The 288,358-nt window shown below is 44.1% G+C and overlaps 1 protein-coding gene across 2 annotated transcripts; it reads left to right on the top strand.

Annotated features, from left to right (window-relative positions):
- The first annotated feature begins 65,552 nt into the window (after positions 1-65,552).
- Positions 65,553-239,088, top strand: SLC5A12 (solute carrier family 5 member 12). Of its 2 annotated transcripts, none has more exons than XM_069738367.1 (15): positions 65,553-65,854; positions 81,826-81,891; positions 89,894-89,945; positions 157,145-157,212; positions 167,830-167,984; positions 173,182-173,322; positions 185,137-185,266; positions 199,720-199,808; positions 202,131-202,243; positions 205,022-205,089; positions 207,383-207,469; positions 211,224-211,423; positions 214,083-214,186; positions 214,415-214,548; positions 238,725-239,088. In XM_069738367.1, the coding sequence occupies exons 1-15, from the start codon at positions 65,753-65,755 to the stop codon at positions 238,884-238,886; spliced, it is 1,671 nt and encodes a 556-aa protein (XP_069594468.1). In that variant the 5' UTR covers positions 65,553-65,752; the 3' UTR covers positions 238,887-239,088. The 2 variants fall into 2 exon arrangements, with proteins under 2 accessions (XP_069594468.1, XP_069594467.1); XM_069738366.1 differs by having other exon boundaries at positions 65,553-66,060.
- The last annotated feature ends 49,270 nt before the right edge of the window (positions 239,089-288,358 follow it).

Genomic DNA, 288,358 nt, shown 5'->3' with positions numbered 1-288,358 from the left:
CAAGTGGTACTGAAATTTGACCGTGATTTTATTTAGAAGTCGGTAATCAATACAAGGTCTCAGCGAACCATCCTTCTTGGCCACAAAAAAGAACCCTGCTCCCAATGGCGATGACGACGGGCGAATATGACCCTTCTCTAAAGATTCTTTTACATAACTCCACATAGCGGCGTGCTCAGGTACAGATAAATTAAACAGTCGACCCTTAGGAAACTTACTACCAGGAATCAACTCGATAGCACAATCACAATCCCTATGCGGAGGTAGGGCATTGGACTTGGGCTCATCGAATACATCCCGGGAATCAGACAAGAACTCTTGGACCTCAGAAGGGGTGGATGATGAGATAGACAGAAATGGAACATCACCATGTACCCCCTGACAACCCCAGCTGGACACAGACATAGATTTCCAATCTAATACTGGGTTATGGACTTGTAGCCATGGCAACCCCAACACGACCACATCATGCAGATTCTGCAACACCAGAAAGCGAATATCCTCCCGGTGCGCAGGAGCCATGCAAAGGTCAGCTGGGTCCAATACTGAGGCTTATTCTTGGCCAAAGGCGTAGCATCAATTCCTCTCAATGGAATAAGACACTGCAAGGGCTCCAAGACAAACCCACAGCGCCTAGCAAACTCCAAGTCCATCAAATTCAGGGCAGCGCCTGAATCCACAAATGCCATGACAGAATAGGAAGACAAAGAGCAGATGAAAGTAACGGACAAAAGAAATTTCGACTGTACCGTACCAATGGTGGCAGACTTAGCGAACCGCTTAGTGCGCTTAGGACAATCGGAGATAGCATGAGTGGAATCACCACAGTAGAAACACAGCCCATTCTGACGTCTGTGTTCCTGCCTTTCAGCTCTGGTCAAAGTCTTATCGCACTGCATAGGCTCAGGTTTATGCTCAGATAATACCGCCAAATGGTGCACAGATTTACGCTCACGCAAGCGTCGACCGATCTGAATGGCCAAAGACATAGACTCATTCAGACCAGCAGGCATAGGAAATCCCACCATGACATCCTTAAGGGCTTCAGAGAGACCCTTTCTGAAGATTGCTGCCAAAGCACATTCATTCCATTGAGTGAGCACAGACCACTTTCTAAACTTCTGACAATAAATCTCTATCTCATCCTGACCCTGACACAGAGCCAGCAAATTTTTCTCTGCCTGATCCACTGAATTAGGTTCATCGTACAGTAATCCGAGCGCCAGAAAAAACGCATCAATATTACATAATGCAGGATCTCCTGGCGCAAGGGAAAATGCCCAGTCTTGAGGGTCGCCACGTAATAAAGAAATAATGATCTTAACTTGTTGAACTGGGTCACCAGAGGAGCGAGGTTTCAACGCCAGAAACAGTTTGCAATTATTTTTGAAACTCAGAAATTTAGCTCTATCTCCAGAAAACAAATCAGGAATAGGAATTCTTGGTTCTAACATAGAATTCTGAGCCACAAAGTCTTGAATATTTTGTAATCTTGCAGTGAGAAGATCCACACATGAAGACAGACCTTTAATGTCCATCACCACACCTGTGTCCTGAACCACCCAAATGTCTAGGGGAAAAAAAAGGCTAAACACAGTGCAAAGAAAAAAAAATGGTCTCAGAACTTCTTTTTTCCCTCTATTGAGAAGCATAGTACTTTGGGCCTCCAGTACTGTTATGAATAGGTAATTCAGAACCACAATGGACCTTGATGTTCAGAGCACACAAAGTGACCTGACAACAAGCAAAAAACATAGGACGAGCTCTGAGACGTGGGAACTCTGCTGACCGCAATCCCTAATCCTATCACACCACACTAGAGGTAGCCGTGGATTGCGCCTAACGCTCCCTATGCAACTCGGCACAGCCTGAGAAACTAGCTAGGCCTGAAGATAGAAAAATAAGCCTACCTTGCCTCAGAGAAATTCCCCAAAGGAAAAGGCAGCCCCCCACATATAATGACTGTGAGTTAAGATGAAAGTACAAACACAGAGATGAAATAGAATTAGCAAAGCGAGGCCCGACTTACTGAATAGACCGAGGATAGGAAAGATAGCTTTGCGGTCAACACAAAAACCTACAAACAACCACGCAGAGGGGCAAAAAGACCCTCCGCACCGACTAACGGTACGGAGGTGCTCCCTCTGCGTCTCAGAGCTTCCAGCAAGCAAGAAAAACAAATTAAAGCAAGCTGGACAGAAAATATAGCAACAAAAGTAACACAAGCAGAACTTAGCTTAAGCTGAGCAGACAGGCCACAGGAACGATCCAGGAGGAAGCACGACCAATACTAGAACACTGACTGGAGGCCAGGATCAAACCACTAAGTGGAGTTAAATAGAGCAGCACCTAACGACTTAACCTCATCACCTGAGGAAGGAAACTCAGAAGCCGCAGTACCACTTGTGACCACAGGAGGAAGCTTGATCACAGAATTCACAACAGGGAAGCTGACGCCGGGGGACATGACAGACATCGGAATGTGAGTATGTACTGTTTTTTTTTTAACTTTTACAATGGTAACCAGGGTAAATATCGGGTTACTAAGCGCGGCCCTGCACTTAGTAACCCGATATTTACCCTGGTTACCCGGGGACTTCGGCATCGTTGAAGACAGTTTCAATGATGCCGAAGTCTTTCCACTGATCGTTGGTCGCTGGAGAGAGCTGTCTGTGTGACAGCTCCCCAGCGACCACACAACAACTACCAACGATTACAGCCAGGTCGTATCGCTGGTCGTGATCTTTGGTACGTCGTTTAGTAAGCAATGGCTTTGTAAATAAGAATAAAGTTTCTGTATGCTTGCAGATGACTCCTTATCTGCTCTGGTGCAATAAAGCTACTGGCTGCACTGAATACCTTCTCTGACAGGTCAACGAAGGATTGGAATGACAGTACGCTCATAGAAAACTATGTAAGTTCTTGCCATAAGTTTGATCTGCTAAGCCAAAATTCCAAGGGATTTGGGCTCAATGTATCTGCCGGTGAAAGGACAAATTCTAGGTACGACTTAACTTGGCTGTTCAGCAAGTTCATCTGCATTTGCTGAAGTGTGCCAGATGACCACAGAGACAGATAAAACATCTTGTCCATCATATTAACAATACTGTAGTTGTTGTTGTTGCTGCTGCTTTGGCTACTTGTTGTAACCCTAGTGCTGAGCCAGATGAACATTGGCTTTCTGGGGAGTGGAGAGGGGCCTTCTGATCAACTGTGTAGTTAATATGCATTACAACAATTCACAACTGCAGTTGATGAGGAGCCATGTACCTTGAGATGTGCCATTTGAAGCACAGCAGCATCTTGTCTGCTTTCTGGCTTATGTTACCAATATTCAAGCTGTTAAACCATTCACCTAGTGAGAATTGAACTCATGTATTGTTTCTGCCAATTGTTGCTGACCTAAGTGTCTATGGTGCAGTGGACTTTAGAGCTCTAAGACAAGTCAAGTCAGCCTACTTTCTCCTGAATGTGAGAGAATGGAAGAGGCAACCCTTTTTGCAAGAAATAAAGGTGTGGTGTCTGGATCCATTCAAGCTCGATGCACACCATTATTATAGTTACTCCACTAGATGGCAAATAGTGCCCCACAAGAAACTTGACCAGGTAAGTTTAATTGAATGTGAGCGTACTCCTCTTTCCTCAACAAACAAGGAAGAGAATGATTACTCAAGAGTGTGACAAGAAATAGTCGTGGATGACAATGATGATAGTGATAGCCCTCTGTGTCTGTACTGTTACATACTTAGGCAGTTAACTGGTTCATGCAGCTTTACATGAACACCCGAGCCTTACACTATGGCCGGTCCGAATAACTAAAGCAATTGTTACCATCCACCTCTCGTGTCTCCCCTTTTCCTCATAGTTTGTAAGCTTGCGAGCAGGGCCCTCATTCCTCCTGGTATCTGTTTTGAACTGTATTTCTGTTATGCTGTAATGTCTATTGTCTGTACAAGTCCCCTCTATAATTTGTAAAGCGCTGCGGAATATGTTGGCGCTATATAAATAAATTATTATTATTATTATTATAGTGATGATTACACTGACCAGGTCGTACTTGGGTATGTGGCCCTGGTGACAGAAAGAGGAGCATGAGAAGGGGTAGGTAGAAATCTTGAGGTTTGCTCTGATTGATGACTACCAAGCTTTTCATAAATAAGTGGGTGAAGTTGCGATGCCCCACGGTCCTGGTTGTGACAGTGGCATTGCTTTCCTCATGGGGAGAGTGATGTCACGCTTGGAAGCGATGGAGGATTCCTTTTGACAGATAATTAGCACATACAATACCGTTCTGACTCCAGGCCAGAAGGGGGAGCTCTACACCCAACTTCAGGGGAGCTGTTCTCTCTGGTCAGGAGGAGGAGTTAGTTGCTAGGCAGTTGCTAGGCAGCTGGGAAGAATTAGTCAGTTGGTGCCGGACAGCAGACTGGAGCAGTCAGGGGCAGAAGGACGAGTGAGGGGCCGTACAGCCTGAAGTACTGTAACCCCTGGATAGCGATATACAGAGGGAAGAACAGCTTTTAGTGAACTTTCCATATAGCGAAGCACAGGAGAAGAAAGGGGAATAGCTGCAACAGGGCTACCTCCCTGATAGAGCGCAGATACCGTAACCGGAAGACCAAGGTTGTCTCATACTCTCGGAGGCAAGAAACCGGTAGGACAGCTAGACTATATGTAACCTGTCCACCCTAATACCAAGGAAACACAGTGATACATAGAGCCCGGGTCATGATAGAAACCCTGTAAAAAGGCTTGAGTCACCTGTCATACGGGTTTCTGTTCCACTTCAATAAAGACAGAGATAACTGAAAGGACCTTGCTAAGAAGCCATAGGCAGTAAGGGATTATAATACCACCATGCTAAGAGGAAGGATTTTAACTCCACCTGGTAAAGCTGGACTCTGAACTCACTTTCAAGCTGGCCTGTACCTGTGATCTGGTGCCCTGGACTGTGGCTGCCTGCTACCATCAGTAAACCAGGTAAAAAGACTGTACAACTGCTTCCTTCTTTCTTTACTGCACCACTCACCATCTTCCATCTATTGACTGGGAGCCCTGGGGACCTACTTCACCTGTGGGAAGTTATGTCATCTGGCTGCCGAAACATCATCCCAGAGGTCCCCTTTAAGCAGCGTTGGTCATCCCTGACCGAATACCACAGGTGGCGTTATGAACATTTATTATTTTACAAATCCCTTTAAAGACTATACCTTTAACATGGGCGAACAGGGCCAAGGACCAGGTCGCCGCCGTGAAACATCCTTTTAAGTAATGGACCTGGTACCGAGTACCCCACGGCCCTGGCAGGCGTTACAAAGTCATTTCAAGAGCTGATTGAGAGCCATAGTTTCTAATCTGAGCAAGCCTAGATGTACATGGAATATTTACCTTTTGCAAAACTTGTATACTGCTAATGAATTGTTTGGCAGCAATGTACAAAAGAACTCCCACACATGAGATGCCCACACGTACACCTTGCCACCGCCAAGACCAGCGCGTTCAGGTTCTTCCTTCATATACAGCTTATGTGGCATCATCTTCTCCAAAGCCTACTGCAGATTTTGCCCCAGAGAATCTTTTAATGTCACGTCACCTATGCCTTGTATTGTAAAGGCCAACATCCTGCTCCTCTGGTGACCTGAACATGAGCACATATCAGCACAATTTTATGGTTTACAAGTCTTATCCACCACAGAGTCATCATGAACCATAATTGTTGTCATCCTTGACTCGACTGACAGTTGTGTCTGTTTAAAAAATAACCTGAGCTCCTTGTCCCATCATCTCCCGCCTGATTCCCACTTAAGAGATTTGACTGATACTGAGATGAGCGATATGATAGAAATTCCAAAACACTTTCTGTTTCCTCCACAGTACTTCACTTACCAGAAGCAAAGAGGACAAGTATGACCTACACTTGGTACTACTACTGAGCAGACCCTGGTGCCAGTAGTGGTGGTGGTGGTGTTGCTGTGCTAGTGGCTCTCACATTTTTGCTATGGTGTTATGTAATTTTTCTTACACTACCACGTCCGTTGCCAGTTCCACTATATTGTTTACCAGCCATTTTGGATATAATTATAACATTTCCCACCTTTTTTTTTACAATGCATATCCAAACCAGAAAAAAACATGGGAATAAGAAGAAATGCTAGATAAGGTACATGTGATAGCCAGAGAGGCTAATGCAACGTTAACCTGATGTAACATCATTACATCGGTGTGGCTATTAGGCATCTCCAATGTAATAACTTAAACAGATGTGCTAAAACAGGCTTGCACAGTTAAATGTCTCCATTTAGTGTAAAAATAAACTTCTGCAAAATATAATGTGGTAATGAGCGCAGGCACAACAGTTACCATATGTCGCTAAATTTAACTTGGCTTTCAGGGGCGCCTGACAGTGGCATTTACCCCTTCGAAATATTAAGACTAGAGATCTTTCTCAATCTCCTAATACAGATTTTAATTATCCCTTTGATATAGTGTACTTACTTGCGCATTAATAACATTGTTATACCCTTCCTATTCATTTCTAGGCATGAACCTACATGTAACTACTTTGCAAAGCAGCATTTTGGGCTACATTGCATTTGTGTTCAAGGAGGTGTAACTTAAAAAAATACAATAAATTAATTAAAAAAAAGGTTAAGGTTTTACAACTGTTTAATATGCAAATTTAACAACTGTATGCACCATAATAATGTAATTGGCTGTTGCCGCAAATTACAATGCCTATATCTACCTAGAAACACAGTATTTTAGGGTTATATATATATATATATATATATATATATATATATATATATATATATATATATATATATACTGTATATATAAATAAATATATATATATATACTGTATATATATATATATATATATATATATATATATATATATATAAATATATATTACATTTTTAACAAGTAAAGGGTGGGCTACATTTAGATAAATTAATAAAAACATTTTTAAGGTTCTATATTTCTTTTAGTAGTCGAATATAAAAGCCACACAAACTACTTTCAGTGCTGGGGGGCTCATGCTGTTTTCCTCACAGAAGCAAATGTCAACCAAATTCAGGACGATGATAATGATGAATTTTCTGTGGTGGACAAGACATGGGAACCAGACGGGTGATGACTTGATAATGTCATCAGAGGAGCAGGATGTTAGGAGCCTTGGTGATACATAGATCAGACCATATGTGTCTAAAAGATTCGCCGGGTAGAAGTCTGCTCATTCTGTGGTCAGCTCTGGAGCAGGTGATGCTGCAAGTGTTGTTGGTGGACCAGGCTCAACTGCATCCAAAAGTTCTGCTGGCGGTGGAGGCAAGTCATATTTGTTGACAGCTCATGTGTGGGAGTTCTTTTGCATGCTGCTGCCAGATGATATTTTGGCACTCTGTAGACTGTGTATGAGGAAATAAGTCATGTGTGTCCTAGATCACATAGACTAGAAATGGCGAATCTACAACACATGAAATCCCACAAATTGCTAATTTGGGAAAAGCAAGATATACAGTAATTATAGTAAGCCTTATGTTGTCCTGCTCCCCCATCTTGTCATACTCATCTTTTTTTCAGCCTGGCAGCAACGTCTTGTCATACCAGATTGGTATCATCATCACCATCCTCATTGTCATCCACCACTACTGCTTGTCCTACTCCACCTATTTCTCCATTACACCTGTAAATATATATTCCTTCTTGTGTGGCAAAGAAACAGGCATATGCTCCCAGTGATCTGCTGATTTCCCAACTAAACTCTCACCTAGTCAAGTTGCTGGTGGTGCAGTCACTGCTGTACCATCTTGTGGAGTTGTCTGTCTTTCCCAAAACTATGGTGCTCAGCCTGCCTGTAAGATACTCAGCCTTTGATTGCCCACTTTCTGCTCCCATCTAGTGGGTTTATAATGAGGCCATGCCTTTTTATCATTGACTGTCTGGGCCAGGTAAGTATCAGACGGTTCATATATGTGTTTTGTACACAATATGTTGCATTTATAGAGCTGTGTTTTATCATTACTACTTTTGAGCAATTTTTAAGATATTATACAGCATTGAATCCTTATTGAACCATTCATGTTAAAAACCGTTGGTAGATTTCTTGTTCGTTCATATTGTCGGGCAGTTGAGTATAGGTGGTGCTCTTATTATGGACACAGATTAGAAGTATACTTATCACCTTCTGGCTTCTAAATATTTTCATGTGTGTTCCTTGTCCCCTCTTTTTGGTTGTTTAGAAAAAAGATTTATTTATATTTGGTGATCCCAAACCATTTGAATACTTCTTTCTTCACTAGGTTTGACAAGTGGAGGAGAACATAGACCACCCTGTTGACTTGTCTTTGAGCTTTAAAGTGCATGCCACTATAGACAACTTAAAGGGAACCTGTCACCCCGAAAATCGTGGGTGAGGTAAGCCCACCGGCATCAGGGGCTTATCTACAGCATTCTGTAATGCTGTAGATAAGCCCCCGATGTTACCTGAAAGAGGAGAAACAGACGTTAGATTATACTTACCCAGGGGCGGTCCCGCTGCTGGTCAGGTCGGATGGGCGTCTCTGGTCCGCTGCGGCGCCTCCCATCTTCTTTCCATGACGTCCTCTTCTGATCTTCAGACACGGCTCCGGCGCAGGCGTACTTTGTCTGCCCTGTTGAGGGCAGAGCAAAGTACTGCAGTGCGCAGGCGCCGGGCCTCTCTGACCTTTCCGGCGCCTGCGCACTGCAGTACTTTGTTGTGCTCTCAAGAGGGCAGAGCAAAGTACGCCAGCGCCGGAGCCGTGGCTGAAGATCAGAAGAGGGCGTAATGGAAAGAAGATGGGAGGTGCCGCAGCGGACCAGAGACGCCCATCTGACCTGACCAGCAGTGGGACCGCCCCTGGGTGAGTATAATATAACGTCTGTTTCTCCTCTTTCAGGTAACATCGGGGGCTTATCTACAGCATTACAGAATGCTGTAGATAAGCCCCTGATGCCGGTGGGCTTACCTCACCTGCGATTTTCGGGGTGACAGGTTCCCTTTAAGCAGCAAAGATAATACATGAGTTTCACAGACTATTGGGTGAATGCACCACCATAATTAGAATAGCAGGAGAAACCTTTGCAACGGTGAACGTTGTCTGTCTACAATACCTTGTCTGGATCCTATTGACCAGACAAAACCTTATGATTCCCAATAGTCAAAGGGTACAGCATTGATTCCACACATCGCTTATGGAAGGCAAAGTGCTGTCAAGTGGTTTTACAGCTCGGATGGGGGATGAAAGCCATACAGTGGATGAGCTACTGTCATGCATCAAGCAGCAACTCCTCCTTGTGAACTGCAACTGGGAGCTGTCATAAGCTACAATGCCCAGAACTTTTTGGCTGTCTTACAATAGGGCAGAGTATCTCACCATCCTTGCAAGGCCCTCACTTGCAATTTAGTAATACATTTCTTTCACAAATATACCGTACTCACCTGAGGATTGTGGTGACTATGTATATACTTATGTGGCAAAGCACTCGCTACTGGCTTTGCAAAAACAAAATGGTTTGCCAGAGTGCCGCCTGAATTGCAGTATCACACTGTACTGGAACTTGATGCTGCATTTGTTGGAGGGTCTGTATAAGCAGTGTAAAGCGGTGAATGACAAAATCATGCAGCAGCCAAACTGGAGCTTGAGACTGACTTTGGCAGCTAAAGCTCTTCAAAGGAACAACAAAGATTACCAACAGTGAGAAGTATGGTTTTAACGGTATCATCTCCCTTATATTTTCCATGGTTAAAAAAAACACTCACGAGAATGCTACAGTAGATAAACGCTTGCTTCATTTAAAACTGCTCGTACATAGATGTTAATTTCGGTAGATAATCCTTTTGGGCCTTTTTTTTTGACTGACTGCGAGTCTAAATATACTGCAGGACATTTTCTCCCATGCAGTGGTACCTTCATCAATAGAGGTCGGAGGGCCTCTATGAGTCTGGGCATGTTTGGCCCCTAGTAGAGAACATGATACACATAAATTCAGTGGTTTCTATGGAGGTATGGGCACAGAATTACTGTAATGATCAGGGGGCCAGTTGGTGTCTCTGGTATGTATGGAGTGGGTTTTAAGTATTGCCCTATACGTAATATTATGAAGACAGCATATATTGCTTTTGCATAGAACGACATTATATTTATGACATGCATTTGACTAAATGATTGCGGTCCTGCTTCATGTTTACCCTGTACATTGTTTACATGTGGTCTTTTTCATCCTGAAGAGATACATACAGCGCTCCCTGAGAACCTTATCCTGCAGCTTGTTCTCTCCCCACTTAGCCTGTGTGCACTCTGGACTGACAACTGCGCATTGCGCATGCTCCGACAATATGCACCAGAGACACAGAGGTATGACTAGATCCGCCCTCCAGAATTGGCATGCAGCCGGAGTGAAGGCTTGGGTAGGACGAGGTAATGGATACTGCGCATGTCGGCACTGGTGACACGCATTTGCGTTCCTCTATCTTGGGAGCGCCGGGTGTGTCATGTGATGGTGGGGCGTGGCTTAGCTCCACTGTGTGCAACAAGCGCACGCTATGTATCTAAGAGCAGCGCTGACACGTGGGTCTGCTCTGGAATGGCTCCACTGAGTGCGCCAAAAGGACAGCATTTCCTGAACATTACGGTATTCTGAACCACTTAAGTATAGCATCACTACCTCCATACGCTCATATCCACTTTCTAAGCCATTGCTGCTATATCCCAATTTATCCCCTGATGAGCCCCCATACTGGGAAGGGGCGAAACGCGTAGGAATGGCGATATGGGACGCACCACGTTACATATTCAGATAAGTTCTTTTTGTTGTCATGGCAGACTAAGCATAGTACTTAAGAATGCCTAAACGTGCCCTCGGATAGTAATGAGGGATTGGCCTCATGTGTTTTGGGCTCCTATATACACTGGTTATATCTAAGCAAGACTTACTATAGGTGATACCTGACATAACAGATACTTTTCATTTGGTCTTTATTATTATTTTTTTCTTTGTTTCTTTGAGTATTTTGTTTATTTTTTATCTCAGACACCTGAAGCTTTCTATATGTGTCGATCTGTACGGCCTTCAGGGTGTAAATAAATAATAAATCACCTATATAAGTGAGTTCTCATAAGAGATACACTGGACCAGGTATCGGATAATAATGAGGGATTGGCCTCAGATGTACCAATTGTACTGATTAACCGTGTACGAGATTGTTGTGAGTTCTGTTTTTGGGCTCCCTCTGGTGGTTACTGATGGTACTGTGTGATTTGTGTTCTGCTGTCTCTGGTGTCCACCTGTTCTATTAGGATTTGGGAGTTTCCTATTTAACCGGGCTTTCTTGTCATTTCCCCGCCGGCTATCAAGGTTATCAGAGTGTTTTGTTACCTCAGCTTCTGGCTTCAGTAATCTTCAGGACAAGCTAAGTTTTGATTTTCTTGTTCCACGTTTTGCTTTATTTTTGTCTTGTCCAGCTTGCATATAATTGTCTCTTTGCTGCTGGTTGCTTTAGTGGGCTGTAATTGCTCCTCATGTTCCATGAGTTGGAACATGAGTTCAAGTAATTACAGGATGGTTTTTTGAAGGGTTTTTTGCTGACCGCGCAGTTTACTTTTGTATCCTCTGCTATCTAGTTTTAGCGGGCCTCATTTTGCTGAATCTGTTTTCATACTATGTATGTGCCTTCCTCTCATTTCACCGTCATTATATGTGGGGGGCTGCTATTTCTGTGGGGTATTTCTCTGGATGCAAGAGAGGTCTGTGTTTCTTCTAATAGGGGAAGTTAGATCTTCGGCTGGTGCGAGACGTCTAGGATCAACGTAGGCACGTTCCCCGGCTATTGTTATTTGTGTGTTCAGGTTTAGGGTCGCGGTCAGCTCAGGTTCCATCACCCTAGAGCTCGTTGGTGCTTGTCCTTTTGTGATTCCCTGCCATTGGAATCATGACACGAGATACACTACATGTATATCCATGCGAAATATGATGGTCATTAACTAGCATTGCTATATATATTTATTTCATTTTTTTTATTTTTTATTTTTTCTTTGATCATTTCGTTTGTTTTTTACTTGATATATCTGAAGCTCTCCACATATAATTGTGAGGGTGTGTACAGATGACCACCCATTGAGTGAGCCCTTGCATCTGCTGTTTTGGATCTGAGATACACCGCGCTAGGCATCCAACAGGGATAAACTTTTTTTCATTCTGTTGAGTTTTTTTCATTCTTTCTAACATTGTGTTCATTTTTTATAAGTCCTATGTAAAGGCCTGCCTTGGTGACCTTTAGGTCATTACGTATTAACTGAAGACAGTGACAAGTATTTATATTGGAGGTATCTGTTTTATGACCTCTTAGTCTTTTTGAGCATAGGTTTCTGTGCTCTATTGTACCCTTGGGTCATTTTTTGATCATTACCTTAATGGTTTTTTCTATAATTACAACTTACGCTATACAAGCAACTATCCATTGATTGATATCTATATCTTTTCGGATATAATCCGTGGGGTACATGCATTTTTGTGGACATTTACGCAGCATTATCTTGCTGTTATGTTTTTAGTTGTTTTTGTTACACTGTTTTTTTTTCACTTTTTCACATTTTTTTCACTTGTTAGTGTGACCTAGGTCTATTTGTGTGTATGATGTTGGGGTCTGGGTGTGGGTAGCTGGTAGGGCCCAGTAGGGCAAGAAGGGACAGTCTACGTGGAGCGGGGGCACCACATCGCATTTTAGGGTGCCAACCTCCGCTGTTAGGTAGGCGTGAGTGACTATAGGGCCACTAACAGGGACTGTGTCAGGAATACTTTGGCTACTATTGCCTGCTGTATTTTTCCTACCCTACTCGGACCTAGGTGTTTTTTGATGTTGGTAGTCATACATGTAGTACTTATGAGATTTTTTAAATATTATTAATAAAACATTCTTTTAGGATATTGTTTTTTTTTTGGTTGTCTAATTGATCATATCCTTATATTATCTTAGCTGGTTGTGTTACAGTAGATAAAGGAAGAACAGCAAATTGTTCATACGAGACACCCTGTGCTTGTTGAGCATCTTCAACGCCCATGATACTTGCAGCAGAATTTGAAAGAGGAGGGAGAGGAAATGATGAGCAACAGCAGATGGGTGTGAAAAGGGACATAGAGTTTGCAAAGGCAGTGGACGAGGGTGACAAAATGATTGTCATGACCAGGATTGTCATCGACGGAGGCGAGATGAAAAAGCACCAACTGCGCCCTAAGTTGTCCCAGCCAGCATGGCAAGCTGTTTGTAAGAATGTGGGTTGACAAGGGTATAGTTAACATTAAGCAAAGAGATGACTGTTGGATAGCCATGCTTTTAGAACATTGCTGTAAAAGCAAAATAGACAATTTTTTTCCTGCTTTCGAAAGGAAGTTCAAATTGGATTACCCGGTTAAGTTGTGTTACCTCCTTTTACCGACCGCATGACTGATGAGCACACACATTTGCCATCCCGATAATGCAATGCTCCCCCACCTGTGCCCGCATTAGTCCTACAAGAAGAAGCTGAGATAAAAATAGCAATGGTATAATTGACATGATTGATTAGATATGGTATTTGGACATGATGAAGCATGAAGGACAACCTGATGTACTTCAGCTAACAGAGACAATGACTAAACAGCAAGGTTCAGTAATACCTAGACTGTTTCCTTACTCAGGCAAATACCTTGATACCTGATGCCACGTGGACTTCTGGGTCAGCAGATTGGACCAGTGACAAGAACTGCCTTATTTCTATCAGCCTACTGTGATGTTCAGACTCCAGTTTAATAAAAGGTTCAAAATCCAAGGCATCAAAAGTTCTCCAATTAATCACTTTCTTAGTTACAGCATACACAGAGCAAAAATGCAACGTTTCAAACACATAAGGCCTTGGACAAGTTCTAAGTGAATAGGAGTGTACAGTAACAACATACGTGAAATAAGGTGCTATTTATAGTGAAGCAGTTATGGACCACTACTCATGACCCCTCGTACTAGTCCAATACCTGTTGCCATAGAAGCATTACAAATTGATAACAAAGGACAAAACAGAGATTAAAAACAAGCATAACATATACATACAGAATTATTGATAGATGAAAATACTTCAACACCACCATGCAAAACAAATGGGAAACACATATGATCAGTATTATGGATACAGATGTAGCATTCAAGTAAGCAATGAATCATTTTCATAATTGCTGGTATGAATCCCACCCAAGGGCAATGTCTTAGCCACTTAGATTGGGTATAAGGTAGATACCTCCTTGATGAAGAACAAGGGGGGAATGATTTGTTACTTCCCTGCAACAATACCTGGGTGTCAGAAGGGGTTAGTTTATTTGAATTTGGCACCAAAACGCTAACATTGTGCCAAAAATATAGCCACCCTGCCATCCAGATATATAACAGCCCCTCATTGTAACAACACCGCTAGCCTGTTCACATGAATACAGCAGTCACATGATCCATATGAACCCAGTGGTCGCGCAACCCGTGTGATTTTTAGGACACGTCCCCAGTGTCATCACGAGTCTCAGGTCGCATGAGCAGAGCACTTACATTACAATCCGGGGCATAGAGACACGTCTCCAATGGTGTCACTCTACATTCGGCCAATGCCCAAAGGGCTACATCACTGTCATTTGTTGACAAAATGCCGTTGGAGAAGAATCAAAAAGATAATCTCCACAATATCTTTGCCATAATCAGCGTACAGGAAACTTAACCTGAATTACTTAAAATGAAACCGTCACATGAAAAAATGCTATTAACCTGTAGATATGGGGTTAATTTGCAGGTTAATAATGTTCTGAACCTGAAAGACCCGCTGCCAGGAGGAAATTAACTTCATTATGCCATTCAAGAAAGTGAAATGAGTTTTGGGGAATTGCAATAAATTTTGACTACTTCTGTCCTGACATGAATTAGTACTAACCAAACTGATGTTTTACCTGACTAGTATTTTGTGTATCATCTTAAACAACTTTTGCAGAAAGTGCTGCATACATTCGTTTACCTGGATATTACAAAGTGTTTTTCCCCTTTTTTGGGATTGCATGTGTCATTTCCGTGGCCACTGTCCAGTTATTTATTGCACACATTTGCTGATCATTACCAAAACAGTTATCTGCATCAATGGCTGGCTAATAAAATAGTTAACTGTCTGGGATCGCTTCATGTAGAACACAAACCTATGTCTCTGCAGATACAGGATATCTTTTTGCTACATAAAAATGTAATTTATAAAAAGTGACCACAAAATTAGTCATGTTAACTTCTATGGCTGAATAATTTTATGTAACTCTGAATAAAAGTCTGTAAGTTACATGTCTTTAAGCTGGATCATTGCATGTTTGTGGAAAAATGTAATATATGTGGACCTGGCTTGAAACTAATATTAGAGACACAGCTAGGATAACAGATGAAGGCAGGTCCAAAACGCACGTTGGGGTGGATGTATATGCAGCTGTACTGTTTGCTCTGTGGTGTCTCTATTAGGTATGCATTAATTAATCCATTGCCCATATGCTAATTGTGCCTTTCGGTACTCACATGGCCTAGCCCATATTAATGGCTTGGACCACCTACTATTAGACATCCTATTTGACATATTATCACATGCTACTGACACTGGGCTCCTAATTGGAAATGTTAAGTGCTTATGTGTTTACCTGCGGTGTGTTATATATTTACTATTTAAAACATCAGCTTGCATCGTACATCCTGCACTCTATTGTACTGCACATATGCACTTTTACTCCCTTTCATCTGTTTTGATATAATTGCCTTAATAAAGGATTTACATTTTTTATTTATTCATGGCCTGTATGATCGTTTTTTTTTCTTCCTCTCTCTTCTAGGATAACAGATAGAAGAGGTAGCAGCCTGGTAGTTATATCCTTGACCTTGGCAAAAGAGATCCTCTAACAACCCCTCACCACTCAGTGTCATTTCTGCATTTCTTGTCATGACTTTAACATTTTTGGAAAAAGACAAGGCCAAACTTAAAGCTACTACCCTTTATATTGCATGAAAGAGCAGCAACTGTCAAGTTAAGATAGTGAGGCTGTCAGCCATTCTATTTCTACAGGATTCATATTAATATGGACTTCCATGTTGGTGGTAGTCATGATTTGGGCATTCTTGAGATGAAGATAAATTCCATAATCAACATTTTTCATATAACACCAGAACCAATGTATTCAAGTTCTTCTCCTTCACTGCCAACATGGTAGTATTATCTGCCTATCTCAGATTGCTGATGGTTCTTCCTCTTAAATTTCACCCTAAAATTCTAATCATCCAAGTCCTGCTTCCTGGTGGTTACTTCAGCATAGAGGTTGAAAAGAAATTTGAATCTTTTTTTTTGGATATTTTAGTTCTGTTATCTTTGTTTCTATCAGTTTTGGGTAACAGGTGTTTTTCATATACTCTATTTGTCTGCCCTATCATCTTTCGGGTACAGCTTTATGTGCCTTCCCCTGCTGGTGTTTCCTGTTGGTGATAGTCTTGGATTTATTCACCATGCTGTAGTTGGTTGGTTGCAGCTGTTTTGTGTGTTATTCCTTTATTCCTTAGGGAATTGCTTCCCAAGAGATACTAGGAAGTGATAAGGACATTCAGGGTAAGCCACCATGAGTGGAGACATCATTTTGTTATCTTATGGTACCAACCTACGTGATCAGGCAGGTACAGACCAGGATCAGAGGAGGGTCTATCCTAGTCAGAACAGACATCTCTCAGGCTCAGATAATGGATGCAATGAGTTAGGAATATGGTGGTTTAAAATCAACTCCGCCCAAGGTTCCAAAAATGCGATCAGACACGAAGATGAAGCATGAATGCGGTTTATTTGTCAACGCATTTCAAGGTTTCCAAATCTCTTCATCAGGACCAAGCTACAATGATAAGATACAACTCAAAAAGTGCAGAAATATATGGACAATGCATTAAAAAAAAGGCGCGCAGCAGCGATCCTTTGCGATCATATTATACTCCATCTAAATAGCAGATACAAACATTGCAAACAGAATATGCCACTGTAAAAATAATGAAGAATGTACTTGTGACAAATGTATTAGGATAAAAAAATAAAAAAATTGAACATGCATGTAGCATTATGACATATAAATGTTGTCATGTGCGAAAAGAGGGGGATCAAACTTGTTCTTTAACCCCTGACAGTGACAGAGCCAATTTGGTACTTAATGACCGAGCCAATTTTTACAATTCTGACCACTGTCCCTTTATGAGGTTATAACTCTGGAACGCTTTAACGGATTCTGCTGATTCTGACATTGTTTTTTTTGTGATATATTGTACTTCATGATAGTGGTAACATTTCTTCTATATTACTTGCGATTATTTGTGAAAAAAATGGAAATATGGCGAAAATTTTTAAAATTTTTCAATTTTCAAACTTTGTATTTTTATGTCCTTAAATTTGAGAGATATGTCACAAAAAATACTTAATAAGTAACATTTCCCACATGTCTACTTTACATCAGCACAATTTTGGAAACAAACATTTTTTTGTTAGGGAGTTATAAGGGTTAAAAGTTGACCAGCAATTTTTCATTTTTACAACACCATTTTTTTTAGGGACCACATCACATTTGAAGTCATTTTGAGGGGTCTATATGATAGAAAGTAACCAAGTGTGACACCATTCTAAAAACTACACCCCTCAAGGTTCTCAAAACCACATTCAAGAAGTTTATTAACCCTTTACATGCTTCACAGGAACGGAAACAATGTGGAAGGAAAAAATGAACATTTAACTTTTTTTTTGCAAACATTTTAATTCAGCACCATATTTTTTTATTTTTACATGTGTAAAAACAAAAATGTAACCATAATTTTTGTTTTGCAATTTCTCCTGAACACGCCAATACCCCATATGTGTTGGTAAACCACTTTTTGGGCGCACCGCAGAGCTTGGAAGTGAAGGAGCACCGTTTGACTTTTTCAATGCAGAATTGGCTGGAATTGAGATCGGACGCCATGTTGCGTTTGGAGAGCCCCTGATAAGCCTAAACAGTAGAAACTCCCTACAAGTGACACCATTTTGGAAACTAGACCCCTTAAGGAACTTATCAAGATGTGTGGTGAGCACTTTGAACCACCAAGTGCTTCACAAAAGTTTATAACGTAGAGCCGTGAAAATAAAAAAATCACATTTTTTCTACAAAAATGATCTTTTTGCCCCCAAATTTTTATTTTCACAAGGGTAACAGGAGAAATTAGACCAAAAAAGTTGTTGTGCAATTTCTCTTGAGTACGTCGATAACCCATATGTGGGATAAACCACTGTTTGGGCACACCGCAGAGCTTGGAAGAGAAGGAGCGCCGTTTTACTTTTTCAATGTAGAATTGGCTGGAATTGAGATCGGACGCATTTGGAGAGCCCCTGATGTGCCTAAACAGTAGAAACCCTCCACAAGTGACCCCATTTTGGAAACTAGACCCCCCATGGAACTTATCTAGATGTGTGGTGAGAACTTTGAATGCCCAAGTGCTTCAAAGAAGTTTAGAATGCAGAGTGGTAAAAATAAAAAACACAAAAAAGATATTATAGCCCCTAAGTTTTTATTTTCACAAGGGTAACAGGAGAAATTGGACAGCAATAGTTGTTGTCCAATTTATCCCGAGTACGCTGATGCACCATATGTGGGGTAAACCACTGTTTGGGTGCACAGCAGAGCTCGGAAGGGAAGGCGCGCCGTTTTGGAATGCAGACTTTGATAGAATGGTCTGTGGGCGTTATGTTGTGATTGCAGAGCCCCTGATGTACCTAAACTGTAGTAACCCCCTACAAGTGACCCCATTTTGGAAACTAGACCCCCCCAAGGAATTTATCTAGATGTGTGGTGAGAACTTTGAATGCCCAAGTGCTTCACAGAAGTTTAGAATGCAGAGTCGTGAAAACAAAAAAAATATTTTTTTTTCCACAAACAAGATTTTGTAGCCCCCAAGTTTTTATTTTCACAAGGGTAACAGGAGAAATTGGACCACGAAAGTTGTTGTCCAATTTATCCCGAGTATGCTGATGCCCCATATGTGGGGGTAACCCACTGTTTGGGCGCACGGCAGAGCTCAGAAGGGAGGGAGCACCATTTGACTTTTTGAGCGCAAAATTGGCTGTCGTGTTTGGAGACCCCCTGATGTACCTAAACAGTGAAACCCCCCAATTCTAACTCCAACCCTAACCCCAACTCACCCCTAACCCTAATCCCAATCCGATCCATAATCCTAATCACAACCCTAACGATAATCACAACCCTTACCCCAAAACAACCCTAATGTCAACCCTAACCATAACCCTAATCAAAACCCTAAATCCAACACACCCCTAATCCTAATCTCAACCCTAACCTCAAACCTAACCCTAATCCCAATACACCCCTAATCCCAACCCTAACCTTAACCCTAATCCCAAACCTTTCCCTAATCCCAAGCATAACCCTAATGCCAACCCTAATCCAAACCCTAACCCTAATCCCAACTCTAACCCTAACTTTAGCCGCAACCCTAGCCCTAACTTTAGCCCCAACCCTAGCCCTAACCCTAACCCTAAATTTAGCCCCAACCCTAACCCTAACTTTAGCTCCAACCCTAACCCTAGCCCTAAGGCTACTTTCACACTTGCGTCATTTGGCATCCGTCGCAATCCAACGTTTTGGACAAAAAAAGGATCCTGCAAATGTGCCCGCAGGATGCGTTCTTTGCCCATAGACTTGTATTGCCGACGGATCGAGATGTGCATTGGATCAGTTGTGTTTTAACGGACCGTCGGCACAAAAAATCGTTCAATGTAACGTTTTTTTGTACGTCGCGTCCGCCATTTCCGACCGCGCATGCGTGGCCATAATTCCGCCCCCTCCTCTCCAGGACATAGATTGGGCAGCGGATGTGTTGAAAAACTGCATCCGCTGCCCACGTTGTGCACAATTTTCACAACGTGCGTCGGTATGTCAAGCCGACGCATTGCGACGGCCCCGAACCGACGCAAGTGTGAAAGAAGCCTAACCCTAAATTTAGCTACAACCCTAACCCTATATTTAGCCCCAACCCTAACCCTAAATTTAGCCCTAACCCTAGCCTTAACCCTAACCCTATATTTAGCCCCAACCCTAACCCTAAATTTAGCCCTAACCCTAGCCCTAACCCTTGCCCTAACCTTAACCCTAACCCTAGCCCTAACCCTAGCCCTAACCCTAACCCTAGCCATAACCCTAACCCTAACCCTAACCCTAGCCCTAACCCTAACCGTAATTTTAGCCCCAACTGCTTTCTCCTGCCGGCCGGCAAATGGCGACAGATGGCGGGCACACTGCGCATGCGCCCACCATTTTGTTTCCCTAAGAAGACGCCGGCGGGCAGGAGAGGACGCAGGAGGACCCAGGGACACCGGTAAGTATAATAGGGTTCCCGAATTCCCCTATTTCATTACACACCACTTTTTTTTTTTTGCGATCGCCGGTAAACAGTTAATTACCGGCGATCACAAAACAGGGGTCGGTATAACCGACCCCGATCATGTTCTTTGGGGTCTCGGCTACCCCCGGCACAGATGCAGATTTGCCAATCTTAATCTCCCCCTTTTTTATTTTTTTTCTGGGAGATTAGTTAATAAATCAGGGCCACTGTATTAGAGTATATTTTCTGTGGCAGAAAATGACAGACAGATGCCACAGACAGGACTGGCACAGATGCAGATTTGCCAATCTTAATCTCCCCCTTTTTGATTTTTTCTGGGAGACTAGTGAATAAATCAGGCCCACTGTAATGCAGTATATTTTCTGTGGCAGAAAATGAGTGACAGATACCACAGACAGGAATGGCACAGATGCAGATTTGCCAATTTTAATCTCCCCCTTTTTTATTTTTTGTGGGAGACTAGTGAATAAATCGGGGCCACTGTATTAGAGTATATTTTCTGTGGCAGAAAATGACAGACAGATGCCACAGACAGGACTGGCACAAATGCAGATTTGCCAATCTTAATCTCCCCCTTTTTGATTTTTTCTGGGAGACTAGTGAATAAATCAGGCCCACTGTAATACAGTATATTTTCTGTGGCAGAAAATGAGTGACAGACACCCAGACAGGAATGGCACAGATGCAGATTTGCCAATTTTAATCTCCCCCTTTTTTATTTTTTCTGGGAGACTAGTGAATAAATCAGGGCCACTGTATTAGAGTATATTTTCTGTGGCAGAAAATGACAGACAGATGCCACAGACAGGACTGGCACAAATGCAGATTTGCCAATCTTAATCTCCCCTTTTTGATTTTTTCTGGGAGACTAGTGAATAAATCAGGCCCACTGTAATACAGTATATTTTCTGTGGCAGAAAATGAGTGACAGATACCACAGAAAGGACTGGCACAGATGCAGATTTGCCAATATTAATCCCCCCCTCTCTTTTTTTATATGGGAGACCGGTGAATAAATCAGGCCCACTATATTACAGTATAGTTTCTGTGGCAGAAAGTGGCTTTAAGATATATATATATATATATATATATATATATATATATATATATATATATATATATATATATATAAAAAGGGACTGTACTACAATTACTATCTCCCTACAGTAATCTCAGAAAAGTATGGCAGGCAGCAATAAAAAGGACTGCTGCACACAAAAGTGTGGACAAACAAACAAGATAGCTGTGCAGAAAGGAAGGAGCTACAGGATTTGTGCTTTGAAAAAAGCAGTTGGTTTGCAGTGTGGCGTACAAACAGCAATGCAGCTTTCAAGGAGCCTTCTCGGGCAGCCCAATAAGCTACAGAGCTGAGGAAGAAAAATCTAGCCTCCACTGTCCCTGCAAAGAAAAGGTGGTGTTGGACAGTGGAAAACGCTACAGCACAAGCAGTTTGGGGGTTAATGTACCCTGCCTAATGCTATCCCTGCTTCTGACGAAGTGGCAGCAACCTCTCCCTATACTCAGATCGGCAGCAGTAAGATGGCGGTCGGCATGCACGCCCCTTTATAGCCCATGTGTTGCCGCAGAAAGCAAGCCAAACACTGCCATGCCCTTGTCTAAGATGGTGGGGACCAGGACCTATGTCATCACGCTGCCCACACTCTGTGTCCACCTTCACTGGCTGAGAAATGGCGCTGAACGCATCATAAGAAACGCGACTTTGGCGCGAAGGTCGTCGACCGCGTGGCCGACCCCACACAGGGATCAGGTCGGGTTTCATGAAACCCGACTTTGCCAAAAGTCGGCGACTTATGAAAATGACCGATCCGTTTCGCTCAACCCTACTCATTATGGATAGTAAGCTATAGATGGGAGGGCTGATATTGAATGTGTGATTTGAGCGATTTGGGTAATTTGGGCAGTATATTGTGGGCTATTACTGTGTGATATTGTTGTGTTATTACTGTATACTGTAGTCATATTACTGTATTAGATTTGTAGTATCCGTATATTTGTATATATATATATTTATAGTCACCAGCTTGGGTATAAATATATATGTATCTTATAGACTGTAGAATTGTGTGTGTAATAAATATCCTTTATTGTTTCACTGTTTTGTCTCAGTATATAGTATAAGAAAAAGATAACGTTGAGGCATATTTAGTGGATATTAATTATTAATAGTCAAGTTCGGCGATAATAGTTAATCCAAAAGAAGAAAATGTCCAGCTTCACCGAATCCGTGAAAAAAAGTTTTCTTTTATCCCAAATTAAACATGGAGGATACAAACTTCAGCACAAATCATATGTGTTAGAATCTCAATGCGTTTCTGGAGACTAAGCTCCCTTAATCATGAAGATAGTAGTTAATATCGGACCTCAATAGAGGTGTAGGGAGAGTTCCCCTTTTGATACTTTAAGTTTAGTATATTTTTAGGGGGCAACCCGTACATTTACAGCATCCAAGTTCCGCAGTAGCTGGGCGGAACGTCTTGGTACAAAATCTGCGTCTGAAGGTGAAACCACTGCCCCTTTCCCTGTGTTATGACCTTCCCAATCTTCTGTCCAAGAAGCAGGCTCTGATGCTTCCTGCACACAACCAGTGGTTGCCCACACAACAGTCAGCAAGAACATCCAGTTCAGTTGTCCCTGCCCCAGATCTTTAACACAAAGCAGAAATATCCACCCACCCACACACAGGTCCAAACGCTTAACACCCACATTGCCAGATTGCTAGCCCTGGAAATGTTGCGGTTTCGACTTGTGGGAACTGAGTCTTTCCGAGACCTTCTGGCAGTGGCAGCACCAGAGTACTTGATTCCCACTGCCACTTTTTTTTTCCTGGTGTACTGTCCGCTCCTTACAAAAGCACGTGTTACACTTTATCAGCCGTGCTCTTGCCAACACAGTCATAGGGAAGGTACACCTAGCTAAAGATAAGTGGATCAGTCCATGTGGACAGGGATGCTACATTTCCTTGATGGCACACTGGGTTAGCCTGGTGGAGTCTGGGACATGGTCAGACGCTGGGATATCCCACGTCTTACCTACACCAAGAATTGTAGGACCAACTTCCATCAGGGTTTCAGTCTCCTCGTATTCCAATTCCTGTCTCTCCTCCTCCTTATCCTCAGCGGAACTAGCCTCCCCATCGCTCCCCAGCTGGGAAGTCTGCAGCACTGCCTTTTTGAAAGCTGCAGCATGCTCTGCTGAATCCCATTTGTTTAGATGATAAAGCTTACAACACAGCCAAGCTGTTGAAAGGGATAAAAGAACAGACCGATCAGTGGCTCTCCCTGCAGAACCTCCAACCAAGTCTGGTTGTGTGCGATAATGGGCGTAAGTTGGTGGTGTCTTTAAAGCTCTGCAAGCTAGTACACGTTCCATGCATTGCCCATGTGCTGTACCTGGTAGTACAGAGCCTTTTAAAAACATACACTGACTTGCCAGACCTACTTGCCAAGGTACGTCGTGTCAGCGCACATTTCTGAAAGTCATCTCAGGCTTTCACCAGTCCAGCTTCGTTGCAGCACCCCATAATTTTGCCTCGTCACCGACTGATTTATGACCTGCCCACACACTGGGATTCGACCTTTCATATGTTGGCAAGGCTTAGTGAGCAGCAGAGGGCAGTGATTGAATTCCAGCTTCTCAATGCCCTTCAGAGTAACACTCAACCCCCCCACACACATAAGAACTGCTGAGTGAGTGTGCATCGCTGACATATGTAAGGTTCTTCAAAACTTTGAGTACTGCACCAAGACGGTGAGCGCTGATGATGCTCTTATCAGCATAACCATTACGCTGCTTCGTTATTTAAAATTTTTTCTGCATAATCTCAAAGAGGAAGCTTTGAATGCCAAGCAGGTGGCTATGGAGCAAGATATTACAGTGGGTGATACCACACAGCCTAGCCTCACACAATATTCTCAGGTCACATTGGGTGATGACAAGGAATAGGAGGAGGATGAGGAGGAACAGGAGTTTTTGGTCTGTGCTATTGAGGAGAATCCCAATCCCAGCTTTATGCCTGTCTGGTATGGATGGCCTTAAGAGGAGGAGAACGAGAAGGAGGTGCCAGCTATGCATCAGGAGGAGGAGAGGATGGTTAGTGTTCTTCCTGGTGAGGACACTGAACGTTTGACTCCTTGTAGTCTGCCACACATGGCAGAGTTCATGTCTAGATGCCTTTCCCAAGACCCTAGCGTGAAACACATTTTGTCAAACATGAAATACTGGCTGTGCACCTTGCTTGACCCCTAGTAAAAGGAGAAATTTGCTTCTCTCATGTCGGAGGCAGATGTGCCATTTTCAGTGCATGCATGCCAGATGGCCATTGTGGAAGACCTGCTAAAGAGATTACCCTCAGACAACGCTGCTGGCAGAGGTACCGACTCTTTTCACTAAAAAGGATTACAGGAAAGAGCCACGTTCACCAAGTGCAACTCAGGTGGGGGGGATTGTCCACCAACTGACACATTTTCATGAGACGTAACATCACCAAGGGCTACCTGTGTGTGTAACTATGACGAGGAGGGAGAAGTTGACCAAGATGGTGAAGGACTACTTAAGTGACCATACCAGAGTGTTTCCTGATTCTTCCGTGCCCTTTATTGGTTGTCCAAGCTGCACACTTGGCCCAAACTCTCCTTGTACGCCTTGGAGGTGCTGCCATGCCCTGCCACAAGTGTGTTGTCTGAGTGGGTTTTTAGTTCGGCTGGTGCAATAATAACAGATAGGTGCACATGGCTGTTAACATAAAACACAGACAAGCTGACTCTTCTAAAATTGAGCAAGGGCTGGATTTCCTCTGACTTTGTAAGCCCTATGGATGAGAGCAACGTCATGTAAATGCAACCCAAGTGGTTTTTTTTGGAAGTTGTCTTAACTTCCATCACTTAACATCCATACCCATTTTGTTGAGGAAATCATTTCTTTCTCCTCATCCTGCTGCTTCTGCAGCAAGTACTAAGTGGTAGTATATGTATACCCCATGTGGGTAATGTTTTTTACTTTTTGAAAACTTTGCACATTGTGCAATGGTGAAACTTTTACTCCCTATCTCTACCTCTTGTTATGACTGCAAAGTATATAGTGAGGTTTTCATCATTGCCTCTTTCAGCTTGTCTGATACAGACCCCTTGGGTAATTTTTTGACTACTCTGCATATTGTGCAATGGTGAAAATTGTACTCTCGGTCTCTCAATGATAATAACTGCCAAGTTTACTGTGAGGTCCCCAGCATGGTCTCTTTCAGAGTGTATCTGATAACCTGATCTTGATTTTTGGGCCTGTACTTGGACATTTTGGAACATCAATGCATTAATATGCTCCACACACTTCTTCACATTTCAGCGTAACACAGAATTATAATAGGAGTAATGAAACATGCTCTATACTGTACTGTATATCTCCTGCTAGTTCAAATATCTTACCCACACATCCCTTTATAAAGGGAAATTCTACATAATACCTCTGTTAGCATACGCCATATACTGCTCATATATGCAGCATCCCAGTAGGTGGGCTAAATGTCTATGTACAAAATTTGTCTCTGAAGGTGAAACCACTGGCCCTTCCCCTGTGTTACGGCCTTCACAATCTGCTGTCCAAGAAGCAGACGCTGATGCCTCTTGCCCACAACCTGCAGTTGCACAGACACAACAGTCAGCAACCATATCCAGTTTGTTTGCCCATCGCAGTAATCAGTTGTCCCTTGTCAGCATATATGTCTGTTCACAAACTGTTAGATAGGGCATACATATTCGTTATCACTTTATATTCTCCAGTGCTGGACAAAGACCATTGCTGACTTTTCCAGGCTCCTAAATGAGACTTGTGTTTCTTTGTTAAACCGTTGCTTCCCTTAAATTTTCTAAAATTGGGTCCTAAAGAAATGGTGGTGAGGTATTGCCTAGCTTCTGTACTTTTTAAGCACATCTAAGAGACTGGATAAATAGGCTCCACAGACCTATTCAGGCTACAGCCTCATTACCATGCTAAGGGCTTTTCCTGAGCTCCGTAGCACTGAATGTCACCTGAGTAATGCACTCCACAGACCTCAACACTCTCTGGGACATACAGGGTAATTACGGCATTGTTGCTCAAAACCATGCAAAAGACACAAATTGTCTGATTGGGTAGTTTCCAGAAGAAGTGCGCAGGCTTGTGCAGATTAGTCAATGGCACTCCTGTCTCTTTCCCTTGAGGAAGCTGCTTTCAAGTAAAATGAGGCTTGTACATGTTCCTGACATGGATTTCAGGCCTGACAGACTGACCACAATACGGGCCCTTTCTTGTATAGACTGTATTCAGAATTTAATTCTAACACTTTTGGTGTCTGATAGAATCCAATTTACTGCATTGAGCATACAGCTCCCCCAACTCCGGCATTATATTCACCTTACAGTGGCTTCACCCGCTATGACAGTTGCTCCATTAGGATCCGGTGTCCAAAATGAACTATGGAGCTAAGAAAACTCAGGTTTCACGGCACCTGCTGGCCCTCTGAAAATGTGAAGCGAGGGCCACATAATGACATGGCGGTGAACATGGTGGTGGTGGTGGGAGAAGCCTAAAATTCAAATGGGCAAGTTTAAGCTGGCATTGTAAAGTGATGGGGAATATGTATTCCACTATCTAGCTAACAAATTGTAACGAGGGAAGGACCTCTCAAATGTAGGAGTGAGAACACTCACAAATGTTAAAGGAAAAACTAAAGTCACAATGCTCCATGTGGACATATGCTTAAGGGGAGGTATAATTTTTTATTTTTATTATTATTGCAAATTTGCATTATATACAATTAATTATGAATGAAAAAATGTTTCTTAGCATTTTTCCCTTTAAAAAGTTAGGCTTATTTTGGTAGGTCTTTTTATAAATCCGTAAAACCGGCACAATAGTCTGACAACATTATTCCCAGATACAATATGTCAGAAAGGTATGCAAACATCTTCCCCATGCTTTTCCCATTTAGTTTTAGTTCTTTCCCATCCATTTCAGCTTTTTTCTCAGGCCCCCACACCTGTTTGCTGGATCCAGCAGAAAAAAATTCAGCTTTCCCAATGACTTGCATTGGTATTAGTGTTGGCGGATTGCACTAAATAAATTTAATGTTAAAGTGCAATCGCAACCCGGGGTCCACCATTCAGAGATGTTAAACTGCTGCTAGTGTGATCAATGACAGAACACACAGCGAGCTCAAACCACTATATCTATCCTCATGGGAAGCAGAACTAAACTTATCCCTGTCTTCTCGATAGACAAGACAAGTTTTGGGTAACTCACATGGTTTTTCAAGATGTGTTTTGTTATAGGAAAATGCTTTCAAAATCCTTTCACGCTGGTATAGAACCCCTGAAAGACATTACCACCTAGGCATGTCTGCTTCCCCTGTCTGTTGGAGATGTTTGAAGTCGGTGGGCTCCTTTCTCCATATCTTTTGGCTGTGCCCAATAATATCTAAATACTGGGATGAGATATTTAAGTACCTCCGCCGGCTGGGCATAATTAAAAGAAACTTAACTCCCCAAGAAGTGCTGCTGTCGCTTCCCATGAACTCCTATAACTCTATGAAGCATGACCTGCTCCCTCTATTGGTAGCGGTAGTAAAACACTTGATCTCACTGCATTGGAGACAAATGTCTCCCGCCCGCTACCTTAAGTGAATGAGTAAACAAAGTTCAGGATATTTATAGGATGGAGGAATTGTCTAGTTGGGAATCACGTACACATGAAAAATTTCTAAAAACATGGTTTCCCTGGCAACGCCTTTTATCTACTCCCCCATGATTCTACCAAACGCATCTCTCCCTGCGACTTGACCTTTTACGTCACTTTTTGCTGTTCTAGAGCCGCAGTGTATGGACCCGAACTCTAGTCTTGCTTAATTTCACCATTTCTGTTAAGTCTCCATTATATTCTCCGCTACTTGCCATGTCTTTGCCTTGACTATTTTTTGCTTCAAATGTTCTAATTTGTCTCATCCCTGCAGATGCTCAGGGGATCTCGTACCTGATCTCTTGAGCTGCTGATTACAATTCATCTTTGCTATGTTGTATACCTGAAATTTGTTTTTCTTAAGTTTAACTGTTTCACGGACTTATATCTGTTGTCTTTTCAATCAACGTCGTGAACTAATCTCTTCCGAGTGACTCCTGTTTCATCACCAAACGAAATAGGTTATGTCTCTTTATTCAATCTTGTTGTTCCATTACTGTGGATATTGGACGATGTAAGTTCTTACATGTTATTTTTCTTTGTAATTCTGAAAATTCTAAATAAAGAATTTTAAAAAAAAAAGAACACAGCGAGCGAATGCTTGTACACACTGGGTTAAACGTCACTCAGTGTGAGCAGCACATGAACTAAACTTGCACGCAGAAACAAAACAGATGCTCTGCAACTTAGCTGTGTCACTTAAGAAAGAGCAAGAAGAAGATCATGCCCACATAAACAGGAACACCTCCATATATATACCAGTATCAAAATAGTATTTATTAAATTGGCAAAAAGCTCAAGAAATGCACATAAGTACACACACAAAACAACAACACAAAAGCCATTAAAAACATTTAAAAAATGCAAACATGCAAGAAAACATGCCCATATATATATATATATATATATATATATATATATATATGTTATATCCTAAAATAAGGAAAATGACAGCCCACAAAACATGTGCTTCCCACAATAGAATTTTCAAAAGAATCTGACTGCACAAAAAATGATGCAAGGATAAATGACCACTCCATACAATGGGTGTAAAGATGTGTCACTGGCACACAGAAAAGGAACAGATGCTGTGCAACTGAGCTGCGTCCCTTGCACACAGAAATGGAATAGATGCTCTGCAACTGAGCTGTGACACTCACACACAAAAATAAAAGAGGTGTGACACAGGGGAACATAGCCCGCTAACGGTCTAAAAAGCAAACAGTGGTCACACAACCAGCAAATGCACTCAACCAACTCCTCTCCGGAGGTGCTAGAATTCTAATGGCTAGACGCCAGCACTGAATTCCCATAGATAATCTCCTTTCAATAGAACTGGAATTCTAATTGCTTACTGCCGACCATGAGCACATGCTGGTAAAGACCACATGGTACAATGTCCCATACAAACATGTAACGAGAATGATACTAGTGCACCTGAGACCCTTTTATATGTTCAGCTCATGTCCAGTCAGACAGGACCTTGCTCGAGGACCAATCCGGAGCTGCCACATCACCAGAGCAGCTGACGATCAACCACCAATGAAACGTCGTCACATCACGAGCATGCTCAGTAGCATGATTTCTGGACTTAGCCTCCAGAGCGTCTGTTCGTTGCTGCCAATCGATGGTTACCTTAGACTTGACTGAAGAGCCAGCAGTAACCAGATGAACAGCAAGACGCTGGTACCGATGTCTATGCTCAGCAACACCCGCAGTAGGCAAAGCTGAATGGGAGACAGCAGATGCAGACAAGGCTTGGGATCTACCCTGTGCAGCGGAAGAATCTTAGAGCATAACAATTGGATTCATTATTCGTTATGTGTACATGGATATTAGAAATTATTTTTGCCAATTTTCCTGAATACAAATATTTCACTATTCGCTCATCACTATTAATTATGGTAACCACCTTGTAAGGACCAATGAACCTAGGACTTTAGTTCCAGGAATGAATTTTCATTTTAATATTTTTGGTAGACAGCCATGCAGTCATTCACACCCATGTCCAGACCTGACAAAAGTTTCTTATCAGCCCTTGCATTTCTATCTGTCCCCTATGATCTTTAAGTTGTTCTGAACTCCTGCCTTACAGATGAAAGTGATGAAGAGAATTGTTTCTACCCAGGAACCCATTAAAACTAGTGATGAGCGAATATACTCATTACTCGAGATTTCTCGAGCACGCTCGGGTGTCCTTGGAGTATTTTTTAGTGCTCGGAGATTTAGTGTTTCTTGCCGCAGCTGATTGATTTACATCTGTTAGCCAGCATAAGTACATGTGGGGATTCCCTAGCCACCAGGAAACCCCCACATGTACTTATGCTGGCTAACAGATGTAAATCATTCAGCTGTGGCAAGAAATACTAAATCTCCAAGCACTAAAAAATTCTCGGAGGAGACCCGAGCGTGCTCGAGAAATCTCGAGTAACGAGTATATTCGCTCATCACTAATTAAGACCCCTCCTTACTGAAGGTACAGAACTGTGGATGGAAGCCATGAGCACCAAAAAATGGCAACTTACCAGTGGACTGACTGAGATGATTGCTTAAGGCAAACTCAGCTAATGGTAGAAAATATGAACAATCCCTTGGTTATCTGACTCAAAACATCTGAGGTATGTCTCCATAATTTGATTTAGATGTCACGTCTGACCGTTAGTTTGAGGATGAAATCCCCCCAAAAATTATAGATGCATCCCTAGTAGTGATGAGCGAGCATACACGGTAATGCTCATTACTCACCCGAGCATAGCTGTACTCGCAGTACTCAGCGAGCACCGAGCATTTCCTGGTTTGCTCGGCGGTAGCTCGGGTCTCTGCCATGCATGATTGGCACTCTTAACAGAGCTAATCAACATGCAGGGATTGTGTGCCACGTAGTGTAATGCCACAGCCATCTTTGTTGTGGTATTACAGTGATTGGCTGGCTGCATAGCATCATCAGGTCTATAAGAGACCTGGCAGCACCCGGCTCGGCGCATTCAGCTCCGGATTCAGACATTGTAGGGAGAGCCGCTGCTGACATAGGGTCAGATTTGGAGATTTATTACTTAGTGTGGGTCTGCTATCATAGAATCCACAAATCCAACTAAACTAACGGTCTTTCTAAGGACTAATTATGGAGCATATGGATTGCAGTGCTAGATAGGCAGGGGAGGGTATGTGGCTCTATACATATCAGTGCAAGGCATGCAGGCACTGTATGTGGGTATAAAGATATTATTGTATACATCAAGAGGGTCCATTTCACTATTGTTTGCTGCTGCTGCTGCTGCCTATTACACATATACCTAGCCCCAGGTATCTGAGGCTGGGAAGAATTTTTTTGGCATCATAATCCTGATTATTTTATTCCAAAGCAATGCAGAGCCCCCTTTTTTGTTTGCTTGTTCACATATTGAACAGTGTAGTGCCTCTTTCAGACTACTGATCTATTTGTGGGCTATAAATTTGGGCATTTCAGACCTCTATTCCATTGTATTGGCTGTCTGTAACCTTCGTTCTATGCAGTATTTTTTTGGGGAAAAACACAGGCCACAGAATTAACTGTGTGGTACCTTTGTCAGATGCAAGATCTATCTGTGGGCTATAAATTTGGGCATTTCAGACCTGTATTCCTCTGTATTTGCTGTCTGTTACCCTAGTTCTATACAGTATTTTTGGTTAAAAAAAAATACAGGCCACAGATTGAACAGTTTGGTACCTCTGTCAGACATCTGATCTATCTGTGGGCTACAAATTTGGGCATTTCAGGCTTTCATTCCTCTGTATTTGCTATCTGTTACCTTCGTTCGATACAGTATTTTGGAGTAAAAAAATACAAAAATACAGGCCACATGTTGAGCATTGTGGTTTCTCCATCAGACGCCAGATCTATCTGTGGGCTACAAGTTTGGACAATTAACGCCTCCATTCCCCTGTATTTGCTGTCTGTTACCCTCATTCTATACAGTATTTTGGGGTAAAAAATACAAAATAGAGGCCACAGATTGAACAATGTGGTACATCTGTCAGACGCCTGATATATCTGTGGGCTACAAATTTGGGCATTTCAGGCCTCAATTCCTCTGTATTTGCTGTCTGTTACCCCTGTCCTATACAGTATTTTGGAGTAACAAAATACAAAAATACAGGCCACATATTGAGCATTGTGGTTTCTCCGTCAGATGCCAGATCTATCCGTGGGCTACAAATTTGGACATTTAACGTCTCCATCCCACTGTATTTGCTATCTGTTACTTTCATTCGATTCAGTATTTTGGGGTAAAAAGCACAAAATACAGGCCACATATTGAACAATGTGGTACATCTGTCAGACACTTGATCTATCTGTGGGATACAAATTTGGGCATTTCAGGCCTACATTCTTCTGCACTTGCTGTCTGTTACCATCGTTCTATACAGCATTTTGGGGTCAATAATGCAAATATACAGGCCACATATTGAGCATTGTGGTTTCTTTGTCAAACGCCAGATCTATCTGTGGGCTACAAATTTGGGCATTTCAGGCCTACATTCCACTGCAAGTGCAGTCTGTTACCCACATTCTATACAGTATTTTGGGGTAAGTAATGCAAAAATAGAGGCCACAGATTGAACAGTGTGGTACCTCTGACTGGCGCCTGATGTATCTTTGGGCTACAAATTTGGGCATTTCAGGCCTGCATTCTACTGTATTTGCTGTCTGTTATCCTAGTTCTATACAGAATTTTGGGGTAAAAAATACAAAAATACAGGCCAGATATCGAGCATTGTGGTTTCTCTGTCAGACGCCAGATCTATCTGTGGGCTACAAATTTGACATGTGGAATTTGTATGTGGAATTTCCTGAAGAAGAGGTTGCACTGACCTTGAAACGCGTTGAATAAACCACCTTTTAAATTTATTATCCTTGGAACTTCATCATTAAGGCAGCGCGGATTTAACCCACACCTCCTGCACAGTTTATATTGTCATACGGCCGTTGATCGGCTTGTGGATCTGCAGCAGCCAAAATCGCTACATGCTTTTCATTCAACAAAATCATGTGAGCAATTCTAAGAAAGCTCTCTTGGTTATCTAGAGGATAAGACCCTATTTTGCGCTTTGTGTCTCCATTTTTTTTCCTATAGCGGCTACAAATTTGGGCATATCAGGCCTACATTCCACTGCATTTGCTGTCTGTTATTCTCATTCTATACAGTATTTTTTTGTGAAAAAAACACAAAAAGACAGGCCAGATATTGAGCATTCTGATTTCTCTGTCAGATGTCAGATCTATCTGTGGGCTACAAGTTTGGACATTTAATGCCTCCATTCCACTGTATTTGTGGTCTGCTACCCTCATTCTGTGACGACCAGGACCCTGGGACATTACTTTCCTCACGGGGAGAGTGATGTTATGCTTGTAAGCGATGAAAGATAACTCTCACCTGGTAACACAAACATGTAACATGTTCACACTATAGGCCACAAGGGGGAGCTTTTGATCCTATTTCTAGGTGACTCCCCTGCATATAAAGATATATTGTCATTTTGAGGGAAAAGTTAGGCAGATAGTGCCGGAGAGCAGACTGGAGCAGTCTGAGGCAGGAAGAAGGTATGAGGAGCCGTGCAGTCACGAGAAAGTGCTGCAGCTCCTGGACAGAGATAATACCGAAAGCCGAACAGATTGTAGTGAGCATGTGGGAGAGCGAAGCACAGGAGAATGAACACCAGTGGAGCAGAGCAGTGAATTAGCTACCTCCCTGGCTGGTGCAGATTACCTGTAGCCGGAACACCGAGGTTGTGAAGGACTCTAAGACTGACAGCAGAAACCGGCAGGACAGCTAGATTACATATCACCTGTCCGCCCTAATACCCAGGATGCACAGTGACAAATAGAGCCCAGGTCATGATAGAGATCCAGTAAAAAGGCTCAAATCACCTGCCATATGGGTTTATGTCTCACGTTTATGGATGACAGAGAGAATTGTGAGGACCTTATCAGAAGCTATAGGCAGTAAGGGACTACAATACCACCATGCTATGAGGAAGGCTTTTAACTCCACCTGGTAAAGGGGACTTTGAATTCGCTTCCCAGCCGGCCGGACCCTGCCTGTCCTGTGATCTGATGCCCTGGACTGTAGCTGCCTGAAGTCTTCACTAAACCAGGTAAAGAGACTGCAAACCTGTGTCCTCGTTCTTTACCGCACTATTCACCATCTTCCATTTCCACACCGGGAGCCTTGTAGATATACTTCACCTGTGGGAAGTTATACCATCTAGTTGCCATAACATCACCCCAGAGGACCCCTTAATGCAGCGTCGGTCCCCACTGACCGAATACCACAGGTGGCATCACGAACATAAATTTTATTCAATTTCCCTTTTATATGGGCGCCCAGGGCCACGGAGTGGGTCTCCACCGTGACATCCCAACTGTGAATACCAGATCAGTTCTATACACTATTTTGGGGTAAGAAATACAAAAAAGAGGCCACAGATTAAGCAGTGAGGTACCTCTGTAAGACATCAGTTCTATCTGTGGGCTACAAATGTGGACATTTCAGGCCTACATTCCACTGCATTTGCTGTCTTATACCCTCGTTCTATACAGTATTGTGGGGGTAACAAAAACAAAAACAGAGGCGACAGATTGAACATTGTGGTTTCTTTGTCAGACAGCAGATCTATCTGTGGGCTTCAAATTTGAGCATTTCAGGCATTCATTCCACTGTATTTGCTGTTTATTACCTTCCTTCTATACAGTATTTTGGGGTGAAAAATACAAAAATAAAGGCCACTGATTGAACAGTGCGGTACCTCTGTCAGATGCCTGATCTATCTGTGGGCTACAAATTTTGTCATTTCAGGCATCCATTCCACTGCATTTGATGTCTGTTACCCTCATTCTATACATTATTTTGGGTTAAAAAATATAAAAACACAGGCCACATATTGAGCATTGTGATTTCTCTGTCAGACACCTGATCTATCTGTGGGCTACAAATTTGGTCATTTAATGCATCCATTCCACTGTATTTGATGTCTGTTATCCTCATTCTATACAGTATTTTGGGGTAGGAAATACAAAAATAGAGGCGACAGATTGAACAGTGTGGTACCTCTTTCAGACGCCTGATCTATCTGTGGCCTTCAAATTTGGGCATTTCAGGCATTTATTCCAATATACTTTCTGTCTGTTACACTCGTTCTATACAGTATTTGGAGGTAAAAAATATAAAAATAGAGGCCACAGATTGAACAGTGTGGTACCTCTGTCAGACGCCTGATCTGTGGGCTACAAATTTGGGCATTTCAGGCCTACATTCCACTGTATTTGCTGTCTGTTACCCTCGTTCTATAAATGGCAAAACCTTGCAATGTGTCCTGCTTGGTTGCAGCGGCAGCAGATGGGTCGTCTGTCCTGATGATAGAGGTAATTGTCTCTTCCTCTGGTTGGCGGGATCCTCTTCTGTCGTCGCCAGGGGACATCCTCTGATCTGGAAGCCAGCTGGATTTTCTCCTTTGGGGATTCCTGCAGGGACTGCACGGTTTGGCTAGTGCAGCTACACTTTTAGTCACTTCCTACACCGGAAGGCCTAGACCTGTGGAGGGGTCATCATCCAGGATCTGTATGTTGGCCTCAACAGGGACCTGATGGCAAGATTGCACCTCCTGGTGGTTCATGAGGGCTGGACGCCTATGGGGCACCATGCAGCTGGGCTGAGGTTCATGCAGCACTCGGATGGCCCTGTCTTTAAATTGTGCAAAGTCCAGGTCAGGGTTTTCCAAGGCCAGGATGCGTAGTTGAGTCCTGTGGGTGTTGGACAGTAGCCCTTCAATGAACTGTTCCTTTAAGAGCCTGTTCCCATCCTGCATGCTGTTAGGGTCAACCTTTTTGATGGCCCATAGTGCCTCTTGCAGATTAAGGGCATAGTCCCTTATGCTATCCTGTGTTCATTGTTTGCACCCGAAAAAACTCATTTTGATTTCTGCAGCGGTACGGGTGTCAAAAGTGGTGTTAAGTTTGGCAAATATCTGCTGGACAGTTCCTTTTTCCACATCTGGCCAGGATTTTACTTCTCTTAGGGCTGCGAGTCTGCGACAATTAGTTGGCCAGTTAGGATGGTGACCTTTTGATGGTATGTCAAGGGATATGCTTCAAATTGGCTGCAGAGCCTTTCCTTAAAGTCACTTAGTGTATGGGACTCCCCAGAATATTGTGGAAGCCTGCCTGCTCCTGGTATATAGGGCATGGATAGTGGCATTATGGGAGCGGTCACTGCAGCGAGGTCCGGCCAGCTTGTAGGAGCTGTGCACACTGCGGGGCCTGGTGGCATTACTGGTCGCATTACTGCATCCACTACAGGGTCCAGGAGCATCACGGGGCCTGCGACTGCAACCAGCGCCAATTCTTCCACGGCACACATGTCCCTTTCCCCGTGCTAACCTTGAAGAGGCCTGACGTATTGCCTCCGGAGTTTGCAGTGGTTTCGCCTCTGCACGGTTGGGTGCTTTTCCTGGTCCTCCATCCAGCGCTTTGCAACGTTCTCGCTTGCAGTGTTGCTGCACGGCATCATCACTTCCTGCCTTCCTCGCAGCACCACACCCACTTCCTCTTCATGCTCTTTTGGATCGCTCCACCCACAAAGGTATGCCCCTTCTTCCCCTTGCGCTCCACGTGGCGTGGCAATGGCGGCTTGCAAACAAATTGTCACAGCATCTGACAAACAGTACCCGGCGATGCCAGGTCACAAAATATTGTTAGGAAACAATACAAAAATACAGGCCACAGATTGAACAGTATGATACCTCTTTCAGACCCCTGATCTATCTGTGGGCTACAAATTTGGGCATTTCAGGCCTACATTCCACTGCATTTGCTGTCTGTTACCCTCGTTCTATACAACATTTTGGGGTTAAAAATGCAAAAATACAGGCCACATATTGAGCATTGTGGTTTCTCTGTCAGACGCCAGATCTATCTGTGGGCTACAAATTTGGGCATTTAACGCCTCCATTCCACTGTAATTGCACTCTTTTACTCTCGTTCCATACAGTATTTTGGGGTAAAAAATACAAAAATAGAGGACACAGATTGGACAGTGTGGTACCTCTGTCAGGCGCCTGATGCATCTTAGGGCTACAAATTTTGGCATTTCAGGCCTACATTCTACTGCATTTGCTGTCTGTTACCCTCGTTCTATACAGTATTTTGGAGTAAAAAATACAAAAATAGAGGCCACAGATTGAACAGAGTGGTCCCTCTATAAGGTGCCTGATCATCTGTTGGCTATAAATTTGAGCATTTCAGGTCTCTATTCCACTGTATTTGATATTTGTTACCCTAGTTCTATACAGTATTTTGGGGTAAAAAATACAAACATAGAGGCCACATATAGAGCATTGTGATTCCTCTGTCAGACTCCAGATCTATCTGTGGGCTACAAGTTTGGACATTTCATGCCCCCATCCCACTGTATTTGCTGTCAGTTACCCTCGTTCTATACACTATTTTTGGGTAAGAAATACAAAAATAGAGGTGACAAATTGAACAGTCTCGTACCTCTGTCAGACGCCTGATCTATCTGTGGGCTACAAATTTGGGCATTTCAGGCCTACATTCCTCTGTATTTGCTGTCTGTTACCTTCGTTCTATACAGTATTGTGGGGTAAGAAATACAAAAATCGAGGCGGCAGATTGAACAGTGTGGTAACTCTGTCAGACGCCAGATCTATCTGTGGGCTACAAATTTGGGCATTTCAGGCCTACATTCCACTGTATTTGCTGTCTATTACCCTCATTCTAAATAGTATTTTTTGGTAAAAAATACAAAAATAGAGGCTACAGATTGAACAGTGTAGTACCTCTGTCAGAAGCCTGATCTATTTGTGGGCTACAAAGGAATTTCAGGCCTCCATTCCACTGCATTTGCTGTCTGTTACCCTCGTTCTATACAGTATTTTGGGCTAAAAAATACAAAAATACAGGCCACATATTGAGCATTGTGATTTCTTTTTCAGACGCCAGATCTATCTGTGGGCTGCAAATTTGGGCACTTAACTCCTCCAATCCACTGTATTTACTGTCTGTTACCCTCGTTCTATGCAGTGTTTTAGGGTAAGAAATACAAAAATAGAAGCTACAAATATAACAGTGTGGTACTGTACCTCTGTCAGACGCCTGATCTATCTATGGGCTACAAATTTGGGCATTTTATGCCTCCATTCCACTGCATTAGCTGAGCATATGTTGACCTCAGGGTATGATGTCCTCTGAGATTTGGCTATAAGCTGAATCTCCCAGGCACAGTCAGTGAGACACTGACATTCTCATTCACTGCAGTACATGAGTACTGCAGTGTATGAGATCAGTCATGAAAATAAAAATTATACATGTCCCACAGTAGGACTAAGTGAAGAAAGAAAAAAAGGAAAAAAAAACGTTTTCGTTATAGTAACTAACATAAAAGTTAATAAAAAGTGATTAGAAAGTCATATTGTATAAATGAAAGCGCCAAATTGTCTGGCAAAAAAACAAGCTCTAATATGGCCCATTCAATAAAAAAAAAACTTTACAGCTATCAGAATATAACGATGTAAAAACAAATTCATTTTGCTAAAATATTGTTTTGAGTGTGTACAAATAGCAAAGTATAAAAACGTAAATCTGGTATCACTATAATCGTACAGACTTTACAATCAAATTGGTCTTATCACTTTTACTGTGTGGTGAACGGCGCAAAAAATAAAAAACAATAACTGAATTGCTGGTTTTTGTTTATTCTGTGTTTGAAAAATCTGAATAAAAAGTGATCACAAAATATTATGTACCCCAAAATGGTACCAAAAAAATCTGCAACTCTTCCTGCAAAAATAAGCCATGATAAAGCTCTGTTTGCCAAAAAATATTAAAGTTACATCTCTCAGAATATGGCGATAAAAAAAATACTTTTTATAAAAATGCATTTTTACTGTGTGTGTAGAAATGAATATAAATCTAGCATCGCTGTAATTGCACTGACCCGAATAAATAATCCATCCCCCAATTATACCGCAGAGTGAACAGCGCAAAAACAAAAATAAGAACTATTCTTGTACTGCTGTCTATTTGTTCATTCTACCTCACAAAAAATCAGAATAAGGCTCGGCTCACATTTATCCTGTGCTCCCTGCTGTTCGCTTACCTCAATGTTACCATGTAAATTCTCCAAAACCGCGATTTAGACAAAACTCCCGACGGAACCACTCACTCATGAGGCAAATTGTAGCCACTTTGGACTGGTCTATGTTCCGTCGGTGTCCAATCATTTTCAAATCAGTGTCTGTTTTAGAGCACAATTGTGGACGACTACATATCTGTGCACACCTAAAAAAAAAGATGGATACCACTGGAGCAGATGCCAAATGGAGAACAAAGTGTCTCCATCTGCCTCATTATGGTGCGTGGTTTCATTGGGAGTTTCGTCCAAATTGCATTAAGTGCTCAGCGTAGAACACAAGAATGTGATTCCATCCTTTTACTGGATGAACCCCAAAATATTACCAGTAAAACCCTATTTTATACCTCAAAAAACTAGCCCCCACTCAGGTCCGTCCGTATTTGCAATTCTCAAAAAAAAAGCCTGGCATGGATGTTGCAAAATAGTCACTACAGCCATAGATGAATTCATTGAGAGGTGCAATTTCTACAATGAGGTCACTTCTGTTTTTTTTCTTGCTGTTCTGTCACCTCTGGGGCTCCGCAAATGTTGCACGCAAACTATTCTAGTAAAATCTATGCTCAAAAAGCCAAATAGCACTTCTTCCTTCTCAATTCTGAAATGTGGCATAACAGTAAATTCTGACAACATATGGGGTGGAGAAATTCCAAAATAAATTATGAGGTCTAGTTTCACCTATTAACCTTTGTGTACCTGAGAAATTTGCACCAAATACAAAAATTACATTTTTACGGCTAAAATCTTATATTTCCACGCCTCATTGTTATAAAATTATGTGAGGACCTATGAATTCAAAATACTCACTACACCCCTAGATGTATTCCTTGAGGGGTCTTTTTACCCTTGTGAAAATAATAAAAAATTGGGTGTAAAATTACATTTTTTGGGGTATAATGCAATTTTTTATTTTCACAGTTCTACTTTATAAACTTCTGTCAAGCACCTTGGGGTTCAATGTCCTCACCACGCATTTAAATACATTCCTTGACGGGTCTATTTTCCACAATGGGGTTACTTGTGGGGGGTTTCCACTATTTAGGTACATCAGGGGCTCTCAAACGCTACATGGCGACCGCTCTCAATTCCAGCCATTTTTCATTCAAAAAGTCAAACAATGCTCCTTCCTTTCCGAGAGCTGATGTGCACCCAAATAGTTGCATTCCCCCACAATTGGAGTATCACTGTGCTCAAGAGAAATTGCACAACAAATTTTGGTGTCCATTTTCTCCTGAAACTTCTCCTGCTGTGTGTATGATGACAGGGAGGAAAGCTTCAATGTCACACTCCTGACTCAATTTTGTCAGTGCTGACGGGATTTTGCCTCAAGCCTCATGACAAAACTTGGTCGGCTGTGGGGGCATCTCACAGGGCCTTACGCAACCTGTTGCAGAATTAAGTTGTTCATCTTCTGCTGGTATGCTCTTGGTGCTGCTCCTGCTATTGCCGCTGAAACTGCAGCTGCTGGGTGAGGACCACCTGCTTTCATATTTCCTCCATCTTGTTAGCAGGTCTGAGCTGTAGCATTGCAGGCTTGATCACCGACATGCAGTTCTCTTTGTGGTATGTCTCAAGTCACACTGCCTGCATTATACACCATATGTAAGGCAGCAGCTTTCGTGACGGTGCTGCAATGAGACAGTAACCCAAGAACGTTCAACTTAAACGTCTTTATTTTCAAACTCACAACATAACTCCTGAACTTATATCCTCCAGAGCATCCGTATTAGTCTGTTACCGTGGGCAACTGCACCACTATATTAGTAGCTTTGATTTCTCTAGGCCTGAGTTCTGACTTACACAGATCTGTGCAGCATAGAGCCTCCTACTCTGCTGCTTTCGCACCAAACACTGACATACCCAAACCTCAACTGAAATTTTAAATGGGTTTCCTGAACATGGGCCACTCTCAAGACTTAGAGTGGACAGAGAGATCCGACCCAATACTATCCTGCAGATATCTCCAAAAATAGAAGCCCATGTCGGGTTTTCCTAAATCAGACTTGACCAAATCCACTCTCTCTTTTATTCTGCCCTGTAACCACATGCATGGCTGTAATTTCAATGCCCTCCAGAGGGTTCAGTGTGCCTCTATGCGCATCCTGAGGGACATATAACAACCCCTGTGTATAATTCCCCTTACTACCTCACAGTTGACATTGAATTAAATTGTGCCTGAGGAGGGTTCCACTACATGTTTGACACAGTCTAAAAGTATTCAACACTCCAAATAATAATGGTGACACTGCAATCCCAAAGTACTTTGTTCTGCATGTTCCACATATATTTACACTTTACAGTGACATTAACCCCTTCAAGACCTTGCCCTTTTTCAGTTTTGCATTTTTGTTTTTCGCTCCCCTCCTTCCCAGAGCCATAACGTTTTTATTTTTCCATCAATATGGCCACGTGGGAGCTTAGTTTTTGCGTGACAAGTAGTGTTGAGCGATACCGTCCGATACTTGAAAGTATCGGTATCGGATAGTATCGGCCGATACCCGAAAAATATCGGATATCGCCGATACCGATATCCGATACCAATACAAGTCAATGGGACATCAAGTATCGGAAGGTATTCTCATGGTTCCCAGGGTCTGAAGGAGAGGAAACTCTCCTTCAGGCCCTGGGATCCATAGGGATGTGTAAAATAAAGAATTAAAATAAAAAATATTGATATGCTCACCTCTCCGGCGGCCCCTGGATTTCACACTGCTAACCGGGAGGCTTCTTTGTTTAAAAAGCGCGCCTTTCGGACCTGTGAATGACGTCCCGGCTTCTGATTGGTCGCGTGCCGCCCATGTGACCGGCACGCGACCAATCAGAGGCCGCGACGTCATTCGCAGGTCCTCAATTCCTATAATTAGCAGTTTTGTGAATGAGAATGACGTCGCGGCCTCTGATTGGTCGCGTGCCGGTCACATGGGCGGCACGCGACCAATCAGAAGCCGGGACGTCATTCACCGGTCCGAAAGGCGCGCTTTTTAAACAAAGAAGCCTCCCGGATAGCAGCGTGAAGTCCAGGGGCCGCCGGAGAGGTGAGCATATCAATATTTTTTATTTTAATTCTTTATTTTCCACATCCCTATTGATTCGATACCGATACCCGATATCACAAAAATATCGGATCTCGGTATCGGAATTCCGATACCGCAAATATCGGCCGATACCCGATACTTGCGGTATCGGAATGCTCAACACTAGTGACAAGTTGTTTTTTTTGAACGATACCACTGGTTTTACCATGTCAAGAGCAAGTTCCACTGAACCATATCATTCAGGAAATATAAGGCAAATTGCCTATACATGGGACAACACCATTGTTACTATGGACACTCCAGCAACATAGATCCTGCAACCATTCATGGAGTATAAAAGTCCAACAACAAATTCTTTATATTTGAAAAAGTAATACAGTTTCTTAACACGCTTATAAACACATTTTACATACAGACATAAGTGACAAGATGCATCCATACTCGTGTGCAAAGGACAGGGAACACTATAGTGACCACAAGGGTTTGACCAGTATATCCATAAAAGCTTACTCTGCAGATCTAGTCATGTGCAAATGAATCCAAAAAAGTGCAAAAGATTCTAAATGTTAAATCTTCCAGGCAGGTATAACTTTATATGGCACAAAATGTATTCATAGCCAGAAGAGAGAGGTTTAAAGAGGGATATTGATCTTACCCATGAGAGTGTGTGGCAGTGTATGTCCTAAGCAGCAGCCCTGACGCGCGTTTTGCGTTGGGCTTCCTTGGGGGGGCATGTTTTACCATGTCGTGCACTAGAAACCGGGAAAAAAATTCCAAGCATGTTTGCCTGTGTTTTGGTGGTTTTTTTTAATAATAGTGGAGGATTTTTCCTCTTTTGGTTGTTTTTGTTATATAGATACAATACCAGAATCAAACTTGACACACAGATGCAATACCAGAATCAAGTTTATTATTTAGATATGAGAACAGAACCAGATATCAGAAAAAATTATGATTCTTGCAAATTAAATGTTATATTAAGAGTTTTACCGTGTACATCAAACAGCATGTGGTGCTGACAAAAACTGTGAACTGTAAATGAAAATTACAAAGTAAAGCCTTCTGCCATGCCACCTTTCATTAAAAAAAATTTTGGAAACTTTATTTTCACCTTAGAAATAGATTTAATGGTATTCAACACATAAAGTATTAATATATTTCGATGGTTGGCATATACAAACTTAAAGGGATTACTAATAGAATTTGACACTGACTGTAATGTCCAGAATCCTGAAAATATGTAACACTGTATATACTGTTAGGATTCACTTTAGAGAACAAATAGAGAAAGCTGTAGGCTTATGATTGCAAGTATAAAAATTGTATGTGTAGCCTCATTTGACGAGAACAGGAACAGTGAAAACAACAGCATAGTAACAGAATATTACGCACTGTTAGCCTCACATGCAGAAACCTAACTTCACATGAGCTTATAAAAAAATTATAAGTTTCATCCAGAAAAGTCAGACAATTTTTGTTATCACTTGACATCTTTCTGCAATTCATTTTTTACAGTAGCTATTAATAATTTACAAGACCATTTACAGTTTCCTATGTTGAAAAATTGCATTGTATCTGTGAGAAAACCTGAAAGCTACATGCTGGCCTCGTATGGCATTCAATCTTATTATGCACCTATAAACAACATAAATGTGTGAGATTCATCTAACACACAGAAAAAACGGGTACATACTGTATGTAAGCAGGTGATGAATGCAGCATGCAGACATGGACAAGGCAGAAGTAACCAATTACACTGTTTAATTCTCTAGCATGGTGGGAAATTGCGGTAACTATAGCAGCTGTGAACAGTTGAAAGAAGAGTAATCAGAGTGTAGAAACGTGAGATGTCCTCACGGACAGGAGACAGATCAAGAGTTAACAGGATTATTAACAGCATATATACTCCACGCAGGGAGTGTAAGGACTCGGGAGGTGTGTAAGGGAGAGGGCCAGAACTGGGAGCTTGGACGGCATAGGACAGGGACGAATGATAGTTCGATAGGAAGAAACAAAGGCAATAACACTTATCAGTCCGTGGTCTTCTTGATTGCAGTGTCTCAGTTATTTAACGGTGGCACTGCCAACAGCGGCACGTGAAGTCTCAGAGGTGTCTGTAGAGGAAGGGATTCCACTCCACAGACTGGGTGATGAGTCTTTGAAGGATGAGGAGTTCTCCTGCACTCCCGAATGCCAAACACTGTGCTCAGTCCAGTACGAAGCATCGCCAGAACAAGGCCTCGCTCCTCGGTGTATAAAGTTACCAGGCTAAGGGGTTCTGGCCTAGGCATTTGCTTCTCACTGCGCTGCACGCACATTACAGTCACTGGTCTCAACTGAGAGTCACCTCCTGGCGTGGAGGTAAGCGGGAAGCTGACAGTCTGTCGTCCACTTACAGTAGATCGGTACGCAGGGGATCTGTTAAGTTGGCCTGCGCTCAGGGGATGCTCTGCTCTCACTGCTGATACTGCACCTGTCTGTCCGCTTTGCTTTTCCGCCTGGACTCTGACCTTTTTCCCACGCACAGCTCTTTTTAACCAAGATCCGCATACCGCAGTCACATGCAAGGGTCTGTCCTTGTCTGCAATCTTGCCCTCTGCAACATTGGTGACAGTCCGGAACCGGTGTGAGAAAGATATACCCATACGATATTCCTCTTACAAGAGCATGAGATATACAATAAAAAATATGCAATAAATCCTCTGGTTCATTATAACTATTATAATAGTCTCTTCTTATATAATCTTATAACAAGGGTAATAACTCTCAATACTATGAGAGTAACTGTTCTGTTTATTCCTTTAGCACAAGCCTTAGCGGGGGTCTCAGCTTTTTCCCGCTAGGCCACAAGTCATTCTGACAAGGTTTAGCAAGATTGGCTGGGCTTCCTTTGCATCAACTGGCCTCTGTCCAGTCTGCTGTACTATCCCAGGCCAACCACTGTACCATATACGTCAGGGCTGGAAGCAATGGTCAGGCTCACTTGCGCCACTGCAGGAGTCCATCCCCGTATCAAAGTTTCCCCATGGATTTTCTGTGCTTGACCAACGACGGATGTCTCTTGCACCTGGTGTGATGACGGCTGGGCCTTGACTCTTGACTGGTGTCGTCTGGACTTTGGGTCTTGACCGGATAAGGTCTGGTCTTTGAGCCTTGACTAACGTAGTCTGGATTCCTGAACTTTCCTTGCACAATGTCTGGTCTTTGGGCCCTGACCTGCATCATCTGTATTCCAGAATTTGGGTTCTGCTTCCAGGAGAACCAACTAGCTGGTTCAAACTTCCTTTCACAGTTTAGCACTTCGGCCTTTGTATCCTCCTCTACACACGGCTTGACTGTCCCACTCATTGGTGCCAAATTCACTCCTACTTTGGCGAGCTGGCCTCTTATATCAGATAATTGCATCATCAAGGTCACCTGACCTGGTGCTTCTTCTAAATTCAGCCCTCTTGAAACTCTCCCTTTTCCGGTCAGTTCCATAGATTCCTGTTTGGACAGTAGGTGGCAGTCCTCATGCACATATGCCACACAGTGCTGGGGATTTTCATCCTTTATGTCACAACCTGTCACACACATGCCTGGCGCACGTGGTTCATTGACCCACTGTGCTTGGCTTACCTAGGAGGGGCATAGCTAAATGGCTACCTCGTGTTCGCTAGAGCTCCTGATGGTGGAGTTAGGCTTAAGCTGCAGGTAGCCCCCAGGTACCACTTTGCTGGTATTGCAGATGCTGGCCCCAGTGGTCCGAATAGCAGACAGACTGGACTCAGAATAGCTGGCAAGAAAGGATTCCAACTCTGTTAAATCTACACAGATTCTGGGTTCTTGGGCACAATGGATTCTGACATGGAGTTACAAGCAGAGCTGGATTCAGACTCTGTTCAGACAGCACAAGTTCCGGGTCATTGGGCAAAATGGATACTGACATGGAGTGACAGGCAGGGTTTGATTTTCATACCGGAACAGGCTCTGACAGTATGGAATCTATAACACTAACCAGGCACAAAATTGTGCATGCTCAAGTACCGCCAAAATAGTTTCAGGGTTCACATACTGCTAATGCAGCTTCAGAGTTCATGAACCGCACATGCGGCTTAAGGTACAGGTACCAGTACCAGAGGGAGCAGTGTAAGGGTTCACATACTGCAATTGTGGCTTTAAGTTCAGGGACCGCCAGGTGCAGCTTCAGGGTCAGGGACCGCCATGTGAGGTTTGAAGCTCAGGGACTGCCAGGTGCGATTTTAAGTTCAGGGACCGCCAATACTGTTTCAGGTTCAAACCCTGGTCACACAAGGACCAGGAGATTCGATTTCTGGGCTTGGCCACACAAGGACCAGGGGGTTTGGGTTCTAACAGGATAACTACAGGATCAAGGGACCTGACAGCTAGCTGGCAAAAGCTACTCAACTAAGACTTTGGAGAACTTTGTAGAGGTGCCTCCCTACAGGGGAATGTGCCTTAAATACTAGATGCATCCCAGATATTGGCTGAGGGCATATTAAAAGTGTGCATGCTGCTTCCACTTTTAGAAACGTGGAGCAGACGCACCCACTGGCCGTGCCGCCAGAAGATCCACAGAATCTTAGAGCCAGGGACTGCTGCGGGACTGGGTAGACATCGTCAAGCAACTGCGGTGGTGAGTATATTGGCGTCCCTGCCAGGATGAGGAATGGGAACCATGCAGTATTGCCTGCATTGGCGCTATACAACCTCTTACACATACATTGAATTTTTTTAACATATATATTCAGTCATTGAAAAAAATTGTCAATATGCCCCTCTGCCTCACGGATCCAGCCTGCTATTGGTGCTGTAAAACCAAACAGTTTCCCAGGTCTAATCTCTCCTGGTGTATATGGCAAGCACACACTATTGTCATAAGGCTGCCAATAGGTATAAACATGAGTGAAAAATCTGACGTTGTTAGAGATAATTGTAAATTAGAGGAAGAACTGCTGAGTACAAAACTAATGGTTAACCCAACCCAAAACCTGCATAAAAAGCCTTTGTGAACTCTTTGCTCTTTTTACTTACTTTTCGGAGTCTTCAGTGAAGATCTCTTTTCCCAAAAATAATAATTGGATAGCAAAATGCCGAAGTTTCAGATTCCAGATCTAATCACATTTGCAGTGTGGGACTACCTCGTTTTTGGGGCATTGTTTATCATATCTTCCGGAATTGGTGTATTTTTTGCTGTGAAAGAAAGAAATAAAACAACTTCCGCTGACTTTCTTGTTGGTGGTAAACAGATGACTTGTGGACCAGTAGCCTTATCCCTGACTGCCAGCTTTATGTCAGCAGTGACCGTTCTAGGGGCCCCATCTGAAGTCTATCGTTTTGGGGCCTCCTTTGTTTTGTTTTTTATTGCATATGCCTTCGTTGTCATTTTTTCTGCCGAGCTGTTTGTGCCTGTTTTCTACAGATCTGGAATAACAAGTACATATGAGGTAAGCCAATGTTTACTTAGTACTGCACCCCTGTATCAAGCATTGATGTGCTTACCAATATTGCCAATAATTATGGCACTTATAGTTAAAATATTTATTGTACTTATCATTAGCGCTGAATATCGATAATGTTTAGATGAGATATAAATCAATCTTTGATTTAACCCATTCATGAGGAAAATATTTTTTTTGCTCGCCTTCTTCTTAGAGCCATAACTTTTTTCTTTTTTGGTCAATATGGCCATGGGAGGGTTTTTTTTTTGTGGGACGAGTTGTACTTTTGAACAACATCATTGGTTTTAACATATCGTTTACTAGAAAACGGGAAGAAAATTGCAATGGTTTTTTATTTTTCTTTCTTACTATGTTCACTAAATGCTAAAACTGACCTGACATTATGATTGTCCAGATCATTACGAGTTCAGAGACACCAAACATGTCTAGGTTCTTTTTTATCTAAGTGGTGAAAAAAAAAATTGCAAAATTTGTAAAAAAAAATTTGCTCCATATTCCGATACCCGTAGCATTTCCATTTTTTGTGATCTCAGGTTGGGTGAGGGCTTATTTTTAGCATGCCGAGCTGTCATTTTTAACAATACCATTTTGGTGCAGATACAATCTTTTGATCACCCATTATTGCATTTTAGAAAAAGCTAGTTCTGGTGTTTTGATCTTTTTCTCATTATGCCATTTAGCGATCAGGCTAATTCTTTTTTTATGTTGATAGATCGGGCAATTCTGAACGAGGGGACACCTAATGTGTGTATATTTGATTTCTTTTTTTATTGTTTTATTTTGAATGGGCAAAAGGGGAGTGGTTTGAACTTTTATATATTTTTTTTAATAGTTTTAAAAACATTTTTTTTACTTTTGGCATTCTTCAGTAGTCTGCATGAGAGACTAGAAGAGACAGTGAAGTCACGAACACGATCAGATAAAATTAAAATATCTTTATTATAAATATTACCAGGATAATTCCATACATTTAAAATAAAGTAATCTCATATTACAATTACCATACCAGTATAAATAACCATATATGTATGCAGCAGGGATGACTCAACACCTCTGCTTCTATAGGACTACAAATTACTAGCAACCAAGACCAAACATAGAGAAAGTGACCTATATATCACACTGGTAAATAGTACCCTAAAGTATGAATAACAATAACATGTATAAAGATAATATCAAATACTCCTCACTATATAGCTGCTACATATACCATACATAAGCCCAGTATAGATAAACTACATACCAAATATCACCTAATACCAAATACATGGACCGTGCCTATGATATAACTAGGCAATAGCCTCTGTGACTGCTATCCCGCTAGTATACCTCCTATCACTATGGCTGCAGGTAATTGCCTAGTTATATCATAGGCACGGTCCATGTATTTGGTATTAGGTGATATTTGGTATGTAGTTTATCTATACTGGGCTTATGTATGGTATATGTAGCAGCTATATAGTGAGCAGTATTTGATATTATCTTTATACATGTTATTGTTATTCATACTTTAGGGTACTATTTACCAGTGTGATATATAGGTCACTTTCTCTATGTTTGGTCTTGGTTGCTAGTAATTTGTAGTCCTATAGCAGCAGAGGTGTTGAGTCATCCCTGCTGCATACATATATGGTTATTTATACTGGTATGGTAATTGTAATATGAGATTACTTTATTTTAAATGTATGGAATTATCCTGGTAATATTAATAATAAAGATATTTTAATTTTATCTGATCGTGTTCGTGACTTCACTGTCTCTTTTGGTGATAGTTGTATCTTTGTGAAGAGGATCACAACATATAGTTTCTTTGTTAGAGGAACATTTTCGGTTATATGCATGAGAGACTAGAATCTGCCATAACAGATCGCCTCTGCTACATACAGGCGATGATCAGATTGCCTGTATGTAGCAGAATTGCTGACATGCTATGAGCGCCGACCACCAGGTGGCACTCATAGCAATAATGTAGTGACAACCATAAAGGTCTGCTGGAGACTTCTAGTTGTCATGCCAACTAGGGTTGAGCGAAACGGATCGGACAAATTCAAAAATCGCCGACTTTAATGAAACCCCACCCGATCCTAGTGTGGGATTGGCCATGAGGTTGGCGATCTTCGTGCCAAAGTCGCGTTTGTATGACACTTTCTTAGGGGTCGAGTTCCCACCTCTGCACAGGGGGAATCTCGAGCCATCTCCGCTGCGGTCTCCCATTCTTCTCCTGCCGCAGTGGAGCCTGCTCGGCAGAGACGTCGGTCCCAGCGTCTCGCTCAGTCTGACTCTGTGAAAAGGGTTACTGCTGCTTTTCCAGCTTCTGCCATTGAACCCAGTGCTGGGCAGCGGCGAGCAGAAGCTTTTGGGACTAAGTCCTGCTTTTTCCCTTCTGAGCATGCCCAGGGTAAGATCTCTCATTGGAGGTCGAACGTCACATACTTAGATACTGCAGCAAAACCCATTGGTTCTCCAGGAAGGTCCTGAAGGGGCTCAGGCTCTGTGTGCAGCCTCTCATTGGTCCTTCTAGGAAGGTCCTGTACTTGCTGCAGCAGGGCCGGACTGGGACTAAAAATCAGTTCTGGCATGTGAAGGTATACAGGCCCACTTGTCGCGTGGTGAATGTGTAATCTCTTTGTACAGCTGTAGGTTTCAAGAATTGAGAGGAGTGTAACAGGACTATATAACTTACTAGAGATAGGCCCGATTCTATTGCATTGGGAGTGTGGTGAAATGAACATCCCCCTGGCGCTCCGCCACTGAGCGGCACGGGATTAAAATTCCCCGCCGGCTGAGCCAATGAGCAGTGCTGCGTGGCTTTGATCGGTGCGGGATTCAAATCCCCCGCCAAAGCCGCACAGCACCGCTCATTGGCTGAGCGGCGTGGGGCTGAAATCCCCCGCCAAAGCCGCTCAGCACCGCTCATTGGCTGAGCGGCACAGGATTGAAATCCCCCGCTAGTTGAGCAAATGAGCGGTGCCACACGGGATTTGAATCCCCCACCAAAGCCGCGCGGCCAGGGACGGCTCAGCCAATGAGCAGTGCCGCGCGGCTTTGGCGGGAGATTTGAATCCCGTGCCAAAGCCATGCGGCACTGCTCATTGGCTGAGCTGCCCACCGGCTGAGCAAATGAGCGGTGCCATGCGGGATTTGAATCCCCCACCCAGCCTCAGCTGGCGGGCAGCTCAGCAAATGAGTGGAGCTGCATGGCTTTGGCGGGGGTTTTGAATCCCACGCTGCTCATTGGCTGAGGCCAGGGGTGCTGAGCCAATGAGCGGTGCCCCGTGGCTTGGCGGGGGATTCAAATCCCGTGCGGCAACGATCATTGGCCCAGCCGGCGGGGCGGAGGATTTGAATCCTGCGCCGCTCATTGGCTGAGCACCAGGTGCCACGCGGCTTGGCAGGAGATATGAATTCCGGCCCCCATATCGGAGTACCCATGACTTGGGTGTTCCAATATGGCGGTCCGTATAGTTCCAATGCTGGGGCCGCTCATCTCCCGGCTGCATCGCCGCTGATTTCCCGACGGAATAGCTGTGCCGTTTTTGTCACTGTGACAGAACCGATTGGTAATTATATTTTAGATAGTCACAGCTGCGTCCAGTATTACAGCTCAGTCCTATTTATTGCTTTTGAAATAATAGGCAATAGGCAAAACTGCTATTTAATATACAGAGCTAGGTGTGGTAGGATGTCGCGCTCTGCATAGTGCCACTGCAGCCTTTTCAAATAGCTGATGGGCATTGATGCAAAAAGTCAGATACCCACTGAGCTAATATTTATTTATTTCACTCATATAGCGCCATCTATTCCTCAGCAATTTATAGACATTATCATCACTGTCCCCATTGGGCTACAATCTATATTCCCTATCAGTATATCTTTGGAGAAAACTGGAGAACCCGGAGGAAATCCACGCAAACACAGGGCGAAGATGCAAACTCCTTGCAGATGATGTCCTAGAGAACAGTGTCCACATTTTGCCCCAGTAAAGTAATAACACCCACAGCGTGCACATTGGAAGGCCACATTACTCTGAGTGCCCCTATAACAATTATGCTTTTTAAGTGCCCACTTAACATCTAATAATGTCCCCTGAGTTCCCCAATGTACAACTCCTCTATACATTATAATGGGCAAATAGCTCCCCTATATACAGCATTATGCACCCACAGTTCCTCTATACATATTAAGATGTTCCCACAACTGCATAATGGGCCCTCAGCTCCACTATAAGCATTATGGTGCAACCACAGCTCCACTATACACAGTATGGTGGTCCCACAACCCTGCTACGCACAATATGAAGGTCCCATAGCTCTGCTATACAAAGTATGGTTGTCCTACAGCTCCGCTATACACAGTTTGGTGGGCCCACAGCTCCCCTATATACAATATAATGGGCCCACAGCTCCGCTATGCACGATATGAGGACCCACAGCTTCACTGCACATATCAAGATTTCTCTGCTGCTATGCCAAATTACAATATAATGAATCCCACAGTAGCCCTCAGACCGCAAAATGTCCCAGACATTAGTACCCAACCTGTATAATGGCCCCAGCATTAGTCCACCAGTTCTATAATTCCCTGAATTAATCCACAAGCTGTATAATGGCCCCCACACTAGTCCTCAGACTGTATAATGCCCCCTGCATTAGTCCACAAGCTGTATAATGTCCCCAAGCTGTATAATGGCCCCTGTATTAGTCCCCAATCTGTATAATGGCCCCCGCATAGTCCACAAGCTGTATAATGCCCCTCACATTAGTCTACAAGCTGTAAAATGTCCTCAAGCTGTATAATGGCCCCCGCATTAGTCCCCAATCTGTATAATGACCCCCACATTAGTCCACAAGCTGTATAATGGCCCCTGCATTAGTCCCAAACTGTATAATGCCCCCCACATTAGTCCCCAAGCTGTATAATGGCCCCCGCATTAGTCCCCAATCTGTATAATGCAACCCGCATTAGTCCACAAGCTGTATAATGCCCTCGCATTAGTCCACAAGCTGTATAATGCCCTCGCATTAGTCCACAAGCTGTATAATGGCCCCCGCATTAGTCCCCAAACTGTATTATGCACTCGCATTAGTCCACAAGCTGTATAATGGCCCCTGCATTAGTCCACCTGCTGTATAATGGCTGCTGAATTAGTCCCTGAAATATCTATGGGCCCTCCACACTCTTTCAGGGTCCCCCCCAATATGTATAAGGGTCTCCAATTGTTCATGATGCCCCGACATCATATAACAAGTTTTAATTTTGAAAAATCATATACTCACCTAACCGAGGATCCTGACGAATCCTGCCGACACAGGCACCAAACGCCAATAGTCCCGGAGCAGCACAATGACGTCACCGTGCCAGGACTCTGACGCCCTGTGCATGTGTAGACACCTCAGTTGTTCTGTAGAACGCAGGCATAAAGCAATCTGCGGCCAACAGAACAGAGAGCGGTAGTGCAGGAAGATCGTGTCTAACGTAGGGTTTAATTGCATATGCACATTATACATGCTTGCTGATTAACTAGGGCAGTGTAGCTCTGGGTGGGCCACTCTGAGTGGGGGGCTCGGGTTGACCATCCACTCTGTACTCCAGTAGCTAAGCTACTGTATACTGTGACTACAGAATTCAGATATTACAGCAGTCACATATTACCCTGTATATAATATTAGATGTCTGCGCAAACAGCATCTCATATCCCTGCTAAAGCCTATACTATGTGTACAGGCATCGGATGTTATATACAGGGTAATGTGTCATCCTATATACTACACTATGACTATGGACATCAGATTTTATAGCATCACATATTACCCTGTTTATAACATCTGATGGCTGTGCACATAGTATAGGATATGTCAGTGACATATTCTCCTGTACACTGTGTGTACTATGTGCACTGTGTATACTATGATATATGCACTGACTGCTCACTCCTGAACCAGGCTACAGGACATAATATAATAAATGGCACTATATACTGTATTTATTTACTGTATATACATGCAGTGTATGATGTCCTGCAGCCAGGCTCAGGAGCAGTCAGTGTATGATCCTGTATACACCTGTCTGCAGTCACTCTGAGACTGTGAGTTATTGCTGCAGCTTAAACTTACACACAGATCAGGGACACTGGAGCCGATGACCCCACTGACTGCGCAACTCGATCTGTGTCAAGCTTCAAGCTGGGCAATAAATCAGCTCAGGGTGACACAAAGTGACTGCAGACACCACGACAAGGCAAGATCCGACCCTGCCAGAGATCTCCTGCTCCGGCCCCTGCTCTGCGGACCTCATCGCAGAAGCTCCTCTCCATGGAATCAGCCCAGCCAGCTCGCAGGTGATATGAGATCAGCAAACACTTCTACCCTTACATCAGGCAGTGTGGGTGTCACGGGTGTTGTGAATTCTGCTTTTGGGCTCCCGCCGGTGGTTGTAGGTGGTAATGCAGTTGTCCCTGGGCTTCAGTCCTGGTCAGGTGTATCTGCTGATTGCAATTCTGACTGGGGTATTTAGGTTTGCATGATTCATTTGTCCTTTTCCAGTTGTCAATGTTTATTGGGAGGTGTTTGACCTCTGTCTGGTTTCTCCTGCTTAGCTGCCAATTCAGCAAAGATAAGAGTCTGTTTTTTTTTCTTTGGCACACATGCTGTGTGCTGGATTTTTGATTGTATTTCTGCTCTGTATGTAGGATTCTCTGGAGTTGCAGATATACATTCCACGTCTTTAGTTAGATGGAGGAATTTTTTGTATAATCTGCTGTGGATATTTTTGGAAGGGTTTTAATACTGACCGCACAGTATTCTGTCCTATCCTTTCCTATTTTAGCTAGAGTGGCCTCTTTTGCCTAATTCTGTTTTCTGCCTGTGTGTGTCTTTCCTCTCCTACTCACAGTTAATATTCGTGGGGGGCTGCCTATCCTTTGGGGTTCTGCTCTGAGGCAAGATAGTATTCCTATTTCTATCTATAGGGGTATTTAGTCCTCCGGCTGTGACGAGGTGTCTAGGGTTTGTTAGGCACACCCCACGGCTACTTCTAGTGGCGGTGTTAGATCAGGATTTGCGGTCAGTACAGTTACCACCTACTCCATTGAAAGTTATTCATGCGGCTCCAAGGTCACCGGATCATAACAGTTCAACTGGCCCTTAATGAGTTAAATGCATCTCAGAAGAAGGGAAGAAAGGTGTTGAGCCATTTTTTTTTCTATAGTCTGCTTTGTCATCTCTTCCCTCTTTATCTCTGTGTGGCTAAAGAGTCTTGTGCTAGCATGGATGTTCAGGAATTAACTTGTCGTGTAGACCAGCTTGCTGCTAGGGTACAGGGTATTTCTGATTATATTGTTCAGATTCCTGTTTTAGAACCGAAGATTCCTACTCCTGATTTGTTTTTTGGTGACAGGTCCAAATTTTTGAGTTTTAAAAATAACTGTAAACTGTTTTTTGCTCTGAGACCTCGATCCTCCGGTGATTCCATTCAGCAGGCTAAAATTGTCATCTCCCTGCTGCGTGGCGATCCGCAGGATTGGGCGTTTTCCCAGGAATCTGGGAATCCGGCTTTGCTTAATGTAGACTCCTTTTTTCAGGCTTTAGGATTATTATATGATGAACCTAATTCTGTGGATCAAGCTGAGAAGACCTTGTTGGCCCTGTCTCAGGGTCAAGAGGCAGCAGAATTGTATTGTCAGAAATTCAGAAAATGGTCTGTGTTGACTAAATGGAATAATGATGCTTTGGCGGCAATTTTCAGAAAGGGTCTTTCTGAATCCGTTAAAGATGTTATGGTGGGGTTTCCCACGCCTTCCGGTCTGAGTGATTCTATGTCTTTGACCATTCAGATTGACCGGCGCTTGCGGGAGCGCAGAACTGTGCGCGCTGTGACGTGTTATGATAAGGTAATTCAGTACCACAATGGACATAGAGGTCAGAGCACATACAGTGACCTGACAATAACCCAAAAACATAGAACGAGCTCTGAGACGTGGGAACTCTGTTGACCGCAATCCCTAATCCTCTCAAACCACACTAGAGGCAGCCGTGGATTGCGCCTAACGCTCCCTATGCAACTCGGCACAGCCTGAGAAACTAGCTAGCCTGAAGATAGAAAATAAGCCTACCTTGCCTCAGAGAAATACCCCAAAGGAAAAGGCAGCCCCCACATATAATGACTGTGAGTTAAGATGAAAAGACAAACGTAGAGATGAAATAGACCTAGCAAAGTGAGGCCCGACTTTCCGAACAGAGCGAGGACAGGAAAGGTAACTTTGCGGTCAACACAAAACCCTACAAAAACCACGCAAAGGGGGCAAAAAGACCCTCCGTACCGAACCAACGGCACGGAGGCACACCCTCCGCGTCCCAGAGCTTCCAGCAAGCAGGAAAAAACAAATAGACAAGCTGGACAGAAAAATACAGCAAAACAAAATAGCAAAGCAGAACTTAGCTATGCAGAGCAGCAGGCCACAGGAACGATCCAGGAGGAAACAGGTCCAATACTAGAACATTGACTGGAGGCCAGGATCAAAGCACTAGGTGGAGTTAAATAGAGCAGCACCTAACGACTTCACCACATCACCTGAGGAAGGAAACTCAGAAGCCGCAGTACCACTTTCCTCCACCAACGGAAGCTCACAGAGAGAATCAGCCAAAGTACCATTTGTGACCACAGGAGGGAGCTCTGCCACAGAATTCACAACAGTGACGTTGTCCTCAGAGCAGATTCCTGAGCCAATGCAGTGTGATAGGATTCTGTCTAGAACGGAACGACAAGGATTCAGACGTCAGAATAGGTTGTGTTATTATTGTGGCGACGCTTCTCATGTCATTTCAGTCTGCCCTAAGCAGACAAAAAGGATCGCTAGTTCATTTACCATCAGCACTGTACAACCTAAATTTCTGTTATCTGTGTCCTTGATCTGCTCATTGTCACATCATTTTCTGTCATGGTGTTTGTGGATTCAGGCGCCGCCTTGAATTTAATGGACTTTGAGTTTGCCAGGCGTTGTGGTTTTCCCTTGCAGCCTTTGCAGAACCCTATTCCTTTAAGGGGCATTGATGCTACACCCTTGGCTAAAAATAAGCCCCAGTTTTGGACACAGGTGACCATGAGCATGGCGCCAGCCCATTAGGAAGATTGTCGATTTCTGGTGATGCTTAATTTGCGTGATGCTATCGTGCTGGGTTTTCTGTGGTTGCAGGTACATAATCCTGTGTTGGATTGGAAGTCCATGTCTGTGACTAGTTGGGGTTGTCAGGGGGTTCATAATGATGTTCCTTTGATGTCAATCTCCTCTTCTTCCTCTTCTGAAATTCCAGAGTTTTTGTCTGATTTTCAGGATGTATTCGATGAGCCCAAGTCCAGCTTCCTTCCACCACACAGGGACTGCGATTGTGCGATTGACTTGATTCCAGGCTGTAAGTTTCCTAAGGGTCGACTTTTCAACCTGTCTGTGCCTGAACATACCGCCATGTGGAGCTATATTAAGGAGTCTTTGGAGAAAGGGCATATTCGGGCATCTTCTTCACCGTTGGGAGCGGGATTCTTTTTTGTTGCTAAAAAAGATGGCTCCTTGAGACCCTGTATTGATTATCGCCTCTTGAATAAGATCACGGTCAAGTTTCAATACCCTTTACCTTTGCTTACCGATTTATTTGCTAGGATTAAGGGAGCTAGTTGGTTTACGAAGATTGACCTTCGGGGGGCATATAATCTTGTTCGTATTAAGCAGGGTGATGAATGGAAAACTGTGTTTAACAGGCCCGAAGGCCATTTTGAATACCTTGTGATGCCATTCGGGCTCACTAATGCTCCGTCTGTTTTTCAGTCCTTCATGCATGATATCTTCCGGACTTATATTGATAAGTTCTTGATTGTATATTTGGACGATATTTTGATTTTTTCCGATGATTGGGAGTCTCATGTGGAACAGGTCAGGATGGTATTTCAGATCCTTCGTGACAATGCCCTGTTTGTGAAAGGGTCTAAGTGTCTCTTTGGGGTGCAGAAGGTTTCTTTTTTGGGCTTCATTTTTTCTCCCTCGTCTATAGAGATGGATCCGGTTAATGTTCAGGCCATTCATGATTGGATTCAGCCCACATCCGTGAAGAGCCTTCAGAAATTTTTGGGTTTTGCAAATTTTTATCGCCGTTTCATTGCTAATTTTTCCAGCGTGGTTAAACCCTTGATCGATTTGACAAAAAAAGGCGCTGATGTGGCGAATTGGTCCTCTGCGGCTGTCTCTGCCTTTCAGGAGCTTAAACGTTGATTTACTTCTGCTCCGGTGTTGCGCCAACCGGATGTTTCTCTTCCGTTTCAGGTTGAGGTTGACGCTTCTGAGATTGGGGCAGGGGCCGTTTTGTCTCAGAGGGATCCTGTTGGTTCCTTAATGAAACCGTGTGCCTTCTTTTCCCGTAAATTTTCGCCTGCTGAACGCAATTATGATGTCGGCAATCGGGAGTTGTTGGCTATGAAGTGGGCATTTGAGGAGTGGCGACATTGGCTTGAGGGAGCTAAGCATCGTATTGTGGTCTTGACCGATCAAAAGAATTTGATTTACCTCGAGTCTGCCAAACGGCTGAATCCTAGACAGGCTCGATGGTCCTTGTTTTTTTCCCGTTTTGATTTCGTGGTCTCGTACCTTCCGGGTTCTAAGAACATTAAGGCTGATGCCCTCTCTAGGAGTTTTTTGCCTGATTCTTCTGAGGTCTTGGAACCGGTCGGTATTCTGAAAGAAGGGGTGGTCCTTTCTGCCATTTCCCCTGATTTACGACGGGTTCTTCAGGAATTTCAGGCTGACAGACCTGACCGCTGTCCTGTGGGGAAACTGTTTGTTCCTGACAGATGGACTAGTAGAGTGATTTCTGAGGTTCACTGTTCCGTGTTGGCTGGTCATCCTGGCATTTTTGGTACCAGAGACTTGGTTGGTAGGTCCTTTTGGTGGCCTTCTTTGTTGCGTGATGTGCGTTCTTTTGTGCAGTCCTGTGGGACTTGTGCGCGGGCCAAGCCTTGTTGTTCCCGTGCTAGTGGGTTGCTTTTCTGTTGCCAGTCCCTGAGAGGCCCTGGACGCATATTTCTATGGATTTTATTTCTGATCTTCCGGTTTCCCAGAGGATGTTGGTTATCTGGGTTGTTTGTGACCGGTTCTCTAAGATGGTTCATTTGGTGCCTTTGCCTAAATTTCCTTCCTCTTCGGATTTGGTTCCGTTGTTTTTTCAGCATGTGGTTCGTTTGCATGGTATTCTGGAGAATATTGTGTCCGACAGAGGTTCCCAGTTTGTTTCTAAGTTTTGGCGGGCCGTTTGTGCTAAGCTGGGCATTGATTTGTCTTTTTCTTCTGCGTTTCATCCTCAGACAAATGGTCAGACCGAGCGAACTAATCAGACTTTGGAGACTTATTTGAGATGCTTTGTGTCTGCTGATCAGGATGATTGGGTTGATTTCTTGCCATTGGCCGAGTTTGCCCTTAATAATCGGGCTAGTTCGGCTACTTTGGTTTCACCTTTCTTTTGTAATTTTGGTTTTCATCCTCGTTTTTCTTCTGGGCAGGTTGAGCCTTCTGACTGTCCTGGTGTGGATTCTGTGGTTGACAGGTTGCAGCAGATTTGGGTTCATGTGGTGGACAATTTGGTGTTGTCTCAGGAGGAGGCTCAACGTTTTGCTAACCATCTGTTAGGTGTCGAGTTCTCGCTTCTGCACAAGGGGAATCTCGAGCCATCTCCGCTGCGGTATCCCATTCTTCTCCAGCCGCAGTGGAGTCTGCTCAGCGGAGACGTCGGTCCCAGCGTCTTGCTCAGTCTCACTCTGTACAAAGAGTTACTGCTGCTTTTCCTGCTTCTGCCATTGAAGTCAGTGTTGGGCAGCGGCGAGCGGATGCTTTTGGGGCTAAGTCCTGGTTTTCTCTTTCTGAGCATGCCCAGGGCAAGATCTCCCATTGGAGATCGAGGGTCACATGCTCAGGTACTGCAGCACATCCCATTGGTCCTCCAGGAAGGTCCTGAAAGGGCAAAACTTCAGTAGCAGCTTCCCATTGGTCCTTTATTGGAAGGTCCTGAACGTGCTGCAACTATATAAGCTGCGCATGACCACACGGCCATGCGCTAGTATAGACTTGACAATGTGTGTGTGTTGATGGATGTATGTCGATGGATGAAAGCTCCTAATCATTCCCATTCCTAGTGTTGTTGACTGGTCGTGAATGTAGGATTGCTATCTAGCGCCCGACTTAGCCATCAGCACGTAAACACACAATACAGCGTCTTATTGCTATGACCGCCAGTGCGGCGCCGTGTGCTTTCACAGCGCTTTCCTGACCCAAGCCTGGGTGGTTAGTGGCGTTTGCCAGTGCGGCACTGCATGCACTCTCGTGCTTCTAATGCTGTCACTCTGACACCCCAGTAGCGGTGTCGAGCGCATGAGGTCTATGTACTCAAATCCTGTGCCTTGGGATTGAGTTCGTAGACTCCTTGCTTGCGCTCTTGGTAAGGTACCGCGGCCCTGTGACGCAACAGGGTTCGCTTCCTTCACACAAGGTGAGGTTAACCCGTGTGTGTATTTACTTTGTACCGCCATATAGTCCGTCATTGCTTGGCAGCAGGTTCCATCTCTGCACGGTGGACCCCGGGCTGCGAACGCATCATACTCTATCTCTCTTATTATTTGGTGCGTTTCGCTAGCCCTAACATTATACTAGCGCCAGGGTCTGGCTAGTAATGACGGACAAACAGCAATCCTTGCGGTATATCCAGCAGCTGGAGGGTAGGTTGGGGGCTCTCGAGAGCTCAACCTCAGCTTTGGATGTTACCGCAGTTGCTGTACAGGCTGCTAGCGTGTCTGCAGCAACCTTGTCCATTGCCACCCCTGTTCCGACATTATCTTGCCTCCCGCTGCCAGAAAAATTTTCTGGTGATAGCAAATTTTGTAGGGGATTCGTGAGTCAGTGCTCTATTCACCTCGAACTCCTGGCTGCACGTTTTCCCACAGAGCGGGCTAAGGTGGGATTTATAGTGTCTCTCTTGTCGGACAGGTCGTTGGAATGGGCTACGCCGCTGTGGGAGCGTGGCGATCATGTGGTGCAGAGTGCTCCGCTGTTCCTGAGCACTCTGAAACAGGTCTTTTTAGGACCTCAAGTCACCCATGATACTGCGCTCCAACTGCTGGCATTAACTCAGGGTGAGTCCTTGGTCAGTCATTTTGCCGTCCAATTCCGCACTTTAGCTTCTGAGCTGGAGTGGTCGGATAAAGCCCTTATCCCCATATTTTGGAGGGGCCTGGCTGATCACGTTAAGGACGCTCTGGCCACTAGGGAGATTCCTGCCACACTGGAGGAGTTAATAACTGTCTCTACTCGAATTGACCTCCATTTTAACGAGCGGAGGTTAGAGTGAGCCCAGTGTAGGCAGAGGTTTCGGCTGGCTCCTACCTTCGCCAAACCTCTGGAATCTCCGGTCCTGGTTCCTGAGTCATATGAGGCCATGGAAGTGTCACGAGCGGGATCTAAGTCCCGGACCACTTGTGCACTCAAGGTGTGTCATGTTTGCCAGCAGTCAGGGCATCTAGCCACCAAGTGTCCTCAGCGGTCGAGGAAACGTCAGCGTCTAGTGGTAGTAGGAGGAGGTACACTAGACACGGCAACGTTTGCCTCCAAATTGTCCTTTAAGGGGACAATTATTAAAGGCTCATTCTCCCACTCGGTAGAGCTCTGCGTGGATTCTGGGGCGGAGGGCAATTTTATGTCTTCTGCCTTCGCCCAACATCACGCAATACCCCTGGTTATGCTAGCTCAACCAGTAACGGTACGAGTGGTGAATGGGTCGACACTGCCCTCACAGATAACACACCAGACCATCCCTTTTACTCTGTCTATGTCACCATCTCATCAGGAGATTATATCTCTGCTCGTCATTCCTGAGGGAATTGATGAGGTCCTGTTGGGAATGCCTTGGTTACGGTACCACTCTCCTCATATCGAGTGGTCCTCAGGCAGAATTCTGGGATGGGGCGAATCTTGTGGGGGTAGGTGTCAGAGGGAGTGCGTTCAGGTTGCTACTACAGAGGTACCCGCAGATCTATCCTCTCTCCCCATGCAGTATTGGTCTTATGCAGACGTGTTCTTCAAAAAGGCGGCGGAGACCCTTCCACCCCATCGCCCCTATGACTGTCCTATAGATCTCTTGCCTGGTGCTGAGCCTCCCCGGGGTCGAGTCTATCCGTTTTCTCTCCCGGAGACGGAGGCAATGTCACAGTACATCCAGGAAAATCTGGCAAGAGGATTCATTAGGAAGTCAATGTCACCTGCTGGGGCAGGGTTCTTCTTCGTGCAGAAGAAGAATGGGGAATTGCGTCCATGCATAGACTACAGGGGTCTTAACGCCATCACCGTTAAGAATAAGTATCCTTTGCCCTTGATATCTGAGCTATTCGATAGGCTTCGGGGAGCAAGGGTATTTACTATATTAGATCTGCGGGGTGCTTACAACCTGATTCGCATCCGTGAGGGGGACGAATGGAAGACTGCTTTTAACACCAGGGATGGGCACTATGAATATCTGGTGATGCCCTTCGGGCTCTGTAATGCCCCAGCCGTTTTCCAAGACTTTGTGAATGACATCTTCCGGGATATGCTTTCCACCTCGGTCGTAGTCTATCTGGATGATATTCTCATCTACTCTCCAGATATTGACCCCCACCGGAGAGATGTTTGCAAAGTCTTCGACCTCCTACGGGCAAACTCCCTCTATGCCAAGTTGGAGAAGTGTATGTTCGAGCAGGAGTCCTTACCTTTCCTAGGCTATATCATTTCTGCCCAGGGATTGGCTATGGATCCTGCCAAACTACAGGCTGTGATGGACTGGCAGGAACCCCATTCTCTTAAAGCGGTGCAGCGCTTTATGGGGTTCATTAATTATTATCGCCAGTTCATTCCACACTTCTCAACTTTGGTAGCTTCCTTGGTTGCCCTCACCAAGAAGGGGGCAAATCCCAAATTGTGGTCTGAGGAGGTCTCCAAGGCCTTTAACTCCATAAAGTCACACTTCGCTAGCGTTCCCATCCTACATCGCCCCGATGTTGATAAGCCATTTATCATGGAGGTGGATGCCTCTTCTGTTGGTGCTGGAGCGGTCCTCTTCCAAAAGGATGCTCAAGGTCGGAAGCATCCTTGCTTCTTCTTTTCTAAGACCTTCTCACCAGCAGAGAGGAATTATTCCATCAGGGACAGGGAGTTGCTAGCCATGAAGTTGGCTTTCTCGAAGTGGAGACATCTCTTGGAGGGAGCTCGTTTTCCCTTCCAAGTCTTCACAGACCATAAAAATTTGGTGTACCTGCAGACAGCCCAGCGGTTGAATTCTCGCCAGGCCAGATGGTCCTTATTTTTCTCCCGGTTTCATTTCACCCTCCATTTTCTTTCTGGGGAGAAAAACATTTGGGCCGACGCTCTCTCTCGCTCCGTTGTGTCATCTGCGGAGGAGGAAGAGGAGCCTCGGCTTATTGTCCCCACCTAGAGCTTGAGAACTGTGGCTCCGGTTTCGCTAGAGTCTGTGCCTCCGGGCAAGACTTTTGTACCATCCAGTTTGTGACCGGAGGTTCTTTCTTGGGTACACTCGTCCAGGGTGGGTGGACATTTTGGTTCCAAATGGATGTCTGAGTTACTGGCGAGGACATACTGGTGGCCGCATATGGCTCGTGATGTCGCACAATATGTTCGGGCATGAGTCTCTTGCGCCAAGAACAAGTCCCCTCGGCAACGGCCAGCTGGTTTGCTTTACCCTCTGCCGGTGGCGGACAGGCCCTGGGAGATGGTCGGGATGGACTTTGTGGTGGGCTTACCCAAGTCTCGTAACTGCACCATTATCTGGGTGATCACCGACCATTTTTCCAAAATGGTGCACTTGGTGCCTCTTCCACGGCTACCTTCTGCTGTCTTGTTCATCAAACATATCTTTCGCCTATACGGTATGCCAGACAAAATTGTTAGTGACCGGGGTCCCCAGTTTGCGTCTCGATTCTGGAGAGAGCTTTGACGTCTACTCAGTATTGAGTTGAATCTCTCTTCGGCATATCATCCCGAGACGAATGGGTTGGTAGAGAGGGCCAACCAGACCTTGGTCACATACTTACGACATTTTATTTCTGCCAGGCAGGATGACTGGGCATCCTTCCTACCGTGGGCAGAGTTTGCACTTAACAACGCTGTAGCCGACTCCACCGGTCAGACTCCATTCCTCCTAAATTACGGCCAGCATCCGCGTGTCCCTGTGCCCATGCCTGTGTCTTCCGCTGACTCCAGGGTGGCAGACTGGGCTGTGGAGGCACGGGACATTTGGGACCGCACTCAGGATGCCATTCGGGTCTCCAAGGAGAGAATGAGGTCCTCCGCCGATGCTCATCGGCATCCCGCTCCGACCTTTGCTCCTGGCGACTTAGTGTGGCTCTCCGCCCGTAACATCAGGCTGCGTGTTGAGTCCACTAAGTTTGCACCTCGCTACTTGGGTCCCTTCAAGGTCCTTGAACAGGTTAACCCTGTGGTCTACCGTCTGGCCCTTCCTCCACGTTTGGGTATCACCGACTCCTTTCATGTGTCCCTCTTGAAACCCGTATACATGTCCCGATTTTCCGAGTCATCTGCCGGGACATCGGGTTCGTCTAAGGACGATTACGAGGTGAACGCTATTTTGGGGTGCAAGGTGGTACGTGGCAAAAAGTTCTATCTGGTGGATTGGAAGGGTTATGGCCCAGAGTACAGGTCCTGGGAGCCTGCTGAAAACATTCGGGCTCCACAGCTCATTGCTGCCTTCGAGCGTAGCGAGGTCCAAGGAGGGGGGGGTCCTAGGAGGGGGGGTAATGTTAGGTGTCGAGTTCCCGCTTCTGCACAAGGGGAATCTCAAGCCATCTCCGCTGCGGTTTCCCATTCTTCTCCAGCAGCAGTGGAGTCTGCTCAGCGGAGACGTCGGTCCCAGCATCTTGCTCAGTCTCACTCTGTTTTATTTCAAGAAAACATCTGAAAAGAAAACAGAAGCAACTTTGCAGTAGGTCTGGTTTGACCATTATCTCTCTTTAATCTATACAGCTCTAATGCAAAGTTATGTGTCTTCATGGTATTAAACAACACACACACCCTGTATAGTCTGATCCTGGAGGCAAACTTTGTACCATAAGGCTTGTTGTAACAAACTGAACCCATGCTAACATAGCACTTGGTGGAGGATCAAATTTCGAATTAAAACCTTTAGCAATATTTCATTTTGTATTTTACCTGCATTGGTACAATCAATTAAAAGGTTTTCATTGTCTTAAAATAAAAATTTCTATATTGCAATACAATACAATGCAATAAATGACAAAAGTGAAAACTGTCAAAAGTTAAGACAGCAAACCCCCAAAACAACTTAAATCGAATCCCAGAATTCATTACTGTATGTTGCCAGATCAGAAATGAACGTTTCTAGTATCCAACTGTCTGTAGATCATGATCATTATAGAATTTCTTTTCTATTGAAATCTGGGTTTAACAACTCCTTAGCACTCATAAAAGGACTTTTTATGTTTGCACAAGTAATGTTTAACCAAATAACAAGACTGATTCGAAGAGAGTGTTATCAGGTAATTAAGCAATACCATTGGTTCACCGCAACCCTTTGCCTCACTTAAGATGAAGATACAATTTATACCCAGATAAGTAGCCGGTATACCTCCTTGCATTTCATGCCACAGCTTCTATCTCTTCACACACTACATTTACAGTTCTTTATGGGATTAATTTCTTATTGGTTTCTGTGTTTACTTTATGGATAACATATTGCCGGTAACCTGCAGTGATTGAAACTCGCAAAGCGCCAATGATGTCAAAGTTTGAAAAACCAGACCTTAGTGGCTTTGCGGTGTGGGACTATGTTGTGTTTGCTGCTTTGCTGGTCGTTTCAGCAAGTATTGGCGTCTTCTTCGCTATTAAAGAAAGGAAAAAGAAAACATCAAGTGAATTTCTGGTTGGAGGTAGACAAATGACATGTGGTCCTGTAGCTTTGTCACTGACAGCTAGTTTCATGTCTGCAATCACAGTTTTGGGGACGCCTGCCGAGGTTGTTCGTTTTGGAGCATACTATTTCTTTTTTATGATCTCCTATACATTTGTTATCATACTGTCTGCAGAGCTTTTTGTACCAGTGTTCTACAGATCTGGTATTACAAGTACATACGAGGTAAGTGAAACTGATTATTAACCATTCTGAAGATTACATCACACCAATTGTCTATAGCAGACAATTGAACTGTGGTTCAAGGCTGACTGCCAGCTTGGTGCATTAGCACCAGGTCTGACAAATGGGTATGAAGAGCACATCTCAAAATGGAGAATTTTGTGAGTATCTATGTACAAAATATCAGATCTGGATGCACATATACTGGTCTTAGAGGTATAGAGATAATCTAAGTATGGTAAGCTGGAGACAAGATGATGCTCCCTGTCAGAGGAGGTGCTTCAAGCTTGATGCAAAAGTGCTTGGCCAATGTTTGATGGGAGAATACTGAATGGGGGGGTAATTGATCTTGGCATACTGCCACCTGGTGATTTATGTGTAAAAGCTTTGATTATCATTATATCCATAATGGGGAATTTGGATGCAACTACTGTGAGCGAGGTGGGAGCTGGATGTGGCTTGGGACCCTCACTCAGAGCTGAATGTGGCTTTCAATGTCAGAAAGGTGGGGGAACACTACTGTATAGCTATAGTAAAATGATAGCTTTTCATTTATATTGGCATGTAAAAGTTTGGGCACCCCTGGTCAAAATGTCTGTTATTGTGAACAGTGAAGCAAGTTGAAGATGAAATGACCTCTAAAAGAGCTAAAGTTAAAGATGACACATTTACTTTCTATTTTAGACATCTTTTACATTTTAAAAATTACAAAAAGGAAAATGTGCCGATGAAAAAGTTTGGACATCCTGCACGGGTAAACCAGTAGCACCCCCCCTTTTGAAAGTATCACACCTTTGATCATTGTGGCCAAATAGTTCTATTTTAACCTCACAATTCCAGAGGACTTGTTTCCAAACTATATCAGGCTTGTTTTGATGCTCTTTCGCATACTTCTGAAGCTGAATTATGTGATGAAGATGCAGGAGAGATTTTCTTCTGATGACTTTTCCATGAAGGTCATATTTGTGTAGCTGGCTCTGAACAGTAGAACAATGTACCACAACTCCAGAGTCTGCTAAATCTCTCTGAATGTCTTTTGTAGTCAAGAAGGGGTTCTGATTTGCCTCTCTAGCAATCCTAAGAGAAGCTCTCATTAAAATTTTGCTTGGTCTTCCAGACTTTATCTTGGCCTCCACTGTTCCTGCTAACTGCTGTTTCTCAAATACATTTTGGACTAATGAAAGGACAACTTGAAAATGCTTTGCTATTTATTTATAGCCTTCTATTGCTCCATTATTTATCACCTCCATTATTTTCATTTTCAGAGTGCTAGGTAGCTGCTTAAAAGAACATGTGGCTACTGTTTTTTGGCAAATTTGCATCATCTGGCCTTTACTAACGATGAAAGTGAACAAGCTATAACCCTAACAGCCTAATTAAAGTTTGAATCCTTGGCCAAATTTATCTAAGCACACAAATCTCCAACAGTGCCCAAACTTTTGCATTGACCTATTTTCCTTTTTGTAACCTTTAAATATAAAAGATGATAATATACATATTTTTTGCCTAAAATACAAACAAATTGTGTCATCGTTAACTTTGGGTCTTTTAGAGATCATTTCATCAGCAACTTGTCACTTTATATAATCTTACTTTAAGTTTCAAATTTTAATCTTAAAAAAAATTGTTAAAGAGATTGTAAGAGATTTTAAATAATGTCTGTTTTAGTTTTAGGAAGAGTGCCACTCTTGTCCATAATCTGTGGCTGACAGTGGAATTTAGCCCATTTCGTTTGAAGATGGCCAAGCTAAACTTTTAGACATACTGTAGCATGCAGACATGAAAAAAAGAATAGTTCCATTTCTGGAAAGAGGAAAAATATGTTTTTCCTAATTTCATACAACCTCTTAAAAGTTTGATGTTCCAAAGCTTTGGCTTGGAGAATTTATGAAATAAGTTATATTTCTGGTAAGTAGTGTTGAGCATTCCAATACTGCAAGTATCGGGTATCGGCCGATATTTGCGGTATCAGAATTCCGATACTGAGTTCCGATACTTTTGCAATATCGGATACCGGAATCGGAAGTTCCCATGATGCAAAGAGCCAGTTTCATTTAAGACAGCCAATGAGGAATATTTAGAAGTGTGGGAACATCCTGTTCTGCATGGTAGGCATGTAACTACTGGCATGGCTGTGATTGGCTGCTGAAATGATGTCATGATGCACCATGAATGTCGCCGCCGCCATTTTAGGTTCGCTCTGCTGTGAATTCAGTTAGGGACAGGATGCTGTGTTCTGACTGAGGGCCAGTTTTGAGATAGCGATTTGCTTCATGGTGCTTTACCCAGGCTATTTTAGCAACCATTGTGTGAGAGCCTTGTTTTTGCCTTGCAGCGCTGTTCACAGCTGTCTGCAAGGTGTCTGTGTGTGTGAGTGCAGCTCACTCTGTAGTATGTCTGCAGACACAGCCGGTTGTAGTCAGCTCAGGGTGCTTCACTGCCTCATACTGCTAAATCCATTGTCCTTTTTTGCAATTAGTGCAGCCTGCTGCACATTTTTTCACATTTATCCTTTTAGTGGTTTCCATCCGTATCCTGCTAGATTGTGGAAAAACACTATATAGGAGTACATAGAGGAGCTTTTTTTGGCCTTGCAGTGCCGTTCACAGCTGTCTGCACGGTCTCTGTGTGAGTGCAGCTCACTGTGTAGTCTGTTCTGCGAAAAAAAACAAAAAGTTAGTAATGTTCACCAAACACTCCACTTTACAGTTGTGTAGGCTACATTAGCTCATATTAAAGTCTAGTCCACGCCTTATAAAATTAGTGTTTCTTATACCTGTTAGCAGCTGTTCAGGAATAAGCACACTAAGCCCATAGTACTTTTCTGCCTATCTTTATCAGTCTACCAAGATGAAGAAGGCAGGGAGTAAGGCACGTAGGCGTGGGCGTGGAGGTGGATCAGGGAGAGGACATGGGGATTCTGTGTCTGCTGTGGGCACCGGTGACTCATCATCCCCCAGTTTTAGCAGGGAACAGGCCTTTATGCGCAGCTTTGGAGGAGCTTGCCGTACCCCACTGCTGCGGGACGGACAAATTGAAGCCGTTGTCGGATGGATGGCAGCTGACGCATCGACTTCAATTAGTGCTACATCCTGTTAGGCACAGAGCACTGAAGAGCACCCATCTGTCTCTTCCTGCCACCTGCCAAACTGCCTAGTCAAAGAGCCCAGGACAGGAGCCATCTCTACTTCTGTTCTCTGAATCTCTTGGCTTGGAAAGAGGGGGCCAGCCAAGCAGCATTCGAGAAATGGAAGAAGAGGCAGTATGCAGTGATGCCCAACAGCTTTGTCTCTCTGAATCTGAAGATGCAGGTGGGCCAGTGCCTCCAGTCAGCACACCTCAGACTCAGGTGCCACTTTCTGGTGTGTACTGTGCTGCCGAGACTACCCAGGAGAAGCAGTTGTTGGAAGAGGGTAGTGTAGATGATGAAGTCCTTGACCCATCATGGCGTGAGGTACAGGAAGGTGGTGGAAACAGCTCTGAGGAAAAGATTTCCCAAAAAAAAGAAGGGAGAGGGAGGGGGAAGACTGCGTTGCCTGTAGCCTCCACTTCGGCACCCATTAGGAGCATGCCTCTTCCAAAACCCAAAACGGGCGCTCCCAAGACTTGCAGTGCCTGGTCCTTTTTTGACACAGTTGCAGCTGAAATGTGCTTTGTCAAATGCAAGTTGTGTCATCAGAAAGTCAAAAGAGGGAAAAGTGTCAGCAACCTCAATACCACAAATATGTGGAAACTAGTGTTGAGTGATACCTTCCGATATTTGAAAGTATCGGTATCGGATTATATCGGCCAATATCCGAAAAATATCAAATATCGCCGATACCGATATCCAATACCAATACAAGTCAATGGGACGCAAATATCGGAAGGTATCCTGTAATGGTTCCCAGGGTCTGAAGGAGAGGAAACTCTCCTTCAGGCCCTGGGATCCATATTCATGTAAAAAATAAAGAATAAAAAAAAAAATATTGATATACTCACCCCTCCGACGGCCCCTGGCTATAAGCGGTGTAACCGGCAGCCTCTGTTCCTAAGAATGCAGGGTGAAGGACCTTCGATTACATCGCGGCTTGTGATTGGTCGCATGACCGCTCATGTGACCGCTCACGCGACCAATCACAAGCCGCGAGATCATCGTACGTCCTTCACTCGCTCATTCTTAGGAGGGGAGACTGCCGGTTACAGCGGTTTCAACCAGGGCGAGTCCGAGGGTGAGTATATCAATATTTTTTATTTTTATTCTTTATTTTACTTATGAATATGGATCCCGATACCGATTCCCGATATTGCAAAAATATCAAAACTTGGTATCGGAATTCCGATACCGAAAATATCGGCCGATACTTGCGGTATCAGAATGCTCAACACTAGTGGAAACATGTGCGGACCAAGCATGTGGTGGAGTTACAAAAATACACTGAAGATCTAGGCCAACCTACAGAGGCACCTACCACCTCTTCAGCTCGTGTTGGAGCCTCTTTCTCCAGCTCACACACAGCTGGTTCGGCTTCCTCACAGGATCGCCATGGAAGAACCTCTGGCACTGTTGTCCAGAGACCCAGTGTAATTCCACCCACAGCACCACGTTCCCAGTCATCCTCACACTCCCAGCCCACTCTACAGCCATTGGTGGCATAGGCATGGGCTGCCATTCTCGGCAAACCACCCATGAGCACAGGCTCTGGATGCTGGCATTGCAAAACTACTGTCCCTTGAAATGCTATCATTCAGGTTGTTGGATACTGACACCTTCCGTAACTAGGGTTGAGCGACTTTTACTTTCATAGGATCGGGTCGGGTTTCACGAAACCCGACTTTTTCAAAAGTCAGGTCGAGTGAAATCGGCCGATCCTATAAAAAAGTCGGGGTCGGGGTCGGCCGAAACTCTATTGGGTTTTCAATGGTTCCCAGGGTCTGAAGGAGAGGAAACTCTCCTTCAGGCCCTGCGATCCATATTTAAGTGTAAAATAAAGAATTAAAATAAAAAATATCGCTATACTCACCCTCTGACGCGCCCTGGTACTAACCGGGAACCTTCCTTCCTTCGAATCAGCGCTTGCAGGACCTTTCGGTGACGTCGCAGTGATGTCGCAGCTTGTGATTGGTCGCGCGGCCGCCCATGTGACCGCACGCGCGACCAATCACAAGCCGCGACGTCACCGCGACGTCACGCAAGGTCCTGCAAGCTCTGATTCGAAGGAAGGAAGGTTCCCGGTTAGTACCAGGGCGCGTCAGAGAGTGAGTATAGCGATATTTTTTATTTTAATTCTTTATTTTACACTTAAATATGGATTCCGATACCGATTTCCGATATTGCAAACATATCGGAACTCGGGATCGGAATTCCGATACCAGATTCAGAAGATCGCCGACTTCATGGCCGACCCCACACAGGGGTCGGGTCGGGTTTCATGAAACCCAACTTTGCCAAAAGTCGGCGACTTCTGAAAATGGCCGACCCGTTTCGCTCAACCCTATCCATAACTTGATGGCATTGGCAGTCCCAAAATACAACGTGCCCAGCCGCTTTTATTTCAGCAGGCAAGCCGTCCCTGCTCTGCAAAAGCATGTGGAGGGAAACATTAAAAATGCGCTACTAAACGCTGTCAGTAGCAAGGTCCACGTCACCACCGATGCGTGGACCAGTCACCATGGACAGGGACGATATTTTTCCCTCACTGCCCATTGGGTAACTGTTGTGGAGTTGGGTACAGATCGTGAAAGTGGCGCTGTACGTGTTCTGCCAACTCCAAGGATTGCAGAAATCCAGTCTGTACACATTGACTTCTCCTCATACTCCAGTTCCTCTGAATCATCGCTGCAGAAGCTGTCACAGTCCACCTCCACATGGACCCGTGAACGCTTACCTGTTACGACCGATATGAGCACAGCCATTGCCAAACGTCAACAGGCCATATTGAAATTATTTTCTTTGGGGAATCGAAGCCACACAGCGCAGGAGCTCTGGAATGCCATCAAGCAGGAGAGCGACGTGTGGTTTGTGCCAGCGAATCTCCATTCAGGCATGGTAGTGTGTGACAATGGCCAAAATCTGGCGGCAGCTCTGGGCCTAGGCAACCTCACTCACATCCCATGTCTGGCACATGTGCACAACTTGGTTGTGCAGAGTTTTTTGAGGGACTATCAAGATCTTGATGCACTGCTGCACAAGGTCCGCCTAGAGTGTGCTCACTTGAAGCGTTCCAGCATGGCAAGATCACGCATTGCAACTCTGCAGCGCCGATTCTGCCTTCCGGAACATCGCATCATATGTGACCTACCCACAAGGTGGAATTCAACGTTACATATGTTGGAGCGGTTGTGTGAGCAGCAGCCAGCAGTAATCGAGTGCCAGCTGTATGAGGCGCAAATAAGTTGCACTGCACGCTGTTCAGACTTCACAACCACTGAGTGGGCCACTATGAAGGACATCTGACAGGTTTTGCGCGCCTTCGATGATTCCACGCGGATGGTGAGTGCAGATGATGCACTAGTCAGCATGACTGTCCCCCTTATCTGCCTGATTGAAAAAACACTGCAAGCGCTAAGGGATGAGGTGGTGGATGAGGTGGAGGATGAGGAGTCACAAATGCCATCTGCTTTTGGACAATTGCGCAACGTGGTTCCTCACAAAGGCCTAGGCAGGGAACGCTTTGGGAGGAAGATGAGGAGTCAATGGAGGAGGAAGACATCTGTCCAGAGGAGGGAGTTACACAATGCTCCAGTAGTCAGTATGTAGAGCGAGGGTGGGGTAATGCAGAGCAGGCAGAGATTACGCCACAAGCAGGGAAAGCATTTCTTGGCCAGTTGGCAGTCTGCAGCACATGGTTGATTTCATGCTGCAGTGCCTGAGAAACAACCGCTGCAATGCCCACATTCTCCAAATGGCTGATTATTGGGTGTACACCCTCCTTGATCCGTGCTATGGGGACAACTTACAAAGTCTCATAACACAGTTGAACCAGTAGCATAAAATGCGGGAGTACCAAGACACACTGGTGCAGTCCATCATCTTCTCCAGTCCAATCGAGAGAAGTGCTGCTAGTGCTTTACAAAGCAGCTCAGTGCGTCGAGGCAGTGGAGGAAGCTCTACACAAAGAGGGAGCAGAAGCAGTGCCTCTGCACAAGGCAAGACCAGTATGGCTCAACTGTGACAAAATTTTGTGTGCCCTCCATAAATGTCTACACCATCAGAGACGGGTCCAGTCAGCAGGAGGCCACGTTTCCGTCAGATAGGGAAAGATTACATGTCTTGCCCTCTCAGTGTACTCCCAGATGGCTCTTCCCCCTTCAAGATTTGGGTCTCTAAGCTGGATACATGGCCAGAGCTTAGCCAGTATGCATTGGAGGTGCTGGCTTGCCCTGCTGCTAGTGTATTATCGGAACGCTTCTTTAGTGTCGCAGGTGGTGTACTAACAGACCGTTGCATGCAACTATCCTCCGATAATGTTGACCGGCTTTCTTTTCTGAAAATGAAAAAGGCCTGGATCTTACAGGAATTTGCCACTCCTCTTCCAGATTAAATAATTGGTTGGCAACAGTATCCAGGTCTCCTGTTGTGTTCATGTTTCTATCACCTGAACTGTAATCCCTGGGCTCCAATACCACCAGTTGCTGCCCGGAAGTGCTGTCTGCACAGTCAACACTTGCTGCCATGTTTTGGGTTTCAGTAAAGTCAGCTGATCCCCAGTTGTGTATCCGGCAATTTCTCCTGCTCCCTCCACACTCACACTACTACAGAAATGAAAGGGAACCTGTCCCCCATCTGGCGTTTGTAACTGAAAGAGCCACCTTGTGCAGCAGTAATGCTGCAAAAGGAAAAGATAGCTCTTTTAGTTATGCTCCTTGCACACACTGAACTTAACACTTATGAAACGTGTCCCCTCATACCGTGAAACCGTCCCGGAGGGACTTTCCTTCTTAATGAGACGCAGCACAGCCGTCATTCTTACACCCTTAGCGCCAGGCACCGCCTCCTCAGCGTTATTTGAATCTGTCCCGGAGCCTACACTGTTATGTTATCCCTTGGGCATGCGCAGTTAGCGCTGCCAGTCTTCTGACATCATTTGTTGTCAGGCTGACTGCGCCTGTGTGGCCGCGCTGCCCGAGATCCTGACCCGCAGTGTCTTCTGATTTATCCACACTGTGGGGCTGGGATTCATGGGCATGCACAGTGCATATCTTCGCCTCTCACTCATCTCCCTCCATTTCTTCAGACTGTGCGGCGTCAGCTGATCCCTAATCGCACGCCACGGCCGTGATGCCGCACACTCTGAAGAAGGCGGATGGAGATGAGTGAGAGGCAAAGATATGCGCTGCGCATGCCCATGAATCCCAGCCCCGCAGTGTGAATAAATCAGAAGACACTGCGAGGCGGGATCTCGGGCAGCGTGGCCGCACAGGCGCAGTCAGCCTGACACCAAATGATGACAGAAGATGGGCAGCGCTAAATGCGCATGCCCAAGGTTTAACATAACAGCGCAGGCTCCGGGATAGATTCAAACAACGCTGAGGAGGCGGCGCCCGGCACCAATGGGGTATGAATGACGCCTGTACTGCGTCTCATTACGAAGGAAAGTCCCACCTCCAGGACGGTTTCACGGTATCAGGGGACACTTTTTATAAGTGTTCAGTTCATCGTGTGCAAGGAGCATAACTAAAAGAGCCACCTTTTCTGGACCTGAGGTCACTGGCAGGTCACCTGCATTGTCCTTGCGTTGTTTCTGCAATGTAAGGACATGCTGCGTTCTTAAAAGGCGTGCCGCATGTTCGTTTCGGTGGGTATACCGCAGGCGTCTTTTAATGCATAGTGGAGACAGGATTTCATGAAATCCCCTCCACTATGCTGTAACATCTGGATGCTGCGTGTTTGACGCTGCGGCTCAACGCAGTGTCAAACAAGCAGCGTTTCCTGAACGTGGAAACATACCCTTAGTGCCGCACAAGGTGGCTCTTTCAGTTAGGGGGGGGTTAAAGGTTCCCTTTCAACTTGCTCCAATTAGGACTCAGCCTACACTCTGCTTCTCCTGTAATTCCCTGGGCTCCAACACCGCCAGTTGCTGCTCGGAAGTGCCGTCTGCACAGTCAACACTTGCTGCTGTGTTTTTGGGTTTCAGTAACGTCAGCTGATCCCCAGCTGTGTATCTGGCAATTTGGTGTGCTACCTCCACGCTGAAACAACAACAGATATTCAACTGCCTTGAGTGCAGGCCTCGGCCTACACTCTGCTTCTCCTGTAATCCCTGGGCTTCAACACCGCCAGTTGGTGCTCAGAAGTGCTGTCTGCGCAGTCAACAGTTGCTCTTCTGTTATTGGGGTTCAGTAACGCCAGCTGCTCCCCTGCTGTGTGTGCGGCATTGTCTCCTGCTCCCTCCACATTCACATTACATCACATATTAAACTTGCTCCAATTAGGCCTCGGCCTACACTATACTTCTAGCATTGTCCCCGGGCTTCAACACCGCCAGTTGGTGCTCAGAAGTGCTGTCTGCACAGTCAACAATTGCTGCCATGTTTTGGGGTTCAGTAACGTCAGCTGATCCCCAGCTGTGTATCTGGCAATTTCTCCTGCTCCCGCCACACTCACACTACTACAGAAATTAAAGGAAACCTGTCTCCACCAGGCATTTGTAACTGAAAGAGCCACTTTGTGCAGCAGTAGGGCTGCACAAGGAAAAGGTGGCTCTTTTAGTTATGCTCCTTGCACACGCTGAACTTAACACTTATAAAATGTGTCCCCTCATACCGTGAAACCATCCCGAAGGCGGGACTTTCCTTCTTAATGAGACGCAGCACAGCAGTCATTCATACCCTCCTCAGCGTTGTTTTAATCTGTCCTGGAGCCTGCGCTGTTATGTTATCCTTTGGCCATATGCAGTTAGCGCTGCCCGTCTTCTGACATCAATTGTCTGCACAGTCTGAAGAAGGCGGAAGGAGATAAGTGAGAGGCGAAGATATGCACTGCGCATGCCCATGAATCCCAGCCCCACTGTCACGGCCACTCCTTTCGCTCATTCTTATCCGCTGCGGCGCGTTCTTCCTGCAGGCGCGCGTCCTCTCCTTCATTCTCTGCTCTCTGGTTCTCGTCGGGTGCGCGTGCGCACCACCCACTCCAGCACTTCCTCTTTCAGATTTGCAGGTGCTCTGTATCTCCTCTCTGTGATCATGGAGGACCGTGACCTGGAAGTCCTCCAGCACTCCATGTATATAAGGTGATTCCTTCCTCTGCTCCTTGCCTGTCTGTCATTTGTGCTTCTGTGACTCAGGTCTACCATTGTCTTTGCACTGCCTGTTCTGAGTCTCCGCTCTGTCCAGCTAGTTCAGCTTCTCTGCCTTCCCAGGCTTCCTTGTCTCCTCGCCCAGTCCAGTCCTTCCTGTGTCCTCTCCGTACTATTTAGTCTGGAGTCTCTCTCCTGTCCCGCTTCCTTTGTGTCTTCCCCTTCACAGTTCTCCTTTGGTCTCACTGGTTCCCAGCTCTTACCTAATTGTACTTCATCTTGTCTCACTCTGTCCGTCCTGCGCCTAGCTTCTCTATCTTGTACTTCCTACTACCTGTCTCCGGGTTCCAGCTTCTGCGGCAATAGTCTCCCTTGGGTCTGCCCCTAACGCTCCCTGTATAGGGGGTGGTCTACCTGGTCAACTCCCCCTTGGTTCGTTGTCGTGGATCTGCGGGTCCACCCCAGGTATTCCAATAGGACTGCACTCGGATGACATCTGAGTGCAGTCTGATTCTCACACCCGCAGTGTCTTCTGATTTATTCACACTGCGGAGCTGGGATTCATTGGCATGCGCAGTGCATATCTTCGCCTCTCCGTCATCTCCATCCTCCCTCTTCAGACTGTGCCGTGTCACGGCCGTGGCATGCGATTAGGGATCAGCTGACGCTGCACAGTCTGAAGAAGGCGGAAGGAGATGAGTGAGAGGCGAAGATTTGCACTGCTCATGCCCATGAATCCCAGCCCTGCAGTGTGAATAAATTAGAAGAGATTGCGGGGCGGGATCTGGGGCAGGGCGGCCACACAGGTGCAGCTAGCCTGACAACAAATAATGTCAGAAGATGGGCAGCGCTAACTGCCCATGGCCAAGGGATAACATAACAGTGCTGGCTTCGGGACAGATTTAAACAACGCTGAGGAGGCGGCGCCCGGCGCCAAAGGGGTATGAATGACGGCTGTGCTGCATTTCATTAAGAAGGAAGTCCCGCCTCCGGAATGGTTTCACGGTATGAGGGGACACATTTTATAAGTGTTAACTTCAGCGTGTGCAAGGAGCATAATTAAAAGAGCCACCTTTTCCTTGTGCAGCATTAGTGCTGCCCAAGGTGGCTCTTTTAGTTGCAAACGCCTGGGGGGTTAAAGGTTCCCTTTCAACTTGCTCCAATTAGGCCTCAGCCTACAATCTGCTTCTCATGTAATTCCCTGGGCTCCAACACTGCCAGTTGCTGCTCCGAAGTGTCTTTGGCACGGGTACTCCCTCCTGCCCAGCCCGGTTCCAGCATGCCAGCTGTTTCGGGTAGTATCAAGGTCACTTTGCCTACAATACGTTGTCATGTCGTGTTACGGTCGGGTTTGCTGACTTTATGGTGCCTGCAGCTTAGGTGCTTCCTATGTGGGCTGTGGGAACTGGCAATCAAGGCTGGTTCCGTAGTGCCAATAGGACAAGCTCCCCCGGTAGGACTATGGGTTTTTGATAACTCCGGCCGGCTCGCAGAATAGCAATTTTTTTTTCATATGGACCTTCTGCTGCCTATCTGAGGTCCAGCACCATTAGCTGGTTCTTAGGATGACAAGCTTGAATAGGTCCCCCTGGTTCCAGTACCGTCAGCTGGTTCCAGGCAGAGCCTTTAGCTTAGGTGCCTCCTTCAGGGTATCTGAGTTCCACCAACGTCTTGTGGTCCTTGGTAGTGCTTTCTAGCACGGGTACCTCCTGCTTAGTAACTGGGTTCCAGTAACGTCAGCTGGTCCTCAGTAGTTCCATTGGCTCTTGTACCTTCGGCTACCCATCCTGGTTCCAGTACCGTCAGCTGGTTCTCGGCAGTGTCTTTTGCTCTTGTACCTTCTGCTCCCCATCTTGTTTCCAGTACCGTCAGCTGGTTCCAGGCAGAGCCTTTGGCTTAGGTGCCTCCTTCTGGGTATCCAAGTTCCACCAATGTCTGGTGGTACTTGGTAGTGCTTTCTGGCACGGGTACCTCCTGCTTAGTAACCGGGTGCCAGTAACGTCAGCTGGTCCTCGGTAGTTCCATTGCCTCTTGTACCTTCGGCTACCCATCCGGGTTCCAGTACCATCAGCTGGTTCTCGGCAGTGTCTTTTGCTTTGTACCTTCTGCTCCCCATCCTGGTTCCAGTACCGTCAGCTGTTTCCAGGCAGAGCCTTTGGCTTAGGTGCCTCCTTCTGGGTATCCGAGTTCCACCAACGTCTGGTGGTCCTTAGTAGTGCTTTCTGGCACGGGTACCTCCTGCTTAGTAACCGGGTTCCAGTGGCGTCAGCTGGTCCTCGGTAGTTCCATTGCCTCTTGTACCTTTGGCTACCCACCCGGGTTCCAGTACCATCAGCTGGTTCTCGGCAGTGTCTTTTGCTCTTGTACCTTCTGCTCCCCATCCTGGTTCCAGTACCGTCAGCTGGTTCCAGGCAGAGCCTTTTGCTTAGGTGCCTCCTTCTGGGTATCAAAGTTCCACCAACGTCTAGTGGTCCTTGGCAGTGCTTTCTGGCACGGGTACCTCCTGCTAAGTAACCGGGTTCCTGTAACGTCAGCTGGTCCTCGGTAGTTCCATTGGCTCTTGTACCTTCGGCTACCCATCCGGGTTCCAGTACCATCAGCTGGTCCTTGGCAGTTCCTCAGCGTTCTTGTACCTTCTGCTACATTTCCAAGTTCAAGACACTAAAGACGACCCTGATGAACCCAGAGACGACGACCCCTGAGACGACGACCCCTGAGACGACGACCCTGGAGACGATGACCCTGATAACCACCCCGAAGAAGATGATGATCCTGGAGACGACGACCCTGGAGACGACGACAATGAAGACCGAGAAGCAGAAGAACAAGCAGCTGCAGAACAAACAGCAGAAGAACATTAAGCATAAGACTAAAAATCAGAGCAAAAGATATTATCTAAATTATAAGCAGAAGAAGACTAAGCAGTGTATGGGGGTGAGTCCGTTCCTCCTCGTGGTGCCCCTGGAAAAAACCTGCTGCTGCAGCCCAAACTGAACGCGGACAAATCCTTTTGTAAATCTTTTGTGACAGGCAGAACGGAAGGTGGAATCTTCAAACTTTTATAGATAACAACTACTGGAAGGCCTGTCACAAATACGAATATGATGAAGAAGAAGAATATGAAGAAGATGAAGTAGAATATGAAGAAGAATAATAGTTGAATAAAAAGAATATGAAGAATGTAAAAAAAAGAATAATAGGAAGAAGGTGAAGAAGAAGAAGATGAATAAGGTGAAGGAGAAGTTGGTATCGGAAGGTATCACTCAACACTACTGGATGCCTGAATAAAGTCTAACTCTGAGTTCCTCAATAGGGCATGAGACAATAGGTTTTTTAAACTTGACCGCTAATAATTTGAATTCTTCCCTTACTTTACTATTTCTTCCTTCCCCACTATTTACATCCTGTTTTGCTTAATTATCATGTTTATATCAATGTATACATCAATGTATTTTAATGCAATTTCCAGAAAAAAGAAAAAATGAAGTACCTGCACTGCCGCCTAACGCGATCACCTATCAGCGTGTCCATTGCTGCTATACCAGTACCAATACCAACTACTCCATATACGGGTGCTTCGGGTGCATAACCAAAAAGTACATCAAATTCAGAAAAAAGGAGAAAAAAACGGTTTGCACTCACCCAGCCCGATAAAACAATGAAGTCTTTATTAGGACATATGCGAAATGGACCAGGAGATCATGTTGACTACAGGATGACAGGTGTTTTGTGCACCCAGCACTTCCACAGATGCCGAATGTCAAAACGGGAAATGAGGTAACAATTTATGCAATTGCAAACCCTCCCCAGAAATGACATAATACAAGAAAACTCTCCCTACCCCGAAATGTGAAAAAGAAAAAAGAAAAGAGAAGAACAAAAAAGAAAAAAACACATTATTCATAAAACATTAGTGACCACATATTAAAAAGAATACAAACAATTCAACAAAAAACGGAAAGCAAAAAAAACAAATACACATCAGCAAACAAATAAACATTAAATAAAAGAAAAACTTGCAGAAAGACTGGCAAATCAATTTTCTCTTTTAGGCCCATTGGGCCCAATGCGTTAGTACGCAATATCCATGTCGCCTCCCTCCTTAGAAGGAGCCTATTCAAATCCCTGCCTTGTTGCGGTAAAAAAACTCTTTCCAAACCCACAAATACGAGTGACTTTATATCTCCATTGTGCATCTGTCTAACATGAGTAATGAGACTGGTGTTCCCCCTTACTCGTACGAACTGAACTGAAGTGTTCCCTTATACGGACAAAGAGGGGACGAAAAGTTTTTCCAATATAGTAAAAACCGCATGGGCACAAAATAGCATACACCACATGCGTGGTTTTACAAGAAATAATGATCTGTGGGGCCAATTTTACAAGTCCTATCAGTCTGGTGAAAGGGCGGGCAGTGTAATTTTTGTTCCTTTCACCTTTTTTTTAACATTTCGGGGTAGAGGGAGTTTTCTTGTATGATGTATTTTCTGGTGAGGGGTTCATTAGCATAAATTGTTACCTCATTTTCCGTTTTGATATTCGGGATCTGTGGAAGCGCTGGGTGCGCGAAACAGCTGTCATCCTGTGGTCAACATGATCTCCTTGTCCATTTTGCATATGTCCTAATAAAGACTTCATTGTTTTATTGGGCTGGGTGAGTGCAAACCGTTTTTTTTCTCCTCTTTTTTTGTATTTTAATGCAAATCGATAAAGTGCCCAGGCACCTTAGATAGCAAACTCTCTCTCTACACCACCTACTCATGAATGCTCAGCTTGGACACACATTCAAATCTTTTCAATGGGAAGACAGGAGAAAGCTGCAGCCAGACAGCTCTGGCAGTAGCTTAACTCCAGTGAGAACAACAGGATGGGGTGTTTATATTTCAATATCTCAATTCTTCCCACCAATACATTAGATGGTCTGATAATCCTTCAGAAATCATTTTCACTGACATTTGTCTAGTGTGTGGACCTCTAATACTTTGCTATGGGGGTCTGTTTTCTTCTGTTTACCAGTGATTTGGAAGTTTCCAGACAATGGTTTTGTTGATGGTATTGGTGTTATATTTAAATGGATCAGGGTTAGAGCAGATGCAAACGAGAAAATTGAGTCAATTATGCAATTCACACTTTAAGCAATCCTGATCAGAGTTTGATAAGTGTGATCTTCTTCTCCGAGAAGATGGAGAAAAAAAATTATCCTTCATTCTACGAGTCCGTGGTCATGTTTTCCTTCCACTTCATGGCCGAGAGCGGTCTTAATATCAGATCAACCTCAAGCATGCTCAGTCCGAGGAAAGAAATCGGGCATGTGCTCGGCCTCATAGAATAACATTGGATAGGGTGCGATCTCATGTTTTGTCGGATCATACTCGGACCCATAATGGTTGCCTGCACTAGCCCTTATTCTCACACAACACCTAGAGCACACCAAATATTGGGTGAATAAACAAAACACAACAAATATTGTTATTTGAATTTTGATTAAAATATTGTAAATTTATTCTAATATCTTCATAATTTTAATGTTTTTCTCTTGTCTTTAATATAGTACCTAGAACTGCGATTTAGCAGAGTCGTCCGTTATGCAGCAACAATAATGTACATTGTGCAAACGGTAAGAACCTTCAAATATGCATCATCATAAACTGTAAAATATATATATATATATATATATATATAAAAATATACATTGCTGCCAAGAAAAAGATATATATTTTGCTACTTGGCTTACTGACACAATATTACAGTCAGATGTTCAGTTTTCAGCTAAAAGGAAATTGCAATGGCTATCCAGGGATGTGACGTTCTAGGAACTGGAATGGGATCTGTCCAAAGTATAGACAAGATTACTGCCATTTTTTAGAAAAGTAAAAATTTACTTTTGGGTAATGTAGGTTAATTAACTTGTTATTCTGCCAGTAATAATAACTACAATGACTCATAATTAGTGATGAGTGAGCATGCTCGGATATCATGTTATCCAAGCATGCTCAGGTGTTATCTGAGTATCTTGGGCATGTGCAACACATGTGCTTGTTTGCAAATCATGCAGCTGCGGGTACTCGAACATATTATCCAAGCACCCTCAACATACTCAGATAAGACCCGAGCTTGCTTGGATAACATGTTATCCAAGAACATGACCTTATCACTACACATAATCCTGTTCAAGAACATTTGGAAAAGTTTCATATAATAGTATCATATAATACAGAAATGTCATTATATTTACAAGAGAACATGGCCTGGAAGGGGAATCGATTTAAATATGCAAAAAATAAAACCCTAAAAATACGATGGGCAAATGTCTCCAATTTAGATTGTGTGTTGTTGGAATGCTTTCACAACTTTAGAATTAAAATATTAAAAAAAGACGTACAAATTTTAGTGAAAACCACAGATCCAAAGTTAAGCTAATAAATATATTAAAAAGCGGTTGCACTAGTTAAGTTAGAAAACATTCAAAATGACTGCACTCAAATAGTGATAATACAATTGAACTTTATGAATTCTTCCACAAATACAATAAACTTAAACTTTAAAAATAGTTAATAAAAATAGAGATAACCATCATAATGTCAGTTCATGTGCCAATTAAGGTCTAAAAACAGTGCCAGTTCCTCTAATTCATGAAAACTGTAGTAAGAATTCTAGTACTGTGCATGTAGACACATGCCCCTTTCAACCCCTTTCTGACATTTGTAATAATATGTCCCAGTGCCCTGGGCGTATCTGACCAGGAAGGTATTACTACTGCATGGCAATCGCCCGTGCACACAGGCTGTGCGTTGGCGATCACCGCCAGGTGTCAGCTGATTCTGACAGCTGACACCTGGCAATAAGTGCCAGGAGTTGTCACACACTGTTCCCGGCTTTTTAAGCCCCTAAATGCTGTGATCGAAAGCAATCGCAGGATTCCGGGAGCTGACAAATAGGCTCTCCATGCATGTGTTGTGACTGTCACACAGCTACGACCCATGCAGCTGCAGAGCCGAACAGCTGATCAGCCTGAGCAATTCAGGAAGCCGGGTCTTAAGAGAGTATATTCCAAACCCATCCCATCTGCTCCTGGGTAAGAATGAGGTAAGAAAGATAAAAATGAAAACACAACAAATTAGATTTGTCCATATTTGTAACGTTTTCTCTTTCTGCGAGTCGTCAATAAATGTTGATGTTCTCTCATTTGCATAGCCATGATTTATAAGAGTAAACCAGAACTGAAATGTAAGCTCCCCAGATGACCACAAAATAACCATGTAGTTCTATGCAAATTGTCTTTTCAGGGAAAAAGAGGACTTAAACTCTATAGCTCCATCTGTTGGAAGTAGCGATCCTACAAGTCACAATCAACACTTTAATGAGTCGTGCAATATGACTTAGGATAAAAGCCAAATCAGTATCTCAATTCGCAGACACTACACGGTGTTTCGGGCTGTTGGCCCTCGTCAGTGCGAAGCATGAGATCTAATTTGGCTAGGTGAGAGGCTCTGGACTGGGGTCTTAGGGGCAACGTTTCTGACATGTAGTTTGAATAATTGTGCCACCATCACTGTGCCTATAGCAATTCAAGTCATGCCACTATTAAAACAGCAACCAAACTTTCCCAAAAAATAACCAACTTCCGTAACTCTACCACAATTAGTCATAGTGGCATATTACAGTAGCAGTCATAGTACCGTTGTAGCAAGAAAATATGGTACCTTCTCACCACTGCTTTATTCATGACTAACACAGGGTTAAATGTAAGTGGACTATCAGCTGCAACTCACATTAACTTTCTATTTAATTCAATTAATTTTCTTATGCTGCAGCTGATCTTATTGGTTAAGATGAGAGCGTTGATTCAATGTGAATCAATTTTGAGTCCAATTTTTTTAAATTTTTATTCTAAAAATTTGCAATTTGATTCTCATAAAATTAACTGAATTTTATAAACAATGCAAAAAAAATTGCTCAGTCACAGAAAAATGATATGACCTCATGTGCAACCATGACAGATTTCCCATACTGCCTTATAACAATTACATCACAGTGCATAGCACAGCCAATCAGAAGAGACTATCACTGCATTTATAAAAGCACTCCTGTTCTCAAACTGACAGTTGTTGGAGGAGCATGTGATCAAAGGAGGAGGTTGATTGATGGGCAGGTTGTTATGTAGCTAATGACAGGTGTTATGAAGGCAATCCAGAAACACAGTGTGCTTAGCGATCAGAGCGCACACAGTGATCTGACAAATACCCAAAAATACAAGAACGAGCTCTGAGACGTGGAAACTCTGTAGACTGCACACCTGATCCTATCCTAAACACAACTAAAAGCGGCTGTGGATTGCGCCTAACAACTACCTAGGCAACTCGGCACAGCCTAAGAAACTAGCTAGCCTGAAGATAGAAAAATAGGCCTGACTTGCCCCAGAGAAATTCCCCAAAGGAAAAGGCAGCCCCCCACATATAATGACTGTGAGTAAGATGAAAAGACAAAACGTAGGGATGAAATAGATTCAGCAAAGTGGGGCCCGATATTCTAGGACAGAGCGAGGACAGTAAAGCGAACTTTGCAGTCTACAAAAAACCCTAAAGCAAAACCACGCAAAGGGGGCAAAAAAAACCCACCGTGCCGAACTAACGGCACGGCGGTACACCCTTTGCGTCTCAGAGCTTCCAGCAAAACAAAAGACAAGCTGGACAGAAAAAAAGCAACAAAAAAGCAAAAAGCACTTAGCTATACAGAGCAGCAGGACACAGGAACAATCAGGAGAAGCTCAGATCCAACACTGAAACATTGACAAGGAGCAAGGATAGCAGCATCAGGCGGAGTTAAGTAATGAAGCAGTTAACGAGCTCACCAGAACACCTGAGGGAGGAAGCTCAGAAGCTGCAGTACCACTTGTGACCACAGGAGTGAATTCAGCCACAGAATTCACAACAGTACCCCCCCCTTGAGGAGGGGTCACCGAACCCTCACCAGAGCCCCCAGGCCGACCAGGATGAGCCGCATGAAAGGCACGAACAAGATCGGAAGCATGAACATCAGAGGCAAAAACCCAGGAATTATCTTCCTGAGCATAACCCTTCCATTTAACCAGATACTGGAGTTTCCGTCTAGAAACACGAGAATCCAAAATCTTCTCCACTATATACTCCAATTCCCCCTCCACCAAAACCGGGGCAAGAGGCTCAACAGATGGAACCATAGGTGCCACGTATCTCCGCAACAACGACCTATGGAATACATTATGTATGGAAAAGGAGTCTGGGAGGGTCAAACGAAAAGACACAGGATTGAGAACCTCAGAAATCCTATACGGACCAATAAAACGAGGTTTAAATTTAGGAGAGGAAACCTTCATAGGAATATGACGAGAAGATAACCAAACCAGATCCCCAACACAAAGTCGGGGACCCACACGGCGTCTGCGATTAGCGAAAAGTTGAGCTTTCTCCTGGGACAAGATCAAATTGTCCACTACCTGAGTCCAGATCTGCTGCAACCTATCCACCACAGAATCCACACCAGGACAGTCAATACCACCACGCGATGCTTAGCTCCTTCAAGCCAATGACGCCACTCCTCGAATGCCCACTTCATGGCCAGCAACTCTCGATTGCCCACATCATAAATACGCTCAGCGGGCGAAAACTTCCTGGAAAAGAAAGCACATGGTTTCATCACTGAGCAATCAGAACCTCTCTGTGACAAAACCGCCCCTGCTCCAATCTCAGAACCATCAACCTCGACCTGGAACGGAAGAGAAACATCTGGCTGACACAACACAGGGGCAGAACAAAAACGACGCTTCAACTCCTGAAAAGCTTCCACAGCAGCAGAAGACCAATTAACCAAATCAGCACCCTTCTTGGTCAAATCGGTCAATGGTTTGGCAATGCTAGAAAAATTACAGATGAAGCGACGATAAAAATTAGCAAAGCCCAGGAACTTTTGCAGACTTTTCAGAGATGTCGGCTGAATCCAATCCTGGATGGCTTGGACCTTAACTGGATCCATCTCGATAGTAGAAGGGGTAAAGATGAACCCCAAAAATGAAACTTTCTGCACACCGAAGAGACACTTTGATCCCTTCACAAACAAAGAGTTAGCACGCAGGACCTGAAAAACCATTCTGACCTGCTTCACATGAGACTCCCAATCATCTGAGAAGATCAAAATGTCATCCAAGTAAACAATCAGGAATTTATCCAGATACTCACGGAAGATGTCATGCATAAAAGACTGAAACACAGATGGAGCATTGGCAAGTCCGAACGGCATCACTAGATACTCAAAATGACCCTCGGGCGTATTGAATGCAGTTTTCCATTCATCTCCTTGCCTGATTCTCACCAGATTATACGCACCACGAAGATCTATCTTAGTGAACCAACTAGCCCCCTTAATCCGAGCAAACAAGTCAGATAACAATGGCAAGGGATACTGAAATTTAACAGTGATCTTATTAAGAAGGCGGTAATCAATACACGGTCTCAGCGAACCATCCTTCTTGGCTACAAAGAAGAACCCTGCTCCCAGTGGTGATGACGATGGGCGAATATGTCCCTTCTCCAGGGATTCCTTCACATAACTGCGCATAGTGGCGTGTTCGGGCACGGATAAATTAAATAATCGACCTTTAGGGAATTTACTACCAGGAATCAAATTGATAGCACAATCACAATCCCTATGCGGAGGTAGAGCATCGGACTTGGGCTCTTCAAATACATCCTGATAATCAGACAAGAACTCTGGGACCTCAGAAGGGGTGGATGACGAAATCGACAAAAATGGAACATCACCATGTACCCCCTGACAACCCCAGCTGGATACCGACATGGAATTCCAATCCAATACTGGATTATGGGTTTGTAGCCATGGCAACCCCAACACGACCACATCATGCAGATTATGCAACACCAGAAAGCGAATAACTTCCTGATGTGCAGGAGCCATGCACATGGTCAGCTGGGCCCAGTATTGAGGTTTATTCTTGGCCAAAGGTGTAGCATCAATTCCTCTCAATGGAATAGGACACCGCAAAGGCTCCAAGAAAAACCCACAACGTTTAGCATAATCCAAATCCATCAGATTCAGGGCAGCGCCCGAATCCACAAACGCCATGACAGAAAACGACGACAAAGAGCATATCAAGGTAATGGACAGAAGGAATTTGGACTGTACAGTACCAATGACGGCAGAACTAGCGGACCGCTTAGTGCGCTTAGGACAATCAGTAATAGCATGAGTGGAATCACCACAGTAGAAACACAGACCATTCAGACGTCTGTATTCCTGCCGTTCAACTCTAGTCATAGTCCTATCGCACTGCATAGGCTCAGGTTTAACCTCAGGCAGTACCGCCAAATGGTGCACAGATTTACGCTCGCGCAAGCGTCGACCGATCTGAATGGCCAAAGACAAAGACTCATTCAAACCAGCAGGCATAGGAAATCCCACCATGACATCCTTAAGAGCCTCAGAGAGACCCTTTCTGAACAAAGCTGCCAGCGCAGATTCATTCCACTGAGTGAGTACTGACCATTTCCTAAATTTCTGACAATATACTTCTATATCATCCTGACCCTGGCACAAAGCCAGCAAATTTTTCTCAGCCTGATCCACTGAATTAGGCTCATCGTACAGCAATCCGAGCGCCAGGAAAAACGCATCGACACTACTCAATGCAGGGTCTCCTGGCGCAAGAGAAAATGCCCAGTCTTGAGGGTCGCAGCGCAAAAAAGAAATAATAATCAAAACCTGTTGAATAGGATTACCAGAAGAATGAGGTTTCAAGGCCAGAAATAGCTTACAATTATTTTTGAAACTTAGAAACTTAGTTCTATCTCCAAAAAACAAATCAGGAATAGGAATTCTTGGTTCTAACATAGATTTCTGATCAATAGTATCTTGAATTTTTTGTACATTTATAACGAGATTATCCATTGAAGAGCACAGACCCTGAATATCCATGTCCACACCTGTGTCCAGAATCACCCAAATGTCTAGGGGAAAAAAAAAAAGTGAACACAGAGCAGAAAAAAAAAAAAAATGATGTCAGAACTTTTTCTTTCCCTCTATTGAGAATCATTAGTAGGCTCCTTGTAATGTTATGTAGCTAATGACAGGTGTTATGAAGGCAATCCAGAAACACAGTGTGCTTAGCGATCAGAGCGCACACAGTGATCTGACAAATACCCAAAAATACAAGAACGAGCTCTGAGACGTGGAAACTCTGTAGACTGCACACCTGATCCTATCCTAAACACAACTAAAAGCGGCTGTGGATTGCGCCTAACAACTACCTAGGCAACTCGGCACAGCCTAAGAAACTAGCTAGCCTGAAGATAGAAAAATAGGCCTGACTTGCCCCAGAGAAATTCCCCAAAGGAAAAGGCAGCCCCCCACATATAATGACTGTGAGTAAGATGAAAAGACAAAACGTAGGGATGAAATAGATTCAGCAAAGTGGGGCCCGATATTCTAGGACAGAGCGAGGACAGTAAAGCGAACTTTGCAGTCTACAAAAAACCCTAAAGCAAAACCACGCAAAGGGGGCAAAAAAACCCACCGTGCCGAACTAACGGCACGGCGGTACACCCTTTGCGTCTCAGAGCTTCCAGCAAAACAAAAGACAAGCTGGACAGAAAAAAAGCAACAAAAAAGCAAAAAGCACTTAGCTATACAGAGCAGCAGGACACAGGAACAATCAGGAGAAGCTCAGATCCAACACTGAAACATTGACAAGGAGCAAGGATAGCAGCATCAGGCGGAGTTAAGTAATGAAGCAGTTAACGAGCTCACCAGAACACCTGAGGGAGGAAGCTCAGAAGCTGCAGTACCACTTGTGACCACAGGAGTGAATTCAGCCACAGAATTCACAACAGCAGGTCACATGCCCCCAACTCCTACCTCACCCTCCGCTAGCAGCCATTTTGAGAACAGCAACTCAGTGTAGTCCATGAAGAAGCCTGCACATACAAGTGCAGGATGAGAACCTGTAATACATATACAGTATATTAATAGGTGCCACAACATATCCATAACACATTTGTAAAAATGAAGGTCAAGTGGCCAGCTCTGTAATGTAGATCTTATAAATACACGTTTTAAGAAAGTCAAGTCAATAATCTATCCCATTGTACTTCTGTTGAATTAAACGTCTTGTTAGGCTAGGTTCAGATTGCGTTAGTGCAATCTGTTTAGCGCCCAGCGGATTGCGCTAACGCAATGTGTTGTAAAGGGGACGCGTTAAACATCCCCGCTCTCGCAGATCCCTGATCCCTGATCCCCAAGCAGCGTCCGCGGCGCGCCACAAAACTCCGGCACATCGCTAGCACATGCCGAAAATGGCACGCGCTAAAGATGCGCGTCCCCATTGCTGTTAATGGGCGCACTAACGGACGCGTTGCACGACGTTAATTTCGCTGTGCAACGCTGTCCGTTAGCACGGTCCCATTAATGCAATGGGAACCTAGCCTTACTGAGTCTTGGTACCAAGATTCAATATCAAATCATTGTTGAAGACATGGATAACAAACTTAACAACTTCTTCCCTGGTGAAATATTTCATTCTGAGTTTCCCATTTCCAATCTAAAATCTGTACTGTAATTTTGATTTTTAGATCCTTTACACTGGAGTGGTCGTCTATGCACCAGCATTGGCTTTGAATCAGGGTAAGTCAACCTATCAGCCTTCCATGGTTGCTCTCATTAGTCTGACTTTACAAAATATTTAGTCTATTTAAGTCCTTCATATGTGTGCTGCAAATTACATAAGTCTGTCTATGTGTGATTTATATGCCGGGTGCTGGTGTATGCAGTGGGCTCATCATATGCCTCCAATAGTAGCAACCAAAGCTAGCCCTAATTGCTAATGTCAAGTTACATTTAAGGTGCAAGGCCATATTGGGGCTCTATTTTGCACACCAATGGCCCTCTTTCCCCAGCAATGCTGTCACAGGATGCTGATGGTTTGTCATCAAAAGATCAAAGAATTGAAGTTCAAGTCCCATAGTGGGACTAAATAAATAAGTAAAAAAGAACAGTTTAAAAAAATCTAATTACCCTTCTTTTTCAGCCACCACACCTTCCTTCCAAACTGTCATATAAAGCAATCACAGTGTCATATTGTTCCCTAAAATTGTAATATCAACATCCACTCACTGTGCAAAAAAACATGCTCTCACAAAGGTCCAATGAATAATAATAATAAAAAGATTTGGCAATACAAGTAAATTATTTTTAAAAAAATCTTTGAACTTGTTTTTAATCTATAATTTAATTTAATTGTTTAAATAAATAAAAATATTCGATTTCACTTTAATTATACTAACTTGTAGATTCAGGTTGCCTAGTAATTTTTACTGCAGAATGCACATCATAAAGACAATCCAACGGTGTATTTCAAAACTACAAATTATTTCACTAAAACAATACCTCATACAGCTATGTTGATGGGAAAATAAAAAAAAGTTAAGAATCTTAGATGAGAGATAGGAAAAATTGAAAGCTCAAAAAAAAAAAAAACTGGCTGCTGAAGGAAAAGGTTAAAAGGGAGCTAAAATAACTATTTTTTCAAAGTCTTATTATAACAGGTAAAGTAGTAGGTAAGTTTCTTTCAAAATGTAGTTGCTTATTCAATAAACATGTCAACTCTGTAAGATTAATATCCCTCTATTACAAGCTGCCTGCCATAAGGTAAAACACCGCAAGTCCAATTTGGAACCATCATTATTCCTAATTATCCGCCTCCAAGCTGTTACATATGGGATCTTGACCTGTGTCCTTCCCATAAGGTGATTCTAAAACGAATCATTCTTGTCTTCATCACGATCATTAATCATAGATGTAATTATTCCCTCTTATTACCAGTCCATGTGTTCAGAGACTACTACCTGGACAGACAGATATTCAGTTCCAAAGAAATGTGATAGAATTCATTCGTCAGATTGGGATTCTCAGACTATCATGTCAAAATTATTTTTTGTCTGCTTAAGTACATCCACTTCTAAGTGTAAAAGTCCCATGTATGCAAGGACCTTTTTCTAATAAAGCCAAGTCATGCTAATGTTACATAGTAACATAGTAACATAGTTAGTAAGTCCATCCAGTTCAGCCTATATTCCATCATAATAAATCCCCAGATCTACGTCCTTCTACAGAACCTAATAATTGTTCTGTGGCAGATGAGGTTTAACAATGATAAATGTAAGGTTATACACATGGGAAGAAGGAATCAATATCACCATTACACACTGAATGGGAAACCACTGGGTAAATCTGACAGGGAGAAGGACTTGGGGATCCTAGTTAATGATAAACTTACCTGGAGCAGCCAGTTCCAGGCAGCAGCTGCCAAGGCAAACAGGATCATGGGGTGCATTAAAAGAGGTCTGGATACACATGATGAGAGCATTATACTGCCTCTGTACAAATCCCTAGTTAGACCGCACATGGAGTACTGTGTCCAGTTTTGGGCACCGGTGCTCAGGAAGGATATAATGGAACTAGAGAGAGTACAAAGGAGGGCAACAAAATTAATAAAGGTGATGGGAGAACTACAATACCCAGATAGATTAGCGAAATTAGGATTATTTAGTCTAGAAAAAAGACGACTGAGGGGCGATCTAATAACCATGTATAAGTATATAAGGGGACAATACAAATATCTCGCTGAGGATCTGTTTATACCAAGGAAGGTAACGGGCACAAGGGGGCATTCTTTGCGTCTGGAGGAGAGAAGGTTTTTCCACCAACATAGAAGAGGATTCTTTACTGTTAGGGCAGTGAGAATCTGGAATTGCTTGCCTGAGGAGGTGGTGATGGCGAACTCAGTCGAGGGGTTCAAGAGAGGCCTGGATGTCTTCCTGGAGCAGAACAATATTGTATCATACAATTATTAGGTTCTGTAGAAGGACGTAGATCTGGGGATTTATTATGATGGAATATAGGCTGAACTGGATGGACAAATGTCTTTTTTCGGCCATACTATGTTACTATATTACTAATGACTTTTGATTTTGTGAATGCAAAGCAACAAGGCTACCACTTATATCATATACAAGAGACAATTCAGAAAAACAATTGCTCAAAAATCAGAAAACACAAGATGGATATTTACCTCATGTGACATAGCTCGCAAAGTAGCAATCCAGGTTATATATCTCTAGCATGCAACATAAAGATGTTATATTGCACCTGTATTGTTGACAAAGTACACTTGTTGATAAGCCTGTCCTCGGTGATTATACAGCCAAGAAAATGTTGTTGTGTTTGGTTTATGCTGGGGACAGATATTAAGTAGAGTTGAGCGACTTTTCCTTTTTTCGGATCGAGTCGGGTTTCGCGAAACCCGACTTTATCAAAAGTCGGGTCGGCTGAAATCGTCCGATTATTGCGAAAAGTCGGGGGCCGACTGAAACATGAAACCCAATGCAAGTCAATGGGGAATCAAAGTCGGCAGTGAGTGGAGGACAGGAAAACACCTACAGTGCCCATTTTAATGCAAAAACATCAATTCTTATTACTTAAGCTTGTCAATCTTAATTTGCTTTATAATAATAGTTAGGCATTGAAAACTGGGGGTCATTTGGCTAAAGTTGTGGGGGGGTAGGGCTGGCTCAAGATTTTCGTGGGCCCAGGAAACGCTGAATATGTCACGGCAGTGGAGCACGGAGAGGTAAGTATTTCAACTTTGCAAGTGCTGTGATCCTGAGCAAGCAGGGGGGCCTACTCGCTGGCACTGGCACAGGGCCCCTCATAGTACGGCGGTGTGTTTGACGGCGGGTGGTGCCTCCCACTGCCAGTGACACTTTTGCGTACTATGAGGGGCCCTTTGCCAGTGACGTCGCCAATGAGTATGCCCCCACCTGATGAAGGAACCTGCACTTTCATCTGCACCTTCCTCTTTGTCCCCGTGTAAGGTGGTATAGTATGCGGGAAGGGGAACCTGACTTTCAGCAGGGTCAGATTCAGGCTGTGTAGAGTGCAAGGGGAATGAAGTGGTCTGGGTCAATGTACCAGCAGACTCATCTAGCAGTGGCTGGGCAATGGGCAGGATGAGGAGGAAACACAGTTAGTAGGCCCAAATAATAAAGTAGGCTAAATGCAATTAAAAATTGGTAACAGGACTAAACAGGCGGCATTGCTTTGTTCAGTGGAGGACAACTGTAATGAGTGGCAGATACAGTTAGTAGGCCCAAATAAGAAAGTGGGCTAAATGCAGTTAAAAAATGGCAACAGGACTAAACAGGCGGCATTGCTTTGTTCAGTGGAGGACAACTGTAATGAGTGGCAGACACAGTTAGTAGGCCCAAATAATAAAGTAGGCTAAATGCAGTTCAAAATTGGTAACAGGACTAAACAGGCGGCAATGCTTTGTTCAGTGGAGGACAACTGTAATGAGTGGCAGACACAGTTAGTAGGCCCAAGTACTAAAGTGGGCTAAATGCAGTTAAAAAATGGTAATAGGACTAAACAGGCGGCATTGCTTTGTTCAGTGGAGGACAACTGTAATGAGTGGCAGACACAGTTGGTAGGCCAAATTAATAAAGTGGGCAAAATGTCTGCCAAAAAATAGTTAATAAATAAACAGGTGGCATAGCTAGGTACTATGGTGGGCTCCTCTGCTGAGTAGCAGACAGTGGTAGTAAGCGCAAAGTATTAACTGGTCTAAATGGAGGCAAGGGCCCCTGTATATTTTAACTATCATCTATCATTTCAACAAATTTGTATTGGCAGTACCATTGAAGGATTTAACAGCACAGACTACACAGTGGTGGAGCAGGGAGAAGTAACTATCTATTCCGTCCGTGTCACCCATAGCTGAAAACAGCGGTAACATAGAAAAGCACAACAATACTATTTAGCCCAATAAAATCATTTTATTAAACAAACAAAGAAAAACAAAAATTATAAATACATATACATCAAAAAAACCAAAGCAAAATACAGCAACCAGGTATCTCAGATGTGAGGGACCCAAAAGACTACTCCAATCAAAAAAACACAAAGCATAAATATAGCAATATGTTCAAAAAACCTTATGCTGGACTCTGGGAAAACAAAAGCTATCTCCGATATCATGTGGTATCCACAAGAGTACACAATGCTGCACATGTATTCCCCTCCCTTGTCCGCTAAGTGGAGCACAAGATTGACTGTTGCTGCGGTTCTAACTTTCAATAGGGCACATATAATATTCCTATATTCGGATTTATAATGCCTAGTATGATAGCACAGCGACAGTGAGCGAACACAGTACTTACTGCTAAGTGTAAGATGGAGTGTCAGGTCCCTCTACCCCGACGCGCGTTTCGCCCACACTTCTTCAGGGGGCGTGTCGGGGTAGAGGAAAAGCCGGGCTTATATACTGTGCTCATCCAATGAAGCATTGAGCAGCTGAACTATGCAAAACTCTTGCGCCTGGTAATTTCGGCGCACCGGATCGTTCCCCCGCCATACGTAAGTGACTCATCACTCTCGGACTGCGGGTAGCGGCGCATTCATGGAGCCATGGTAACGGCTTTCATGTCTGCACGCTAACCCTGGACGCCGAGGAGATCCGAGTCATTGGTCGGGAGGATCCGAAACAGTGCGCACTGTGCAGGCAAAGGTTATAACGGGACTATCAAATAAAATAAGGAATATGAAAAATGCTTATGGGTATATTGAAACAACAATATTACTTACTAAAGTGACGTGTATTGTATGTCCTTATAAAGTGACTTATGCCAGATATTACAAATATTAATTGAAAATTAATGGTCAATTTTTGTTTGATTTAAAGTGTCTAGTGCCTGCTAATTATATCTATATCAAAATTTGTGATAAAAAGATTATGTGCATTATTCAAACTACCCATATTATACTAATACGATTACAAAAATTTAAAGACATTCCATAAATATACAATAAACCACTTTTTTCCAAATAATATATATTACATTAAATATTTTTGAAACAAATTATATTTTTCATGATAAAAGTAATATCATTTCATTACCGGTGAATTATAAACAAAGTGAATAGAATAACATATAAATATACAGATAAATACATCTCTATTAAAATTGATAATAATTATTATAATATAGTAATATAAAGCAGACAAAAAATTAATAATAACACAACATAGATTTGATACATTGCAGAATTTCCCAAGTCTTCTGGCAACTCTTCATTAGTAGTCCCATTTATATTTTTCACTCTTGTAGTATTTATATCCAAGATAGTGAGCTTCTGGTACAATCATGGATATGCAACAGCTATAAGTCCTATATAAACTAAACAAAAAAAAACAAATTTAATACATATAATATACAAAGCTTAAAAACTGTACATTTTCCCTCTACCCCTAAAAAATATATATATATATATATAAAGAGAAATATCGATCAGGCAGTATAGAGATATTATAAAAAGGCACTAAACCCAAAACTCTCGTTAAGTCCCTCCTGGGCCATCGTGCCCAGTCTGAAGATCCATTTACATTCTAGCTTTGCTAAATTTTTAGCTAAATCTCCTCCCCTTGGGCCCATCTTAATGGCATCAATTCCTTTGACCTTCAGAAGACTTGAGTCACTACCATGATTTTGAAAAAAGTGGCGAGGTATCGTTTTCAACTTGGTCGGATCTTGGCACATCTTTGATTTGTCAATATCTCTGACATGTTACATAGTAACATAGTAACATAGTTAGTAAGGCCGAAAAAAGACATTTGTCCATCCAGTTCAGCCTATATTCCATCATAATAAATCCCCAGATCTACGTCCTTCTACAGAACCTAATAATTGTATGATACAATATTGTTCTGCTCCAGGAAGACATCCAGGCCTCTCTTGAACCCCTCGACTGAGTTCGCCATCACCACCTCCTCAGGCAAGCAATTCCAGATTCTCACTGCCCTAACAGTAAAGAATCCTCTTCTATGTTGGTGGAAAAACCTTCTCTCCTCCAGACGCAAAGAATGCCCCCTTGTGCCCGTCACCTTCCTTGGTATAAACAGATCCTCAGCGAGATATTTGTATTGTCCCCTTATATACTTATACATGGTTATTAGATCGCCCCTCAGTCGTCTTTTTTCTAGACTAAATAATCCTAATTTCGCTAATCTATCTGGGTATTGTAGTTCTCCCATCCCCTTTATTAATTTTGTTGCCCTCCTTTGTACTCTCTCTAGTTCCATTATATCCTTCCTGAGCACCGGTGCCCAAAACTGGACACAGTACTCCATGTGCGGTCTAACTAGGGATTTGTACAGAGGCAGTATAATGCTCTCATCATGTGTATCCAGACCTCTTTTAATGCACCCCATGATCCTGTTTGCCTTGGCAGCTGCTGCCTGGCACTGGCTGCTGCAGGTAAGTTTATCATTAACTAGGATCCCCAAGTCCTTCTCCCTGTCAGATTTACCCAGTGGTTTCCCGTTCAGTGTGTAATGGTGATATTGATTCCCTCTTCCCATGTGTATAACCTTACATTTATCATTGTTAAACCTCATCTGCCACCTTTCAGCCCAAGTTTCCAACTTATCCAGATCCATCTGTAGCAGAATACTATCTTCTCTTGTATTAACTGCTTTACATAGTTTTGTATCATCTGCAAATATCGATATTTTACTGTGTAAACCTTCTACCAGATCATTAATGAATATGTTGAAGAGAACAGGTCCCAATACTGACCCCTGCGGTACCCCACTGGTCACAGCGACCCAGTTAGAGACTATACCATTTATAACCACCCTCTGCTTTCTATCACTAAGCCAGTTACTAACCCATTTACACACATTTTCCCCCAGACCAAGCATTCTCATTTTGTGTACCAACCTCTTGTGCGGCACGGTATCAAACGCTTTGGAAAAATCGAGATATACCACGTCCAATGACTCACCGTGGTCCAGTCTATAGCTTACCTCTTCATAAAAACTGATTAGATTGGTTTGACAGGAGCGATTTCTCATAAACCCATGCTGATATGGAGTTAAACAGTTATTCTCATTGAGATAATCCAGAATAACATCCCTCAGAAACCCTTCAAATATTTTACCAACAATAGAGGTTAGACTTACTGGCCTATAATTTCCAGGTTCACTTTTAGAGCCCTTTTTGAATATTGGCACCACATTTGCTATGCGCCAGTCCTGCGGAACAGACCCTGTCGCTATAGAGTCACTAAAAATAAGAAATAATGGTTTATCTATTACATTACTTAGTTCTCTTAGTACTCGTGGGTGTATGCCATCCGGACCCGGAGATTTATCTATTTTAATCTTATTTAGCCGGTTTCGCACCTCTTCTTGGGTTAGATTGGTGACTCTTAATATAGGGTTTTCATTGTTTCTTGGGATTTCACCTAGCATTTCATTTTCCACCGTGAATACCGTGGAGAAGAAGGTGTTTAATATGTTAGCTTTTTCCTCGTCATCTACAACCATTCTTTCCTCACTATTTTTTAAGGGGCCTACATTTTCAGTTTTTATTCTTTTACTATTGATATAGTTGAAGAACAGTTTGGGATTAGTTTTACTCTCCTTAGCAATGTGCTTCTCTGTTTCCTTTTTGGCAGCTTTAATTAGTTTTTTAGATAAAGTATTTTTCTCCCTATAGTTTTTTAGAGCTTCAATGGTGCCATCCTGCTTTAGTAGTGCAAATGCTTTCTTTTTACTGTTAATTGCCTGTCTTACTTCTTTGTTTAGCCACATTGGGTTTTTCCTATTTCTAGTCCTTTTATTCCCACAAGGTATAAACCGCTTACACTGCCTATTTAGGATGTTCTTAAACATTTCCCATTTATTATCTGTATTCTCATTTCTGAGGATATTGTCCCAGTCTACCAGATTAAGGGCATCTCTAAGCTGTTCAAACTTTGCCTTCCTAAAGTTCAATGTTTTTGTGACTCCCTGACAAGTCCCCCTAGTGAAAGACAGGTGAAACTGCACAATATTGTGGTCGCTATTTCCTAAATGCCCAACCACCTGCAGATTTGTTATTCTGTCAGGTCTATTAGATAGTATTAGGTCTAAAAGTGCTGCTCCTCTGGTTGGATTCTGCACCAATTGTGAAAGATAATTTTTCTTGGTTATTAGCAGAAACCTGTTGCCTTTATGGGTTTCACAGGTTTCTGTTTCCCAGTTAATATCCGGGTAGTTAAAGTCCCCCATAACCAGGACCTCATTATGGGTTGCAGCTTCATCTATCTGCTTTAGAAGTAGACTTTCCATGCTTTCTGTTATATTTGGGGGTTTGTAACAGACCCCAATGAGAATTTTGTTACCATTTTTCCCTCCATGAATTTCAACCCATATGGACTCGACATCCTCATTCCCTTCGCTAATATCCTCCCTTAAAGTGGACTTTAGACAAGACTTTACATAGAGACAAACCCCTCCTCCTCTCCGATTTTTACGATCCTTTCTAAACAGACTGTAACCCTGTAAGTTAACTGCCCAGTCATAGCTTTCATCTAACCATGTCTCGGTTATTCCCACTATGTCAAAGTTACCTGTAGATATTTCTGCTTCTAGTTCTTCCATCTTGTTTGTCAGGCTTCTGGCGTTTGCGAGCATGCAGTTTAGAGGATTTTGTTTTGTTCCAATCTCCTCACTGTGGATTGTTTTAGAAATGTTCTTACCTCCCTTCTGAGTATGTTTTCCTGGGTCGTCTTTGTTCGAGTCTAATGTTTTTCTTCCCGTCCCCTCTTCTTCTAGTTTAACGCCCTCCTGATGAGTGTAGCGAGTCTTCTGGCGAATGTGTGTTTCCCAGGTTTGTTGAGGTGTAGTCCGTCTCTGGCGAGGAGTCCATCATACCAGTAATTCACACCGTGGTCCAGGAATCCAAATCCTTGTTGTCTGCACCATCGTCTTAGCCAGTTGTTTGCATCAAGGATCCTGTTCCATCTCCTGGTGCCATGCCCATCTACTGGAAGGATAGAAGAAAAAACTACCTGTGCATCCAGTTCCTTTACTTTCTTCCCCAACTCTTCAAAGTCCTTGCAGATTGTCGGTAGGTCCTTCCTTGCCGTGTCATTGGTGCCAACATGTATCAGAAGAAATGGGTGGACGTCCTTGGAGCTGAAGAGCTTTGGTATCCTATCGGTCACATCCTTGATCATCGCACCTGGAAGGCAGCATACTTCTCTTGCAGTTATGTCCGGTCTGCAGATGGCTGCTTCTGTGCCTCTCAGTAGTGAGTCTCCCACCACCACCACTCTTCGTTGCTTCTTGGCTGTACTTTTTGCTGTCACTTGTTGCTGTGTGCCCTTTTCTTTTTTGCTTGCTGGTATTGCTTCATTCTTAGGTGTGCCATCTTCATCCTCTACAAAGATTTGATATCGGTTCTTCAGTTGTGTGGTTGGTGATTTCTCCATGGTCTTCTTGCTTCTTTTGGTCACATGCTTCCACTCATCTGCTTTTGGAGGTTCTCTGACACTTTTTGCACCTTCTGTGACCAGTAGAGATGCTTCTGTTCTGTCTAGAAAGTCTTCATTCTCTTTGATGAGTTTCAAAGTTGCTATTCTTTCTTCCAGACCCCGCACCTTTTCTTCTAAAAGGGCCACTAGTCTACACTTCTGACAGGTGAAATTGGATTCTTCTTCTGGTCGATCTGTGATCATGTAGCACATGCTGCAGCTCACCATGTAGGTTGTCACATCTGCCATGTTGCTCCTAGATCCTGCTGACTTGCTGTGTGTTTTCCTTCTTGTGTAATCTACTCAGCCAAGCTCTCTTGCAATAATGTCCTACAGGTAAAAATTCGGTTTGGTGATGCTTTCGAAGCAGCTGGTCCCGGCTGTACCCAACGATCTTCTAGCTTAGGGAGACTTCGCTTCTCCCAGAAGGCACCTGGAATATGCAAATTAGCCTCCTGAAGCTTGAATCCCTGGTTTGAAGCTTGAATCCCTGGTTTCCAGCCATTTCCAGTTTCCAGTCCATGTTCACGCACACGTATGCGTAGTTCGCGAGTTGTGAGACCTATATAAAGTTTTCCACATGGACATTGTGCACTATATATCACTCCTTTTGTTGAACAAGTAATATAGTGTCTGATGGTATAGGAGCGACTTCCAGCGGCATTAACAAATTCTTTACTTTTCAGAACATTTGTACATCCTTTGCAATGTCCGCATGGGAAACACCCTTTTGTCTCTAACCAAGTGTGATTCTTTTTCTCTGCTGGCTCATAGTGGCTATGGACCAAAAGATCTTTCAAATTTTGTGATCTTCGTGCCGTAATCAGCGGCTTTTCTGGCAGACATTTTTTAAGGGTAGTGTCCGACAACAAGATGGGCCAATGTTTATTAATGATCTCCCTGAACTCTGTCCATTGACTGTTGAAAGTAGTAACTAGACGTATGGGCCCTCCTTTTTCTTCTACATTAGGTTTGTTTCTGTATAATAATTCATTCCTAGGAGTGTGTCTGGCCCGATGATAACCGTCACTTATTATAGTTTTGTTATAGCCCCTATCTCGAAACCTCTGTCTCATTGTTTTAGCTTGATCCTCAAAGGAGTAGTCATCTGAACATATTCTTTTTAATCTTAGGAATTGACCCGTGGGTATTCCTCTTATGGTGGATTTAGGATGTAAAGATGTTGCATGCAGCAACATGTTCGTTGCTGTAGGTTTTCTATAGACCTCAGTGGTCAAATTGCCACTTGGTGCTGTTTTGATTAATATATCCAAGAATTCCAATTCTCTTCCCACTTTATAAGTCAATTTGATGTTCTGTTCATTGATGTTTAACCGGGTCATGAGTAGATCTAGATCACTCCTAGGGCCTTCCCAGATGAACCACACATCATCGATGTATCTCATCCAATGATGTATGTTCTCTGTGCCCTGGATCGGATTACTCGAGAAGATCTCCCTTTCCCACGCTCCTAAAAACAAATTTGCATATGAGGGCGCACAAGACGCCCCCATTGCAGTCCCTTGTTTCTGCAGAAAGATTTTTTATTGAACAAAAAACAATTGTGGGTCAAGATGAATTCCAGAAGGCAAATGAGGAGGTCCACCAACCGTGCATCCAAGCTACTCATCCTGAGGAACCATGAGGTTGCTGCTATCCCATCCTTATGTCTAATAGACGTATACAGGGACTCCACGTCTGCTGTGACCATGACCATATTCTCCGTCAAATGCATATTGTCTAATCTTTGCAATGCAGACGTGGTGTCCCTGATATATGATGGTAAGCTAGTGACCAAAGGTTTCAGAAAAAAGTCAAGAGTGTCACAGATAATTTCACACAATCCGTCATTGCCTGCCACTATGGGTCTACCGGGGGGAATTACTGGATCTTTGTGAATCTTAGGTATTATATAGAAAGTGGGTAATTTAGGCTCCAATTTACTGACAGTTTCTAATACCTGTTTTGGAATGGCGCCTTCATATACTGCCTCCTCCAAGATGGTAATCAATTCCGCCTGGTATGTTGGAAGCGGGCTGGATGGCAACCTACGGTAACAATTAATATCATTTAGTAATTTATAAGCCTGTGTCTCATACTGCTCACACGGCCATATCACCAGGTTGCCACCTTTATCCGCTGCTTTAAAAACAACGTCCTCCCACCCCTGCATTTCTCTCAAAGCTTTTTGTTGGTTAAATGTCAGGTTGAATCTTTTATGTTTGTTGGTAGCCAATTTCTCAATATCATTTGACACCATTTTTGTAAAAAATTCAACTGCTGGACAGACATTTAATGGGGGAAAGTTTTTTGGCTTTTTAAATAAATCGCAGGGAAAGTTGCTTACCTCCGATACATTCTCATTTTGTTCCATCAAGGATACCAAAGCCTCCAGGGCTTCTTGTTCTCCTTCAGTGCTACTATTAGTAGGTAGAATGTTTTTATAATGGAATTTTTTGAGCAGCACTTTACGGGCGAACTAATGTATATCCTTGGTAGCTAAAAATAGATCTAGGGAACAGGATGGAGAAAAAGTCAGCCCTTTTTCCAAGACCTCAATTTGTGAAACCGTGAGTATATGTGATGAGAGGTTAATTACCTTATTTCTGTCATTCTTACCATCCCTTTCCTTCCTAAAAAAAGTATTGCAAGTGGTAGAGCACTGTTCGAGCTGGGGGGTAACATTCTATCGTGGGTGGTGGTACTGGCACAGGGCCCCTCATATTACGACGGTGTGTCTGATATTGGTTGTGCACCACCACCATCAGAGACACTTCATTGTACTATGAGGGACCCTGTGCCAGTGCCGTTGCCCAAGAGAGGGCACACCCACCTGTCCAGGCAAACGGCACTCACACGGGGGCTTGCGCCAGGTGGTGACCATGGCCCTGTGGGGGGAGTCAGCCCATTTAGGGAGGTATAAAAATGGCCTATGGTGGACATTCAGCAGCTGCAAATGGAGGAATTGGAGAAGTCAGTAAGAGGAAGCCAAAAGCAAGACAGTTTTCAGGCAAGCTATGTGTCAGCAGGAGAAGGTGGGGCAAAATAATTTGAAATCCATGATTGGTTCATTTTAATGAAGGTTAGATCATCAACATTCTGGGTAGCCAGATGTGTCCTTTTTTTGGTCAGTATTGAACCAGCAGCACTGAAGACTCTTTCTGATAGCACACTAGAAGCAGGGCAAGCGAGTTCTTGTAATGCATATTCTGCCAATTCAGGCCAGGTGTCTATTTTAGATGCACAGTAATCAAAGAGGAATGACCTGTGAGGGAGAACATCGTTAAGGGAGGAAAAGTAGTTCGTAACCATACTGGACAAATGCTGTCTCCTGTCACTTTGAATCGATGCATCAGTACCTGTTGTGTCAGTGGTCATTGCGAAATCACTCCACAACCTGGTCATAACACCCCTTTGTCCAACACCACTTCAGATTTGTGCACCTATAACACCTCTGCCATGTTGCCCTCTACGACTCGTGTGAGAACCATCACCGCCGCTGTGTGCTGGGAATGCCTGAACCAAGTGGTCTACAAGAGTTGCTTGTTTGGTAGCCAATATTTTCTCAAGGTTCTCATGTGGCATAATATTTTGTAATTTTCCTTTATATCATGGATCCAGGGGCAGGCCAACCAGTAATTGTCATCGGTCATCATTTTGATAATGTGGGGGTCCCTTTTTAGGATACGCAAGTTATACTCAGCCATGTGGGCCAATGTGAGAAGTGTCAATTTACTGCTTGTGCTGGGTTGAGGAGCACTTTCTTGCAAATCAACATCACTTGGGTCCCTGTTGTGAATTCTGCTCTTGGGTTCCCTCCAGTGGTTGTAGGTGGGAATGCAGTTGTCTCTGAGTCACAGACCTGGTGTTAGGTCTCGAGTTCCCGTTTCTGCACAGGGGGAATCTCGAGCCATCTCCGCTGTGGTCTCCCATTCTTATCCAGCCGCAGTGGAGTCTGCTCAGCAGGGACGTCGGTCCCAGCGTCTTGCTCAGTCTCACGCTGTACAGAGAGTTACTGCTGCTTCTTCAGCTTCTGCCATTAAAGTCAGTGCAGGTCAGCAGCGAGCGGACTTCTCTGGGACTAAGTCCTTGTCTGCACACACTGAGCATGCCCAGGGCAAGATCTCCCATTGGAGATCGAGGATCATGTGCTCAGGCTCTGCAGCACATTCCATTGGTCCTCTTGGCAGGTCTTGGAAGGGCAAAGTTTCTGTGGCCACTTCCTGTGCTGCAACTATATAAACTGCGCATGACCGCACGGCCATGCGCTAGTGTACAATTGTTAATGTGTGTATGTTGTGAGTGCAAGTCGTCCTTGGATACCCCTACCCTATTGAATGTCTGTTCGCGGAAGGTGTATGGTTGCTATCTAGCGCCCGACTTAGCCTACAGCACGAATCACACATTACAGCGTCCAGTTGCTGTGACCGCCAGTACGGCGCCGTGCACTTCCTCTGTGCTTTCCTTACCCAAGCCTGGGTGGTTAGTGGCGTTCGTCAGTGCGGCACCGCATGCACTCTTGTGCCTTAAAATCATTATTTAATTTCCTTACACACCCAGTTGCGGTGTTATGCCAGCAAGGGTCTAATCGGACTTCAATCCTAGTTGGGGTTGAGTTCGCTGACTACTTGCTCGCGCTCTATGTGCGGTACCGCGGTCCTGTGACGCAACAGGATCGCTTCCTTCACGTTGGGTGAAGTTTGACCCATGTGTGTATACTTATGAGTACCGCCATATAGTCCGTCGTTACTTGGCAGCAGGTTCCATCTCTGCACGGTGGACCCCGGGCTGCGAACGCACCATACTCTATCTGTCTTAATATTTGGTGCGTTCCGCTAGCCCTAACATTACACTAGCGCCAGGGTCTGGCTAGTAATGATGGACAAACAGCAATCCTTGCGGTATATCCAGCAGCTGGAGGGTAGGTTGGCGGCTCTTGAGAGCGCAACCTCAGCTGTGGATGTTACCGCGGTTGCTGTACAGGCTACTAGCGTGGCTGCAGCAACCCTGTCCATTGCCACCCCTGCTCTGACATTTTCTCGCCTCCCGCTGCCAGAAAAATTTTCTGGTGATAGCAAGTTTTGTAGGGGATTTGTGAGTCAGTGCTCTATTCACCTCGAGCTCCTGGCTGCACGTTTTCCCACAGAGCGGGCTAAGGTGGGATTTATAGTGTCTCTCTTGTCGGACAGGCCGTTGGAATGGGCTACGCCGCTGTGGGAGCGTGGCGATCATGTGGTGCAGAGTGCCCGCTGTTTCTGAGCACTCTGAAACAGGTCTTTTTAGGACCTCAAGTCACCCATGATACGGCGCTCCAACTGCTGGCATTAACTCAGGGTGAGTCCTTGGTCAGTCAATTCGCCGTCCAATTCCGCACTTTAGCTTCTGAGCTGGATTGGTCGGATAAAGCTTTTATCCCCATATTTTGGAGGGGCCTGGCTGACCACGTTAAGGACGCTCTGGCCACTAGGGAGATTCCTGCCACACTGGAGGAGTTAATAACTGTCTCCACTCGAATTGACCTCCGTTTTAACGAGCGGAGGTTAGAGCGAGCCCAGTGTAGGCAGAGGTTTCGGCTGGCTCCTACCTTCGCCAAACCTCTGGAATCTCCGGTCCTGGTTCCTGAGTCACATGAGGCCAGGGAAGTGTCACAAGCGGGATCTAAGTCCTGGACTGCTTGTGCACTCAAGGTCTGTCATGTTTGCCAGCAGTCAGGACATCTAGCCACCAGATGTTCTCAGCGATCGAGGAAACGTCAGCGTTTCGTGGTAGTAGGTGGAGGTGCACTAAAAACGGCGACGTTTGCCTCTAAATTGTCCTTTAAGGGGACAATTACTATAGGCTCATTCTCCCACTCGGTAGAGCTCTGCGTGGATTCTGGGGCGGAGGGCAATTTTATGTCTTCTGCCTTCGCCCAACGTCACGCAATACCCCTGGTTATGCCAGCTCAACCAGTAACGGTACGAGTGGTGAATGGGTCGGCACTGCCCTCACAGATAACACACCAGACCATCCCTTTTACTCTGTCCATGTCGCCATCTCATCAGGAGATTATATCTCTGCTCGTCATTCCTGAGGGAATTGATGAGGTCCTGTTGGGAATACCTTGGCTACGGTACCACTCTCCTCATATCGAGTGGTCCTCTGGCAGAATCCTGGGATGGGGCGAATCTTGTGGGGGTAGGTGTCAGAGGGAGTGCGTTCAGGTTGCCACTACAGAGGTACCCGCAGATCTTTCCTCTCTCCCCAAGCAGTATTGGTCTTATGCAGACGTGTTCTCCAAAAAGGCGGCAGAGATCCTTCCACCCCATCGCCCCTATGACTGTCCTATTGATCTCTTGCCTGGTGCTGAGCCTCCCCGGGGTCGAGTCTATCCGCTATCTCTCCCGGAGACGGAGGCAATGTCACAGTACATCCAGGAAAATCTGGCAAGAGGATTCATTAGGAAGTCAGTGTCACCTGCTGGGGCAGGGTTCTTCTTCGTGCAGAAGAAGAATGGAGAATTGCGTCCATGCATAGACTACAGGGGTCTTAACGCCATCACCGTTAAGAACAAGTATCCTTTGCCCTTGATATCTGAGCTCTTCGATAGGCTTCGGGGAGCAAGGGTATTTACTAAATTAGATCTGCGGGGTGCTTACAACCTGATTCGCATCCGTGAGGGTGACGAATGGAAGACGGCTTTTAACACCAGGGATGGGCACTATGAATATCTGGTGATGCCCTTCGGGCTCTGTAATGCCCCAGCCGTTTTCCAAGACTTTGTGAACGATATCTTCCGGGATATGCTTTCCACCTCGGTCGTAGTCTATCTGGATGATATTCTCATCTACTCTCCAGATATTGACTCCCATCGGAGAGATGTTTGCAAAGTCTTCGACCTCCTACGGGCAAACTCCCTCTATGCCAAGTTGGAGAAGTGTATGTTTGAGCAGGAGTCCTTACCTTTCCTAGGCTACATCATCTCTGCCCAGGGATTGGCTATGGATCCTGCCAAACTACAGGCTGTGATGGACTGGCAGGAACCCCATTCTCTTAAAGCGGTGCAGCGCTTTATGGGGTTCATTAATTATTATCGCCAGTTCATTCCGCACTTCTCAACTTTGGTAGCTCCCTTGGTTGCCCTCACCAAGAAGGAGGCGAATCCCAAATTGTGGTCTGAGGAGGTCTCCAAGGCCTTTAACTCTATAAAGTCACACTTCGCTAGCGCTCCCATCCTACATCGCCCCGATGTTGATAAGCCATTTATCATGGAGGTGGATGCCTCTTCTGTTGGTGCTGTAGCAGTCCTCTTCCAAAAGGATGCTCAAGGTCGGAAGCATCCTTGCTTCTTTTTCTCCAAGACCTTCTCACCAGCAGAGAGGAATTATTCCATCGGGGACAGGGAGTTGCTAGCCATGAAGTTGGCTTTCTCAGAGTGGAGACATCTCTTGGAGGGTGCACGTTTTCCCTTCCAAGTCTTCACAGACCATAAAAATTTGGTGTACCTGCAGACAGCCCAGCGGTTGAATTCTCGCCAGGCCAGATGGTCCTTATTCTTCTCCCGGTTTCATTTCACCCTCCATTTTCTTTCTGGGGAGAAGAACATTCGGGCCGACGCTCTCTCTCGCTCCGTTGTGTCATCTGCGGAGGAGGACGAGGAGCCTCGGCTTATTGTCCCCACCGAGAGCTTAAAAACTGTGGCCCCGGTTTCGCTAGAGTCTGTGCCCCCGGGCAAGACTTTTGTTCCATCCAATTTGCGACCGGAGGTTCTCTCTTGGGCACACTCGTCCAGGGTGGGTGGACATTTTGGTACCAAAAGGACATCTGAGTTACTGGCGACTGGCGCCAGGCCAGATGGTCCTTATTCTTCTCCCGGTTTCATTTCACCCTCCATTTTCTTTCTGGGGAGAAGAACATTCGGGCCAACGCTCTCTCTCGCTCCGTTGTGTCATCTGCGGAGGAGGAGGAGGAGCCTCGGCTTATTGTCCCCACCGAGAGCTTAAAAACTGTGGCCCCGGTTTCGCTAGAGTCTGTGCCCCAGGGCAAGACTTTTGTTCCATCCAATTTGCGACCGGAGGTTCTCTCTTGGGCACACTCGTCCAGGGTGGGTGGACATTTTGGTACCAAAAGGACATCTGAGTTACTGGCGAGGACGTACTGGTGGCCGCATATGGCTCGTGATGTCGCAGAGTATGTTCGGGCGTGGGTCTCTTGCGCCAAGAACAAGACTCCTCGGAAACGGCCAGCTGGTTTGCTTTATCCTCTGCCGGTGGCGGACAGGCCCTGGGAGATGGTCGAAATGGACTTTGTGGTGGGCTTACCCAAGTCTCGTAACTGCACCATTATCTGGGTGATCACCGACCATTTTTCCAAAATGGTGCACTTGGTGCCTCATCCACGGCTACCTTCTGCACGGGCATTGGCTGTCTTGTTCGTCAAGCATATCTTTCGCCTACACGGTATGCCAGACAAAATTGTTAGTGACCGGGGTCCCCAGTTTGCGTCTCGATTCTGGAGAGAGCTTTGTCGTCTACTCAGTATTGAGTTGAATCTCTCTTCGGCATATCATCCCGAGATGAATGGGTTGGTAGAGAGGGCCAACCAGACCTTGGTCACATATCTGCGACATTTTGTTTCTGCCAGGCAGGATGACTGGGCATCCTTGCTACCATGGGCAGAGTTTGCACTTAACAATGCCGTAGCCGACTCTACCGGTCAGACTCCATTCCTCCTAAATTACGGCCAGCATCCACGTGTTCCTGTGCCCATGCCTGTGTCTTCTGCTAACTCCAGGGTGGCAGACTGGGCTGTGGAGGCACGGGACATTTGGGATCGCACGCAGGATGCCATTCGGGTCTCCAAGGAGAGAATGAGGTCCTCCGCCGATGTTCATCGGCGTCCCGCTCCGACCTTTGCTCCTGGCGACTTGGTGTGGCTCTCCGCCCGTAACATCAGGCTGCGAGTTGAGTCCACTAAGTTTGCTCCTCGCTACTTGGGTCCCTTCAAGGTTCTCGAACAGGTTAATCCTGTGGTCTACCGTTTGGCTCTTCCTCCACGCTTGGGTATCACCGACACCTTTCATGTGTCCCTCTTGAAACCCGTATACATGTCCCGGTTTTCCGAGTCATCTGCCAGGACATCGGGTTCGTCTACGGACGATTACGAGGTGAACGCTATTTTGGGGTGCAAGGTGGTACGCGGCAAAAAGTTTTATCTGGTGGATTGGAAGGGTTATGGCCCAGAGGACAGGTCATGGAGCCTGCTGAAAACATTCGGGCCCCACAGCTCATTGCTGCCTTCGAGCGTAGCGAGGCCCAAGGAGGGGGGGGCCCTAGCAGGGGGGGTAATGTTAGGTCTCGAGTTCCCGCTTCTGCACACGGGGAATCTCGAGCCATCTCCGCTGCGGTCTCCCATTCTTATCCAGCCGCAGTGGAGTCTGCTCAGCAGGGACGTCGGTCCCAGCGTCTTGCTCAGTCTCACGCTGTACAGAGAGTTACTGCTGCTTCTTCAGCTTCTGCCATTAAAGTCAGTGCTGGTCAGCAGCGAGCGGACTTCTCTGGGACTAAGTCCTTGTCTGCACACACTGAGCATGCCCAGGGCAAGATCTCCCGTTGGAGATCGAGGGTCATGTGCTCAGGCTCTGCAGCACATTCCATTGGTCCTCTTGGCAGGTCTTGGAAGGGCAAAGTTTCTGTGGCCACTTCCTGTGCTGCAACTATATAAACTGCGCATGACCGCACGGCCATGCGCTAGAGTACAATTGTTAATGTGTGTATGTTGTGAGTGCAAGTCGTCCTTGGATACCCCTACCCTATTGAATGTCTGTTCGCGGAAGGTGTATGGTTGCTATCTAGCGCCCGACTTAGCCTACAGCACGAATCACACATTACAGCGTCCAGTTGCTGTGACCGCCAGTACGGCGCCGTGCACTTCCTCCGTGCTTTCCTTACCCAAGCCTGGGTGGTTAGTGGCGTTCGTCAGTGCGGCACCGCATGCACTCTTGTGCCTTAAAATCATTATTTAATTTCCTTACACACCCAGTTGCGGTGTTATGCCAGCAAGGGTCTAATCGGACTTCAATCCTAGTTGGGGTTGAGTTCGCTGACTACTTGCTCGCGCTCTATGTGCGGTACCGCGGTCCTGTGACGCAACAGGATCGCTTCCTTCACATTGGGTGAAGTTTAACCCACGTGTGTATACTTATGAGTACCGCCATATAGTCCGTCGTTACTTGGCAGCAGGTTCCATCTCTGCACGGTGGACCCCGGGCTGCGAACGCACCATACTCTATCTGTCTTAATATTTGGCGCGTTCCGCTAGCCCTAACACCTGGCCAGGTGTAATGGATGATTACAATTCTGACTGGGATATTTAAATGGGCAGGATCCTTTAGCCCTTGCCAGTAGTCAATGTTCCTTGTGAAGTGTTGGTTCACTTTCTGGCTTCTCCTGCTCGCTGCCTATTTCAGCAAAGATAAGTGTTTGGTTTTTGTTTCTGTGGCACACTGCCAGTGTGCTTGTTTCAGTTCTATTCCTGCTCTGATTGTAGGATTCACTGGAGTTGCAGATTTACGCTCCTACATCTTTTAGTAAAGATATAGGAAGTTTTTGTATATTCTGCTGTGGATATTTTGAAGGGTTTTTATACTGACCGCACAGAACTCTGTCCTATCCTGTTCTATCTAGCTAGAGTGGCCTCCTGTGCTAATCCTGTTTTTCTGCCTGTGTATGTTTTTTCCTCTCCGACTCACCACCAATATTTGTGGGGGGCTGTCTTTCCTTTGGGGATTTTCTCTGAGGCAAGATAGTATTCCTATTTCCATCTTTAGGGGTATTTAGTTCTCCGGCTGTGACGAGGTGTCTAGGTGTGTTAGGTACACTCCACGGTTACTTCTAGTTGCGTTGTTAAGTTCAGGATTGCGGTCAGTACAGTGGCCACTTTCTCCAGTGAAAGTTCTCATGCAGCTCCTAGGTCACCGGATCATAACAGTACTACTGGCCAAAAATGAGTTAAATGCATCTCAGAAGAAGGGAAGGAAGCTCTTGAGCCATCTTTTTTTCTCCAGTCTGTTTTGTCTTCTCCTCCCTCTTTATCTCTGGGTGCCTGAGGAGCCTGGTACAAGCATGAATGTTCAGGAATTAGTTTCTCGTGTAGACCAGCTTGCTGCTAGGGTGCAAGGTATTTCTGATTATATTGTTCAAACTCCTGCTTTAGAACCGAAGATTCCTATTCCTGATTTGTTTTCTGGTGACAGGTCTAAATTTTTGAGTTTTAAAAACAACTGTAAACTGTTTTTTGACCTGAGACCTCGATCCTCTGGTGATTCCATTCAGCAGGTAAAAATCGTAATCTCCCTGCTGCGTGGCGACCCGCAGGATTGGGCGTTTTCCCTGGAATCTGGGAATCAGGCTTTGCTTAATATTGACTCCTTTTTTTCAGGCTTTAGGACTATTATATGATGAACCTAATTCTGTGGATCAAGCTGAGAAAACCTTGTTGGCCCTGTCTCAGGGTCAAGAGGCGGCAGAATTGTATTGTCAGAAATTCAGAAAATGGTCTGTGTTGACTAAATGGACTAATGATGCTTTGGCGGCAATTTTCAGAAGGGGGCTTTCTGAATCCGTTAAAGATGTTATGGTGGGGTTTCCCACGCCTTCCGGTCTGAGTGATTCTATGTCTCTGGTCATTCAGATTGACCGAAGCCTGCGGGAGCGCAGAACTGTGTGCGCTGTGGCGTTATCCTCAGAGCAAATTTCTGAGCCTATGCAATATGATAGAATTCTGTCTAGAACGGAACGACAAGGTTTCAGACGTCAAAATAGGTTGTGTTATTATTGTGGCGACGCTTCTCATGTCATTTCTGTCTGCCCTAAGTGGACAAAGAGGATCGCCAGTTCAATTACCATCAGTACTGTACAACCTAAATTTCTGTTATCTGTGTCCTTGATCTGCTCATTGTCATCATTTTCTGTCATGGCGTTTGTGGATTCAGGCGCCGCCTTGAATTTAATGGATTTTGAGTTTGCCAAGCGTTGTGGTTTTCCCTTGCAGCCTTTGATGAACCCTATTCCTTTAAGAGGCATTGATGCTACACTCTTGGCTAAAAATAAGCCCCAGTTTTGGACACAGGTGACCATGCGCATGGCGCCAGCCCATCAGGAAGATTGTCGATTCCTGGTGTTGCATAACTTGCATGATGCTATCGTGCTGGGTTTTCCATGGTTGCAGGTACATAATCCTGTGTTGGACTGGAAGTCCATGTCTGTGACTAGTTGGGGTTGTCAGGGGTTCATAATGATGTTCCTTTGATGTCAATCTCTTCTTTTTCACCTTCTGAAATTCCAGAGTTTTTGTCTGATTTTCAGGATGTATTCGATGAGCCCAAGTCCAGTTTCCTTCCACCGCACAGGGACTGCGATTGTGCTATTGACTTGATTCCAGGCTGTAAGTTTCCTAAGGGTCGACTTTTTAATCTATCTGTGCCTGAACATACCGCCATGCGGAGCTATATTAAGGAGTCTTTGGAGAAAGGGCATATTCAGCCATCTTCTTCACCGTTGGGAGCGAGGTTCTTTTTTGTTGCTAAAAATGATGGTTCCTTGAGACCCTGTATAGATTATCGCCGCTTGAATAAAATCACGGTAAAGTTTCAATACCCTTTACCTTTGCTTTCTAATTTGTTTGCTAAGATTAAGGGAGCTAGTTGGTTTACGAAGATTGACCTTCGGGGGGCATATAATCTTGTTCGTATTAAGCAGGGTGATGAATGGAAAACTGCGTTTAATACGCCCGAAGGCCATTTTGAATACCTTGTGATGCCATTCGGACTGTCTAATGCTCCATCTGTTTTTCAGTCCTTCATGCATGATATCTTCCGGACTTATCTTGATAAATTCTTGATTGTATATTTGGACGATATTTTGATTTTTTCCGATGATTGGGAGTCTCATGTGCAACAGGTCAGGATGGTATTTCAGATCCTTCGTGACAATTCCCTGTTTGTGAAAGGGTCTAAGTGTCTCTTTGAGGTGCAGAAAGTCTCTTTTTTGGGCTTCATTTTTCCTCCTTCGTCTATAGAGATGGATCCGGTTAAGGTCCAGGCCATTCATGATTGGATTCAGCCCACATCTGTGAAGAGCCTTCAGAAATTTTTGGGTTTTGCAAATTTTTATCGCCGTTTCATTGCTAATTTTTCCAGCGTGGTTAAACCCTTGACAGATTTGACGAAGAAAGGCGCTGATGTGGCGAATTGGTCCTCTGCGGCTGTCTCTGCCTTTCAGGAGTTTAAACGTTGATTTACTTCTGCTCCAGTGTTGCGCCAACCAGATGTTTCTCTTCCGTTTCAGGTTGAGGTTGATGCTTCTGACATTGGGGCAGGGGCCGTTTTGTCTCAGAGGGATCCTGTTGGTTCCTTAATTAAACCGTGTGCCTTCTTTTCCCGTAAGTATTCGCCTGCTGAACGCAATTATGATGTCGGCAATCGGGAGTTGTTGGCTATGAAGTGGGCGTTTGAGGAGTGGCGACATTGGCTTGAGGGAGCTAAGCACCGTATTGTGGTCTTGACCGATCATAAGAATTTGATTTACCTCGAGTCTGCTAAATGGCTGAATCCTAGACAGGCTCGATGGTCCTTGTTTTTTTCCCGTTTTGATTTCGTGGTCTCGTACCTTCCGGGTTCTAAGAATATTAAGGCTGATGCCCTCTCTAGGAGTTTTTTGCCTGATTCTCCTGAGGTCTTAGAGCCGGTCGGTATTCTGAAAGAGGGGGTGGTCCTTTCTGCCATTTCCCCTGATTTACGATGGGTTCTTCAGGAATTTCAGGCTGACAAACCTGACCGCTGTCCTGTGGAGAAATTGTTTGTTCCTGACAGATGGACTAGTAGAGTGATTTCTGAGGTTCACTGTTCCGTGTTGGCCGGTCATCCTGGCATTTTTGGTACCAGAGATTTGGTTGGTAGGTCCTTTTGGTGGCCTTCATTGTCACGTGATGTGCATTCTTTTGTGCAGTCCTGTGGGACTTGTGCACGGGCCAAGCCTTGTTGTTCCCGTGCTAGTGGGTTGCTTTTGCCATTGCCAGTCCCTTAGAGGCCCTGGACGCATATTTCGATGGATTTTATTTCTGATCTTCCGGTCTCCCAGAAGATGTCTGTTATCTGGGTTGTTTGTGACCGTTTCTCTAAGATGGTTTATTTGGCGCCCTTACCTAAATTGCCTTCCTCTTCAGATTTGGTTCCGTTTTTCTTTCAGCATGTGGTTCGTTTGCATGGTATTCCGGAGAATATTGTGTCCAACAGAGGTTCCCAGTTTGTTTCTAGGTTTTGGCGGGCCTTTTGTGCTAGGCTGGGCATTGATTTGTCTTTTACTTCTGCGTTTCATCCTCAGACAAATGGCCAGACCAAGCGAACTAATCAGACCTTGGAGACTTATTTGAGATGCTTTGTGTCTGCTGATCAGGATGATTGGATGGCCTTCTTGCCATTGGCCGAGTTTGCCCTTAATAATCGGGCTAGTTCTGCTACCTTGGTTTCGCCTTTCTTTTGTAATTTTCGTTTTCATCCTCGTTTTTCTTCTGGGCAGGTTGAGCCTTCTGACTGTCCTGGTGTGGATTCTGTGGTGGACAGGTTGCAGCAGATTTGGGCTCATGTGGTGGACAAGTTGGTGTTGTCTCAAGAGGAGGCTCAACGTTTTGCTAATCGTCGTCGGTGTGTTGGTTCCCGGTTTCGGGTTGGGGATCTGGTCTGGTTGTCTTCCCGTCATGTTCCTATGAAGGTTTCTTCTCCTAAGTTTAAGCCTTGGTTTATTGGTCCTTATAGGATTTCTGAGATTATTAATCCGGTGTCTTTTCGACTGGCGCTTCCGGCCTCTTTTGCTATCCATAATGTCTTCCATAGATCTTTGTTGCGGAAATATGTGGAGCCCGTTGTTCCCACTGTTGATCCTCCGGCCCCTGTGTTGGTTGATGGGGAGTTGGAATATGTTGTTGAGAAGATTTTGGATTCCCATTTTTCGAGGCGGAAGCTCCAGTACCTGGTCAAATGGAAGGGTTATGGCCAGGAGGATAATTCTTGGGTTTTTGCCTCTGATGTCCATGCTGCTGATTTGGTCTGTGCCTTTCATCTGGCTGGTCCTGATCATCCTGGGGGCCCTGGTGAGGGTTCGGTGACCCCTCCTCAAGGGGGGGTACTGTTGTGAATTCTGCTCTTGGGTTCCCTCCAGTGGTTGTAGGTGGGAATGCAGCTGTCTCTGAGTCACAGACCTGGCCAGGTGTATCGGATGATTTCAATTCTGACTGGGATATTTAAGTGGGCAGGATCCTTCAGCCCTTGCCAGTAGTCAATGTTCCTTGTGAAGTGTTGGTTCACTTTCTGGCTTCTCCTGCTCGCTGCCTATTTCAGCAAAGATAAGTGTTTAGTATTTGTTTCTGTGGCACACTGCCAGTGTGCTTGTTTCAGTTTTATTCCTGCTCTGATTGTAGGATTCACTGGAGTTGCAGATTTACGCTCCTACATCTTTTAGTAAAGATGTAGGAAGTTTTTGTATATTCTGCTGTGGATGTTTTGAAGGGTTTTTATACTGACCGCACAGAACTCTGTCCTATCCTGTTCTATCTAGCTAGAGTGGCCTCCTGTGCTAATCCTGTTTTTCTGCCTGTGTATGTTTTTTCCTCTCCGACTCACCGCCAATATTTGTGGGGGGCTATCTTTCCTTTGGGGATTTTCTCTGAGGCAAGATAGTATTCCTATTTCCATCTTTAGGGGTATTTAGTTCTCCGGCTGTGACGAGGTGTCTAGGTGTGTTAGGTACACTCCACGGCTACTTCTAGTTGCGGTGTTAAGTTCAGGATTGCGGTCAGTACAGTGGCCACTTTCTCCAGTGAAAGTTCTCATGCAGCTCCTAGGTCACCGGATCATAACAGGTCCCGCAAAAACCCTATACCTGACCTTGCAACGCCACCAGTTTCTATTGCCCTCTGAGAAGCATCCTCCTCCCATAAATATTCATCCCCATCATCCTCCTCCTCCTCTTCATCCGCCACCTCGTCAAGGAGAGTTCCCTGAGCAGACAATGGCTGACTATCATCAAGACTTCCCTCCTCCTCGGCTGCAGATGCCAGCTCCTTAATGTGCGTCAAACTTTGCATCAGCAGATGCATTAGTGGGATGCTCATGCTTGTGATGGCATCGTCTGCACTTACCAGCAGTGTGCATTCCTCAAAAGACTGAAGGACATGACAGAGGTCTTGGAGCTTCGACCACTGCACACCAGAGAACTCCATGTCTGCCATCCTACTGCCTGTCCGTGTATGTGTATCCTCCCACAAATTAATTACATCACGCCTCTGTTCGCACAGTCTCTGAACCATGTGCAGTGTGGAGTTCCACCTTGCTGCAATGTCGAATATTAGGCGGTGCTAGGGAAGATTCAGCGATCGCTGATGGTTCAGCATACGGCTGGAGAGTACGGGCGACCGGCGGATATGCGAGCAAAGTCTTCGCACCTTCGAGAGCAGGGCTGGTAACTCCGGATAATTTTTGAGGAAGCACTGCACCACCAGGTTCAAGGTGTGAGCCAGGCAAGGTATGTACTTAAGTTCTGAAAGGGCTATGGCAGCCATAAAATTCATTCTTTTATCACTGACTACCTTGCCTGCCTCAAGATGTACACTGCTCAGCCATGACTGAGTTTGTTGCTGCAAGTACTCGGCCAGTACTTTCATTTGTAACACAGCCTGCTGACGCATACCACTAGCTGTTCGATAATGGGACTCCTCGTGTGCAACACTGGCAGCTGCGGATGGAGTGGTTGTGCGACTGCACTCTGTGGACGAGCTTTCGCTTCTGGAGGAGTAGGGGTGTCGAATGCCTACTGCCAACTGTTTCCTAGACCGTGGGCTAGGCAGAACTGTCCCACTATGCCTGTCCCCTGTGGACCCTGCATCCACCACATTAACCCAGTGTGCCGTGATGGACACGTAACGTCCCTGGCCATGCCTACTGGTCCTTGCATCTGTTGTGAGGTGCACCTTTCTACTGACTGATTGCCTCAGTGCATGGACAATGCTGGCTTTGACATGCTGGTAGAGGCCTGGGATGGCTTTTCTCGCAAAAAAGTGCCGACTGGGTAAGTCATAGCGTGGTACTGCGTAGGCCATCAGGTCTTTGAAAGCTTCGCTTTCAACCAACCGGTGGGACATCATCTCTAACGAGATTAGTCTAGCAATGTGGGCGTTCAAACCCTGTGTACGCGGATGAGAGGATGAGTACTTTCTTTTCCTAACGAGAGTCTCTTGTAGGGTGAGTAGGACTGGAGAGGTGCATATGGTGGAACTAGCGGTGGTGGTGGTGGTGGACATGGCGGATTGAGAGAATGTAGGTGATGGTATTCTTGATGTTGGCCAACATACAGTGTTTCATACCAATAACCTTGTGATTCCCTGACTGCTTTGGCCTTGCGACGATACCTCCACATTTGCTGCTGGTGGTGTCCTAACCGGTGGGCTTACAGTGAGGGAAGCAATGTAGCGTTGCTGACTACCTTCATTCTGAGCAGGTGCACCAACGGTAAGGGACATTTGGTAGTTAGTCCAGGCTTGCAAGTGCATGCTGGCTAAATGTCTAAGCATGCACGTTTTATCTAAATTTTGAAGATTCTTCCCTCTGCTAAAGGTCTTTGAGCATTTCTTACAGATAACTTTTAACTGATCATTCGGATCTTGGTTAAAAAATTGCCACACTACACTCTTCCTACTATGGAATACCTTTTCAGGCATTGCACGCTGTGCTACTTTCACCGGATGGCCACGCTGTCCTACAACTGTTTTCGTTTTTGACAAACATTTTTGGCCTGATACGGGCCTGCCAGATGACAGCTTTTGCGATGTAGATGGCTGCTGCGGATCATCCTCCTCCGCTTCTGAGCTACTGGCAACGGCACCCTCTTCCCACAATGGCTGCAAATCTGCGTCAACAACTGGGTCATCTATCACCTCCTTTTCAATGTCATGTGCACCTTCCTCTGTGTCACCGTGTAAGGTGCTATAGCGCTCGTGATGGGGCACCATAGTCTCATCAGAGTCAGATTCTGGCTCAGTACACTGCGAGGGCAATTTAGTGATCTGAGTCAATGGAACAGCATAATAATCTAGCTGTGGCTGTGCATCAGTGCACTCCATGTCCGATTCATCTTGTAATGGGCAGTTAACAATTTCCCTTTTTAACCCAGGCACGGTATGTGTAAAGAGCTCCATGGAATAACCAGTAGTGTCACCTGAAGCATCCTTCAATTTTGGTTGGGGTGAAGGACACAAGGAAATGTCTTGTTCCTGACCGGGAGCATCCACTGACAACTTGCTGCTTTTATATTTCAAACTTTCTGAAGAGGAGGCGAAAGAGCTAGAGGCTGAGTCAGCAAGGAAAGCCAAAACTTTTTCCTGCTGCTCCGGCTTTAAAAGCTGTTTTCCTACTCCCAGATAAGGGAGCCTTCGAGGCCTTGTGTAGACAGACAATGACGCTGGCTCAACACCTCCAGCCTTAGGTGCTATTGTGCTTTTGCCACTACCACTAGATGCACCACCACCACCACCATCAGTACCAGCTGGCAACCACCGCCCACGGCCTCTTCCACGAGACTTCCTCATTTTTTGGAAAATCTAACCAAAATAACAACCACTATATGATACTGTAAAACAAGGTAGTAGGTGTATATAAACTTGTTGAGAATTTAAATCTCCCTTTTTTTTGGGAGACTGAACCAAAACTCAGGCCCTGTGCATCAAACAACACAATGTAAGTGGCAGAAAGTGGCTGGCTGATATACGACAAAGTAACAGGACTGAAGTATATCCACTTTGTGAGAATTTGAATCTCACTTTATTGGGGGGAGACTGAACCAAAACTCAGGCCCAGTGTATATAACAACACAATCTAAGCAGCAGAAAGTGGCTGGCTGATATACGACAAACTAACAGTACTGAAGTTTATCCACTTTGTGAGAATTTGAATCTCATTTTTTTGGGGTAAGACTGAAACAAAACTCAGGCCCAGTGTATATAACAACACAATCTAAGTGGCAGAAAGTGGCTGGCTGATATACGACAAAGTAACAGGACAGAAGTATATCCACTTTGTGAGAATTTGAATCTCACTTTTTTTGGGGGAGACCGAACCAAAACTCAGGCCCAGTGTATAAAACAACACAATGTAAGTGGCAGAAAGTGGCTGGAAGATATACAAAAAATACAAGGACTGTAGTACAATTTCAATCTCCCTACAATGATCTCAGGAAAAGTATGGCAGCAATAAAAAGGACTGCTGCACACAAAAGTGTGGACAAATAAACAAGATAGCTGTGCAGAAAGGAGCAACAGGATTTTTGCTTTTAAAAAAGCAGTTGGTTTGCACAGCAGCGTACAAACAGCAATGCAGCTATCAGGGAGCCTTATAAGGCAGCTTAATAAGCTACAGAGCTGATGCACAAAAATATATCCTCCGCTGTCCCTGCAAACAAATGGTGGTGTTGGACAGTGGAAATCGCTACAGCACAAGCAGTTTCGGGGCTTAATCTTCCCTCCCTAACTATATCCCTTCTTCTGATGAAGCTGCAGCAACCTCTCCCTATGCTAGCATTGGCAGAAGTAAGATGGCAGTCGACGTGCACGCCCCTTTATAGCCCCTGTGACGCCGCAGAGAGCAAGCCAATCACTGTCATGCCCTTTTCTAAGATGGTGGGGACCGAGACCTATGTCATCACACTGCCCACACTCTGCGTCCTCCTTCATTGGCTGAAAAAGGCGCTGAAAGCGTCATACGAAACGCGACTTTGGCGCGAAGATTGCCGACCTCATGGCCGATCCCACACTAGGATCGGGTCGGGTTTTATGAAACCCGACTTTGCCGAAAGTCGACGATTTTTTAATTTGTCCGATCCGTTTCGCTCAACCCTAATATTGAGCATTACCATTGTTAAAAACAATTGACAATCGTAGACCATCATGACCATTGTGTTGTGAATTCTGTTGTCGGGCTCCCTCCTGTGGTCATGAATGGTACTTCGGCTGGTTCTGTCCATGGACTTTCTCTGGTGCCTGTGGGTGTTTCTGAGTTTCCTTCCACAGGTGACGAGGCTAATTCGTTAGTGGGCTGCTCTATTTAACTCCACTTGGATCTTTGCCCCATGCCAGCTGTCAATGTTGTACTATGGCTCTAGTTCGCTCCTGGATCGTTCTGAGTTCCTGTTGCTCCAGCAGAAGCTAAGTTCCTCTGTGCTATTTTGCTTGTTTGCTATTTTTTTCTGTCCAGCTTGCTTTTGTCAATATTACCTTGCTTGCTGGAAGCTCTGGGACGCAGAGGGGCGCCTCCCGCACCGTGAGTCGGTGCGGAAGGTATTTTTCCCTGCACTCTCTGCGTGGTCTTTTGTAGGTTTTTGTGCTGACCGCAAAGTATCCTTTACTATCCTCGGTCTGTTCAGTAAGTCGGGCCTCACTTTGCTAAATCTATTTCATCTCTGTGTTTGTATTTTCATCTTTACTCACAGTCATTATATGTGGGGGGCTGCCTTTTCCTTTGGGGAATTTCTCTGAGGCAAGGTAGGCTTTATTTTTCTATCTTCAGGGCTAGCTAGTTTCTTAGGCTGTGCCGAGTTGCATAGGGAGCGTTAGGCGCAATCCACGGCTATTTCTAGTGTGTTTTGACAGGTTTAGGGATTGCGGTCAGCAGAGTTCCCACGTCCCAGAGCTCGTCCATTATTTGTCCTAACCACCGGATCATAACAGTACAGCTGGCCAAAAAGTATTGATGCATCTCAATAGAGGGATAAGTGAAGCTCTGAGACCATTTTTTTTTTCTTTGCAGCGTGTTCTGTCTCACTTTTCCCCTTTACCTCTGGGTGGTTCAGAACACGGGTGTAGACATGGACATTCAAGGTCTGTCCTCTTGGATGGATAATCTCACTACAAGGGTACAAAACATTCAAGATTTTGTGGTTCAGAATCCGATGTCAGAGCCTAGGATTCCAATTCCTGATTTATTTTTTGGTGATAGATCTAATTTCTTGAATTTCAAAAATAATTGTAAATTGTTTCTGGCTTTGAAACCTCGCTCCTCAGGTGATCCTGTTCAACAAGTAAGGATCATTATTTCCTTCTTACGTGGCGACCCTCAAGACTGGGCATTTTCCCTTGCGCCAGGAGATCAGGCATTGCGTGATATAGATGCGTTTTTCCTGGCGCTCGGATTGCTTTATGACGAACCTAATTCAGTGGATCAGGCAGAGAAAATCTTGCTGGCTCTATGTCAGGGTCAGGATGAAGCAGAGATATATTGTCAGAAGTTTAGAAAGTGGTCTGTGCTCACTCTTTTCTTTTCAATGTTCTTTTTATTGATTTTCATTAAAGAACAGATGTACAAACATGTATTAAATACAAAGAAGAAAACAATTAATAGAACGGCTTTAGGTAATCTTCGAGTGAGCGCTCATAGGACAAACATAGAGCTTTGAAATTACTCAGATTATATGCAGGTAAGACAATTGTAATAGATGAGAGATGGGTAGTTGTCAACTGGAGGATACAAAAATCCTGTTTTATACTTGTAGGTAGAAAGGTATTCCTGCAATCGACCATTAATTATGAACAGTCTTATAATACTGGCCGTCAAAGGATAAAAACAACATTATTAAAAGAGAAAGAATTTAGAGAAGAAAAGAAGGTAGAAAAGAGGGGATCAGAGTTCGGGGGTGAAGATGAGGAGGGGGGGATAGCACCTTGTTCTGTAGTTGTTATTGTTTAAGATAAGTCTTCGGATATCAGATGTATGTTAGACCTATAGAGGACCCAAGGGTGCCATGTTTCTTTAAATGTTGGGGTTGTATGATTCACGGAGGCTGCTAAGTCAGCTATTCTGTAAAGTTGGTCAACTTTGGATAATAATTGTGGGAGTGTGGGTATTTTTGTTGATTTCCAGAGTGTTGGCACCAGTAGTTTAGCAGCCGCTATGTTGTTGTAGGCTAAGGAAGAGGAGCGACGAGGTAGATTGGGCCAAATGGGTAGGTTTAAAAGAACAGATTCTGGCGTCAGCTTCGGTTTTTTACCTACAATATCCAGGATAGTCGTCTCCACAAGAGACTAAAATGGTTGTAGGGTGGGACAGGACCACCATAGGTGAAAATAGTCACCTGTTCTTTTTTTGCATCTCCAGCATGTGGTAGAGGTGTCAGGTTTCCATATTCGTATTTGGGTTTGTGAAGTGTACCACCTGGATACTATTTTAAAGGAGTTTTCCTGTGTTTTCACACAGCACGTAGGGCCATGTGAATTTTTGTAGATATGTTGGACCTGGTATTCATTAAAGGTATATCCCAAGTCTTTTTCCCAGCTTGTTATATATGCTCTTTTTAAGCAATGGTCTTCTGTCAGAAGTGTTTGGTAAAGGGTGGATAACATTTTCGGTGGTTTGGATACTCTGGCACATTGGGTTTCGAAGGTTGTGAGGTTTCGGGTGGTGTCGGAGTTGTATTTCATTATCCTCAGAGATTCTTTGAGGGCGGAGTATTGAATGAAATTAAAATTCGGTAGGCCTGTTAGTTTTTTAATTTCAGAGAGGGGCAGAAGCACTCCCTCCTCAAATAGCTGGTCTATGGGTGTGTTTGGGCCTTTCTGGTCGCTATGTACTTTATTGTCAGTTTTGATTGTGTGGGTTAGGACATCTGAAAGTTTGAGTAATGGAGATGAGGGAGGTATTAGTATATTATGTACTTTCGTCCAGATCCTGATGAGAGTTTGTGTGAGTGGGTTAGATTGTGAAGGGGGAGGTCGCTTCTTGACATAAGTCATCAGGAGCGATCTGATAGGCTGAGGTGAGAGCTCATTTTCTATCGTGAGCCACTGTTTACTTTGTGTGCCGCGTATTAGATCCACTGAGCGTGTCAATATTGCAGCGTGGTAGTATTTCCTGGCATCTGGTGCACCCATTCCGCCGTTAGATTTAGCCAATACTAGCGTGCGGTAGGTTATTCGTGGTTTGATATTTTTCCAAATATACTTAAGGAACAATGAGTTTACCTTTGCTAGGTAAGAGTCTGGGACGTGGATAGGTAGCATTTGAAACAGGTAGACAAACTTGGGGAGTATTAAACTTTTTAATATATTTTTCCTCCCTGACCATGATAAAAATTGGTCTCTCCAGGATTGCATGGTAGTCTTAGCTTTGTCAATTAGCGGGTCATAATTAAGTTTAAATAGGTCTTTGTGGTTTCTGGGTATCTTAATTCCAAGGTATGTGATGTATTGTTTGGGCCAGGTGTAGGGAAATAGTTTTTTCAATTTAGCAAGGGTATGGGTAGGTATGTTGAGATCTAGGGCTTCTGATTTGGAAAGATTAACTTTAAAGTTTGCTAGGGTACTATATTCCTCCAGTAAAGACATCAAAGCTGGGAAGCTTTTGAGTGGTCTAGTCATCAGAACAAGAAGGTCATCCGCAAAGGCCGCCGTTTTGTACTGAGTTTTCCCTATTGTGATGCCCTCAATTTCAGGATTCTGCTGAATAGCACTTAGTAGGGGTTCCATCGCTAACACAAAGAGTATCGGTGATAGGGGGCAACTCTGGCGAGTGCCGTTTGAGATAGTAAACGTGTCTGTTAGGGAGCCATTTATTCTAATGCGTGCCCTGGGTTCTCGATACATACTCATTATTGAAGAAGTTAGTTGGTGTGGGAATCCAAAGCAGGCCAAGGTCTCTTCCAGATAAGTCTAGTCCACCCTGTCGAAGACTTTCTCCGCATCAGTCCCCAGGAGAACTAAAGGTAGTTTTCTTTCTCTAGCATGGTGCATAAGGTGCAATATTTTATAAACATTATCTTTCCCTTCTCTTCCCATGACAAAGCCTGTTTGGTTTAAAGAAATCAATGAAGGCAAAAAACCTGCTATTCTGCGTGCTATCATACTTGCAAATAGCTTCAGATCCACGTTTAATAACGAGATTGGCCTATAGCTACTGCATTGCTCTGGGTCCTTGCCTTCCTTGTATATTAGTGAAATCTTGGCTTCCAAGGCCTGTGTAGGGAATTGTTCACCGTTCAATACTGAGTTACACATATTTAATAGGCGTGGGAGTAATACTTGGGGAAAGGACTTATAGTATATTATGGGCAAGCCGTCGGGACCGGGGGCTTTCCCAGAAGGGCTCCTCGACAGGGCAGACCGGAGTTCGTCTAGTTGGAATGGTTTGGTTAAGAAGTGTTGCTGAGAGGTTGTCAGCTGAGGGAGATTTAGATGTGTCAGAAAGGTTTTAATAGTTAGTAGCCTTTTGGATTTGTCATTATCGTTTTCTTTTGGGCGTAGGTTGTAAAGCTTTTTGTAATAATTTAGGAATTCAGATTCAATTTGTTTATAGTTTTGGGTGCTCTGACCATTTGAAGATTTGATAGTATGGATATATGTGCGTGTTTGGCGTCGTTTTAGTCTGTTTATCATTAACTTAGAAGCTTTATCGCCATGTACGAATATTTTGTTTCGCCAAGAGGCGTACCATTTAGCAGAGTTTAAGTTCAAAATTTCTTTCAATCTTTGTCTTTTTTTTGTAAGTTCATCTAGGGTATGCTGCTCCTGTTGTTTTTTGTGTTGTGTTTCTAGTTCAAATATCTCGGTATACAGTTAGGTCCATATATATTTGGACAGAGACAACATTTTTCTAATTTTGGTTATAGACGTTACCACAATGAATTTTAGACAAAACAATTCAGATACAGTTGAAGTTCAGTCTTTCAGCTTTCATTTGAGGGTATCCACATTAAAATTGGATGAAGGGTTTAGGAGTTTCAGCTCCTTAACATGTGCCACCCTGTTTTTAAAGGGACCAAAAGTAATTGGACAGATTCAATAATTTTAACTAAAATGTTCATTTTTAGTACTTGGTTGAAAACCCTTTGTTGGCAATGACTGCCTGAAGTCTTGAACTCATGGACATCACCAGACGCTGTGTTTCCTCCTTTTTGATGCTCTGCTAGGCCTTCACTACTGTGGTTTTCAGTTGCTGTTTGTTTGTGGGCCTTTCTGTCTGAAGTTTAGTCTTTAACAAGTGAAATGCATGCTCAATTGGGTTGAGATCAGGTGACTGACTTGGCCATTCAAGAATATTCCACTTCTTTGCTTTAACAAACTCCTGGGTTGCTTTGGCTTTATGTTTTGGGTCATTGCCCATCTGTAGTATGAAATGACGACCAATCCGTTTTGCTGCATTTGGCTGGATCTGAGCACGCAGTATGGCTCTGAATACCTCAGAACTCATTCAGCTGCTTCTGTCCTGTGTCACATCATCAATAATCACTAGTGACCCAGTGCCACTGGCAGCCATGCATGCCCAAGCCATCACACTGCCAACGCTGTGTTTTACAGATGAAGTGGTATGCTTTGGATCAAGAGCTGTACCACGCCTTCGCCATACTTTTCTCTTTCCATCATTCTGGTAGAGGTTGATCTTGGTTTCATCTGTCCAAAGAATGTTCATCCAGAACTGTGCTGGCATTTTTAGATGTTTTTTAGCAAAGTCCAGTCTAGCCTTTCTATTCTTGATGCTTATGAGTGGCTTGCACCATGCAGTGAACCCTCTGTATTTACTTTCATGCAGTCTTCTCTTTATGGTAGATTTGGATATTGATACACCTACCTCCTGGAGAGTGTTGGTCACTTGGTTGGCTGTTGTGAAGGGGTTTCTCTTCACTATGGAGATCATTCTGCGATCATCCACCACTGTTGTCTTCCGTGGGCGCCCAGGTCTTTTTGCATTAATGAATTCACCAGTGCTTTCTTTCTTTCTCAGGATGTACCAAACTGTAGATTTTGCCACTCCTAATATTGTAGCAATTTCTCGGATGTTTTTTTTTCTGTTTTTGCAGCTTAAGGATGGCTTGTTTCACCTGTATGGAGAGCTCCTTTGACCGCATGTTTACTTCACAGCAAAACCTTCCAAATGCAAGAACCACACCTCAAATCAACTCCAGGCCTTTTATCTGCTTAATTGAGAATGATATAATGAAGGGATTGCCCACACCTGTCCATGAAATAGCCTTGGAGTCAATTGTCCAATTACTTATGGTCCCTTTAAAAACAGGGTGGCACATGTTAAGGTGCTGAAAATCCTAAACCCTTCATCCAATTTTAATGTGGATACCCTCAAATGAAAGCCGAGAGTCTGAACTTCAACTGCATCTGAATTGTTTTGTTTAAAATTCATTGTGGTAATGTCTGTAACCGAAATTAGAAAAATGTTGTCTTTGTCCAAATATATATGGACCTAACTGTATAAGTCTCTTAACTCTTGTTGTCTTTGTTTGTTGAGGTACGAGGAGATAGAGATCAGTTCTCCTCTAATTACCGACTTATGTGCTTCCCAAAGAGTTGGGATCGTGACCTCATCAGTATCGTTTTGTTCAAAATATTGGTTAAGTTTTTTTGTAACACGTCTAACAACTTCTGAGGAGTTTAATATGGATTCGTTCAGTTGCCAAGATCTATTAATTGACAGGGGTCTGAGAAGTTTCGTTTGAAGTAATACTATGGAGTGATCTGAGTGAACATTAGGGAGGATTGTTGAGCTTATTACATTTGGCAGTAATTGCCTTGGTACGAAAATATAATCGAGTCTGTGGTAAGATCTGTGGGGATGGGAGTAATAGGTAAAGTCGAGTTTGGAAGGATGTAATTGCCTCCATATGTCTAACATTTGCATTGACCCGAGTTTCGTTTTAATCCTTATTAGATCTCTTGCAGAGATAGTACTTTTTTTGGTGGATGTGTCTATCAAGGGTTCTAGGGCAATATTAAAATCCCCCCCTAATATGAGGGAACCTTCTCTGAAATCTATTTTCCTGAGCAACGATAGTAGCAATTTTAAGTGTTTTTTATTAGGAGCATATGCGCTGCATAGGGTAACCATGTTCCCTGCTAATAAGCCCTTGATCATTATGAATCTGCCGTTAGGATCCGTAAGTATAGCGTGTGTTTGGAAAGGGATTCCTTTTGCTATTGCAATTGATGCCCCTCTAGATCCTACTTGTGGAGTGGTGGCATGGAACCAAGTGTCATAGTGGTTGTGTTCGAAGTTGGGCAGTTTATCAGGCTTAAAATGTGTTTCCTGGATGAAAAGGATGTCTGCCTTTTGCCTCTTGAGGAAGTCTAGTGTGTGTCGCCTATTGGACGGTGAGTTTAGGCTGTTTGCGTTAAATGAAGCAATGGTAAATACCTTATCCTGTGCTGCCATTTGTGTAGTGGTCGGTAGGATCAAGGAGTCGCTGAGAGGTCATCATCTGATGCTTCCATGGTGGCAAGGTGCTGCTATTAAGGTGGTGATTGGAGAGGGAGAGGAAGGGGTTAGAAAGAAGAAAGAGCAGAGAAATAGAAGAGACGAGAAACAAAGCATAGTTAATATGCAACAAATTAATGAGAAAATTAACTTTGGTAAACATAGAGTCAGTTGTCATGACTGAACTCGTAGGCTTTCTTTGAGGGAGATTCATAACATATTTCCGAAGCCTAGGTATAAGATACATTTGTAGGATGGGGTGGGTTATGGTATGGAGAAAAGAAGGGGGGGAGTGGAGGGATAGGGGGGAAGGGGGAAGGATAAAAATGGGAAGAGGGAAGGGGTGACATTGGGGGAGGAGGTTTAGGATCAGTGATTAACCATTCTGAACCTATGCTGGTTCAAAACTCAGTATATATAGAACCATCACTGTAGAAAGGATCTGTGCTCAGGTTATCTCAGGGTCTCTTTTTGGAGGTGGTGTCTTTGTTGATTTTCTTTTTAGTCTTTGTGATTTAGGAGTCCCTGCAAGATGCCATGGGGTTGGAGCTGGAAGTGGTTGTAGTTGTGATGCTGTGTGGAACGTTTCCAGGTCTGGATAAGAGTCCAAGTTGATGTTTAAGGTCTTGCATAACTCTCTGATGTCTGTAGATGTCCGGGCTTGAATTCTTTTATCTTCTGCGGAAACGATATCCTTTCTGTATCAATGCTTAGGTAACTGGTTTCAGCGCTCTACGCTTTTTCAGGGTCAATGCTGAGAGGTCTTAGAATAGGCCGATTTGAGAACCTTCGTATGAGATATCATGTGCCTCTCGTGCTCGCCGAAGAGTGAGGTCTTTCAACCTATAGTCGAGGAAACGGCATATTACATCCCGTGGAGGCTCTCCCTGTTTGGGTTTTGGGCGGAGAGCTCTATGTGTCCTGACAAGTTCGATATTTTTAGGATCTCCATTCAGTAAGAGTTTACTGAAAATTTCCACAGCAGCTTTAGGCAACGCATCGAGAGCAACTGACTCTGGGAGGCCTTTGATGCGGATATTGTTCCTCCTTTCTCGGTTCTCGTGGTCCTCTAAAGTTGAATGGATTGTTTGAATCTGCGTCTCATGCTCCTTGAGGCAGTCCAACAGGGAAGAAGTATGTTGTGTCAATGATGTTCGGGCGGTTTCGACTGTTTCCAGTCTATATCCCTGTTGCACTAGGTCCTGTTTTATTTCCGCCAGCTCCTTCCCTATAGGCTCTAGCGCCTTGGATAGTATTCTTTTGATAAATGAGCGGGTTACCAGACTATCTTTTGCACTTCCTCCCAGATCAGAGTCACTCTCGAGGTCCGAGTCAGAGTCATCCTCTGTTTGCAAGTCTATATGTCTTGATGTTGTAATGGTATCAGAGAGGTCAGATTGTTTCTTCAGGAACTTATCCACATCAGCTTGAGTTATGGATTTAGAGGTTTTTGAAGTCCCTCGCACTGTTTTAACCCCAGTTTTCCCCATGGCTATTAGTATAGGCTTCGGATTGTCGCTTATTATTTGACGTCAAGTTTCCCCCAGCCCACGAGATGAGGAGATCAATTAGACATTTCAACTGTCCAGATATAATAGTCACACTGATAAGGCTTGATTTGTTGTTAAAGATTTCAGCTGGGGGTGGGCCTGAGGCTTTGAGTTGGGGTTTAAGTGACTCAATAGAGTGCTTAAGTAGGTAGACAAATATTTGTTGTAATCACAGTTCTGTATGTTAAGGTACCGTCACACTTAGCGACGCTGCAGCGATACCGACAACGATCCGGATCGCTGCAGCGTCGCTGTTTGGTCGCTGGAGAGCTGTCACACAGACCGCTCTCCAGCGACCAACGATGCCGGTAACCAGGGTAAACATCGGGTAACTAAGCGCAGGGCCGCGCTTAGTAACCCGATGTTTACCCTGGTTACCATCCTAAAAGTAAAAAAAACAAACAGTACATACTTACCTACAGCCGTCTGTCCTCCAGCGCTGTGCTCTGCACTCCTACTGTACTGTCTGTGTGAGCACAGCGGCCGGAAAGCAGAGCGGTGACGTCACCGCTCTGCTTTCCGGCTGACCGACGCTCACAGCCAGTGCAGGAGGAGAGCAGAGCACATCGCTGGAGGACAGACGGCTGTAGGTAAGTATGTAGTGTTTGTTTTTTTTACTTTTAGGATGGTAACCAGGGTAAACATCGGGTTACTAAGCGCGGCCCTGCGCTTAGTTACCCGATGTTTACCCTGGTTACCAGTGAAGACATCGCTGAATCGGTGTCACACACGCCGATTCAACGATGTATGCGGGGAGTCCAGCGACGAAATAAAGTTCTGGACTTTCTTCCCCGACCAGCGACAGCACAGCAGGGGCCTGATCGCTGCTGCCTGTCACACTGGACGATATCGCTAGCAAGGACGCTGCAATGTCACGGATCGCTAGCGATATCGTCTAGTGTGACGGTACCTTTAGAGAGCTGCTGTTCTGCAAATGGCCACTAGGTGTCAGCAAAGGACCTCAAGTTTGCATTTAGTGTTATGTCAGATCACTCGTTCTTAGGAATTCTCTGAGGTTGCTATGGTATTTATAATGATTTAGTTATGGTAATATAACCATTGGATTCTTAAATTTGTGTGGTCTAACGGATATCAGCTTTAGGGAGTCTGCTTATAGGGTTGAGCAACCAGGCACACTAAGAACACCCTGGAGGGAGGGCAAGATGTAGGGGTTAATGCTTATTTAGATGTGCTCTGAGGTGTAGTACCCTCTTTCAGGTAATGGACGTTGGAGCCAATATATGCAAGGGGCCGATGGGCTCAATGAGGGGGAGGAGGCGATGTAGTTTGGCCTCTTTACCACGGTTACAGGCGCACCGAAGAGCGGGCCAGAGCTGGTGTTAGCAGCACAGGCTGTGTGCTGTTGTCCCCACTTCCTCGGGGTTGTCAGCCACAGCCGCGCTGCTGCGGTCAAGTCTCTGCTAAGCGCTTCCGAGTGCTGGGCCCGGTACACCTTACCTCGTCACAGGAGGCCGCTGTGTGAACGGAGCTCCGGTGCTGATCTGCCGCTGATGGTATTTGACAATCTGGCTGGGTCCCGGTCTCCGCCGAATGCTGTGCGGCTCTGGGCTTGCTGCAGGAGGTGGCTGTGTGCGTCCGGTCCGTCTCAGGTAGCGACAGAGCTGCAGTCTCCTGTGGGGATCTGGTCACCGCTGACTCAGGGCTGCCGTCCTCTCACCAATCTGCCTGCCGCTCCCCCGCCGGTTATTCCGGGACGCTCCTCCGTCTCCGATCTTCAGCATCCTCTGTCCTCGCCGGCTGTCAGGTGATTCTGTCTCAATCGCCGGCTGTGTGCGTCTTTACCCTTGCCGGGTTTTCACGCCGGGTGCCTCGCTTTGCGGCTGCTTTGATTGTCGGCGTTAGGGGGAGCGATGCCCCGGTCTGTTGTCCGAGCCGCAGCGGCTGTCTCTCACTCCTCCGCCGGCAGGCAGGGGACTGCGCCAGCAGAGCGGAGCTTTGTGACTCACCCTCTCAGCAGGGTAGGAGAGTCCTCCGGCCACGATGCAGGCAAGCAGGCGGGGGTCTATCCAGCCCGCGGTCCAGTTCACCCCACGGGTCACCACGGCGCACAGGGACAGTTCAGCTCTATTAGTCCGGGTCCCGGAGAGGGAACACAGCCCCAGCCCGCCTCACCCGTCTATAAGGGCCAGAGGGAGATCTGACGTCAGGTCGGCTATGAGGCCCGCGCCATGCGGTGGGGCCGCAAAGTGTCCTAAAAACACCCCCAGACCATCAATATATGCCTCAAAATGTACCCTGAAGGTCGGGCAGCTTATATCCAGGAAGTAGGAGTAAAAAAGGGCACTTTAAATCGCGGATGTATGCCGATTTGAAAGGGTACTTCTCCAGAGCTTGGCAGCTGCACTCCCTACTCCATTGTTGCCTAGGCCACGCCCCCGTGGTCTGTGCTCACTCAGTGGAATTAATGTGCCCTGGCAGCAATCTTCAGAAAGGGTCTCTCTGAAGCCCTTAAAGATGTAATGGTGGGATTTCGCATGCCTGCTGGTCTGAATGAGTCTATGTCTTTGGCTATTCAGATCGATCGGCGCTTGCGTGAGCGTAAAACTGTGCACCATTTGGCGGTACTATCTGAGCATGGGCCTGAGCCTATGCGGTGTGATAGGACTTTGACCAGAGCTGAACGGCAGGAACACAGATGTCAGAATGGGCTGTGTTTTTACTGTGGTGACTCCACTCATGCTATCTCCGATTGTCCTAAGCGCACTAAGCGGTTCGCTAAGTCTGCCACCATTGGTACGGTACAGTCTAAATTTCTTTTGTCCGTTACTCTAATTTGCTCTTTGTCGTCCTATTCTGTTATGGCATTTATGGATTCAGGCGCTGCCCTGAATTTGATGGACTTGGAGTATGCTAGGCGCTGTGGTTTTTTCTTGGAGCCCTTGCAGCATCCCATTCCATTGAGAGGAATTGATGCTACGCCTTTGGCCAAGAATAAGCCTCAGTACTGGACCCAATTGACCATGTGCATGGCTCCTGCTCATCAGGAGGATATCCGTTTTTTGGTGTTACATAATCTGCATGATGTGGTCGTTTTAGGGTTGCCATGGCTACAGGTCCATAATCCAGTGTTGGACTGGAAATCTATGTCTGTGTCCAGCTGGGGTTGCCAGGGGGTACATGGTGATGTTCCATTTTTGTCAATTTCATCTTCTACTCCTTCTGAAGTTCCGGAGTTTTTGTCGGATTATCAGGATGTATTTTATGAGCCCAAAGCCAGTGCCCTACCTCCTCATAGGGATTGCGATTGTGCAATTAATTTGATTCCTGGTAGTAAGTTTCCTAAGGGCCGATTGTTCAATTTATCTGTGCCAGAACACGCCGCTATGCGGAGTTATATAAAGGAATCCTTGGAGAAAGGCCATATTCGCCCATCGTCATCACCGTTGGGAGCAGGGTTCTTTTTTGTGGCCAAGAAGGATGGTTCTTTGAGACCTTGTATTGATTAGCGCCTTCTTAATAAAATTACAGTCAAATTTCAGTATCCTTTGCCGTTGCTGTCTGACTTGTTTGCTCATATTAAAGGGGCTAGTTGGTTTACCAAGATAGACCTTCGAGGGGCGTATAATCTTGTGCGTATTAAATGGGGCGATGAATGGAAAACAGCATTTAATACGCCCGAGGGCCATTTTGAGTACCTGGTGATGCCATTCGGGCTTTCCAATGCTCCATCAGTGTTTCAGTCTTTTATGCATGACATCTTCCGAGAGTACCTGGATAAATTCCTGATTGTGTATTTGGATGATATTTTGGTCTTTTCGGATAATTGGGAGTCTCATGTGAAGCAGGTCAGAATGGTGTTCCAGGTCCTTCGTGCTAATTCCTTGTTTGTGAAGGGGTCAAAGTGTCTCTTTGGAGTTCAGAAGGTTTCATTTTTGGGGTTCATTTTTTCCCCTTCTACTGTCGAGATGGACCCTGTTAAAGTCCAGGCCATTCATGATTGGACTCAGCCGACATCTGTGAAGAGCCTGCAAAAGTTCCTGGGCTTTGCTAATTTTTATCGTCGCTTCATCGCTAATTTTTCTAGTGTTGCTAAACCGTTGACTGATTTGACCAAGAAGGGTGCTGATGTGGTCAATTGGTCTTCTGCGGCCGTGGATGCTTTTCAGGAATTGAAGCGTCATTTTTCTTCTGCCCCTGTGTTGTGCCAGCCAGATGTTTTGCTCCCGTTTCAGGTTGAGGTTGATGCCTCTGAGATTGGGGCAGGGGCTGTTTTGTCGCAAAGAAGTTCTGATGGCTCGGGAATGAAGCCATGTGCTTTCTTTTCTAGAAAGTTTTCGCCTGCTGAGCGCAATTATGATGTTGGTAATCGAGAGTTGTTGGCCATGAAGTGGGCATTCGAGGAGTGGCGTCATTGGCTTGAAGGAGCCAAGCATCGCGTGGTGGTCTTGACAGATCACAAAAATTTGACTTATCTTGAGTCTGCCAAACGGTTGAATCCGAGACAGGCTCGATGGGCGTTGTTTTTCTCCCGTTTTGATTTTGTGGTTTCGTACCTTCCGGGCTCTAAGAATGTGAAGGCTGATGCCCTGTCAAGGAGTTTTGTGCCTGACTCTCCGGGTGTTTCTGAGCCGGCAGGTATTCTCAAAAAGGGGATAATTTTGTCTGCCATCTTCCCTGATTTGCGGCGGGTGCTGCAAAAATTTCAGGCTGATAAACCTGACCGTTGCCCAGCAGGGAAACTGTTTGTCCCTGATAAATGGACTAGCAGAGTTATCTCTGAGCTTCATTGTTCGGTGTTGGCTGGGCATCCTGGAATCTTTGGTATCAGAGATTTGGTGGCTAGATCCTTTTGGTGGCCGTCTTTGTCACGGGATGTGCGTTCTTTTGTGCAGTCCTGTGGGACTTGTGCTCGGGCTAAGCCCTGCTGTTCTCGTGCTAGTGGGTTGCTTTTGCCCTTGCCAGTCCCGAAGAGGCCCTGGACGCATATTTCTATGGATTTTATTTCGGATCTCCCCGTCTCTCAAATGATGTCAGTCATTTGGGTGGTTTGTGATCGCTTTTCTAAGATGGTCCATTTGGTACCCTTGTCTAAATTGCCTTCCTCCTCTGATTTGGTGCCATTGTTTTTCCAGCATGTGGTTCGTTTACATGGCATTCCGGAGAACATCGTTTCAGACAGAGGTTCCCAGTTTGTTTCGAGGTTTTGGCGATCCTTTTGTGCTAGGATGGGCATTGATTTGTCTTTTTCCTCGGCTTTCCATCCTCAGACTAATGGCCAAACCGAACGAACTAATCAGACGTTGGAAACTTATCTGAGATGCTTTGTTTCTGCTGATCAGGATGATTGGGTGTCCTTTTTGCCGTTGGCTGAGTTTGCCCTTAATAATCGGGCCAGCTCGGCTACTTTGGTTTCGCCGTTTTTCTGCAATTCTGGTTTCCATCCTCGTTTCTCTTCAGGGCAGGTTGAGTCTTCGGACTGTCCTGGTGTAGATACTGTGGTGGATAGGTTGCAGCAGATTTGGACTCATGTGGTGGATAATTTGACATTGTCCCAGGAGAAGGCTCAACGTTTCGCTAACCGACGGTGCTGTGTGGGTCCCCGACTTCGTGTTGGGGATTTAGTTTGGTTGTCGTCTCGTTATGTTCCTATGAAGGTTTCCTCTCCTAAGTTTAAGCCTCGTTTCATTGTTTCGTATAAAATTTCCGAGGTTATCAATCCTGTGTCATTTCGTTTGGCCCTTCCGGATTCTTTTGCCATCCATAATGTGTTCCATAGGTCGTTATTGCTGAGATACGTGGCGCCTGTGGTTCCATCCGTTGACCCTCCTGCTCCGGTGTTGGTTGAGGGGGAGTTGGAGTATGTGGTGGAGAAGATTTTGGATTCTCGTATTTCGAGACGGAAACTCCAGTACTTGGTCAAGTGGAAGGGTTATGGTCAGGAGGATAATTCCTGGGTTTTTGCCTCTGATGTTCATGCGGCCGATCTGGTTCGTGCCTTTCATTTGGCTCATCCTGGTCGGCCTGGGGGCTCTCGTGAGGGTTCGGTGACCCCTCCTCAAGGGGGGTACTGTTGTGAATTCGGTTGTCGGGCTCCCTCCTGTGGTCATGAATGGTACTTCGGCTGGTTCTGTCCATGGACTTTCTCTGGTGCCTGTGGGTGTTTCTGAGTTTCCTTCCACAGGTGACGAGGCTAATTCGTTAGTGGGCTGCTCTATTTAACTCCACTTGGATCTTTGCCCCATGCCAGCTGTCAATGTTGTACTATGGCTCTAGTTCGCTCCTGGATCGTTCTGCGTTCCTGTTGCTCCAGCAGAAGCTAAGTTCCTCTGTGCTATTTTGCTTGTTTGCTATTTTTTTCTGTCCAGCTTGCTTTTGTCAATATTACCTTGCTTGCTGGAAGCTCTGGGACGCAGAGGGGCGCCTCCCGCACCGTGAGTCGGTGCGGAAGGTATTTTTCCCTGCACTCTCTGCGTGGTCTTTTGTAGGTTTTTGTGCTGACCGCAAAGTATCCTTTACTATCCTCGGTCTGTTCAGTAAGTCGGGCCTCACTTTGCTAAATCTATTTCATCTCTGTGTTTGTATTTTCATCTTTACTCACAGTCATTATATGTGGGGGGCTGCCTTTTCCTTTGGGGAATTTCTCTGAGGCAAGGTAGGCTTTATTTTTCTATCTTCAGGGCTAGCTAGTTTCTTAGGCTGTGCCGAGTTGCATAGGGAGCGTTAGGCGCAATCCACGGCTATTTCTAGTGTGTTTTGATAGGTTTAGGGATTGCGGTCAGCAGAGTTCCCACGTCCCAGAGCTCGTCCATTATTTGTCCTAACCACCGGATCATAGCACATTGTTAAACACAATTTTTCAGCTTATGTATCATCTACATAATTATGTAACTTTGAGTATACAGACTTTACCTGTACTGAGCATGAGTCTCTGATATCCAGAGTTGTATTTACAGTCCTTTTGGATGCTATTGGAATATTTACCATACATTTGGATACATACATCCTAACACTATAGCTAAGCTGCTATCATCTATTGATATTACTATATAGTGTCTGATATAAAAATGACACAGGCCTGACTGCAAATTCTGAAAGCATAAGCATTGTATCTTTTAAATTGAAGAGAAGACTATTTGAAAATCAGATTACCACATACTATAGATCTTAGCAACTGGAGATGAGCCAAATTTCCCTCAAAAATATGTTGTGTTGGATAAGTTTGCATCAAATCACAATACTGGAAAACTTTAAATTGTTGGGAAAACACGTTAGCTTTTGTAAGGGGAGAAATATGAGAGAGAATAGTGTGAGAGAGATAGAGGAAGGCAGAGAAGAGAGATACATTTACTGTATTTTCTGGCATATAAGACTACTTTTTAACCCCTGAAAATATTCTCAAAAGTCGGGTGTCGTCTTATACGCCAGGTGTTGTCTTATAGGGCAGATGCGGAGTAATCTGCGGTCGCTGCATATTGTGGGGGGAGCGGTCCCAATGACGAGGTTAGGGGGCGCCTCACCGGGAAGGTGTAAGTGAAGCAGAGGCAGAGAAGGAGATAATAGGATACAAGGGCGAGCCAGATGAGTGAAAGAGGAGTGTTTTTCTAGGCACAGCATTGCACTCTCTCTTTTTTGCATACCCCTGGCATCCCAGACGCTGACAGTTTGCTTCACTTACACCTTCCTGGTGAGGTGCTCCCTCACTTCGTCATTGGGACCACTCCCCCCCCACTATATATGTCGACCGCAGATTGCTGCGCACCCACCCTATAAGACGACACCCGGCATATAAGACAACCCCCGACTTTTGAGAAGATTTTATATTTTAACTGGAAAAGTTGGGGGTCGTCTTATACGCCCAGTCGTCTTATACACCGGAAAATACATTCCCCATATCCAGAGAGTCTGGACGGTCGACGGCCAGTCTAGCACCTGGTTGTGCTCCACTGGGACCTGAATATCTCTAATAACTTAGGTATGATACACTCAAAAAACCTAAGATATCCCCTGTAATGTAATAGCTGCAGGGTATTGTGGGAAAGCTGGCTCGGCCTTGGAAAACATAATTAGACCGCTCTCTGAAGTTCAGTAGTCTGGGAAATGGTGCAAAGCATGATTTTTTTTTGCCAATCCCACAAATGAAATTTCAAAAAGTTACAATATTTGTGCAATTGGAAATTTCAGGAAATTTTACTCTAAAGGCACCTTCACACTGATCAACTTAACAACGATATCGATAGCTATCCGTGACGTTGCAGCGTCCTGGATAGCGATATCGTTGTGTTTGACACGCAGCAGCGATCTGGATCCTGCTGTGACATCGTTGGTCGGAGCAGAAAGGCCAGAACTTTATTTCGTCGCTGGATCTCCCGCAGACATCGCTAAATCGGCGTGTGTGACGCCGATTCAGCGATGTCTTCACTAGTAACGAGGGTAAATATCGGGTTACTAAGCGCAGGGCCGCGCTTAGTAACCCGATATTTACCCTGGTTACCATTGTAAATGTAAAAAAAAAAACACTACATACTCACATTCCGGTGTCTGTCCCCCGGCGTTCTGCTTCCCTGCACTCCTCCTGCATCCTGTGTCAGCGTCGGCTGGCCGTAAACCAGAGCACAGCGGTGACGTCACCGCTCTGCTTTAAGGCCAGCACTTACACAGTGCAGGGAAGCAGAACACCGGGGGACGCGACAGACACCGGAATGTAAGCATGTAGTGTTTTTTTTTTTTTACATTTACACTGGTAACCAGGGTAAACATCGGGTTACTAAGTGCGGCCCTGCGCTTAGTAACCCGGTGTTTACCCTGGTTACCCGGGGACCTCGGCATCGTTGGTCGCTGGAGAGCTGTCTGTGTGACAGCTCTCCAGCGACCACACAGGGACGCTGCAGCGATCGGCATCGTTGTCTAGATCGCTGCAGGGTCGCTAAATGTGACGGTAGCTTTAGTTGATCCTGCTATCAAGTATTATTGCCAGGGGATGTAGCAGTTGCTGCAAGTGGAATGCGATATCAAATGATGCCCATTCAAGTGGTCATAGGGCATACAAAATGAAAATGTCCCAATGGATCAGCAATGTAAACATGTATTCTAATACACAGTTGATAATATATAAACTAAAAAGCACATGACAGGTACTGGACAAAATGAGACAGAATATAACATGTAAATCACATCCACAAGATTTTTTACAGTTTATAGCTACACGATCCATGGGCAGTATGTATCAGACATGTATGTTTCACTCTGAAAGGCTGCAGAGTTTTAGAGAAAAACATTCTTTCGAAAGCCACCAGGAATCAATATGCACAGGAGATTAGTCAGACAGGTTGGTCCCTGGCTCCTTCTCCCCACTCTCTCCTTGAGTCTTGAGTCTCTGTGTGTATAGAGGAGACTTCTCAGTCTCTTGCAGAGGGCAACGAGAAGCCACCAGAGATGTTCCTTTCCAACAAGCCTCCAGTGTGACTTAGTCCCCAATGGCTTTTAAATTATTACTTTCTCTGAAACGTACATGGCTGAAATAATAAAGTAAATGCCTGATACATGCTGCCTGTGGATCAGGAAGTACATATCAGCTGTTAATACGGGCATCACTAGGCACTTTGATTCAGGGCTAACACTCAAAAACATAAGTGCAAAGCTTGGAATTTCTATGGCTGCACTTTTCAATTTTAAATAAAGTATTTAAGTGTTTTAAATATTTTATTCAAGTACAAGCTACTGCGATGCTGGGTAGCTCGGCAGCACTGACATTCTGGCCTCTGTCCATATATGCAGGTTGCTCCTCATCTGTCTCATACTCTACTCAGCAATCCGTGAAGAGCAGGATATGAGCAAACAGATCCATGGACTCTTCATTAGCAGCAAGAGCTGAGGATTACTGCGAATGCGTACTGCTGCCTGTCTGTTTCTTCAGAGCAGAAATGGCAGCCCAAACAGAAAGTAGAATCAGTGCTTTAGTAACTGTAATTCTGGGCTCTGTGTTCTCTGTTCTGTGGAGTATTAGATTTCATATCCACATAAAGCACCATTCAAGCTCAGAGCTCCGAAAACAGTCACTTATCACTGTTTGTAATCTCTGACAGCTATACCACAGGTCACCATTACTGTGCTGAATCCAAGCTAGGACTGGCCCTTGATCCTATTTCATATGCAGTATCATCTGTGTTATTTGTGGTGTTACATAGGATTGCAGGTAACATCTTTTATTAATATAGCACACACTCACTCACGGGTAACGGAAAAAGCAAAGAACTTCTACAGGAAGATAATGCACCCACAGCAACTGCACCCTGTATAGACTAAAACACCCTAACCACAAAACTAAAAAATACTACCTTCGATCTAGCTCCCTAAATGTCCATCAAGGCAGAAGCAAAAGAAAAGGACAACTTAGCATCCAATTTTTTACAGAATGCCCTCCAGAACATAGCCACAAACTGCACACCTCTGTCAGACACCACATTAATTGGTACCCCATGCAGATGGACCACGTGTTGTGCAAACAGCCTGGGCAAGGTTTCATCAGAGGGTAGTGCAGACAAGGGTACAAAGTGAGCATGCTTAGAAAACCTGCCCACCACCACCCATATCACGTTATTACCCCTGGAAGGAAGGAGATTGGTGATAAAATCCATGGACAAATGAGTCCATTGGCGATCAGGAGCTGGCAAAGGCTCTAGCTCCGACGAGACATCAGCCACCACTCGGGTCAAAGAATGCAGGATGGTGGTTTCCACCACTCGGGTCAAAGAATGCAGGATGATGGTTTGGGGACCACATTGACATTTTTGGACTCAGGACGAAAAGTAATGGAAAACTGAAACCGTGAAAAAAAAAGCGACCAGCGGGCATGTCTGAGAGTTATTCTTTTAGCAGACTCAATATAGGCTAAGTTTTTATGATCAGTGAATACAGTGATAGGATGGGCCGCCCCTTCCAAAAAATGCCTTCATTCTTCAAATGCCAATTTGACCGCGAGAAGTTCTCTGTTGCTCTCTTCATAATTTCTCTCAGTTGAAGAAAACTTCTTGGAAAAGAAGGCACATGGCTTGAGATTGGTCAAAGTGGCAAGTCCCTGAGGCAATACTGCTCCCACCCCTACCTTAGAAGCATACACCTCTACAATAAAAGGTTTAGATGGATCCGGCTGCACCAATATCGGAGCAGACATAAAAGACCTTTTCAACATCAAAAAGGATTCTTTGGCAGACACAGACCAATTTTTTATATCCGCACCCTTGCATGTAAAATCAGTAAGCGGCTTGACCACCTGTGTAAAACCCCCAATAAATTTTTGATAGCATTTGGCGAATCCCAAGAAGCGCTGGAGCCCATTAATGTATCAGGGTTGAACCCAGCCAACAATAGCCTGCACCTTCTTGGGATCAATGCAAAACCCCTCACTGGACACAATCAGGCCTAAAAAAGACAACTCCTGTACAAAAAATGAACATTTCTCCAATTTAGCAAAAACAGTTGATTTTCCCTGAGTCTTTGGAGAACTATATGTAAACGAAAATGTCATCAAGGTAGATCACAACAAAATGACCAATGAGATCAGAAAACACCACATTAATAACATTTTGAAATATAACAGGAGTGTTAGTAAGATTAAACGGCATAACAAGGTTTTCAAATCAGTCACTTGCTGCTGAGACTGAGCAAGGGCTCTCTGTTCAACATTCAGTTTTTGCATCATCTGAGTCAGACTATTCACCTGCTCTGAGAGGGTGCACATTGGATCCATAACACCCCTGGTAAGAAAAAAAAAATACTCACAGGAGAAACTTAAGGGTCAGTGATAATATCAGCAACACCACACTGCACTGGCTCACTGAGCCAGTGTGCGTGTCCTGAATTGAACAAATTATGCTGAAAGATACCTGTGGAGTGGGGTAGCAGCAGTGGAGATGCGTGCTTTAGGTAAACAGGACCTGAAGCACATGACTGCTGGGGGAGTGTCTGGGGTGAAGACAAGCCCTGGCGCTCCGGAGACAGGTGCTTGGGCTAGAGAAGCCCAGAGAGTAGTCAGGCAGTCATGGGTCTAAGCCAAGAGATGGCACAGTACAGGAGGGGCAAGACAGAGATGTGGTCAGTCACAAAGCAGAGTCTGGAAACCTGAGATAGCAGCGCAGTACAGGCAGGAGCAAAGTAACAAGAGGTCAAGGACAGGCAAAGGTCATAACAGAGAGGCAAAACAAGAACAGAGTCAGCCGCAATATCATAAACAGGAATGAACCAGGTCATACACGAGCAAACATACACAGGCAGACAGTATCCACAGAAACACAGGGGTCAGGAACTAAGCCAAGGTCAAAAGTATCACTGACAACTGACAGAGCCCAAATGAGGCTATTTAAAGCCCTCCCAGAACCAGAGAGAGGCCAAAAGCATTAACCCCTGCAGCACTAAGCCAGAATTCACATAAAGACCATGACATGGCCTCAATTCACCCTCCGTACAAATTTTAGAATGGCATGCCAGCAATCATCCATGCATGAGGTGTCAGGGTCTGAGCCGGCATTTACAGCTTTGAAATGAACGTCAAATTAAGACGAGGTGGGTGAGGTGTAGGCTTGCTGTGCTGGCAGCCCTAAAACTACATGCAACAGCTCAACCCGCTTTCATGCTCAGCCATAGTGTTGAGCGATACCGTCCGATACTTGAAAGTATCGGTATCGGATAGTATCGGCCGATACCCGAAAAATATCGGATATCGCCGATACCAATATCCGATACCAATACAAGTCAATGGGACATCAAGTATCGGAAGGTATTCTCATGGTTCCCAGGGTCTGAAGGAGAGGAAACTCTCCTTCAGGCCCTGGGATCCATAGCGATGTGTAAAATAAAGAATTAAAATAAAAAATATTGATATATTTACCTCTCCGGCGGCCCCTGAACTCAGCGCGGGTAACCGGCAGGCTTCTTTGTTCAAAATTAGCGCTTTTAGGACCTGAGAATCACGTCCCGGCTTCTGATTGGTCGCGGGACGCCCATGTGACCGCCACGCAACCAATCACAAGCCGCGACGTCACCGCAAGCTATTAACGCGCTCATTTTTAAAAATGAGCGCGTTAATGACTTTCAAAGACGTAGCGGCTTGTGATTGGTCGCGTGGCTGCGACCAATCACAAGCCGCTACGTCTTTGAAAGTCATTAACGCGCTCATTTTTAAAAATGAGCGCGTTAATAGCTTGCGGTGACGTCGCGGCTTGTGATTGGACGCGGCCACGCGACCAATCACAAGCCGCTACGTCTTTGAAAGTCATTAACGCGCTCATTTTTAAAAATGAGCGCGTTAATAGCTTGCGGTGACGTCGCGGCTTGTGATTGGTCGCGGCCACGCGACCAATCACAAGCCGCTACGTCTTTGAAAGCCATTAACGCGCTCATTTTTAAAAATGAGCGCGTTAATAGCTTGCGGTGACGTCGCGGCTTGTGATTGGTCGCGGCCACGCGACCAATCACAAGCCGCTACGTCTTTGAAAGCCATTAACGCGCTCATTTTTAAAAATGAGCGCGTTAATAGCTTGCGGTGACGTCGCGGCTTGTGATTGGTCGCGGCCACGCGACCAATCACAAGCCGCTGCGTCTTTGAAAGCCATTAACGCGCTCATTTTTAAAAATGAGCGCGTTAATAGCTTGCGATGACGTCGCGGCTTGTGATTGGTCGCGTGGCCGCGACCAATCACAAGCCGCTACGTCTTTGAAAGTCATTAACGCGCTCATTTTTAAAAATGAGCGCGTTAATAGCTTGCGGTGACGTCGCGGCTTGTGATTGGTCGCGGCCACGCGACCAATCACAAGCCGCTACGTCTTTGAAAGCCATTAACGCGCTCATTTTTAAAAATGAGCGCGTTAATAGCTTGCGGTGACGTCGCGGCTTGTGATTGGTCGCGGCCACGCGACCAATCACAAGCCGCTACGTCTTTGAAAGCCATTAACGCGCTCATTTTTAAAAATGAGCGCGTTAATAGCTTGCGGTGACGTCGCGGCTTGTGATTGGTCGCGTGGCGGTCACATGGGCGGCCCGCGACCAATCAGAAGCCGGGACGTGATTCTCAGGTCCTAAAAGCGCTGATTTTGAACAACGAAGCCTGCCGGTTACCCGCGCTGAGTCCAGGGGCCGCCGGAGAGGTAAATATATCAATATTTTTTATTTTAATTCTTTATTTTACACATCTCTATGTATCCGATACCGATACCCGATACCACAAAAGTATCGGATCTCGGTATCGGAATTCCGATACCGCAAGTATCGGCCGATACCCGATACTTGCGGTATCGGAATGCTCAACACTACTCAGCCACACTCAGTTGGCACAAATATCAGTTTCGCAGTCTACTATTGTCAGAAAAATGTAAGGATAGTAACAGGGTTAGTTGACTCAAAGGTAGCGGAGGCCTGACGGTCTCAGAGACCTACTGCTACAGGCAACACGAATGAAGGAGACCCAACCAAAGGCCTACACATTTCCAAAAATTAGTGGCAGACACCAACAAAGAGACATCAATTCCACCACAGTAAAAATAGTATAATAGGGAGTGACATCTCTTCCACTACAGTCAATCCAGCAGATGGACATCCAACCAGGAGTGTTCACATATCCAGAACTTAGTGGCAGACATCAACAAAGTGGCATCAATTTCACCACAGTAGAAATAGTATAATAGGGAGCAACATCTCTTCCACTACAGCCAACCCAGCAGATGAACACCCAACCAGGAGTGCACACATTTCCAAAAATTAGGGCCTGACACCACCAAAGTGGCATCAATTTCACAAGACTAAAAATAGTATAATAGTGACCGACACATCTTCCACTACAACCAACAAAGCAGATGGACACCCAACCAGGATTGTTCACATTTCCAAAAATTAGTGGCAGACACCAAATAAAGTGGCATCAACTTCACAAGAGTAGAAATAGTATAATACATTTCACAAGAGTAGAAATACTATAATAAGGACTGACACATCTTCCACTACAGCCAACGTAGCAGATGGTCACCCAACCAGGAGTGTTCACATTTTCATAAATTAGTGGCAGACACCAACAAAGTGGCATAAATTTCACCACAGTAGAAATAGTAAAATAGGGAGCGATATCTCTTCCACTACTGCCAACCCATTACATGGACACCTAACCAGGAGTGTTCACATTTCGAAAAATTAGGGCCTGACACCACCAAAGCAGCCAATGACACCAGCTCTTGTGTCAGGAAATTGTGGATGGTTCCTGCGCCTTGATTGGCTAAACGCAATGTGCACACAGTAAATTAGAAGAAAAAAATAAAAATTAAAGCTTACAAGCACCTCACTCCTCTGAGCTCTCCCCACACTCTACCCTCATCAAACATCTTCCCCACGCTCATCATACACCACCATTATCATCGTAGCCAAAGTACTAAAAATACTTTAATGGCAATGCTTCCGATTTTCCCGCTTTTATACAATTTTGCCTTTGTTTACAATAAGGAATCCGAATGTGCCATATTCATGCCGAATTGATGTTTAGCCATCAATTTTTCAACAAATTTGCTCATCACTAATGTCAAGTAAATCTGAAACACAATTTTCTGTAGTGAGAATCCTGTTAAACATTTTACATTACTATGATGCTTAACTGCACTAAGGTTGTAAAATCATTAAAAACAGTAAACAGACATTTTACATTACTATTATGCTTAACTGTACTAAGGTTGTAAAATCATTAAAAACAGTAAGTGCTCAAGTTATGATGACCTTAAAGGAAACCTGTCAGCTTATTCATGCTGCCAAAACCGCTGGCAGCATGAACTGTAGCCTAGCCTCACAATTGCAGCCAGGTATATCATTCTTCTGACATGCTTCAGTGTTTCAGAGAAAATATATTTTGAAGATCTGGCCAGGGATCATAGCTGGAGAACAGAGTAGTTCAAGTCTTCCCCGGCCAGCATTTCCTAGCGCCACTGTAGGTGATTGACAGGTCTCCCCTTGTATGTACATGGTAAGAAACCTGTCAATCACCTCCAGCAGGGCTGGAAAAGCCAGCTTGGAGCACAGCTATACTAGTCTGATCTCTGGTTATAGTCTCCAGGTTCCCTGTAAAAATAACAGCAATCTGTAAGCATATATATATGATGGGATAAAAAACATGACTCTGAACATTTACAGCTATATCTTGTACAATGCATTTTACCAGTATCATAAAGGTTATCCTGACTCACACTGCCTCCTACAGAAGGTTATCTCACTGAAGATTAAGATAACCTAACAACGCACAAGTCCTTGACCGATGTCAAATTAGGTGTCAAATTGGAATTTTTTGGTTGTTAAAATTCCAGTTAAATCTGAGTCATTTGAGATGAGTTATTAAGGCAAAGTGAAAAGTTCATCAGTGGCTTTGGGCTATAAAAAAGTAACCTACTTGAACCCACTTGGATCCAGGGAGGCAGCTTATTGCATTGCACAGAAAAAGGAGTCGTCACCACCATTATACCAGCTACCGGACAACAGCCGCCTGTGATTGGCTGCAGTGGTCAAGTTTGTTATTTTTCCGAGCTCCAAGCCATCGGGTGAACTTTTTATTTTGTCCGGACAACCCTTCTAGCGTTTATTAGATCTGTAAATAGCCAAAAAGTATTAGGACAGACCTCATAATCAATGTATACAGGTTTTTCATTCAGTCCCATTGCAATAGGTATATAAGATCAAGCTCCTCGCCATACAGTCTGCCTTTATGAATAAATAGTTCATCTCTAAAGAGCTCGCTGAATTTAACTAACCGTAATTGGATGCCAACTGGGCAACAAGGGCAACATGGGAAATTTCTTTTCTCAAAAATTTTCAGTGATCAACGGTGAGTGATATTATTGAAAAGTGCAAACTTAGGGTGCACAGCAGCTTAGCCATAAGGTGCAGAGTGCTGCCAAGTGCTGAAACACATAGTGCAAAAAGTCAGCAATACTCTGCTTTTTTCATAGCAGCGGAGTTACAAACCTCCCCTGACATTAGTATCAGCACAAAAACTGAAGCTTCATGATATGGGCTTCCCTGCAAGCTTCATGTAAGCCTTACACCATTCCAACAGCCTTGGTTGGAATAGTGTAAAGCCGCCACCAATGGACTCTGGAGCAGTGGAAACATGTTCTGAGGAGTGATGAATCGCTGTTCTCCATTTGGAAGTCTGACGGTCAAGTCTAGGTTTGGCAAATGCCATGGGAAAGTTACTTACCTAACTGCATTGAGTCAGCTGTAGATTTAGATTTTGTTGGAGGAGAAATATGGTATTGCTGTTGTTTTTTCAGAGGTTAGTTCCAGTAAAGGGAAATACTAATTCTTCAGCATGTGAACAAATTTTGGACAATTTCTTTACTTCTATTTGCTTGGACAATTTCACTCACACTACTTGGCTTTGAACTGCCTGAATCCATTTTTTGGTATTGCATGTGTTTAACAAGGGTGATTTTTCTATCAGTAATGGTCTTATACTTGGTGATACAAAAGTATAAACCAGCATCCATCAATGAATAAATCCATAATCAATCCAGTAGAACAGTAATGAATTGGGGGAAATGTCCCAGTGTCCCCAGAGATCAGGACTTTATCTGTGTCAACTGTGTCCTCTAATATCTGTAGCACGGCAGTGTCTCTTCCACTGTAAAGGCCCGTTCACATTAAGCGACGCTGCAGCGATACCGACAACGATCCGGATCGCTGCAGCGTCGCTGTTTGGTGGCTGGAGAGCTGTCACACAGACCGCTCTCCAGCGACCAACGATGCCGGTAACCAGGGTAAACTTCGGGTAACTAAGCGCAGGGCCGCGCTTAGTAACCCGATGTTTACCCTGGTTACCATGCTAAAAGTAAAAAAAAACAAACACTAGATACTTACCTACAGCCGTCTGTCCTCCAGCGCTGCGCTCTGCTTCTCTGCTCTCCTCCTGTACTGTCTGGGAGCCGGAAAGCAGAGCGGTGACGTCACCGCTCTGCTTTCCGGCTCACAGCCAGTACAGGAAGAGTGCAGAGCACAGCGCTGGAGGACAGACAGCGGTAGGTAAGTATCTAGTGTTTGTTTTTTTTTACTTTTAGCATGGTAACCAGGGTAAACATCGGGTTACTATGCGCGGCCCTGCGCTTAGTTACCCGATGTTTACCCTGGTTACCAGTGAAGACATCACTGGATCGGTGTCACATACGCCGATCCAGCGATGTCAGCAGGAGTCCAGCGACGAAATAAAGTTCTGGACTTTATTCAGCGACCAACGATCTCCCAGCAGGGGCCTGATCGTTGGTCGCTGTCACACATAACGATTTCATTAACGATATCGTTGCTACGTCACAAATAGCAACGATATCGTTAACAATATCGTTATGTGTGAAGGTACCTTAAGTGCAGGCTTAGATGAATAGGATTATTGTGCACAGAGCCTGCAAGTAGAGGTGCTGGTAGATGGGATGTCGAATACCCAGAAAAAATGTAAGAAAATCAATGCACACTCTAATTTCAAAAGGCAGTAAAAGATTTATCATGATGAACCCTATAATTTCATGTACTTTCTACTGATTCAGTTGCAGATGTGGCATGTATATTTCCATGTACTCCTGTAACTGCGGGTGTGCTCAGCTTCAGGCTAGAACAGCGAATTTTAGAAGGGGAGATGATATGGTATAACAGTGAGTATGTAGATAATGCTGTAAGTAGTAAGTACTAATACGCTAGTGATACTCACTGGCTGGTCTTCTGGTGTTGAAGGGTTGTATGGCGTGCCTGAAATCCCAGGAGATAGCTGGTGTGTTGTGAGTGAAGACCGCTGGACCGAAAGTGGATGGCGTGCGGCCACTGAGCTGGGAGCCTGCAGGTCCTCGCGTGCTCCGGTCAGAAGCAACACTGAGGACGCCGCGAGAAAGGAGGGGACGGAGTTACTGGAGTGACGTCAACAGTCGGGGGGAAAGGACGCAGGAGGGTCTCTAAACCACTTTTCTGCACATCTATCCTTTCCCCCTATTTGTGTAGTATACACAGAAAGGACCCACGAATTACACTCTTCAGTATTCATCAAAACATCTATTGTGATCATAGTAAGTCCAACTGTATTAGTACTACTATATTGTTTCACCAGTGTCGCCTTTCACGATATTATCTGCATATAGAAGAGCGCGGAGAATATATAAAACGTTCTGATCCTTTGTTTATATACAGCTCTGGCAAAAATTACGAGACCACCATATCAAAACTTTATCATGGGCAGCCCAATCTCCAGACCTGCACCCCATTGAAAACCTCTGAAATGTAATCAAGAGGATGATGGATAGTCACAAGCCATCAAACAAAGAAGAACTGATTACATTTTTGCACCAGAAGCAGTGTGAAAGACTGGTGGAAAGCATGCCAAGATGTATGAAAGTTGTGACTAAAAATCATGGTTATTCCACAAAATATTGATTTCTGAACCCTTCCTGAGTTAAAACATTAGTATTGTTGTTTCTAAATAATTATGAACTTGTTTTCTTTGCATTATTTGAAGTCTGAAAGCACTGTTTTTTTTTAATTTTGACCATTTCTCCTTTTCAGAAAAAAAATAAAAAATGTATTGCTTGGAAATTCTGTGACATGTTGTCAGCAGTTTTTAGAATAAAAGAACAATTTACAATTTACTCAAAAATATACCTATAAAGAGAAAAATCAAAGAAACTGAACATTTTGCAGTGGTCTCTTAATGTTTGCCAGAGCTGTATATACACTGCTCAAAAAAATAAAGGGAACACTAAAATCTTACATCCTAGATATCACTGAATGAAATATTCCAGTTGTAAATCTTTATTCATTACATAGTGGAATGTGTTGAGAACAATAAAACCTAAAAATGATCAACATAAATCACAACTAATATCCCACAGAGGTCTGGAGTTGGAATGATGCTCAAAATGAAAGTGGAAGATGAAGTTACAGGCTGATCCAACTTCAGTGGAAATGCCTCAAGACAAGAAAATGATGCTCAGCAGTGTGTGTGGCCTCCACATGCCTGTATGATCTCCCTACAACGCCTGGGCTTGCTCCTGATGAGGCGGCGGTTGGTCTCCTGAGGGATCTCCTACCAGACCTGGACTAAAGCATCCGCCAACTCCCGAACAGTCTGTGGTGCAACGTGACATTGGTGGATGGTGCGAGACATGATGTCCCAGATGTGTTCAATCGGATTCAGGTCTGGGGAACGATTGCGCCACTCCATAGCTTCAATGCCTTCATCTTGCTGGAACTGGTGACACACTCCAGCCACATGAGGTCTGACATTGTCATACATTAGGAGGAACCCAGGGCCAACTGCACCAGCATTTGGTCTCACATGGGGTCTGAGGATCTCATCTCGGTACCTAATGGCTGTCAGGCTACCTCTGGCGAGCACATGGAGGACTATGCGGCCCTCCAAAGAAATGCCACCCACACCATTACTGACCCACTGCCAAACCGGTCATGCTGAAGGATGTTCCAGACAGCAGATCGTTCTCCACAGCGTCTCCAGACTTTGTCATGTCTGTCACATGTGCTCAGTGTGAACCCTCTTTCATCTGTGAAGAGCACAGGGAGCCAGTGGCGAATTTGCCAATCCTGGTGTTCTGTGGCAAATGCCAAGTGTCCTGCACGGTGTTGGAATGTGAACAGAGTCCCCATCTGTTGACGTTGGGCACTCAGACCATCTTCATGGAGTCGGTTTGTGCAGATACATGCGAATTTGTGGCCTGCTGGAGGTCATTTTGCAGGGCTCTGGCAGTGCTTCTCCTTTTTTTGTCCTTGCACAAAGGCTGAGGTAGTGGTCCTGCTGCTGGGTTGTTGCCCTCCTATGGCCCCCTCCACATCTCCTGGTGTACTGGCCTGTCTTCTGGTAGTGCCTCCAGCCTCTGGACACTATGCTGACAGACACAGCAAACCTTCTTGTTACAGCTCGCATTGATGTGCCATCCTGGATGATCTGCACTACCTGAGCCACTTGTGTGGGTTGTAGAGTCCATCTCATGCTACCATGAGTATGAAAGCACAACCAACATTCAAAAGTAACCAAAACATCAGCCAGGAAACATTGGTACTCTACTGACATGTTGTGTCCTCACCTGCAGAACCACTCCTTTATTGAGTGTGTCTTGATAATTGCCAATAATTTCAATCTGTTGTCTATTCCATTTGCACAACAGCATGTGAAATTTATTGTCAAACATTGTTGCTTCCTAAGTGGACAGTTTGATTTCCAAAAAGTTTGATTTACTGGGAGTTATATTCTGTTGTTTAAGTGTTCCCTTTATTTTTTTGAGCAGTGTATATATAAAGCTGTGATAAAAAATCATGGTTATTCCACAAAATATTGATTTATGATCTCTTCCTGTGTTAAAAACATTACTATTGCTGTTTCTAAATGATTATGAACTTGTCTTTTTTGCATTATTTGAGGTCTGAAAGCACTGGCCTTTTTTAATTTTGACCATTTTTCTTTGTCAGAAACAAAATACAAAAATTATTGCTTGGAAATTCGGAGACATGTCAGAAGTTTATAGAATAAAAGAACAATTTACATTTTACTCAAAAATATACCTATAAAGAGAAAAATCAGACAAACTGAACATTTTGCAGTTCTCTCTTAATTTTTGCCAGAGCTATATATCTATATATATAATTGTCTAAGGGTTTTTCCGTCTGTCTGTCTTTCTGTCTGTCTGTCTTTCTGTCTGTCTGTCCTGGAAATCCCGCGTCTCTGATTGGTCGAGGCCGCCAGGCGTCGACCAATCAGCAACGGGCACAGTATCGACGTAGAAATCCCGCCTCGACCAATCAGTGACCGGCACAGCGACGATGATGTCATAAAGGACGTAGACATCCCGCGTCTGTGATTGGTCGAGGCTGCCAACGTCGATACTGTGCCCGTCGCTGAATCAGAAATGTGGGATTTCGATACTGTGCCCGTTGCTGATTGGTCGAGGCCTGGCGGCCTCGTCCAATCAGATGCGGTATGTCTATGTCCTTTATGACATCATCGTCGCTGTGCCCGTTGCTGATCATCGTCGCTGTGCCCGTTGGTCGCTGGCGGCCTCGACCAATCAGAGACACGGGATGTCTACGTCCTTTATGACATCATCGTCGCTGTGCCGGTCGCTGATTGGTCGAGGCCGCCAGGCCTCGACCAATCAGAGACGTGGGATTTCCAGGACAGACAGACAGACAGACAGAAAGACAGACAGACAGAAAGACAGACAGACGGAAAAACCCTTAGACAATTATATGTATAGATATACATATATATGTCAAGATTGGGAGAAGAGGGTTGCATTGACAATCTAACACAATGGGCAGCACTTTGAACACATTTTATAAGTGGTCATAAACTTCCCATTGGGACCCTCTTCCCATTGAAAAAATGAAAGTTGGATTAAAAATGGCTGACTTCAAAATGGCCACCATGATCACCGTCCATCTTGAAAAGTTTCCCCCTCCCATATACTAATCTGCCACAGACAGGAAGTCATTACCTCCTCCCATTGGCACCCGTGTCACATGACTGCGGGTGGCAATGGGTTGGAATGACAACCTGGGGTCAGCAGGAGACCTCTGTGATTGTCATTGCTGTATCGCTATAATCGCCACCTGGTGGTCGGCGCTCATAGCAAGTCAGCATATCTGCTACATAGAGCAGAACTGAAGCCCTGCTCTATATAGCAGAGGTGATAGGACAAGTGCAGCTTCTAGTATCCCATTGAGACTATTGAAGCAAGTAAAAAGTAAAAAAAAAGTTTTTAATGATATAAGAAAAAATAAACAAAATATAAAAGTTCAAATCACCCTCTTTTCGCCCCATTCAAAATAAAATAATAAACAAAAATACATTTTACACATATTTAGTATCTCTGCTTTCAGAATCGCCTGATCTATCAATTTAAAAAATAATTATTCCAATCAGTAACCAGTGTTACGAGAAAAAAAATCAAAATGACAGAATTACGTTTTTTTGGTCGCTGCAACATTGCAATAAAATGCAATAACAGGCAATCAAAAGTATGCACACAAAAATGGTATAAAAAAACCTCAGATGGTAGTGTCAAAAATAAGCCCTCACCTGGCCCCTGATCCCGTAAAATGGAGATGCTACGGGTCTCTGAAAATGGCAACTTTTTTTTTACAAAATTTTAATTTTTTTTCACCACTTAGATAAATAAGAACCTAGACATGTTTGGTGTCTATGAAGTCGTAATCACCAAGAGAATCATATTTGCAGGTCAGTTTTGGCATTTAGTGAACCTAGGACAAAAGCCAAACAAAAAACAAGTGTGGGATTGCACTTTTTTTGCAATTTCATCGCACTTGGAATTTTTTTCTTGTTTTCCATTACACAGCATGGTAAATCCAATGGTGTCTTTCAAAAGTACAACTCGTCCCACAAAAAACAAGCCCTCACATGGCCATTTTGAGCAAATAAATAAAAAAAGTTATGGCTCTGGGAAGAAGGGGAGCACAAAATGAAAATGCAAAACCAAAAATTCCTCTGGTCGTTAAGGGGTTAAGGTCTGAAGCTTTGATCAAAGTTATCTGAACACACAAATCTCCCAGAGTGCCATAACTTTTGCATTGGCACATTTTGCTTTTTGTAATCTTTAAAATGAAAAAAAAAAAAAAAGACTATATACATATACAGTGGGTATGGAAAGTATTCAGACCCCTTTAAATTGTTCACTCTTTGTTTCATTGCAGCCATTTGGTAAAGTCAATAAAGCTCATTATTTTCTCACTAATGTACACTCTGCACCCCATCTTGACTGAAAAAAACAGAAATGTGGTAATTTTTGCAAATTTATTGAAAAATAAACGCTGAAATAGTGATGAGCGAGTGTACTCGTTGCTCGAGTTTTCCCGAGCACGCTCAGGTGGTCTCCGAGTATTTGTAACTGCTCGGAGATTTCGTTTTTCTTTGCGAAACTGCATGATTTACAGCTGCTAGCCAGCCTGAGTATATGTGGGGGTTGCCTGGTTGCTAGGGAATCCCGACATGTAATCATGCTAACAGTCACAAATCATGCAGCTGCTGCGACTAAAACTAAATCTCCGAGCACTTACAAATACTCGGAGATCACCCGAAAACCCGAGCAACGAGTACACGCGCTCATCACTAATTCAGACCATTTGCTCGGGATTGAGTAGAAACACTCTTTTGAGCTAGTACAGCCATGAGCCTTCTTTGGAATGATGCAACAAGTTTTTCACACCAGGATTTGGGATCCTCTGCCATTCTTCCTTGCAGATTCTCTCCAATTCCATCAGGTTGTATAGTGAACATTGGTGGACAGCCATTTTCAGGTCTCCCCAGAAATGCTCAATTTGGTTTAGGTCAGGGCTATGGCTGGTTCAGTCAAGAATGGTCACAGAGCTGTTCTGAAGCCACTCCTTTGTTATTTTTGCTCTGAGCTTAGGATCATTGTCTTGTTAGAAGGTGAACCTTCGGTCATATATGAGGTCCAGAGCATTCTGGAAGAGGTTTTCATCCAGGATATCTCTGTGCTTGGCCACATAAATGTTTCCTTCAATGACAACCAGTTGTCGTGTCCATGCAGCTGAAAAACAACCCCATAGCATGATGCTGCCACCACCATGTTTCACTGTTGGGATTGTATTGGGCAGATGATGAGCAGTGCCTTGTTTTCTCCACACATACCTCTTACAATTATCACCAAAAAGGTCTATCTCTGTCTCATCAGTCCAGAGAATCGTATTTCTCATAATCTGGGAGTCCTTCATGTGTTTTTTAGCAAACTCTATGCGGGCTTTCATATGTCTTGCACTGAGGAGAAGCTTTTGTCGGGCCACTCTACCATAAAGGCCTGACTGGTGGAGGGCTGCAGTGATAGCTGACTTTGCAGAACTTTGTCCTATCTACCTACTGCATCTCTGTAGCTCAGTCACAGTTATATGGTTCTTCTTTACCTCTCTCACCAAGGCTCTTCTCTCACGATTGCTCAGTTTTGCTGGACGGTCAGGTCTAGGAAGACTTCTGGTGGTCCCAAACTTCTTCCATTTAAGGATTATGGAGCCCACTGTGCTCTTAGGATCCTTGAGTACTGCAGAAATTCTGTTGTAACCTTGGCCAGATCTGTGCCTTGCCACAATTCTGTCTCTGAGCTCCTTGGCCAGTTTCTTTGACTTCATGATTCTCATTTGGTCTGACATGCACTTTGAGCTGTGAGGTCTTATATAGACAGGTGTGCGCCTTTCCAAAGCAAGTCCTATCAATTTAATTAAACACAGCTGGACTCCAATGAAGGAGTAGAACCATCTCAAGGAGGATCACAAGGAAATGGACAGCATGTGACTTAAATATGAGTGTCTGAGCAAAGGGTCTAAATACTTATGACCATGTGTTTCAGTACTTCTTTTTTATTAAACTTGCAAAAATTTCTGCATTTCTGTTTTTCTCAGTCAAGATGGGGTGCACAGTGTACATTAATGTGAAAAAAAATAGCTTTGTTGAATTCACCAAATGGCTGCAATGAAACAAAGAGTGAAAAATTTAAAGGGTCTGAATACTTTCCGTACCTACTGTATATATATATATATATATATATATATATAGTAACATGGTAACATAGTTATCAAGGTTGAAGGAAGACTTTAAGTCCATCCAGTTCAACCCATAGTCTAACATTACATGCCCTAACATGTTGATCCAGAGGAAGGAAAAAAAAACCATGTGCCAAAGGGTAAGCTCCACATTGAAGAAAAAAAATTCCTTCCCGACTCCACATATGGCAATCAGACTAGTTCCCTGGATCAACGTCCTATCAAGGAATCTAGTATATATACCCTGCAACATTATACTTTGCAAAAAAGGATATATAGTTAAACTCAAAACAGCAGGTTCCGCTGTTCTTTTATAACTGTTCTTTTATAAGCCCTGATGATGTCACATGGCCAGCCAATCACAGTAATGCCACAACCCAGATGGCTACCGCATTACAGTGACATGTAGGCAATCACAACATGCATATTCGCTGTGTAACAGGTGCTAAAAATTGAGGACGGGGATTCAAATTTTACATAGAGCACTCACCGCCTATTACTCACCGAGTAACGAGTACATCTGAGCATTGTGATACTTGAATGATAAACGAGTATCGCTGAGCATGTTCGCTTATCTCTATTCATTAGCTGTCCATTGAAAGTCAAAAGTCATGGACATTGAGATCGTTTTCATGCATCATCAATTTAATTTCTCATATTAATACAATAGAAAAAACTACTATCCCATGGGCCATGAGCATCCTTTTCTTAAAGCGGCCTCTGGGCATATTCCTAAGGACCGCATTTCTCAGACCAGACTTTTAATATGACAACATGACAACAACTTACCACATGAGCACGCGCATGCGGCGGTAACTACTGAACGCTGGGGGGCATGCATTTGTTGAGGGAGGATCTAAAGTGACCCTTCACGGTTGACTCAGTGATTTTGAAATTGATCCACAGGGCGTTGCCGGCAACTGAAAATGACCAGACGGAGATGTGTGTCTCTGCTTGGGGGATCAAGCAGATCGCACTTTTCATAATCTTAACAAGTTACACTTCAACCAATCAACATAAGAACACGCTCACAGTTCTTAACCTATAAGAATGCAGGAACAGCCTGTACGTCAAGGTCTTGTACAACAATGCACCTTCAGTCTCATGTCTTGTTTGAGCTGGAATAATCAAGGTCTCATAACAACTATGAACTTTTACCTAGTAACAAAAAATTATCTCAAAACAGCAAAATGGAATCAAATAGCACACAATGAAGCCTGATTTAATTTTTCTTAGTTTAACCCTTCACGCATTGAATGATTAGATTTTGTCGCTGGCCAGTGCCAGTGTCATGGCGTACTTTGTGGTGGAGTCAGCACGTTTTGTTTTCAAGTTCCACTGATGAAGACAATAGCCCCAGCATCTTCTATAATGTAGATACTGCAGCTCCAGCGTCACCTGTGATGTATATTCTGCACCCCAGCATCTTCTATGTGATGTATATGCTCCAGTCCAAGCATCTCCTGTGATTTATATCCTGCAGCCCCAGTATCTCCTGTGATGCATATTCTCTAGCATCAAAATCTCCTATGATGTATATGTTTCAGTACCAGTGCCTTTTATGTGATGTATATGCTCCAGCCTCTCCTATGTGATACATATGCTCCAACCACAGTATCTTCTGTGATGTATATGCTCCAGCCTCAGCATCTTCTGAATGATGTATATGCTTCATCTTCAATATCTCCTGTATAAAGTATATTCTTCAGTCCCAGCATCTCCTGCTTGATATATGCTGCAGCCACAGGGTCTCCTCTGTGATATATATGCTTCAGCTCCAGTGTCTCCTGCATGAAGGATATGTTGCAGCCCTAGAGTATCCTGTGTGATTTATATGCTACAGCCCCAGCATTTCCTGTGTGATGCAGATGCTCCATCCCAGCATCTATTGTACAAGTATTACGCCTATGCGCCAGTCCAGCATCTCCTGTGTGACTCATATGCTCCAGCCCCAGTGTATCCTGTGTGATGCATATGCTCCAGCCCAGTGTATACTGTATGATATATATGCTACAGTTCCAGAGTCTCCTGTGTAATGTATATTCTGAAGCCTAAGCATCTCCTGTGTGATGTATATGCTCCAGCCCAGGTGTCTCCAGTGTGATGTGTATGCTTCAACCCCAGGGTCTACTTTGTGATGTATATACAGCAGTCTCAGTGTATCTTATGTGATGTATATAGAGCATTCTCAGTATTTTCTATGTGGTATATAGAGCATTATCTGTGTCTCCTATGTGATGTATACTGCAGTCTTGCTGTCTCCCATGTGATGTACACAGCATTCTTGCTGACTCCTATGTGATGTATGCTGCAGATCTCCCATTGCTTGGGTTCTCTAAATGTAGCGTGAGCAATGATGAATTTCCCACAGTGAGAAGACACGTAGTGTAATATACATCTGTGCTTAGAACTTACTACAGTGAGCTTTTTTCATAATTCATCGCAAAGAGTCAACTGTGTTCCAGATCAATGCAAATTTGGAAAAGCAGTTGTGAATAATATCATCAATACCACATAACATTACAGCACAGCATTGATTTGCTGGATTGACTGTAGAAATTACTGTCTGCAGGTTGTAGCTCCGGCATCTACATGATCTCCTTTGTTGCCTTCCCTAGCCATCACGGCTATTATAAACTACAGCAATCTAATTAATTCCAAATCTCGAGTAAGATGCTTGAGAGCCCAAATCCAGTATAATAAGATACATGAAAATGCACAGGAGAGGCTGCAGGCTGTGACCTGTGCAGCCACAAACAAATTACAGGCAGTATTCACATTTCTGAAGTGGTAGAATTTATGGGTTGTCAATAACCTCAATACAAGAACAGAAAGACTGGTATGATATCAAGATGACCATTTTCTATGAGAAGTGTCCTATTTGGTTTGTTTTTGTTGAGCCTATTTCTTATGTAATGAAATTTTCTTTTTCCAAACTGTGCAGAAATGGATAAATATTTGACTTTGAGATAAAATGATGGGCTTAGTGAAAGAGGGAGCTCAGCTTACTAAACTCTCTTTTCTGTAACCAATGGGCACTAGAAACCTGTTTATTGCATTTCTATTTATGGTTATTCCTTTTTTCATTGCTTCTCTTTTTATTTTTCAGTGACAGGATTCGATCTCTGGGGATCTGTTTTTGCCACCGGTATTGTTTGCACATTTTACTGCACCTTGGTATGTTGTCAATTTAAAAAAAAAAGAAAACATTGTGAAATAATTAATATAGTGCACATTTTTAAGATTAGAAAGCCTTCTCCTAAGGCCAGAGTCACACTAAAAGTATGAAAAATCGAAAGTCTCTCTGCTGAGAGTCGCACCAGTGTAATGCAAGTGTCGTGCGAGAACAATATGATTTTTCACACCTAGCATCCAATTTACATCCGAATGCAGTGCAATTGCTATCTGATTACAATGCAATTTTAACATGAGCTCTTACATAGAGCAATTCTCTAAGTCACTTACATTTATCGTTTTCAAAGGAAATATTCTGCAAAACACACATAAACAGATAGATAGATAGATAGATAGATAGATAGATAGATAGAAGTTGCCCGCCAGGGCCATGGAGTACCCGGTACCGGGTCCAGGGTTCACAGGGGGATATCACAGTGGCGACCCGGTCCGTGGCCCTGGGTGCCCATGTAAAAGGGAAATAGAATATAGTTTATGTTCGTCTCGCCACCTGTGGTATTCAGTCAGTGGGGACCGATGCTGCTTTAAGGGGTCCTCTGGGGTGATGTTATGGCAGCTACATGGTATAACTTTCAACAGGTGAAGTATATCCCCAGGGCTACCGGTGTGTAGATGGAAGATGGTGAATGACTCAGTAAAGAACGAGGACACAGGTTTGCAGTCTCTTTACCTGATTTACTGAAGACTTCAGGCAGCCACAGTCCAGGGCACCAGATCACAGGGCAGGCAGGGTCCAGCCGGCTTGGAAGCGAATCCAGAGTCCCCTTATCCAGGTGGAGTTAAAATCCTTCCTCATATCGCGGTGTTGTTATAGTCCCTTGCTGCCTATGGCTTCAGATAAGGTCCTCACAGTTCTTCTCTGTCCCCTGTTATGAACAGGTAATTCAGAACCACAATGGTCCTTGAAGTTCAGAGCACACAAGGTGACCTGACATTTACCAAAAACATAGGACAAGCTCTGAGACGTGGAAACTCTGCTGACGCAATCCCTAATCCTAACACACCACACTAGAGGTAGCCGTGGAGTGCGCCTAACGCTCCCTATGCAACTCGGCACAGCCTGAGAAACTAACTAGCCCTGAAGATAGAAAAAATAGCCTACCTTGCCTCAGAGAAATTCCCCAAAGGAAAAGGCAGCCCCCCACATATAATGACTGTGAGTAAAGATGAAATACAAACACAGAGATAAAATAGATTTAGCAAAGTGAGGCCCGACTTACTGAATAGACCGAGGATAGGAAAGATAGCTTTGCGGTCAACACAAAAACCTACAAACAACCACGCAGAGGGGCAAAAAGACCCTCCGCACCGACAAACGGTACGGAGGTGCTCCCTCTGCGTCTCAGAGCTTCCAGCAAGCAAGAAAAAACCAATATAGCAAGCTGGACAGAAAATATAGCAAACCAAAACAACACAAGCAGAACTTAGCTTATGCAGGATAGAGAGGCCACAGGAACGATCCAGGAGGAAGCAAGACCAATACTAGAACATTGACTGGAGGCCAGGATCAAAGCACCAGGTGGAGTTAAATAGAGCAGCACCTAAAGACTTAACCTCATCACCTGAGGAAGGAAACTCAGAAGCCGCAGTACCACTTTCATCCACCAAAGGAAGCTTATAGACAGAACCAGCCGCAGTACCACTCACGACCACAGGAGGGAGCTTGGCCACAGAATTCACAACAGTACCCCCCCTTGAGGAGGGGTCACCGAACCCTCACCAGAGCCCCCAGGCCGACCAGGATGAGCCACATGAAAGGCACGAACCAGATCGGCAGCATGGACATCAGAGGCAAAGACCCAGGAATTATCTTCCTGACCATAACCTTTCCACTTAACCAGATACTGGAGTTTCCGTCTCGAAACACGAGAATCCAAAATCTTCTCCACAATATACTCCAATTCCCCTTCAACCAAAACCGGAGCAGGAGGATCAATAGATGGAACCACAGGTGCCACGTATCTCCGCAACAATGACCTATGGAACACGTTATGGATGGAAAAAGAAGCCGGAAGAGTCAAACGAAAAGACACAGGATTAAGAACCTCAGAAATCCTATATGGACCAATGAAACAAGGCTTAAATTTATTAGAGGAAACCTTCATAGGAATATAACGAGATGACAACCAAACCAAATCCCCAACAAGAAGTCGGGGACCCACACAGCGCCTGCGGTTAGCAAAACGTTGAGCCTTCTCCTGGGACAAAGTCAAATTGTCCACTACATGAGTCCAAATCTGCTGCAACCTATCCACCACAGTATCCACACCAGGACAGTCCGAAGACTCAACCTGCCCTGAAGAGAAACGGGGGTGGAACCCAGAATTGCAGAAAAACGGCGAAACCAAAGTAGCCGAGCTGGCCCGATTATTAAGGGCGAACTCAGCCAAAGGCAAAAAGGACACCCAATCATCCTGATCAGCAGAAACAAAACATCTCTGATATGTTTCCAAGGTCTGATTGGTTCGTTCAGTCTGGCCATTTGTCTGAGGATGGAAAGCCGAGGAAAAAGACAAATCAATGCCCATCCTAGCACAAAAGGCTCGCCAAAACCTCGAAACAAACTGGGAACCTCTGTCAGAAACGATATTTTCTGGAATGCCATGTAAACGAACCACATGCTGAAAAAACAATGGCACCAAATCAGAGGAGGAAGGTAATTTAGACAAGGGCACCAAATGGACCATCTTAGAGAAGCGATCACAAACCACCCAAATGACCGACATTCTTTGAGAGACGGGGAGATCCGAAATAAAATCCATAGAGATATGTGTCCAAGGCCTCTTCGGGACCGGCAAGGGCAAAAGCAACCCACTGTCACGAGAACAGCAGGGCTTAGCCCGAGCACAAATCCCACAGGACTGCACAAAAGAACGCACATCCCGCGACAGAACCCCGGCCACCAAAAGGATCTAGCCACCAAATCTCTGGTACCAAAGATTCCAGGATGACCAGCCAACACCGAACAATGAACCTCAGAGATAACTTTATTCGTCCACCTATCAGGGACAAACAGTTTCTCCGCTGGGCAACGGTCAGGTCTATTAACCTGAAATTTTTGCAGCACCCGCCGCAAATCAGGGGAGATGGCAGACAAAATTACCCCCTCTTTGAGAATACCCGCCGGCTCAGACAAACCCGGAGAATCGGGCACAAAACTCCTAGACAGGGCATCCGCCTTCACATTTTTAGAGCCCGGAAGGTACGAAACCACAAAGTCAAAATGGGAGAAAAACAGCGACCAACGAGCCTGTCTAGGATTCAACCGTTTGGCAGACTCGAGATAAGTCAAGTTTTTGTGATCAGTCAAGACCACCACGCGATGCTTAGCTCCTTCAAGCCAATGATGCCACTCCTCGAATGCCCACTTCATGGCTAGCAACTCTCGATTGCCAACATCATAATTTCGCTCAGCAGGCGAAAATTTCCTGGAAAAGAAGGCGCATGGTTACATCACCAAGCAATCAGAACTTCTCTGCGACAAAACAGCCCCTGCTCCAATTTCGGAAGTATCAACCTCGACCTGGAACGGAAGCGAAACATCTGGTTGGCACAACACAGGGGCAGAAGAAAAACGACGCTTCAACTCCTGAAAAGCTTCCACAGCAGCAGAAGACCAATTGACCACATCAGCACCCTTCTTGGTCAAATCAGTCAATGGTTTAGCAATGCTAGAAAAATTAGCGATGAAGCGACGATAAAAATTAGCAAAGCCCAGGAACTTCTGCAGACTCTTCAGAGATGTTGGCTGAGTCCAATCATAAATGGCCTGAACTTTAACAGGGTCCATCTCGATAGTAGAAGGAGAAAAAATGAACCCCAAAAATGAAATCTTCTGAACACCAAAGAGACACTTTGACCCCTTCACATACAAAGAATTAGCACGCAGGACCTGGGACACCATTCTGACCTGCTTCACATGAGACTCCCAATCATCCGACAAGACCAAAATATCATCCAAGTATACAATCAGGAATTTATCCAGGTACTCTCGGAAGATGTCATGCATAAAGGACTGAAACACTGATGGAGCATTAGAAAGTCCGAATGGCATAACCAGGTACTCAAAATGGCCTTCGGGCGTATTAAATGCTGTTTTCCATTCATCGCCCCGTTTGATACGCACAAGATTATACGCACCACGAAGATCTATCTTGGTGAACCAACTAGCCCCCTTAATCCGAGCAAACAAATCAGACAGCAGCGGCAAGGGGTACTGAAATTTGACCGTAATTTTATTTAGAAGGCGGTAATCAATACAAGGTCTCAGCGAACCATCCTTCTTGGCCACAAAAAAGAAACCCGCTCCCAATGGTGACGATGACGGGCGAATATGACCCTTCTCCAAAGACTCCTTCACGTAACTCCGCATAGCGGCGTGCTCAGGTACAGATAAATTAAACAGTCGACCCTTAGGAAACTTACTACCAGGAATCAAATCGATAGCACAATCACAATCCCTATGCGGAGGTAGGCCATTGGACTTGGGCTCATCAAATACATCCCGGTAATCAGACAAGAACTCTGGGACCTCAGAAGGGGTGGATGATGAGATAGACAGAAATGGAACGTCACCATGTACCCCCTGACAACCCCAGCTGGACACAGACATTGATTTCCAATCTAATACTGGGTTATGGACTTGTAGCCATGGCAACCCCAACACGACCACATCATGCAAATTATGCAACACCAGAAAGCGAATATCCTCCTGGTGCGCAGGAGCCATGCACATGGTCAGCTGGGTCCAATACTTAGGCTTATTCTTGGCCAAAGGCGTAGCATCAATTCCTCTCAATGGAATAGGACACTGCAAGGTCTACAAGACAAACCCACAGCGCCTAGCATACTCCAAGTCCATCAAATTCAGGGCAGCGCCTGAATCCACAAATGCCATGACAGAATAGGAAGACAAAGAGCAGATCAAAGTAACGGACAAAACAAATTTTGACTGTACCGTACCAATGGTGGCAGACCTAGCGAACCGCTTAGTGCGCTTAGGACAATCGGAGATAGCATGAGTGGAATCACCACAGTAGAAACACAGCCCATTCTGACGTCTGTGTTCTTGCCTTTCAGCTCTGGTCAAAGTCCTATCGCACTGCATAGGCTCAGGTTTATGCTCAGATAATACCGCCAAATGGTGCACAGATTTACGCTCGCGCAAGCGTCGACCGATCTGAATGGCCAAAGACATAGACTCATTCAGACCAGCAGGCATAGGAAATCCCACCATGACATCCTTAAGGGCTTCAGAGAGACCCTTTCTGAAAATAGCTGCCAGCGCACATTCATTCCATTGACAATAAATCTCTATCTCATCCTGACCCTGACACAGAGCCAGCAAATTTTTCTCTGCCTGATCCACTGAATTAGGTTCGTCATACAGCAATCCGAGCGCCAGAAAGAACGCATCAATATTACATAATGCAGGATCTCCTGGCGCAAGGGAAAAAGCCCAGTTTTGAGGGTCGCGACATAATAAAGAAATAATGATTTTAACTTGTTGAACTGGGTCACCAGAGTAGCGGGGTTTCAAAGCCAGAAACAGTTTACAATTATTTTTAAAATTCAAAAACTTAGCTCTATCTCCAGAAAATAACTCAGGAATAGGAATTTTAGGTTCTAACATAGGATTCTGAACCACTAAATCTTGAATGTTCTGTACTCTTATAGTGAGATTATCCATCAAAGAGGACAGACCCTGAATATCCATGTCCACACCTGTGTTCTGAACCACCCTGATGTAAAGGGGAAAAGAAAGACAGATCACAGTGCAAAGAAAAAAAAATGGTCTCAGAACTTCTCTTTTCCCTCTATTGAGAAGCATTAGTACTTTGGGCCTCCAGTACTGTTATGAACAGGTAATTCAGAACCACAATGGACCTTGAAGTTCAGAGCACACAAGGTGACCTGACATTTACCAAAAACATAGGACAAGCTCTGAGACGTGGAAACTCTACTGACCGCAATCCCTAATCCTAACACACCACACTAGAGGTAGCCGTGGATTGCGCCTAACGCTCCCTATGCAACTCGGCACAGCCTGAGAAACTAACTAGCCCTGAAGATAGAAAAAATAGCCTACCTTGCCTCAGAGAAATTCCCCAAAGAAAAAGGCAGCCCCCCACATATAATGACTGTGAGTAAAGATGAAATACAAACACAGAGATGAAATAGATTTAGCAAAGTGAGGCCCGACTTACTGAATAGACCGAGGATAGGAAAGATAGCTTTGCGGTCAACACAAAAACCTACAAACAACCACGCAGAGGGGCAAAAAGACCCTCCGCACCGACTAACGGTACGGAGGTGCTCCCTCTGCGTCTCAGAGCTTCCAGCAAGCAAGAAAAAACCAATATAGCAAGCTGGACAGAAAATATAGCAAACCAAAACAACACAAGCAGAACTTAGCTTATGCAGGATAGAGAGGCCACAGGAACGATCCAGGAGGAAGCAAGACCAATACTAGAACATTGACTGGAGGCCAGGATCAAAGCACCAGGTGGAGTTAAATAGAGCAGCACCTAATGACTTAACCTCATCACCTGAGGAAGGAAACTCAGAAGCCGCAGTACCACTCTCATCCACCAAAGGAAACTTATACACAGAACCAGCCGCAGTACCACTCACGACCACAGGAGGGAGCTTGGCCACAGAATTCACAACAGTCCCCCATATAGGATAGGACAATACATGTATGACAGGTAACTAGAGCCTTTTTACAGGGACTGTAGCATACCCCGGGCTCTATGTGTTACTGTGTCTTCAGGTGTGTGTGGCGGACAGGTAACTTGCAGTTAAGCTGTCCTGCCGATCTCAGCTGTAGAGTCCCTTACAACCTCAGTATTCTGGTTACCGGTGATCAGTACTTCAGAGAGAGGCAGTTCGTTCACAGCTGGTCTCCCCTGATATCACTCTCCTGTGCTTCGCTCTCCTGCACACTTTCCACAAGCTGTCCTTTCTACTTAATTCTCTTTCTTTAGGAGCTGTAGCAACTCTGGCTACACGGCTCCTTCAGTCCTTCCGACATTCTGTGTCTGACTGATCTCTCCTCTGTCCTCTGACAGAATCCCACTAACTTCCCTCCAAACCACAATATATATACATATGCCGGGGAGTCACCTAAAAATAGGATCAAATGCTCCCCCTTGTGGCCTGGAGTGTGAACATGTTGTGTGTATGGTGATTACCTGATATAAGATATCCTTCATCGCTTCCAAATATAACATCACTCTCCCCGTAAGGAAAGCAACGTCACTGTGATGACCAGAACCCTGGGGCACGATAGATAGATAGATAGATAGATAGATAGATAGATAGATAGATAGATAGATAGATAGATATAATAAAAGCCGCCAATTCAGTAAAATCACAGAGTGACAGGTAAGAATAGAATAGACAGAATAGATATATGCACATAGGATATGTAGCTATATAGATGTCAGTGACACACACACATATACATACATAGAAGAAAAGCCAGAAATTCAGCAGGCACATAGTGTAAAATCACAGCAGGAGCTGACAGCATAGAATAGATGGATTACATATAGTAAATACATACATATAGTAAATACACATAGAATAGGTAGATATATGTAGATGTCAGTGACATATACAATTATTACAGTGTGTGCAGCATACTATACATGTATTTAATTAATAAAAGATAATTTATCTGAAAAAAATGTTGTGGGCTCCTGCATTATTTTTTTACCCAGCAAAGGGAAAACCAATGGCTGGGGTAGATGTTTATAGCCTGGGAAGGTGGTAATACCCATGGAGCTTTCCAGGCTATTAATATCAGCTCACAACTGTATACTTAGCTCTTAGTGGCTATTAAAACAGGGGACCCCCCAAAAAATGACTTAGAGTCCCTTTATAATTAATATCCAGCAAAGAGTATGAAGACAGCTGTGGGCTGATATTAACAGCCTTGGAAGGGGCTATGGATATTGCCCCCCAGGCTATAAACATCAGCTTTCAGCTGCCCCACAGAAGGCACATCTAGAAAATGTTCCAATTGTGGCAGTTAGACTGGGTATCCACCCTAGCAAGACAGGTACCCAAGCAGTGTCCTTGACAACACTCATTCCACTTTACCACTTCCTGAGACTGTCAATCTACTATGGGATTGTGCAAAGTTAGCCAAGGAAGTCCAAGAACCACAGATGAGCGCAGACCCTCCAACACTTAACAGTTTATTATTTAAGAGTGTATGGCCCCTACCTGAAAATGTAAACCTTGGATGACTTGAGTAAAATACCCCTGTCTCAAAGGGGTGGAATCGATGGCGATTATGGGTAGAGGTCTGGACAGAGTATGAGGATTGAGGCCTCGGACCTGGACGAACCTAGCGCCGATCAAGTTAAACCCCACAGTTCAGAAATGCAGACACATCTGCCTTAATTTTACCCAGGTGAATTTCAGCTGGCAGAAAAAACTGTGTCCTACTCATGGAGGTGATAAATTCACCTGGGTTGCTAGCCTCCTTGCAACCCAGGCCACTTAGTTTTCTGGAGGCTCTTTACTGTGAGGTCGGGAAGGACACGTGCCCACGAAATGGCCTTTTTTACCACAGTAAAAACACATTTCCACTTTTTGCCGACCAACGGACAGTTTTCCAGGGTGAGTTGATGCACTTGTTTGCATGGGTTCCTCAGATAGCTCAGCCCTGATCTCCCTTAGCCCCCGGGCATCTTCCTATTTCTCTGGTGAAGACAGTGGATAAACCCAAATTGCCAGAGACATGGCTGCCTCAAGGGAGAGTGGAGTCTCATACAGGGCTAAAGCATCCTTCACCCTTACTGTAAACCCCTCACAGAACTAGCTAAGGAGTGCGGGGTCATTCCACTTAGTGTCCTCCTCTGAAACTCAGAGCAATACTCCTTGCCGCCCGGTCTCCTTGCTGAAATTGGTGCAGTGTGGACTCAGCCAAGGAGACATAGTTGGGGTTGTCATATATAAGGCCCAGTGCCAGAAAAAATTCCTCTACCATCTAAAATGACTGGGAGTCAGATGTGAGAGAAAACGCCCATGCTTGGGGGTCCCCCGGTAGGAGTAAGCTTATTATGCCCACATGTTGCTCCTCTGTACCTGAGGAAACAGGACATAACCTAAAGTATAGTTTACAGGCCTCTCTGAAAACAACAAACTTGTCATGCACCACAGAGAACCTGTCAGGCAAAGCGATCTTGGGGTCCACTACAGTTTGCCTGGGTGACATGATTACGCCACCAGACATACTAAGGTGCTGAAAAACAACCTTGCGTAAATCTGCCACCTCCAGACTGAGCTGCTGCAGTTGCCCTGTCAGAGCAGAAATAGGATCCATAATGGATCTGAAAAAATTGTTATGGTCAGAGCTAATGTTAGAACTCAGCTGTCAGGTGACCAGGGACCAGTGGCTTCTTCCCTGTCTCTAACACTAGGGGGCACCCTAATTCGCCCTGTTCCCTGGGATACTACTGATGGTGAAGATGCCAGGGCCACTACCCTTGCCTTATCACCTGAATCAGCCTTCCGTCTGTCCTCTCCCCCACCCAGGGAAGACGGGTGCTACCGTGCACCACAGTATACCAACCCAATGAACAACAAAACACGAACAAGGGTAGCTGAAAGTACCTGGAATACAAATATTCACCCACATATAACAGAGGAATGCAACGGGGAGTGGAAGACAGGCAAAAACCAAAGTAAGAGGGGGGAAGGGAATTTTCACACTTACAAATTATCACACTTACAAACCCATGGAACAGTCACAGATAACTCCTTCAAACTCCTTCTCATATAAACACCTCTCCTCCAAGCCATGCAGCATAAGCCAAATCTGACATGAGTTTAAATGAGGACCCAGATTATAAAGGGGATGGGAGTGGCTAACTGAGCTCAGCTGAGAGCTCAGATTCCCAGAGCTCCCAACATGGCCGATTAGCCTCTGTTTTGCCAACAGAAATTACCACCATTTAAGAAGGTGAAGTGCTTCTTTCCAGGGCAGGAGTAGAGCAATCAGATGCTGCGGTCTTCTGGCTCCTTTCTGTTGCGGTAACCCCGTGACAGTAACTATGGCTTCAGACTGTGTTGAGATTGTTTGTGGTCAGTTTCCATGGAGACGATAGATGAGCTTATCACTTTGCAAAACCTCGATCCTTGGTTAAGTTCAGTATTGGCTGGCTCGGAAAAGAGTAGCTTGAATTTCCTTTTCGTTGGGGATCCCAGGCTCAGCTTATGATTTGCCAGGCTCGCGAAACATCACCTGTGTAAATGATGTATCATCAGGCCAGCAAATCAAATGACCACAGACTACTAACGTGGGCCATGCACTGGGGTTGTGCAAAGCATTCTGCTCATCTAGAATTGAGATGCAGTCTGTATGAGGGCTGTAGACACAAAATAATGGAAAACTTGTGGCAAAGTTGCTTCATTTTTTCACTTTGCAGGCATCTAGAGCGCAAACAAGCTGTTTGTGACAGAGTCATTGCATTGCTACTACAGCTAGATTTAAATGTGAAGGAGATAGCTACTATAACTTTATCTATATGTATGTCACCATAATTTATCATTTACTGTAAGTGCCTGTTCTGATTTTTCTTCTAGGGAGGACTAAAGGCTGTTGTTTGGACAGATGCCTTCCAGATGGTGGTTATGGTTGTCGGGTTTTTGTCTGTTCTCATTGAAGGAACAATTCAGAATGGAGGACCAAGCAATGTATGGGAAACTGCTATGAATGGAACACGTCTGGACATTGCTGAGTAATTATCCTATGGGCATCAAATCTGTTGCTATTTGTAAGCAATGATGTGACCTGCCTTCTCTGCCAATAATCTCGCACAGGCGCCATTATTCTCCTATGTATGTGCAGGGGGCTCATTTGCACAATAATTGCAAAAGCGATTATACAGGAATGGAATAAAGGATTCAGAAAATAAAGGTATAGATTTAGTCTGCATTACAGCCACCTAACACAGATTACATCAGTTGGGACACTAATACCTGACAGGTTCCCTTGAAATTATTAAAGCAGATGTGTAATGCATTATCATACAGACGTCCCAAACAAGTAGATTCAAAACCAGACAAGACTCATGATTGTGTAGAAGCTCCATGTTGTGTCATCGGAACAGCACTACAGAGAAGTATGAATGGACTTAATGGCCTTGTATTGAAAAATAAGTACTATACACTATACAGCTATGTGTGCAATATGGGTCCATAATTTATGTTAATGACTCTAATACATCTATAATAAATCAACCTACAAACAGATACATCACCAAAACTAATTAGAATAATAAATTATAATCTTTATTGAGCAAATATAAAAACATGATAAGGGGGAGTGGAAATTTGTCTGCAAATAAAACAAAACCAGCACATACATAAAAAATGATAGGTATAATGTATGACAATAAGTATTCAATATGTAATTTCCCTTGTGAAAGCCACCGGCGAAACGTGCGCCTGTTCCTGGTGTAAGGTCTGTACTTACTCTAAAGGTACCGTCACATTTAGCGACGCTGCAGCGATCTAGACAACGATCCCGATCGCTGCAGCGTCGTTGTGTAGTCGCTGGAGAGCTATGTGAAGTCCCCTGGTAACCATGGCAAGCATCGGGTTACTAAGCGCAGGGCCGCGCTTAGTAACCCGATGTTTACCCTGGTTACCAGCGTAACCGTAAAAAAAACAAACACTACATACTTACATTCCGGTGTCTGTCCCCCGGCGCTCTGCTTCCTGCACTGACTGTGAGCACCAGCTGGAAAGCACCGCTGTGCTCTGCTTTCCAGCCGGCGCTTACACAGTGCAGAGAAGCACAGCGCCGGAGGACAGACATCGGAATGTAAGTATGTACTGTTTGTTTTTTTTACGTTTACGCTGGTAACCAGGGTAAACATCGGGTTACTAAGCGCGGCCATGCGCTTAGTAACCCGATGTTTACCCTGGTTACCAGTGAAGACATCGCTGAATCGGCGTCACACATGCCGATTCAGCGATGTCTGCGGGAGTCCAGCGACGAAATAAAGTTCTGGACTTTCTGCTCCGACCAACGATAGCACAGCAGGATCCTGATCGCTGTTGCCTGTCAAACTCAACGATATCGCTAGCCAGGACGCTGCAATGTCATGGATCGCTAGCGATATCATTCAGTGTGACGGTACCTTAACACAATGTGTTTTATTTATCTGTTATCCCTGACCATTAGTGTTGAGCATTCCGATACCGCAAGTATCGGGTATTGCCCGATATTTGCGGTATCGGAATTCCGATACCGAGTTCCGATATTTTTGTGATATCGGGAATCGGTATCGGGATTAAGATTAATGTGTAAAATAAATAATAAAAATAAAAAATATTGATATACTTACCCTCGGACGCGCCCTGGTTGTCACCGCTGCAACCGCAATGCTTCCGTTCCTAAGAATGAGCGCGTTAAGGACCTTCGATGACGTCGCGGCTTGTGATTGGTTGCGTGAGCGGTCACATGACCGCTCAGCGACCAATCACAAGCCGCGACATCATCGAAGGTCCTTAACGCGCTCATTCTTAGAAAGGGAACCATGGCGGTTGCAGCGGTGACAACCAGGGCGCGTCCGAGGGTAAGTATATCAATATTTTTTTATTTTTATTCTTTATTTTACACATGAATATGGATCCCAGGGACTGAAGGAGAGTTTCCTCTCCTTCAGACCCTGGGAACCATAGAGGATACATTGCGATATTTGTGTCCCATTGACTTGTATTGGTATCGGATATCGGTATATTATATAGAGTCATTACAAACAGAGTGATCTATTTCAAGCGTTTATTTCTGTTAATGTTGATGATTATGGCTTACAGCCAATGAAAACCCAAAAGTCATTATCTCAGTAAATTAGAATAATTTATAAAACCAGCTTGAAAAAATATTTTAAAATCCAAAGTGGCCTACAGAAATGTATGTTCAGTAAATGCACTCAATACTTGGTTGGGGCTCCTTTTGCATCAACTACTGAATCAATGCAGCGTGGCATGGAGGCGATCAGCCTGTGACACTGCTGAGGTGTTATGGAAGCCAGTTTGCTTTGATAGCAGACTTTAGCTCGTCTGCATTGTTGGATCTGGTGTCTCTCATCTTCCTCTTGACAATACCCTATAGATTCCTATGGGGTTAAGGTCAGGCGAGTTTACTGGCCAATCAAGCGCAGTGATATTGTTGTCATTGAACCATGTATTGGTACTTTTGGCAGTGTGGACAGGTGCCAAGTCCTGATGGAGAATTAAATTTCCTTCTCCAAAAAGCTTTTTGGCAGAGGGAAGCATGAAGTGCTCTAAAATGTCCAGGTAGATGGCTGCGCTGACTTTGGTCTTGATAAAACCCAGTGGACCTACATCAGCAGATGACATGGCTCACCAAACGTTCACTGATTGTGAAATATTCACACTAGACCTTGGAAATCAAGATCCCAGAGTAGGGAGGAAGAGTGGAGAGGCACACAATCCAAGCTGCTTGAGGTCTAGTGTGAAGACCTCAAGCAGACGGCTACCAGGAAATTTTAGAGCACTTCATGCTTCCCTCTGCTGGCAAAGCTTTTTGGAGATGAAAGTTTAATTCTCCAGCAGGACTTCACACCTGTCCACACTGCCAAGACCTGGTTTAAAAACAACAGTATCACTGTGCTTGCTGGGCCAGAAAACTCGCCTGACCTTAACCCCATAGGAATCTATAGGGTATTGTCAAGAGGAAGATGAGCGATACCAGACTCAACAATGCAGACGAGCTAAAGTCTGCTATCAAAGTAACTTGGGCTTTCATAACACTTCAGCAGTGCCACAGGCTGATCGCCTCCATGCCACGCCGCAGTAATTGATGCCAAAAGGTGCCCCGACCAAGTATTGAGTGCATTTACTGAACATACATTTCAGTAGGCCAACATTTTGGATTTTAAAATCATTTTCACGCTAATTTACTGAGATGACATTTGGCTTTTCTTTGGCTGTAAGCCATAATCATCAACATTAACAGAAATAAACACGTGGCCTAGATCACTCTGTTTGTAATGACTATATAATACACTGTGTGCAGAATTATTAGGCAAGTTGTATTTTGATCACATGATACTTTTTATACATGTTGTCCTACTCCAAGCTGTTCAGGCTGGAGAGCCAACTACCAATTAAGTAAATCAGGTGATGTGCATATCTGTAATGAGGAGGGGCGTTGTCTATTGACATCAAAAACCCTATATAAGGTGTGCTTAATTATTAGGCAACTTCCTTCCCTTTGGCAAAATGGGTCAGAAGAGAGATTTGACGGGCTCTGAAAAGTCCAAAATTGTGAGATGTCTTGCAGAGGGATGCAGCAGTCTTGAAATTGCCAAACTTTTGAAGCGTGATCACCGAACAATCAAGCTTTTCATGGCAAATGGCCAACAGGGTCGCAAGAAGTGTGTTGGGCAAAAAAGGCGCAAAACAACTGCCCATGAATTGAGAAAAATCAAGAGTGAAGCTGCCGAGATGCCATTTGGCACCAGTTTTGCCATATTTCAGAGCTGCAACGTTACTGGAGTAACAAAAGCACAAGGTGTGCGATACTCAGGGACATGGCCAAGGTAAGGAAGGCTGAAAAACGACCACTTTTAAACAAGAAACATAAGATAAAATTTCAAGACTGGGCCAAGAAATATCTTAAGACTGACTTTTCAGAGCTTTTATGGACTGATGAAATGAGAGTGACTCTTGATGAACCAGATGGATGGGCCAGAGGCTGGATCAGTAAAGGACAGAGAGCTCCACTCCGACTCAGACGCCAGCAAGGTGGAGGTGGGGTACTGGTATGGGCTGCTATCATCAAAGATGAACTTGTGGGACATTTTTGGGTTGAGGATGGAGTGAAGCTCAACTCCCAGACCTACTGCCAGCTTCTGGAAGACAACTTCTTCAAGCAGTGGCACAGGAACAAGTTGGTATCGCTCAATAAAACATGATTTTCATGCAGGACAATGCTCCATTACATGCCTCCAACTACCCCCCAGCATGACTGGCCAGTAAAGGTCTCAAAGAAGAAAAAATAATGACATGGCCCCCTTGTTCACCTGATCTGAACCCCATAGAGAACCTGTGGTCCCTCATAAAATGTGAGATCTACAGGGAGGGAAAACAGTCCACCTCTCGGAACAGTGTCTGGGAGGCTGTGGTGGCTGCTGCACGCAATGTTGATCGTAAACAGATCAAGCAACTGACAGAATCTATGGATGGAAGGCTGTTGAGTGTCAAAGAAAGTTGGCTATATCGGTCACTAATTTTGGGGGGGTTGTTTTTGCATGTCAGAAATGTCTATTTCTAAATTTTGTGCAGTGATATTGGTTTAGCTGGTGAAAATAAACAAGTAAGATGGGAATATATTTGGTTTTTATTAAGTTGCCTAATAATTCTGCACAGTAATAGTTACCTGCACAAACAGATATCCTCCAAAGATAGCCAAATCTAAAAAAAAACCACTCCAACTTCCAAAAATATTAAGCTTTGATATTTATGAGTCTTTTGGGTTGATTGAGAACATAGTTGTTGATCAACAATAAAAATAATCCTCTAAAATACAACTTGCCTAATAATTCTGCACGCAGTGTACAGTATATGAGTTTCACTTTTTGTATTGAAGAACAGAAATACTGTAAATAAATTTTTTGATGAAATTCTAATTTTGTGAGAAGCACCTGTATGTCTCACTTTTGATGTACTTACTGTTTTTAATTAATTTGTGGACAATTTTCCTCCTCCCCCTTTATCTTGTTTTTTATATTTACTCAATAAAGATTATAATTTGTTATTCTATTAGTTTTGGTGATGTATATTTTTGTAGGTTGATATATTTCAATTTGGTACATGATGACCATATATGATTTACAGTATTTATTATATTTTTGTGTTAACTCTACGTCTACTATAATCAACCTGTATCTCTCATTAAAGCTTTAGTGTGGACCCTTTAAGAAGACATACGTTTTGGACGATTGCAGTTGGGGGAACATTTACGTGGTTGGGAATCTATGGAGTCAACCAGTCTACAATACAAAGGTGCATTTCCTGCAAATCAGAGAAACACGCAAAACTGTAAGTTTTATCAAATCATTCAATTCTCCACTAAATGTCACCGACTTAATGCAAGTACAGCACTGTCTGAAAATCACAAAAGTAGACAAATTCCTATGCCCAGAAGGCATACACTCCCGAGTATTGCAGGAATTAAGTACCATGATAGACAGACAGTTATTTTTAATATTTACAGAGTCCATAATAGCAGGGTCTGAACCACAGGGCTGGCTAATAGCAAATGTGGTGCCAATATTCTAAAAGGGGATTAAATTTGAGCCTGAAAGTTATAGGCCGGTAAGTTTAACCTTGGCTGTGGGTAAAATCCTTGAGGGTTAACTAAGAGATCCTTTCCTGGAGTACGTTAATAAGAATAGCCTAATGTTCCAGCATCAACATGGTTTTATGAGGGATCGGTCCTATTAAATTATTCTGATCAGCTTCTATGAGGAGGTGAGTTCCAGAATGGACCAGGGAAGCACAGTGGATGCCTTTCCAAAGGCATTTGATATGGTGCCATCCAAAAAAGTTGGTATGTAAAATGAGAAAATAGGGTCTAGGGGTTAATATGTGTAACTGGGTTAACAACTGGTTCAGTGATGTGAAACCAGTGGTGGTTATTAATGGAACACACTCAGATTCAGTCATAATTAACCGTGGGGTATCACAGGGGTCAGTATTGGGCCCTCTTTGACATATTTATTTATGACCTTGTAAGGGGCAAATAGAGTAGAATTACAATATTCGTGGATGATACTAAACTCTGCAGGGTAATCAACAAAGAGGATGATAATTTAATAATACAGAGGGATTTATGCAATTTGGAGGCTTGGGCTGAAAAATGTTAATTGAGGTTTAATGGAGATAAATGTAAGGTTTGCACTCAAGAAGAGGAAATAAAATGAATAATTATTTGCTAAAGTGTAAAACACTGGGTAAAACTGCCACCGACAAAAATGTAGGTGTATGGATGGACGGCAACCTCAACTAGGGATCAGTGTCAGGCAGCTGCTGCCAAGGCAAATAAAATAATGGAGACATAGATGCTTGTGACAAGAATGTAGTTTTGCCTCTATACAAGCCCCTAGTATGGCCACACAAATAATACTGGGTACAATTTTGGTCTCCAGTGTATAAAAAAGACTTATCTGCACTAAAGCGGGTGCAGATTTGAGCAAGGATGTTAACAGAAGTAGTGGGCTGGAATATCAAACTTGGGATATTCTATTAGGAAAAACAAAGACTTAAGGTACCGTCTCACAGTGGCACTTTGGTCTCTACGACGGCACGATCCGTGACGCTCCAGCGTCGCTCCATTATCGCTCCAGCGTCGTAGACTGCGGTCACACTTCGCAATGCACGGCGCTGGAGCGATAATTTCATGACGTATTTGCGATGTAGAATCAGCAGAGGAGGTGGAGAATATCGTGCACACCTTTGTTACACGATGCGATCATGCCGCCACAGCGGGACACTTGATGACGAAAGAAAGTTTCAAACGATCTGCTACGACGTACGATTCTCAGCGGGGTTCCTGATCGCAGTAGCGTGTCAGACACAGCGAGATCGTAAGTATATCACTGGAACGTCACGGATCGTGCCGTCGTAGCGACCAAAGTGCCACTGTGAGACGGTACCCTTAGGGGCGATGTTTTTACAATCTTGAAATATGTAAAAATATTTAGAATTGAGAGTCCTCAGTGGTTGATACCTTTTAATGGCTAACTGAAAAGATGGTAACAAATTGCAAGCTTTTGAGACTACACAGGTCTCTTCATCAGGCAAAGACTAAAAGAAATTCTGAAGAATCACATATTTATGTACAACATAGCACAGAAAAAAAAAACATGGATAAGACAGGTGACATGAAGCAGAATTACCATAAGTGATAAACAGTTGTGTCCATAAATATTGGGCCAGTTCTTAGATAAGGAATGTTTAATTGTCCTCTGATTGGGGTCTGGTTCTGTTGTGATGACCCCTCATAGTCTGAGGGACAAGCTCCTTAGTTGATGTAAAAAGACATAAATCCAGGCGACACATTCATTCCTGCACTAACACTGTCAAAGTTTGTCATCAGTTTATATTCCCATACTCTTCTGTCTCTCTTAGATTTGAAGCTACCTGTTAACACAAGTAATTTCATAGACATAAAAGTTCCTTGCAATCAGAAAAAATGTAAAACCTGTCCATTTATAATGACCACGGACAAGATAAAGATCCCCAATTCACATCAGGACTACAACGATACCAGGTACTTTTAGCTGCGACACTTCTAATGTGGTGTACCTAATTATTTGTACTAAATGTCCAACTGGGGGGGTCTGTATGTGCAGGGTCGGCCCGAGAGATTACGGCGCCCTAGGCGAAACTATTTTGTTGCACCCCTACTATTCTTCGCAGTAGATGAAAACTTGGGATATAAATTTAGGAGCAAAATAAACCACAACAACAATGATTAATTAACTCTCTCCTAACTCTTTAATCTTCTGAGAAGTTGTATAGGACAAATATATACAAAGTAATCAATAACACAAAACAAAAACGACCATAGGTACTGTAATTAAAATTTTTGCTTCCTTGCCTTTTTTTTGAAAAGGATGACACTAAGTCTCCGAGATTAATTTGTTTAGCAACCTCAGATTCTATCGAAATTGTTGCCAACCCAACCAACCTCTCTTGCGTCATATTTGCCCTTAAATATGTTTTAATTAGCTTTAGTTTTGAGAAGCTTCTCTCTCCTGAGGCCACGGACACAGGCAGAGTCAGATCCATTGTTCCTGACAGAGGGTGAAATATACGTATTTTTTTCTCTCGGGCGCCCCCTTAGTGTAGTCTGTGCTAAGTGTGCATTTTTGGTTGTTTGCTTTCCTTTGCCAACATCTGAAAACTTAGGAGCAAAATAAACGTGCGGGATCAAACACCTGTCAGCAGACGATGAAAAAACGACTCACGTCCGTAGTTTAGCGCCTCCTTTCCATGCGTAAATTGAAGCTCAACGGTTTTTCTTTTATATTTATGGTAAAAAAAATTATGTACACTTTTCTTTCCATCCCTAAAACTTTTTGCCTTTTGAAAAGATTTTTTATAATTTTTTCTATTTTTTCTCTGGTGCCCCCTTTGGGTCGGCGCCCTAGGCGGCCGCCTAGTTCGCCTATACGTTCGGGCCGGCCTTGTGTATGTGGGGGAGACAGGGGAAAAGATTAGAACAAGAATGAATTCTCACTGCCACACAATAAGAGAAAAAAGAATGGATCTACCTGTGGCAATACATTTTTGTGTCCCAAATCATAACATTATGGACATGAAATTACTTGTGTTAAAAGGTAGCTTCAAATCTAAGAGAGACAGAAGAGTATGGGAATATAAACTAATGACGGCCTTTGACAGCCTTAGTGCAGGAATGAATGTGTCGCATGGATTTATGACTTTTTACATCAACTAAGGAACTTGCCCCTCAGACTGAGGGGTCATCACAACAGAACCAGACCCCAATCAGAGGACAATAAAACATTCCTTATCTAAGAACTGGCCCAATATTTATGGACATAACTGTTTATCACTCATGGTAATTCTGCTTCATGTCACCTGTCTTATCCATGTGTTTTTTTTTCTGTGCTATGTTGTGCATAAATATGTGATTCTTCAGAATTTGTTTTAGTCTTTGCCTGATGAAGAGACCTGAGTAGTCTTGAAAGCTTGCAATTTGTTACCATCTTTTCAGTTAGCCATTAAAAGGTATCAACCACTGAGGACCCTCAATTCTAAATATTTTTCTCTCTACTGGCTAACACGGAACCAAGATATTTATCTTTCCTGTATGAAAATGTATAAAGGGAGAATATAGAGATCTTTCTAATAATCTTTTTACACTGTGATGGGACAAAGGGGCATCCTCTACATCTATAGGAAAGAAGGTTTAATCATAATCACAGATGCAGATTCTTTACTGTAAGAGCTCTCCGCCACATGATGTTAGAGAAGTCTGGATGACTTTTTTGATAAACATAATATTACAGGTTATGGCTTCTAGATTCTGTGATGGAGCGCTGATCCAGGGAACTAATCTCATTGCCGTATGGAGTCGGGAAGACATTTTCCCCCTAATATACCTTCACTATGAACTTTAATAACAATTTGCTGAGGACTTACCATGAATGAAGCAAATATCTGATGATTGAATATGGATTGTAAAAGTAGTTCCTGTATACGCGATTTTTACCAATGTAATACTATATGTCTAGTTATAATAGAGCCAGTGTTCTTACTGGTGGAAATGATAGGGCAGATATGAAATAACATCCAATCTATGTTCTGAGGCTCCTGTCCTGAATTTATACAGAAAACTGCTACAATGGGATGCTATATTTTTTAAAGTATTTTAAACATTTGTGCTCTGACTGATTTTTGTTTAGCTTCTTCCTATTTTTCATCTAATTAATTATTACTACTACTTGTAGACTGCAGGATGAGTGTGAATTGGACTAACTTTTTAGATGATCTCAGTAATATTTATGTTCTCATTTGTGGACATTGTCACCTAGTGGTCAAATACTGAACTGCCAAAAGCAAGAACTCGTTCATTCACCACAAGTATAAGTCATCAATATCATAAGGCTCTGTTGTGATGGGACAGATATATCAAAGTTATCATGATATGACTCAATAGTGGCTATATTACAGAATAATCAAATCTGATCCCAGGAACTGGAGGGCTGACATGTCATATAGCGCGGTCACGTGATCACAGCAACTTGTGATCCTCAGGTGACGGGCAAACGTAAGAGGCCATATATCCTGGGCTTACTTGTGTCTTCTTGGAGCAAATTACCATGAACTTTCCTCTCGTAGACATTCTGCACAGCATGATAACGGAGAATCACATCTTCCTGGCAATATTTTTTTTGTTACGCATGCATAATATGTTATCAACGAGACAATTAATGCCTCGGGATAGATCGCAGCTATGTGGTTCTGTAGGCCATAAATAGTTTCCAGGTATCAGCTTATCTTCCTGGCGAGATCTGTAGACTTCTGTGCTGTCCTGATAGTGGTGAGCTTTGATCATCTGCCCATGTACCTGTAACCTGTACCTGTACCTTTTCAGCAGTTTTCCACATATATTTCATGCAGATATCTGCTATCTGTGAACTTTTACCAATCTATTCTTTCAGAATGCAGATAAATAAGACATAGCAAAGAGTAATTGTATCGTTCATTATCAGTCTTAAAAGGGACCCGTCAGCTATCATAGAGAAGACACTAGACAGGCTCATATATTTCCTAAACCCAGAGATGCTTGTTCCAAACAACCATTTAGATGACCCCCTTCTATTATCTCTCTGGTAGGATACAAGGAAAGGGGTTTTCTTATATTATGTGATCTTCCATTGTGTATTCTACGGTTCTTTTGAGGACTGTACAATCTAATGTCCTTTTGTCATGCTCATATAGTACAGACTGCAAGGCAAAATATCAGTATAGGGGCATTATTTATGGCCATCTGCCCCACATGGCCCATACCTAGACATTGTATCTGAATTTCTCAGTTTCAAATGGTTTCTAATCAAGACAATCCCTGTATATATAACCCGCTAAAAAAAAATGACTTTTTCTAAACATCTCTGATGGCCTAGAACTGCCATGTGTTGCACGGATAACAATTCATTTAAAGGGAATCTGTCAGCAGCTATTTGCTGTGTAATCTAAGAGCACCATAATGAGGAGGCAGAGACCCTGATTCCAGCGACGTGTTACTTACTAAGCTGTATTTTTAATGCATTCAGCGTTTTATCAGCAGGAGATTATCACTTCAGGACAAGTTGCGTCGTGCTTCCTAGTCCAACCACGCCCCCAGCACCGATTGGGAGTTTTCTGTGTGGGTGGGGTTAAGCTCAACATTTTGTGTTCTGATTAACTTACAGCAGAGACAACTGTGACTCTATCACAACTGCTAACAAATTAAAGCTGCCCTCGGAAACACTCTAAAGGTACCGTCACACTAGACGATATCGCTAGCGATCCGTGACGTTGCAGCGTCCTGGCTAGCGATATCGTCCAGTGTGACAGGCAGCAGCGATCAGGCCCCTGCTGTGACATCGTTGGTCGGAGCAGAATGGCCAGAACTTTATTTCGTCGCTGGATCTCCCGCTGACATCGCTGAATCGGCGTGTGTGACACCGATTCAGTGATGTCTTCGCTGGTAACCAGGGTAAACATCGGGTTACTAAGCGCAGGGCCGCGCTTAGTAACCCGATGTTTACCCTGGTTACCATCGTTAAAGTAAAACAACAACCACTACATACTTACCTACCGCTGTCTGTCCCCGGCGCTGCGCTTCTCTGCTCTGGCTGTGAGCGCCGGGCAGCCGTAAAGCAGAGCAGTGACGTCACCGCTCTGCTTTCCGGCCGCTGTGCTCACAGTCAGTGCATAGAAGCGCAGCGCCGGGGACAGACAGCGGTAGGTAAGTATGTAGTGTTTGTTTTTTTACTTTAACGATGGTAACCAGGGTAAACATCGGGTTACTAAGCGCGGCCCTGCGCTTAGTAACCCGATGTTTACCCTGGTTACCGGCATCGTTGGTCGCTGGAGAGCTGTCTGCGTGACAGCTCTCCAGCGACCAAACAGCGACGCTGCAGCGATCCAGATCGTTGTCGGTATTGCTGCAGCGTCGCTAAGTGTGACGGTACCTTTATACTCACATATTAAATATATGAAATTGGAATTACGTTACTGCTGCAGAAAATAAGTAAAACATGAAAGTACTTAGCGCATAAATTGCCCATTGGGACAGATTTTAGCACTTTTTATAAAATCATATAGTAGCTATCACTGGTGCTTTGGGTGAACCTGAAACTACAAGATCCAACAATTATTCATTCAATCGGGCCTGATTATACAGAACTGTGTAAAAGTTTTAGTCAGGTGTGTGAAAAATGCTGCAGAGTAAGGATACTCTCAAAATAGAAGTGTTGATAGTTTATTTTTATCAGTTAATAAAAAACAAAGTGAATTTATAAAAAAAATCAAATCAACAGGGTGTGATTACCATTTACCTTAAAATACTATCAATTCTTCTTGGTATGCTAGTCACTTGCTCATGGTTTTTGAAGAGACTTGACAGGGAGGTTGTTGCATACATCTTGGAGAATTAAAGGGAACCTGTCAGCAGGATTGTGCTCAGTAACCTACAGACAGTGTCAGGTCGGCGCCGTTATACAGATTACAATGATACCTGGTGATGAAGTCCGTCTTGTGGTTGTTGTTTAATTTTCAGCTTTGAGTCACTGATAAGCTCTTAATACGGAAATCTCCATGACTAAGAGCGGCCAGCAACGCTGGAAAAGCGTCAGAAATGTATGAGCCGACAGAACTGTTTTTTGTGGGTCTGAAATAAAGTATATCGTTTTTATAAATGGATGTACCTGATTTTTCTCCAAAAAAAGTTTTCATGTATGTTACTGCTGGGCCTTAGTCTGATGACAGCTGAGTACAGTCTTATGTTTCACACGCATCCATAGATTTCAGTGGGTTTGTGTGATCCGAATTCCAGAGCCACTCGCAGCAAACAGCAAATTATTTTTCCACAGACCAATTCGGATTGCAGAGAAAATCACAGATCTGCGCTGCCCCACAGTATAACAGTGTGCTGAGTGTAATCCAGGAAAACATCAGATACACTCGGCCATGTTATACGCTCATGTGAGCGAAGCCTAAGAACCTTTATACCCCCTGCATATCTTCTCTCATTAACCTCACATGCTGGAGTCTGGCCTCGGTTACTTTTTATCGGTAATATTGTTGAAGTTATGCATATTTCTTCATATACCGTGCCTGTGATGTATATGATATATGTATGTGTATATGTATAATATATATACTAGCTGAAGAGCCCGGCGTTGCCTGGGCATAGTAAATATCTGTGGTTAGTTATAGCACCTCACGTCTCTTATTTTCCCATCATGCCTCTCATTTTCTCCCTTACACCTCTCATTTTCCCCCTCACTCCTCTTATTTTCCCCGTCACTCCTCTCATACCCCCCTAACACTTGTCATTTCGACCTCACATCTGTCATTTTCCGATCACTCCACTATTTTCCCTCACTCCTCTCATTTTGCACTCACACCTTTTCATTTTCACCTCACACACCTCATTTTCACCTCAGTATATACATGTTTGTCATCTCCCTTATATATAGTATACACCTGTATGTCTTCTCTTGTATATTGTATATACCTGTATGTCATATCCCCTGTAAATAGTATATACCTGCTGTATGTCATCTCCTCCTGTATATTGTATATACCCATGTGTCATCTCCTATATTATATACCTGTATGTCATCTCCTGTATATACTATATACCTGTATGTCATCTCCTCCTATATATAGTATATACATGTATGTCATCTCCTGTATATAGTATATACCTATATGTCATCTCCCCTGTATATAGTATATACCTGCTGTATGTCATCTCCTCTATATACCTATGTCATCTCCTCTTTTATATAGTATATACCTGTATGTCATCTCCTCCTGTATATAGTATATACGTGTGTCATCTCCTCCTGTATATAGTATGCACCTGTAAGTCATCTCCTCCTGTATATAGTATATACCAGTGTATCATCTGCTCCTGTATATAGTATATACCTGTGTGTCATCTCCTCCAGTATATAGTATATACCTGTATGTCATCTCCTCCTGTATATAGTATATTCCTGTGTATCATCTCCACTGTATATAGTATATTCCTGTGTGTCATCGCCCCTGTAAATAGTATGTACCTGTATGTCATCTCCCCTGTATATAGTATATACCAGGTTGTCATCTCCTTCTGTATATAGTATATACCTGTGTGTCATGTCCTCCTGTATATAGTATATACCTGTATGTCATCTCCTGTATATAGTATATACCTGTCATCTCCCCTGTATATAGTATATATGTGTGTGTCATCTCCTCCTGTATATAGTATATACCTGTATGTCATCTCTTCCTGTATATAGTATATACGTGTGTCATCTCCTCCTGTATACAGTATGTACCTGTAAGTCATCTCCTCCTGTATATAGTATATACCAGTGTATCATCTGCTCCTGTATATAGTATATACCTGTGTGTCATCTCCTCCAGTATATAGTATATACCTGTATGTCATCTCCTCCTGTATATAGTATATTCCTGTGTATCATCTCCACTGTATATAGTATAAACCTGTGTGTCATCGCCCCTGTAAATAGTATGTACCTGTATGTCATCTCCCCTGTATATAGTATATAACAGGTTGTCATCTCCTTCTGTATATAGTATATACCTGTGTGTCATGTCCTCCTGTATATAGTATATACCTGTATGTCATCTCCTCCTGTATATAGTATATACCTGTGTCATCTCCCCTGTATATAGTATATATGTGTGTGTCATCTCCTCCTGTATATAGTATATACCTGTATGTCATCTCCTCCTGTATATAGTATATACGTGTGTCATCTCCTCTTGTATATAGCATGTACCTGTAAGTCATCTCCTCCTGTATATAGTATATACCAGTGCATCATCTGCTCCTGTATATAGTATATACCTGTGTGTCATCTCCTCCAGTATATAGTATATACCTGTATGTCATCTTCTCCTGTATATAGTATATTCCTGTGTATCATCTCCACTGTATATAGTATATACCTGTGTGTCATCACCCCTGTATATAGTATGTACCTGTATGTCATCTCCCCTGTATATAGTATATACCAGGTTGTCATCTCCTTCTGTATATAATATATACCTGTGTGTCATGTCCTCCTGTATATAGTATATACCTGTATGTCATCTCCTCCTGTATATAGTATATACGTGTGTCATCTCCTCCTGTATATAGTATATACCTGTCAGTCATCTCCTGTATATAGTATATACGTGTGTCATCTGCTCCCGTATGTAGTATATAAGTGTGTCATCTGCTCTCGTATATAGTATATACGTGTGTCATCTGCTCCCGTATATAGTATATACCTGTGTGTCATCTCCTCTTGTATATAGCATATACCTGTGTGTCATCTCCTCCTGTATATAGTATATACCTGTGTGTAATCTCCTCCTGTATATAGTATATATCTGTGTGTCATCTCCTCCTGTATTAGACCGCATTCACACATTATTTGGTCAGTATTTTTATCTCAGTATTTGTAAACTAAATTGGCAGCCTGATAAATCCCCAGCCAACAGGAAGCCCTCCCCATGGCAGTATATACTGTATTAGCTCACACATACACATAATAGACAGGTCATGTGACTGACAGCTGCCGTATTTCCTATATGGTACATATGTTGCTCTTGTAGTTTGTCTGCTTATTAATCAGATTTTTATTTTTGAAGGATAATACCAGACTTGTGTGTGTATTAGGGCGAGTTTCATGTGTCAAGTTGTGTGTGTTGAGTTGCGTGTGGTGACATGCATGTACCGACTTTTGTGAGATGAGATTTGTGTGGCGACATGCGTGTAGCAACTTTTTGTGTCGAGTTGCATGTGACAGGTTAGTGTAGCAAGTTGTGTGCAGCAAGGTTTGCGCATGGCGAGTTTTGCGCGTTGCGAGTTTTATGTGTGGTGCGTTTTGAGTATGTGCAAGTTTTGTGTGAGGCAACTTTTGCATGTGTTGCAACTTTTGTGCATGTGGCAATTTTTCCGCGTGTGCAAGTTTTGCGTGTGGCGAGTTTTCCATGAGGTGAGTTTTGCACGTGTGGCGAGTTTTGCGTGAGCCTAGTTTTGCATGTGGCGAGTTTTGAGCGGCGACTTGTGTTTCGACTTTTATGTGGCGAGGTTGGTGTATGTGTGGTGAAATGTGTGCTGAGGGTGATATGTGTTCAAGCACGTGGTAGTGTGTGGCGCCTTTTGTGTGTGTGTTCATATCCCCGTGTGTGGTGAGTATCCCATGTCGAGGCCCCACCTTAGCAACTGTACGGTATATACTCTTTGGCGCCATCGCTTTCACTCTTTAAGTGCCCCTTGTTCACATCTGGCAGCTGTCAATTTGCCTCCAACACTTTTCCTTTCACTTTTTCCCCATTATGTAGATAGGGGCAAAATAATTTGGAGAACTGGAAAGCGCGGGGTTAAAATTTCACCTCACAACATAGCCTATGACGCTCTCAGGGTCCAGACGTGTGACTGCAAAATTTTGTTGCTGTAGCTGCAACGCCTCCAACAGTTTTCCTTTCACTTTTTCCCCATTATGTAGATAGGGGCAAAATTGTTTAGTAAATTGTAACGCGCGGGGTTAAAATTTCGCCTCACAACATAGCCTATGACGCCCTCGGGGTCCAGACGTGTGACTGTGCAAAATTTTGTGGCTGTAGCTGCGACGGTGCAGATACCAATCCCGGACATACACACATACACACACATTCAGCTTTATATATTAGATACAGTATATATATATATATATATATATATATATATGTTTATGTAGTGTGTGTTTATGTTACATGACATCTCTGGGAGGTGAATCTGTTCCCTCAGCTATGCATCCTGTAAATCCTGATGAGCACAGTGTCCTGGTGACCCCTCACCTCCTGCAGAGAGACATACAGGTGCATCTCTCAAAATTAGAATATCATCGAAAGCTAATTTACTTCATTTCTTCAATACAAAAAGTGAAACTCATATATATATATATATATATATATATATATATATATATATAGGAATTATGATATGTAATTTCTAAAGTCCGGAAGTTAGGTGAGACTACTGCTGGTCTAAATACTATCAGATTGCACATTATTTCTCTTCCTAGTAAAAGCTTGATTATCTAATTTAATGTTCTTCTTTTTCAGAGCCCTTTATCTTAACTTGATCGGTCTCTGGGTAATCTTGGTATGTGCAGTGTTCTGTGGTTTAGTCATGTATGCACACTACAAAACTTGTGATCCTTGGACTGCTGGATTCATAAATGCTCCTGACCAGGTATGTCATCAGCAATATTCAGTGTTGTGAGCAGTAATAGGAACCACACAGATGGCTAATTCCACTAAATAAGGAGATTAATTAGGAAATTACTTATTAACTAAAGAAACATTTTCTTATCTTTACATATTCCAATTCTCGCGGTTCCCCCTATATCATGGGTTATAGATGTACTACGTAGTTGTGATCAGTACCAGAACTAGAGTCCGATGGGCCCCACTGCAAAATTTCATAGAATCATAGAATGTTAGAGTTGGAAGGGACCTCCGGGGTCATCGTGTCCAACCCCCTGCTCAGTGCAGGATTCACTGAACCATCTCAGGCAGATGTCTGCCCAGCCTCTGTTTGAAGACTTCCATGGAAGGAGAACTCATCACCTGGGCCCCCGCCTACACGTGGGTCTTATACTCTATATGGGCCCTTGTAACATTCTTAATCCTATAGAGACATATATGTTCACCCCGCATATAATGATGACCCTCACTCTGGCCCCTTCCTGGTATAATGTCCCCCATCTGGAGCTTTTTTCTGGTATAATGTCCCCCATCCTAATCCCTTTCTATTAATAATGTTCCCTGTTCCATTCTAACATGTTTAAAAATAATAATAAAAAAATGATGAGTCTTACCTTCGTCCGCTCTCACGATGCGTGGCATGCCCTTCCGTAATCAGTGCAGGAGTCGGCAGCCGACTTCAGCTTGCCTGGTGCTGCATATGACATCATTGCAATGCGCCTCCCGTGATGGTCACACTGACATCAGCTTCCAGCCTCTGATTGGCCGCCGACATGTATTACGGTGCAGAGAAACAGCAAGTCTCTGCTTTGCAATACAATATAGCTGAATGTGCATCCTCGGACGCGCATCCAGTTGAATTAGGAACTAGTGATGGAGTGCTCCCCTCTTGTATGGTCCAGTTTATGGTCACACCCTCTTCAACCAAGATCGTTATGCCCCTGTTGTAAAGTGAATTGAAGCCTAGTAGTAGGACAAGAAATTGTAGCCCTAATGGTGGATATTTGTACGGCACTGAATGCACATGACAGAATCAAGAATTCACACCCAGTAAACAATAATTCAAATTACCAAGAGTACAAGAGATGTGTTGTATATCATTCTACATACCCTTTAAACAAAATATAAACCTATAGCCAAGCCATTGCATAAGTCACAAAAATCCTTTTTTGAAGAAAATAGACGCAACATTCTGTGCTTTCTTTCTTAATATATCTTTCTGGTGGTAGGAGCTCAGCTTTCCCCTTACAGTGAATAGAACTGAGAAGTAATGTAAGTTGCTGGATCCCCTTTAATCATATTATTATCTGAAGTGCTAGAAATTGGACCACAATTAATCTAAAATTGTCCTGTGCTATGGATCGGTTTTCAACATGTAATTTCAACCAGGGATTCAAGCTTGAGGAGGCCAATTTGCATATTCCAGGTGCCTTCTGGGAAAAGCGAAGAGTCTCCCTAAGCTAGAAGATCGTTGGGTACAGCCGGGACCAGCTGCTTGGAAAGCATCACCAAACCAGGGATTCAAGCTTGAGGAGGCCAATTTGCATATTCCAGGTGCCTTCTGGGAAAAGCGAAGAGTCTCCCTAAGCTAGAAGATCGTTGGGTACAGCCGGGACCAGCTGCTTGGAAAGCATCACCAAACCAGGGATTCAAGCTTGAGGAGGCCAATTTGCATATTCCAGGTGCCTTCTGGGAAAAGCGAAGAGTCTCCCTAAGCTAGAAGATCGTTGGGTACAGCCGGGACCAGCTGCTTGGAAAGCATCACCAAACCAGGGATTCAAGCTTGAGGAGGCCAATTTGCATATTCCAGGTGCCTTCTGGGAAAAGCGAAGAGTCTCCCTAAGCTAGAAGATCGTTGGGTACAGCCAGGACCAGCTGCTTGGAAAGCATCACCAAACCAGGGATTCAAGCTTGAGGAGGCCAATTTGCATATTCCAGGTGCCTTCTGGGAAAAGCGAAGAGTCTCCCTAAGCTAGAAGATCGTTGGGTAGAGCCGGGACCAGCTGCTTGGAAAGCATCACCAAACCAGGGATTCAAGCTTGAGGAGGCCAATTTGCATATTCCAGGTGCCTTCTGGGAAAAGCGAAGAGTCTCCCTAAGCTAGAAGATCGTTGGGTACAGCCGGGACCAGCTGCTTGGAAAGCATCACCAAACCAGGGATTCAAGCTTGAGGAGGCCAATTTGCATATTCCAGGTGCCTTCTGGGAAAAGCGAAGAGTCTCCCTAAGCTAGAAGATCGTTGGGTACAGCCGGGACCAGCTGCTTGGAAAGCATCACCAAACCAGGGATTCAAGCTTGAGGAGGCCAATTTGCATATTCCAGGTGCCTTCTGGGAAAAGCGAAGAGTCTCCCTAAGCTAGAAGATCGTTGGGTACAGCCGGGACCAGCTGCTTGGAAAGCATCACCAAACCAGGGATTCAAGCTTGAGGAGGCCAATTTGCATATTCCAGGTGCCTTCTGGGAAAAGCGAAGAGTCTCCCTAAGCTAGAAGATCGTTGGGTACAGCCGGGACCAGCTGCTTGGAAAGCATCACCAAACCAGGGATTCAAGCTTGAGGAGGCCAATTTGCATATTCCAGGTGCCTTCTGGGAAAAGCGAAGAGTCTCCCTAAGCTAGAAGATCGTTGGGTACAGCCGGGACCAGCTGCTTGGAAAGCATCACCAAACCAGGGATTCAAGCTTGAGGAGGCCAATTTGCATATTCCAGGTGCCTTCTGGGAAAAGCGAAGAGCCTCCCTAAGCTAGAAGATCGTTGGGTACAGCCGGGACCAGCTGCTTGGAAAGCATCACCAAACCAGGGATTCAAGCTTGAGGAGGCCAATTTGCATATTCCAGGTGCCTTCTGGGAAAAGCGAAGAGCCTCCCTAAGCTAGAAGATCGTTGGGTACAGCCGGGACCAGCTGCTTGGAAAGCATCACCAAACCAGGGATTCAAGCTTGAGGAGGCCAATTTGCATATTCCAGGTGCCTTCTGGGAAAAGCGAAGAGCCTCCCTAAGCTAGAAGATCGTTGGGTACAGCCGGGACCAGCTGCTTGGAAAGCATCACCAAACCAGGGATTCAAGCTTGAGGAGGCCAATTTGCATATTCCAGGTGCCTTCTGGGAAAAGCGAAGAGCCTCCCTAAGCTAGAAGATCGTTGGGTACAGCCGGGACCAGCTGCTTGGAAAGCATCACCAAACCAGGGATTCAAGCTTGAGGAGGCCAATTTGCATATTCCAGGTGGCTTCTGGGAAAAGCGAAGAGCCTCCCTAAGCTAGAAGATCGTTGGGTACAGCCGGGACCAGCTGCTTGGAAAGCATCACCAAACCAGGGATTCAAGCTTGAGGAGGCCAATTTGCATATTCCAGGTGCCTTCTGGGAAAAGCGAAGAGCCTCCCTAAGATAGAAGATCGTTGGGTACAGCCGGGACCAGCTGCTTGGAAAGCATCACCAAACCAGGGATTCAAGCTTGAGGAGGCCAATTTGCATATTCCAGGTGCCTTCTGGGAAAAGCGAAGAGCCTCCCTAAGATAGAAGATCGTTGGGTACAGCCGAGACCAGCTGCTTGGAAAGCATCACCAAACCAGGGATTCAAGCTTGAGGAGGCCAATTTGCATATTCCAGGTGCCTTCTGGGAAAAGCGAAGAGCCTCCCTAAGCTAGAAGATCGTTGGGTACAGCCGGGACCAGCTGCTTGGAAAGCATCACCAAACCAGGGATTCAAGCTTGAGGAGGCCAATTTGCATATTCCAGGTGCCTTCTGGGAAAAGCGAAGAGCCTCCCTAAGCTAGAAGATCGTTGGGTACAGCCGGGACCAGCTGCTTGGAAAGCATCACCAAACCAGGGATTCAAGCTTGAGGAGGCCAATTTGCATATTCCAGGTGCCTTCTGGGAAAAGCGAAGAGCCTCCCTAAGCTAAAAGATCGTTGGGTACAGCCGGGACCAGCTGCTTGGAAAGCATCACCAAACCAGGGATTCAAGCTTGAGGAGGCCAATTTGCATATTCCAGGTGCCTTCTGGGAAAAGCGAAGAGCCTCCCTAAGCTAGAAGATCGTTGGGTACAGCCGGGACCAGCTGCTTGGAAAGCATCACCAAACCAGGGATTCAAGCTTGAGGAGGCCAATTTGCATATTCCAGGTGCCTTCTGGGAAAAGCGAAGAGCCTCCCTAAGCTAGAAGATCGTTGGGTACAGCCGGGACCAGCTGCTTGGAAAGCATCACCAAACCAGGGATTCAAGCTTGAGGAGGCTAATATGCATATTCCAGGTGCCTTCTGGGAAAAGCGAAGAGCCTCCCTAAGCTAGAAGATCGTTGGGTACAGCCGGGACCAGCTGCTTGGAAAGCATCACCAAACCAGGGATTCAAGCTTGAGGAGGCTAATTTGCATATTCCAGGTGCCTTCTGGGAAAAGCGAAGAGCCTCCCTAAGCTAGAAGATCGTTGGGTACAGCCGGGACCAGCTGCTTGGAAAGCATCACCAAACCAGGGATTCAAGCTTGAGGAGGCTAATTTGCATATTCCAGGTGCCTTCTGGGAAAAGCGAAGAGCCTCCCTAAGCTAGAAGATCGTTGGGTACAGCCGGGACCAGCTGCTTGGAAAGCATCACCAAACCAGGGATTCAAGCTTGAGGAGGCCAATTTGCATATTCCAGGTGCCTTCTGGGAAAAGCTAAGAGCCTCCCTAAGCTAGAAGATCGTTGGGTACAGCCGGGACCAGCTGCTTGGAAAGCATCACCAAACCAGGGATTCAAGCTTGAGGAGGCCAATTTGCATATTCCAGGTGCCTTCTGGGAAAAGCGAAGAGCCTCCCTAAGCTAGAAGATCGTTGGGTACAGCCGGGACCAGCTGCTTGGAAAGCATCACCAAACCAGGGATTCAAGCTTGAGGAGGCCAATTTGCATATTCCAGGTGCCTTCTGGGAAAAGCGAAGAGCCTCCCTAAGCTAGAAGATCGTTGGGTACAGCCGGGACCAGCTGCTTGGAAAGCATCACCAAACCAGGGATTCAAGCTTGAGGAGGCTAATTTGCATATTCCAGGTGCCTTCTGGGAAAAGCGAAGAGCCTCCCTAAGCTAGAAGATCGTTGGGTACAGCCGGGACCAGCTGCTTGGAAAGCATCACCAAACCAGGGATTCAAGCTTGAGGAGGCTAATTTGCATATTCCAGATGCCTTCTGGGAAAAGCGAAGAGCCTCCCTAAGCTAGAAGATCGTTGGGTACAGCCGGGACCAGCTGCTTGGAAAGCATCACCAAACCAGGGATTCAAGCTTGAGGAGGCTAATTTGCATATTCCAGGTGCCTTCTGGGAAAAGCGAAGAGCCTCCCTAAGCTAGAAGATCGTTGGGTACAGCCGGGACCAGCTGCTTGGAAAGCATCACCAAACCAGGGATTCAAGCTTGAGGAGGCTCATTTGCATATTCCAGGTGCCTTCTGGGAAAAGCGAAGAGCCTCCCTAAGCTAGAAGATCGTTGGGTACAGCCGGGACCCGCTGCTTGGAAAGCATCACCAAACCAGGGATTCAAGCTTGAGGAGGCTCATTTGCATATTCCAGGTGCCTTCTGGGAAAAGCGAAGAGCCTCCCTAAGCTAGAAGATCGTTGGGTACAGCCGGGACCAGCTGCTTGGAAAGCATCACCAAACCAGGGATTCAAGCTTGAGGAGGCTAATTTGCATATTCCAGGTGCCTTCTGGGAAAAGCGAAGAGCCTCCCTAAGCTAGAAGATCGTTGGGTACAGCCGGGACCAGCTGCTTGGAAAGCATCACCAAACCAGGGATTCAAGCTTGAGGAGGCCAATTTGCATATTCCAGGTGCCTTCTGGGAAAAGCGAAGAGCCTCCCTAAGCTAGAAGATCGTTGGGTACAGCCGGGACCAGCTGCTTGGAAAGCATCACCAAACCAGGGATTCAAGCTTGAGGAGGCCAATTTGCATATTCCAGGTGCTTTCTGGGAAAAGCGAAGAGCCTCCCTAAGCTAGAAGATCGTTGGGTACAGCCGGGACCAGCTGCTTATAAAGCATCACCAAACCAGGGATTCAAGCTTGAGGAGGCCAATTTGCATATTCCAGGTGCCTTCTGGGAAAAGCGAAGAGCCTCCCTAAGCTAGAAGATCGTTGGGTACAGCCGGGACCAGCTGCTTGGAAAGCATCACCAAACCAGGGATTCAAGCTTGAGGAGGCCAATTTGCATATTCCAGGTGCCTTCTGGGAAAAGCGAAGAGCCTCCCTAAGCTAGAAGATCGTTGGGTACAGCCGGGACCAGCTGCTTGGAAAGCATCACCAAACCAGGGATTCAAGCTTGAGGAGGCCAATTTGCATATTCCAGGTGCTTTCTGGGAAAAGCGAAGAGCCTCCCTAAGCTAGAAGTTCGTTGGGTACAGCCGGGACCAGCTGCTTGGAAAGCATCACCAAACCAGGGATTCAAGCTTGAGGAGGCCAATTTGCATATTCCAGGTGCCTTCTGGGAAAAGCGAAGAGCCTCCCTAAGCTAGAAGATCGTTGGGTACAGCCGGGACCAGCTGCTTGGAAAGCATCACCAAACCAGGGATTCAAGCTTGAGGAGGCCAATTTGCATATTCCAGGTGCCTTCTGGGAAAAGCGAAGAGCCTCCCTAAGCTAGAAGATCGTTGGGTACAGCCGGGACCAGCTGCTTGGAAAGCATCACCAAACCAGGGATTCAAGCTTGAGGAGGCCAATTTGCATATTCCAGGTGCCTTCTGGGAAAAGCGAAGAGCCTCCCTAAGCTAGAAGATCGTTGGGTACAGCCGGGACCAGCTGCTTGGAAAGCATCACCAAACCAGGGATTCAAGCTTGAGGAGGCCAATTTGCATATTCCAGGTGCCTTCTGGGAAAAGCGAAGAGCCTCCCTAAGCTAGAAGATCGTTGGGTACAGCCGGGACCAGCTGCTTGGAAAGCATCACCAAACCAGGGATTCAAGCTTGAGGAGGCCAATTTGCATATTCCAGGTGCCTTCTGGGAAAAGCGAAGAGTCTCCCTAAGCTAGAAGATCGTTGGGTACAGCCGGGACCAGCTGCTTGGAAAGCATCACCAAACCAGGGATTCAAGCTAGAGGAGGCTAATTTGCATATTCCAGGTGCCTTCTGGGAAAAGCGAAGAGTCTCCCTAAGCTAGAAGATCGTTGGGTACAGCCGGGACCAGCTGCTTGGAAAGCATCACCAAACCAGGGATTCAAGCTTGAGGAGGCTAATTTGCATATTCCAGGTGCCTTCTGGGAAAAGCGAAGAGTCTCCCTAAGCTAGAAGATCGTTGGGTACAGCCGGGACCAGCTGCTTGGAAAGCATCACCAAACCAGGGATTCAAGCTTGAGGAGGCTAATTTGCATATTCCAGGTGCCTTCTGGGAAAAGCGAAGAGTCTCCCTAAGCTAGAAGATCGTTGGGTACAGCCGGGACCAGCTGCTTGGAAAGCATCACCAAACCAGGGATTCAAGCTTGAGGAGGCTAATTTGCATATTCCAGGTGCCTTCTGGGAAAAGCGAAGAGTCTCCCTAAGCTAGAAGATCGTTACGGCGCGCAAATTTTTGCCTGTAGGACATTATTGCAAGAGAGCTTGGCTGAGTAGATTACACAAGAAGGAAAACACACAGCAAGTCAGCAGGATCTAGGAGCAACATGGCAGATGTGACAACCTACATGGTGAGCTGCAGCATGTGCTACATGTTCACAGATCGACCAGAAGAAGAATCAAACTTCACCTGTCAGAAGTGTAGACTAGTGGCCCTTTTAGAAGAAAAGGTGCGGGGTCTGGAAGAAAGAATAGCAACTTTGAAACTCATCAAAGAGAATGAAGACTTTCTAGACAGAACAGAAGCATCTCTACTGGTCAAAGAAGGTGAAAAAAGTGTCAGAGAACCTCCAAAAGCAGATGAGTGGAAGCATGTGACCAAAAGAAGCAAGAAGACCATGGAGAAATCACCAACCACACAACTGAAGAACCGATATCAAATCTTTGTAGAGGATGAAGATGGCACACCTAAGGATGAAGCAATACCAGCAAGCAAAAAAGAAAAGGGCACACAACAACAAGTGACAGCAAAAAGTACAGCCAAGAAGCAACGAAGAGTGGTGGTGGTGGGAGACTCACTACTGAGAGGCACAGAAGCAGCCATCTGCAGACCGGACATAACTGCAAGAGAAGTATGCTGCCTTCAAGGTGCGATGATCAAGGATGTGACCGATAGGATACCAAAGCTCTTCAGCTCCAAGGACGTCCACCCATTTCTTTTGATACATGTTGGCACCAATGACACGGCAAGGAAGGACCTACCGACAATCTGCAAAGACTTTGAAGAGTTGGGGAAGAAAGTAAAGGAACTGGATGCACAGGTAGTTTTTTCTTCTATCCTTCCAGTAGACGGGCATGGCACCAGGAGATGGAACAGGATCCTTGATGCAAACAACTGGCTAAGACGATGGTGCAGACAACAAGGATTCGGATTCCTGGACCACGGTGTGAATTACTTGTACGATGGACTCCTCGCCAGAGACGGACTACACCTCAACAAACCTGGGAAACACACATTCGCCAGAAGACTCGCTACACTCATCAGGAGGGCGTTAAACTAGAAGAAGAGGGGACGGGAAGAAAAACATTAGACTTGAACAAAGAAGATCCAGGATAACATACTCAGAAGGGAGGTAAGAACATTTCTAAAACAATCCACAGCGAGGAGATTGGAACAAAACAAAATCCTCTAAACTGCATGCTCGCAAACGCCAGAAGCCTGACAAACAAGATGGAAGAACTAGAAGCAGAAATATCTACAGGTAACTTTGACATAGTGGGAATAACCGAGACATGGTTAGATGAAAGCTATGACTGGGCAGTTAACTTACAGGGTTACAGTCTGTTTAGAAAGGATCGTAAAAATCGGAGAGGAAGAGGGGTTTGTCTCTATGTAAAGTCTTGTCTAAAGTCCACTTTAAGGGAGGATATTAGCGAAGGAAATGAGGATGTCGAGTCCATATGGGTCGAAATTCATGGAGGGAAAAATGGTAACAAAATTCTCATTGGGGTCTGTTACAAACCCCCAAATATAACAGAAACCAAGGAAAGTCTACTTCTAAAGCAGATAGATGAAGCTGCAACCCATAATGAGGTCCTGGTTATGGGGGACTTTAACTACCCGGATATTAACTGGGAAACAGAAACCTGTGAAACCCATAAAGGCAACAGGTTTCTGCTAATAACCAAGAAAAATTATCTTTCACAATTGGTGCAGAATCCAACCAGAGGAGCAGCACTTTTAGACCTAATACTATCTAATAGACATACCAAACAAGGTACACACAAACGGCTGATATATATATGTACATTCATATTAGCATGATGGAACAGTAAAAGCAGCCTCAATATGGACAATGTGTAGGACACACTAATGCTAATAAGCAAAACCACACAACAAAAAATAGTGCACAAGTCCAAAAAATATCATATAAAAATGTATATTTTTATTAAAGAACACGATACAACAATGGAAAAAGACAGTAAGGTAGGGGACATAGATAAAACCTCATGATACCTAAGAGGTGGTTACTGGTCCCCAGATGACAATAATAACCACACCACAAAATAACATTTGGGATGCGGTGGTAGATACACAAGATACACAAAAACACGTTATTTGGCACTGTCACAGGGCATAAGAGAAAGATCATACAATACTATAATGTCACAGTTAATAATACCCATGGGCAGCTACCGATAAAGATGGAGAAAGTGTACATACCACAAAGGTACAGGGGACCACACCAGCTCGGAACCCACCCCAACGCGCGTTTCGGTACAAGTCCTTCCTCAGGGGGCGTCTCCCTGAGGAAGGACTTGTACCGAAACGCGCGTTGGGGTGGGTTCCGAGCTGGTGTGGTCCCCTGTACCTTTGTGGTATGTACACTTTCTCCATCTTTATCGGTAGCTGCCCATGGGTATTATTAACTGTGACATTATAGTATTGTATGATCTTTCTCTTATGCCCTGTGACAGTGCCAAATAACGTGTTTTTGTGTATCTACCACCGCATCCCAAATGTTATTTTGTGGTGTGGTTATTATTGTCATCTGGGGACCAGTAACCACCTCTTAGGTATCATGAGGTTTTATCTATGTCCCCTACCTTACTGTCTTTTTCCATTGTTGTATCGTGTTCTTTAATAAAAATATACATTTTTATATGATATTTTTTGGACTTGTGCACTATTTTTTGTTGTGTGGTTTTACTATCTAATAGACCTGACAGAATAACAAATCTGCAGGTGGTCGGGCATCTAGGAAATAGCGACCACAATATTGTACAGTTTCACCTGTCTTTCACTAGGGGGACTTGTCAGGGAGTCACAAAAACACTGAACTTTAGGAAGGCAAAGTTTGACCAGCTTAGAGATGCCCTTAATCTGGTAGACTGGGACAATCCTCAGAAATAAGAATACAGATAATAAATGGAAAATGTTTAAGAACATCCTAAATAGGCACTGTAAGCGGTTTATACCTTGTGGGAATAAAAGAACTAGAAATAGGAAAAACCCAATGTGGCTAAACAAAGAAGTAAGACAGGCAATTAACAGTAAAAAGAAAGCATTTGCACTACTAAAGCAGGATGGCACCATTGAAGCTCTAAAAAACTATAGGGAGAAAAATACTTTATCCAAAAAACTACTTAAAGCTGCCAAAAAGGAAACAGAGAAGCACATTGCTAAGGAGAGTAAAACTAATCCCAAACTGTTCTTCAACTATATTAATAGTAAAAGAATAAAAACTGAAAATGTAGGCCCCTTAAAAAATAGTCAGGAAAGAATGGTTGTAGATGACGAGGAAAAAGCTAACATATTAAACACCTTCTTCTCCACGGTATTCACGGTGGAAAATGAAATGCTAGGTGAAATCCCAAGAAACAATGAAAACCCTATATTAAGGGTCACCAATCTAACCCAAGAAGAGGTGCGAAACCGGCTAAATAAGATTAAAATAGATAAATCTCCGAGTCCGGATGGCATACACCCACGAGTACTAAGAGAACTAAATAATGTAATAAATAAACCATTATTTCTTATTTTTAGGGACTCTATAGCGACAGGGTCTGTTCCGCAGGATTGGCGCATAGCAAATGTGGTGCCAATATTCAAAAAGGGCTCTAAAAGTGAACCTGGAAATTATAGGCCAGTAAGTCTAACCTCTATTGTTGGTAAAATATTTGAAGGGTTTCTGAGGGATGTTATTCTGGATTATCTCAATGAGAATAACTGTGTAACTCCATATCAGCATGGGTTAATGAGAAATCGCTCCTGTCAAACCAATCTAATCAGTTTTTATGAAGAGGTAAGCTATAGGCTGGACCACGGTGAGTCATTGGACGTGGTATATCTCGATTTTTCCAAAGCGTTTGATACCGTGCCGCACAAGAGGTTGGTACACAAAATGAGAATGCTTGGTCTGGGGGAAAATGTGTGTAAATGGGTTAGTAACTGGCTTAGTGATAGAAAGCAGAGGGTGGTTATAAATGGTATAGTCTCTAACTGGGTTGCTGTGACCAGTGGGGTACCGCAGGGGTCAGTATTGGGACCTGTTCTCTTCAACATATTCATTAATGATCTGGTAGAAGGTTTACACAGTAAAATATCGATATTTGCAGATGATACAAAACTATGTAAAGCAGTTAATACAAGAGAAGATAGTATTCTGCTACAGATGGATCTGGATAAGTTGGAAACTTGGGCTGAAAGGTGGCAGATGAGGTTTAACAATGATAAATGTAAGGTTATACACATGGGAAGAAGGAATCAATATCACCATTACACACTGAACGGGAAACCACTGTGTAAATCTGACAGGGAGAAGGACTTGGGGATCCTGGTTAATGATAAACTTACCTGGAGCAGCCAGTGCCAGGCAGCAGCTGCCAAGGCAAACAGGATCATGGGGTGCATTAAAAGAGGTCTGGATACACATGATGAGAGCATTATACTGCCTCTGTACAAATCCCTAGTTAGACCGCACATGGAGTACTGTGTCCAGTTTTGGGCACCGGTGCTCAGGAAGGATATAATGGAACTAGAGAGAGTACAAAGGAGGGCAACAAAATTAATAAAGGGGATGGGAGAACTACAATACCCAGATAGATTAGCGAAATTAGGATTATTTAGTCTAGAAAAAAGACGACTGAGGGGCGATCTAATAACCATGTATAAGTATATAAGGGGACAATACAAATATCTCGCTGAGGATCTGTTTATACCAAGGAAGGTGACGGGCACAAGGGGGCATTCTTTGCGTCTGGAGGAGAGAAGGTTTTTCCACCAACATAGAAGAGGATTCTTTACTGTTAGGGCAGTGAGAATCTGGAATTGCTTGCCTGAGGAGGTGGTGATGGCGAACTCAGTCGAGGGGTTCAAGAGAGGCCTGGATGTCTTCCTGGAGCAGAACAATATTTTATCATACAATTATTAGGTTCTGTAGAAGGACGTAGATCTGGGGATTTATTATGATGGAATATAGGCTGAACTGGATGGACAAATGTCTTTTTTCGGCCTTACTAACTATGTTACTATGTTACTATGTATGCAGTGGCTTGCAAAAGTAATCACCCCCCCTTGACTATTTTGCTATGTTGTTACATTACAATCTGCGTTTAAATATTTTATAATCAATTTTGTGTGTGATGCATCAGCACTAAATAGTATAAGTTGGTGAAGTGAAGTGAGAAAAATATAGGCATACATTAAGTGTATGTAATAAAATTAACTAAAAAATTGGCATGTGCATATGCATTTACCCCCTTTGTCATGAAGCCCAAAATTTCTGGTGCTGGAAATTACTTTCAGAACCAGAACCGCAAAAAAGAAAGATGCACAGCCAATATGATAGTGGAAAGTGCGTCATCATGTATCATAACAAACAGTTGTAAGAAGAGAAAAAGAGATATAGAAATGATGTGCACCCCACCTCACTTTTCCCGATAAAGCTATGTTCCATAGCGATACGCTTGGGGTGTCTCTTTTTATCTTCTTACGATTACTGTCGTAAGTCAAATGCTTAGATTGCACACAGGTGGACTTCTGTTATGATCTGGTGGTTTAGGAACAACATGAGACAAGCTCTGAAGGAGGTGGTATCTGTACTGACCGCAGACCCTGAACCTAGCAGCGCAACTAGAAATAGCCGTGGGGGGGTACCTGACGCTCCCTAGACCCCTCGGCACAGCCTAAGATCTAACTTCCCCTAAAGATGGAAACAGGAAACCTATCTTGCCTCAGAGAAAATCCCCAAAGGAAAGATAGCCCCCCACAAATATTGACGGTGAGAGGAGAGGAAAATAACATACGCAGAAATGAAATCAGATTTTAGCATAGGAGGCCAGTCTAGCTTGATAGATAGGACAGGAAAGGATACTGTGCGGTCAGTATAAAAACTACAAAACAATCCACACAGAGTTTACAAAATCTCCACACCTGACTAAAGGTGTGGAGGGTAAATCTGCTTCCCAGAGCTTCCAGCTAACAGAAAAAATCCATAATGACAAGCTGGACAAAAATAGAATGCACAGAACAATAAGTCCACAACATGTGGACTGAAATGAGCAAAGCCAGAACTTATCTTTGCAGAACTGGTCAGGAAACCAGGAGAATCCAAGCAGAGATGTGAATCCAGCCAGAGAACATTGACAAGTGGCATAGGCTGAAGACTAGACCAGGTTAAATAGCAGAGCCAGGAGAGACGATTAGTGAAAGCAGCTGCTAAAGCTAAACCCAAGGAGCGGCAGTTCCACTCAAAACCACCAGAGGGAGCCCAAGGGCAGAATTCACAAAAGTGCCATTTACAACCACTGGAGGGAGCCCAAGAACGGAATTCACAACAGACTTCATTTCACTAAGTGTCACATGGTCTGTCAATATATATACACCTTTTCTGAAAGACCACAGAGGCTGCAATACCATTAAGCAAGAGGCACCACTAACCAACAACACCATAAAGACCAAGGAGATCTCCAAAGAAGTCAGAAACAAGGTTGTTGTGATGTACAAGTCATGGTTGGGTTATAAAAAAAAATCTAAATATCTGATGATAACCAGAGCACTATCAAATCCATTATCATCAATCATCTAATGAAAAGAACATGGTGCCACAAAAAAACATGCCACCAAAATCGTCAGCCGGGACAAGGGAGGCTGACTGTCAGCCCTGTCTGAGAGAGGGGCAGCCCAGAGACTAAATGCAACCCTAAAGGAGATGCAGAATTTTCAAGCAGAGACTGGAGTATCTGTCCATTTGACCACAATAAAGCTTACTATTTGCCACATGGGTTTTTTTTGCCTTCCTCTGGATCAGCATGTTAGGGCATGTTAGGTTAGGCTATGGGTTGAACTAGATGGACTTAAAGTCTTCCTTCAACCTTAATAACTATGTAACTATGTTATTATGTAATGTTATGCAGAGTTTGAACTAGCATTCTTTTTTTCTCTTCTAGATGATGCCCTATTTCGTTATGCATATATTTTCAAAATTGCCAGGACTTCCGGGTCTCTTTGTGGCATGTGCCTTCAGCGGGACATTAAGGTAACAACTAACAAACCATTGAACATAAATAAGAATAGTTATTAAAAATATTGCATTATTAGTTAATGATATTTAATATTAGAGTCTTCAGAATGGGTTACATTCCCCTCATGGAGCTTCACAAAATGTGCAGAATCTCGTTATTTATGTCCACAATTCTGTGCTGCTTATTTTGAGAATATATCTGTATAGGGGATCTTTCATTTTCTGACTTCGGAAACAATATAATTCTGATTGTATGTGGCCCCTATAAATGAAGATAACTGCATATGGATATTGAACAAATAGTATTAAAATAGCACTCCGGTGATTTTTTAATTATTTTTCCATTCAGTAGCAATGATGCATGTACGTGTAATGAGTGCAGTAATTTGTTAACCGGTCTCCATCTTCTTCTGTTTTTAGCGGTGCTCTGGACCCCATTATTAATCTACCGGATCACACAGTGTCTTCAGCATGAAGCGTAGGTCACTTTTTAAATATTTTCAAGCAAGTCTATGAGACTCAGGATGAAGCTACAGAGCCTCATTCTAAGGCCACCTTCTCACGTTCAGTATTTGGTCAGTATTTTGCATCTGTATTTAAAAGCCAAAATCAGGAGAGGAACAGACACATGAAAGGTATAATAGAAATACTGTACATGCACCACTTCTGCATTTCTCACCCACTCCTAATTATGGCTTACAGATACTGATGTAAAATACTGACACCAAATACTGAATGTGTGATGTGGTCTAAGTCTCATAGATGTGTATGAATCAAAATAACTGCTGCTCCACACTTCAGACACTGTGTGATTTGGAAGGTTAAAGGGAACCTGTCACCTGAATTTGGCGGGTCCTTTTTTGGGTTATATAGGTGGTGTTTTTGGGTCTTTTATTAACCCCTTTTTTCCCGCTGGCTGCACGCTGGTCGCAAAATTGACTTGCCGTTGATTTGCTTTCCTCCAAAGTTAACGCGTGCACAAAGCAATCTTGCCTGGCGCATGCACAGTATGCATTTCCTAACTGCGGGCAAAGCCAAAAACCATTAGTGCGCATGCGCCGGCGCACTATGTCCCGGAAGTATTTTGCTGTGTTCCGGGACATAGTGCGCCGGCGCATGCACACTAATGGTTTTCGGCTTTGCTTGCAGTTGGGCAAAGCATACTGTGCGTACGCAAGGCAAGATAGCTTTGCACACACGTTAACTTGGAAGGAATATATGTGTGGGCAGCACGGTGGCACAGTGGTTAGCACTACAGCCTTGCAGCGCTGGGGTCCTGGGTTCTAATCCCACCTAGGACAACATCTGCAAAGAGTTTGTATGTTCTCTCCGTGTTTGCGTGGGTTTCCTCCGGGCACTCCGGTTTCCTCCCACATACCAAAGACATACTGATAGGAATTCTAGATTGTGAGCCCAATCGGGGACAGTGATGATAATGTGTGCAAACTGTAAAGCGCTGCGGAATATGTTAGCGCTATATAAAAATAAAGATTATTATTATTATTATTATTAAAATAAAGAAGGAAAGCAAATCAACGGCAAGTCAATTTCGCGACCAGCATGCGGCCAGCAGGAAAAAAGGGGTTAATAAAAGACCCAAAAATACCGCCAATATGACCCAAAAAAGGACCCGCCAAATTCAGGTGACAGGTTCCCATTAACAATTCATCCAAGTGGCTCATTAAAGTGGATGTCTGGCCTCAGGCTACAATTCTGCAGTCAATATATGTGACTGCAGACTTGAGAATCCTCAGATCACATGCACTGCGAGCCATGAGGATTCTCTGGTTCCGGCATCAGGAGTGTTGGGCACATGACGGCAAATATGTGATTTACATACATGCAGTCAAGTGCCTGCCATTCCTTGCACCGGCACTGGAGGTAGTTACTATGACAGCGCCATAGAAAATGGAAAGCATAGTACATTGCCTGCCCATAAGGTAGTTACATCACTGCTGAGATGACTTTAAATCTAAATTAAAATAAAAAAAGGGAATATAAGCCTACAATATAATATCTAATTGACCACTGGCCTTTAAGACTGCAGCAGTCAGGCTGATGTATAAAATCCATTTACGGTGGGTTAATATTAGTCCAAATATCACCATCCAGCCTGATCAATATCTGACTGCATTTATTTCCAGTTACGGGCTAGTTACATGGTGATAGCACATTTACAGTAGTTTTTCCAAAATTGCCACAATTATAGCGACAATTGCAATATACTGTCGCATGTGAATAAACCCTGAAGCAAATACAGATGATCAGCAGAAACAAAACTCAGCTCTCCATTATAATTGTCACATGATATGATTGGTATTTGATACTGTACCACAGCACCGTGGCCGCCAGCATCAACGCTCTTGCTACTGTCACCTACGAAGACATTGTTAAGAATGTTTTCAAGAACATATCAGACAAGAAGAGCACCTGGATTAGTAAAGGCTTATGTGAGTATTGACTAGAACAGATTGAATAGAACTAGTAATACATTTTTGTGTGCAATTCTTTTTGTTTTTTCTATTTATTTTCTTGCATTTATTAAACAATGGCATACAGCAACTTAGTGAAAATAGTTTCAATTAAAAAAAATAATACAATTTTGGGAATGCATTTTCTATGCAGATGTATGTGTTTTCATGGTAACAGACTACAAACAAACCCTGTGTAGTCTGATCCTGTATAAGGGAGCCTGTCAGCAGGATTGTGCACAGTAACCTACAGACAGTGTCAGGTCGGCGTTGTTATACTGATTACAGGCGCCATCTTGGAGGAGGATTTTTTTTCTCTTCTCCAGTAAGATGGCGATGCCGGCGCTTGCGCAGTAGCAGCTCTCGGATCACAGCTAGACACCGATAGCTGCTACTGCGCAGGCGTGGGAGGCGCCATCGTGGAGGAGGATTTTTTTCTCTTCTCCAGTAAGATGGCGATGCCGGCGCTTGCGCAGTAGCAGCTCTCAGATCACAGCTAGACACCGATAGCAGCTTCTGCACAGGCGTGGGAGGCGCCATCTTGGAGGAGGATTTTTTTTCTCTTCTCCAGTAAGATGGCGATGCCGGCGCTTGCGCAGTAGCAGCTCTCGAATCACAGCTATAGACACCGATAGCTCCTACTGTGCAGGCGTGGGAGGCGCCATCTTGGAGGAGGATTTTTTTTCTCTTCCCCAGTAAGATGGCGATGCTGGCGCTTGCGCAGTAGCAGCTATCGGATCACAGCTAGACACCGATAGCTGCTACTGCGCAGGCGTGGGCGGCGCCATCTTGGAGGAGGAATTCTTATGTTGCAGAAATGCAATGTATCCGTAAAAATCAGATGCTACAGCTTATGTTTGATCCATTCTTTTTTGCAACCATAGACTTGAATAGGCAGGTCTCATCCAACATACAGAAGTACTAGTGCATGCTGTGATTTTTGTCACACGTAAATTTGGTCAGTGACAAAAAAAGCTCATCTGAATATCATAATTGCATTACAGTGGGGCAAAAAAGTATTTAGTCAGTCAGCAATAGTGCAAGTTCCACCACTTAAAAAGATGAGAGGTGTCTGTAATTTACATCATAGGTAGACCTCAACTATGGGAGACAAACTGAGAAAAAAAAATCCAGAAAATCACATTGTCTGTTTTTTTATCATTTTTTTTGCATATTATGGTGGAAAATAAGTATTTGGTCAGAAACAAACAATCAAGATTTCTGGCTCTCACAGACCTGTAACTTCTTCTTTAAGAGTCTCCTCTTTCCTCCACTCATTGCCTGTAGTAATGGCACCTGTTTAAACTTGTTATCAGTATAAAAAGACACCTGTGCACACCCTCAAACAGTCTGACTCCAAACTCCACTATGGTGAAGACCAAAGAGCTGTCAAAGGACACCAGAAACAAAATTGTAGCCCTGCACCAGGCTGGGAAGACTGAATCTGCAATAGCCAACCAGCTTGGAGTGAAGAAATCAACAGTGGGAGCAATAATTAGAAAATGGAAGACATACAAGACCACTGATAATCTCCCTCAATCTGGGGCTCCACGCAAAATCCCACCCCGTGGGGTCAGAATGATCACAAGAACGGTGAGCAAAAATCCCAGAACCACGCGGGGGGACCTAGTGAATGAACTGCAGAGAGCTGGGACCAATGTAACAAGGCCTACCATAAGTAACACACTACGCCACCATGGACTCAGATCCTGCAGTGCCAGACGTGTCCCACTGCTTAAGCCAGTACATGTCCGGGCCCGTCTGAAGTTTGCTAGAGAGCATTTGGATGATCCAGAGGAGTTTTGGGAGAATGTCCTATGGTCTGATGAAACCAAACTGGAACTGTTTGGTAGAAACACAACTTGTCGTGTTTGGAGGAAAAAGAATACTGAGTTGCATCCATCAAACACCATACCTACTGTAAAGCATGGTGGTGGAAACATCATGCATTGGGGCTGTTTCTCTGCAAAGGGGCCAGGACGACTGATCCGGGTACATGAAAGAATGAATGGGGCCATGTATAGTGAGATTTTGAGTGCAAACCTCCTTCCATCAGCAAGGGCATTGAAGATGAAACGTGGCTGGGTCTTTCAACATGACAATGATCCAAAGCACACCGCCAGGGCAACGAAGGAGTGGCTTCGTAAGAAGCATTTCAAGGTCCTGGAGTGGCCTAGCCAGTCTCCAGATCTCAACCTTATAGAAAACCTTTGGAGGGAGTTGAAAGTCCATGTTGCCAAGCGAAAAGCCAAAAACATCACTGCTCTAGAGGAGATCTGCATGGAGGAATGGGCCAACATACCAACAACAGTGTGTGGCAACCTTGTGAAGACTTACAGAAAATGTTTGACCTCTGTCATTGCCAACAAAGGATATATTACAAAGTATTGAGATGAAATTTTGTTTCTGACCAAATACTTATTTTCCACCATAATATGCAAATAAAATGTTAAAAAAACAGACAATGTGATTTTCTGGATTTTTTTTTCTCAGTTTGTCTCCCATAGTTGAGGTCTACCTATGATGTAAATTACAGACGCCTCTCATCTTTTTAAGTGGTGGAACTTGCACTATTGCTGACTGACTAAATACTTTTTTGCCCCACTGTATATTCGTTCTCATGCTGTTCCTGTGATGTTAGTTTTTTCTAGGACAGCACTCGGACTGAAAATACAGTCATGTGAATTTACCCTAAAAATCAGATGCGACTGACTGCAGATTGTAATTGCAATATTGTGATCCTTTCTAATATTTTAGGTGTCCTGTTTGGCATTCTATGCACTGTGATGGCAGTGGTTGCATCGTTCATGGGTGGAGTTGTACAGGTCAGTACATAATTACTTCTTGTGAGATATAGGAGTCAGTCTAGTATTCTCCATCTACTATATAATTGTCTAAGGGTCACTTCCGTTTGTCTGTCTGTCACGGATATTCATTGGTCGCGGCCTCTCTCTGTCATGGAAATCCAAGTCGCTGATTGGTCGTGGCAAAACACCCACGACCATTGCCACGACCATTATACATTGCTATGTAATATGATGACTGCAATACTTTGAGGATACAAATTTTGATAGTTGTCCTTCTTTAAGTATTGAATAGATAATATTAGAATATATTCTGTCTAGGTAACCATAGTGTATGAATAGAAAAATAATATTTTATATCTTGTAATACATGTAATCTGTATATAAACTCTTGCAGTAAGTAAAGACTAGAAGTAAATGATGTCAATAGTCATCCTGTGCTCCTGTGTTTTTATTTCCCTGTATTAAGCAAGATGAAAGTTGCGACACGTCTCTGCGGCATCAGGACACAGGATTTGTTTGTAGTCTGTAAGCATAGTAACATATCATTCTGCACATGGCTTTTTTATGCCAATTGGTGAAATATTTTTTATTAAAGTTGTCCTATTTTGTATTTTAGATTTCAGTTTTTCATCCCATCTAAATAATTTATCCAAAGAACCCTTTTATAACTGAGTGGTATTTTTAATGGCATCATTCATTTACCACATATTGTACTGAAAAAAAAAATCTTTCTGGTTGCAAAAAAATGAGCAATTTTGTTGATTTATTTTTTTCATTATTACTTTTTACTTTTGCCATTGTATTCTTAAAACCATAAACTTTTTAATTTCTCTTTTATGGAAAGTGTAGATTTATTGGTGCCAAATTAAGTACATATGATTATTTCATTACTTTTTATTACTATTTTACTATTTTGAGCAGCTAAGGTGATCAAAAACAGCAATTCTGATATCTTTTTAATGTGTTCTTTATGCAGGAAAAAATACTGCATATTCACTAGTTTTGACAGTTTCAGACATGCTGCTTGCTTATGTAACGCTATTGCCGGTGTCACTGCATGTTTCCCCTTCCTCCTCCATGCAGGGATGCCTGCATACTCACCACCCCATCCATGCAGTGTGGTCCCCCAACATACTCTCAGCTTCCTTCCTGCTCTGAGTTCTGTCGCCAAATCTGCCTGTAGCTGAGAGGCATTTCAGTAACAGTTTTGCCTGAGGATCCTGAATCTAGTAGTTTGAATGGAGCCCAAGTTCTTGTTCATGTCTGTAACTGTTCTGTCAGAGAATCCAGAACTTAGTTGTCTGAGCGGAGTCTGAGTCTAGATCCGTGTGTGCGTACCTAATCCATAACATCAGCAGCTGCAGTACCGAGGACTGCCTAGGAGTGGTACCTGGCCGCTACCCGCAGCTAAGCCTGACTCCTCCATCAAGAGCTCAAGTAAATACCTGGTAACCACTTATCTATTACTCTCCTAGGCAAACCCAGCCCTGTGGCATAGTGAGTTCACAAACCACGTACGTCACCTGCGTGTGTAACAGCTTAATCTTTGACTTAGTTTGTGCACCGTCACAAGTCTTGTGAACACATCATACATTCTCATTTCTGTTATAAAAGAGAGTGGTAAATGTGTTACCTTCGGCAGGGAAATGTGTTATCTCAGAAAGTAACAGCTGTGAGAACCTGCTGTTTTGTCTGTATACTCACTTATCATAAGTGACTTGTGCTTCCCTCCTCTAGCCAGGGACTGTTGTAAGTGCTGACCACAAACTGGAGCAGCTGTGCACCTTCCGACACTGCAAATAACAACATATACCAGGAGCACATTTATAAAATTATCTAAGCACTGGAACATTTTTTCAACACATCAAATTGTGGAACTTATTATTGTTCTATTATATATTCAAAAAACTTTTCAAAAATATTTTACATATAATGAAATTAATATTATGTTAAAACCCATTAAAGTCCAACCTATAACAAGCGTATTAATCTTTGGAGTACAAAGATGGAAGAGCTGGACGCCTTCATTAGGTCCCCGGCTGTCATATTGCCCATCTGCGCCCCACAATCACACTGCAGGGGAGTTGACTGGATGACATGGGATGAGGTGCCCTTTCATCAGTCTGTCAGCTTGGATACAACAATCACTTTGGTGCAATTTTATGTAAAGCAGTAGGCACCTGTGTAAAATGTGAGTAAATATAGACCGCATGTCGCCTAGCCATTGATAATGAACGCTGTTGTCGATAATCACTGATGAAGGATTAGTAATAACTCTCCTTCATTTCTTTCAATTGATTTATATCCACAGGCTGCACTTAGTATCCATGGAATGTGTGGAGGTCCAATGTTAGGGTTATTCTCTTTGGGCATTTTGTTCCCATGGACCAACTGGAAGGTAAGGTTGAAAAATGGCAATTTTAACAGTTTTGTCTTTTATTCAAGGAGGACTGATTGCCATAAGCACAGAACTGAACTGAATTGTGCTTTTCATGGCAGCAATTACTTGATCCACATTGTTCATTTCTTTACAATATTTTTATATCTTTAATTAGGTGAAATTAAATTGAAGGACTGCTGTTGAGTAAATCTCTTAAAACGTTTTATCTGTGTAGTTAGACATCAAAGAAAACATTCACCCTAAGGCCTCATTCACACGTCCATGTTTAAACACAAACATGAAAAAATGGTGCTAATGTTATCATTGTTTAGGATCAGTGTGTCATCAGTATACGGTCCGTGTGTCCATTTTTATCATCAGTGTCATTCGTGTTTTTCACAGCTGGATAAATAAATAAATTACAAAGCTTCTCCAAAACCTTGCAAAGTTAAATACGGACAGCACTTGCATTGCACACTGATGCCATCCATGTACTGTCTGTGTTTTTCTTGGACCCATAGACTTGCATTGGCACCGTTGATAAGATTGAAAGAAAGATTGGAAGACACAAGTTTATCGAGATCAACCTATACAACTAACCTACTGTGGCAAAACCCCCAAGAGACCGATGCAAATTAAACTATAGTAGGAAACCAATCCTTCCCGACTCCACATACGGCAATCAGACTATTTCTCTGCATATAAGTCACATCACTGAATCTAATGCCCATAACCTGTACCTATGTTCATCAAGAACCTACACCCTTCCTGATCTTGTTTAGTGAAATGACTGTTGCAACTTGTTGTGCCAGAGACTTCCATAGTCTCACCGCTCTTACAAATCCAAAGATTTCCGAGGCACCATAGAGATCGTTATAACAATCCAATCTTTATTCCCAAATATTTAAAACATCACAGCAGCGAGGAGGCAAAAATAGAGTAACGACTCGGCCATATGGTTCTTCTGAAGCCAAAAATATAGTCACAGTATAGAGACATACAAACAAAGCTTTACATCCTTCAAGATTAATGGGCCCCACCTCTCCCTCCTCCTCAGGCCCATCCCAGTAGCCATAATAACTATCTAGTGTATAAAATAAACAATAATCACTTTACAAAAAAATATGTACATATATACAAATATATTTACTGTATAGATAGAATAGAATCCACAGGAGTATGACATGCAGGAGACATCACCATTTCAATATGAGAACGTGTAGTCACAGTGATGAGCGAGTATACTTGTTGCTCGGGTGGTCTCCGCGTATTTGGCATGCTCGGGAATTTAGTTTATGTCAACACAACTGCGTGATTTGTGGCTGCCAGACAGCTTGAATACATGTGGGAATTCCCTAGCAAACAGGCAACTCCCACATGTACTCAGGCTGTCTAGCAGCTGCAAATCATGCCGCTGCGTTGACATAAACTAAATCACCGAGAACGCCGAAATACTCGGAGACCACCCAAGCATACTCGGGAAAACCTGAGTAATGATTAACCACATCTCATCAGATCCATCAAAGACCCTCAAATGTATTTTCCATTTATTAGGGTCGGTTGTACGCTGTTCCTCATGGTATAACGACAACAATATACAGTGGGGCAAAAAAGTATTTAGTCAGTCAGCAATAGTGCAAGTTCCACCACTTAAAAAGATGAGAGGCGTCTGTAATTTACATCATAGGTAGACCTCAACTATGGGAGACAAACTGAGGAAAAAAAATCCAGAAAATCACATTGTCTGTTTTTTTTATCATTTTATTTGCATATTATGGTGGAAAATAAGTATTTGGTCAGAAACAAAATTTCATCACAATACTTTGTAATATATCCTTTGTTGGCAATGACAGAGGTCAAACGTTTTCTGTAAGTCTTCACAAGGTTGCCACACACTGTTGTTGGTATGTTGGCCCATTCCTCCATGCAGATCTCCTCTAGAGCAGTGATGTTTTTGGCTTTTCACTTGGCAACACGGACTTTCAACTCCCTCCAAAGGTTTTCTATAGGGTTGAGATCTGGAGACTGGCTAGGCCACTCCAGGACCTTGAAATGCTTCTTACGAAGCCACTCCTTCGTTGCCCTGGCGGTGTGCTTTGGATCATTGTCATGTTGAAAGACCCAGCCACGTTTCATCTTCAATGCCCTTGCTGATGGAAGGAGGTTCGCACTCAAAATCTCACAATACATGGCCCCATTCATTCTTTCACGTACCCGGATCAGTCGTCCTGGCCCCTTTGCAGAGAAACAGCCCCAAAGCATGATGTTTCCACCACCATGCTTTATAGTAGGTATAGTGTTTGATGGATGCAACTCAGTATTCTTTTTCCTCCAAACACGACAAGTTGTATTTCTACCAAACAGTTCCAGTTTGGTTTCATCAGACCATAGGACATTCTCCCAAAACTCCTCTGGATCATCCAAATGCTCTCTAGCAAACTTCAGATGGGCCCGGACATGTACTGGCTTAAGCAGTGGGACACGACTGGCACTGCAGGATCTGAGTCCATGGTGGCGTAGTGTGTTACTTATGGTAGGCCTTGTTACATTGGTCCCAGCTCTCTGCAGTTCATTCACTAGGTCCCCCCGCGTGGTTCTGGGATTTTTGCTCATCGTTCTTGTGATCATTCTGACCCCACGGGGTGGGATTGTGCGTGGAGCCCCAGATCGAGGGAGATTATTAGTGGTCTTGTATGTCTTCCATTTTCTAATTATTGCTCCCACTGTTGATTTCTTCACTCCAAGCTGGTTGGCTTTTGCAGATTCAGTCTTCCCAGCCTGGTGCAGGGCTACAATTTTGTTTCTGGTGTCCTTTGACAGCTCTTTGGTCTTCACCATAGTGGAGTTTGGAGTCAGACTGTTTGAGGGTGTGCACAGGTGTCTTTTTATACTGATAACAAGTTTAAACAGGTGCCATTACTACAGGTAATGAGTGGAGGAAAGAAGAGACTCTTAAAGAAGAAGTTACAGGTCTGTGAGAGCCAGAAATCTTGATTGTTTGTTTCTGACCAAATACTTATTTTCCACCATAATATGCAAATAAAATGATAAAAAAACAGACAATGTGATTTTCTGGATTTTTTTTTCTCAGTTTGTCTCCCATAGTTGAGGTCTACCTATGATGTAAATTACAGACGCCTCTCATCTTTTTAAGTGGTGGAACTTGCACTATTGCTGACTGACTAAATACTTTTTTGCCCCACTGTAGGTATTCAAGTACTCCCATCAAACTTACATTATAATCCACCAGTGAGGAAATAGGAAATCTGGGTAGATTGTGATGTGTGTTGAGAAAAGCTAGGTGGAAAGTGATATTTTGGAATAAAGATTGGATTGTTATAGGTATCTCTATGGTGCCTCAGATGTCTTTGGACTTCTTGCTGGTTTAGGCCCTGGTGGGAGCTCCTGCCGAGTAGCACATACTTATCATTGCTGCATGGGAATTCTGTACTGGACTGACTCATTGCTCTTACAGTAAAGAATCTCCATCTATGATAATGATTAAACTTTCTTTGCTCAATAAGTAGCCGAGGCCTGTTTGTCATTCGTGTAGACTTAGGCGTAAAAAGATTATTAGATAATCTCTGTACTGTCCATCCATATATTTATGCAATGTAAATACATTTCATTTTTTGTGATGTTTTTGTATAATGAATGGCTGTTAGCAGTATTAATCTCCTAATTATAGCTGATATAATAAGAATTTACATTTATAAGCTATTGTTTATTTGTAACCTTATTACCTTATTATACCTACCGGTATTCTTTCCAGGGTGCATTAGGAGGCCTGCTGACAGGAATCACACTGTCTTTTTGGGTTGCCATTGGAGGATTTATATATCCTGCGCCCCCATCCAAGACACTTCCTCTAACACTAAGGACAGATGGATGCAAATTGCTTAATGAAACCATCAATGGCACATTAGCAACAGTTTTGCCTACATCCCTGACTACCGCTATTCCTCCGGCAAGGTATATGTTGTCAGCAACACCAAAATCCTTGTTTACATGTTAATAAACCCTAATGAATTCTTTTTTTATTGTAATATTGTGATATTAACTACTGTCTTTCAATTTTATTATAATTTTTTCCCTAGTTCCTGGTTAAAAGAAGAGATTCCTCTTTCTGTGTTGTTACAGTTAGGTCCATATATATTTGGACAGAGACAACATTTTTCTAATTTTGGTTATAGATATTACCACAATGAATTTTAAACAAAACAATTCAGATGTAGTTTAAGTTCAGGCTTTCCGCTTTCATTTGAGGGTATCCACATTAAAATTGGATGAAGGGTTTAGAAGTTTCAGCTCCTTAACATGTGCCACCCTGTTTTTAAAGGGACTAAAAGTAATTGGACAGATTAAATAATTTTAAATAAAATGTTCATTTCTAGTACTTGGTTGAAAACCCTTTGTTGGCAATGACTGCCTGAAGTGTTGAACTCATGGACATCACCAGATGCTGTGTAAAAAAAAAAGATGCCTTTTTGAAGCTCTGCCAGGCCTTCACTGCGGTGGTTTTCATTTGCTGTTGGTTTGTGGGCCTTTCTGTCTGAAATTTAGTCTTTAACAAGTGAAATGCATGCTCAATTGGGTTGAGATCAGGTGACTGACTTGGCCATTCAAAAGTATTCCACTTCTTTGATTGAAAAAACTCCTGGGTTGCTTTGGCTTTATGTTTTGGGTCATTGTCCATCTGTAGTATGAAATGACGACCAATCAGTTTGGTTGCATTTGGCTGGATCTGAACACACAGTATGGCTCTGAATACCTCAGAATTCATTCGGCTGCTTCTGTCCTGTGTCACATCATCAATAAACACTAGTGACCCAGTGCCACTGGCAGCCATGCATGCCCAAGCCATCACACTACCTCCGACGTGTTTTACAGATGATGTGGTGTGCTTTCTATAATGAGCTGTACCACGCCTTCGCCATACTTTTCTCTTTCCATCATTCAGATAGAGGTTGATCTTGGTTTCATCTGTCCAAAGATTGTTCTTCCAGAACTGTGCTGGCTTTTTTAGATGTTTTTTAGCAAAGTCCAGTCTAGCCTTTTTATTCTTGATGCTTATGAGTGGCTGCACCGTGCAGTGAACCCTCTGTATTTACTTTCATGCAGTCTTCTCTTTATGGTAGATTTGGAAATTGATACACCTACCTCCTGGAGAGTGTTGTTCACTTGGTTGGCTGTTGTGATGGAGTTTCTCTTCACCATGGAGATTATTCTGCGATTATCCACCACTGTTGTCTTCCGTGGGTGCCCAGGTCTTTTTGCATTGATGAGTTCAGCAGTACTTTCTTTCTTTCTCAGGATGTACCAAACTGTAGATTTTGCCACTCCTAATATTGTAGCAATTTCTGGGATGGATTTTTTCTGTTTTCGTAGCTTAAGGCTTGTTTCACCTGCATGGAGAGCTCCTTTGACCGCGTGTTTACTTCACAGCAAAACCTTCCAAATGCAAACACCACACCTCAAATCACCTCCAGGCCTTTTATCTGCTTAATTGAGAATGACATAACGATGGGATTGCCCACACCTGTCCACGAAATAGCCTTGGAGTCAATTGTCCAATTACTTTTGGTCCCTTTAAAAACAGGGTGGCACATGTTAAGGAGCTGACGCTCCTAAACCCTTCATCCAATTTTAATGTGGATACCCTCAAATGAAAGCTGAAAGTGTGAACTTAAACTGCATCTGAATTGTTTTGTTTAAAATTCATTGTGGTAAAGTCTATAAACAAAATTATAAAAATGTTGTCTATGTCTAAATATATATGGACTTAACTGTATATGATTAGCGGTGTGGCGGGCTCATTAATTACACCATCTTCTTTTGTGTCATAGCTGATTCAGATGTAACTGGACCCAAGGCGGTAGTCGTGGGAGAGGGCCCCATTTTCTACGCCTTGACTCATTAAGAAAAAATGAGAGTTGTGAATCTGCATGAGTGAGAGCACTTTGGAGTCTGAGATCTCCACAGTCCACTCTGATATATTTGGTGCAGAACTGTCCCAATGGACCCTTTCAATCGGGGAATCAAACCAGCTTTTGCTAATAGTGTCCATTTTATTGATGGCCAAACTGGTGTACAGAGAGTAACAGGTTAAGCACTCTCCATCACTTTCCATACAGTACACCGGCTCCTTCCCCAGAGCTACAGATATTGTCTTGTTCCCGGCAACAGAGACAACAAAACAATATCGAGAAACTTGAAATGCCTGCATCTTCCTGGGTATAGAGTCATACGGGTCCAGGCGTGCCGCTATGACCCTTACCCCTTTATCTTGCTTTGTCTAGTCCCAGGGGCTGCTCTTAGTCGATGCTCCCAATGTCAGTGCCACAGCAGGGTGCTACCTCTTCCCTCAAGGAGAAGTAGGGGCTCATCAATGAAGAAAGAAGCATACTTTCTATGAAAAAAAAAATATTACAAAGTTTTTTTATTTTGTTTTTACTATTGATTTATTCAAAGATTGGCCACTTATCAGTTTTAGTGCAGATTATATATTGACTAAAGCGGCTTGTAATACTTACTTACGATTTGTCATAAAACAAAAGATATTAAAAAGATGTATTTTGTGCTTTTCCTCTCTCCAATAGCTTTTTAGCAAACATTTTTTTTTTACGATCAGGTCAGTGCTGGCAGATAACTGGTACAGTTTGTCCTACCTCTACTACAGTGCTGTGGGCTGCCTTGGGTGCATCATCGCTGGGCTTCTGATCAGTTTTATAACAGGTTGGTAAAGTCTTTCTATTTTTACTCATATCTAAGTGGATTTTTATGTTTTTTGAAAGTCAGAAAGCAACTTATTCCTCCCTTACAATTAAAATGAACACACAATGATTGATCTATTCCCTTCCTCTTTGGTGCTAGCTAAAATGTGGATGCAACCCGTACCAAACTGTAAAGAACCAATGCTATATCAGAGCTACTGATATAACATGTCGTGCATTTATTCCTCAGGTCATGAACATGGGAAGAATATTAAACCACTATTCATAAGACCAGTCTGCAATCTTGTCTGCTTCTGGTCAGATAAATACAAGAAAAAGTGTTGGTGTGGTGTCCGACATGATGAAGAAGATGAAGAAGAATTGGTGAGTAATGATTTACAGATGTAGCACTGCCCACTTGATGGACAGTTTTGCAGATACAATAAAATAAATCAAGCACAGCTTTGCTTTAGCAATAGAAATGTGGATCATAGAGTAAGCTTGGATTACCGTACTTTTCAGACTATAAGATGCACTTTTTTCCCAAAAAACTTTTGGGGAAAGCATGGGTGCGTCTTATAGTCAGAATAACCTGTACTTAGTCACCATGGAGCACCGCCGAACCTGCCGCATCAGGATGGGAGTGAGATCCCTTCTTCCATTGCTTCGATGCGGTGGCCTCTGGGAAAATGGCCACCAGAGGCAGCACATGCGCAGATTGAGATCTCGGCAATGAGATCTCGTCTCCCGAGTTCTCCCAGAGGCCACAGCATCGAGGCAATGGAATTCGTGGGCTCTGAGCTTTCACAAAATGTTGTTGGAGCCCCCCGAACCTGCCACACCAGTCTGGTTCATAGCATCGCCGGACCACCAAACACCCCCTGTGACTCCGCTCCACTAGGGCTGCTGATCCCCCCAGGATAAGCTAAATTCAGGACTGCAAGATGGACCCCCATTTGACGCATTAATTTTTTTCCCCATTTTCCTTCTGAAAATATGGGGTGCGTCTTATGGTCCGAAAAAATTGTAATTAGTAAGAAAGTTAATTGACTATTGGTGGCTCCTATATGGACACTTTTCATTAGAGTCATAGTATAATGGTTTGTGGCTCTTCCCTCTCTGTCCTATTATTGACCTATATATTTTTGTCATATAAAATATTTATGGATTGCTAATCCAGAAAAGGACATTATCCCTTTGGTTTTGCTTTGATAATCATGGGAGACATGCAATATATTGTTAAAACGATGAGGGAAGATACTGTTGTAATCATTTTGTGAATGTCTGGGACTTTTGTTATTTTTGAGTATGGGGCTTTGAACTAACAGGTGGGTAGCTGTTAAGTTCCAGTCTGTTCTGGAGATAATCTCTGCCAGCTCAGCTGGTGATTCCCAGGCTTCATTTCATTTCTCAACAACAGAGCAGCTGCTTCGCTTCTGGTCTACTCTGTCGAAGGTTCATCACTGCAGATGTCATGTAAAGTGAGGGCTGGCTCCCAACAGTTAGGTAACGGGGAAGCGGCTGTCAATCATCATGATTTCAGCAGAGACACCCCATCAATAGAGCTGAGTGCAGTGGAAGATTAGATGCTGCCCCGATGCCATGACATCAGCAGTCTGTTACGGTTCTGTCACAATATGCTGGTTTAAAGTAAGGATGAGGGGGCCTGCAACTGTCCCTGGAGCTGGGACCCTCACTATCCCTGTCACAGGGGTACTCTTGAAGGTAGAGAGGCCTGGGTCTCCAACCTTACTATGCTCCTGAATGCACACTGAAACTAGTCCCTCCCCAATCAGGGAGGTACAGGACTTACATGAAATGGATAGCACAAAACGGACAGACAGGGGTAGAAGACTGGAATGAAAGGAAACTGCAATCATACAATCATGCCCAAGAAACAACAAAGTGGAAAAGAAGGGAACAATAGGAGTGACCAACCAAATGGGAGAGGAAAATGAAATACACAGATGATCAAAACCACGTAGATAACTCCTAGGGAAGACACTAACAAACTGTGACAAAAAGGACTACTCCTTCACCACCAAACTGGGTAGGTTTAAATAGAAACCCCTGCAGTGTGAGACTATAGGCCAAATAGCAAATGGAAAACATATGCTGTAAGAAAAGAGTGGATGAAAAGGTAACGGGCAATCAGCAGTCCAACAGCAACTGGATCTCCAGTGGTTCAGTGGATAGAGACGCCAGCAGACAAACACAAGACTGCCAGATTGAATCTTGAGGCATGACAGGTTCTGAGCCAACAGACATCGGAGCAGGGCATAACTGGTAAGTACTTTGCAATTGCTTACCTGTTAGTCCTTAGCCCCACATGCAAAAAATTATAATAAATGTTTAGTTCTGGAACTTCTGGATAATTTCTTTAAGCTTAGAAGAATGTCATGGGTTTACACTGATAGAGTGAGTTGACCATCCTGGAAAATTATGGGGATTTGGGACGAAATCCACAGTGAAATCGCAGCAAACTCTAAAGGTGTTAGATACAGCAGATTTTAAGGCGCATTGAACAAGGATTTCACACTACATTGAAATGAATTAAATCCATAGTTAAAGTTCACATCAGAAATTGACACTTGAGAGTTTTGAAAATCTCCGATTTGAAAAGTTTTGAAAGGTTTTAAGCTCATGGCTAAGATTTTTAAAACCATGTGTTGTAATCTATTGCAGAATTTATCTTTGTAAATTTGCAGGTAACTTAACGCTGCTGTTCTGTTTAGATTTCACATACACTTGTACTGTTCCCGGTCATTTTTGACCGTCCTTATAAAATAATCATTTTTAGCTAATCTAAGTGGTTTTTTTAAACAGTTTTTGCACTATTATATTGCTTGTGAAGATGGTTGTTCAAATACCAGAAAAAAAAAATAAATACAAAGCTTGTTTTATTATTTTTTTATATCCAAAAGGGAACATGGTATTTTTTCGATTTTTGTAAAAATTGATTATTTTTGCAGATAAAAAAAAAATCTTGATCTAAATGTTAACTATAAGTAATAATATCAAACATTATGTAGATATACTTTTTTCAAAGGCAAAAAAAAAAAAAAAAAGCTTTTTTCTCTATAAAATGGCAAAAAACGTTGTTTTTTATACACTTATACTGTTCCCGGTCATTTTTGACCGGACCTAACAAAGTTGTGATTTGTACCTAATTCAAGTGTTATTTGATTACCTGTTGCATTGTTTTACTGTATGTGAACATGGTTTTCAATAATCAGATGAAAAATTAAATCAAAAACTTTTATTTTTTGAATCAAATAAATTAACATTTTTTGCAATATTTGCTTCATATTGCACATAAAAACTTTTCTTTATTCTAAACTATATACAAACTTTTAAATAAAAAAAAGGTTTTTTGTCAAAAACAAATGATAAATGCGATCAATGTATTACTTGCATTGATCACATGTATAATTTACATGACGCTTGCACAAGTATTTTGCACATTTGCAACACATAATATTAGATTTATGGTTACTGGACGTTGGACAGAATGAGCATCTTTTTCGCTTGCAGCTGGTTGCGATGGTGGAAGCCGTTTCAGTATCAGTGGTGGTCGAAGCTGTTGGCTCGCCGTCTCCACCATGCTCTCGAATTTGTCGGGCCACTTTTTCTGCACTCTCATTTCTTGGATTTCGTGGCCGTGTTTTTACATATGGATTAGTGAGAGACTTCCCCAATTCCTCAATAAAAAGCCGTCGTTTGTGTAATTTTTTTTCTTGCCATTTGGGGTTTATTTCCCGCCACAATACAAAGGCATTATAGGCAGATACATCGATCAGGTAGTAAAAGAGAATCATAGGCCACCTATTTGTTTTTCTTTTACATGTATACGTGCCTACAAGCTGGTCTAATGTGTCAACAGCACCTTTAGTGGCGTTATAGTGAAGAATCATGTCTGGCTTTCTGTCATCTCTCTCACTTATTTTTGCATCATGGTGCATGGTGCTCATGAGTAGGGTTGAGCGAAACGGGTCGAACATTTTCAAAAGTCGCCGACTTTTGGCTAAGTCGGGGTTTCATGAAACCCGATCCGACCCCTGTGCGGGGTCGGCCATGCGGTACGCGACTTTCGCGCCAAAGTCGCGTTTCAATGACGCGAAAAGCGCCATTTCTCAGCCAATGAAGGTAAACGCAGAGTGTGGGCAGCGTGATGACATAGGTCCTGGTCCCCACCATCTTAGAGAAGGGCATTGCAGTGATTGGCTTGCTGTCTGCGACGTCACAGGGGCTATAAAGAGGCGTTCCCGCCGACCGCCATCTTACTGCTGCTGATCTGAGCTTAGGGAGAGGTTGCTGCCGCTTTGTCAGAAGCAGGGATAGCGTTAGGCAGGGTCCATTAACCACAAAACCGCTTGTGCTGCAGCGATTTGCACTGTCCAACACCACCCTCGGTGTGCAGGGACAGTGGAAGTTTTTTTTTTTTTTTTTTCCCCTCAGCGCTGTAGCTCATTGGGCTGCCCTAGAAGGCTCCCTGATAGCTGCATTGCTGTGTGTACGCCGCTGTGCAAACCAACTGCTTTTTTCAAAGCACAAATCCTCTTGTTCCTTCCTTTCTGCACAGCTATCTTTTTTGTTTGTCCACACTTTTTATTTCATTTGTGCATCAGTCCACTCCTTATTGCTGCCTGCCATACCTGGCTGAGATTACTGCAGGCAGGGAGATAGTAGCTGCCTGCCATACCTGGCTGAGATTACTGCAGGCAGGGAGATAGTAATTGTAGGACATTCCCTGTGTTTTTTTTTTTTTTTTTTTTGGTGGGAGATTAAGATTGGCAATTTGGCATTTCTGCTAGAGTGCCATCCCTGTGTGTGCCATCTCTCTCACATAGTGGGCCATAGAAAGCCTTTTCATTTTTCTGTATTTTTTTTTGTGGGGTGTATAAATTCTCCCTGATAAAAATACAGTGGGAGATTAATATTGGCCTTTGGGCTTGTGTGCCAGTCCTGAGTGTGCCATCTCTCTCACAAATAGTGGGCCATAGAAAGCCTATTTTATTTTTTTTGGGGTTTTATAAATTCTCCCTGAAAAAAAGGGAGATTAATATTGGCCTCTGGGCTTGTGTGCCAGTCCTGAGCGTGCCATCTGTGCCAGCCCTGAGCGTGCCATCTCTCTCACAAATAGTGGGCCATAGAAAGCCTATTTAATTTTTTTTTTGGTTTTATAAATTCTCCCTGAAAAAAAGGGAGATTAATATTGGCCTCTGGGCTTGTGTGCCAGTTGTGAGCGTGCCATCTGTGCCAGTCCTGAGCGTGCCATCTCTCTCACAAATAGTGGGCCATAGAAAGCCTATTTAATTTTTTTTTTTTGTTTTATAAATTTTCCCTGAAAAAAGGGAGATTAATATTGGCCTCTGGGCTTGTGTGCCAGTTGTGAGCGTGCCATCTGTGCCAGTCCTGAGCGTGCCATCTCTCTCACAAATAGTGGGCCATAGAAAGCCTATTTAATTTTTTTTTTGGTTTTATAAATTTTCCCTGAAAAAAGGGAGATTAATATTGGCCTCTGGGCTTGTGTGCCAGTTGTGAGCGTGCCATCTGTGCCAGTCCTGAGCGTGCCATCTCTCTCACAAATAGTGGGCCATAGAAAGCCTATTTAAATATTTTTTTGGTTTTATAAATTCTCCCAGAAAAAAAGGGAGATTAATATTGGCCTCTGGGCTTCTGTGCCAGTCCTGAGCGTGCCATCTGTGCCAGTCCTGAGCGTCCCATCTCTCTCACAAATAGTGGGCCATAGAAAGCCTTTTTTTTTTTTTTTGGGGGTTTTAGAAATTCTCCCTGGAAAAAAAAAGGGAGATTAATATTGCCCTTTGGGCTTGTGTGCCAGTACTAAGCGTTCCATCTCTCTCTCTCTCTCTTAGTCAGTGGGCCATAGAACGCCTATTTTTGGTTTTATTTGTTTTCTAAATTCTCCCTGAAAAAATCATTTTATTTTATTTGGTTTCTAAATTCTTCCTGACAAAATCATATTTTTTTTATTATTTTTTTTTCTAAAGTCTCCCTGAAAAAAAAAAAAAAAACAGTGGGAGATTAATATTGGCCTTTCTGCTTGTGTGCCAGTCTTGACTCCTGGGTGCGTCATCTCTCAGTCAGTGGGCCATAGAACGCCTATTTTTGGTTTTATTTGTTTTATAAATTCTCCCTGAAAAAATCATTTTATTTTATTTGGTTTCTAAATTCTTCCTGATAAAATCATATTTTTTTTATGATTTTTTTTTCTAAAGTCTCCCTGAAAAAAAAAAAAAAAAAACAACCAAAAAAAACAGTGGGAGATTAATATTGGCCTTTCTGCTTGTGTGCCAGTCTTGACTCCTGGGTGTGCCATCTCTCTCTCTCTCTCTCTCTCTCTCTCTCTCTCTCCAATTGTGGTCCATAGAAAGCCTATATTTTTTTTCCTTGATTTGGGTTCCAAAATCTACCAGAGAAAATAACTCCATCAATCATTGGTAGAAAAATATTGGCCTCTGGGCTTGTGTGCCACTCCTGATTCCTGTGTGCGTCATCTCTCAGTCAGTGGGCCATAGAACGCCTATTTTTGGTTTTATTTGTTTTATAAATTCTCCCTGAAAAAATCATTTTATTTTATTTGGTTTCTAAATTCTTCCTGATAAAATCATATTTTTTTTATTATTTTTTTTTCTAAAGTCTCCCTGAAAAAAAAAAAAAAAAATCAACCAAAAAAAACAGTGGGAGATTAATATTGGCCTTTCTGCTTGTGTGCCAGTCTTGACTCCTGGGTGTGCCATCTCTCTCTCTCTCTCTCTCTCTCTCTCTCTCTCCAATTGTGGTCCATAGAAAGCCTATATTTTTTTTCCTTGATTTGGGTTCCAAAATCTACCAGAGAAAATAACTCCATCAATCATTGGTAGAAAAATATTGGCCTCTGGGCTTGTGTGCCACTCCTGATTCCTGTGTGCGTCATCTCTCAGTCAGTGGGCCATAGAACGCCTATTTTTGGTTTTATTTGTTTTATAAATTCTCCCTGAAAAAATCATTTTATTTTATTTGGTTTCTAAATTCTTCCTGATAAAATCATATTTTTTTTATTATTTTTTTTTCTAAAGTCTCCCTGAAAAAAAAAAAAAAAAAACAGTGGGAGATTAATATTGGCCTTTCTGCTTGTGTGCCAGTCTTGACTCCTGGGTGCGTCATCTCTCAGTCAGTGGGCCATAGAACGCCTATTTTTGGTTTTATTTGTTTTATAAATTCTCCCTGAAAAAATCATTTTATTTTATTTGGTTTCTAAATTCTTCCTGATAAAATCATATTTTTTTTTATTATTTTTTTTTCTAAAGTCTCCCTGAAAAAAAAAAAAAAAAAAAAAAAAAACAGTGGGAGATTAATATTGGCCTTTCTGCTTGTGTGCCAGTCTTGACTCCTGGGTGTGCCATCTCTCTCTCTCTCTCTCTCTCCAATTGTGGTCCATAGAAAGCCTATATTTTTTTTCCTTGATTTGGGTTCCAAAATCTACCAGAGAAAATAACTCCATCAATCATTGGTAGAAAAATATTGGCCTCTGGGCTTGTGTGCCACTCCTGATTCCTGTGTGCATCATCTCTCACTCAGTGGCCCATAGAAAGCATATAGTTTGTTACATTTGTTTTCTAAATTCTCCCTGCAAAAATCAATGTTTTTTTTTTGGGGGGGTTTCTAAAGTGTTCCTGAAAAAAATAAAAATAAAAAAAAAATAATAGTGTGACATTAATATTAACATTTGTGCTTCAGTGACAGTCCTGCGTGTGGGGCATCTCTCTAATTTGCAGCCACCAAAAAAAGAGTGTGTAACATTGGGCCTGATTTTCGCTGTGGTCTCACCAACCTGTAAAGGGGTAGCTAAATCATACTGAAGTTATAGCTCACCGTGTAAGTTGTGTGACTGCAACAAATAACGTTAGTTTGGTTACGTTTTTAAAACAATGAGGAAGTCTAGTGGAAGAGGTCGTGGCCGGGGGCGTTCATTGTCAGCTGGTAATGAGGGTAGTGGTAGTGGTGGAGCATCAGGTGGTCGTGGGGAAAAAAATATTGCACCTAAGTCTGGAGCTGTGGAGCCAGGTTCGTCGTCCGGCTACACAAGGCCTCGAACGCTCCCTTTTCTGGGATTAGGAAAACCGCTTTTAAAGCCGGAGCAGCAAGAGCAAGTTTTGGCTTATCTTGCTGACTCAGCCTCTAGCTCTTTTGCCTCCTCTCGTGAAACTGGTAAAAGTAAAAGCAGCGCGTCGTTAGTGGATGTTCACGGTCAGGGACAAGTCACTTCCTTGTCCTCTTCAGCAAAAACAACAACAGAGAAGAATGCAGCAGGCGACACAACGGGTTACTCCATGGAGCTCTTTACACATACCGTCCCTGGCTTAGAAAGTGAAGCAGTTAACAGTCCATGCCCATTACAAATTGAATCTGACATGGAGTGCACTGACGCACAGCCACAGCCAGACTACTATGCTGGTCCTTTGACTCAGACCACAACATTGCCCTCGCAGGGTGCTGATCAAGAATCAGACCCTGATGAGACTATGTTGCCCCATCACGAACGCTATACCACCGAACGACACGGTGACACAGACGAAGTTGCGCAGGAGGTACAAGAAGAGTTATTAGATGACCCAGTTCTTGACCCCGATTGGCAGCCATTGGGGGAACAGGGTGCAGGCGGCAGCAGTTCTGAAGCAGAGGAGGAGGAGGGGCCGCAGCAGGCATCAACATCGCCACAGGTTCCATCTGCCGGGCCCGTATCTTGCCCAAAACGCGTGGCAAAGCCAAAACCTGGTGGAGGACAGCGTGGCCATCCGGTTAAAGCTCAGTCTGCAATGCCTGAAAAGGTATCCGATGCTAGAAAGAGTGCAGTCTGGCATTTTTTTAAACAACATCCAATTGATCAGCGCAAAGTCATCTGTCAAAAATGTTCTACTTCCTTAAGCAGAGGTCAGAATCTGAAAAGTCTCAATACTAGTTGCATGCATAGACATTTAACCACCATGCATTTGAAAGCTTGGACTAACTACCAAACGTCCCTTAAGGTTGTTGCACCCTCGGCCAATGAAGCTAGTCATCAACGCAACATCCCTTCCGGCAGTGTAGGACCACCATTTAGCGCACCACCTGCTGTATCTGTGCAGGTATCTTTGCCAGGCCAAAGCAGTCAGGGTCAGGGAATCACCAGTTTCGTAGTAGGAAACACTGCATCTAGGGCACCGGCGGCAACAATACCATCTCCCACCGTCTCTCAGTCTGCCATGTCCACCGGCACCCCCGCTAGTTCCACGATCTCCATCTCTCCAGTCCAGCTCACCCTACATGAGACTATGGTTAGAAAAAGGAAGTACTTAGCCTCGCATCCGCGTACACAGGGTTTGAACGCCCACATAGCTAGACTAATCTCGTTAGAGATGATGCCCTACCGGTTAGTTGAAAGCGAAGCTTTCAAAGACCTGATGGACTACGCTGTACCACGCTACGAGCTACCCAGTCGACACTTTTTTTCCAGAAAAGCCATCCCAGCCCTCCACCAGCATGTTAAAGAGCGCATCGTCCATGCACTCAGGCAATCTGTGAGCACAAAGGTGCACCTGACAACAGATGCATGGACCAGTAGGCATGGCCAGGGACGTTACGTGTCCATCACGGCACACTGGGTAAATGTGGTGGATTCAGGGTCCACAGGGGACAGCAAGTTTGGGACAGTTCTGCCTAGCCCACGGTCTAGTAAACAGTTGTCTGTAGCCGTTCGCACCCCCTCCTCCTCCTCCTCCTCCTCGTCCTCCTGCAGAAGCAAGAGCTCGTCCACAGACCGCAGTCGCACAAACACTCCATCCGCACCTGCCACAGTTGCACACCAGGTCTCCCATTATGGGGCAGCTACTGGCATACGTCAGCAGGCTGTATTGGCTATGAAGTGTTTGGGCGACAATAGACACACCGCGGAAGTTCTGTCCGAGTTCTTGCAGCAAGAAACGCAGTCGTGGCTGGGCACTGTAGATCTTGAGGCAGGCAAGGTAGTGAGTGATAACGGAAGGAATTTCATGGCTGCCATCTCCCTTTCCCAACTGAAACACATTCCTTGCCTGGCTCACACCTTAAACCTGGTGGTGCAGTGCTTCCTGAAAAGTTATCCGGGGTTATCCGACCTGCTCCTCAAAGTGCGTGGACTTTGCGCACATATCCGCCGTTCGCCTGTACACTCCAGCCGTATGCAGACCTATCAGCGTTCTTTGAACCTTCCCCAGCATCGCCTAATCATAGACGTTGCAACAAGGTGGAACTCAACACTGCACATGCTTCAGAGACTGTGCGAACAGAGGCGGGCTGTTATGTTTTTGTGGGAGGATACACATACACGGGCAGGCAGTAGGATGGCAGACATGGAGTTGTCAGGTGTGCAGTGGTCGAAGATTCAAGACATGTGTCAAGTCCTTCAGTGTTTTGAGGAATGCACACGGCTGGTTAGTGCAGACAACGCCATAATAAGCATGAGCATCCCCCTAATGCGTCTGCTGATGCAAAGTTTGACGCACATAAAGGATCAGGCGTCTGCACCAGAGGAAGAGGAAAGCCTTGATGACAGTCAGCGATTGTCTGGTCAGGGCAGTGTACATGACGAGGTACCGGGCGAAGAGGAGGTGGAGGATGAGGAGGATGATGAGGATGAGTATATTTTTAATGAGGAAGCTTTCCCGGGGGCACGGGAAATTGGTGGCGTGGCAAGGCCGGGTTCTGGTTTTTTGAGGGACACAAGTGACGTAGATTTGCCTGCAACTGCCCCTCAACCAAGCACAACCGCAGATTTGACAACGGGAACTTTGGCCCACATGGCGGATTATGCCTTGCGTATCCTCAAAAGGGACACACGCATTACAAAAATGATGAACGATGACGATTACTGGTTGGCCTGCCTCCTTGATCCTCGCTATAAAGGCAAATTGCAAAATATTATGCCACATGAGAACTTGGAACTAATATTAGCAACAAAACAATCAACTCTTGTTGACCGTTTGCTTCTGGCATTCCCTGCACACAGCGCCCGTGATCGTTCTCACACGAGCTCCAGGGGCCAGCAGACCAGAGGTGTTAGAGGGGCAGAAATCAGAAGTGGCGTTGGCCAGAGGGGTTTTCTGACCAGGTTGTGGAGTGATTTTTCTATGACCGCAGACAGGACAGGTACTGCAGCATCAATTCAAAGTGACAGGAGACAACATTTGTCCAGTATGGTTACAAACTATTTTTCATCCCTTATCGACGTTCTCCCTCAACCGTCATTCCCATTTGATTACTGGGCATCCAAATTAGACACCTGGCCAGAATTGGCAGAATATGCATTGCAGGAGCTTGCTTGCCCGGCAGCTAGTGTCCTATCAGAAAGAGTATTCAGTGCTGCAGGTTCAATACTAACAGAAAAAAGGACTCGTCTGGCTACCCAAAATGTAGATGATCTAACCTTCATTAAAATGAACCACAACTGGATTTCAAAATCTTTTGCCCCACCCTGCCCGGCTGACACCTAGCTTTCCTATGAAAAGGTCTTGCCTGTGGACTATTCTGAATGACTTTTCCAATCTCGTAATTTTCTTCACCTGATTGTCCAGCATACGACATGTTTCCACCTCACGAAATGGCCAAACTCCCCACACGGGGCCGTGCTATCGCCACTTTGCGCTTGGACCCTTGAGAGTGCTGTTTGTCTGAAGAGGTGGGTGTGGCCGCTTTTGGTCGATGGCACTGCCACTGGGTCCCTCATAGTACAATAAAGTGTCTCTGGCGGTGGTGGTGCGCACCCAACGTCAGACACACCGTTGTAATATGAGGGGCCCTGTGCCTGTACCGCCGGCCACAAGCCAGTTCCCCCCCCAGCTCAAACAGTGCTCTACCACTAGCAAAATTATCTCTCACAGCTTCACCAATGTGTAGTCTAGGCGCTGACATCCTTCAATGCCTGGCACTGACAATACCATTGTTTTGACATTTTTGTTATGTTAGGCCTTCGAAGCCTGTCTGCGGTCCCTTCTTTCTACAACTACTACACTGACCAGGCCACTGCTGGCCGTGTTACCCTGGAACCAATTTAAAAGTGCCTATAGTCAGCCCAATTTTGTTATGTTAGGCCTTCGAAGACTGTCTGCCGTCACTCCTTCCACTAGACTTCCACTGACCATACACTGCTGCCCATGTACCCCTGGAACCAATTTAAAGTGCCTACAGCCAGCCCAATTTTGTTATGTTAGGCCTTGGAAGCCTGTCTGCGGTCACTCCTTCCACTAGACTTCCACTGACCAGACCACTGCTGCCCATGTACCCCTGGAACCAATTTAAAAGTGCCTACAGCCAGCCCAAGTTTGTTATGTTAGGCCTTCGAAGCCTGTCTGCGGTCACTCCTTCCACTAGACTTCCACTGACCAGACCACTGCTGCCCGTGTACCCCTGGAACCAATTTAAAAGTGCCTACAGCCAGCCCAAGTTTGTTATGTTAGGCCTTGGAAGCCTGTCTGCGGTCACTCCTTCCACTAGACTTCCACTGACCAGACCACTGCTGCCCATGTACCCCTGGAACCAATTTAAAAGTGCCTACAGCCAGCCCAAGTTTGTTATGTTAGGCCTTCGAAGCCTGTCTGCGGTCACTCCTTCCACTAGACTTCCACTGACCAGACCACTGCTGCCCGTGTACCCCTGGAACCAATTTAAAAGTGCCTACAGCCAGCCCAAGTTTGTTATGTTAGGCCTTGGAAGCCTGTCTGCGGTCACTCCTTCCACTAGACTTCCACTGACCAGACCACTGCTGCCCGTGTACCCCTGGAACCAATTTAAAAGTGCCTACAGCCAGCCCAAGTTTGTTATGTTAGGCCTTGGAAGCCTGTCTGCGGTCACTCCTTCCACTAGACTTCCACTGACCATACACTGCTGCCCATGTACCCCTGGAACCAATTTAAAAGTGCCTACAGCCAGCCCAAGTTTGTTATGTTAGGCCTTCGAAGCCTGTCTGCGGTCACTCCTTCCACTAGACTTCCACTGACCAGACCACTGCTGCCCGTGTACCCCTGGAACCAATTTAAAAGTGCCTACAGCCAGCCCAAGTTTGTTATGTTAGGCCTTGGAAGCCTGTCTGCGGTCACTCCTTCCACTAGACTTCCACTGACCAGACCACTGCTGCCCGTGTACCCCTGGAACCAATTTAAAAGTGCCTACAGCCAGCCCAAGTTTGTTATGTTAGGCCTTGGAAGCCTGTCTGCGGTCACTCCTTCCACTAGACTTCCACTGACCATACACTGCTGCCCATGTACCCCTGGAACCAATTTAAAAGTGCCTACAGCCAGCCCAAGTTTGTTATGTTAGGCCTTCGAAGCCTGTCTGCGGTCACTCCTTCCACTAGACTTCCACTGACCAGACCACTGCTGCCCGTGTACCCCTGGAACCAATTTAAAATTGCCTACAGCCATGTTTTATTATTTTAGGCCTTCGATGCCTGTCTGCGGTCACTCCTTCCACTAGTCCTCCACTGACCACACCACTGCTGCCCGTGTACCCCTGGAACCAATTTAAAATTGCCTACAGCCAGCCCAATTTTTTTATTTTAGGCCTTCGATGCCTGTCTGCGGTCACTCCTTCCACTAGGCCTCCACTGACCACACCACTGCTGCCCGTGTAACCCTGGAACCAATTTAAAATTGCCTACAGCCATGTGTTATTATTTTAGGCCTTCGATGCCTGTCTGCGGTCACTCCTTCCACTAGGCCTCCACTGACCACACCACTGCTGCCCGTGTACCCCTGGAACCAATTTAAAATTGCCTACAGCCAGCCCAATTTTTTTATTTTAGGCCTTCGATGCCTGTCTGCGGTCCATTCTTTCAACTACTACTACACTGACCAGGGCACTGCTGCCCAAGTACCCCTGGAACCAATTTAAAATTGACTACAGCCATGTGTTAATATTTTAGGCCTTCGATGCCTGTCTGTGGTCACTCCTTCCACTAGGCCTCCACTGACCACACCACTGCTGCCCGTGTACCCCTGGAACCAATTTAAAATTGCCTACAGCCATGTGTGATTATTTTAGGCCTTCGATGCCTGTCTGCGGTCACTCCTTCCACTAGGCCTCCACTGACCACACCACTGCTGCCCGTGTAACCCTGGAACCAATTTAAAATTGCCTACAGCCATGTGTTATTATTTTAGGCCTTCGATGCCTGTCTGCGGTCACTCCTTCCACTAGGCCTCCACTGACCACACCACTGCTGCCCGTGTACCCCTGGAACCAATTTAAAATTGCCTACAGCCAGCCCAATTTTTTTATTTTAGGCCTTCGATGCCTGTCTGCGGTCCATTCTTTCAACTACTACTACACTGACCAGGGCACTGCTGCCCAAGTACCCCTGGAACCAATTTAAAATTGACTACAGCCATGTGTTAATATTTTAGGCCTTCGATGCCTGTCTGTGGTCACTCCTTCCACTAGGCCTCCACTGACCACACCACTGCTGCCGGTGTACCCCTGGAACCAATTTAAAATTGCCTACAGCCATGTGTGATTATTTTAGGCCTTCGATGCCTGTCTGCGGTCACTCCTTCCACTAGGCCTCCACTGACCACACCACTGCTGCCCGTGTAACCCTGGAACCAATTTAAAATTGCCTACAGCCATGTGTTATTATTTTAGGCCTTCGATGCCTGTCTGCGGTCACTCCTTCCACTAGGCCTCCACTGACCACACCACTGCTGCCCGTGTACCCCTGGAACCAATTTAAAATTGCCTACAGCCAGCCCAATTTTTTTATTTTAGGCCTTCGATGCCTGTCTGCGGTCCATTCTTTCAACTACTACTACACTGACCAGGGCACTGCTGCCCAAGTACCCCTGGAACCAATTTAAAATTGACTACAGCCATGTGTTAATATTTTAGGCCTTCGATGCCTGTCTGTGGTCACTCCTTCCACTAGGCCTCCACTGACCACACCACTGCTGCCCGTGTACCCCTGGAACCAATTTAAAATTGCCTACAGCCATGTGTGATTATTTTAGGCCTTCGATGCCTGTCTGCGGTCACTCCTTCCACTAGGCCTCCACTGACCACACCACTGCTGCCCGTGTAACCCTGGAACCAATTTAAAATTGCCTACAGCCATGTGTTATTATTTTAGGCCTTCGATGCCTGTCTGCGGTCACTCCTTCCACTAGGCCTCCACTGACCACACCACTGCTGCCCGTGTACCCCTGGAACCAATTTAAAATTGCCTACAGCCAGCCCAATTTTTTTATTTTAGGCCTTCGATGCCTGTCTGCGGTCCATTCTTTCAACTACTATTACACTGACCAGGGCACTGCTGCCCGTGTACCCCTGGAACCAATTTAAAATTGCCTACAGCCATGTGTTATTATTTTAGGCCTTCGATGCCTGTCTGCGGTCACTCCTTCCACTAGGCCTCCACTGACCACACCACTGCTGCCCGTGTACCCCTGGAACCAATTTAAAATTGCCTACAGCCATGTGTGATTATTTTAGGCCTTCGATGCCTGTCTGCGGTCACTCCTTCCACTAGGCCTCCACTGACCACACCACTGCTGCCCGTGTACCCCTGGAACCAATTTAAAATTGCCTACAGCCATGTGTGATTATTTTAGGCCTTCGATGCCTGTCTGCGGTCACTCCTTCCACTAGGCCTCCACTGACCACACCACTGCTGCCCGTGTAACCCTGGAACCAATTTAAAATTGCCTACAGCCATGTGTTATTATTTTAGGCCTTCGATGCCTGTCTGCGGTCACTCCTTCCACTAGGCCTCCACTGACCACACCACTGCTGCCCGTGTACCCCTGGAACCAATTTAAAATTGCCTACAGCCAGCCCAATTTTTTTATTTTAGGCCTTCGATGCCTGTCTGCGGTCCATTCTTTCAACTACTATTACACTGACCAGGGCACTGCTGCCCGTGTACCCCTGGAACCAATTTGAAATTGCCTACAGCCATGTGTTATTATTTTAGGCCTTCGATGCCTGTCTGCGGTCACTCCTTCCACTAGGCCTCCACTGACCACACCACTGCTGCCCGTGTACCCCTGGAACCAATTTAAAATTGCCTACAGCCATGTGTGATTATTTTAGGCCTTCGATGCCTGTCTGCGGTCACTCCTTCCACTAGGCCTCCACTGACCACACCACTGCTGCCCGTGTACCCCTGGAACCAATTTAAAATTGCCTACAGCCATGTGTGATTATTTTAGGCCTTCGATGCCTGTCTGCGGTCACTCCTTCCACTAGGCCTCCACTGACCACACCACTGCTGCCCGTGTACCCCTGGAACCAATTTAAAATTGCCTACAGCCATGTGTGATTATTTTAGGCCTTCGATGCCTGTCTGCGGTCACACCTTCCACTAGGCCTCCACTGACCACACCACTGCTGCCCGTGTACCCCTGGAACCAATTTAAAATTGCCTACAGCCAGCCCAATTTTTTTATTTTAGGCCTTCGATGCCTGTCTGCGGTCCATTCGTTCAACTACTACTACACTGACCAGGGCACTGCTGCCCAAGTACCCCTGGAACCAATTTAAAATTGACTACAGCCATGTGTTAATATTTTAGGCCTTCGATGCCTGTCTGCGGTCACTCCTTCCACTAGGCCTCCACTGACCACACCACTGCTGCCCGTGTACCCCTGGAACCAATTTAAAATTGCCTACAGCCAGCCCAATTTTTTTATTTTAGGCCTTCGATGCCTGTCTGCGGTCCATTCTTTCAACTACTACTACACTGACCAGGGCACTGCTGCCCGTGTACCCCTGGAACCAATTTAAAATTGCCTACAGCCATGTGTTATTATTTTAGGCCTTCGATGCCTGTCTGTGGTCCCTCCTTCCACTAGGCCTCCACTGACCTGTCTACTGCGGCCCGTGTACCCCTTGAACCAACCTAATAAAATATTTAAAAAATTAATTTGATTATAAAAAATAAGATCGTGTTGAGATCTCAAATGCAGACATTTTAACAATCAAAACAAACACACAACAAATATCTGGAACTGTACTACAAAGGTCCAACAGCTACAATTTCTTTCTCCTGCAAGAAGTTAACTGAAAGTTTTTTGGAGTTGTTAACACAGATATGGCATCCACCGAGTGTTGTCCTGTCGCGTCTCCTTTAAATTATTTCCAATAAGATGTTAAACTATTAATTTAATAAAATCAATAATTAAAAAAATAATTGAGTAAGTCAAAAGCACATTGCAAATAAACATTAATTACAAATCAAGAAGCATGGCGCGTCCGAGGGTGAGTAGATACCGATTAAGAATATAATCACCCTCGGACGCGCAATGCTTATTTACAACAGCCTTCCTTCCTAAGAATCAGCCCTTCCGTGGTGTAGAGAGAGGTTGTGTTACACTCCAAGGTGTTCCCCAGGTTGCCTTTCCTGAGCTTCTATCTTCAGGCTCTCATTAAATTGTGGTTAAATGGAACAACTGCATTTGGCGTACTAGTTGGTTTGGGGCCTACTATCGGTGTCTGCCACTCCTTGCTGTTCTCCTGGTTTCCTGTCCTGAAATTCCATTTTCAGCCTCTCGTTAAGTAGTTGTTAATGTTAGACTGCATTTGGCCTACTAGTTGGGTTGGGGCCTACTATCGGTGTCTGCCACTCCTTGCTGTTCTCCTCCACTGAACAAAGCTGTGCCGCCTGTTTACTACGGTTGCCAATTTTGAACTGCATTTCGACTACTTACTGATTTGGCCCTACTCTCTGTGTCAGCCTCTCATTCCAGTTGTCCTCCACTGCAATGCCCCCTGGTTATTCCTGTGTTACCAATTTTGAACTGCATTTAGCCCACTTTCTTCTTTGGGCCTATATCTGTGTTTCCACTTCATCGTGCCCATTGCCCAGCCAGTGATAGATGAGTCTGCTGGTACATTGACCCATAACGCAACATTCCCCGTGCACGCTACACAACAACATTGTGACCCTGCTGAAAGTCAGGTTGCTCTTCCCGCATACCATACCACCTTACACGGGGACAAAGAGGAAGGTGCAGATGAAAGTGCAGGTTCCTTCATCAGGTGGGGGGAGGAATACTAGTTGGCGACGTCACTGGCACAGGGCCTCTCATAGTACGCAAAAGTGTTGCTGCCGGTGGGAGGCGCCCCCGCCGTGCAAACACACCGCTGTACTTTGAGGGGCCCTGTGCCAGTGCCAATGCCAACGAGTGGGCCCCCCCCTGCTTGCTCAGGATCACAGCACTTGCAAAGTTGAAATACTTACCTCTCCCTGCTCCACTGCCGTGACGTGGTCCAGATTTACTGGGCCCACTAATTACTTGAACCAGCCCTACCCCCCACAACTTTAGCCAAATGACCCCCAATTTCAAATGCCTTCCAATTATTTTAAGGTAAATTACGCTTGACAAGCTTCATTAAGAAGAATGGATGGTTTTGACATTAAAATGGGCACTCTAGGTGTTTTCCTGGCCCCCACTCACTGCCGACTATGCTGCCCCATTGACTTGCATTGGGTTTCGTGTTTCGGTCGATCCCGACTTTACGTCATAATCGGCCGATTTCACTCGACCCGACTTTGGACATAGTCGGGTTTCGCAAAACCCGGCTCGACTCTAAAAAGGTCAAGGTCGCTCAACTCTACTCATGAGGATAACTTGTTTATTTTTTTTGGGAACGTACGACACTACCGTAGTGTCCTTTGTAAAATAAAACATTGAACTGTGTACGTCTCTCTTATTGAGGATACCCTGTGGAAGTTCAGGTTTATTTTTTCGTACAGTACCCAGCATAGTTATATTGTTTTTTTGTAACATCTGCCCCAATTGGTAGGATGTGAAGAAATTGTCACAGGTAACGTTTCTCCCTTTGAGTCCATGGGTCAAGTCCAAAACTACCCTCATGCCTTGGTTTTTTTCAGGTCTTTCTAGAGGGTTTTTTCCAATATATACTTGAACATTTGCAGCATATGATGTTTTACTGTCACACAGAGTCCAGATTTTTATACCGTATTTTGCTGGTTTACTTGGAATGTATTGCCTGAATGGGCACCTGCCTCTAAATGACACCAGCTGCTCATCAACAGTGACATTTTCTACGGTATTATAACATTTTGGGAGTATCTCGACCCATTTACTCCACAAATCCCTAATTGGGGCAAGTTTATCTGTGCTTCTTCTTTCAGATCTATCCGTTTTGTCATCAAACCGTAGAACTCTGGAAATTTCGTGGAATCTTTCTAAAGACATGGTGGCCCTAAATATATGGCGCCCCGTTTCCGAATTCCACAAACTTTTAGTGGACTCTCCATATGATTTGTATACTCCAGCTAATAGAAGTAACCCGATGTAAGCATTCATAGCCGTCACATCGAAGTTCTTCCATTTATCGCCATAAACCTTTTTTCCCTCAATGTTTGTCATTTGGATAAGTATATTTTGCATGGCTATATTTATGAATAATAGGAATGCCGATTGAATGTCATCAATTCTAGCAATTGCATATCTAGTGGGACCTGGAGTATCTGTGATGACATTTGATGAAGACCTTCTACCAGTCGGAGCAGGAGGCTGCAATTTCCAAACGACATCTTTGTTTTTTGAATTGATTTCTTGCGTCAGACCGGTTGTCGGGGTTTCCACATCAGATTCACCCTCAGAATCCGAGTTCTCGGCAATATCTTCATCCTCACTAATGTTGTCCTCCTCTTCGGAGACATTTTCAGGTGGGACATCCTCGTCTGTATCGGAGTCGTTTATAAACTCCTCCAATTCAGCTTGGGTGAAGTGTCTTCTTCTCATGCTGTAAGGCATCACTGTTGAATGAAAAAATAAAATATATCCATAAACAATGAATGAAAAAAAAAATCAAAACAATTTCGCAACAATACACACAATAACGTCCCGTCACACATTGAGATATGCCCTGTGATTATGGTGCTGGAGCGTCGCAAACAAAAATGAGGCATGCACTCATTCTATCACAGCAGTGAGAATATGTACTCATAAGCAGACATTGAGTCTACACAACCCTAATGCTAACCCCCTATCATCCATTCTATCACAGCAGTGAGAATATGTACTCATAAGCAGACATTGAGTCTGCACAACCCTAATGCTAACCCCCTATCATCCATTTTATCACAGCAGTGAGAATATTGAATAATTTTAGAATAAAAGAATAATTTATCTGTAACATACCTGTAAAAATGGGACTTCAGAGCTCTGACGTCTGAACCTCTGCTCACTCTGTGTTGTCTCCAGCTGAACTGAAACTCTACACTGCTATGTTATCTGTCTACAGATAAGATCAGAGCAGACACCACCCTGCAGCAGGAAAAAGCTCACAGTACAACACTTTAGGTGAATTCTGCTTAGGACAGCATTGCACAGTGTAATACTGTACAACCAGCAAACACATGGAAAATCAGAAAATCATGATTTACAATATGAAATGTTGACAACTGAATGGAACTAGATCTATATGAACAGCAGGGTAAATAAAAACCAGTGAAATAAATTGCGCATAGCTATACTGGAAGCGAATCCGTCGGCTGTATCGCAACTTGAAAATGTTGGTATGTGTAAATCTTTTCTGACCAAAAGTAGTCAGATACATTGATAAATAGTAGTAGATGCAATATATAGTTCAAAATGAGGTGATAGCACCTTTATTTTTGTCAAAAATTGTCTGGAGAGCTGAATAAAGGCCTATCGGTCATTTTTGACCGAACAGTACAAGTGTAAAAAAAATTGTACCAAATAAAGTAAACAAAAATAAAAAAAAAAAAAAATTCCCACAGAGAGTACCCCCCTAATGACGAAAAGTCAGGGAGCCTCAAGTCTCAGAATCACACGCTGAATTTTTATAACATTATAGAATTTCAAAAACGGTCATTTTTGACCTAACAGAACAGCAGGGTTAAGTTGAAATTTTGCCCCATGTGGAACCAACCATATTATTTTTTCCTATTATAAAACTGTATTTGCATCATATAAGATACTGAAGGATGAAATATGGGTCAATATTTTAACCTCAAATATCTTTGTTAAAAGATATGAGATTCCATAATTGAAAACTTCATGACCATTAAACTGATAGATTTTCCAAATTTTGCATGTTTCTAATATAGACTGATGTAAAATACTGACCAAATACTGAACGTCTGATCGTGGCCTAACTTGTATCTTATTTATTTACATCTTTGATGTTTGAAAACTTAAGGTACCTTCACACATAACGATATTGTTAACGATATCGTTGCTATTTGTGACGTAGCAACGATATCGTTAATGAAATCGCTATGTGTGACAGCGACCAACGATCAGGCCCCTGCTGGGAGATCGTTGGTCGCTGAATAAAGTCCAGAACTTTATTTCGTCGCTGGACTCCTGCTGACATCGCTGGATCGGTGTGTGTGACACCGATCCAGCGATGTCTTCACTGGTAACCAGGGTAAACATCGGGTAACTAAGCGCAGGGCCGCGCTTAGTAACCCGATGTTTACCCTGGTTACCATGCTAAAAGTAAAAAAAAACAAACACTAGATACTTACCTACAGCCGTCTGTCCTCCAGCGCTGTGCTCTGCACTCCTCCTGTACTGGCTGTGAGCCGGAAAGCAGAGCGGTGACGTCACCGCTCTGCTTTCCGGCTCCCAGACAGTACAGGAGGAGAGCAGGGAAGCAGAGCGCAGACCTGGAGGACAGACAGCGGTAGGTAAGTATCTAGTGTTTGTTTTTTTTTACTTTTAGCATGGTAACCAGGGTAAACATCGGGTTACTAAGCGCGGCCCTGGTTACCGGGGACCTCGGGATAGTTGGTCGCTGGAGAGCTGTCTGTGTGACAGCTCTCCAGCGACCAAACAGCGACGCTGCAGCGATCCGGATCGTTGTCGGTATCGCTGCAGCGTCGCTTAATGTGAAGGGGCCTTTAGGAGTCCTATGAGCAGTCCAATTCAGTGATTAACAGCATTATCTGTATAACTGTGCATATAAAGATAGCTGTCTATTACTGAGTAGAACCACCCACAGATAGATAGACAGATATAGATAGATAGATAGATAGATAGATAGATAGATAGATAAATAGATAGATAGATAGATAGATATCCTGCAGATATATAATTTCACAACACTCCATACATATTTTAAAATTGCAACCATTAGTGCCTTTCATGTGGAGTTTATTCTACAGCTTTCTATGCTTGCTTAACCTAACTAATACATAAAAAAATGTACATAGGGTCCTATTTTTGAATCTAGCAAAGGTAAGGCAGACAGCTGTGAGCTGATTTTATCTGTCTAGGAAGATCCCTAGTTATTGTGCTTTTCCCAGCCTAAAAATACCAGCCCTCAGCCACCCCAGAAGATGCTCCAAATCTGGTGCTTTGCTTCTGCTCTTTCCGATTGTCCTGATGTGGAGGCATTCAAAGTAAAGGGGCTTGGGATTTATATTAGCTGTAAATTATCCTAAATTACAGCTGACATCAAGCCCCGGTGTTAGTAATGGAGAGTTATCTATCAAACACTCCCATTACTAACCAGGTACCCAGTACTAAGAAGTAAATAACACACACACACACAAATTGTTTATTTTAGAAAACACTCCCCGGGTTTTTTTCCTAGTTCACAAATTTATTTTAAAACAAACAAAAAAATTCATACAGGTCAAACGTAGTCTCGAAATCTGACATAGTCCACTAATGGAAAAAAACATAAAAAAAGAGAGAAATAAAAACAATACACTCTTACTCAGTCATCAATTTGTTATAAAAGAAAGGTTTCACTCAGGTCCGATTCCAAAGCCTATGGAGCCTTGTTCTGAGGCATATAGCAGCAGCCTCTACTGGCTCAGGCTGCGCTCAACAAGACCTGGTGACTGTCAAGAGCAGTAATATCAGAAATATTACTGCTTTTCACAGTCGCCGGGTCTCACGGAGTGCAGCGTGAATGAGGAGTACTGCTAAAAGCCAGTGGAGTCTTTGGAAGACAGAGTCAGGGATCTTCTTTGGAAGAGCTGGACTATGTCAGACCTGCGTTGGATCTTTTTTATAATAAATTGGTGAATGAGGGACAGTGTCTTGTTTTTCTTTCTCTCTTTGTATGTTTTTCAGGTGTCCATTTGTGAGCTACGTTGGATTCCCTGGACTACATTATTATTATTATTATTATTATTTATTATCATAGCGCCATTTATTCCATGGCGCTTTACATGTGAAAAGGGGTATACATAAAAAACAAGTACAATAATCTTAATTAATATAAGTCACGACTGGTACAGGAGAAGAGAGGACCTTGTCCGCGAGGGCTCACAGTCTACAAGGGATGGGTGAGGATCCAATAGGTGAGGGCAGAGCTGGTCATGCAGCGGTTTGGTCGATCGGTGGTTACTGCAGATTGTAGGCTAGTCAGAAAAGGTAGGTCTTCAGGTTCTTTTTGAAGGTTTCCACGGTAGGTGAGAGTCTGATATGTTGTGGTAGAGAGTTCCAGAGTAGGGGTGATACGCGAGAGAAATCTTGTATACGATTGTGGGGAGAGGAGATAAGAGGGGAGTAGAGAAGGAGATCTTGTGAGGATCGGAGGTTGCATGCATGTAAGTTCCGGGAGACGAGGTACCAGATGTATGGCAGAGACAGGTTGTAGAGGTTTTGTATGCCATGGTTAGGGTTTTGAACTGGAGTCTCTGGGAGTCTACATACATTTTTTCTTTATTTTAAAATAAATTGTTGAACCAGGTAAAAAGTCAGGGAGTGGTTTTCTCAAATAAACTATTTTGTGTGTGTATTTTTTACTTTTTAGCACTGGGTTAGTAATGGGAGTGCCTGATGGACAACTCTCCATTACTAACACCAAGGCTTGATGTCAGCTGTGATTTTGGACAATTCATAGCTGACATCAACCCCAAGCCTCATTACACCAATTTTCACTGCACCAGGGCAATTGGGAAGAGCAAAGGCGAAGCACACGACTGGTAGCATCTCATGTGATGATCCACTTCCGGGCCGGCTGCCGGCTAATATCTTTAGGCTGTGATGGGTCTAATTTCCATGGACCTTCCCAGCCTGATAATATAAGCTCACAGCTGTCTGCTTTACCTTTGCTGGTTTTTTAAAATAGGGGGACCCCGCGTCCCTTTTTAATTTATTTATTTAACAGGATAAACAAGTTAAAAAGCTGTAGAATAAACACCACATGAACGGCACTAAAGGGTGCAAGTTTATAATATGTAGGGTGGTTGTGAAATTATATCTGTGCAGGATACCTGTGTAACTTTATGTTTATATAAGATTGCTTTTCCTATTTTTATCAACTAGCTTTTAAGCTTACATAGAGCATTATAGTATGCAAATTATTATGTTAAAAAACACATTGTATGCTTATTTCATACGGATCCGAGCAGAGAAAACACTGGCACACTCGCATTGCACTCCCATGATAAAAGGTAAATCTATTCGTCCAACTTTTCTTGATGAGATTGACTCCAATTTTTTAAACACTACTGTGAGCGAACCCTGCATGGAAGCAATGCTTAATGTTTTCGAGACAACTTGGTGTTTTAACATAATTTCCTTCTTTTGAAGGATGATGCCGTTTTCAAGAAAGACGTTATGATGATTCCAGTGCAAGAAAAACAAATAGAAAACTCATATGATAATGACTACAGCAGTAAGCCGACAGTTATTTATAATGCCGAGGAGAAGTCTTACACAAATCCGGACCTGGATAAGGAATGTAAAATGTAGAGAACTTATTGCTTAGCACGATATCGGAGTCCTTGCAAATAGAGTATTTCTTCGCTATGACCTCTAATGTGTTCCTATACCAGGAGTATTGTGGAGATTTGCTGTATAGTATTTATCCTTTTTTATTCATCATGTATTCAATAATGTAATGTACAGGACATTGGGCAAAATCTTAAAAAAAATTAATAAAACTCGAGTCATTCGTGGCAAGTTCATTTGACAATAGGCAGAAAAAAGCGTAATTAATAAAAAATTATTAAATGACAAAAAAAAGCATCTTCAGACCATTTTGAAAGAAAAAACCATTCTTTGATATATTGTAGATAAGTTATGCTACATTTCAATTGTGATCTAACTTGAATTTAACTCTGTTTTAAGGGAGAACGCATAGAATTTCTTCATACCAATATTGATCAAATAATAATCAGGCGATCCTCAAACTTTCTTACTTTGAATGCCACATTGAACTCTGAAAGATGGTCGTGAGGCACATACAGTGGCGTCCTCCCACCTCCGTAGTAGTGGCACCCAGAGCCCACCATTAAAAGTATAATGACAGCTAAATCTTAATATAGAAAACACATTGAAACTTTATGTCCCATCCCTGATTGGTATCATACGAATATCCAGGGGTTCGCACACTACCCCTATTTGGTATTTTCGCATCAAGCACTTCCACCACACTATTGCATCCGGCGTGAAGCACCGGCTCTAAGTGGTAGTATTAATCTATCTCCAGTTCACCATATTTATCATCCCCATCCATATATTTGCATCCAAATTTGCTCCTTTGATCTGGGCTACTCACTCTCTAAAGACTTTCTCTTCATAGCTGTTTGCTAGATCTAGTGCTAATGCACCAAGCTGACTGACAGCCACAAGTCACACATCACAGGCCCACGAGACACATGTGGCTTCTCCTAATCCACAGGTTGGGGACCTCTGTTATAAAGCATCTTAAGAAACCAATATCATTTCTGTTTTTTAGTGCCCAAGATAGAAGCACCAATTGTTTGCAATCCTTTATAAACAAGACATTTGCTTGACAGGTTTTGCCAAACTCACAGATGAAAGGTCTATGTAGAGCTAGCCTCCTTTCTCTAAGTGATCGATAGTAGCTGCATGGTCACATCCCTGAAATTTACTGCCAAGAAATTTACAAAATGTGAACAAAGAAAACACTGCAGCACTCACTCCCTGGCTAAAAAGTCATTCTTTTATTACATACTGGTGGAGGATACTGATACACAGAAAAAAGAGTGGCGGCCATTTCGCACGGCCAAGCTTGTGATCTAAGCCTGAACGAAGCACTTGATAGTGTGAAACGGCCATCGCTCTTTTTTTTTTGTCTGTATTTTCCACCCGGTATGCAATAAAAGAATAACTTGTGTCAGTGACACAGTTTTTTCCCCTGTTTTGGATATTGCTTTCTGTCTCCTGCTGAAAACCACATGGGACCTTTTTTTTTACTGACACAGAAGTCAAACAATGATATTTATCTCCATATGTTACTCCATTAATTTGATTGCAATTACTACTAGCGCCAACCTATCCTCTTTTCATTTAATTTGCAATTTGCCTCAAAAAAATCTCCTAAAATTGTATGTTGCATGTAATTGCATAGACTAGAAAATGTTAGCTCACATGGCCTCCGGTGCAGTCACACTTAAAAGTAATGCCTTGCAGCTATCACACCACAAGGTATACTACAGCCAATAAGGAGGCACTATCATAACCCATAAAAAAAGCAAAGACAAAGCATTCGGCTATTTCATTGTTTGAATTATTATTATTTTTTTTAAATCATATGAAAAGTCTGTTATTAAATGCGCTGTTTGGTATTACCAGGTTACCCTCTTTTTCTATGGTGAGGTCACTTTCACATTACTAAGGCTGTTTTTGCATTAAAGAACTTGAAAAGTGTTCAGATCCTCCAAGGAGACCTCAGAGTGTGAATCTAATTTTTTTGAAAAATGTATTGTGTGGCATCCCAGGAGTTCGGGTACCACAGTGTTACTTCCCTCTTCTTGGGGAGGGTAATGCCATGCCTGGAGACAGGAGGGATCCCTTTGGCAGGTAAGCTGTATATGCAACACTTTCTGACTCCAGGCCAGAAGGGGGAGCTCTAAATCCAGTTTTAGGGGAGCTTCCCTGATATATACATCCTGGTCTAGAGGAGGAGTTAGACAGTTGGATCAGGGAGACCAAGGAAGACAGTCTGGTGCAGAGAGTGAAGGAGTTCAGAAAGACTTAAGAGCTGGAGGAGGGCTGTGATTGGGCCCCTCTAAGCTGAGTGCAGAAAACGGGTACCAGGAACCCGAGGCTGTATGGAACTGCAAGTCCCACAGCAGAACTGGAGGGCAGGAAGCTAAAAGTGACTTGTCCACATAATACCTGATGTACAGCAACAATTAAAGCCTGCAATCACCATGAACAGAGACCCCCAAGGGAACGGCTCAAGTTGCCTACCATGCAGGGAGTGTCCCAGGACAGAGAGTAACCGAGGACCTTGTCAGGACTCTACAGGCAGCAAGGGACTAGTAATCAGCGCAAAGTGGAAGGCTCCCAAACTGACCTGGCAAAGGGATTTCCTCATGTCTTCAGGCTGCCTTGACCCCAAGGACACCTGTTGCCGGCACCCTGGACTGAGGCTGTCTACAACATCTGTAAACCAGGTAAAGACTGCAACCCTGTGTCCTCCATTTATTTTCAGGCATCCACCACACCATATTTGATGATGATGATGATGATGATGATGATGAACATTGATGATGATGATGAGGAGGAGGAGGAGTGAATGGTGGACATTACCTAGAAAAATTGGAGAACAAAGATTATGTAATCAGAGAAGGAAGTTGTACCATTAGGCTGTAACTGTTTCCATAATTGTTCTCTTGTGTCTACAAGACTAGGGAGTTACCCACCACTCCTTGTGGGATATCTGCACAAAAGCTGTTCCACTCAGCGTGTACACATGGATATTCCCTCTCTGAACCCTGCTCATAGAGGTAATATACATATGATCGGGTTTTTAAATACATCAGATAGGAATTACATACATCAGTTAGGACTGCTCTATATGGGTATATTGGTATAGCTTGACGTTTGGCGGAGCTGCTTAGTAGGGTTGAGCGACTTTTAGTTTTTTAGGGTCGAGTCGGGTTTCGCGAAACCCGACTATCTCAAAAGTCGAGTCGAGTGGAATCGGCTGATTATCGCGAAAAGTCGGGGATCGACCAAAACATGAATCCCAATGCAAGTCAATGGGGAAGCATAGTCGGCAGTGAGTGGAGGCCAGGAAAACACCTACAGTGCCCATTTTAATGGCAAAAACATCCATTTTTGTTACTGAAGCTTGTCAATCTTAATTTACCTTATAATAATAGTAAGGTATTGGAAATTGGGGGTCATTTGGCTAAAGTTGTGGGGGGTAGGGCTGGTTCAAGTATTTAGTGGGCCCAGGTAATCTGGACCACCTCAGGGCAGTGGAGCAGGGAGAGGTAAGTGTTTAAACTTTGCAAGTGCTGTGATCCTGAGCAAGCAGGGGGGGCCCACTCGTTGGCATTGGCACTGGCACAGGGCCCCTCAAAGTACGGCGGTGTGTTTGCACGGCGGGGGCGCCTCCCTCCGGCAGCGACACTTTTTGCGTACTATGAGGGGCCCTGTGCCAGTGACGTCGCCAACGAGTATTCCCCCCCCACCTGATGAAGGAACCTGCACTTTCATCTGCACCTTCCTCTTTTTCCCTCTGTAAGGTGTTATGGTATGCGGGAAGGGGAACCTGACTTTCAGCAGGGTCACATTCTTGCTGTGTAGCGTGCACGGGGAATGTAGCGTTCTGGGTCAATGTACCAGCAGACTCATCTATCACTGGCTGGGCAATGGGCAGGATGAGGAGAAAACAAAGATATAGGCCCAAAGAATAAAGTGGGCTAAATGCAGTTCAAAATTGGTAACAGGACTAACCAGGGGGCATTGCTTTGTTCAGTGGAGTACAACTGTAATGAGAGGCTGACACAGTGAGTAGGCCCAAATCAGTAAGTAGGCTAAATGCAGTTCAAAATTGGTAACAGTAGTAAACAGGTGGCACTGGTTTGTTTAGTGTAGGAGAACATCAAGGAGCGGCAGACACCGTTGGTAGGGCCAACAAAACAAGTAGGCCAAATGCAGTGTTATATTAAATTTAATTTAATAATTTAACGAGAGCATGAAGTTAGAAGCTAGGGAAAGGCAACCTGGAGAACACCTTGGAGCGGAAGACACCGTTTGTAGAACCCAGACCCAACTTGTAGGCCTAATGCAGTGTTGTTTCAACAACTATTTAACGAGAGCCTGAGGATTGAAGCTCAGGAAAGGCAACCTGGAGAACACCTTGGAGCGGCAGACACCGTTAGTAGGCCCCAACCAAACTAGTAGCCCCACTGCAGTTGTTCGATTAAAAAACTATTTAACAAGAGCCTGAAGATTGTAGCTCAGGAAAGACTACCTGGAGAACACCTTGGAGTGGCATACACCGTTAGTAGGCTCCAACCCAACTAGTAGCCCCACTGCAGTTGTTCGATTAAAAAACTATTTAACAAGAGCCTGAAAATTGAAGCTCAGGAAAGGCAACCTGGTGAACACCTTGGAGCGGCATACACCGTTAGTAGGCCCCAACTCAACTAGTAGGCCAAATGCAGTTGTTCCATTTAACAACTATTTAACAAGATCCTGAAGATTGAAGCTCAGGAAAGGCAACCTGGAGAACACCTTGGAGCGGCAGACACTGGTAGTAGGCCCCAACCCAACTAGTAGCCCCACTGCAGTTGTTCCATTTAAAAACTATTTAACAAGAGCATGAAGATTGAAGCTCAGAAAAGGCAACCAGGAGAACACCTTTGAGCGGCAGACACTGGTAGTAGGCCCCAACCCAACTAGTAGCCCCACTGCAGTTGTTCCATTAAAAAACTATTTAACAAGAGCCTGAAGATTGAAGCTCAGGAAAGGCAACCTGGAGAACACCTTGGAGCGGCAGACACTGGTAGTAGGCCCCAACCCAACTAGTAGCCCCACTGCAGTTGTTCCATTAAAAAAACTATTTAACAAGAGCCTGAAGATTGAAGCTCAGGAAAGGCAACCTGGAGAACACCTTGGAGCGGCATACACCGTTAGTAGGCCCCAACACAACTAGTAGGCCAAATGCAGTTGTTCCATTTAACAACTATTTAACAAGAGCCTGAAGATTCAAGCTCAGGAAAGGCAACCTGGAGAACACCTTGGAGCGGCAGACACTGGTAGTAGGCCCCAACCCAACTAGTAGCCCCACTGCAGTTGTTCGATTAAAAAACTATTTAACGAGAGCCTGAAGATTGAAGCTCAGGAAAGGCAACCTGGAGAACACCTTGGAGTGGCAGACACCGTTAGTAGGCCCCAACCACACTAGTAGCCCCACTGCAGTTGTTCGATTAAAAAACTATTTAACAAGAGCCTGAAGATTGAAGCTCAGGAAAGGCAACCAGGAGAACACCTTGGAGCGGCATACAATGGAAGTAGGCCCAAACCCAACTAGTAGCCCCACTGCAGTTGTTCGATTAAAAAACTATTTAACGAGAGCCTGAAGATTAAAGCTCAGGATAGGCAACCTGTAGAACACCTTGGAGCGGCAGACACCGTTAGTAGGCCCCAACCAAACTAGTAGCCCCACTGCAGCTACATAGTAACATAGTAACATAGTTAGTAAGGCCGAAAAAAGACATTTGTCCATCCAGTTCAGCCTATATTCCATCATAATAAATCCCCAGATCTACGTCCTTCTACAGAACCTAATTGTATGATACAATATTGTTCTGCTCCAGGAAGACATCCAGGCCTCTCTTGAACCCCTCGACTGAGTTCGCCATCACCACCTCCTCAGGCAAGCAATTCCAGATTCTCACTGCCCTAACAGTAAAGAATCCTCTTCTATGTTGGTGGAAAAACCTTCTCTCCTCCAGACGCAAAGAATGCCCCCTTGTGCCTGTCACCTTCCTTGGTATAAACAGATCCTCAGCGAGATATTTGTATTGCCCCCTTATATACTTATACATGGTTATTAGATCGCCCCTCAGTCGTCTTTTTTCTAGACTAAATAATCCTAATTTCGCTAATCTATCTGGGTATTGTAGTTCTCCCATCCCCTTTATTAATTTTGTTGCCCTCCTTTGTACTCTCTCTAGTTCCATTATATCCTTACTGAGCACCGGTGCCCAAAACTGGACACAGTACTTCATGTGCGGTCTAACTAGGGATTTGTACAGAGGCAGTATAATGCTCTCATCATGTGTATCCAGACCTCTTTTAATGCACCCCATGATCCTGTTTGCCTTGGCAGCTGCTGCCTGGCACTGGCTGCTCCAGGTAAGTTTATCATTAACTAGGATCCCCAAGTCCTTCTCCCTGTCAGATTTACACAGTGGTTTCCCATTCAGTGTGTAATGGTGATATTGATTCCTTCTTCCCATGTGTATAACCTTACATTTATCATTGTTAAACCTCATCTGCCACCTTTCAGCCCAAGTTTCCAACTTATCCAGATCCATCTGTAGCAGAATACTATCTTCTCTTGTATTAACTGCTTTACATAGTTTTGTATCATCTGCAAATATCGATATTTTACTGTGTAAACCTTCTACCAGATCATTAATGAATATGTTGAAGAGAACAGGTCCCAATACTGACCCCTGCGGTACCCCACTGGTCACAGCGACCCAGTTAGAGACTATACCATTTATAACCACCCTCTGCTTTCTATCACTAAGCCAGTTACTAACCCATTTACACACATTTTCCCCCAGACCAAGCATTCTCATTTTGTGTACCAACCTCTTGTGCGGCACGGTATCAAACGCTTTGGAAAAATCGAGATATACCACGTCCAATGACTCACCGTGGTCCAGCCTATAGCTTACCTCTTCATAAAAACTGATTAGATTGGTTTGACAGGAGCGATTTCTCATAAACCCATGCTGATATGGAGTTACACAGTTATTCTCATTGAGATAATCCAGAATAACATCCCTCAGAAACCCTTCAAATATTTTACCAACAATAGAGGTTAGACTTACTGGCCTATAATTTCCAGGTTCACTTTTAGAGCACTTTTTGAATATTGGCACCACATTTGCTATGCGCCAATCCTGCGGAACAGACCCTGTCGCTATAGAGTCCCTAAAAATAAGAAATAATGGTTTATCTATTACATTACTTAGTTCTCTTAGTACTCGTGGGTGTATGCCATCCGGACCCGGAGATTTATCTATTTTAATCTTATTTAGCCGGTTTCGCACCTCTTCTTGGGTTAGATTGGTGACCCTTAATATAGGGTTTTCATTGTTTCTTGGGATTTCACCTAGCATTTCATTTTCCACTGTGAATACCGTGGAGAAGAAGGTGTTTAATATGTCAGCTTTTTCCTCGTCATCTACAACCATTCTTTCCTCACTATTTTTTAAGGGGCCTACATTTTCAGTTTTTATTCTTTTACTATTGATATAGTTGAAGAACAGTTTGAGATTAGTTTTACTCTCCTTAGCAATGTGCTTCTCTGTTTCCTTTTTGGCAGCTTTAATTAGTTTTTTAGATAAAGTATTTTTCTCCCTATAGTTTTTTAGAGCTTCAATGGTGCCATCCTGCTTTAGTAGTGCAAATGCTATCTTTTTACTGTTAATTGCCTGTCTTACTTCTTTGTTTAGCAACATTTGGTTTTTCCTATTTCTAGTCCTTTTATTCCCACAAGGTATAAACCGCTTACAGTGCCTATTTAGGATGTTCTTAAACATTTCCCAATTATTATCTGTATTCTTATTTCTGAGGATATTGTCCCAGTCTACCAGATTAAGGGCATCTCTAAGCTGGTCAAACTTTGCCTTCCTAAAGTTCAGTGTTTTTGTGACTCCCTGACAAGTCCCCCTAGTGAAAGACAGGTGAAACTGTACAATATTGTGGTCGCTATTTCCTAGATGCCTGACCACCTGCAGATTTGTTATTCTGTCAGGTCTATTAGATAGTATTAGGTCTAAAAGTGCTGCTCCTCTGGTTGGATTCTGCACCAATTGTGAAAGATAATTTTTCTTGGTTATTAGCAGAAACCTGTTGCCTTTATGGGTTTCACAGGTTTCTGTTTCCCAGTTAATATCCGGGTAGTTAAAGTCCCCCATAACCAGGACCTCATTATGGGTTGCAGCTTCATCTATCTGCTTTAGAAGTAGACTTTCCATGGTTTCTGTTATATTTGGGGGTTTGTAACAGACCCCAATGAGAATTTTGTTACCATTTTTCCCTCCATGAATTTCGACCCATATGGACTCGACATCCTCATTTCCTTCGCTAATATCCTCCCTTAAAGTGGACTTTAGACAAGACTTTACATAGAGACAAACCCCTCCTCCTCTCCGATTTTTACGATCCTTTCTAAACAGACTGTAACCCTGTAAGTTAACTGCCCAGTCATAGCTTTCATCTAACCATGTCTCGGTTATTCCCACTATGTCAAAGTTACCTGTAGATATTTCTGCTTCTAGTTCTTCCATCTTGTTTGTCAGGCTTCTGGCGTTTGCGAGCATGCAGTTTAGAGGATTTTGTTTTGTTCCAATCTCCTCGCTGTGGATTGTTTTAGAAATGTTCTTACCTCCCTTCAGAGTATGTTTTCCTGGATCTTCTTTGTTCAAGTCTAATGTTTTTCTTCCCGTCCCCTCTTCTTCTAGTTTAACGCCCTCCTGATGAGTGTAGCGAGTCTTCTGGCGAATGTGTGTTTCCCAGGTTTGTTGAGGTGTAGTCCGTCTCTGGCGAGGAGTCCATCATACAAGTAATTCACACCGGGGTCCAGGAATCCGAATCCTTGTTGTCTGCACCATCGTCTTAGCCAGTTGTTTGCATCAAGGATCCTGTTCCATCTCCTGGTGCCATGCCCGTCTACTGGAAGGATAGAAGAAAAAACTACCTGTGCATCCAGTTCCTTTACTTTCTTCCCCAACTCTTCAAAGTCTTTGAAGATTGTCGGTAGGTCCTTCCTTGCCGTGTCATTGGTGCCAACATGTATCAGAAGAAATGGGTGGACGTCCTTGAAGCTGAAGAGCTTTGGTATCCTATCGGTCACATCCTTGATCATCGCACCTGGAAGGCAGCATACTTCTCTTGCAGTTATGTCCGGTCTGCAGATGGCTGCTTCTGTGCCTCTCAGTAGTGAGTCTCCCACCACCACCACTCTTCGTTGCTTCTTGGCTGTACTTTTTGCTGTCACTTGTTGCTGTGTGCCCTTTTCTTTTTTGCTTGCTGGTATTGCTTCATCCTTAGGTGTGCCATCTTCATCCTCTACAAAGATTTGATATCGGTTCTTCAGTTGTGTGGTTGGTGATTTCTCCATGGTCTTCTTGCTTCTTTTGGTCACATGCTTCCACTCATCTGCTTTTGGAGGTTCTCTGACACTTTTTTCACCTTCTGTGACCAGTAGAGATGCTTCTGTTCTGTCTAGAAAGTCTTCATTCTCTTTGATGAGTTTCAAAGTTGCTATTCTTTCTTCCAGACCCCACACCTTTTCTTCTAAAAGGGCCACTAGTCTACACTTCTGACAGGTGAAATTTGATTCTTCTTCTGGTCGATCTGTGAACATGTAGCACATGCTGCAGCTCACCATGTAGGTTGTCACATCTGCCATGTTGCTCCTAGATCCTGCTGACTTGCTGTATGTTATCCTTCTTGTGTAATCTACTCAGCCAAGCTCTCTTGCAATAATGTCCTTTGGTGATGCTTTCCAAGCAGCTGGTCCCGGCTGTACCCAACGATCTTCTAGCTTAGGGAGACTCTTCGCTCTTCCCAGAAGGCACCTGGAATATGCAAATTAGCCTCCTCAAGCTTGAATCCCTGGTTTGGTGATGCTTTCCAAGCAGCTGGTCCCGGCTGTACCCAACGATCTTCTAGCTTAGGGAGATTAAAAAACTATTTAACAAGAGCCTGAAGATTGAAGCTCAGGAAAGGCATCCTGGAGAACACCTTGGAGCGGCAGACACTGGTAGTAGGACCCAACCCAACTAGTAGCCCCACTGCAGTTATTCCATTAAAAAACTATTTAACAAGAGCCTGAAGATTGAAGCTCAGGAAAGGCAACCTGGAGAACACCTTGGAGCGGCATACACCGTTAGTAGGCCCCAACCCAACTAGTAGGCCAAATGCAGTTGTTCCATTTAACAACTATTTACCAAGAGCCTGAAGATTCAAGCTCAGGAAAGGCAACCAGGAGAACACCTTGGAGCGGCAGACACTGGTAGTAGGCCCCAACTCAACTAGTAGCCCCACTGAAGTTGTTCCATTAAAAAACTATTTAACAAGAGCCTGAAGATTGAAGCTCAGGAAAAGCAACCAGGAGAACACCTTGGAGCGGCAGACACTGGTAGTAGGCCCCAACCCAACTAGTAGCCCCACTGCAGTTGTTCCATTAAAAAACTATTTAACAAGAGCCTGAAGATTGAAGCTCAGGAAAGGCAACCAGGAGAACACCTTGGAGGAGCATACACTGGTAGTAGGCCCCAACCCAACTAGTAGCCCCACTGCAGTTGTTCGATTAAAAAACTATTTAACGAGAGCCTGAAGATTGAAGCTCGGGAAAGGCAACCTGGAGAACACCTTGAAGCGGCAGACACCGTTAGTAGGCCCCAACCACACTAGTAGCCCCACTGCAGTTGTTCGATTAAAAAACTATTTAACAAGAGCCTGAAGATTGAATCTCAGGAAAGGCAACCAGGAGAACACCTTGGAGCGGCATACAATGGTAGTAGGCCCCAACCAAACTAGTAGCCCCACTGCAGTTGTTCGATTAAAAAAACTATTTAACAAGAGCCTGAAGATTGAAGCTCAGGAAAGGCAACCTGGAGAACACCTTGGAGCGAAATACACTGGTAGTAGGCCCCAACCCAACTAGTAGCCCCACTGCAGTTGTTCGATTTAAAAACTATTTAACGAGAGCCTGAAGATTGAAGCTCAGGAAAGGCATCCTGGAGAACACCTTGGAGCGGCAGACACTGGTAGTAGGCCCCAACCCAACTAGTAGCCCCACTGCAGTTGTTCCATTAAAAAACTATTTAACAAGAGCCTGAAGATTGAAGCTCAGGAAAGGCAACCCGGAGAACACCTTGGAGCGGCATACACCGTTAGTAGGCCCCAACCCAACTAGTAGGCCAAATGCAGTTGTTCCATTTAACAACTATTTAACAAGAGCCTGAAGATTGAAGCTCAGGAAAGGCAACCTGGAGAACACCTTGGAGCGGCAGACACTGGTAGTAGGCCCCAACCCAACTAGTAGTCCCACTGCAGTTGTTCGATTAAAAAACTATTTAACAAGAGCCTGAAGATTGAAGCTCAGGAAAGGCAACCTGGAGAACACCTTGGAGCGGCAGACACTGGTAGTAGGCCCCAACACAACTAGTAGCCCCACTGCAGTTGTTCGATTAAAAAACTATTTAACAAGAGCCTGAAGATTGAAGCTCAGGAAAGGCAACCTGGAGAACACCTTGGAGCGGCATACACCGTTAGTAGGCCCCAACCCAACTAGTAGGCCAAATGCAGTTGTTCCATTTAACAACTATTTACCAAGAGCCTGAAGATTCAAGCTCAGGAAAGGCAACCTGGAGAACACCTTGGAGCGGCAGACACTGGTAGTAGGCCCCAACCCAACTAGTAGCCCCACTGCAGTTGTTCCATTAAAAAACTATTTAACAAGAGCCTGAAGATTGAAGCTCAGGAAAAGCAACCAGGAGAACACCTTGGAGCGGCAGACACTGGTAGTAGGCCCCAACCCAACTAGTAGCCCCACTGCAGTTGTTCCATTAAAAAACTATTTAACAAGAGCCTGAAGATTGAAGCTCAGGAAAGGCAACGAGGAGAACACCTTGGAGCGGCTTACACTGGTAGTAGGCCCCAACCCAACTAGCAGCCCCACTGCAGTTGTTCGATTAAAAAACTATTTACCAAGAGCCTGAAGATTCAAGCTCAGGAAAGGCATCCTGGAGAACACCTTGGAGCGGCAGACACTGGTAGTAGGCCCCAACCCAACTAGTAGCCCCACTGCAGTTGTTCCATTAAAAAACTATTTAACAAGAGCCTGAAGATTGAAGCTCAGGAAAGGCAACCAGGAGAACACCTTGGAGCGGCATACACTGGGAGTAGGCCCCAACCCAACTAGTAGCCCCACTGCAGTTGTTCGATTGAAAAACTATTTAACGAGAGCCTGAAGATTGAAGCTCAGGAAAGGCATCCTGGAGAACACCTTGGAGCGGCAGACACTGGTAGTAGGTCCCAACCCAACTAGTAGCCCCACTGCAGTTGTTCCATTAAAAAACTATTTAACAAGAGCCTGAAGATTGAAGCTCAGGAAAGGCAACCTGGAGAACACCTTGGAGCGAAATACACTGGTAGTAGGCCCCAACCTAACTAGTAGCCCCACTGTAGTTGTTCGATTAAAAAACTATTTAACAAGAGCCTGAAGATTGAAGCTCAGGAAAGGCAACCTGGAGAACACCTTGGAGCAGAAGAATCAGTTTGTAGACCACAACGAAACTTGTGGCCCCAATGCAGTTTTATAATTCTGACAGGCTGAAAAACAGCCTTTTTTTTTTTTTTTTTTTTTTAGAGGAGAACAGCTGTATTAATTGGCGCAGACAGACACTGCTAGTAGGCCTTACACCACAAAAGTTGGCTCACTGCAGGTTGAAACAAAGGTACATGGGTACACGGTCGGCATTGGTGTGCTCAGCGGGGGACAAATGGAAGGATGAACCGCAGACAGACTTAGTAGGCCTACAATAAAGAAAGTAGGCTCTATGCACTTTTAAATAGGTTCCAGGGGTACACAGGCAGCATTGGTGTGGTCAGAGGAGGACTATTGGAAGGAGAGACCGCAGACAGACTTAGTAGTCCTAAAATCAAAAAAATTAGGCTCAATGTAGTTCGAATTATCTTGCAGGGGTACACAGGCAGCATTGGTTTGTTCAGCGGAGGACGATTGGAAGGAGTGTCTGACACAGTTAGTACTCCCCAAAAATAAATAGATGTTAATGTCTCTCAAAACAACTAAACCAAAAAACAAAAGGGTGGCATACTTAGGTACACGGGTGGGTTCCTCTGCTGAGTTTCAGACATAGTAATTTGGCGCCGCTAAGTATTTACTGGTGTCAATATAGGACACTGACCCTGACTATTTTAACTAGCATCATACATGTCAACAAATTGTTATTGTCAGTGCCAGGCATTGAAGGATGTCAGTGCATAGACTAAACATTGGTGGAGCTGTGAGAGATAATTTTGCAAGTGGTAGAGCACTGTTTGAGCTGGGGGGGAACTCTCTTGTGGCCGACGGTACAGGCCCAGGGCCCTTCATGTTACAACGGTGTGTCTGACGTTGCTTGCGCACCACCACCGCCAGAGACACTTTATTGTACTATGAGGGACCCAGTGGCAGTGCCATCAGCCAAAAGCGGGCACACCCACCTCTTCAGACAAACGGCACTCTCACGGGTGCTTGCGCCAAGTGGCGAGACCACGGCCCTGTGGGGGGGAGTTAGCGCATTTAGGGAGGTGTAAACATTTCGTATGCTGGACAAACAGCTGCTGCAGATTAAGAGATTGGAACAGTCAGTAAGACCAGTCCACAAGCAAGACCTTTTTATAGGAAAGCTAGGTGTCAGCCGGGAAAGGTGGGGCAAAATAATTCGAAATCCATGAGTAGTTCATTTTAATGAAGGTTGGATCATCAACATTTTGGGTAGCCAGACGAGTCCTTTTTTCAGTCAATATTGAACCAGCAGCACTGAATACTCTTTCTGATAGCACACTAGCTGCTGGGCAAGCAAGCTCCTGCAATGCATATTCTGCCAATTCAGGCCAGGTGTCTATTTTGGATGCCCAGTAATCAAATGGGAATGACGGTAAAATAGTTAGTAACCATACTGGACAAATGTTGTCTCCTGTCACTATGAATTGATGCTGCAGTACCTGTCCTGTCTGCGGTCATTGCGAAATCACTCCACAACCTGGTCAGAAAACCCCTCTGTCCAACGCCACTTCTGATTTGTGCACCTCTAACACCTCTGCCCTGTTGCCCCCTGCACCTCGTGTGAGAACCATCACCGGCGCTGTGTGCTGGGAATGCCTGAATGAAACGGTCTACCAGAGTTGCTTGTTTGGTTGCTAATATTTGTTCGAGGTTCTCATGTGGCATGATATTTTGCAATTTGCCTTTATAGCGAGGATCAAGGAGGCAGGCCAACCAGTAATCGTCATCGGTCATCATTTTAATAATGCGTGGGTCCCTTTTGAGGATACGTAAGGCATAATCTGCCATGTGGGCCAAAGTTCCAGTTGTGAAATCTGCGGTTGTGCTGGGTTGAGGGGCAGTTTCAGGCAAATCTACGTCACTTGTCTCCCTCAAAAAACCTGAACCCGGCCTTGCAATGCCAACTGTTTCTATTGGCCCCTGAGAAGCTTCCTCATTCAAAAAATACTCATCCCCATCATCCTCCTCCTCTTCACCCGCTATCTCGTCCTGTAGACTGCCCTGACCAGACAATGGCTGACTGTCATCAAGGCTTTCCTCTTCCTCGGCTGCAGACACCTGCTCCTTTATGTGCGTCAAACTTTGCATCAGCAGACGCATTAGGGGGATGCTCATGCTTATTATGGCGTTGTCTGCACTAACCAGCCGTGTGCATTCCTCAAAACACTGAAGGACTTGACACAGGTCTTGTACCTTCGACCACTGCACACCTGACAACTCCATGTCTGCCATCCAACTGCCTGCCCGTGTATGTGTATCCTCCCACAAATACATAACAGCACGCCTCTGTTTGCACAGTCTCTGAAGCATGTGCAGTGTGGAGTTCCACCTTGTTTCAACGTCGATGATTAGGCGATGCTGGGGAAGGTTCAAAGACCGCTGATGGTTCTGCATATGGCTGGAGTGTATGGGTGAACGGCGGATATGCGTGCAAAGTCTGCGCACTTTGAGGAGCAGGTCGAGTAACCCCGGATAACTTTTCAGGAAGCACTGCACCACCAGGTTTAAGGTGTGAGCCAGGCAAGGAATGTGTTTCAGTTGTGAAAGGGCTATGGCAGCCATAAAATTCCTTCCGTTATCACTCACAACCTTGCCTGCCTCAATATGTACAGTGCCAAGCCATGACTGAATTTCTTTCTGCAAGAACTCGGACAGAACTTCCGCGGTGTGTCTGTTGTCGCCCAAACACTTCATAGCCAATACAGCCTGCTGACGCTTGCCACTAGCTGTCCCATAATGTGACACCTCGTGTGCAACAGTGGCAGCTGCAGATGGAGTGGTCATGCGACTGCGGTCTGTGGACGAGCTCTCGCTTCTGCAGGAGGAGGAGGAGGAGGGGGGGCAAACGCCTACAGACAACTGTTTCCTAGACCGTGGGCTAGGCAGAACTGTCCCAATATTGCTGTCCCCTGTGGACCCTGCATCCACCACATTAATCCAGTGTGCCATGATGGACACGTAACGTCCCTGCCCATGCCTACTGGTCCATGCATCTGTTGTCAGGTGCACCTTTGTACTCACAGATTGCCTGAGTGCATGGACGATGCGGTCTTTTACATGCTGGTGGAGGGCTGGGATGGCTTTTCTCGAAAAGAAGTGTCGACTGGGTAGCTCGTAGCGTGGTTCAGCGTTGTCCATCAGGGCTTTGAAAGCTTTGCTTTCAACTAACCGGAAGGGCATCATCTCTAATGAGATTAGTCTAGCAATGTGGGCATTCAAACCCTGTGTACGCGGATGCGAGGATGAGTACTTCCTTTTCCTAACGAGAGTCTCATGTAGGGTGAGCTGGACTGGAGAGCTGCAGATGGTGGAACTAGCGGGGGTGCCGGTGGACATGGCAGACTGAGAGAGGGTTGGAGATGGTATTCTTGCTGTTGCCCTATATGCAGTGTTTCCTACCACGATCCTGGTGATTCTCTGGCTGCTTTGGCCTGGCGACGAAACCTGCACATTTACTGCATGTGGTGCGGTAAACGGTGGGCTTAAAGTGAGGGAAGGGATGTAGTGTTGCTGACTAGCTTCATTGGCCGAGGGTGCTACAACCTTAAGGGACGTTTGGTAGTTAGTCCAGGCTTGCAAATGCAAGTGGTTAAATGTCTACGCATGCAACTTGTATTTAGACTTTTAAGATTCTGACCTCTGCTTAAGGTAGTTGAACATTTTTGACAGATAACTTTGCGCTGATCATTTGGATGTTGTTTAAAAAAATGCCAGACTGCACTCTTTCTACTATCGGATACCTTTTCAGGCATTGCAGACTGAGCTTCTTTAAACGGATGGCCACGCTGTCCTACAAGTGGTTTTGCCTTGCGTTTTTGGCCAGATACGGGCCCGGCAGATGGAACCTGTTGCGATGTTGATGCCTGCTGCGGCTCCTCCTCCTCCGCTTCAGAGCTACTGCTGCCTGCACCCTGTTCCCCCAATGGCTGCCAATCGGGGTCAACAACTGGGTCATCTATGACCTCCTCTTCTATCTCGTGTGCAACTTCGTCTGTGTCACCGTGTAAGCCGGTGGTATAGCGTTCGTGATGGGGCACCATAGTCTCATCAGGGTCTGATTCTGGATTAGTACACTGTGAGGGCAATGTTCTGGTCTGAGTCAAAGGAACAGCATAGTAATCTGGCTGTGGCTGTGCATCAGTGCACTCCATGTCCGATTCAACTTGTAATGGGCATGGCCTGTTAACTGTTTCACTTTCTAACCCAGGAATGGTATGTGTAAAGAGCTCCATGGAGTAACCCGTTGTGTCGCCTGACGCATCCTTCTCTGTTGTTCTTGGTGAAGAAGACAAGGGAGCGACTTGTCCCTGACCATGAACATCCACTAACGACGCGCTGCTTTTACATTTAGCAGTTTCAGAAGAGGAGGCGAAAGAGCTAGAGGCTGATTCAGCAAGGAAAGCCAAAACTTGTTCTTGCTGCTCCGGCTTTAAAAGCGGTTTTCCTACTCCCAGAAAAGGGAGCTTTCGAGGCCTTGTGTAGCCAGACGACGAACCTGGCTCAACAACTCGACACTTAGGTGCTATATTGCTTTTCCCATGACCACCTGATGCTCCACCACCACTACCATCATTACCAGCTGGCAATGACCGCCGACGGCCACGACCTCTTCCACCAGACTTCCTCATTGTTTGAAAAACATAACCAAACTAACGGTATTTGTTACTGTAAAACCAGTTACAAGGTGAACTCAAACTTCTGTTGGATTTATATATCCCTTTGTAGGTGGGTGAGACTGCAGGGAAAATCAGGCCCAATGTATAACAGTACACAGCTTCAGTGGCAGACAGATATGCCACTAACAGGACTGACGCTGATGCAGACACTAACTATTAAAATCTCCCCCTTTTTATTTTTTCTGGGAGAATATTGAAGAAATGTGGCCCACTCTTATACAGTACATGTTCTGTGGCACAAAATTAGAGACAGATGCCACACACAGCACTGGCACTGAGACAGAATTGCCAATCTTAATCTCCCACTATTTGGTTTTTTCCAGGGAGAATTTAAAAGAAATCTGGCCCAGTATTACACACTAGGTTTAATGTGGCACAAAATTAGAGACAGGTGGCACACACAGGACTGGCACTGAAGCAGAAATGCCAATCTTAATCTCCCACAATTTTTTTTTTCCAGGGAGAATTTAAAAAAAATCTGGCCCAGTATTATACACTAGGGTTTTTGTGGCACAAAATTAGAGACAGATGCCACACACAGGAATGGCACCGATACAGAAATGCCAATCTTAATCGCCCACTAATTTTTTTTTATTTATGTGAGAATTGGCAAGAAATCAGGCCTGTCATGATTCCAATGGCAGGGAATCACAAAAGGACAAGCACCAACGAGCTCTAGGGTGATGGAACCTGAGCTGACCGCGACCCTAAACCTGAACACACAAATAACAATAGCCGGGGAACGTGCCTACGTTGATCCTAGACGTCTCGCACCAGCCGAAGATCTAACTTCCCCTATTAGAAGAAACACAGACCTCTCTTGCCTCCAGAGAAATACCCCACAGAAATAGCAGCCCCCCACATATAATGACGGTGAAATGAGAGGAAGGCACATACACAGTATGAAAACAGATTCAGCAAAATGAGGCCCGCTAAAACTAGATAGCAGAGGATACAAAAGTAAACTGCGCGGTCAGCAAAAAACCCTTCAAAAAACCATCCTGTAATTACTTGAACTCATGTTCCAACTCATGGAACATGAGGAGCAATTACAGCCCACTAAAGCAACCAGCAGCAAAGAGACAATTAAATGCAAGCTGGACAAGACAAAAATAAAGCAAAACGTGGAACAAGAAAATCAAAACTTAGCTTGTCCTGAAGATTACTGAAGCCAGAAGCTGAGGTAACAAAACACTCTGATAACCTTGATAGCCGGCGGGGAAATGACAAGAAAGCCCGGTTAAATAGGAAACTCCCAAATCCTAATAGAACAGGTGGACACCAGAGACAGCAGAACACAAATCACCCAGTACCATCAGTAACCACCAGAGGGAGCCCAAAAACAGAACTCACAACAGTACCCCCCCCTTGAGGAGGGGTCACCGAACCCTCACGAGAACCACCAGGGCGACCAGGATGAGCCCTATGAAAAGCGCGGACCAAATCATCAGCATGAACATCAGAGGCAACCACCCAAGAATTATCCTCCTGACCATAACCCTTCCACTTGACCAAATATTGGAGTTTCCGTCTGGAAACACGAGAATCCAAGATCTTCTCCACAACATACTCCAATTCTCCCTCCACCAGCACCGGAGCAGGAGGCTCAAGCGAAGGAACAACAGGTACCTCATACCTCCGCAACAACGACCGATGGAACACATTATGAATAGCAAACGATGCCGGGAGATCCAAACGAAACGACACAGGGTTAAGAATTTCCAAGATCCTATAAGGACCGATGAACCGAGGCTTGAACTTAGGAGAAGAGACCTTCATAGGAACAAAACGAGAAGACAACCACACCAAGTCCCCAACACGAAGTCGAGGACCCACGCGGCGACGGCGATTAGCAAACTGCTGAGCCTTCTCCTGGGACAACTTCAAATTGTCCACCACATGACTCCAAATCCGATGCAACCCATCCACCACCATGTCCACTCCAGGATAATCAGAAGGCTCCACCTGACCAGAGGAAAAACGAGGATGAAACCCCGAATTACAAAAGAAAGGAGAAACCAAGGTAGCAGAACTAGCCCGATTATTAAGGGCAAACTCGGCCAGCGGCAAAAAGGTAACCCAGTCATCCTGATCAGCAGAAACAAAACACCTCAAATAAGTTTCCAAGGTCTGATTAGTTCGCTCCGTCTGGCCATTCGTCTGAGGATGGAATGCAGATGAAAAGGACAAATCAATGCCCATCTTAGCACAGAACGTCCGCCAAAATCTAGACACAAACTGGGATCCACTGTCATAAACGATGTTCTCCGGAATCCCATGCAAACGAACCACGTTCTGGAAAAACAGAGGGACCAACTCAGAGGAGGAAGGCAACTTAGGCAAGGGTACAAGATGAACCATTTTAGAAAAGCGGTCACACACAACCCAGATGACAGACATTTTTTGAGAGACAGGGAGATCCGAAATAAAGTCCATGGAAATGTGCGTCCAAGGCCTCTTCGGGATAGGCAAAGGTGACAACAATACACTGGCTCGAGAACAGCAAGGCTTAGCCCGAGCACATACCTCACAAGACTGCACAAAAGAACGCACATCCCTCGACAAGGAAGGCCACCAAAAAGACCTGGCCACCAAGTCTCTAGTACCAAATATTCCAGGATGACCTGCCAACGCAGAAGAATGGACCTCGGAGATGACTCTACTGGTCCAACTATCCGGAACAAACAGTCTCTCAGGCGGACAACGATCAGGTTTACCCGCCTGAAACTCCTGCAAAGCGCGTCGCAAGTCTGGGAAGACGGCCGACAAAATCACCCCATCCCTAAGGATACCAGTGGGCTCAGAATTTCCAGGGGAGTCAGGCACAAAACTCCTAGAAAGAGCATCCGCCTTCACATTCTTTGAACCTGGCAGGTATGAAACCACAAAATTGAAACGAGAGAAAAACAGTGACCAACGAGCCTGTCTAGGATTCAGACGCCTGGCAGACTCAAGGTAAATCAGATTTTTGTGATCAGTCAAGACCACCACACGATGTCTAGCACCTTCCAGCCAATGACGCCACTCCTCAAATGCCCACTTCATGGCCAAAAGTTCCCGATTACCCACATCATAATTCCGCTCAGCAGGCAAAAATTTTCTAGAAAAGAACGCACATGGCTTCATCACCGAGCAATCGGAGCTTCTCTGTGACAAAACCGCCCCCGCTCCAATCTCGGAAGCATCAACCTCAACTTGGAAAGGAAGCGAAACATCAGGCTGACGCAACACAGGAGCAGGAGAAAACCGGCGTTTAGGTTCCCGAAAGGCCTCCACAGCCGCAGGAGACCAATCAGCAACATCAGCACCCTTCTTAGTCAAATCCGTCAAAGGCTTAACAACACTAGAAAAATTAGTTATAAAACGACGATAGAAATTAGCAAAGCCTAAGAACTTCTGCAGACTCTTAAGAGATGCAGGCTGCGTCCAGTCACAAATAGCCCGAACCTTGACGGGATCCATCTCAATAGTAGAAGGGGAAAAAATATACCCCAAGAAAGAAATCTTCTGGACTCCAAAGAGACACTTTGAGCCCTTTACAAACAAGGAATTAGCCCGCAGGACCTGAAACACCTTCCTGACCTGCTGAACATGAGACTCCCAGTCATCAGAAAAAACCAAAATATCATCCAAATACACAATCATAAATTTATCCAGATATTCACGGAAAATATCGTGCATAAAGGACTGGAAGACTGAAGGAGCATTAGAAAGTCCGAAAGGCATTACCAAATACTCAAAATGGCCCTCAGGCGTATTAAATGCGGTTTTCCACTCATCACCTTGCTTTATTCGTATAAGATTATACGCACCCCGAAGATCAATCTTAGTGAACCATTTAGCCCCCTTAATGCAAGCAAACAAATCAGTCAACAAAGGCAAAGGATACTGATATTTTACGGTAATCTTATTCAAAAGACGATAATCTATACAAGGCCTCAAGGACCCATCTTTTTTGGCCACGAAAAAAAAACCTGCTCCCAAAGGGGACGAAGATGGACGGATATGTCCCTTTTCCAAGGACTCCTTAACATAATCCCGCATAGCAGTATGCTCTGGCACTGACAGATTGAACAAACGACCTTTAGGAAATTTACTACCAGGAATTAAATCTATAGCACAATCGCAATCCCTGTGAGGAGGAAGCGAACTGAGCTTAGGCTCCTCAAAAACATCCCGATAATCAGACAAAAATACAGGAACCTCAGAAGGAGTAGATGAAGCGATAGAAATCGGAGGTGCATCATCATGAACCCCCTGACATCCCCAGCTTAACACAGACATTGTTTTCCAGTCAAGGACTGGATTATGAGTTTGTAACCATGGCAGACCAAGTACTAGAACATCATGTAAATTATACAACACCAGGAAGCGAATCACCTCCTGATGAACGGGAGTCATACGCATGGTCACTTGTGTCCAGTACTGAGGTTTATTCATAGCCAAAGGTGTAGAGTCAATTCCCTTCAAAGGAATAGGGACTTCCAGAGGCTCAAGACTAAACCCACATCGCTTGGCAAATGACCAATCCATAAGACTCAGGGCAGCGCCTGAATCTACATAGGCATCGACGGAAATGGATGATAATGAGCAAATCAGAGTCACAGACAGAATGAACTTAGACTGTAACGTACTAATGGCAACAGACTTATCAACCTTTTTTGTGCGTTTAGAGCATGCTGATATAACATGAGCTGAATCACCACAATAAAAGCACAACCCATTTTTCCGCCTATAGTTTTGCCGTTCACTTCTAGACTGAACATTGCATTGTCTCAAGTGCCTGTTCAGAAGACACCGCCAAATGGTGCACAGGTTTGCGCTCCCGTAAACGCCGATCAATCTGAATAGCCATAGTCATAGACTCATTCAGACCTGTAGGCGCAGGGAACCCCACCATAACATCTTTAATAGCCTCAGAAAGGCCATCTCTGAACTTTGCAGCCAGGGCGCACTCATTCCACTGAGTAAGCACTGACCATTTCCGAAATTTTTGACAATATATTTCTGCTTCATCTTGCCCCTGAGAGAGAGCTAATAAAGCTTTTTCAGCCTGAATCTCCTGGTTAGGTTCCTCATAGAGCAAACCCAATGCCAGAAAAAACGCATCCACATTAAGCAACGCAGGATCCCCTGGTGCCAATGCAAATGCCCAATTTTGAGGGTCACCCCGCAGGAAAGATATAATAATCATAACCTGCTGAGCAGGGTCTCCAGAAGAGCGAGATTTCAAAGAAAGGAACAGCTTGCAATTGTTCCTAAAATTCAGAAAACTAGATCTATCTCCAGCAAAGAACTCTGGAATAGGAATTCTAGGTTCAGACATAGGAGCATGTACAACAAAATCTTGTATATTTTGAACCTTAGCAGCAAGATTATTCAAGCTGGAAGCTAAACTCTGGACGTCCATGGTAAACAGCTAAGGTCAGAGCCATTCAAGGATTAAGAGGAGGAAAAAAAAAAAAAATCAGCCTGGCTGCAATTAAGGCTAGGCAGCAACCTCAGAGGAGAGAAAAAAAAAAAAAACTTCCTCAGACTACTTTTCCTCCTACTTCAGCCCAAACATTTTGGCCGGCTATACTGTCATGATTCCAATGGCAGGGAATCACAAAAGGACAAGCACCAACGAGCTCTAGGGTGATGGAACCTGAGCTGACCGCGACCCTAAACCTGAACACACAAATAACAATAGCCGGGGAACGTGCCTACGTTGATCCTAGACGTCTCGCACCAGCCGAAGATCTAACTTCCCCTATTAGAAGAAACACAGACCTCTCTTGCCTCCAGAGAAATACCCCACAGAAATAGCAGCCCCCCACATATAATGACGGTGAAATGAGAGGAAGTGTATGTGACACAGTATGAAAACAGATTCAGCAAAATGAGGCCCGCTAAAACTAGATAGCAGAGGATACAAAAGTAAACTGCGCGGTCAGCAAAAAACCCTTCAAAAAACCATCCTGTAATTACTTGAACTCATGTTCCAACTCATGGAACATGAGGAGCAATTACAGCCCACTAAAGCAACCAGCAGCAAAGAGACAATTAAATGCAAGCTGGACAAGACAAAAATAAAGCAAAACGTGGAACAAGAAAATCAAAACTTAGCTTGTCCTGAAGATTACTGAAGCCAGAAGCTGAGGTAACAAAACACTCTGATAACCTTGATAGCCGGCGGGGAAATGACAAGAAAGCCCGGTTAAATAGGAAACTCCCAAATCCTAATAGAACAGGTGGACACCAGAGACAGCAGAACACAAATCACCCAGTACCATCAGTAACCACCAGAGGGAGCCCAAAAACAGAACTCACAACAGTACCCCCCCCTTGAGGAGGGGTCACCGAACCCTCACGAGAACCACCAGGGCGACCAGGATGAGCCCTATGAAAAGCGCGGACCAAATCATCAGCATGAACATCAGAGGCAACCACCCAAGAATTATCCTCCTGACCATAACCCTTCCACTTGACCAAATATTGGAGTTTCCGTCTGGAAACACGAGAATCCAAGATCTTCTCCACAACATACTCCAATTCTCCCTCCACCAGCACCGGAGCAGGAGGCTCAAGCGAAGGAACAACAGGTACCTCATACCTCCGCAACAACGACCGATGGAACACATTATGAATAGCAAACGATGCCGGGAGATCCAAACGAAACGACACAGGGTTAAGAATTTCCAAGATCCTATAAGGACCGATGAACCGAGGCTTGAACTTAGGAGAAGAGACCTTCATAGGAACAAAACGAGAAGACAACCACACCAAGTCCCCAACACGAAGTCGAGGACCCACGCGGCGACGGCGATTAGCAAACTGCTGAGCCTTCTCCTGGGACAACTTCAAATTGTCCACCACATGACTCCAAATCCGATGCAACCCATCCACCACCATGTCCACTCCAGGATAATCAGAAGGCTCCACCTGACCAGAGGAAAAACGAGGATGAAACCCCGAATTACAAAAGAAAGGAGAAACCAAGGTAGCAGAACTAGCCCGATTATTAAGGGCAAACTCGGCCAGCGGCAAAAAGGTAACCCAGTCATCCTGATCAGCAGAAACAAAACACCTCAAATAAGTTTCCAAGGTCTGATTAGTTCGCTCCGTCTGTCCATTCGTCTGAGGATGGAATGCAGATGAAAAGGACAAATCAATGCCCATCTTAGCACAGAACGTCCGCCAAAATCTAGACACAAACTGGGATCCACTGTCATAAACGATGTTCTCCGGAATCCCATGCAAACGAACCACGTTCTGGAAAAACAGAGGGACCAACTCAGAGGAGGAAGGCAACTTAGGCAAGGGTACAAGATGAACCATTTTAGAAAAGCGGTCACACACAACCCAGATGACAGACATTTTTTGAGAGACAGGGAGATCCGAAATAAAGTCCATGGAAATGTGCGTCCAAGGCCTCTTCGGGATAGGCAAAGGTGACAACAATACACTGGCTCGAGAACAGCAAGGCTTAGCCCAAGCACATACCTCACAAGACTGCACAAAAGAACGCACATCCCTCGACAAGGAAGGCCACCAAAAAGACCTGGCCACCAAGTCTCTAGTACCAAATATTCCAGGATGACCTGCCAACGCAGAAGAATGGACCTCGGAGATGACTCTACTGGCCAACTATCCGGAACAAACAGTCTCTCAGGCGGACAACGATCAGGTTTACCCGCCTGAAACTCCTGCAAAGCACGTCGCAAGTCTGGGAAGACGGCCGACAAAATCACCCCATCCCTAAGGATACCAGTGGGCTCAGAATTTCCAGGGGAGTCAGGCACAAAACTCCTAGAAAGAGCATCCGCCTTCACATTCTTTGAACCTGGCAGGTATGAAACCACAAAATTGAAACGAGAGAAAAACAGTGACCAACGAGCCTGTCTAGGATTCAGACGCCTGGCAGACTCAAGGTAAATCAGATTTTTGTGATCAGTCAAGACCACCACACGATGTCTAGCACCTTCCAGCCAATGACGCCACTCCTCAAATGCCCACTTCATGGCCAAAAGTTCCCGATTACCCACATCATAATTCCGCTCAGCAGTCAAAAATTTTCTAGAAAAGAACGCACATGGCTTCATCACCGAGCAATCGGAGCTTCTCTGTGACAAAACCGCCCCCGCTCCAATCTCGGAAGCATCAACCTCAACTTGGAAAGGAAGCGAAACATCAGGCTGACGCAACACAGGAGCAGAAGAAAACCGGCGTTTAAGTTCCCGAAAGGCCTCCACAGCCGCAGGAGACCAATCAGCAACATCAGCACCCTTCTTAGTCAAATCCGTCAAAGGCTTAACAACACTAGAAAAATTAGTTATAAAACGACGATAGAAATTAGCAAAGCCTAAGAACTTCTGCAGACTCTTAAGAGATGCAGGCTGCGTCCAGTCACAAATAGCCCGAACCTTGACGGGATCCATCTCAACAGTAGAAGGGGAAAAAATATACCCCAAGAAAGAAATCTTCTGGACTCCAAAGAGACACTTTGAGCCCTTTACAAACAAGGAATTAGCCCGCAGGACCTGAAACACCTTCCTGACCTGCTGAACATGAGACTCCCAGTCATCAGAAAAAAACAAAATATCATCCAAATACACAATCATAAATTTATCCAGATATTCACGGAAAATATCGTGCATAAAGGACTGGAAGACTGAAGGAGCATTAGAAAGTCCGAAAGGCATTACCAAATACTCAAAATGGCCCTCAGGCGTATTAAATGCGGTTTTCCACTCATCACCTTGCTTTATTCGTATAAGATTATACGCACCCCGAAGATCAATCTTAGTGAACCATTTAGCCCCCTTAATGCAAGCAAACAAATCAGTCAACAAAGGCAAAGGATACTGATATTTTACGGTAATCTTATTCAAAAGACGATAATCTATACAAGGCCTCAAGGACCCATCTTTTTTGGCCACGAAAAAAAAACCTGCTCCCAAAGGGGACGAAGATGGACGGATATGTCCCTTTTCCAAGGACTCCTTAACATAATCCCGCATAGCAGTATGCTCTGGCACTGACAGATTGAACAAACGACCTTTAGGAAATTTACTACCAGGAATTAAATCTATAGCACAATCGCAATCCCTGTGAGGAGGAAGCGAACTGAGCTTAGGCTCCTCAAAAACATCCCGATAATCAGACAAAAATACAGGAACCTCAGAAGGAGTAGATGAAGCGATAGAAATCGGAGGTGCATCATCATGAACCCCCTGACATCCCCAGCTTAACACAGACATTGTTTTCCAGTCAAGGACTGGATTATGAGTTTGTAACCATGGCAGACCAAGTACTAGAACATCATGTAAATTATACAACACCAGGAAGCGAATCACCTCCTGATGAACGGGAGTCATACGCATGGTCACTTGTGTCCAGTACTGAGGTTTATTCATAGCCAAAGGTGTAGAGTCAATTCCCTTCAAAGGAATAGGGACTTCCAGAGGCTCAAGACTAAGCCCACATCGCTTGGCAAATGACCAATCCATAAGACTCAGGGCAGCGCCTGAATCTACATAGGCATCGACGGAAATAGATGATAATGAGCAAATCAGAGTCACAGACAGAATGAACTTAGACTGTAACGTACTAATGGCAACAGACTTATCAACCTTTTTTGTGCGTTTAGAGCATGCTGATATAACATGAGCTGAATCACCACAATAAAAGCACAACCCATTTTTCCGCCTATAGTTTTGCCGTTCACTTCTAGACTGAACTCTATCACATTGCATTGTCTCAAGTGCCTGTTCAGAAGACACCGCCAAATGGTGCACAGGTTTGCGCTCCCGTAAACGCCGATCAATCTGAATAGCCATAGTCATAGACTCATTCAGACCCGTAGGCGCAGGGAACCCCACCATAACATCTTTAATGGCCTCAGAAAGGCCATCTCTGAACTTTGCAGCCAGGGCGCACTCATTCCACTGAGTAAGCACTGACCATTTCCGAAATTTTTGACAATATATTTCTGCTTCATCTTGCCCCTGAGAGAGAGCTAATAAAGCTTTTTCAGCCTGAATCTCCTGGTTAGGTTCCTCATAGAGCAAACCCAATGCCAGAAAAAACGCATCCACATTAAGCAACGCAGGATCCCCTGGTGCCAATGCAAATGCCCAATTTTGAGGGTCACCCCGCAGGAAAGATATAATAATCATAACCTGCTGAGCAGGGTCTCCAGAAGAGCGAGATTTCAAAGAAAGGAACAGCTTGCAATTGTTCCTAAAATTCAGAAAACTAGATCTATCTCCAGCAAAGAACTCTGGAATAGGAATTCTAGGTTCAGACATAGGAGCATGTACAACAAAATCTTGTATATTTTGAACCTTAGCAGCAAGATTATTCAAGCTGGAAGCTAAACTCTGGACGTCCATGGTAAACAGCTAAGGTCAGAGCCATTCAAGGATTAAGAGGAGGAAAAAAAAAAAAATCAGCCTGGCTGCAATTAAGGCTAGGCAGCAACCTCAGAGGAGAGAAAAAAAAAAAAAACTTCCTCAGACTACTTTTCCTCCTACTTCAGCCCAAACATTTTGGCCGGCTATACTGTCATGATTCCAATGGCAGGGAATCACAAAAGGACAAGCACCAACGAGCTCTAGGGTGATGGAACCTGAGCTGACCGCGACCCTAAACCTGAACACACAAATAACAATAGCCGGGGAACGTGCCTACGTTGATCCTAGACGTCTCGCACCAGCCGAAGATCTAACTTCCCCTATTAGAAGAAACACAGACCTCTCTTGCCTCCAGAGAAATACCCCACAGAAATAGCAGCCCCCCACATATAATGACGGTGAAATGAGAGGAAGGCACATACACAGTATGAAAACAGATTCAGCAAAATGAGGCCCGCTAAAACTAGATAGCAGAGGATACAAAAGTAAACTGCGCGGTCAGCAAAAAACCCTTCAAAAAACCATCCTGTAATTACTTGAACTCATGTTCCAACTCATGGAACATGAGGAGCAATTACAGCCCACTAAAGCAACCAGCAGCAAAGAGACAATTAAATGCAAGCTGGACAAGACAAAAATAAAGCAAAACGTGGAACAAGAAAATCAAAACTTAGCTTGTCCTGAAGATTACTGAAGCCAGAAGCTGAGGTAACAAAACACTCTGATAGCCGGCGGGGAAATGACAAGAAAGCCCGGTTAAATAGGAAACTCCCAAATCCTAATAGAACAGGTGGACACCAGAGACAGCAGAACACAAATCACCCAGTACCATCAGTAACCACCAGAGGGAGCCCAAAAACAGAACTCACAACACAGGCCCACTGTTAGACTGTATGTTTTCTGTGCCAGAAAATGAGACACAGATGCCACACACAGGACTGCCACTGATGCAGATTTGTCAATTTTAGTCTGCACCCTTTTTTTTTTTTTTCTTCAGGGAGACTAGTGAATAAATCTGGGCCACTGTATTAGAGTATATTTTCTGTGGCAGAAAGTGGCTTGAAGAGATATAACGAAAAAAAAAAAGGGACTGTCCTACATTTACTATCTCCCTGCAGTAATCTCAGCAAAGTATGGCAGGCAGCAACAACAAGGAGTGGACTGCTGCACAAAAAAGTCAAAAGTGTGGACAAACAAACAAGATAGCGTGCAAAAAGCAATGCAGCTATCTGGGAGCCTTCTAGGGCAGCCCAATGAGCTACAGCGCTGAGGAAAAAAAATGTAGCCTCCACTGTCCCTGCAAACAAAAGGTGGTGTTGGACAGTGGAAATTGCTACAGCACAAGCGGTTTTGGGGTTAATGTACCCTGCCTAACGCTATCCCTGCTTCTGACAAAGTGGCAGCAACCTCTCCCTAAGCTCAGATCAGCAGCAGTAAGATGGCGGTCGGCGGGAACGCCCCTTTATAGCCCCTGTGACACCGCAGACAGCAAGCCAATCACTGCAATGCCCTTCTCTAAGATGGTGGGGACTGAGACCTATGTCATCACGCTGCCCACACTCTGCGTCCACCTTCATTGGCTGAGAAATGGCGCTTTTCGCGTTATTGAAATGCGACTTTGGCGCGAAAGTCGCGTACCGCATGGCCGACCCCGCACAGGGATCGGGTCGGGTTTCATGAAACCCGACTGTGCCAAAAGTCGGCGACTTATGAAAATGAACGATCCGTTTTGCTCAACCCTACTGCTTAGTATACATTTTTTGCAAAAATCGTATCAACCAAATACCCTGTTTTTTACATCTTTTTACTAGCACTTGCTGTGATTTTTCTTCAACGGAGTGTTTTTGGTTTTACTGTGCTCTTTTGTGTTTTCAAGTTTCTTGGTGTGTGAACATGTTCCTACAGACTTGTTCACTGTGCAAGTAGCCCATGTGTTTCTGTTTCCACTGTTTTTGATAGAGGTGACTTTACAGCATCTAGAATCTATGGTAGTGGTTAGTCACTCCAGGTATGGGAATTATTTTCTTCATTTCTGGTCAATTAATGTTTTGCAGCAGGAAGAAAAGCAATGGACATTTTGATAGTAGACTAATAACCAAGGCTCTCCATCAACACATGAAGCAGCACAACCTGCTCAAAGTAAGCTGACCAGCTTTCTGATTGAGGCCCAAATTTCTCTTCTTGCTCGTCTTAGATCCTCAAGTATCACATGGCCGATAGAGTCAGTTTATGAGCGCAGATGACTAACACTGTACATTGGATGGGTGGTGCTAATGCAGGAACCAGTAAATCTCACTTTGGATCCCCATCAATTTGGTATTGCAATTGCGGATACATTTTTTCCAATAAATACAAGTATAAAGTGTGTGAAGAACATTCTGTCAATGTGTTATACATGCTATTGACCACAAGATGGTGCTATCGAGCCAATTTGTAAATTCCTAACGAGCCAGTAACAATTTACAATATACATGACAGGAGTAAACAGCCCAATATTTCAGGAGCCGGCTTGCATTATTTATGTCACATTCTCATAGCATTACTTGTTCTTATGCTATAAAACTAGAACAGGAAAATAGCGTTATCATTTGTTGCCAAATGGTTTCATGTAAATTTCATTTAAATTGTTTGAGAGTTAAAGAGGTTTTCCATTCTCTACACATAAATCTTATTCATTGCAACTTTCTACTATTTTCCCTTTAAATTCCCACCAGTTTATGGTTTCCGCTTGCTGTCAGTGAATAGATTCTTTTTTTGCTTTTATCCAAAATTTGAAAAGCAGTAAAAGGCTAATCCTTCTCTCACCTCTTTGAGGTTTTGCAACTTTTGATTGAGACTTCCTCAGTGAGCTAAACTTATTTTATATCTTGCTTTAAACGGGACTGGCATGTTATTGTTTTCTCTAATGTAGCACCGTGAATGGCATTTTCCATAGCTAAGTTCCCTTGTTAGAAGAGTCCCTGACAGTAAGCAGATCACAGGACGAGCTTTACAGGGAAAAAGAGGGATCCTGGCATTGAGAATTATTATCAAAAATAATCTTTCATTTTTATTGTTTTATCGCACATAAACATATAAAAACTTTTCTAAATATTATTAATTAAAAAAATGCTAGGTAAAGGCATATGCAAAGAATGCAAAGTGTGTGCATGGTATGTTTGTGCTCAGTAGCGTAGCTACAGGGGGCAGTGGGGGCTGATACCCCGGACCCCACACTTATAACTACACTATGCTTATCTGATCAGCATGCATAGAGCGCCGATGCAGGTTAGCCCAGCTTGTGGACTAATGCGGGGGGCCTTATAATGCTTGAGTACCAATGTGGGGGCCATTAAACAGTGTGGAAGCGAATAGGGGGGGCAAAATATATTGAAGACTAAAGCAAGGGGGAGTTGTGCGTCTCTCATACTGTGTAAAGGGTGTTATACTCGCGCCCAGACTGGTTAGCCCGAGCGTGGATTGTGGCCCTACTGTGCAACAGACCAGACTTACCCATGAGGGGCGTGACTAAGCAGCTACCTGGGTGTTCACTGGAGCCTGTAGTGGTGAGGTCAGGCTTGTGCAGCAGGCGGCTGCCAGGTACCACTTCAGAGCGGTGTCCAGTAATAGAAGCTGGCGCCCAAGGGGACATTATGTCGGGGTCGTTACGACAATATCCTTCCTTCACCAGTCATTCCAAATCAGAATTAGAGCATTGGTACCGGATAAGAATGAGTCAGACAAAGGCTGGTTCAAACTCAGTGCTTGCTCGTGTGTCTACAAGGTGTAGCAACGTCACAGCAACTGAACTGTTTATTTCCTATACACAGCATTATATGATCTATTGGGGGAAGGTGTGCAGAGGGCGGGGTTAGGCAGGGTTTAAGCAATATATCTAGTATTCAGTCTTTCTGGTTGGTCCTGACGTCATCTGATGGATCCTCCCATCTCCACGTCACTTTAAGTTTCGACTTCAACAAAAATGATACTTAGCTTCTGGAATGTGAAACTTGCTTCTTTAGCAGAAGCAGAATTAGGGCAAAGGTGAATACTGGCAGCCATGTTAAATACAGTTACATTTGCATTAGCAAGCATAAAGGGGAAAAACTTATTGTTTCACAGCATAAGAATATATAAAAGTACAAAAGAGTATAAAGATATATATTTTAACCTTGACAATTACACTGTAAAAACAGGTGTAGGCAGGTCCTGAGGGAATACTGTCTGGCTCAGTTGATTCAAAGGCAGGCAGGTACTGGCATATACGGATGTGGCTGAAACACTGGCAGGCAAGAAGGTAGGCACAGCTGATACCAAGATGAGTAATGACAGGTGCAGACCGGCTGATGTGCAGATGAGAACTTGTAGGTTTAGACTGGACTGGACTGGCTGATGTATAGATGCGCACTGGCAGGTGTGGACTGGACCAGCTGATGTACAGAGGAGCACTGGTAGGTGCAGACTGGACTGACTGATGAGCAGATGAGCAGTGTTTGGTGCTGGCTGGATCGGCTGATGCGCAGACTAGACTGGGCGGTTGTGGGAACATTATATTGTGTATAGAGGAGCTGTGAGCGCATTATACTCTGTATAGGGGGGCGTTCTGGGTCCATCATACTGTGTAAAGGGGAGCTGTGGGCCCACTGTATTGTTCATAGGGAGTTGTGAGTCCATTATACTGTGTAGAGGGTAGTTGTGGGACTATGACATTGTGTATAGTGGAGCTGTGGGCGCATTAAACTGTTTATAAGGGAGTTATGGGCAATGAATAATGTATGCAGAGGAGCTATACATTGGAGACTGGAGGGGCATTATTAGATGTTAAGTGGACACTTCACAAGCATTATTGTTATAGGGGCACTCAGAGTAATGTGACCATAAAATGTGCACAGGGGGCATTATTACTTTCTAGAGGCAAAATGTGAACACTCTTTCTAGAGCACTTACATGGGGCATTAATAGTTTCTCGGTGGCAATTTTACCATCTAGAGGACACAAAGGTGGTATTTTACTTTGTAAGGGGCACAGTGGTGGCATTATTATTTAGGACAGTAAGTGGAGCACTGTTTTTGTGCTACAGAGCAGGTGCAGTAATAGGGTACGTATGGCAGCAGTGGCTCAGCATTGGGGTGTCAGTAAGATGAGGAAGTTATACAGGTTGCAAATAGATGGGGGCGGTGTTGGAAACGTCAGAAGTCAAATGTGTCTTTGCTGTAATCTTTGCGCATGAGTGGTGGCTGAAGAAATTGTCATGTTGGTCTGGGCAAGATGGAAAAGATGGGAAAAGTGAACAACTCCATAACAATGAACGTCAGCGGTAAGTCACTGTCTATAACTAATCTGTAATCTCGTATATGTTCTGCAGGACTGGTATCCACCATTTTTTGTCCCCCATATGATGATAATATCGGTGTTGATATTTGTAGAGATTTTTTCCAGTAACAGCACGGTCATCTGCTGAGGTTCCCCTATACACACGATCAAGGTGCGTCACCTTAGTTGTAATCAGAATTAGCAGTTGGGGCCAAATCAGATGTTTCGCTCCCACCTCATCTGAACCCCTAGCTAGGCTTCTGCATCAGTAGTGCAGATACCTGGGGGAGGCAGAGGGGCTGTTGCCCTGGGCCCTGACTTAGAACAGCTGGAGCTACACCACCTTTAACTGTATCGGCATGCATAGCAAAGTGCATAAATTATATGTATCTGCTAAGTGGCACAGCTAATGGGGGAAGAGGAGTCCACTCGGAGCTTCACCATCCTTAACTGTTTGCAAGACGCCAATACCGTTAAACTTAGCTTTGGGTAAGTATATGATGTGTTATTTTTTATTTTAAGAATGTATGATTAGTAATTACGTAAGGGGGCTATCTAGGAAGCCATAATAGTTTTTGGGGTTATTAAGAGGACCATAATAGTGGAGCTACTAAGGACCAAGAGGGCCATAATAGTGTGGAGGCTTCTAAGGGGGCATGATAGTTTGGGTTGCTACTAAGGAGGCCATAATAGTGTGGGAGCTTTTTGAGGAGGCCATAATATTGTGAAGTCTACTAAGGGGCCAGAATAGTGTGGGGGCTACTAAGGGTGTCATAATAGTGATTTACATTCAGTAGCAGCTGGGTCATCTGCTGAGATTCCCTTATACTTATTATTAGGGGGCGCCACCGAAGTTGTAATCAGTTACTGGTTAGGGGCCCACTCAGACATTTCACTTCCCCGAGCTGAAACTCTAGCTATGCCTCTAATTCCAATGTATTGTATTTAGAGCAATATGATTACACTGGCAGCTATGCATTACTTTACATTTATCAACATTAACCCTTTCACGACATGCGCAGTAATAGTACGGCGCATGCCATGTCACCCCCTTTGATGTGGGTTCCGGCGGTGAGCCCACATCAAAGTCGCGACATGTCAGCTGTTTTCTACAGCTGACATGTGCGCGCAATAGCGGTGGGTGAAATCGCTATTCACCCGCCGCTATTAACCTGTTAAATGCCGCTGTCAAACGCAGACAGCGGCATTTAACTGGCGCTTCCGGCCGGGCGGCCGGAAATGATGTCATCGCCGACCCCCGTCACATGATCGGGGTCGGCGATGCATCAGGAAGGTAACCATAGAGGTCCTTGAAACCTCTATGGTTACTGATGCAGGCCTGCTGTGAGCGCCCCCCTGTGGTCGGCGCTCACAGCACACCTGCATTTCAGCTACATAGCAGTGATCTTATGTAGCAGAGCCGATCAGGCTATGCCAGCTTCTAGCCTCCCATGGAGGCTATTGAAGCATGGCACAAGTAAAAAAAAAAAGTTTTTAAAAATATGAAAAAAATATAAAAAATATAAAAGTTTAAATCACCCCCCTTTCGCCCAATCCTAAATAAAACAATTAAAAAAAAAACCTACACGTTTTTGGTATTGCCGCGTTCAGAATTGCCCGATCTATCGATAAAAAAAGCATTAACCTGATCGCTAAACAGCGTAGCGAGAAAAAAATCCGAAATGCCAGAATTACGTTTTTTTGGTCGCCGTGACATTGCATTAAAATGCAATAACGGGCGATCAAAAGAACTTATCTGCACCAAAATGGTATCATTAAAAACATCAGCTCAGCACGTAAAAAATAAGCCCTCACCCGACCCCAGATCACGAAAAATGGAGACGCTACGGGTATCGGAAAATGGCACTTTTGTTTTGTTTTTAAGCAAAGTTTTGCATTTTTTTCACCAATTTCAACCTAGACATGTTAGGTGTCTATGAACTCGTACTGACCTGGAAAATCATAATTTCAGGTTAGTTTTAGCATTTAGTGAACCTAGCAAAAAAGCCAAACAAAAAACAAGTGTGAGATTGCACTTTTTTTGCAATTTCACCGCACTTGGAATTTTTTTCCTGTTTTGTAGTAAAAGACATGGTATAACCAATGGTGTTGTTCAAAAGTACAACTTGTCCCGCAAAAAATAAGCCCTCACATGGCCAAATTGATGGAAAAATAAAAAAGTTATGGCTCTGGGAAGGAGGGGAGCGAAAAATGAAAACGCAAAAAACGAAAAAGGGCCGCGACTTGAAGGGGTTAAACTTCATTTGCTATGTGTTTGTCTATGCCAATACTAGACGGCAATGGAGGTCTATCCTCTTCATCGTTGAGTCTCACTTTAGTCTTCGTAACTCGAGATTGGTCTGGAGACCATGTGGGCAATGTACTGAAAAGGGATACTGGTTCTACTCGCTGAATTATGCTATTGAGTGTCATATTGTATGGTAGGAGACCCCTTTAGTCTTCATTCCGGGTACTGCTTAATTTGGATGTGGAACCAGTGGTACAGCTATTTCTCCAAGGTGTCCCAGGAGTTATTTTACAGTACGATAACACTACGCTGCATATTGCTCATCCTACTGTAAGCTGCCTGAGTTGTCTGAATGTACTACCGTGGCCACAACGTCTCTGGACTCCCATAGCACATCTGAGACATCATAGGTCGGCAATTGCAAAGGGAGCTGCCAGCAGCGGATCGTGATGATATTCTTGCACAAATGCATTTAGCGTAGCAGAACAATCCTCATACAACCATTATAACCTCACTGATAGCAGCCAAGGCGTGTAAATGAGGGGATTTCTATGTGCGGCACTCATACCTGATACTGAATTATTTGAGATGTTTTTGAAAATTTTGTTTTCATTTTTCCATTAATTGCAAATCATTATCATGTGTATCCATCTTGTGATTTCCCTAGTTCCACGACTTTTTCTCCTTCGCGTTGCAATTTCAATGTTGAGGAGAGTAACATCCTGTAATATTAAACAGTCTCGCTCTGTTTTTATTGTCTTACAAAGTTTGGTGTCATCATCAAAGACTGAATTGCAATCCCATCAACAAGGTCACTAATAAAGATGTTGAAAAGTATTGGGCCTAGCACAGATCTTTCTGGTCCCCATCCTTTTTTGTTTTATTAAATTTAAACTGCGAAAAGGAAGTTATTAAAATGTTTACATATTTTCATTTTTAACCCCTTTACCCCCAAGGGTGGTTTGCACGTTAATGACCGGGCCAATTTTTACAATTCTGACCACTGTCCCTTTATGAGGTTATAACTCTGGAACGCTTCAATGGATCCTGGTGATTCTGACATTGTTTTCTCATGACATATTGTACTTCATGACAATGGTAAAAATTATTTGATAGTACCTGCGTTTATTTGTGAAAAAAACGGAAATTTGGCGAAAATTATGAAAATTTCGCAATTTTCCAACTTTGAATTTTTATGCAATTAAATCACAGAGATATGTCACACAAAATACTTAATAAGTAACATTTCCCACATGTCTACTTTACATCAGCACAATTTTGGAACCAACATTTTTTTTTGTTAGGGAGTTATAAGGGTTAAAAGTTGACCAGCAATTTCTCATTTCTACAACACCATTTTATTTTAGGGACCACATCTCATTTGAAGTCATTTTGAGGGGTCTATATGATAGAAAATACCCAAGTGTGACACCATTCTAAAAACTACACCCCTCAAGGTGCTCAAAACCACATTCAAGAAGTTTATTAACCCTTCTGGTGCTTCACAGGAATTTTTTGAATGTTTAAATAAAAATGAACATTTAACTTTTTTTCACAAAAAATTTAATTCAGCTCCAATTTGTTTTATTTTACCAAGGGTAACAGGAGAAAATGGACCCCAAACATTGTTGTACAATTTGTCCTGAGTATGCCAATACCCCACATGTGGGGGTAAACCACTGTTTGGGCGCATGGCAGAGCTCGGAAGGGAAGGAGCGCCGTTTGACTTTTCAATGCAAAATTGACAGGAATTGAGATGGGACGTCATGTTGCGTTTGAAGAGCCACTGATGTGCCTAAACATTGAAACCCCCCACAAGTGACACCATTTTGGAAAGTAGACCCCCTAAGGAACTTATCTAGAGGTGTGGTGAGCACTTTGACCCACCAAGTGCTTCACAGAAGTTTATAATGTAGAACCGTAAAAATAAAAAATCATATTTTTTCACAAAAATTATCTTTTTGCCCCCAATTTTTTATTTTCCCAAGGGTAAGAGAAGAAATTGGACCCCAAAAGTTGTTGTACAATTTGTCCTGAGTACGCGGATACCCCATATGTGGGGGTAAACCACTGTTTGGGTGGATGGGAGAGCTCGGAAGGGAAGGAGCGCTGTTTGACTTTTCAAAGCAAAATTGACAGGAATTGAGATGGGACGCCATGTTGCGTTTGAAGAGCCACTGATGTGCCTAAACATTGAAACCCCCCACAAATGACACCATTTTGGAAAGTAGACCCCCTAAGGAACTTATCTAGAGGTGTGGTGAGCACTTTGACCCACCAAGTGCTTCACAGAAGTTTATAATGCAGAGCCGTAAAAATAAAACAAAATTTTTTTCCCACAAAAATTATTTTTTTAGCCCCCAGTTTTGTATTTTCCTGAGGGTAACAGGAGAAATTGGACCCCAAAATTTGTTGCCCAATTTGTCCTGAGTGCGATGATACACCATATGTGGGGGGAACCACTGTTTGGGCACATGGGAGGGCTCAGAAGGGAAGGAGCGCCATTTGAATGCAGACTTAGATGGAATGGTCTGCAGGTGTCACATTGCGTTTGCAGAGCCCCTAATGTACCTAAACAGTAGAAACCCCCCACAAGTGACGCCATTTTGGAAAGTAGACCCCCTTAGGAACTTATCTAGATGTGTGCTGAGCGCTTTGACCCACCAAGGGCTTCACAGAAGTTTATAATGGAGAGCCGTAAAAATAAAACAAAAATTTTTTCCCACAAAAATTATTTTTTAGCCCCCAGTTTTGTATTTTCCCGAGGGTAAAAGGAGAAATTCGACCCCAGAATTTGTTGTCCAATTTGTCCTGAGTGCGCTGATACCCCATATGTGGGGGGGAACCACTGTTTGGGCGCATGGGAGGGCTCGGAAGGGAAGGAGCTCCATTTGGAATGAGGACTTAGATGGAATGGTCTGCAGGTGTCACATTGCATTTGCAGAGCCCCTAATGTACCTAAACAGTAGAAACCTCCCACAAGTGACACCATTTTGGAAACTAGACCCCCTAAGGAACTCATCTAGATGTGTTGTGATAGCTTTGAACCCCCAAGTGTTTCACTACAGTTTGTAACGCAGAGACGTGAAAATTTAAAAAAAAAATCTTTCCCCCCAAAATTATTTTTTAGCCCCCAGTTTTGTATTTTCCCGAGGGTAAGAGGAGAAATTCGACCCCAAAAGTTGTTGTCCAATTTGTCCTGAGTACGCTGATACCCCGTATGTTGGGGGAAACCAACGTTTGAGCGCATGGCAGAGCTCGGAAGGGAAGGAGCGCCATTTGGAATGCAGACTTAGATGGAATGGTCTGCAGACGTCACATTGCGTTTGCAGAACCCCTAATGTACCTAAACAGTAGAAACCCCCCACAAGTGACCCCATATTGGAAACTAGACCCCCCAGGGAACTAATCTAGATGTGTTGTGAGAACTTTGAACCCCCAAGTGTTTCACTACAGTTTATAACGCAGAGCCGTGAAAATAAAAAATCTTTTTTTTTCCCACAAAAAATATGTTTTAGCCCCGAGTTTTGTATTTTCCCAAGGGTAGCAGGAGAAATTGGACCCCAAAAGTTGTTGTCCTATTTGTCCTGAGTACGCTGATACCCCATATGTTGGGGTAAACCCCTGTTTGGGCACACAGGAGAGCTCGGAAGGGAAGAAGCACTGTTTTACTTTTTCAACGCAGAATTGGCTGGAATTGAGATCGGACGCCATGTCGCGTTTGGAGAGCCCCTGATGTGCCTAAACAGTGGAAACCCCCCAATTATAACTGAAACCCTAATCCAAACACATCCCTAACCCTAATCCCAACAGTAACCCTAACCACACCTCTAACCCTGACACACCCCTAACCCTAATCCCAACCCTATTCCCAACCGTAAATGTAATCTAAACCCTAACTGTAACTTGAGCCCCAACCCAAACTGTAGCCCTTGCACTAACCCTAGCCCTAACCCTAATCCTAACCCTAGCCCTAACCCTAGCCCTAACCCTAGCCCTAACTCTAACCCTAGCCCTAACCCTAGCCCTAGCCCTAACCCTAACCCTAGCCCTAACCCTAGCCCTAACCCTAGCCCTAACCCTAACCCTAGCCCTAACCCTAGCCCTAACCCTAGCCCTAACCCTAGCCCTAACCCTAGCCCTAACTCTAACCCTAGCCCTAATGGGAAAATGGAAATAAATACATTTTTTTAATTTTTCCCTAACTAAGGGGGTGATGAAGGGGGGTTTGATTTACTTTTATAGCGGGTTTTTTAGCGGATTTTTATGATTGGCAGCCGTCACACACTGAAAGACGCTTTTTATTGCAAAAAATATTTTTTGCGTTACCACATTTTGAGAGCTATAATTTTTCTATATTCTGGTCCACAGAGTCATGTGAGGTCTTGTTTTCTGCGGGACGAGTTGATGTTTTTATTGGTAACATTTTCGGGCACGTGACATTTTTTGATCGCTTTTTATTCCGATTTTTGTGAGGCAGAATGACCAAAAACCAGCTATTCATGAATTTCTTTTGGGGGAGGCGTTTATACCGTTCCGCGTTTGGTAAAATTGATGAAGCAGTTTTATTCTTCGGGTCAGTACGATTACAGCGACACCTCATTTATATCATTTTTTTATGTTTTGGCGCTTTTATACGATAAAAACTATTTTATAGAAAAAATAATTATTTTTGCATCGCTTTATTCTCAGGACTATAACTTTTTTATTTTTTTGCTGATCATGCTGTGTGGCAGCTCGTTTTTTGCGGGACAAGATGACGTTTTCAGCGGTACCATGGTTAGTTATTTCTGTCTTTTTGATCGCGTGTTATTCCACTTTTTGTTCGGCGGTATGATAATAAAGCATTGTTTTTTGCCTCGTTTTTTTTTTTTTTCTTACGGTGTTTACTGAAGGGGTTAACTAGTGGGCCAGTTTTATAGGTCAGGCCGTTACGGACGCGGCGATACTAAATATGTGTACTTTTATTGTTTTTTTTTTTTATTTAGATAAAGAAATGTATTTATGGGAATAATATTTTTTTTTTTTTCATTATTTTGGAATATTTTTTTTTATTTTTTTTTACACATTTGAAATTTTTTTTTTTTACTTTTTTACTTTGTCCCAGGGGGGGACATCACAGATCAGTGATCTGACAGTTTGCACAGCACTCTGTCAGATCACTGATCTGATAGGAGTGCAGGCTGCTTCACAGTGCCTGCTCTGAGCAGGCTCTGTGAAGCCACCTCCCTCCCTGCAGGACCCGGATCCGCGGCCATCTTGGATCCGGGGCTGGAGGGAGCAGGGAGGGAGGTGAGACCCTCGCAGCAACGCGATCACATCGCGTTGCTGCGGGGGGCTCAGGGAAGCCCGCAGGGAGCCCCCTCCCTGCGCGGTGCTTCCCTGTACCGCCGGCACATCGCGATCCTCTTTGATCGCGGTGTGCCGGGGGTTAATGTGCCGGGGGCGGTCCGTGACCGCTCCTGGCACATAGTGCCGGATGTCAGCTGCGATAGGCAGCTGACACCCGGCCGCGATCGGCGGCGCTCCCCCCGTGAGCGCTGCCGATCGCATATGACGTACTATTGCGTCCTTGGGAAGTAAAGCCCACCCCACATGGACGCAATAGTACGTCTAATGGCAGAAAGGGGTTAAATATGTTTTTAGCATTTTTCTTTAGTCCTACAGGGTACTTGATCCTGAAATTACTGAAACAATCATACTATAAATTGCAAAAATGTAATGTTGCCGTATATACCGTAATTAAACTGACATTTTCCTATCAAGCCCAGCCACAGAAAGAGCAAATTGGCATTGAGGGAGGCCTAAAGCAGTCATGATATTCCAATTGCAAGAGCAGAATTTACAAGATTAGACAGAAGTAATCATAATTATGGCCATTCTGATGGTGGGTATGTTGAAAGCTTAACACCCAAGCCAGCTTCAAACAGGTGCACCATGACACCATTTCTTAATAGGCCATGCCTTAGGTGTTAGGTGCACGGCATTAGTATTTAAATGGCTTAGATCTGAAGGGTGAGACAACTGGGATTAGACGTTTCTTAGATGCCATTTTTGGAACAGGATGTTTGCTGTATACTAAGGTTAATACAAACTGCTGATGCTGCGGGCTCAGCTGCTGTGCACGCCTAGTAGTAAATCTCTTGCCCCTTTTTGACTTTTGATAAGAGTCCCATATAGAATTGATTCTGGCAATTATTGCTGAAAAGCACTAACAATAAGTATTTTTTACCTCCTAAAAATATTAAATTATTCTTTTAGTGCATTTGAAAAATAATATGAGTCTACTTTTTATAAGAAAAAGCAGAAAGACGTGAGCAACACATTTTGTATTGATTTTACAGTTTCCCTAAATCTTTTCCTTAAGATAATAAGTCTCGGCAGCTGTGGTCATTTCAATTACACAGAAATCTCACCACTAGAGCATCAGAAAATAAAACCATGACTTTTATTATCACAGTAGGAAGCAAAGGGAGGAAAATACATTAAAGTTGTGCAAGTGGGAGAAGGCTATAACTGGATAAATACTATCCATTTGTCTCCAAATTTCTCGGCATTTATTGAATCACGTCTATAGATGCTATTGATTTTCTTCCTTAAAAGTTATACCTTGCTCCTGGTTATCTTACATTCACAGTTTGTAAACATGGCCGCAGAGGTATGGCAGAACAAAAAGATAGACTCGCAAATTCTACAAGTAGATGCAAACATTTTTAAAAATATAAATGGAAAACTAGCGCCAATGAATGATGATGATGACATCAACTATGCCCATGAAAGGATTGGGGAGGCTCACTTCCTCCTTTTGCCATGGTGTGACGTGTGCACTTGGTCTAGAGGGAGAAGTGGCAGCCAAAAATCCTGAGTTGCTTGGTCATATGGAAGCATGTATCCTGGCACACATGTCAGCCCCTTTGGAAACTACAGGATAATAGGATAGGGTAGGTTATCAATATCAGATCGGTGTACTGTACTGTAGACCTGGATGTTTTGTATTCTGTATTTGCAATTAAACCTTTTACTTCAATAGGACAATGATAGAAAACCCTGAATCACCATAGTATCTTAGGATAGGACATCAGTATTGTAATCCCAGAAAACCTGCAGTGTCCCTATTAGGCTATGTTCACACTTTAGACATATAGACAGGCTTATTAGACAGCTTTTTATGACTCAATAAATAAATGAAAAAATGATGTGTGGTCCCTCCATTGTGTGTAACCAGCAAAGGTAAAGCAGACCACTGAGAGAACATATTATCTGGCTTTGAAGGTTCATGGTTATTGGGCTCTTCATAGTCTAAAAATGCCAACCCATAGCGGCTCCAGAAGAGGAGAATCACAATAGATGTGCCAATTCTGGAGCATTCTCTTGGCTCTTCCCGATTGCCCTGGTACGTTGGAAATCGGGGTAATGGGGCTTGGTGTTGATGTCAGCTGTGAATTGTTCAAAAACACAGCTGACATCAAGCCCTGATGTTAGTTATGGAAAGGTGTGTATCAGAAACCCCTATTATTGACCAAGTAATAAAAATGAAAAATACACACACAAATATTTAATTAAAATAAACACCTCCCAACACTGTCCCTGGTTCACAACTTTATTAATAAAAAAGTTCCCATGCAGGTCCGCCTTATTCCCCCAATCCAATGTAGTCCAGAGCGCAGAGTGACCAGGAATGTCTGAAAAGCAGTGACATTACTGATGTTTCTGACATCATCGCTCTTCAGAAGTTCCTCGGCGCTCTGGACTACGTCGGATTCAGTGGACTATGATGAACCTGTGTGGGAACTTATCTTTTCATTAAATTGGTAAATAAGGGATAGTGTTTTAACACTAGTCACTACTCACAGACTTACCTTGCTGCAGAATAGTCAAGATGTCCAGAGTCAGTACCAAGACAAAGAGAATAGACAAAGGGAAAAGACAAAAACGGCATTCTCATAATGGGGCAGTCCTACTCTATGTTTTTTATATTCGCTGTGCCATAAAGGCCTCCTAAATGTATTAAAAGCAAGAAAACATTAAATGCAAGCTGTGCCTGAAGCATTTCTGAATCATTCCCATGGCACCAGAAGGGCAAGCGCAGATAAAGGCCGACCAGATCCAGACTTAGACATTTCAGGTTCAACCTCCAAACTGCCTAACCTGTACCACAGATAAAGGATGAAACAGGCTGAGGCACAGGTGCACAATTAAACAGCGCCTAGGCAGGGCAAGGCTGCTGTATGTGTGTACAGCAGCCTATCAATCACAGTGAACACTGAAAGAATGGCGTACATGATCCAGCGCGCACGGCAACAGTGGTGGTCAGCCCCATTAAAAGAATGCCGTGACGTGGCGGGGTGGCTCAAAGAATTGATTAATTGTTTCCTAAATGTCTCATTTTGAAATACAGTTAGGAATCATTATGTGCATGTACTCTTTATGTATTGCGTTCTGACCATAAGGAGCGCTGGCTTCTCCCCTCTTTTGCTTTTACAATTGACAAAGTGCTAAATAGCCCTGAATAGGGTTGAGCGAAACGGGTCGTTCATTTTCAAAAGTCGCCGACTTTTCGCAAAGTCGGGTTTCATGAAACCCGATCCGACCCCTGTGCGGGGTCGGCCATGCGGTACGCGACTTTCGCGCCAAAGTCGCGTTTCAATGACGCGAAAAGCGCCATTTCTCAGCCAATGAAGGTAAACGCAGAGTGTGGGCAGCGTGATGACATAGGTCCTGGTCCCCACCATCTTAGAGAAGGGCATTGCAGTGATTGGCTTGCTGTCTGCGGCGTCACAGGGGCTATAAAGGGGCGTTCCCGCCGACCGCCATGTTACTGCTGCTGATCTGAGCCTAGGGAGAGGTTGCTGCCGCTTCGTCAGAAGCAGGGATAGCGTTAGGCAGGGTCCATTAACCACCAAACCGCTTGTGCTGTAGCGATTTCCACTGCCCAACACCACCTTCGGTGTGCAGGGACAGTGGAAGCTACATTTTTTTTTGTTTTCCCCCTCAGCGCTGTAGCTCATTGGGCTGCCCTAGAAGGCTCCCTGATAGCTGCATTGCTGTGTGTACGCCGCTGTGCAAACCAACTGCTTTTTTCAAAGCACAAATCCTCTTGTTCCTTCCTTTCTGCACAGCTATCTTTTTTGTTTGTCCACACTTTTTATTTAATTTGTGCATTAGTCCACTCCTTATTGCTGCCTGCCATACCTGGCTGAGATTACTGCAGGGAGATAGTAATTGTTGGACACTCCCTGTTTTTTTTTTGTTTTTTGTTTTGTGGGAGATTAAGATTGACATTTCTGCTAGAGTGCCATCCCTGTCTGTGTCATCTCTCACTCAGTGGGCCATAGAAAGCCTATTTATTTTTTTGCTTGATTTTGGTTCTAAAATCTACCTGAAAAAATCACTACATCAATCAGTGGGAGAAAAATATTGGCCTCAGGGCTTGTGTGCCACTCCTGACTCCTGTGTGCATCATCACTCACTCAGTGGGCCATAGAAAGCCCTTTTTTTTTTTTTTTTTGCTTTATTTGGGTTCTAAATTCTACCTGAAAAAATCAATAAATCAATCAGTGGGAGATTAATATTGGCCTCTGGGCTTGTGTGCCAGTCCTGAGCGTGCCATCTCTCTCACAAATAGTGGGCCATAGAAAGCCTATTTATTTTTTTGCTTGATTTGGGTTCTAAAATGTACCTGAAAAAATCACTACATCAATCAGTGGGAGAAAAATATTGGCCTCAGGGCTTGTGTGCCACTCCTGACTCCTGTGTGCATCATCACTCAATCAGTGGGCCATAGAAAGCCCTTTTTTTTTTTTTTTTTTGCTTTATTTGGGTTCTAAATTCTACCTGAAAAAATCAATAAATCAATCAGTGGGAGATTAATATTGGCCTTTGGGCTTGTGTGCCAGTCCTAAGCGTGCCATCTCTCTCTCTCAGATAGTGGGCCATAGAAAGCCTATTTATTTATTTATTTTTTTATTGGGTTTATAAATTTTCCCTGGAAAAAAAAAAAAAAAGTGGGAGATTAATATTGGCCTCTGGGCTTGTGTGCCAGTCCTGAGCGTGCCATCTCTCTCACAAATAGTGGGCCATAGAAAGCCTATTTATTTTATTTTTTTTGGTATTATAAATTCTCCCTTAAAAAAAAAAGGGAGATTAATATTGGCCTTTGGGCTTGTGTGCCAGTCCTAAGCGTGCCATCTCTCTCTCTCTCTCAGATAGTGGGCCATAGAAAGCCTATTTATTATTTTTTTTATTGGGTTTATAAATTTTCCCTGGAACAAAAAAAAAAAAGTGGGAGATAAATATTGGCCTCTGGGCTTGTGTGCCACTCCTGACTCCTGTGTGCGTCATCTCTCACTCAGTGGGCCATAGAAAGCCTTTTTTTGTTTTATTTGTTTTCTAAATTCTCCCTGAAAAAATCATTTTATTTTATTTGGTTTCTAAATTCTTCCTGAAAAAATCATTTTATTCTATTTTTTTTTCCTAAAGTCTCCCTGAAAAAAAAAACAAAAAAAAACAAATCAGTGGGAGATTAATATTGCCCTTTCTGCTTGTGTGCCAGTCTTGACTCCTGGGTGTGCCATCTCTCTCTCTCTCTCCAATTGTGGGCCATAGAAAGCCTATTATTTTTTTAGCTTGATTTGGGTTCCGAAATCTACCTGAAAAAATCACTACATCAATCAGTGGGAGATAAATATTGGCCTCTGGGCTTGTGTGCCACTCCTGACTCCTGTGTGCGTCATCTCTCACTCAGTGGGCCATAGAAAGCCTTTTTTTGTTTTATTTGTTTTCTAAATTCTCCCTGAAAAAATCATTTTATTTTATTTGGTTTCTAAATTCTTCCTGAAAAAATCATTTTATTCTATTATTTTTTTTTCCTAAAGTCTCCCTGAAAAAAACAAAAAAAAAAAACAAATCAGTGGGAGATTAATATTGCCCTTTCTGCTTGTGTGCCAGTCTTGACTCCTGGGTGTGCCATCTCTCTCTCTCTCTCTCTAATTGTGGGCCATAGAAAGCCTATTTTTTTTTTAGCTTGATTTGGGTTCCAAAATCTACCTGAAAAAATCACTACATCAATCAGTGGGAGATAAATATTGGCCTCTGGGCTTGTGTGCCACTCCTGACTCCTGTGTGCGTCATCTCTCACTCAGTGGGCCATAGAAAGCCTTTTTTTGTTTTATTTGTTTTCTAAATTCTCCCTGAAAAAATCATTTTATTTTATTTGGTTTCTAAATTCTTCCTGAAAAAATCATTTTATTCTATTTTTTTTTTATTTTTCCTAAAGTCTCCCTGAAAAAAAAAAAAAAAAAACAAATCAGTGGGAGATTAATATTGCCCTTTCTGCTTGTGTGCCAGTCTTGACTCCTGGGTGTGCCATCTCTCTCTCTCTCTCCAATTGTGGGCCATAGAAAGCCTATTATTTTTTTAGCTTGATATGGGTTCCAAAATCTACCTGAAAAAATCACTACATCAATCAGTGGGAGATAAATATTGGCCTCTGGGCTTGTTTGCCACTCCTGACTCCTGTGTGCGTCATCTCTCACTCAGTGGGCCATAGAAAGCCTTTTTTTGTTTTATTTGTTTTCTAAATTCTCCCTGAAAAAATCATTTTATTTTATTTGGTTTCAAAATTCTTCCTGAAAAAAACATTTTATTCTATTTTTTTTTCCTAAAGTCTCCCTGAAAAAAAAAAACAAAAAAAACAAATCAGTGGGAGATTAATATTGCCCTTTCTGCTTGTGTGCCAGTCTTGACTCCTGGGTGTGCCATCTCTCTCTCTCTCTCCAATTGTGGGCCATAGAAAGCCTATTATTTTTTTTAGCTTGATTTGGGTTCCAAAATCTACCTGAAAAAATCACTACATCAATCAGTGGCAGATAAATATTGGCCTCTGGGCTTGTGTGCCACTCCTGACTCCTGTGTGCGTCATCTCTCACTCAGTGGGCCATAGAAAGCCTTTTTTTGTTTTATTTGTTTTCTAAATTCTCCCTGAAAAAATCATTTTATTTTATTTGGTTTCTAAATTTTTCCTGAAAAAATCATTTTATTCTATTTTTTTTTTCCTAAAGTCTCCCTTAAAAAAAAATAAAATCAAATCAGTGGGAGATTAATATTTACATTTGTGCTTCAGTGACAGTCCTGCGTGTGTGGCATCTCTCTCATTTGTTGCCACCAACAACAGAGTGTGTAACATTGTGCCTGATTTTCGTTGTGGTCTCACTCACCTGTAAAGGGGTAGCTAAATCATACTGAAGTTATAGCTCACCGTGTAATTTGTGTGACAGCAACAAATACGTTTTAAGTTTGTTTACGTTTTTAAAACAATGAGGAAGTATGGTGGAAGAGGTCGTGGCCGGGGGCTTTCATTGTCAGCTGGTAATGAGGGTAGTGGTAGTGGTGGAGCATCAGCTGGTCGTGGGAAAAAAAATATTGCACCTAAGTCTGGAGCTGTGGAGCCAGGTTCATCGTCAGGCTACACAAGGCCTCGAACGCTCCCTTTTCTGGGAGTAGGAAAACCGCTTTTAAAGCCGGAGCAGCAAGAGCAAGTTTTGGCTTATCTTGCTGACTCAGCCTCTAGCTCTTTTGCCTCCTCTCGTGAAACTGGTAAATGTCAAAGCAGCGCGTCGTTAGTGGATGTTCACGGTCAGGGACAAGTCGCTTCCTTGTCCTCTTCAGCAAAAACAACAACAGAGAAGAATGCAGCAGGCGACACAACGGGTTACTCCATGGAGCTCTTTACACATACCGTCCCTGGCTTAGAAAGTGAAGCAGTTAACAGTCCATGCCCATTACAAGTTGAATCTGACATGGAGTGCACTGATGCACAGTCACAGCCAGACTACTATGCTGGTCCTTTGACTCAGACCACAACATTGCCCTCGCAGGGTGCTGATCAAGAATCAGACCCTGATGAGACTATGTTGCCCCATCACGAACGCTATACCACCGACCGACACAGTGACACAGACGAAGTTGCACACGAGCTACAAGAAGAGGTAATAGATGACCCAGTTCTTGACCCCGATTGGCAGCCATTGGGGGAACAGGGTGCAGGCGGCAGCAGTTCTGAAGCGGAGGAGGAGGGGCCGCAGCAGGCATCAACATCGCAACAGGTTCCATCTGCCGGGCCCGTATCTTGCCCAAAACGCGTGGCAAAGCCAAAACCTGTTGGAGGACAGCGTGGCCATCCGGTTAAAGCTCAGTCTGCAATGCCTGAAAAGGTATCCGATGCTAGAAAGAGTGCAGTCTGGCATTTTTTTAAACAACATCCAATTGATCAGCGCAAAGTCATCTGTCAAAAATGTTCAACTACCTTAAGCAGAGGACAGAATCTGAAAAGTCTCAATACAAGTTGCATGCATAGACATTTAACCACCATGCATTTGCAAGCCTGGACTAACTACCAAACGTCCCTTAAGGTTGTAGCACCCTCGGCCAATGAAGCTAGTTAGCAACGCAACATCCCTTCCGGCAGTGTAGGGCCACCATTTTCCGCACCACCTGCAGTATCTGTGCAGGTTTCTTTGCCAGGCCAAAGCAGTCAGGGTCAGGGAATCACCAGTTTCGTAGTAGGAAACACGGCATCTAGGGCACCGGCGGCAACAATACCATCTCCCACCGTCTCTCAGTCTGCCATGTCCACCGGCACCCCCGCTAGTTCCACGATCTCCAGCTCTCCAGTCCAGCTCACCCTACATGAGACTATGGTTAGAAAAAGGAAGTACTTAGCCTCGCATCCGCGTACACAGGGTTTGAACGCACACATAGCTAGACTAATCTCGTTAGAGATGATGCCCTACCGGTTAGTTGAAAGCGAAGCTTTCAAAGCCCTGATGGACTACGCTGTACCACGCTACGAGCTACCCAGTCGACACTTTTTTTCCAGAAAAGCCATCCCAGCCCTCCACCAGCATGTTAAAGAGCGCATCGTCCATGCACTCAGGCAATCTGTGAGCACAAAGGTGCACCTGACAACAGATGCATGGACCAGTAGGCATGGCCAGGGACGTTACGTGTCCATCACGGCACACTGGGTAAATGTGGTGGATGCAGGGTCCACAGGGGACAGCAAGTTTGGGACAGTCCTGCCTAGCCCACGGTCTAGGAAACAATTGGCTGTAGCCGTTCGCACCCCCTCCTCCTCCTCTTCGTCCTCCTGCAGAAGCGAGAGCTCGTCCACAGACCGCAGTCGCACAACCACTCCATCCGCAGCTGCCACTGTTGCACACCAGGTCTCCCATTATGGGGCAGCTACTGGCAAACGTCAGCAGGCTGTATTGGCTATGAAGTGTTTGGGCGACAACAGACAC

This window comes from Ranitomeya imitator, chromosome 9 (genome assembly GCF_032444005.1).
Source record: "Ranitomeya imitator isolate aRanImi1 chromosome 9, aRanImi1.pri, whole genome shotgun sequence".
Classification (NCBI taxonomy): Eukaryota; Metazoa; Chordata; class Amphibia; order Anura; family Dendrobatidae; genus Ranitomeya; species Ranitomeya imitator.
Note: the sequence above shows the minus strand (reverse complement) of the source record. Positions and strands in the feature narration are given on the sequence as shown.

Excerpts from the sequence above, each read along its gene's own strand:
- SLC5A12 (XM_069738366.1), top strand. The coding sequence starts at position 65,701 with ATGATGTCAAAGTTTGAAAAACCAGACCTTAGTGGCTTTGCGGTGTGG. Across the intron at positions 89,946-157,144 it reads AGCATTGGCTTTGAATCAGG|TGACAGGATTCGATCTCTGG; the intron begins GTAAGTCAACCT and ends TTTATTTTTCAG. Across the intron at positions 173,323-185,136 it reads TCAGAGAAACACGCAAAACT|AGCCCTTTATCTTAACTTGA; the intron begins GTAAGTTTTATC and ends CTTCTTTTTCAG.